The 282,424-nt window shown below is 38.8% G+C and overlaps 3 protein-coding genes, 2 long non-coding RNA genes and 3 pseudogenes across 10 annotated transcripts; 3 read left to right on the plus strand and 5 right to left on the minus strand.

Annotated features, from left to right (window-relative positions):
• The first annotated feature begins 210 nt into the window (after positions 1-210).
• LOC138436952 (uncharacterized) lies at positions 211-9,897 on the plus strand. Its single transcript, XR_011255684.1, has 2 exons — positions 211-635; positions 9,805-9,897. It is a non-coding gene; the product is annotated as an uncharacterized lncRNA (long non-coding RNA).
• On the minus strand, positions 9,888-34,265 carry ERLEC1 (endoplasmic reticulum lectin 1). Its single transcript, XM_069583344.1, has 14 exons — positions 33,241-34,265; positions 27,612-27,716; positions 26,119-26,199; positions 25,568-25,645; positions 25,371-25,434; positions 24,534-24,568; positions 22,303-22,526; positions 22,083-22,212; positions 17,004-17,165; positions 16,307-16,366; positions 13,625-13,749; positions 12,117-12,194; positions 11,740-11,815; positions 9,888-10,801 (listed from the first exon to the last, which is right to left on the minus strand). Exons 1-14 carry the CDS (start codon positions 33,400-33,402, stop codon positions 10,730-10,732), a joined length of 1,452 nt encoding a protein of 483 aa, XP_069439445.1. The 5' UTR covers positions 33,403-34,265; the 3' UTR covers positions 9,888-10,729.
• Positions 33,572-140,577, plus strand: ASB3 (ankyrin repeat and SOCS box containing 3). 3 transcript variants are annotated; one of them, XM_069583340.1, is made up of 11 exons: positions 33,593-33,791; positions 40,976-41,095; positions 63,960-64,168; positions 71,461-71,619; positions 102,365-102,477; positions 103,072-103,207; positions 105,864-106,041; positions 108,102-108,299; positions 120,523-120,780; positions 126,909-127,042; positions 138,782-140,577. In XM_069583340.1, exons 3-11 carry the CDS (start codon positions 63,973-63,975, stop codon positions 138,985-138,987), a joined length of 1,578 nt encoding a protein of 525 aa, XP_069439441.1. In that variant the 5' UTR covers positions 33,593-33,791; positions 40,976-41,095; positions 63,960-63,972; the 3' UTR covers positions 138,988-140,577. The 3 variants fall into 3 exon arrangements, with proteins under 3 accessions (XP_069439440.1, XP_069439441.1, XP_069439439.1); XM_069583339.1 differs by lacking the exon at positions 40,976-41,095 and having other exon boundaries at positions 33,572-33,791; XM_069583338.1 differs by lacking the exon at positions 40,976-41,095 and having other exon boundaries at positions 33,719-33,881.
• LOC138436953 (uncharacterized) lies at positions 45,345-58,854 on the plus strand. The gene is made up of 3 exons (XR_011255685.2): positions 45,345-45,424; positions 58,122-58,172; positions 58,476-58,854. It is a non-coding gene; the product is annotated as an uncharacterized lncRNA (long non-coding RNA).
• CHAC2 (ChaC glutathione specific gamma-glutamylcyclotransferase 2) lies at positions 50,164-59,787 on the minus strand. 4 transcript variants are annotated; one of them, XM_069583347.1, is made up of 3 exons: positions 59,231-59,734; positions 53,395-53,430; positions 50,164-51,704 (listed from the first exon to the last, which is right to left on the minus strand). In XM_069583347.1, the coding sequence occupies exons 1-3, from the start codon at positions 59,363-59,365 to the stop codon at positions 51,309-51,311; spliced, it is 567 nt and encodes a 188-aa protein (XP_069439448.1). In that variant the 5' UTR covers positions 59,366-59,734; the 3' UTR covers positions 50,164-51,308. The 4 variants fall into 4 exon arrangements, with proteins under 4 accessions (XP_069439448.1, XP_069439451.1, XP_069439452.1 ...); XM_069583350.1 differs by having other exon boundaries at positions 53,390-53,430; positions 59,231-59,279; XM_069583351.1 differs by lacking the exon at positions 59,231-59,734 and adding an exon at positions 59,136-59,219 and having other exon boundaries at positions 53,390-53,430.
• Positions 91,204-91,811, minus strand: LOC138435162 (BRCA1-associated RING domain protein 1 pseudogene; annotated as a pseudogene).
• Positions 140,578-185,338: 44,761 nt separating the features above from the next.
• Positions 185,339-186,744, minus strand: LOC138435581 (translin pseudogene; annotated as a pseudogene).
• A 4,607-nt stretch (positions 186,745-191,351) lies between these two features.
• Positions 191,352-192,223, minus strand: LOC138435582 (large ribosomal subunit protein eL8 pseudogene; annotated as a pseudogene).
• Between the last annotated feature and the right edge of the window lie 90,201 nt (positions 192,224-282,424).

The following is a 282,424-nucleotide window of genomic DNA, read 5'->3' on the forward strand; positions in this document are numbered from 1 at the left end:
AAAAAAAAAACAAAACGGTGTCATATATTACCAGGACAAAATCAGTCATTTCCTGCTTTTTGCAGCACATTTTGCTGAGTCCCTCTCAGGTGGAAGATGATAATTGAGAATGGTTAACTGGCCAGATGCTCTGTGACTAGAAAGCACTGTGGCATATTATGTACAAACATGGACTCTGGAATCTAAACGGATTCAAATGCTGGCTCAGCCAGTTACAGTTTAGTTCAATTCTTGTAGCCTCATTTTCCTTACCTGTGAGTTAAAGATAGTAATCCTAACTCACAGGGTTGTGAACATAGCATATCTATGGGTTTAGCCTAGTGCCTACTATTCAAAAAATGTTCAAGAATGACAGTTACTTTTATTATTATAAAAGCAGAGTCTGCGTTTCTACCGTAGGGGCATGGGGTCAATCCCTGGGTCAGGGAACTAGGACCCCCATGACACCGTGAGGCCAGAGGCAAAAAAAAAAAAAAAAAGCAGAATCTGGGATACCCTGTTATCCGAAATTCAAATAATGACTCAAGATTGTTCACAGCTGGCTCCTTTGGGGAGTGAAACACTTTCTTGAAGGTGGTTAATGAAAGTTTTTCCAACCAATGATTCATTAAGATGGCTTAAGAACATTAATAACTGTAAGTATGAAAAACTAATCCAGGGAAAAAAATGACTTCCAATTTCCTTGACCAATTATTAATATTTTCTAATCTATGGGATAATATTTGGAGCTCTGATATAATTTTTAAGTGTACACAATCTTTTAAAAATTTACTGTCTAGTTTTGGCTGTGCTGGGTGGGCCCTCGCTGCTGCACATGGGCGTTCTCTAGTCGTGGTGTGTGGGCTTCTTACTGCCCTGGCTTCTGTCCCGGAGCGCGGGCATCCAGTGGTTTCAGTGCACGGACTTAGTTGCCCTGCGGCATATGCAATCTTCCTGAACCGCGTATTGAACCCAGGTCCCCCACACTGGCAGGTGGAATTCTCAACCACTGTACCACAGGGAAGTCCTTGGATAGAATTCTTAAATGAGTAAGTTGGCATTTATTGCCATTAAAGACCACTGGAGACTAATTTGAAAACTACTGATTTATTGAGGACGGGAAAGCTTTTAGAATCTATCAAAGTTCATTTATTTTTGGCTGTGTTACTCAGTAAATTTAGATAGTAAAACAGATTTGACTCGCTGGGTTGTATAATCTAGTTTGCTGTACTTTCAGTGAAGTTTGATTTTTTGCATTCTTTCTTTACATAATGAAAATTATGTTTATGATTCAGGCAAATATACAACAAGCTATATTTTGTCTTAAATTTAAGGCAAAGCATAATTTAGTCTATTGAAAGGTGCTGGAAAGCAATTTAACATATTTGAAATATATAGTGTAGTATATGATCAGACATGAGAGGTTTATTTCATAATCTCACAAATTTCTTCCATAGTTGAGATGATTAACATTTCTAGAAATTTTGCTTGATTTACTTGCTTTTGATGAACTTTTTGTTTCACATATAAAAAGTTATAAAATTCTTGAAAGTTTACAAATTGTGTGGATTCAAAACACCACAAGCCCTATATTCCATTTGTTAGTAACTTTGCCTTTCTCCTTTCTATTTTGTAAGTTCTTTTCTTATTTTTTTTCCCCATTTTGTTAAGTTCTGAGATTGTCAGGCCAGCCTTTATTTGCTTTGGGTTAGGGTTGTGTTAGCTATTTGGTGCAACTGGGTTAGTAATTTGGCCTGATTATGTACTACCAAGTTTAAGCTTTGTCAAAAATCATGTCAGGCCTTTTTTGTATATCAGACTAACTGAAAAGGATAGTTCACCAAGAACTATACACAAAGTTTACTATTCAGTTTAGCCAAGATAATTTGTTGCCTTTGTTGCCAGTCTTTTTAATCAAGGATATAGGGGTAGGAGTATATAAACAAGGCCCCATCTAGTGGTATTTTGAAGAAAAGCAGGTAAAGCTGAAAAAAGTTGGAAAAAAGTCTGTGTCACAACCTGTCCCTTGGACAGCAAGGAGATCCAACCTGTCAATTCTAAGGGAAATCAGTCCTGAATATTCACTGGAAGGACCAATGCTGAAGCTGAAACTCCAATACTTTGGCCACCTGATGCGAAGAAATGACTATTGGAAAAGACCCTGATGCTGGGAAAGATTGAAGGCAGGAAAAGGGGACAACAGAGGATAAGATGGTTGGATGGCATCTTATGGAAATGAGTTTGAGTAGGTTCCGGAGTTGGTGATGGACACAGAAGCCTGGCATGCTGAAGTCCATGGGGTCGCAGAGTTGGACACATCTGAACTTACTATTATTATTCAGTTCAGTTCAGTTGAGTTGCTCAGTCGTGTCCGACTATTTGTGACCCCATGAATTGCAGCATGCCAGGCCTCCCTGTCCATCACCAACTCCCGGAGTTCACTCAGACTCATGTCCATCGAGTCGGTGATACCATCTAGCCATCTCATCCTCTGTCATCCCCTTCCCCTCCTGCCCCCAATCCCTCCCAGCAGCAGAGTCTTTTCCAGTGAGTCAACTCTTCACATGAGGTGGCCAAAGTACTGGAGCTTCAGCTTTAGCATCACTCTTTCCAAAGAACACCAAGGACTGATCTCCTTCAGAATGGACTGGTTGGATCTCCTTGTAGTCCAAGGGACTCTCAAGAGTCTTCTCCAACACCACAGTTCAAAAGCATCAATTCTTTGGTGCTCAGCCTTCTTCACAGTCCAACTCTCACATCCATACATGACCACAGGAAAAACCATAGCCTTGGCTAGTCGGACCATTGTTGGCAAAGTAATCTCTCTACTTTTGAATATGCTATCTGAGTTGGTCATAACTTTCCTTCCAAGGAGTAAGTGTCTTTTAATTTCATGGCTGCAATCACCATCTGCAGCGATTTTGGAGCCCAGAAAAAAAAGTCTGACACTGTTTCCACTGTTTCCCCATCTGTTTCCCATGAAGTGATGGGACCAGATGCCATGATCTTCGTTTTCTGAGTGTTGAGCTTTAAGCCAACTTTTTCACTCTCCTCTTTCACTTTCATCAAGAGGCTGTTTAGTTCCTCTTCAGTTTCTGCCATAAGGGTGGTGTCATCTGCATCTCTGAGGTGATTGGTATTTCTCCTGGCAATCTTGATTCCAGCTTGTGTTTCTTCCAGTCCAGGGTTTCTCATGATGTACTCTGCATGGAAGTTAAATAAGCAGGGTGACAATATACAGCCTTGATGTACTCCTTTTCCTATTTGGAACCAGTCTGTTGTTCCATGTCCAGTTCTAACTGTTGCTTCCTGACCTGCATACAGGTTTCTCAAGAGGCAGGTCAGGTGGTCTGGTATTCCCATCTCTTTCAGAATTCTCCACAGTTTCTTGTGATCCACACAGTCAAAGGCTTTGGCATAGTCAATAAAGCAGAAATCGATGTTTTTCTGGAACTCTCTTGCTTTTTCCATGATCCAGCGGATGTTGGCAATTTGATCTGTGGTTCCTCTGCCTTTTCTAAAACAAGCTTGAACATCTGGAATTTCATGGTTCACACTGCTGAAGCCTGGCTTGGAGAATTTTGGGCATTACTTTACTAGCATGTGAGATGAGTGCAACTGTGCAGTACTTTGAGCATTCTTTGGCATTGCCTTTCTTTGGAATTGGAATGAAAACTGACCTTTCCCAGTCCTGTGGCCACTGCTGAGTTTTCCAAATTTGCTGGCATATTGAGTACAGCACTTTCACAGCATCATCTTTCAGGATTTGAAACAGCTCAACTGGAATTCCATCACCTCCGCTAGCTTTGTTCGTAGTGATGCTTTTTAAGGCCCACTTGACTTCACGTTCCAGGATGTCTGGCTCTAGGTGAGTGATGACACCTCATGATTATGTTGGTCATGAAGATCTTTTTTGTATAGTTCTTCTGTGTATTCCATCACCTCCACTAGCTTTGTTCGTAGTGATGCTTTCTAAGACCCACTTGACTTCGCATTCCAAGATGTCTGGCTCTAAATTAGTAATCACATCATCATGATTATCTGGGTCGTGAAGATCTTTTTTGTACAGTTCTTCCGTGTATTCTTGCCACCTCTTCCTAATATCTTCTGCTTCTGTTAGGTCCATACCATTTCTGTCCTTTATCGAGCCCATCTTTGCATGAAATTTTCCCTTGGTATCACTAATTTTCTTAAAGAGATCTCTAGTCTTTCCCATTCTGTTGTTTTCCTCTATTTCTTTGCTTTGATTGCTGAAGAAGGCTTTCTTATCTCTTCTTGCTATTCTTTGGAACTCTGCATTCAGATGCTTATATCTTTCCTTTTCTGCTTGCTTTTTGCTTCTCTTCTTTTCACAGCTATTTGTAAAGCCTCCCCAGACAGCCATTTTGCTTTTTTGCATTTCTTTTCCATGGGGATGGTCTTGATTCCTGTCTCCTGTACAATGTCATGAACTTCCATCCATAGTTCATCAGGCACTCTATCTATCAGATCTAGGCCCTTAAATCTATTTCTCACTTCCACTGAATAATCAAAAGGGATTTGATTTAGGTCATACCTGAATGGTCTAGCGGTTTTCCCTATTTTCTTCAATTTGAGTCTGAATTTGGTAGTAAGGAGTTCATGATCTGAGCCACAGTCAGCTCCTGGTCTTGTTTTTGTTGATTGTATAGAGCTTCTGCATCTTTGGCTGCAAAGAATATAATCAATCTGATTTCAGTGTTGACCATCTGGTGATGTCCTTGTGTAGAGTCTTCTCTTGTGTTGTTGGAAGAGGGTGTTTGCTATGACCAGTGCATTCTCTTGGCAAAACTCTATTACTCTTTGCCCTGCTTCATTCCGCATTCCAAGGCCAAATTTGCCTGTTCCTCCAGGTGTTTCTTGACTTCCTACTTTTGCATTCCAGTCCCCTATAATGAAAAGGACATCTTTTTTGGTGTTAATTCTAAAAGGTCTTGTAGGTCTTCATAAAACCATTCAACTTCAGCTTCTTCAGCATTACTGGCTGGGGAATAGACTTGGACAACTGTGATATTGAATGGTTTTCCTTGGAGACGAACAGAGATCATTCTGTCGTTTTTGAGATGGCATCCAAGTACCGCATTTCAGACTCTTTTGTTGACCATGATGGATACTCCATTTCTTCTGAGGGATTCCTGCTCGCAGTAGTAGATATAATGGTCATCTGAGTTAAATTCACCCATTCCAGTCCATTTTAGTTTGCTGATTCCTAGAATGTCGATGTTCACCCTTGCCATCTCTTGTTTGACCACTTCCAATTTGCTTTGATTCATGGACCTGACATTCCAGGTTCCTATGCAGTATTGCTCTTTACAGCATCAGATCTTGCTTCTATCACCAGTCACATCCACAACTGGGTATTGTTTTTGCTTTGGCTCCATCGCTTCATTCTTTCTGGAGTTATTTCTCCAGCGATCTCTAGTAGCATATTGGGCACCTAATGACCTGGGGAGTTCCTCTTTTGGTATCCTATCATTTTGTCTTTTCATACTGTTCATGAGGTTCTCAAGGCAAGAATACTGAAGTGGTTTGCCATTACCTTTTCCAGTGGACCACATTCTGAAACATGATGCTGTGAAAGTGCTGTACTCAATATGCCAGCAAATTTGGAAAACTCAGCAGTGGCCATAGGACTGGAAAAGGTCAGTTTTCATTCCAATCCCAAAGAAAGGCAATGCCAAAGAATGCTCAAAGTACTGCACAGTTGCACTCATCTCACATGCTAGTAAAGTAATGCCCAAAATTCTCCAAGCCAGGCTTCAGCAATATGTGAACCGTGAACTCCCTGATGTTCAAGCTTGTTTTAGAAAAGGCAGAGGAACCACAGATCAAATTGCCAACATCCGCTGGATCATGGAAAAAGCAAGAGAGTTCCAGAAAAACATCGATTTCTGCTTTATTGACTATGCCAAAGCCTTTGACTGTGTGGATCACAAGAAACTGTGGAGAATTCTGAAAGAGATGGGAATACCAGACCACCCGACCTGCCTCTTGAGAAACCTGTATGCAGGTCAGGAAGCAACAGTTAGAACTGGACATGGAACAACAGACTGGTTCCAAATAGGAAAAGGAGTACATCAAGGCTGTATATTGTCACCCTGCTTATTTAACTTCTATGCAGAGTACATCATGAGAAACCCTGGACTGGAAGAAACACAAGCTGGAATCAAGATTGCCAGGAGAAATACCAATCACCTCAGAGATGCAGATGACACCACCCTTATGGCAGAAACTGAAGAGGAACTAAACAGCCTCTTGATGAAAGTGAAAGAGGAGAGTGAAAAGTTGGCTTAAAGCTCAACATTCAGAAAACGAAGATCATGGCATCTGGTCCCATCACTTCATGGGAAACAGATGGGGAAACAGTGGAAACAGTGTCAGACTTTATTTTTCTGGGCTCCAAAATCGCTGCAGAGGGTGACTGCAGCCATGAAATTAAAAGACGCTTACTCCTTGGAAGAAAGGTTATGACCAACCTAAAAGTATATTCAAAAGCAGAGACATCACTTGGCCGACTAAGGTCCGTCTAGTCAAGGCTATGGTTTTTCCTGTGGTCATGTATGGATGTGAGAGTTGGACTATGAAGAAGGCTGAGCACCAAAGAATTGATGCTTTTGAACTGTGGTGTTGGAGAAGAGTCTTCAGAGTCCCTTGGACTGCAAGGAGATCCAACCAGTCCTTTCTGAAGATCAGTCCTGGGTGTTCTTTGGAGGGAATGATGCTAAAGCTGAAGCTCCAGTACTTGGCCACCTCATGTGAAGAGTTGACTCATTGGAAAAGACTCTGATGCTGGGAGCAATTGCAGGCAGGAGGAGAAGGGGACGACAGAGGATGAGATGGCTGGATGGCATCACAGACTCGATGGACGTGAGTCTGAGTGAACTCTGGGAGATGGTGATGGACAGGGAGGCCTGGTGTGCTGCAATTCATGGGGTTGCAAAGAGTCGGACATGACTGAGCGACTGAACTGAACTGAACTTCTGTGTATTCTTGCCACCTCTTCTTAATATCTTCTGCTTCTGTTAGGTCCATACCATTTCTGTCCTTTATTGAGACCATCTTTGCATGAAATGTTCCCTTGATATCTCTAGTTATCTTGAAGAGATCGCTAGTCTTTCCCATTCTGTTGTTTTCCTCTATTTCTTTGCATTGATTGCTGAAGAAGGCTTTTTTTTATCTCTTCTTGCTCTTCTTTGGAACTCTGCATTCAGAAGCTTATATCTTTCCTTTTCTGCTTTGCTTTTTGCTTCTCTTCTTTTCACAGCTATTTGTAAGGCCTCCCCAGACAGCCATTTTGCTTTTTGCATTTCTTTTCCACGGGGTTGGTCTTGATCCGTCTCCTGTACAATGTCATGAACCTCCATCCATAGTTCATCAAGCACTCTATCAGATCTAGGCCCTTAAATCTATTTCTCACTTCCACTGTATAATCATAAGGAATTGGATTTAGGTCATACCTGAATGGTCTAGTCGTTTTCCCTACTTTCTTCAATTTAAGCCTGAATTTGGCAATGAGCTCATGATCTGAGCCACAGTCAGCTCCCAGTCTTGTTTCTGCTGACTGTATAGAGCTTCTCCATCTTTGGCTGCAAAGAATATAATCAATCTGATTTTGGTGTTGACCATCTGGTGATGTCCATGTGTAGAGTCTTCTCTTGTGTTGTTGGAAGAGGGTTTCGCTATGACCAGTGTGTTGTCTTGGAAAAACTCCATTAGCCTCTCCCTGCTTCATTCCCTGGTGGCTCAGACGGTAAAGCGTCTGCCTGCAATGTGGAAGACCAGGGTTCGACCCCTGGTTTGGGAAGATCCTCTGGAGAAGGAAATGGCAATCCACTCTAGCACTCTTGCCTGGAAAATCCCATGGACAGAGGAACCTGGTGGGCTACAGTCCATGGAGTTGCAAAGAGTCGGACACGACTGAGCGACTTACTCCTGCTTCATTCTGTATTCCAAGGGCAAATTTGCCTGTTACTCCAGGTGTTTCTTGACTTTCTACTTTTGCATTCCAGTCCCCTATAATGAAAAGGACATCTTTTTTGGTGTTAGTTCTAAAAGGTCTTGTAGGTCTTCATAAAACTGTTCAGCTTCAGCTTCTTTAGCATTACTGGTTGGGGCATAGACTTGGGTAACTGTGATATTGAATGGTTTGCCTTGGAAATGAACAGAGATCATTCTGTCGTTTTTGAGACTGCATCCAAGTACTGCATTTTGGACTCTTTTGTTGACTATGATGGCTACTCCATTTCTTCTAAGGGATTCCTGCCTGCAGTAGTAGATATAACGGTCATCTGAATTAAATTCATCCATTCCAGTCCATTTTAGTTCTCTGTTTCCTAGAATGTCGATGTTCACTCTTGCCATCTCCTGTTTGATCTCTTCCAATTTGCCTTGATTCATGGACCTGACATTCCAGGTTCCTATGCAATATTGCTCTTTACAGCATCGGACCTTGCTTCTATCACCAGTCACATCTATAGCTGGGTATTGTTTTTGCTTTGGCTCCATCCTTTCATTCTTTCTGGAGGTATTTCTCCACTGATCTCCAGTAGCATATTGGGCACCTACTGACCTGGGGAGTTCCTGTTTCAGTATCCTATCGTTTTGCCTTTCATACTGTTCATGAGGTTCTCAAGGCAAGAATACTGAAGTGGTTTGCCATTCCCTTCTCCAGTGGACCACATTCTGTCAGATCTCTCCACCGTGACCCGCTGATCTTGGGTGGCCCCACACGGCATGCCTTAGTTTCATTGAGTTAGACAAGGCTATGGTCCGTTTGATTAGATTGACTAGTTTTCTGTGATTATGTTGTCAGTGTGTCTGCCCTCTGATGCCCTCTTGCAACACCTACCGTCTTACTTGGGTATTATTATTATTCAACCTTCCTGTAAAGATGAGGTGCTATTTTCCAGACACCCTAATCAGGAAGGCTAGGATGTGTGAAATTGTTTTAAGTGCCTAAGTCAGTAATCCTTAAGCAGAGGAGAAATTATTGAAAATAAAGAGTACCACTCAGAAACATTCAAAATGCATATAATTAGGCTCTGGCATAAAGAATCTGATTTAGCACCCACCTTAATAGAGATTGGACTTCCCTGTGGCTCACCTGGTAAAGAATCCGCCTGCAATGTGGGAGACCTGGGTTCAACCCCTGAGGTGGGAAGATCCCACAGAGAAGGGAACGGCTACCCACTCCAGTGTTCTGGTCTGGAGATTCCATGGACTGTATATAGTCCATGGGGTCGCAAAGAGTTGGACAAAACTAAGCAACTTTCACTTCGGTTAATAGAGATTCCACTTTGAGAAAGACTTCCATTAGGCATATTGTAGGTGAGCCTGTTTTCCTTCCTATTAGGAATTCAGCCCACTTACATGGAAGAATGGCTGCACAATTGAGGTAGCAAGAGGAAATAGGAGATAAGGGAAGTATTAGGAAAATAAACTAATACTTATTGGGAACCTGGTGTTTAGTACTGGGGTTGGGCTTTTTAAAAATAGAGAAATTTAATACACTGATACAACCACCTTATGAAGTAATAAGCAGTCTCTCTACAAAAGAGGAAGCGAGGCTGGAAATGGTTAACCGCTCTGTCCAGGATCACACAGTTAGTAAGTCAAAGAGAGTATCTGGGCCTAAGTGTGGATTCAAAGTACATGCTATTACAGTGTATGCTGCTTCCTACTACTAAAACGTACAGAAAGCCTTCCAATAATCAACTGTATTCACCTTTTCTCAAACTATCTTTGACCAGACTGCTGAAAAGGAAGAAAAGTAAAAAATTTTATGTCTGCTTTTCTGTCCTTATTTAGACATGTATGCCCAAAATACAACAGGATGATGTGTGAAGCAGAGTAATGGAGAAAATAAAGAAACTGAATAACCTGCCATTGACTACATGACAACACGGCTTGTGGACAGTTTATTCACTTTAAAATAGATACTGTGATGTAAAGTTGTCCAGAACTAAAATCTGTAGTATATAGTAGGCAAGTACAAAGGACAGCCAGCACAGTGTGCTTTGTTAAGATTAATCATTCTAAATCAAAAGGTAAGAATGATTTACTGTCTATACCAGGTACATATTTTGGGGGAAAACACACTCATGTCAAGGAGATATGATATAGATAGAAACAGATAAAAGTTCTGAAAGAGAAGCAACCTATGGCAATAAGAGTCTCTTGAAGTTAATGGAGGAAAAGAAAATTTACACGAGGCTTCACAGTGTGCCCAGTTTCTGGTTTAATACCTGGCAGAGAGCAGTTGCTAAATAAAAATTTGCTGAAAAGATTTCAGGCACTAGAATTTACATATTTAACAGTCTCTCATTTAAACAACCTATCAATTTCTTTCTTCATTATCTACTAGCTATATATAATTTACATAATAAATCTATTATTTAAAAACTTTCAATAGGTACAACAATTATATGACATTTCATTAGGATGAACTCTAAATTGCTTGGACAAGATTTATTTTGGAATCACATCATCCAAGCAAAGAAAGACACACAATCAGTTCCTAAGACACAACAAAAATGAAAAAGGTGAGACAAATATCTGCCTTAGAAGTTTATCAATAACTTCTTATATACACATATATATTCACAAAGTGGTTGAGAGTCCTTTTATACAATCCTTTATATGAGGTCCAGTGACTGAGAGCTCTGTAACAGGACAATGGTCAGATAATCATCGTGACTTCCAATGGTTTTTTCCCCCTGAACTTTGTTATCCTTTAGTTGGGGAGAGACAGAAGTCCATTTTCATCTGCTGTATCTAAGATTTTACAGATCACTGGAGATTCAACCTAAAGAACGATAATAAAACCATTTTAAAGTTGCTAAGCTGAATACTTTATTCAGTATTCTGCTGAATGAATACATATAAATTTGGTAAATTTATATGAGTCCTTCTTTTGGATAAGTCATCCAATGTTATTTCTACAAAGTGAATTTTTTAGAAAACAATTTTTAGTCATCCATATAAAATGCTAGATAGGTAAGTAGTTATTTTTATCTTTAAGTAAAAGATATAAGAAAGAAAAGGAGTAAAGGGCAAGAAAAAGAGAAATACACAGCTAGGTCTTACATAACAAAATGTAGAATAATATGGCAAAATAATCAGTTGCACCATTCAAGAAAAGGGTAAAGAAAAATGGCCAAAGATGGGCCAGGTGTTAAAATTATCAAATTTAAGATAATGATAATAAATATAATGGAGGAAATTAGAGGAAATAAGTGGAAAACATAGACAACATGTGTGAATAGATGGGGGATTTTAACAGAGAAAATAAAACCATTAAAAAAAAAAACTGAAGAGCAATGTTAGAAATGAAAAATACAGCAGAGATAAATTCATTCAGAGGTGGACAGGACACAGCAGAGGAAAGAATCAATGAACTTGAAGATGATTCAACAGAAAAGATGTGGCCCAAATTGACACAAGAAAAAGGTAAGAATAAGATAAAAGAAGATTTGGGGACAACTTGAAATTAGCATGTTTTAATCAGAGTCCCAGAAATAGATGACAGGCAAAATTTTTCCAAAACTCAGACTCAACACTTAGGAACTTGGCATTTTAAAAAATTTTATAAATTATACCTCAATAAAAAAGATTTCAATTTTTACAGAGGTGATATGAGGGCTATATTAAATTCTGGAGACTACTGAACATCCTTTCTGGACTTAATGCTAAACATTAAATGTGGCCCCAAACTGAATTCCTGAGTATTAGTTTTCCACTTACCCCAAGGATATACTGACAAGAGTGAGGCTCTAGCATATATACTGTGACAGCATGAGGAGAATCTGATTCTTTACACCTAAAACAGAGAGTACTTTAAGCTATTGCCCAAACCACACAAAATTATTTTCTTTCTTTTCAAGGATAAAAATATCTTGTAAGTAGTTCTGTACAATTAATAATTGAAATAGCCTAATTCGACAATAACTATTAAAATAATAATAATTACAATTATGATTTTACTATCTTACAATAAAACTATTTTGTGAAAAATTGTATTATAAATAAATATAATTATCTATAATTATATCTTATATAAACTTTTGCCCACAGGAAGCAAATTAAAGAGAAAGGCATAAAGCATGAAAACTAAAACTTACTTTAGTTTTACAGTCACCTGTCTTGGTTTGTCAGTAATATCACAAATATCTCCATTTCCATAAAAATGTGACACCATCCTGAGTCAGAAAAACAAACAAGTTCTATTAAACTAGAACTTCATTCATTCAGAGTAACTTTAATGGGTAGGGTGAGAAGATGGTTAGAGGGCTCAATTTTGCATTAAGTAAAAAAATCTAACTATATTCTTTAAAAATACATATTTTAAGGTTATGTCACAGAGAAAGTCTTTCAGGTTCTATAGAATATCAAATTGAGATATTTCTTAGTGGTTTAATTAATAAGAATGATCTTATTAATAACTTGCATATTATTTACTTATATACAAATAATTAAGGTTAAACTGCTTTTTAAAAAGTTTTCTTTTAAAGTTAAGCACTTCCCCAGCTCTTCTTTTCCCCTACCCTGAATATTGTTTGCTCTGTCAGTTTTCCCTTCTTCCTACCCTCCATTTAGCTGCACTCCTTAAAATAATGTAATGCAGGAGTAAGAAGGTAAAGCCTATGCTAAGCTATAAATTCCAAAGAGCAGGAACTAAACAAAAGTTTAATTTTGTTAGCCTCATACTTGTGTGCTTCAATACTTTGTTGCACATGATACCATGAGCTACTTTCACTTGAAAAATATAAACATTTAAAAAATTGGTCTGTTTAGTATATTAATACTTAAATGCCTATCTCTTAACTTTGCTAATTTTGATTTTGGTCAGTCCAAGAAGTCAGTACATTCTAAAAACAGATCTCTCAATACCATCTGTGCTAGGAAGGACAAAGTTAACATCTGAGAAGGAAAAAGAATGAATGATTTAATATCACTGGGTAATGGATTATAAGAAAAGCTAAAGCTTAGTTATTCTTGGGTAAGAAGAGATTAATTTCCTCCTGCTATAACAAGATATACCTAATAGCCCAAAGAAAAGTTGAAGTAGTTTTTCAAAAAGACATTGTTTAACTATTTTCAACCACTACTGCACAACGGTTAAATAACAAAGGAGAATGCTAGAGTATGTTTAAAGAGAATTAAGTAACTTAAGGAGGTAAAGATTATACATGAAGGGGTAAAATGCTTTATAACAGGGTTAGACCTAATACCTGGAATTGCAGCAGTGTTACTAACACCAACACTGTCAAAGGAAGTAGTCAAAGTTCATTGCATGCAATTGCCAGGCACTACCCTTTACACCAATTACCTCATTTAAATGTTAGAACAATTATCTGAGGCAAATACTACTAGACATGAAAATTGAGGCTTGCAAAGACTATGTAATTTGACCAGGGTAGTAGCTGAGTCACCAGTGTTTGAATCCAAGGTATCTGACTTCAGAAACTCCTCTTTAACTATTACACTGTGTTGTTTCCTCTTTAAAAAACACTAACCTAAAAAATGTCCCAGAAAAAAAAAAAAAAAGATTTTATTTTAAATTGACATTTTCCAATATTCTGAGTTTTAAATATTCTAAGATCCAGAGATGAATAAAGTTAGTATTTACCTGACTGTCTGGGTACCATCATCTTGAAGGTGATAGGCTCTAGCGGTATTCTTCTTAGCCCATTCAATATGTTCTTCTTGGTTCCATGTTCCCACAACCACAGAGGTTTTCCCACTATCCTTGTCCTAATATATGAAACAATATTTTTGACAATGAATCTTTGACATCAAGGTGACATTTATGCTGATGGGCTATAAGCTATAGAACTTATCTTCAACTGCACACTGGATATCTACGTTTAGATGTAATAATGTTAGTCAAACTTGATGAGGAGAAATTTGAGCTCATTATTGTTTATTCCTTGTTCTCTGAATTATGAAACTGGCACTTTCTAGTCAGTAGGTCCAGATGTAGTTATTTTTGACTCTGTTGCCCTTCACTCTACATTCATCAGTCCTGTCACTTTCCTGGAGATGGTCTTGGCTTCACTCTTCTATTGGTCTATTGCCAGCATCTCACCCCTCAACTAGAGTTTACTCTCTCATACCTAGATACTATAACTACATACTACAATGATTCCTACTTAAATCTCTGGCCTCTCTCTCTTACTCGTTATATACAAGTTTCCATATTATTCATTTGACATGATGCACCCTATACTGCCCTTTACATTGACTTCTTCCCTCTCTCTCAATTTTCTTTCCTTCCTGTCTTCCTGTTTTTCTTTGTATTTTATGCCAAGGACCATGTTGGGTACTAGTATACATCTGATGAGTAGAATTAAAAACCCTTACAGAGGCAAAAAGGCATAGCCACTGTATAGTGGAGCTTACGCCTAGTGGAAGAGACAGAGCCATTAAACATTCTTTTAGCAACCACACCACAAATTCCTAGACAGACAGGTATTAGCCTGGCATAGTAAACTGTTTAATAAGAGGGTGGCTATAGAGATTGTCTGGGTTTGAATTCTGGTTTCACCACTTACTACCTATGTGATTTTAGGCAAGTTACTAAATCTTTGCTTCAGTTTCCTTATCTTAGAATAACAATACTCATCTCTTATGAGCATTACAGGAGTTAATATGCTATGTGTAAAGTACTTAGAATAGTGCCTGGTATACAGTGAGTACTATGTTAGTTAGCTACTATTATTTTTGTATACCCCAAAGTTCCTACCAGAGTTCCTCAAAAAGTTCTAGGTTATACTACCTTAGCTAAAGTAAGTTTGATAAAACCTAGTGTTGGCAAGTGTATAGGAAAACACTCATTATTAATGGAAATGTAAACGATCCAACCTTTGGAGGCAACTGTTCGGTATGCATATATTTTGACCTACCAAGTACATTTCTAGATGTGTGTACTATGAATGTACTTGCAAAAGTTTACAAACGCAACTATTTAAAAATGTTCACTAAGATGCTATCACAGCAGAAACTGGAAACAACTCAAAGATCATCAGTAGAGATCTAATTAATACACTGTGTGTATAGGCATAATTTTCTGTACCTGCTGAAAAAAATGAAATCAGTTGTTGCTGACATGGAAAGATCTCCAAGATACTAGGTGAAAAGAACAAGTGCATTCAGTATATCCTGTCTGTATAAATAAAAAGGTTACATCAAAATTTATGTATATGCATTATTTTTTTCCCTTTTGGTTGTTAACTAAGAAAATGTTACTTTTGAAAAATGGGACAATAGTGGAGGAGAATTTTACTTTTCATTCCATTCTATATTTCTGGCACATATTCCTTTAATTAAAAAAACAAAAAACAAAAAACAACCAGTGGTATTATCTGGACTGTACTTAGATGGTACTTTATCTTTTTTGTATTAATAAATGTTATTAAAAAATACATAAAACATCAATAAAGCAGCAAGAATAAGAGGAAAGCATGATGAAATGGGACAGCTCAGGTTTAATGGAAGAAAAAAAAAGTCCTAGTTTACAGATGCCACATGCATTTTTTCAGAATGATTTAAATGTGGAAAGTGAGTCGATCTTTCCTGATATGATCCATAACGAAATTTAAGATCAGCTCAAAACATCTCAGGAGGGCAAATACGGTATTTTCTAATTACCAGTTGTTATTTATTTTGGGGAATAAAGAGCCTTTTAAAACAACCAAATCAATATTTATTAATATTAATGTTTGTCTTCAGGGTCTAGCAGTTTACCTTACTAAACGAAGTACAAATAAAACTATTTGGGCTTGAACTTCAGAACTGAAGCAGCTTTAAGGTGTGAGATTCACGTGTGAGAGAATGCTGATTTATGACAGTATAAATGAAAGCATAAAGAGCATTTAATCTTAAAACTTAAACTTGGACCTTATAGTACCTTCTTTCAGCTGAGAAACTTGCTGTATTTATCCTATTTTACTGACACTAGTGACAACATTCTATCTTACCATTCATGTTCCTAAATATGAGTTATAAAATGACTAATTTCTTAGCCAAAGCTGAAGAGGTTAGTCATAGTAGTGTATTATTCTTCCAGACTGACAGTAATGCAAGAATCTGAGTAGTTAATAAACAAAGTTACTTTAAGATGACTGATGTAGTCTTAACTAACAATAAGCTTTCCATTTCCCAGAATTTAGAGATGTTTTGTTGAATATTTCCATATTAAAATCATGTCATATTTAAAAGTAACACCAACCCCACTCCTCTATTTTTCCACAAAAGATTTTTGAAACTTTAAACCATTTAGTGATAGAATGATATAAATGCTGTGCCATACCTCATGGTATTGATGTACGTGTTTGCCATAGCAGAATTCATATTTCCACCAACCAACACCCTACAGGAAAGGAAACAGATCAAGTTTCAGTACAGAGAAAGGGGTACCAGGGTTTGTCTCAATATTGCCACATGATAGTAATGGACATATATGTAATTAAAAAAATTGTACTAGCAATAATATGGTTGAAAATCACAATTAAAAATTATTAATAAACTTAAAAAATGGACATACAGAGAATAACTTTCTTGGTAAAATAAAGTAAAATGAAAATTCTACTTATAACCATATTTTCAACTGAAGCTGTGAGTCAGAGGCAAAATTCCACCTTTGCAGATATTAGCTCAAGTTTTAAATGAGCTAATGTAGGCTCATAACCAAAATACAGGCTATACAATCACTGGTGCCCATTCTAGCAGTTAGCCAGAATCACACATGAATTACTTATTTAAATAAGCAATTCTTATATATATATATTTTATCAAGTAAAGGTCAAGTTTTAGCCTGTGAATAAAGAGAAATTATAATGACTATGCCTTAAGTGAGATGTAGAGAAATGTCTGTTGGAAAGCTTCCAGAATCCTGCCATTTCTCTATAGACAAAATATCTTCTTCAGTGCTGCTAATGTCTCTTGATAAATAACATACAAAGTGAAAGCTGGAAGATAAATACTTAAACTGAAGGTTTATTTCTCACCCCGTGAAAGCAATAGGAACCACTAAGGAACTCTTTTATGAGTTGGTCATCTGTCAATTTGGATATGTGGGTTGTTCCAACAGTGAGCATTGGCTGAGAACCAACAGCAATGGGTTTGTGGATTGCTGGGAATCTCTCTTCCTTAGTTGATTGCAAATCTTCCTAAAATTAAACACATATTTATAGGCTTCAATATGACTTATATTATTTTTTTTTAACTTTGCAAAATTTGGAAAATAAAAGTTGCCTACTCATTTTTAATGTGCTTTAAGAAAATGAATTTTGCAACACTTAATGGAGTAGAGAAAGCTCTAGTCAATTGTTAGTTCCATCTACCAGTTAGGGGTATGGTGACCATTCTTAACAATACAGAGATAATTTCTACTCCGTATGTTTTGTCTCATTATTCTTATTAAGTACTTCACTATCTGTTAGATTTTATATTTAGTTTAAAAAAATGTGGTTACTGTCTATAAAGAGAGGATAATAAGCAGGCTAATAAAGGGCTAAGTGGGAACGAACATGAATGTTAGTTGTAATTATTCAAATGTAGCAGGACCTGGTTGCTGCCCTGGAGCAAACTGCAGTGTAATAAAGGAAGGGTGCAGGGAATAGCAGATTCAGAGGTATGGGTGATTCAAACAGACTGATGAAGAACTGAAACATAAAGACTTCACAAAGAGAAAACCCTTGCTTAATTCATGGAACACTAATAATTTGTGACTTATGTGAAAGTCTGCTATGTGTTGTGGGTATGTGCAAATGAACCTGAGAAAGAGGTAAGAGCAAAGATGTGTGGTATGGTATGACAGTTAAAACCAAAGACAGAAGCAGGCACCACACGGTGGAAAACTATGTAATGCTAAGTCTGAACATTAACTTTTAGGTTTTAGGCAAAGATATGGTATGATCAGATTTTTAAGTAATTACTTTAGCAGTCACAGGGATGAAGGGATAGTAACAAATCTGGAGGCGGAGAGTCAACTTAGGAGCTCAGTAACCCAGGCCAGAGATGAAGAGACTCAAACGTAAGGGAGTGACAAGTGGGGTAGAGAGAAGAGGACAGTTATGAAAGAAGTCAATGATTTAGAATCTGGACATTATCTGGGTACTGACAGTGAGCAGAGAGGAAATGAATGTAGACCACAACTGAGGGAATAAGTGTACCAATGAACTGAATAAAATAACAATAAAGAAATTAAACAGTAAAATATATGTAGTTACTGTAGTTGCCACTGGCCAGTTTTGGTTCTTTTCTTGTTTTCATCTTGTATAACAGGAGTCACTGGATGGTTATGTTGGAAACCAATGCCTTATCCTCTCTCTTCTTCAGTGTTAAGAACAAAGACTGCCAAGATGCCTTCGCATTTAAAAAAAAAAAAATCTTGACTTTTACATGGCTCTTTCTACATTTATAGAATGTAGGCTCTTTCTACATCCAGAGCCTATACTATGCTCTTGGCACTATTTTAAATACTGAGTATTAAAAATGAAGGAGACATAGTTACTACTCATAAGAAGATAAGGTCTAATAGAGTAAAACAGTTACTTAGAATACATGAGACCTATAGCAAGGCCAGTGAAGAAAAGAATACTGCACAGTGAAACCTGTAGCTGAGAAAAGGGGAAGAGGTAAGAAGAAACAGGACCGTTTATTATTGTTTCTTTTGGATAGAACATCTACTTCCATTTTAAGGAAAATTACCCCAATAAAAGCAAGATGATAGTAGTTTTTGAATCAGGGTTTGGAAATTTAGAAAATAGATTCTTAATAAATCCAGTAATTTCCAAATTAATGTGGTATAATAACGTAGGGCTTCCCCTGTGTCTCAGTGGTAACGAATCTGCTTGCCAATGCAGGAGAGGTGGGTTCGATCCCTGGATTGGGAAGATTCCCCTGAGAAGGAAATGGCAACCCACTCCAGTATTCTTGCCTGGGAAATCCCACGGACAGAGGAGCCTGGCAAGCTATAGCCAAGGGGTCGGAAAGAATTGGATACAACAATCGGAGAGCCAAATATATATTTTGTTAAAAAAAAATTATGGTAAAGCTTAGTTCAAACTTGAAAGGCAAACCATATGCCAAACATTAAAAAAAAAAGTTATGTGTAATAAATTGAATTTCTAAAAAAATTATTCTGAGATAAAGATGACTAGTTCTAAGTAATTACTCACAGTATTACCTAAGATTTCATATACACCATGTACTATCAAGATGCTAGGTATTTTGAAAGCATTATAGCTATCATCTATAGCTTTAAAAAATTTTTTTCTCAATTTGCGGATTTAACACATAAAAGAAAAATAAACTGGCATTTCTTCCTTGAAGAATAATTAAAGTTGGGTTTGTGAAGAATTTTGATGGGGCTGACTTTTAAGTACTTGTTAGTACTGAAATCATTATCAAGAAGATGAGAAAATAATTCCATTTCCAATCTTTCAATACAGCACTTCAAATCAAATGCAGATTACGGTTAAGACAATGTTTCCTCCTTATCATAATGGGAGGGTTCATAACATCCACAAAGAGTCTGGCAATATTTTCACAATAAGTATTCAAGAGGAAGGGGTGATAAAGGCCTTGTAGTTAAATTTTAATTAACCCACTGTTAAATATTAACAGCATACTAGGTATCATACAAGAAGCTGGAAACTCCAAGTAATGAAAATTTTAAAAATCTTCCCTCCCTTTTAATGAAGAACCATGGGAAAAAAAACCGATTTTAACCATGTAAGTGCTATACCAGAAGGCTGAATAAAATACAAGCTCACAGAAGAGGAAACATTGATCTCATATGCAGGTAATCCATTAGAAATCCTGGCTCATTTGCAAACAAAGTGACACTGAAAGCAGATCTTCAAGCTTACCCCTGACAAATTTCTATTAGTTCATCAGGTGTAGGGAGGGAGGGGAGAAGACAACAGAAGAGGGAAAACAGTATATCCACAGTCAAGGAGGTTGGAAAGAATGTGGCACTTTTAGGAAATGCTTAAGTTGTTCAAATTAGCTGGCATCAAAGGAATGGAAATGAGAGATGAGGCTGAAGCCATATCATGAATGGTCTTCTATTATTCTTTGATAAAATGATTGTATGAACAACAATTTCATCTTGAGGTATCAGTTCAGTCGCTAAGCCGTGTCCAACTCTGCGACCCCATGAACTGCAGCATGCTAGGCCTCCCTATCCATCACCAACTGTCGGAATCTACCCAAACCCTTGTCCATTGAGTCGGTGATGCCATCCAACCATCTCACCCTCTGTCGTCCCCTTCTCCTCCTACCCTCAATCTTTCCCAGCATCAGGGTCTTCTCAAATGAGTCACGTCTTTGCATGAGGTGGCCAAAGTACTGGTGTTTCAACTTCAACACCAGTCTTTACAATGAACACCCAGGACTGACCCCCTTTAGGATGGACTTATAGATCACGTTAAATACCAAACAGTTAAATGAATTATCAAATATTCATTTCAGGCAGAACATTTTATCAGCTGTTTGGGAAGGATTAGAAGGAAGATGTGTGACATTGGTTTTAGGTCTTAAGAAATGATGAGGTTCTGAACTAAAGACAGGTTTGAAAAGCTGTCAGAGGATAACACTGACAGCACTGAGAGACAAGCAGAATGACTCCGGTTTCTGACTTGGACAACTGGGTAGAGCACACAGCTTTAAAAGGAATGGCAAAGACAAGAAAAGTGTCACTGTGAAAGAGGAAAAAAAAGATGTCTGAGATGACTGAAAATGTATATATGTCCAATAGAAAAGAAAGTGCAGTCGCTCAGTCGTGTCCGACTCTTTGTAACCCCATGGATTGTAGTCTACCAGGCTTCTCCGTCCATGGGATTCTCCAGGCAAGAGTACTGGAGTGGGTTGCCATTTCCTTCTCCAAGGCATCTTCTCGATCCAGGGATAGAACCTGGGTCTCCCGCATTCGAGACAGACGCTTTAACCTCTGAGCCACCAGGGAAGCCCCATATATGTCCAATAGGCAGATGAAAAGGGAAGATGGAGTATCAAAAGGGAGAAGCAGTAGAGACAAGTGGTTAAGAGGGACAGATTCTAGAATCAGACTACTTTGATTGTAATCTCTAACCCATCACTTATCACTTCCCCTCTGAACCTTAGTTCCCTAACCTGTTAAGGTGGGTAATAATATATCTTATATGCTATTGTAAGGATTAGATAATAGCTGTAAGGACTCAATTGTTGTTTAGTTGCTAAGTCTGACTCTTTTGAGACTCCATGTACTGTAGCCCACCAGGCTTTGTCTGTCCATGCGATTTCCCAGGCAAGAATACTGGAGTGGGTAGCCACTCCCTTCTTCAGTAAAGATTCAATACATGTTAATAATTGTGATTGTGATTTGAGTTCAGGAGAAAGGTCAGGGTTGTAGATGTATATTTATAATACACAGGCATGAAAATGTGAGTTGAAAGAATGGTCGTGGATGAGCTTACTTAAGGAGACAATGTACAAAAAGGAGAGAAAGGACCTGTGAACAGAACCAAGGGAACTGTAACATTTTAAGAAGCAGGAATTAGAGAAAGAGCTAGTACACAGGAGAAGAGAACCAGTAAGATAATGACCTGAAGCAAAGAAAAGAGAAAAAGTTCAAGCTTCAAATGTTCAGCTAAGATCAAGTTATGCACATGTCTAGCAAATTTAGAACCAAAGACAGTTGTTGATCTTAGTAAGAACCATTTAAGGAGAATGACAGAATGATGGTTTGATAATAAATAGCAATGAGTTGAAGAATAAATAAAGTATTAGGAGATGGGCTGTAGTCTATTTTTTCAAGAGGCTTAGCTGGGAAGTTCAGTTAACTAGCTGAAAAATTTAACTGAAATGAACAGGATGCCAAACTTTAAAATATTATGGAATCATGAGTGTAAGAAAATGCTAAAACAGTTTCTGGGAAGTACTAGAATAAGGAAAATTAAAATCAAAAGAATTGGAATTGACAATTTTGAGTCAGGAAAATAAATTACTATTACCGTACCATAGAAATCATTAAAATATTAATATGTTATGATTTTTGGAAATGGAAGCACTGAGAAAATACTGTTAGATAATTCTCACACCTCTTTGTTTCTCCTAAAAGGCACCCTTAGTATTTCTTCCTGTTGTTCCAACTGTCTCAGGGTGAGGGGTTTAAACGGCGATCCTGGTAGTGACTGGCAAAATATGTCATTCACAGGAGATGCTCTGAATCTGTTCAGTGAGAACAAAGTGTTAAAGCTAAGCATACAACATTTTAAATCGTGTGCATTTCATGTTTAAAATATTAAATCCACATCCTACCTATATTTAGGATGATTGCACAAGAGTGGTGTCAAAATGACAACTTCATATTCACAAGTTGTAACTTCAGCTACTGAAAGAATTTCATGCTTAGATTCAGGATGACATATGTACATCACAGTACTTGATCTGGGCCGGTTCTGTTTCAAACTACAAGGTGTACCATTTCCCATTCCCACTGGATAGTAGGGTGTCATCTGACCTTCGATATTTTTAGTGGGAATCTTAAAAAAAGAGTATAAGACAGACTTTTCATTAGAAATAGAGGTGGGGTGAGGATGGGAAAAGCACTTATTCTGAAAGGAAGAACACTACATTTTATTTATAAACTAACATTTATTTAATATAATGGTAACACTTCTGTATTTTCTATAAGCTCTCCTAATGCTCTTTTGGTTCATATTCTTACTTGAATATATACATATTTTCAGAGCTAATTTAATACAGCATAAAAGGAAATTTTTACTTGGTGCTAAAATTAAGTTGTACATTTATATAAAGGATTACAAAGACATAATTAATATGAATTATCAATAGTTATAAAGAAAGAGACGAGGATAAAATACAGAAACTTCCTATACTGGGCTGGTCAAAGCTTTCTTCACTAAACCCTCGGTGGATGCCTGTGTTAGAATTTAGATTCTAGTATAAGTCTGAAGTTTGATTTGTCAACAAGTGGGGCTACACAGTTAATACTATCTTCTAAAACAAAAATCTAAATATTACACTGATTCATCAATCTGGTTATTCTTCTTTCCTGTTATTAACAGACACCCTTCTCAGCATATAAACTCTTAAGTAAATCTATTCAAGACCAACAAAAGACAAATGAAGACATTTTTACAGAATGGGAGAATAAAGGAGATCATCTCAGAAGACAAGGATTACTAAGGAGTTAGCTCCCACACTTTTATCAACAAACACAAGAAAAATTACATGGACGGGCTTTAAAAAGATGTTGTTAATAATATCTCCAAGCAAGCTCTTTGGAGGCAGGGAGCTTATCTTGTATCACTTTGGTACCCTGTCAGTGCTATATCTAAAACAGGCAATAAATAAAAGATTCTAGAGAAAAATATTTTGAGGTTTCTTGTATGTTGTTTTCATGCTAATGTCTGGAATTAGAAAATCCTGGGTTCAAATCTCAGCTCTGAATTCACCAGCCTTATGACTTTGACCCAATTTCAGTTCTTGTCATTTGTAAAACCAGAATAATAATACATAACCAAAGGCTATGAATTGAGCATTACTCTACTGGGGCTCAAAAATGTGAGTTTTCTTCCCTTACCCTTTTCTTCCTCTTCCTTTATCATTTCACACTTTGAATTCCATCTTGCTATCCTCCAGAGCCAAAATATTTTGAGATAAATATTTTATCTCAAAGGTGGTCTGTAAAATTAAAACCTTTTAAAATAGCAATGCTATGTGTGTCTATGCAGAGCTAATCAATTTCTCCAAAGCCACCTTTTTAAATTACAGGTACCCCTTTTAAGTAATTTGTAAGACTTTTTGCCATTTTACTTTACTTCTAATAGAAGTATCATTACGATATGAAAACATTTGTAGGAATATTCTCCAACAGTAAGTTATTTAACTTTATGGAAATTTTAAGGATTCAGAAGTCATTCCTTAAACCACAAGGGCACTTAAAATTGTAATTAGTCACCCTAAGGAATTGTTGTTTTTTAAACAATCCTACTTTTCAGTCATCAATTATGCATTCAGATTCAATAAACATTCATGAAAGGCCTATATTATATCTAGCATTCTACTTTGCACTGCAGAGTAAAGAGATAAAAGACAGTCCCTGCTTTTAAGAAGCTTGCAGTCTTGTAGCTTGTTATTTACATATATAGTTTATCTGTTTTACCCACAAGAGACAGGGTTTAAACAAAAGAAAAAAAAATGTAAAAGCTCCTATTGTAATTGTTTGCAATGTTAAATAGAGGGGAAGAACCACCGCTAAGCACAGAAGTGATATAATGCTATTACAGAAACTTTCCCAGACACATCTTTGATAAATTCATTTATTTTTGTATGATCTTAAAAGTAAATAAGAACAATATAGGATAACTTTTGCAGAAAAACCTAACAGATTGCAAATTTTCTTTGACCAAATCCTTTGAGGTATTTGATAGACAGTTAAAGAACACCTGGCTATATTCTGTCAATTAAGTTACATAAATTTGTGTTTAGCTGTTCAGAGTAAAACATCACCAATTATCACTTGCCTCTTTTGATTTTTCCTCTTCTTCTGCTTCTTGTTCTGTGGATTAATACAAAAGTAAGTATAAATAATGAGTGGTGACTTATATACAAGACATAAAATGACTAAGTTTTCAATTTGTAACCTTAAACTTCTTTCTAAAGAAGACTCAAAGCATACACATAATTTTTATCTTACCAGTTTAAGCTAATTTTCTTGAAATGGTTTCTTTTGAAAGAATAGTCATTTAATTATTTTATCTTTATCTAGGAAATAGTCTACTTGAGGCATAAAAACTGGTCACAAGTTTTTTTCTAAAATGTTTTTATCTCAGTGAAAGGTTTACTCTTAAAAGAGTTGGCTAATTTGAATAATAGATTAATAAAAACATTTCATAATTTGAAGGATATATCTACATGTCTACTTCCATATATAAAGACTTTGTTTAAACCAAGCAAAAGCTAACACTATATAAATATAACAATGACATGTATATCTCACCAGACTTAAAAATTTATTAATACGTAGAAAAAGAGCAACAATGTTTGTTAAAGCAAAAAATAATGAAAAGATCTCTTTGAAAAAGTTTTCTAAGGTATTGTTTAGAAATTTATGTAAGTGTTTTACAATTCATTCCAACAAGATCTTTTTTTCTTAATCGACTGGCTGCACCATGTGGCATGTGATATCTCAAGTTTCCTGACCAGGGATTGAACCTGTGCCCCCTGCACTGGAAGCATGGAGTCTGTAACCTCTAGACCATCAGAGAAGTCCTTCCCACAAGATCTTTTAAATTCCAATTTGAATATATACTTTAAACCAAATACTAACATTATTACTAAATCACTCTGTAGAAACAAACCTTTTTCGGATAGAAGGTTCTTAGCCAACATATTTCCAAGGTAGTACTCGTGAATATTTACTTTCTATATTAAAAAAAATAATGATGTAGTAAGTATTTTGCAAATACATTTTTAAAGAACACAAATTTTAAAAAATCTCATTATTACAGTTTTCATTTTATAATGTTCCATATTTCATAGTTTGAAGAAAAAATACCTGACCACTTTCTTTCTCTTCATGGTACTGCCGAATGTGTTTTCCATGACATACTTCATAAGTCCAGTAAGACTCAATCTAAGGGAGATGGATGTATACAAAAGCCACATAACTCAACTGAATTACTTTTTGATATTTTAAGCAACCGAGTAGATTTCTCCCAAGATTTAGAATAAACTTTCATTAAATGAAAGTTATTACTATGCCTCAGAAAATAAAAAATTTCTGAAGCCTATTCACTGTTTTCACTAATTAGATAAATGTAAAAATTCTGTGAAGCAAATAGGTCTACACCTGGGGTCTGTAATAAACATCCAGCCAAGGGACCATTTTCTACACAGCCTCAAAGATAATAATGAGCACTTTTTATTAAAATTGTATATAAGGAAACTTTCTTTTTAAACATTCAGTTTGGTAAGTGATATATTTGATAAGTGATATTACTGGGTGTTTGCCGCATATACAATACTATGCAGGAATTTACATTTTCAAGGGTTTACTGGCTGCTGGAAATTTATTTTCTAATTATCAAGTGAACATAAAATACATACTCTGTAGGAGCAACTGCTTTGTTTAAATAGGGGCTCCAACAGCTCTCTTGGATTCGGGCCTTTATAATCCTTTTCTTCTTCCTATGAAAGAATTAAGAGTTTAATATCATTATTTGGGAATTTTCTTCAACTCTGCTGTTTAGCTATTAACTCATTGGTCATATCACAAATGCTTGGAAATAAAAGGGGAAAAAGTCAAAAGATTTAATAAGATCCTATGGTATGCCATTTCTTTCAAAAGAACTGAAATATATGCAGCAACATGGATGGACCTAGAGATTTCTATATTGAGTGAAGTCACACAGAGAAAGATAACTATCATATGGTATTGCTTGCATGTGGAATCTAAAAAAATGGTACAAATGAACTTATTTAGCAAAAAGAGAGTCACAGATATAGAAAACAAACTTATGGCTACCAGGGGGAAAGGTGGGGGAGAGAGCTAAACTGGGGGATCAAAATTGACATATACAAACTATTATATATAAAATAGATAACTGTTAATAGTAAGGACCTACTGTATAGCACAGAGAACTCTACTCAATACTCTGTAATGGACTACATGGGAAAAGACTCTATAGAAGAATGTATACATGTGATGTATAACTGATTCACTTTGCTACATACCTGAAACTAACACACTGTAAACCAACTATACTCCAATTAAAAAAGAAGAACTGAAGTGTAAAACACAGAGCCATAGAAAAATCTTCAGTTCTTCCTTCTCTTAGAAAACAGTTTCTGAGTATCAGTTTCCTGAACAATTCTTATACACCTACTTGAGAATTTCTAGCTATAAAAGCCTCGGATAGTTGAATCTTACATAATACACTGGAAAGTTTTAAGATACTTCTCAGTTTTCTAATTTTACATTTCAGACTTGAATGCCATAAATATGTGTATAATTATGTATATTTGTGTCTTAAGGTTTAAAATAAAATGAAATAGATAGCTGTCTTTCACAGATCTTAAATCTGAACAAAACTTCTTAAGAAAGCACTCACTGAGTTTAATACTGCCATTTTAGAGATTGTGAAAATATTCTATAATTAGCTCAAAAAATTTATTGAGTGGAGGAATTGAGTTTCAAATTTGTTCAAGGTTCCACAGCTAACTATAGCCTATACCTCAGCCTCCTGGCTCCTAGGCTGGTGTCCTTTCCATTTTACCATGCTGCCTCTGTTTCATCTTGAAAGAAGTCATTGCCTTAAAGGATGGATAAGAGGCAGTTAGCGCATTTTAGGAGGAAGAAATGGGCAAGAGCTAAGGTAATGAGAAAGTACAAGGTACCTACAGATTTATTTACTAGCAGTTCTTTATAAAAAGTCACATATACATAATCTAAGAATTCAGGAATAATGTGATTACTATTTTTATGGTAAGACAGCATTACTGAGAAACCTGTCACCCAATTTTATTTTAAAGTATGCAGTTGCAATGTTTTAAATAAATGTTTGGTAACAGGAATTATCAATGTATTTACAAAAACTTACCTCATCCCCACTTGCCACTAGGGGAAGAATGCATTTATATTTTTCTTTATGTGTAGTTGTCATGATGACATAATTATCTTCTTTATACAAAACTCCAGTTGTAGGCTAGAAATAGAACAAAAAATGTACATTATTTTATCTGATTAAACTAAACTATAATTTATCATTTCAACAGAGGATTTTCAAACATATTTACTTCCAAAGACAGGAAAAAAAGTCTACATATTTTTTAATGATAAAATGAAGACAACAGACTTTTCCTTGGTGTTACAATGTAACAGAAAAAGAAGGAACAAAAATATAGTTTGGAGTATAAAGGAAAAGAAAAATAAGTAGTAATGCAACAGACTGAAGTTATAATATGGATTAAAAAGCATTTAGAGGCAGTGAATGTTAACGGATACACCATCACTGAATACTTATTACCACCTATACATGAGAGCCTACAGCACCTTACAAACGTACTCTCAATTCTTTTTGATGGGACATCTGAACCTAAGATAGTGCAGTAATTTTCATAGTTGGGTAACATATGGATAAATTACTATGAATCTTCTGTGCTAATTTAACTTTTTTAGTATGTATAAGGGTCAGCAAATTTTTCCTGTAAAGGGCCAGATAGTAAATATTTTAGGCTTTGTGGGTCATATGGTCTCTATCGCAGCTATTCAGATATGCCATTGTAGGAAGTAAGTAGACAGGTATTATTAGGTAAATGAATAAGCATGGATGTATTCTGAGAAAAAAACAAGCCAAAAAACCTTATAGAAATCAAGTTTGGAGTGGGCCAGCCTAAAGGTGTAATTTGCTGACTCATGGTATATAGCAACAAGACTATCATTAAAGTGTTCTACAGTATAAAACCAAATTCACAAATCAAAAAGAACCAACACAATTCAAATGAACATTTCAATTACTATAACTGGTTATTATTTTACAAAAAATAAATCTCTGCTTTGTGACAGAAAATATGTCACTAATTACTAAGGCAGATGGAGAAGGAAATGGCAACCCACTCCAGTATTCTTGCCTGGAGAATTCCACGGACAGAGGAGCCTGGTGGGCTACAGTCCACGGGGTCGCCAGAGTCGGACACGACTTAGCGACTAAACCACCACCACCAAGGCAGAAGTTTTCAAAGTGTATGAGCAGTATTCTGTGGCAATTCAGCTCCCTCTTTTCTCTTCTGACAGCAGATAAAATCACTAAACTATTTGGCAATCCCTAGTAATGAAAGAACCACCCTTATTACAGGCCTCTACTCTTTCCTCAATTTAACAAAACAATCCTTAACTATAATAAAACCAGTAGTACTTGAAACTTCAAGTACTTGAAACCTTAAACACAAATAGAAATCAGGGCGATGTTTTCCCAAGATAATAAAGCAAAACAAAAAACAGCAGTAAATACTGACTGTATTAGCTATATGACAGTATCATTTGAGCCATTTACATTATTATCTCATCAATGCTCAAAACAAGCATTGTACCCATTTCACTGAAAAGGAAACTGAAGCCCAGGGCTTAAATAATTTGTCCAAGGTAACACAGTAAACAGCACAGCCCAGAGAAGAAACCTAGCAGACTGGTTCCATATTCTGTGTGCTCTAAACTGTTTGAACATATTTGAATCAATTTGGTTTTAACATATTTGAATCAATTTGGTTAACATTTTCTTAGATTACTATACAGTGTGTGCTTGCATGTTAAGTTGCTTCAGTCGTGTCCTGGACTATAACCAAGGATCCTTATTTAAAATAACATTATAAGTGAAGACAGGAATCAAAGAGATTTGAAAGTGACAGTTGCAAAGCCAAATTTATGATAAAGGGATACTTAGAAAACATTTATTCAGTTTAGCCAACAAACTGCTGTTAAGACATAACATTCGTATCTTTTGGTATTTTTCAGATATGGTCAGAATATATGATGGTGAGTTGTGCAAAGAATGACTCACATTCATTTAGCTAGCAATGGATGGCTTGAGGTTTTGTCAAATCATTCCTGTGCGGCAGTGAAGCTGGACAGTAGCATATGACTTAAATGCATTCCTCTCTATTTGTGAAGTACCTGCAATCTAATGTTCAGAACCGGATTAAATAGCAATACTGACTCATTTACTAAAACGTTCAGAACAGTGCTAACTAACAATGGAAAAAGAAACTGCTTGTTTGGAACCACAGCAAAGACAGACAATTCTTTCTTTGTAATTAAAACTATAATCTTGCATTTTATGCCTATATGATGAAATTTATTCCTTGTTTTTAAGGTTTAGGTTAAAGGTAACAGAAATAGAAACCATCCCTATTCTTATTTGAAGATTTGTTGTTGCTGCAAAGATTTGTTTTTCATTAGTTTAGGAAAGGCTGCTGCTGCTGCTGCTAAGTGGCGTCAGTCATGTCCGACTCTGTGTGACCCCATAGACGGCAACCCATCAGGCTCCTCTGTCCCTGGGATTCTCCAGGCAAGAGTACTGGAGTGGGTTGCCACTGCCTTCTCCATAGGAAAGGCTACTTTCCTCTTCAATAGAACAGACCAAATAACATTTCTTCTATCTGAAAACTCTTTGCTGAAATAGTGTATCATTTATTGGGATCACAAACATTTTTAACAAATTTTATCCAACTTTTTAATAATGGAAATTAGAGGAGAAAAGTTAACTTTTTGTGATTTTTTTAACTTAAAAAAATTTCTGATCAACTAAAATGCTTCCTTTTGATTTTGTAAAATAGGTTTTTACTTAAAAAAATGAATTCTGAATGCACATAATCACAGACAGTGTTTAAAAAAACTAGTTTTATATAACTTGACACCTTAAAGTATTTCCAGTGTAAGAGGCAATATTAGCGATATGATAAAAATCAGATTTTAATATAATGAGACTAATCAACGAGGGGTGTAGTCTTCAAGATTAAGGAACTTGAAAAGTATCTTGGCAAGGGTGAAATTTCTAATGCTTGACACAAGTCTGGAGGAATTAAGGCAGAGGATGAGAAAGAAAGCTATCCTGGAGAATCTGTAAAATAAACTCAATGGCACAACTTGTTAACATATAGGACATGATTCAAACCACGGAGATGGTCACCATTTCCCCCAAATGTAGCATTTGTTTTCAAATGGGAATACATTTCTGTATTAGCAAAAGAAGTTGAAAGAAAATTAGACTTATTTTGTGGTTTTCCTTTGGAGATGTTCACGAATTCTGTGTGAAGTAATGAATAATTGAACATTTTAAAGACACAGAGATGATGTTTCAGAAGGAAACCAAAACTGACTGCTAAAAACCAGTAAAGAAAGAATATCATAATCATTAATTATTGGAAACATTAAAAAGTGTATGTATTTTTGGCATTTGATAATTTTTCTAAGTAAATTTGAAAGATGATGTATCATTTTGATATATCTGAATGGCAAGAGAATATAAAGCACAGAAGAGTTTTAAAGATTGAAAAAACCTGAGATCTTTTAATCCAGTCCCTCTCAATTTCAGGTGGTAGAGAGATAAAGGATCTTTATCCTAGTTCATTCAGCTGCTTAGTTACACACAAATGTCCATCCAACTGGCCTATAAAACAAAATGACAGTGCCAGGTGTGGAGGGTTGTAGTTTCAATTACACAAAGTAGGGAAGTGAAGCCTTGAGATTAAGAAAATAGTAAAAAAAATCAGATCAATGATAATGGTTCTTGAGGCTTATTTTTGCGGGAGGGCCATAGGCCTTTTGCTAAGGAATAGGAAAATGTCTCTAGGTTTTCCCCAAAATAACTCAAACTTAAAAAAAAGGAAAAAAATTCTTCCCAAATTTTCAAGCAAGCTCATCTTAGATTATGCTTTATTGTCAAATAAAAATAATTAAAAACAAAATTTCAAAATAAAATTGTTAAGATATAGGAAAGGTTGGTCCACCATACATTGAGATCCTTTTCCATAACCTTTTGCAGCCAGCAAACAACAGTGCCAGAAAGAAAATGGAATGGTTTGGTAATAACTTCTAAAAAGGCTAGTTTTAGTCATCTGCATATAGGTCAGTAAATTTTTAGGGCCACATATTAGCATGCCTTTTTTAATTAAAAAAAAAAAAACACACTGATGTAGAGTAAAAAATTTTAATGACCACATTCTTTAAACATCTTTAAACATCTGCCAAGTTCATGCCTAGTGTGTTCTTCAGAAATAATCACAGAGGTTGGGCTAAAATATTCTCATCTCTCAAGTTGTAGATGACTTATAACAAACTTTTATATAAATATTTTAATATATTAGTATTTTCTGAATAAGAAACCTACTGTATAGAACTGGGAACTCTCCGTAATGCTCTGTAATGACCTATAGTGGAACAGAATCTAAAAAAGAGTGGATATATGTATGTGTATATAGCATATATGTGTTAACTGATTGAGTTTGTTGTACAGCAGAAACTAACGCAACGTTGTAAATCAACTATACTTCAATAAAAATTAATTTAAAATATCTCCTGGCATTAATGCAAAGACAAATTGGCTTCCCAGAGAAATATCTACTTAAATTTAAGAACCACTGAACTATCAGAATGGAAGAACTGAAAATAGAAAGGAGAAACAAACCAGGTGTGAAATATTAGCTAAAACCAACAACAGCAAATAGAAATCTCGGTTGTGGAAATGACATCCCTTATCCTGGGACATTCTGTGCTGACCTGACAGTATCACATATTCATGTTTTAGTGATACAGTAACAGAACAATATACTAAAATAGTCTTCCAAGCAGAACGACTGCTGATAATTGGAATAAGAATTAAAAAACAAAAAAACTTTTCAGGGGCAGGTGGGCTGTTACATTTTCCCTGATTTCCATTTTAAATAAATGAATTAATTACCATACGGTAAGTATCACAAGAGCCTATTTTTTATTGGCCGACAATGGATAGGAAGACTTCTCGGAAGTCCACTTCCCAAAGGAAGGACTGCAAATATTCATTACTTCGAGGTTATAAATACGTTTTTCAGTGTAGGAAAACTGACCATAAAATCTCATGTTCTGGAGTCTTAAGTAATGGTTATAATACATCAAAACTGTAAAGGACATTCTGCATAGTGTCGTTAACATCTCACTGGCCAAACAGCCCTTTCTCAGAGACAACTTGGAAGGTAAAAGAGCTGTGCGGTATATGTATACTGTGCATATACGAGAGGGAAAACGAGTATGAGAGGGAGCTCATATCCACAGTACAACTGATTGTGTAGGAAGGGTGTGCGTAATACTCCTTGAAGGAGACAAGGTTGCTGTTGGAGGAAGAGCTGCAGGTGACTTGCCAGAGAGAAAACAGATGCGCCTGACGTGGTTCTAGAAAAGCTGCTTCCACCGGAGGGGAGTGCTGGTAAACTGGAGAGACAGATTTCTTTAGAAGGGAGAACAGGTGACCGCTGGATCCTGAATGTGTACGCATGGAGGCACATCCACAGAACGTGTTTGATAAGCACTTGCTGTATGAATGAACGAACGCGGGGTTAATGAAGCTTTGGACTAGGAATGAAGCATGCACCTGCAGAGGAGGTTCTAGGGGAAAAAAGCGTAGAATCCCGAGAGAAGGGGCCGAACTCTTAAGTGCCAGGAAGAAGAGAGATGGCTACCGGGTTCGCAAGGGCACTGACCAGAGAGAACTCGGTGCCGGGCCAGTTGACTCGGAAAGGTATGTCATCGCTGAGCTGGGGTAGCGCTCGGCCACCTCCGGACGCCTCCAGGAGACCGCAGAGGACCAATAACACCGGCCCGCCTGGGACCAGACTCCGCGCGCCGCCGCCTCCTTCCTCCATCCTCCGCCGCCAGTTCTCCAGCCGCCGCCACAGCCTCCTCGGCCCACAGAGGAGAGGAGGGGGAGGAGGAGGAGGCGGCGGCGGGACTACCAAGCGTCCAGGCAGCCCGGGGCCCAACCGCCGCCACGTCTCCTTCCGGAGAGCCCGGCAACGCCGCCCCCGCCCCCTTGGGCTTCCCGCCACCGTTTCCGGGGCAGGTGGCTATCAACATCCGGGGCCGCCGAACCGTCTGCCTACGGAAGCCGGGACGGCGGTAGTGCTTCTCTTATTGACCACAACCGCAGTCCGGCGCGGGGAGCGAACGCAGTGGCTTGCCAGGAGTGGAAGCCCAAAGACTGGGCCTTGGACCAGCCGTTTCCGCGGCGGCCAAGTAGCAGCACGGAGAGCTGGTGAGTCATGGAGGCGGGCGGCTCTCACCACAAGAGTGGGCGGTGGCTTGGCCCTCTTGGAGCAGCTACCGGAGAGCGGGGCTGGTGCAGGTATTCAGATGAGAAAATTCGAGGTGGCGACGAGAAGTGAAAAGTGGCGGTGTTCCTGACTGCTCTTCCTTCTCGCTGCTTCTGTTTTCCTGTTTCTCCGCGCGTAGCGTCTGTACACTTTTATCTTTCCCGCTGGAAGTTTCTCTCCGCCTTTTACTGTGGGCCGTGGTCACCTGAGTACTTCCAGCTCCTGACTAACACAGGGTGGATGGCTAAGTTTCTGCAGCTGTGGGTTCGGGGATACTGAGCCGAGAATACCTGTCGTCCCTCCGTATTAGAATTCTACGCTTCTCCGAGGGTGGCCCAGATGGAGACTCTCCGCTTGGGGAGGGCAGCTAGATTATCCCTACTTTTTTACCGGACGTGGGGCTCTCCCTTCATCCCAGAGTTGAAGTGTTGTGTCGCTGTTTTATGTAGGAAGCCGATACGTTTCTTTAAGTAAGGTTCAAGGCCAGGTGACCCTAAGGTTATGAATTCACATAAGATTCAGACATCTCTCACCGCATTCAAAATAACACAAAAAGTTTTGCATTCTCCCCGTCTTTAAAAGAAATGCCATTGTTTTAATCTCTAATATAATGGGTTTGGGTAAACTCCGGGAGTTGGTGATGGACAGGGAGGCCTGGGGTGCTGTGGTCCGTGGGGTCGCTAAGAGTCGGACACGACTGAGCGATTGAACTGAACTGAAATGAAATGAATGGGTTATACAGCGTCAAATATAGAGCATTTCTCGTTGTCATTCTGGAGGTGAGAAAAGCTAGACCTTCGTGCTAGATTTGCTTAAGACTGTCGTCCGTCGTGTGTTCTCTCTGCCCCTGCAGTTTGCTCCAAGTCAAATAGCAGGAAGAACAGCCTTTTTCTATTTTTTTGTTTTGAAAGTTTCCTATTTCTTTTTTAACATAAGGAATCCACGGCATAAAATTAATTTTTTCCAGAATTGAGATGTTGTTCATTGATTTACCTATTGATGTTTAGTGTGTATGTGAACAGTGGGGTTGGTAAATGGCAAATAAATGAATCTGTCCTCTGTCTCATGCCTCTAGCAAGGCAAATTACACAGACAAATAATAGCCTATTATGGTAATGATAAAATAGTTAACACTTACCTCACATTTCTTCTGTGCGCTCATCTAAGTACTTCATTATGCTGCTGCTGCTGCTAAGTCGAGTCAGTCCTGTCCGACTCTTTGCGACTCCATAGATGGCAGCCCACCAGGCTCCTCTGTCCCTGGGATTCTCCAGGCGAGAACACTGGAGTGGGTTGCCATTTTCTTCTCCAGTGCATGAAAGTGAAAAGTGAAAATGAAGTCACTCCATCATGTCCTACTCTTAGTGACCCCATGGACTGCAGCCTTCCAGGCTGCTCCATCCATGAGATTTTCCAGGCAAGAGGACTGAAGTGGGGTGCCATCGCCTTCTCTGACTTTATTATGAGCCAAATACTATAGACTATGGGCTTCTCTGGTGACTCAGTGGTAAAGAACCTGCCTGCCAGTGCAGGAGATGAGGGTTCCACCGCTGCGTGGGGAAGATCCAATGGAGGAGATGGCAATCCACTCCAGTATTCTTGCCTGGAAAATCCTATGGGTTGGAGGAGCCTGGTGGCCTACAGTCCATGGGGTCTCAAAGAGTCAGACATGCTGAGAGTAGAGGGATGTTAAATTATATAATAGAGTAGATGTTGGATATAAGGAAGGGCAGAAATTGGGTGAGAAAGTCTTGCCAGGAGACGTGACATTAGGATTGGGATTTTAAGGATTTATAGGAGTTTATCAGGCAGGACCATCCTTCTAGGTGGTCCCTTAGGGCTTTTCAGTGTAGTCAGAGTATAGGGCAGAGTGGAGTCAGACGAGATTAATGCTGTCTTAGAGCAATGGTGACAGTTCCAATTAATTCAGTTCAAGATTAATTCCAAATGGATTAGATACTTAAATGAATAACAAAAAGAAAACAATAGGTATTAAGATTTTCCTTCCTTAATAAAAATTTAGTCAGTTGTCACACACATAAAAAAAGACAATAGGAAAAAATTAGGGAATAATTTAGTGATCTTGTTATATCGGTGGTGGTTTAGTCACTGAGTTGTGTCCAACTCTTGCAACCCCATGGATTGTAGCCTGCCAGGCTCCTCTGTCCTCTGTCCATGGGATTTCCCAGGCAAGAATACTGGAGTGGGTTGCCATTTTCTACTCCAGGGGATTTTCCTGACCCAGGAATTGAAGCCAGGTCTTCTGTATTGCAGTCAGGTTCTTTACCAACTGAGCCAGTAGGGAAGCCTGATCTGTAAGAGAAGAAACTCTGAAATCGTGGAGGAAAAAAGCTGTATTTGACTAAATAGAAATGAAAAGTATTTGTCTACCCAGAATTAGTCTCTGGGACTGTAGTAATGGAAACTCCAACAACAACAAAAAACTCAAGATGATTTCTGGTAAAGGTTATTGCTGCTTAGAAACTAGGGTATATGTAAAAGAAAATGACTCTGAAATATGCTACTGAGGTAGATGGTCAGACTTGGGTGAGGAAGTGACACTTGAGCTATGATTTGAAATGGGGAAGTGGAAGCCACACAGCAGTTTCTAGCAGGAAAAGCTTGTATTGGAGGGATTGAAAGAAGGCTGGTGTTGCTGGAGTATAAGAGGGCACTTAGTAGATGAAGTTTGAGAGGCTGGAAGAGGCCAGCTGGGCACAGATCTCTAAGTAGGAGAGCGATGTGGCCTGATGTACATTCGTGAAGACCATTATGATTGCTGTGTGGAAAATGGACTGTAGGGGATGTTGTTGGCTGAATTGTATTCCCCAAAAGGATATGCTGAAGTCTTAACACCTGGAACCTGCAAGTGTGAACTTACTTGGAAATCGGATCTTTGCAGATGTAAAGTTAAGGTCATACTGAGCGAGAGTGGGCCCCGATACAATGTCTAATGTCTTTATAAGAAGAAGGAAATTTGGACAGAGAGGATGGAGGCAGAGATTGGAGTGATGTGTCTACAAACCAACTAAAATTTGCCAGCAACCACCAGTAGTTAGGAGGAGATAGGGACAAATCCTCCCCTAGAGGTTTCAGGGAGATTTTGGCTCTGCTGACAGCTCGATTTCAGACTTCTAACTCCTAGAACTGTGAAGCAGTACCTTTCTGTTGTTTTAAGCTACCAGCTTTGTGGTAGTTTGTATGACAGTCCTAGGAAGCTAATGTAGGGGCTAAGTGTGGCGACAGGGAGACCAGTTAGGAAGCTGTGGAAATGGGGAGAAATAGTCTAGTTTGGAATGTATTTTTTGAGTAGAACATCTTGAATTTCCTGGTGGATTAGAAGTGGCATGTTCTTACAGAGATGAATTAATGATGCTTTGCTGACAAAGGTCCATATAGTCAAAGGTATAGTTTTTCCAGTAGTCGTGTGTGGATGTGAGAGTTGGACCATAGAGAAGGCTGAGTGCCGAAGAATTGACGCTTTTGAACTGTGGTGCTGGAGCAGACTCTTGAGGGTCCCTTGGATAGCAAGGAGATCAAACCAGTCAATCCTAAGTCAACCCTGAATATTCATTGGAAGGACTGATGCTAAAGCTGAAGTGCCAATACTTTGGCCATCTGTTGTGAAGAGCCAACTCATTGGAAAAGACCCTGATGCTGGGAAAGATAGAGGGCAGGAGGAGAAGGAGATGACAGAGGGTGAAATGGTTGGATGGCGTCACTGACTCAATGGGCATGAGTTTGAGCAAACTGGGAGATAGTGAAGGACAGGGAAGCCTGGTGTGCTGCAGTCCACGAGGCTGCAAAGGGTCGGATTTGACTGAGCGACTATTAACAACTATGTTTTATGAGGAACTAGTGGTGAAGTTTACTGCAACAGGGAAGAAAATAATGTGGACTGATGGGAATCATGTGTTTTGTTTGTTTTATTTTTTTATTTTGAAGTGATTTCAGACTTACATAAAATTTACTTGCAAGAATCAAACCTAGATTCTCCAGTTGGAGTATAATTGATTTACTGGACATGTTAAGTTTTAGATGTCATCAGTTAGACATCCAAGTAGAGCTAACATGTTGATTAAACCTGAGGCACAGGTGGGGAGGTCAGAGCTGGAGTTATAAATTTTGATGTTATTTGCCTGTGCCTGTGTGCTAAGTTGCTTCAGTTGTGTCTGACTCTTTGTGACTGTATGGACTGTAGCCCACCAGCCTCCTCTATCCTTGGAATTTCCCAGGCAAGAATACTGGAGTGGGTTGCCATTCCTTTTCCCAGGGGACCTGCCTGACCCAGGGATTGAATATGCATCTCTTTTGTCTGCTGCATTGGCAAGAGGATTCTTTACCTCTAGCGTCACCTGGGGAGCCCTATGTGCACGTAGGTATATTTAAAGCCATAGTGCTGGTTGCAATCCTTCAGGGAAAAAATGAGGATAACAAAAGAAGAGGAGTCATTGCAACATTAGATACTGAACAGCATTGAAGAATTAACAAAATGGACTGGGGAGGCATGCCCAATAAAGAAAGAAAGTCAGAAAACAGATATCAAAGAAGTCAAGAGAAAGAGCTGTTCCAGTTAAGTAAATGCTTTGAGGAGTTGTAGATGATGAGGATAAGTAAGTAACCAGTGTATTTGGCAGCATGGTGGAGGGGTAGAGGGGAAAAAAGGCTTGATTGGACTGAAGTGGAGGGCTTGTTTATATGTACATTAAGTTAAAAACATTATGCTTTTGCATTTCAGCAGAGTATATGCCAGTTTCTGAAAGCCTTGGTGCTGTTGACATTTTGGGCTGGATAATCCTTGGTTGTGAGGGGCTATCTTGCTTATTGTATGATGTTTAGTAGTATCCCTGGCTTGTGTCCACTAGATGGTAGTAGCAGCCTTACTCCCCTCCCTCTTTGCCAGCCAAGTTGTGACAATCAAAAATGTCTGCAGACATTGCCAGATGTCCCTTGGCAGGCAAGATGGCCCATGGTTGAGAATGTATTTCTGGTTTAGGCTTTAAAATGAAAAGCTTGAATATTAATGGTAAAGCTTTAGGCAGTAGCTTACTGAGTGAGAAGATATTTAGTGTCAAGCAGAGGACCTGTCTAGCACTCTAAAAATTTTGCAATGTAGTGAATACCTACTTTGCCTGTAAGGCAAGTGTCCTGTTTGCATTATATCTGTGATGATTCCATAAGACACTTATTCTTACCTTATATTGATGTCATTATTATGCATATTGGTTACCATAGAGGATTTTGAATATAAATATGTAGAAGATTGTCGTGAATCTGTATTAACCCCATCATTGCCTAGAAATTATTTTGAAAAAATAGTCAATATTGCTTCATTTAATAGTCTTGACTTTTTTCATATAAGTATGGTACAGAAAACACAGTCTTAAATTTTATTTAACTTTCTGCTTCATGGATTCCAGGATAATGCCCCTTAATCTGACAAGGCTACCTTTTTCTGCCTATAAGGGAATTAGTCTTAATATGGCAATTTTCAGTTAGCCGCAGAATTATAGATCTGGAGAGAGAGCAAGAAATTTGTGCAGTTATTTATCTAATAAATATGGTTTGGAGGCACTGTCCTCGGTTCAAAGGGTGTTATAAAAATGCTGTTGTTCAGCTGCTAAGTTGTGTCTGACTCTTGTGACCCCATGGACTATAGCCCATTAGTCTCCTCCATCGAGGTACTATACAGATAAAATGTTGCAAACATTCAAAAGAGGAGGTGATTACTTTTGGTGAGAGATGGTGTGAATGAAGTGTGGAAACCAATTAAATAGTCTCTGTTTTAATATGTGACAAGGGGGTCATTTCATGTTGATGGGAAAAGGATGTTTTAATAGATTCTGCTGATGTAATTCATCTATAGGAAAACCAACCAGATCCTCTCATCATAAAATATGTAAAAAGTAAATTGTGGGAATTCCTTGGAAGTGCAGTGGGAATTCCTCAGCAGTGTAGCGGTTAGGACTCAGCGTCACTCCCAAAGGCCTGGCTTCCATCCTTGTTCAGGGAATTAAGATCCCACAAGCTGCCTGGCACAGCCAAAAAAGTAAAAAATAAAAAAGTAAATTGTAAATGTTCATATTCATATTCATATGAAGGAATTAGGAGAATATTTGTATAAGTGAAGTAGCTGCTGCTAAGTTTCTTCAGTAGTGTCCGACTCTGTGCGACCCCAGAGACGGCAGCCCACCAGGCTCCCCATCCCTGGGATTCTCCAGGCAAGAACACTGGAGTGGGCTGCCATTTCCTTCTCCAGTGCATGAAAGTGAAAAGTGAAAGTGAAATTGCTCAGTCATGTCCGACTCCTAGCGACCCCATGGACTGCAGCCTACTGGGCTCCTCCGTCCATGGGATTTGCCAGGCAAGGGTTCTGGAGTGGGTTGCCATTGCCTTCTCCAAAGGAGAGTTGAGGTGCTTCCAAAAAAAAACTTTGGTAGAGAAAATAGGAATGCTAAATCCCAGGAAGCCTGTAACAATCTACAGTTGGTCCAAGTTAAAGACAAAACTGTCCAAATAATTTTGAAGTCTAAAGGAAGTTGAAAACTAGTTTGTGAATTTTTGCTCTTGTAAAAAGTTATAAAATGGGGTTTGGTCTCCTTTGCAATGTTCATATTATATTCATTTTTAATATGTAGAAATAGTTGGGTTTTTCTCTCCTACCATGTTCTTCTAGCACAACTGATCAGCAATTTTCTATTTCAGCTATTTTTATAAGTACCTGTTTATCAACAGAGTAAACTCAGGGCTGAACCATATATACACATCTCATAAAAGGAACATTTTAGGATGTGTGTATTCAAGACAATATGTAAGCAACTGTCCCTCTACTTGAAAACTTGTTTCCAAATAAAAATTTTAAAAACATCCCTTTCAGTGTAACAGAATATTACTTAGTAAAATATCAAGAGCTATAACAATGTATTTTTCTCTTCATGGGAAATCACAAAACAGGTGAACAATCAAGTCCAGGGTGGTTATTCTATTTGATAAATACGTCCAGAACTCTGTACAGTAAATAAAGTTTGCATGCAGTTTAAGTATCTTTACGTGACATTTTAAGCAAATAAGCTTTTTGCTTCATAATTAAATGGTGTATAAGAACCCCCTCCTCTTTCTTTAATAGCCATAAGGACCTCTTCCCCAGTTCCAAATAGGAATCATGAAAACTGGGTACTTTCTTAAAGAGTTTTCTGCACATCATATTAAATAACATGCAAAGAGTTCAACAACATTCTTCTTAAAGGTAAGTATTACTCTTTAAATGGGCATGTTAACCACTGAAAAGTCACTCAACTATTCTGATTACACTGCTTCATTTGGTCATTGGTAGTATAAAAGAACTACAGGTTAAACAACGACAGGTTAGTTTATCCACTGGGTATTGTATATGACAGCAACTGCTTCAAGGCCAAAAACATTTTATGTAATGTAATTGTACTGGTTTGGATTTTCTTTGTCTCTCTCCATGTAGTCCCAGTCAATTAGGGATTCTTTTCTCTTCTTAAGATCAGCAGGCTTGACTGGAAATTTCAACTGGTTGTACACTTCTGAAACAAGGAGATTGTGGCCAAGTGTCTTTCTCATCTTCATAATTCAAACAATTGTGGTATCAATTTGATATTGTCTATCTTGAAATTCTCTTTCTGTGGTACTAGCTTGTTCTTTAGCCGTTTCTTTCATCTGAATTTGATTGATCTTTATCCTGAAAAGTTTGTGCTTGAAATCATCATTACAAATGAAGTTGTCACCATCTTCGATATCTTTACCCTTTGGATTTTTCGCCAGAACTCTGGCTTTGCCATAGGCCAATGACTGCAATGTTCTCCTTAACTCTCCATCATCTCTTCTAAACTGAACTACTCTCCCTCATTAAACATTAGCAGCACCAGTGTTTGAAAAAGAGAGGCTTGGAGTTCTTTTTTACCCTCTTTAAACTCTGCCTTTAGCACGCAGTGTCCTGGAGTTGATTGCCATTGAAGTTTCTTGCCACTATGTTTTTGCCGAGGTAAAATGTCTTGAAAATCTCCTGAAGTTTTACCATCTCTGGTGGTAAATGAACTTCCATGGGCACATATGTTGGCCAGTAACCCATTGTCAGGATATTCACAGTTAATTCAATATTCCCAGGCACATTCTGGTTCTGCATATACTGTTTGAACTGAATCATGATGTCTTTAGAAAGTTCCATACCTTTAAACATTCCTTTAAGTTTGCTGGTGAAAGCAGCTGCACGTTCATGTTTAAGTTTGGACAGCATTGATTTTTCAGTTGAAGTAGGGATGATGGTTTTTAGTAAGATAGGAACTCTAGGTGCTGTAAAAGGAAAGATAGACCTGCTATAATAAACTTTGTAAAATTAGTAATTTTAAAAATTAAAAATGTGCAAACCTTTTGGGCTAGTGATTTTATTTTTTGGATTCTCTCATTTAGAAACAAAAATCCTGACACATAAGGATGTATGTATAAAGATAATTCATTGTGGCATTAGCTGTAATGACAGAAATTACCTTTGCATATCTTATTTTCTAATAATAAGGCATGGCTGAATAATTATATGTAAACTCTATACAGCTGAATTAAGTGAGGTGATTAGGAGCAGGGGCTCAAGAGTTAGGCCAGTGAAATTCTGATCCTACCTACTGTATGTGTGACCTTGGGTACATTACTTAACCTCTTTAGAGCTCAGTTTTCTTACCTTTAAAATGGAGAAAATAACAAATGTAAAATGTAAGAACTATTATGAAGATTCATATTTACTATGTATTCTATGAATTTAATAGATGTTGTGCCCAGACACTATTTTAAGCACTTTATAGATATAAATTTATAATTGACTTATTCCTCATAACAACCCCCAAAGTTAGATTTTATTGTTTTCTCATTTTACTGATGAGGAAACTGAATCACAAGAGAGGTTAGTATGTTCTAATACAGTTCACACACAGGTATAAAATTATATATCTCTGCCATATTATAAAATATGGCTGAATAAAATTGTAAATTTTTTTTCCAGTTGAAATTTTTATGAGAAAGAAATGAGAACTAACCAGATGGGCTTTGAGTTAAAAGTTATCCCTGATCTCTATATTGTTTCTCATGTAGAAATATAAAGGGGAAAATCGATAAAAATAAAGACATTTGCTCAACTTTAACAGCTGGCATGTGGTCTGAGGTTGTTTATCAGTAATTACTCCAGAGACTGTGAGACAGTAATTGCCCTTTTCTGTTACTTTCCAATACTGATCTTTTTTCCCTCCCAATTCCTCCTTTATATATAATTTACTCTGTGGTAATAAGACTTCAGAGGACTGGGATACACATTTTGGGAAAAATAAATGAAGAGGAAAGCTTTGGCCTTCAGACGTTTTTGGTTAAAATGCAGCATGTATACAGGTGACAGAATGCCAGCAAATATACAGATGGGAATATGAATATTGGATGCACTCATTTTTTAGGTACGAGGAAAAAAGGGAGACTGGAAATTTGATTTCATACCAAGCTAGAATGTTTCTTTTTTTCAATCCCATACCTTATACTTTTGTTTATATTTTTTTTTAAAGGATTTTCTGTTAGAATGAGTTTTTAAAACATAGTGTATACAACACCTGTGTTTAAATACTTGTGTAGCATTCTTGCCAAGCCTAGGTATAAGAAACTTATCAAACAGAAAATGTGGCACATTCTACAAGACAGCTGGCCTAAACATTGAAAAAACTCAATGACCAGGAATAAAAAAAGACTCTTCTAAAATATGTGTATTATTATCTATTATCTGTATACTAAGATGTATACTGTTATCACATCTTAGAAAAATAACACTGGTTTCAACTTTCACCATTTATTGGACCCCCCCCCCCCCCCGCCATTTAGGATCCAATCAAAGGTTATGCCTTGCATTTAATTGTCTTAAAGTCTGTTTTATTTTTATTTTTAAGAGGTTTTATTGGAGTATAGTTGATTTACAACTTTGTGTTACTTTCAGATATACAACAAAGTGAATCTATTATATATATACACACACACACACACACACACTTTTTTATGATCTTTTCCCATATAGGCTATTACAGAGTATTAGCTAGAGTTAATTACTTACTGTGCTGTACAGTAAGTCCTTAGTAATTATCTATTTTATATATAGTAGTGTGTATGTCAGACCCAATTTAAAATGTTTTAAACTATAACAGTTCCCCTTTGCCACTGCTTTTAGAGCTCTCTCTTAAGTTTTTTGTATTATTAATGAAATAACTGCTGCCAATTAAAGTTATGACTTGCCATCTATTGTAAGACTCATCTCGATGTCAGAAGTCTGAAAGTGAAATAAATATATTAACACAATGTGGCAACTTGCCCAAAGTCATAGCACTGGTAAGCAGTGGAACTGGATCTCGAAGCCAAGCAGTCTAGCTCCTGAATCTGTTCTTTTGGCCACTTCTCAGCACTGCCATTTTGTTTTTAGTGAGTTACTGCATGTGAGGCTATTTTTAGTGCAGTGCCTTCATTACATATTAAGTATGTAATGTGTGTAGCTTTTAATATCATTTTCAGTACTTCCCAGTTTGCTACTACTATATGTTTATAACATTTGCATTCTGTGACTTTATTCAGTTTTTCTGTGCTTTGTTTATAGGTTGATTCTCAAACTTCACAATATTGTTTATGCAAGTACCATTCACTATAAAATCCAGAGGTGTAATTTGAACTGCAGAGAAGGAAATGTAATTGTGTCAGTCCTCTACCCTTTAAAATGTCACGTTAGCTCTCTAAAATTAGCACCATCTTTGCTAAGTGAGTCCATTTTGTTCTTGAAGATAGATTTTGAGCTCTGAAACACTTTTGTTCTAATTACACTAGTTGCTTTTCAAATCTGATGCATATTTATCTATTACCTATCTATCTATCTGTATTTTTTCCTGTAACTCTCCTGGATTAAATCTACTGTTTTATGTTATTCCATGTCATCCTTGTTTCACATTTCTCTCCCACCTTGTTGGGATATAAATAATTACAAGTAATTTTTTCAAGGAAATGATATAAAGAGATATTTTAATTTTCACAGGTATATCTGAAAATGCATTCGTCTTGCCTTCTCAGTTAATAATTTGGGAATAGAATTCATAGTTCAGTCATTTTGTTTTGCTTAAAACTCTGAAAACATCATTCCTTTGCAGTTTACTATCTAATATATCTGATGAGAATCTCAAAGGTAGTCTGATTCTCCTTCTTTGCAACTAATATTCCTTTTCCTCTGGAATATTTTATTGAACACTTTTTATCATTGGTTTTATGATGTTTTATGAGAGTATTTCTTTCTAGCTGTGGATCTTTTTTCACTTATCCTTCATTGCACCCCTTGAGTCCTATTTGTTCACTTCTGGGAAATTTTTTAATATTATTTCTTCAATTATGTTTTCCTTGGGCTTCCCTGGTAGCTCAGCAGGTAAAGAATCAGCCTGTAATGCAGAAGACCTGGGTTCGATCCCTGGGTTGGGAAGATCCCCTGGAGAAGGGAAAGGCTAACCACTCCGGTATTCTGGCCTGAGAATCCCATGGACAGAGGAAGGTTACATGGGTAAGAGTCGGACAGGACTGAGTGACTTTCACTTTCACTTTCCATTTTCTCTTTTCTATTCAGAATACCATTTGGATAGATTCTTCCAAGTAGAAAAAAGACAAAGAAAAAAAATGAGATAATATGGAAGATCAGTTCAGGAGGTCGGTTTCCTTTGACTGTCAGTTCTCTTTGAATATCTTTTGTCAGTGTTTGTTTTTTTCCCCTGTTTCCATAGTTTCTTTCCAATTGCTCATTTTTAATAGATGCAGCATCTTCATGAATTTCTTTGAGGATAACACTTACAAATTTTAAACATTTATAAGTTTAAAAGCTCTGCTTCCTTAAGGTGAGTTGATTGTTTTTATCCTTTTGTGCTTTTGCCATTCCTCAAAAATTAAAAAAAAAAAGGATTTTTGAGCTCTTTGTAAGTGTGCAGAGTATCAACTGTTGGGCCTCACTTTATGGTGAAATGAAGAAAAAAAGCTCTTCTTCCTCCTCCCTGTGCCCAGATGAAGAAGGCTTTATTGTAGAACATGAAGGTATTCTGATGCTTTCAGGGTAGATGGTTTAAAAAAAAAAAAAAAAAGGAAAAGTTGTGTTTTAAGCCTGACACTAGCTTTGTTGCTGCTAGCTTCTGTGTGTAAAGGAAAGAGATACAAGGTTTGGTGTGTCTATCTCATATGGGTATTTGAATCATCCTGAGTTTCGTCCTGCAGCCCCCTTCTGCTGTCTCTAGGTTTGGCTCTTCCTAAGACTCTGTTGGAAGGAAAGGCTTCTGAGTGGCTGCAGCTTTCTCATGCATGTGCGTGCATACCTGTGCAGCTGCACATTGGTTCTAGACTGCGGTTTTCTCTCTTCTTGCTTCACCCTCAATATAATCCCACCCGCTTTTCTGTTTCCGGAATGCTTGCATGCACTTCAGTGGGACTTTGATAGGAAGTGAAAGAAAACGCACATATGCTTAGTTTGTCTTATATAAAGTAGGTAATTGATCGGTATTTGTTGAATAAATCAATCAGTGTTATTGAGAAAAATTGGACAAAACATACTTCTTTTTAGATTAAAAGAAGACTTACGACCTTAGAATACAGGTACTTAAATGAATCCTTATTTATTTATTTGGCTGTGCCCGGTCTTAGTTTTGGCAGGTAGGATCTTTGATCTTCCTTTTGGCATGTGAGATCTTTTATTGTGGTGTGCTGACTCTTTTTGCATCTTTTTGAATCTAGTTCCTTGACCAGGGATTGAACCTGGATCCCCTGCATTGGGAGCTTGGAGTCTTAGCTGCTAGACCACCAGGGAAGCCCCAAATAAATCCTTTTAATTCTTTTAACTTAATCCTGTTTCAGGAAAGAATCTCATTGGGGTTAAAACTTACCAGGGGGGTAAAAAAAAAAAGAACTCACTTTTTCCCCCTACCAGAATTAAAGGGCTTAATTCCATTTTGTTCCTTTTTAGTGCTCAGCACAGTGCTTAGCATGTTCTAGTAATCAGTGACAGTTAATATGTTCTTTTAACTTAAACTCTTTTTATCTCTCATTGGGGATTAACATGTGTAAAGTACTTAGAGTAGATTTTGGCATTTGCAGTAAGTGTTCCATAAGTGTTAGCTACTATTCTTTGATACATGAACAGCTTTTTTTTTTTTTTTTCTGTGAAGCTTTCTCTGATCTTTTTTTTTTTTTCTTTCTCTGATCTTGTTAGTTTGAGTTAACAGTTTATCTGTCTCTATTTTGCTTATATTTTATGTCCCAGTCTTTATGGTGAGTAACATTGATTTGCTTGCTTGTGCATCTCTCTAGCAAATGTGCTTCTTGATAGCTGGGAGCTATCTTTTTCTTTTTGTATTAATTTACTTTTTATTTTTGGCTGTGCTGGGTCTTGGTTGCTCGGCAAGGGTTTTTTTCTAGTTGAGGCCAACATCTGGGGACTACTGTTTGTTTCAGCGCGAGGGCTTCTCATTGAGGTGGCTTCTCTTTTTGTGGAGCACGGACTCTAGGTGCATAGACTTAGGCAGTTGTGGTTGGCAGTTGGGCTCAGTCGTTGCAGCTCGAGGGCTCAATAGTTGTGGCACATGAGCTGAGTTGCCCATGGCATGTGGGATCTTCCAGGACCAGGGACCTCACCTGTGTCCCCTGAATTGGCAGGGTTAATTCTTAACCATGGTACTACCAGGGAAGTCCTGAGCTATATTATTTATCCAGGTGGTGTTGGTATGTAAGTTATTGTTCGCCACATACCATTAGTCCCTCTTTTTTGCTGGGTCTTAATGATTGAGGAGGGTGGTGTGACTGGAGCATGGAGAGTGTGTACTAGTAGGAAGTGAAATGTGACAAATATGTTGACACTAGATCGTAAGTAGTTGAATACCAGATTAAAGAATTTGAGCTTTACTTTGTATGCTCTGGGAGGCATTTTCATTACTGACTAGATTAGTTCCATATTTTAGAAAAATAATTGTGAGTGCAGAGTACAGAATGCAATGGAAAGAAGACATAAGATTAGAGGCAAGAAGATGTAAGAAACTCTTGCTCTTGCTGTATTATAAGGTTCTTATTTTAGTTTAAGAAATCTTACAGCTCATGCTTGAATGATAGGTCTTAACCAATATGAAACCTTCAAAGTCACATCTCAGATAACTTCAGGGCTTCCTTGCTAACTTTGCTTTGAGTTCTTATTAAGAAATACTATATTTAAGTTTTAATAATGCTAAAATTTAATAGAAACAAGGCACACAACTACAACAGTGAAAGTGCTGCACTCAATATGCCAGCAAATTTGGAAAACTCAGCAGTGGCCACAGGACTGGAAAAGGTCAGTTTTCATTCCAATCCCTAAGAAAGGCAATGCCAAAGAATGTTCAAACTGCTGCTCAATTGCACTCATCTCACATGCTGGCAGTGTAATGTTCAAAATCCTCCAAGCCAGGCTTCAACAATAGGTAAACTGTGAACTTCCACATGTTCAAGCTGGATTTAGAAAGAGCAGAGGAACCAGAGATCAAATTGCCATATTCGCTGGATCATTGAAAAAGCAAGAGAGTTATTGACTACACCAAAGCCTTTGACTGTGGATCACAACAAACTAGAATATTCTGAAAGAGATGGGAATACCAGGCTACCTTACCTGCCTCCTGAGAGATCTGTATGCAGGTCAGGAAGCAACAGGTAGAAAAGGCAAGTCTGTCAGTCGTGTCCGACTCTTTGCGACCCCATGGACTGTAGCCTATCAGGCTCCTCCGTCCATGGGATTTTCCAGGCAAGAGTGCTGGAGTGGGGTGCCATTTGAAACAACAAACTGGTTCCAAATTAGGAAAGGAGTACGTCAAGGCTGTATATTGTCACCCTGCTTATTTGTCTTATATACAGAGTACATCCTGTGAAATGCTGGGCTGGATGAAGGACAAGCTGGAATCAAGATTGTCAGGAGAAATATCAATAACCTCAGATATGCAAATGACACCACCCTTATGGCAGAAAGTGAAGAACTAAAGAGCCCCTTGATGAAAGTGAAAGAGGAGAGTGAAAGTTGGCTTAAAACTCCACTTTCAGAAAACTAAGATCATGGCATCCAGTCCCATCACCTCCTAGCAAATAGATGGGGAAACAGTGGAAACTTTTGCTAACAAAAATAACTTTTGCTCTGCTACTACTGCTAAGTCACTTCAGTCGTGTCCGACTCTGTGTGACCCCATAGACAGCAGCCCACCAGGCTCCCCCGTCCCTGGGATTCTCCAGGCAAGAACACTGGAGTGGGTTGCCATTTCATTCTCCAGTGCCTGAAAGTGAAAGGGGAAAGTGAAGTCGCTCAGTCGTGTCCGACCCTCAGCGACCCCATGGACTGCAGCCCACCAAGCTCCTCTGTCCATGGGATTTTCCAGGCAAGAGTACTGGAGTGGGATGCCGTTGCCTTCTCCAAACTTTTGCTCTAGATAGCTTCTTACCTTTATGATAGATTCTTAGTCACTTGTGGGCTCCAGACCCTAGCTGCCAATTTAGTATTGTTTATCTTATCCATTTAGTTGTGTTTCTCCCCATCGCAGTGGAAATGAATGTTCCTGTTCCTGGGCTTTTTGGATCATGGCTTCCCTATAAATGTGGATGGTATACCAATATGTGTATTTTCAAGTTAACTTCTATTAATAACTGAAAGTCTAGAAGGATACAGATGTGGCCCGATCACAAAGTAATCCCTCTCCCTTGATATGTAACATGTATTAAATGGTAGAAGAATCACTTTGGGAGTTACAAATTTCTTTGGACTTAGGTTTATTTGTAACATGAAAGACTGAATCTCTGAATACATCTATGTGATTCTGAGCTATGGCATGTGACTCTTGGACAGGCTAATTATATTTGTGGGAATCTGTATATATCAAAATTAATATCTCTATCTAACAAGCCACATATTATTTCATTACATACACAAAAAAGATGTAGGTTAGTAAAGATGTGGATTTTTAAATATATTGTAGACTCTTGCACTTTAACAGAGACACAGACTTCTGCTACTTACTGGATGTGTACTTGTATACAAGTTACTATGAAAACAAGCTGAGAGGATGCTCCTGTGTGTAAAGTGCCTAGTACATCCTTATGAAATATTCATTAATGAATGTTAGTGCTTTTCTTATTGTATAGGACAAGAGAAATGCCTTCCAGAAAGCTAATACTGAAAATGTTGGAAAATATTTTAAATTTTATATAGCTGACTAAATTACCAAGTAAGGTGTTTATAACAAATTAAAAAAAAAAACATGAAAAGGACAGCTTTATTTTACATGAACAACTTTGGTACTAATTATTAGTTTCACATTAAATCTAATGTGGTACTGAAATTCTTTTCATGTTGAAAGATTTTAGAGAGACTGCCTGTCCTGTTGAGAAGGAAATCCCTTCTAATAAGAACTGATCTGATTAGTCTGAATCAAGGTTACTTTTGCATGCGTTAATTATACATGGTTCCTAGGTCGGTAGCATCATCACACTATTTAGTGGATACCTTTGTTAAGTGACAAGATGGAAGAAGGAAAAAAAAACTAGCAAATGATCAGGTAACGCCACTTCTTACTTTAAAAAATTACAATTCTAAATGCCATTTCAAACAGCAAACTTTCATTATATATGTTTCTGTTAATCTGTAATATCAAAAAGCCTTTTTTTTTAAAGTTTCAATATAAGATTAATACAAATTGAGTGATAAATTGTTAGACGTAATTTGTATAATTTGTGCTTTTCTAGCTGAAAGGGTTTTTACTGTATAGTAAAATACATTTATTCAAAAAAGGAGAGATACAGTACATTATAATTCCAAGGAAGTTTTTATATTAGAATGCTAACTTTTTGGCTTAAATTGGAGTTTCATTTAAAATCTAAACAAAGAAGTTCACGATCAAGGCCAAAATCTTGTCTATATTACCATATATATCTAATTATATGTTATTTCAAGCTTATTTATCTTAAACCATGATTACAGAGTTAACATATGGGAATATATTAAAGGCATAGCCTTATTATAATTATTGGACTTTTGGTCTAATTCTCTACAACTTTAAAATTGCAATATGAAACAACAGAATTGTATTTATTTAGATAAAAACAAGATCTGAACTGAGTCCTTCATTGTATTTTTCTAAAGAACTTCTCATGAACAAGTAGTCAATATCATAGCTGGAGAATCATTCATTATATTATTGAAATGAATTTTTTCTTTATCTGTATCCCAATATTTTGAGTATGTATGAGTTCCAGGCCAGTTGCAATTAAACTGTGAATTTAGATATTATCTTGACTACAACATTAAACACAACTAAGATTTTCAAGTAAACACGTTTACAAATCATATTGTTATTGTGCAGTGAAGCCATTCTCTGAAGATGAAAAGTTCTGCTTGTTTGGAAAAATCAGTTAGGTCTTTTTACGCAATTGAAGTTCTGCTTTCCTTCTAAACGTTCCTTTACTAATTTTTCTAAAGAGAAAAGATGCTCATCTGCATCTTCTGGCACAAGGCTTCTCATAGAATTTGCAAGTTCAAAAAGATATTCTGTATTTTTTCCACTTGGACCAGCTGCATTAAAAATTTGTTCAGCGATGTCTTCCAGAGGTGCAGGACCAAGATAATTAGGATTATCACATGTTCCAATATATAGCAACACACTGAATGGTTCTGTTATGGAATCTTTTGGATAAAAAATGACTTTTGTGGTCCTGTAGCCTCCTTTCTCTCTGAAATCAAGGTATGCTTTTACTTCTTCTTCCTTTCCTACTGGCAGTCTGTAAGCAACACCCCATACACAACCCTGTTGAAAAATGAAAAGAAAGTATTATTTAGTATTTACAAGGCTAAAATAGGTGAAGATAGCTTATGAGCTAAGAAAGTATCTTGTATATTCTTAGAAATCAGTGCAGTTTTGCTTCCCTTAATGTGCAACGAAGAGGTAATACTAAATAATAAAGGAAATAAGCATTTTAAATTCTTCAATCTGAATAATTAATTTCCTTGTATACTAGCATATTTATCTTTGTTTAAATTTTTAAAATTATGTCTTTTAACTAATGGGACTGAAATGAAAAATATCAGATCTTCATTTAGTCATTAAAAATATAGTTCTAAATCTTTAATCCATAAGCATTTCACTGATAGTATGCTGAAACCCACTGGAGTGGGTTGCCATTTCCTTCTCCATTGACTCTTCCTGACCCAGGGATCAAACCAACATCTGCATTGATAGGTGGATTCTTTACTGCTGAGCCACTAGGGAAGCCCTTATAATATATTAGTTGTTCCCTTGTTTGCAAAAAGAGTTCTGTATTTTAAAAGCTCTGTAATAAAGTAATCAACTATTAAGGCAATAGGTTCATTTATTTGTTCATTTCTTCACTGAGGAGACTTTCAAATATCCTTAGTAAATTACTCTATCCAGAATAGTAAATGGCAAACTCTTTGTCTAGAGAGCCTATGAACAGTGTCAGTAAAAGCAATGTACTCAATAAAATATTTGTGATACAAGCAAGATTTATAGTTTGTAACATATTTTTTTAGTTTCTTGACAACTTTTAATTATTAAACTTCAGGTTGCTAAGTATCTTGAATAAATTAACATTCTATAGGAAAAAAGTACCTTTTATTACCTCTAATTAGGAGTTTTAGTTACCAGTTTGGAGCCATTTTTTATGGATGTTTTTCCTAATGTAAGTTATGAAAGCATTCATAATTTCATCATTCATCTGCTATTGCTAGCTGCTTGATTTTTATTATTTTTGCTGCTTTGATTTTTATATAGCAAAGTCCTTTCTAAAGTTAAATATTTAACTTCACAATGTAAAATTTGGATCTCAATAAAATGATTGAAAATATTTAAGAAACAGAGAACTATCAAATAAACACGTTTTCTAGTACTCCATACTTAAAAAAAAACCTGTTGTGCTATCGATAAGATTAGGCAGTAAAGAAAGCGATAACTCATGACTGAGATTTTTGCTGAAATATTAGACTCCTAGCAAATGTGAGGAAAGCTTTAAGGCTTTCATTTAATTCTTTGTGTTCATCTGGCTGTCTGAGGGTTGGCTCCATTAATGTCAAACTGAAGTCGCTCAGTCGAGTCCGACTCTTTGCGACCCTGTGGACTGTAACCCAGCAGGCTCCTCAGTCCACGGGATTCTCCAGGCAAGAATACTGGATCGGGTTGCCATTTCCTTCTCCAGTTAATGTCAAAGCAGACCACAAAATTCTCAGTCAACAAACTCATCAAGAAGGGAAAAATGAGACTACATGCCATTGGCTTTTCGTTGTCTACCTTGAATTCTGCATCCCAACTTTTCCCAGCACATAAGAAGAAATACAACTAATACAGAGAGGAATTTCTAGGCTCAGTGTAGTTCAAATTATCTGTGATGACTGCTAATAAGATTTCACTGATTATTAAAACTATGAAACATGTTAACACTTTACGATTAAAGACTATACAAAAAAGAATTATTATACCATACCGCAGGGTCTTCAACAAGAGTCACAACTCTTCCAGGCTGTTTTAAGAAAAGTAAAAAGAAAAAAAAAAAAAAAGAATTTTTTCCTGAATTAAAGTTCATTAACTGAGCATTAGCAACTTACTGTTGACATGGAATATTTTAACTTCATTTGTTTATACTGAGCACTTTTAAAAAGTACTTATTTTTTATGATAAATTTTAAAGTGAGTTAAAAGAATCTATCTTATCCAAACTATCTTGGCCTTTAAAAAAAATTCTCTTACATTTGTGTATAATAGGTATATTGTATTCACTTAGAATGGATATATTAAAAAACACACCTGTGACTGAAATCAAAAGCAAAAGGAAGAAGCAACGATAATAAATATTCTGATCACTTTTTTTTTTTTCTTCAGGGAATAAAGATTGCTATAGTGTTCCACTGAGGAACAAAACATGACATTCCAGGGTGCTTTCCTATAGAGAAGTGGTTCTCAAGTGTAGATAAAACTTACTTGGAGGTAGTTTCTGATTCTGTAAGTCTGGAACAGTCTGAGAATTTGCCTTTTTTTTTTTTTTTTAATACAAGTCCTATCTCGTGTCAAAGGTTGTGTATTTATTGACATTAGTGAGAAAGTTGTAAGCCACAACTTTACCTACTTGTATGCCTGCTGTGAGACACATAGTGAACCTACATCACTCAGATATTTGTGCTATCCTTGTTTCTGTTTCCCTCTAGTCTTTGTCCGTTTGTATAGATAATTCGTAATCATGCAACACATGGAATTTTGGATTATGTTTTTTAATTTAATTTTCCTGTTAGTCTTCTGATACTTTTTAATAGGTGCATGATACTCTACCATCAGTGAGCTATAATTTAAACATCTTTGAACTGTTGGACATTTATAGTTAGCTTTTTTTCTATTTAAGATAATGCTAGTGAGGATACATATATTGATGGGGGTCATGTAGGAATTGCCGTATTACCTTCGATTTCAAAGTGAATTTGGAACTATTTATTGAATACCTATTCTTTGTTGTAGAGATGATAAAACTGATTCTGGTTTTTAAAAGCTTATATTGTAAGTCTGGAATATGAACTTATTAACATATGAAATAGGTAGAGAATACTTAAGGGCTGTGATGTATGCTGTTTATTAAGTGAAGTAATAATTCTGAGTCTTGGGTGGTCAGAAAAAAGACACAATTCTAAGGGTCTAGAAGCAGAATTAAATCAGGCCAAAGTGTCTGACTTTAGCAGAAGCTTCTCCATGTATGGAAGATGATTCAGAAGGATAACTGGAGAAATAGGATAGAGTCAAATCTGAAAAGCTAAAGATTGGAGTTGAAATTGGGGGACAATGGAAAAAACAAGCCACTGAAATTTGGGAGAAACAGGAAACGAGGCGCTACTGTAGCACTCAAGTTAGTAGGTGACTGGCATGATAAAAGCAGATGCTTTGGGAAGATCAGTGTGTTAAAGTATACTTGCTGTTCAGTCGCTCAGCTGTGTCTGACCTTTTGTGACCCCACAGACTGCAGCATGCCAGGCTTCCCTGTCCTTCACCATCTCCCTGAGCTTGCTCAAACTCATGTCCTCTGAGTCAGTGATGCCATCCAACCATCTCGTCCTCTGTTGTTCCCTTCTCCTTCAGCCTTTCCCAGCATCAATACAAGGATGTTCATGGTGGTAAAGTATATAGTATGCACATTTAAGTGGGAAGGAGGTAGACTGTGAGCAAGAAATGTTAGTGGTCTGCGGGACAAGCTCTGTTCTCCACCTTTCCTTGCTTCCCCTTTCACCAGCCTAGTCACTAATTCTTGGTAGCTGTTTCTTCTGATTATTTTCTAAATTTGTTTTCTCATCATCCTTTAGTTTCCTCAGGGCTTTCGCTCTCTGCCTCCAGTTTGTTTTACACGGCTCAGGGTTGACTTTTTGTTGCAAAAATTGGGTTTTGAGTTTTCCTGTGCTTTAAATTTTTCAGGGTTATAATATTCTACAGCATAAAATAAAAATTCCTTTGCATGAGTTAACTACAAACCTCACTTCTTACCACTTTCCCTCTCAAGCTGTAACAAATTATTTATAATTTTTCAGTTCAGTCGCTCAGTCATGTCCAGCTCTTTGGGACCCATGGACTGCAGCACGCCAAGCCTCCCTGTCCATTACCAACTCTCAGAGCTTGCTTAAACTCATGTCCATCCAGTCAGTGCTGCCATCCAACCATCTCATCCTCTGTCGACCTCTTCTCCTTCTGCCTTCAATCTTTCCCAGCATCAGGGTCTTTTCAAATGAGTCAGTTCTTCACATCAGGTGGCCAAAGTATTGGAGTTTCAGCTTCAGCATCAGTCCTTCCAATGAATATTCAGGACTGATTTCCTTTAGGATTGACTGGTTGGATCTCCTTGCAGTCCAAGGGACTCTCAAGAGTCTTCTCTAACACCACAGTTCAAAAGCATCAGTTCTTTGGCACTCAGCTTTCTTTATAGTCCAACTCTCATATCCATACATGACTATTGGAAAAACCATAGGTTTGACTGGATGGACCTTTGTTGGCAAAATAATGTCTCTGCTTTTTAATGTGCTGTCTAGCTTGGTCATAGCTTTTCTTCCAAGGAGCAAGCGACTTTTAATTTCATGGCTGCAGTCACCATCTGCAGGGATTTCGGAGCCTAAGAAAATAAAGTCAGTCACTGTTTCCATTGTTTTCCCATCTATTTGCTATGAAGTGATGGGACCTTTACAAACATTCATATCTTTGAATATACCAGTGCCCAGAGTGGAATGGGCTTCCCCTGGTGGCTCAAACGTAAAAGAGTCCACCCGCAATACGGAGACCTGGGTTCAATCCCTGGGTTGGGAAGATGCCCTGGAGGAGGGCCTGGCAACCCACTCCAGTATTCTTGCCTGGAGAATCCCCATGGAGAGAGGAGCCTGGAGGGCTATAGTCCATGAGGTCGCAGAGTCGGACATGACTGAGTGACTAGGCACAGCGCAGCATTGCACAGCAGAGTGGAATGCCCTTCTTTAGAATCCCTTGGATACCCTCCTGCCACTCTTTTCATAAAGGCTTGGCTGTCTTTTCAGGCAACTTTGCAGCAGCTCCTTCTAAACTCTCATTGCACCTTTTCCCTTATAGTACTTATTAGGTATTGTTGTTTGCATAGGTGTTTTCCACTTATATGTGAGCGCTCAGTAGTAATTGATGAAAAGGGGGGAGGTAGTAAAGTCCTTGATGTAGGTGGTGACAATTGAAACAGAAAACAAGGAACATATGTAGGGAATCATTAAGGGAAAATAGATGGGTCCTTTTGACTGCTTATGGATGAAATACGCATGCACTGTTGACACTACTGATATATTTACCCAGAAATATTTTATAAAACTTAAGCTGCTTGTTCCTATTATTATTGGGGAAACAATGTAAATTTGTAAGTGCACTTAAATTTTTTGGGAAGGGCATTGAAACTGAAGGGGTCCTGAAAGGTGAATAGGATTGGAGGATGTGAAATATGAGCCATGTTGGTTCCTTTCATTGGGTAATGAGTAATGTTTCTGATCACCATCTAGAACTGTAAATATTCACGATCATCTCTTGTGTTAAAATGTTTTCTCTTTTTGAAATTGAAATATATTCTTTCTGATGTGAACATTTTTTCACATTTAAAATAAATCCTTAATTTGATAAGAAATTGCTAGTTTTGCTAGAAATAAATAAGATGCTTAATTAAACTTAGGAAGGTATTAAAGTTTAATGAAGCTAAAAAGAAAGCATAATTAGGAAAGGAAGTAGGTTTGGCATTTTTCCTACAAATGTCACATTACAGTATGTAGAAATGAGTCCAACATTTGTTTAGTAACATCACATTTCATATGTACTGATGACTAGCTCACTAGGAGCATATGTTGCTATAAAAAACATAGGGCTATGTAGAATCTACATTATTCTTCTAATTTGCTAGGTATTTCTGTAGCCGTTTGTATTTCTGTTTGTAAGATAGTTAATATTTATATAAGGCTTGTGCTCCATTGTAATAGAAAATGTGAAGTAAAATAATGTTCTTTCCAGTTTGTTTTTTTTTTTTTTAGCAGAACAGTATACTTAGAAAATGTTTAATGCTTTAGGTTTTCCTTCAATATGATAGGATGGATTCTTTAAATAAAAATTGGCATCAAACTGTTAGCCATTGCAGTGCCCCCGCCCCCAACTTTCCTACCTTATATTTTAGTATATTTAAGTAAAGAGAGATATCGACTTTTATAGCTACCTTCTTTAATACTTTATTAAAGACTCATGAATTGTATTGACTTGGCGATTTCTTATCATCAGTTTGTTTTGACAGTGTACATAACTCAGCGTGCTGTGTAACAAACATTTTGGCTGAGAGTAGAGTACTGAAATATGCTATTCTAACCATGTTCATAAGTATTTAACACTTGGTTTTTTAAACTGAAGCCTAGTAAGGCATTCCTTTGCAGATGGCAATTTCAAGAGCTCATATCTGACAACTCAAAAGGCAGTTTATTTAACTTAGTTCTTTAAAGTCTTAAATGTTATTTTACAATATTCTTGGAGATAGCTTGGCCATGAAATCTCTTTTGGCCTGTAAATGTGCATTTGTGGTAAATCACTCCTCCTTTTTCAAGTCATTGCTACCTTAAAGCCAGATTCTTAATTTACCAGCTCTAGTTGAGGTAGAATGGCTTTTTAAAAAATGATTTTAATCCTGTGTCTCATTTATGAGCAGGTGCAAACTACAGCCTTCTTCTCTTCCCTTTTCCATGATGCAAGACTACAGGTATTTCTTTGGAATTAACCTCAATCTCTTTCTACATCTGATTTCTAGCATTTTAGATTTCCTGCTTCTGAGCCAGTATTAATTTTTTTTTAAAGAAAGTGGTAAACTCATATAATTATCAGTATTTTAGACAACATATAAGCAATTAAACATTCTGTACTCTTCTAAAAGTTAGCTATAATAAGTGTTCAATTTATCCAAATTATTACTCAAAATTTAGTTTTCCTTATGGATTATTTGTCTTGCAGTCAAAAATGAGGCTGATTTGCATAAGCAGTGAGCTGTTATTCTCTGTATTTACAGTGTATTAAGATAAATGTCCCTGCATAACTGACTGAAGAATGGATCAGAGAACTTAATTTCACATTTACAATTTAGAGGAGAACCACTGAAGAAAAATACATTAAAATAATGTTGGATATAGTATTGGTACGGTGCTACTTAGGTAACAAAGCCGGACTCAACTTCTGAAGTACCTGACAACCAAGGTGATCAACATAAGTTCCTTTATAACCAGAGATAATTTTGGAAACTAGTTTTTCTGTGACCATAGGTGTTATAAAATAAAACCTTTGGAAAGATATAAAGAAATCCCAGAAATAACATGCACGTTTAAACTCAGACCAGTGAAAATCTGGCAGAATGTAGAAATGCCAATAAACTTAATTGCTAAAAAGCTGAATTTACTAGTTGATTTTAGTATTTCAACTCCGTGGTGACTCCCACCTTTTTGTGCCGAGGGTGGGAGTGGGGAGAGAGGGTGGTTGCTAAGAAATGGGATCCCCTCTCAGCACGTCGCCTTGTGGGAGCTTGTGCCCACGTTTCTTGCCTCCTCAAGAAGTAACTGCCACCAGCATCTCCAGTGGCTTCAAAAGGACTGCCCTTGGATTAGGATCCCAGAGTCGGGGGCAGGTGGCCGAGGAAAGTGCACAGAGGCAGCAGCAGTATCCCTAGCCTACTGACCTTCGGCGGTGGGGTGTGAGTCCCGCAGAGCTGGACAAGGAGTTGAGGAACAGTGCTCCGGGGACATTAAGTGTGGGGGACCGGTTGCGCCTCACCTTGCCAGGAACTCCGCGGTGGTCGGTGCTGCCCTGCCAGAAGCGCCTGCTGTAGCCTGAGATATAGCCAACCAGCTTGTCCTCATAGGGGAAGTCCACCTTCCAAATGAGAGACCCGTAACCAAAAACCCACATCTTTCCCTTGCTTTTCCTCCGTGGTGGCTGGCGGTGGCGGCGGCGGCGGCGGCAGTGGCCGTCCCCTCTTCGTGGTCTCTGAGCTGCTGTCTTGGAGCTGCTGCCGGCAAGAGTCTACGACTTTCCGGACGCAAGAAACCGGCTGCGTAGGCGCAAAGCCTGCACTCCCTTCTTGGGGGCGCAAAGCACACTGGGACTTGCAGTTCGCGGAACGGCTTCCTAGGCTGTCTCAGTCAACGTTGTTATTTTGTCTGCTTGCTTAGGGTATTTGGAAGCATTGATTTCCTCTCTGCTAAGCAATGGATTTTTCAGCAGCTTCTGTTGATCACCCTACCTTTCCCGAGGTGCTTGTGATCAGAAGACTACAGTACCCACAATCCTTTTAGTGTAGCTTTAAGGTTGGGTGTGTTTTTTCAAATGGGAGGAGAAGAGAGAGGGTGGGAATCTTGGGTGGCGTGGTCTAGATACACGGAGACGAACTGTTTATGGGCACCTTATGTGGCACGTAGAAGGACATTTCTTATGCTTTAAAAACTGGATTTCTGCCCATTTTAACAAGAGCTGGGGGAATGCAAACAGGGATTGTAATCTGTATTTGACTTTATTTACATTTAAAAAAGTCTTTTACCTTTCAAAAACAAAGTTTACTATAGAAGTTTTGTGCCTATGGAAGAGCTATCATTTCAACAAAAGCTGCGTATATATTAGAATTTTCTCTGTGAAACGATCTTAGTCATCTTTAGTATACTCAGAAACTCAGAAAAATGTAGGTAAATGTTTTTAGCTTGCACATAGGCTTTGGAAGCCATATGTGGGACCTCTTGAAATTTTATACAGGATTTGGGATCTGTGTACGTTTTTCTGTTGAAGAATTTAACAGATTTCATGAATTTATCCAGCAGGTCAAGTATCCTAAAAAACGTTTTGATCTGCAGGTTAGAGATGCTGCTCGGAATTACTGTTCAGGAAGCTCACTTGGGCCGTCAGGGCCATGTTTATGTATGTGAGAACAGAAGCCTAAAGAAATGCTTGTTCTTTCTTGAAAATTTATGTTTTATAGTCTTCAACCGTGTAAAAGAATACTAGAACATCCAGGTTCAAAGAGTATTATTTATACTCTTAAAAAGTCAGCAGAAAAATGTCACAAAGAAAAACTTAGTTTAAGAGTAACCAGTTCTTAACTTTCTTCAAGTTGTGATTTCACATTGCCGGGAATGGTTAGTTTCCCCCTCCCAATTTTTCTGAAAAATTTCAAACATACAGAAAAGTTAGAAATATAGAGTATGGTGACCATTTATGTCTTCCACACGGATCCAATAATTAACATTTTGCCACAGTTGCTTTATCTTTTATTTCTCTTTAGAAAGCGAAAGTGAAAGTGAAGTAGCCCAGTCGTGTCCCACTCTTTGCGACCCCATGGATGGTAGCCTATGGGGCTCCGCTGTCCATGGGATTTTCCAGGCAAGAATACTGGAGTGGGCTGCCATTTCCTTCTCCAGGGGTCTTCCCAAACCAGGGCTCGAACCCGGGTCTCCTGCATTGTAGACAGACGCTTTATTGTTTGAAGCTACTTGTGCTGTGACTTAACTGCTAAATAATTCTAAGAATAAGGACATTCTCCTAATAACCAGAGTGCCAATATAAACATCAAGAAAATAAACAATAATTACATCATCAAATATTTATTCTGTGTTCAGATTTCCTTAATTGCCTCAAAATTTATTTTTGTAGCTGATATTTTACCAGTTCAGGTCCAGCTGAGGTATATTTATCATACATATTTGTTAGTACATTATATGTATTTTCTTTGTATTCTCTTTTAGTCTAGAACATAGGTTTTATTTATTTGCCTTGCTGGGTCTTGGTTGCACACATGGGCTCTTCAGTTTTGCTGAGACATGCAAATTATTAGTCACAGCATGTTGAATCTGGTTTCCTGAGTGGAGATTGAACTCTGGCACCCTGCATTGGGAACTTGGGATTTTAGCTACTGAACCAGCAGGGAAGTCCCTAAGTAAGATAAACAGTTTATTCGTGTTAACTTGTTGTATTAAGGGTTGAAGAGAATGATCCTGCTATTATAGTATATTTCTTTTGGATTCTCTTTCTCTTAAGTGCAAAGATAACCAGTTCTGTTAATTTTTTCAGATTATCACATATTAATCTAGATCTATTAACAGTATTTATAACTGTGAGAAAAGCCAGAAGGGATGCTTACCTGTTTTTACTTGAATGCTGTTTTTGTAATGTCTTTGGAATAGTATTCTTGTATGTGTGTGTGTTTGTGATTTTTCTGTGTAGAAAAAAAAGTTTTCTTCTCTTAGATGAATATGTGTTTATAAATTGTCCTAAAATGTGTGATTTGTCCTTTTTTGTGAAACTTGGATGTAATGGCCCTTTCTACAAGTAGTGTGGTTCAGAAATGTACAGTTTAGCATTCAAGATTCTCCATAATTTTCCTGCCTTTGTAATCTCAGTTTTCTACTGTGTACCTAATCCTTCCAAAGTGAATTGATTGCTTCCATTACTCACTGGACCTTACTCACCCTTGCTTGTTCATTTCCATAATTTTGGTTATGTTTTTTTTCCTTCTGTCTAGAAATGCTCTTTTGCATGTTATCTCAGTGTCACAGCCTCCCTTATCTTTTAGGCACAGCTTGAAGTAGTTTTCCCCTGCTTTGACTACTCATGACTCTTTATCTATACTCTTACGGCACTTTCTGCTTTCTATTTTGAATCACATATATTTATTGTTTCTGTGAGATGGTACATAACTTGAGATAGAATCTATATCTTTGTGATCTTATATTCTCCTTATTGCTGATCATTTAATTGGTGTTCAATAAATAATTATTAACTGAATAATTAAATGTTCTGTAGTAGTAAATATCTTCACTTTCTTAGTAATGGACCAGTTGATTCAATCAGATTAAATCATAGCTGACATTAGCTCTCTATGGAATCAGTTCCAGCAGATACAGTTTTAATATTTAAATATGACCATTGTGTGTGTGCTCAGTCACATCTGACTTTTCACGACCCCATTGACTGCAGCCTGCCAGGATCCTCTGTCCATGGAATTTTCCAGGCAAAAATACTAGAGTGAGTTGCCATTACCTGCTTAAAAGAATCTTCCCAACCCAGGGATTGAGCTGAGTCTCCTGCATGTGAATTCTGCATTTGCAGGCGGTTTCTTTACCTCTGTGCCATGCCACTTTGGAAGCCCCAGATATGACTATGCTGCTGCTGCTGAGTCACGTCAGTTGTGTCCGACTCTGTGTGACCCTATAGACGGCAGTCCACCAGGCTCCCATTCCTGGGATTCTCCAGGCAAGAATATGGAGTGGGTTGCCATTTCCTTCTCCAGTGCATGAAAGTGAAAAGTGAAAGTGAAGTCACTCAGTTGTGTCCGACTCTTGGCGACCCCATGGACTGTAGCCTACCAGGCTCCTCCGTCCATGGGATTTCCCAGGCAAGAGTACTGGAGTGGGTTGCCACTGCCTTCTCCAAAATATGACCATAGATACATTTAAATTTTTCCAGCACTACAAGAAATACTGTGTGTGCTTACTTTTAACCTCTTTCCTCAAACCTACCTTTCTGATTAAATTATTTAGAATATGGCTCTAGAAACCTTTTTACCCATACTGGATTAGACATGTTGTTAGCATTTCATGAACTACCTCCTAAGATCTTTAGAAAAACTGAAGGAAGAATGAAACTGAAGTGTTACTGAGAAAGGGCTACCCCTTGGGAGATAACCATTGCCCTGAAATCCTGGGTCTTAGCCCAATCTGCCTCATAGCTTGACTAACAAGAAATTGTGTTTGTAGGAGTCACATTCTGAGCTATACAGGACACTGACTCCAGGGGAACTTGAGATGAACTTTGAAGGGAGATTGTGAGGAAGAGGGCAGTAATTCTGTGAAAAACTTTCTGGGCTAGTGTAGAAAAGCTGAACCCATCTCTTTATCATGCTCTTTGTTCATTTTAGCATATTCAGTCAGTGGGGCTGTTTGATCAAGGAAAGAGAACCTGAGAGTTTCGCTCCTTCTGGAAAGGACTTGCAGGTGCAGAAAAACTAGAATTACTGCTTATTTTTGTTCTTTAAAAAAAGTCTTCCACTCCTTTCTGGCATTTTTGGGTTTAGCTTTTTCCTGTAAAGGGCTATGAAATTAATTCTTGAGGCTGAATGTTGCTGGTAGTTAAATGGCCATCTCTACACAATAGAGTATACATTTGGGGTTAACTGAGGGCCTTACGCTCTCTCGTCAACAGCATTCCAATGAGTGTATTTTGTTGGAGACTGAATGAAAGAGGAAGGCTGCCGGAAGAAGTTGCTCAGACAAGGAGTGATGGAACACTTTAAACTCCCTTGATACCTTTAATATGAGCATTCTATGGAATCCTACCCCAAGCAGAGAGACTTCCTGGTTTAGTCTAGCAGAGGTGATGGCATGACAGGTTGCCATCTCTACCTCAGGCTCTTCCTCAGCAATTACGTAAAAGATGCCGCAGATCAGCTGTGCTCTTCTGATATCTAGGAGTACAGTATTTATTGATGATAGTGTTTTCTTTCTACCTTGTTTTGTAGATTGGTGAAAAGAATGGATTTTACAGAGGCATATGCTGATACATGCTCCACGGTTGGACTTGCTGCCAGAGAAGGCAATGTTAAAGTATTAAGAAAACTGCTCAAAAAGGGGCGTAGCATTGATGTTGCTGATAACAGGGGATGGATGCCAATTCACGAAGCTGCTTATCACAACTCTGTAGAATGTTTGCGGATGTTAATTCGTGCAGGTAAAGTTAATTCACGGTATGAAAGGCTGGACTTGCAAGTTGGATTAATAAAAAAAGTGATAATACATGACTTACTAACAGTAATGCTTGTTTACCTTTCTGTAGTCATACAGTGACTGCCTCTGTGTTATTAAGAATGGTTAGATTGCCCACCTTGAATTATGTAAGTGTGGTGTTCCAGCTAGACATCTATAAATGTTGTCCTTTATATGGAAGTGCTTGTGCCTGGCTGATTTTTCTTGCTAAGCTAGGTGATGTGGCAAAAGTATCTGCTGTTGTAATTCAAGCATTTGGTAGTTACTGGTTATGTTTGTTTTTTATTCTTTCTCCAAAGAAAAAGAGCAATGCTGCTGAAATTGAGGATGTGAGTATATTAGTCTTTTTTAGAAATACTTTATGGTTTCCTTAATTTTGGGACTCTCTGCAATTAGTTTGCTTTTATATTTAATGAAGATACAGAAGAGAGTGGGACGGACAAGATCTCTGCTTTTATGGTGTTTTTAATCCTGTGAGGGTGGAAACACAGTAAATACTGAAACAGTTAAACAAGATAATTTCAAAAGGTGAAAGTGTTGTGGAAAAAACAAAACAGAGTAATGGGACAGAGAGTAATCATGTACATCTTTTTCCAACTCTGTATTTGATTGACTTCATGCTCATAGGTTGAGATCATGCTCATAGGTTGAGGTCAGCTATATGGAAGTGTTTTTACCCCAGAACTCAGCCAGTGCTACAAACCAATTGCATAAACTTTTTTTTCCCTCTCCCTTTGAGCCAGTTACACATTTGCCAGCACACTGCTGAGTGAAGAGCTCAGTAAATGAGACTAAGCAAAGAGTTTGACACTTAGGGAACAGGGCATGGAAAGAGAACTAATGGTGATTGAGCCCTGCTTTGTGGCAATCATTGTACTAGATGCTTGATTTATATTATTTATCTAATAAATACAAAGCTGCTATTGAGGCATTGTTATACCCATTTTATTGTTGAAAAGATCAAGCAAGGCTTAGAGAAATTGACTTGTCAAAATTTATGTAATGAACTAGGAAATTTGACTTGAATCCTTTTCTCTGACTCACGTTTTCCCGCTATAGCATGCTTCCAGTGTTAAGCAAAATAAACATTTTTAACATTCAGTTAATTTAAACTGAGATTGAATATAACACTCCATGTTATATGACATTTGGTGCACTGTTTACGTTTCATTAATCATGGAAACTCAGATTTTTCTTCTGTTTGTACTTACCATCACCAGGCATAGCTATTCAGAAGGTAGTCTTTTGGGGCTATAGCTTGTCAAAATTACTGATTTCCTCATGGATTAGAAAGAAAATAATCCTTACAGTGTTTTTGGCTTGGCTTTTTGTTTGTTTTGTTTTAAGGGATGAGTGATAGCAAGGCTAAAGTCTCTAATAATCATGATGCAGGCAGTTTGTCATGGCTGCTTTTTAAATCACATGTTCTAGAGTCTGTTATAGTTGAATGTTTAAAGATACTAAAAAAATAAGATTTATGACTCAAATTGTAAAATACGTGTGTTCAGAATTTGTTTGAAGTTAATTCTATAGCTTGAATTCCCAAACTATCTCTGGTGACAAAGGCTTGAATTTGAATATTTGTTCCTGGTTAAAAAGCTTTCTAGATACACTGTTATCTCTTTGTACATCAGTTTTTTTTTTGTTTTTTTTTTTTTCCTTTTTGGCCACTTAGAATGTGGGATCTTAGTTCCTGGATCAGGGATTGAACCCACACCCTCTGCATTGGGAACAAGGAGTCTTAACTATTGGAGCACAGGGAAGTACCCCCACATCAGTTTTATGTTATAATTTTTTTTCCTTTTAGCTGCTGAATAAAATTAGGCATGCTTTTGACTTAATATGTTTGAACTGGCTATGTAAATCATTTGTGTTTTCTTTTAGAAATTAAAAATACCATCTTCATTGTTAATGACTGTTTTTTTTAAGACTTGATGTTTTTAGAGGATGAGATGGCCACCCATAGTTAACATAGTTGATATAAAGATCAAATAAAAATTTCTTGCTATTTTTATTGGAGTTCACTATTATAAAATAAATTTTGGATAAATTTAATTTATTTGCAGTATATACACAAGGATTAGGGTGGGCTCATTTGGAAAGACCCAGATGTTGGGAAAGATTGAAGGCAGGAGGAGAAGGGGATGACAGAGGATGAGATGGTTAGACAGCATCACCGACTCAATGAGCATTAGTTTGGGTAAACTCTGGGAGTTGGTGATAAACAGGAAGGCCTGGCATGCTGCGGTTCATGGGGTTGCAAAGAGTAGGACATGACTGAGCAATTGAACTGAACTGATGAAGAGAAGAATTTCAGCAGTACGTGAACTGTGAACTTCTAGATGTTCAAGCTGGATTTAGAAAAGGCAGAGGAACCAGAGATCAGATTGCCAACATCCACTGGATCATCGAAAGCAAGAGAGTTCCAGAAAAACATCTATTTCTGCTTTATTGACTATGCCAAAGCCTTTGACTGTGTGGATCACAATAAACTGTGGAGAATTCTGAAAGAGATGGAAATACCAGACCACCTAACCTGCTTCTTGAGAAACTGTATGCAGGTCAGGAGGCAACAGTTAGAACTGGACATGGAACAACACACTGGTTCCAAATAGGAAAAGGAGTATGTCGAGGCTATATATTGTCACCCTGCTTATTTAACTTCTATGCAGAGTACATCATGAGAAACGCTGGGCTGGATGAAGCACAAGCTGGAATCAAGATTGCTGGGAGAAATATCAATAACCTCAGATATACAGATGACACCACCCTTATGGCAGAAAGCGAAGAAGAACTAAAGAGCCTCTTGATGAAAGTGAAAGAGGAGAGTGCAAAACTTGGCTTAAAACTCACCATACAGAAAATGAAGATCATGGCATCTGGTCCAGTCACTGAATGGCAAATATGGGCCAACAGTGGAAACAGTGACAGACTTTATTTTTTTCAGGGGCCCAAATCACTGCAGACGGTGACTGCAGCCATGAAATTAAAAGACGTTTGCTCTTTGGAAGAAAAGTTATGACCAACCTAGACAGCATATTAAAAAGCAGAAATATTACTTCCCCAACAAAGGTCCATCTAGTCAAACCTATTGTTTTTCCAGTAGTCATGTATGGATGTGAGAGCTGAACCATAAAGAAAGCTGAGAGCCAAAGAATTGATGCTTTTGAACTGTGGTGTTGGAGAAGACTCTTGAGAGTCCCTTGGACTGCAAGGAGATCCAACCAGTCCATCCGAAAGGAAATGATTGGAAGGACTGATGCTGAAGCTGAAACTCCAATATTTTGGCCACCTGATGTGAAGAGCTAACTCATTTGAAAAGACCCTGATGCTGGGAAAGATTGGAGGCGGGTGGAGAAGGGGACGACAGAGGATGAGATGGTTGGATGGTATCACCGACTCAATGGACATGAGTTTTAGTAAACTCTGGGAGTTGATGATGGACAGGGAGGCCTGGTCTGCTGCAGTCCATGGGATTGCAAAGAGTTGGACATCACTGAGCGACTGAACTGACTAACTGATGGAGAGAAGAAATAGGATTTTCAGAGGGTAGGAAGCATGTATATGACTTGTTCTAGCAGGTGGTGACATTTTCGGTCTTAGTCTTATTTGAGTTTGGTTGTTCTGTATGGTTCTGATTCACTAACTAGAGAAATCCAACTAAAGTGAAGCAAAAGGTCTATATAACCTAGAAGTCACTTCCAGAAATGTTTTCTGAATTCCCCTGGCTCATCCCTTAAAGTTTGTACTTTATTCAGGTCCTCTGCTTTTTAAAGAAAGATTATAAATAGAACTTTTCTGAGTGATTCAAATTAACAAAAAAGAGCAGTGGAGACTGGTCAATGTACAATGTAACTGACTACGTTGTAAAAGTCTAGCTAGCCTACAGTTTCACATAAGGAGGTACTTTTAAAGTGATGGTGACCTATGAACGTTTCTAGTCTTGAAGAGTGAAGTGAGGTTTCTTCTGCTACTGATGACAGTGGCATCTTCATATCTGTACCAGTTAACCTGGTACTGTAGGTTAATCTTAAAAGCTTCCAAAGTAGGTTTGACATTTCTGTCATTCTTTATGCTTGCTATACCTTTGTTTTATATGATTCATAATTCTCTTGCCCTTTGTGGCTCAGCACTTGCATTATATTGTCTTTTATTATAGAATTTCTGCGTTTTTGAACTTCATCTAATATTAGTGAACTATCAGAGATTCCTAAAGCATTCTATTAGTACACTAAAATTTGAAGGTGCTCAGGCCTAGAAAAAATAATGGAAGAGTCTTAAATGATGAGAAAGGCTTTGGCTTACCATTATTTTGGATCCAGAATCTAGCCTAGAAATCAGTCATACATGGCCTTCTCATTCAAGTTGGAGAACACTCAAGTGTAGTATAGATTACTTAGAAGTTTAATATGCATATATATATATAATATGCAAATATATTTATATATATATTTCACTTTAGCTTTCTGTATAAAGTTTTAGCACAAATCACAGATTTGCTTTTCTTTCTTGTATTGGAAGTTTGGTATAATTGGTATTGACAGTTAATCATGCCGTTCTATATTAAACCATTTGCTGACTAAAGGTTACTTAAACTTTTGTCATTAATTATAATCTTATGAACAAGTGCTTTTATGTGGCCAATAAATGATCTAACTCATAGTGCTTTATATTAGTTCATATTAAGAAAATATTATGCTGTTATACTGGGTATGATAACAGATATTAGAAATCCTTAGATAAATAAATAAGGCAATTTAGCTTAGTGAATAAGAATGTGTATTCAGGGTTATTGCAATCACTGTCAAGACTTTCATGACAGAGGAAGAGAGCTGGCTAAACTTTGAACATAACGATAGTGAGAATTTATAGTCAAGGAACAGAGTGAGGAGATTCATGAATGGAAAACCAGTAAGAGGGGATATCAGGGTAGGGGGATTCTTGCTAAACTGACTCAGCAGGATTTTTTCTGGAACTGGGCTAGGGAGGCCAAAGATACGACTCGGGAGTGTGGGGCCTGGGACAAGGTCTAGGCTTATTCAAGAAGGCTTAGGAGAGACTGGCTAAAGTTTTGTCAAGGAGAGGGTCGTCATCACTCCCCAGCCTCCTGACCAGCCTCCCTTCAGGTCCTCCTGCTCTCTGTTCTCCTTTCACATAAGGAGGACTCTTCACTGCCTCCCCTTCCCTGGCACCTGCTCATCACTGAGATGTCAGCTCAGGGGTCCCCTGCCCTCGGAAGTCTCCGTGGATCTCACAGACCTCAAGCTGGGTCTTCCTAACTAAAGATCATGCAGAAACTGTTAGAGTATCTCTTGCATTAACAGAGTTTAGGATGGGGACTCTGTATTACAGTCTCAGCCTATTGTCACAAAGGCATCACCACCACTGGAGGTTCTGTGAGCAGAGCATGAATACAGATGACTGGGAAACTACTTGGGTGTTTGTTTAAAAGTGTTAAGTTAATGAAAATTGCTTGTTACCCTATTTTGCAATTTAAAGATAAGAGTGAAAAATTATAAGATTCAAAACCAAGTTAATATGTTGCTTTGAACTCTTAGTTCTTTATCAAGCTCTACAGCTATGTCAATATCTGCATTAATTTAAAAAGTACTCATGGGTGGATTCCCTCATGTTTTGTAGATTGTTTTTGTTAATAACAAGTAATACAATTAAGTTTAAGGGGAAAAAAAAGATTTATGTTCAGATGGACCACATTATTATATTATTCTAAGTTTAACACATAGTTTAATTTTTAAAGTCTAGGCTCCCCTCGATATTTTCCTTGTTTTATTTTTCTAAATTCTTTGTTATTCTTATTTACTCTCTCCAACCCCTATCAACATGAGTCACTTTATTAGTATAAAACCAGTCAGTCAAGTAACATTCAGTTCTATTGACATTTTGCTTAGAATTATAATAAATTTATTATTATTTTGGGAAGAATCAACATCTCTATCATTTTGAAATTTTCTTTTTGGAAGCTATTTATGTATCTGTATCGAACCTATATCTCTGTATAAATGTTCTATAGAAAATTTCAACATACATAGAAATAGATTATAGTTTTTTTTTTTTTTAATTTATTTGGCTGTACCAGGTTTTAGTTGTGGCATGCAAAGTCTTAGTTAGAGCATATGGGACCTAGGTCCCTGACTAGGGATTGAAACCAGGCCCCCTGCATTGGGAGTGTGGAATTTTAGCCACTGGCTCACCAGGAAGTCCCTTAACGTGATAGTTTTGTGGATAGCTGAATAAATGTCCATTTCTGACTAATCTGGGGAACACTTTCTTTGTGATAGGAACTTTTAAAATATAACTACTCTATCTTGCCATTTAGTTGTGTATCTTATAAAGTTGTAGGCTGGTTTTTTAAATTTATGTTATAGCTTGGACCCCCAGTTTCAGTAGTGAGTTATAAGAATTACTTAAAACCGATGATTATTTTAGTCAGGAGCATTAGTTTTAATTTTGATATTTCAAGAAAGATATTACTTAAAGCTTTTAAAATTTGTCTACTTTTTGTACTCTCAGAAATGACTTCCCTAGTCACCTTACAGCCCATCCCTCTGTTCTGGGTTTAGAATGTGATTGTTTTGGAAGCCAAGTAAGAGAGTTACCTTTTGTTGTGGAGTTTCAGAAAATTTAATGTGGACATTATTTCCATAATTTGAATGCTACCAAAACTTAGAGATTCTCCTAACAAACCCCAGAAAACTTAAAGTCAGTTAATTTATAAGGTCCTTATAAATTGTTTGTTACAATTCAGTTTCTTTGGAGTGCATTTTATTATTTAGAAATGCAGTCTTCATTAATGATTAGAATGTAGTTTTAGCTTAGAAAAGGTGTATTTTAAACTGCCTTCATTTTATTAGTTGAATGCAAAGAAATAATGCTACAGATGAGACCATTTTCCTTACGGAAATTAGAAATTCAAAAAATCAAGTTTGTTAATATTTCAGTAAATCTCTAATCTTGCTCTTATGTTTCCTTTTAATTCCTGCCACTCTCTTTCCCCCAATTACCAAAAAACAGAGGAGAAAATGAGTATGTGGGCAGAATCTGTGTTAAGACTACTGGAGAGCTGTTTACACTGTGACCCGTATAGAACTTTTTCTTGGTTTTCTAGAGTTTTAAACTATAAGATCTCCCATTTATACTTATCTTTTAGTATTTTATTAAATTATTCTTAGAATCTTTGCTTTTTAATCCCAAGAAATAGAAGTGATATCTTCTAATTGATAGTTTATTCTTTCATAGATTCATCTGAAAACTACATCAAGACAAAGACATTTGAGGGCTTCTGTGCGTTACATCTTGCTGCAAGTCAGGGACATTGGAAGATCATACAGATTCTTTTAGAAGCTGGGGCAGATCCGAATGCAACTACTTTAGAGGAAACCACACCACTGTTTTTAGGTAAAGTATGTTATTTGTGGTACAGATAACAATTTTTATTTTTAAAATTTTATATTTTGCTTAAGAAACTAAGCCAGGTTTTCCCTCAAGCTGTTGTATTTACGGCAAATATTATATTGCCATTTCTTTGATTTTGAAACCAGAAAGGTGTTTTTAAAGATTCTTCTTCGTTTTCTACCCTTGGTTGATAACATCTGGGAATAATCTTTTTTGGGGGGGGAGGATATCTTTAAATGTCTGTTTAAAGTTGTAAAATCTTTTGTAAATTGTAGTCACCATCATTGTTCTCAGTGTTGCTCTGAAGACCAGGTAGAGTTTAAATTGTAGCAGTAGTTACAAGGTTACCTGTGAATGTTTTATGTTTGCTTCTGTGTTTTCTTAGCATTAAAAAATTAAAGTTTAATGGAAGAAATTAACAGGCTAAATCTTTAACGCCAGTTAATCTGTTGCCTATTGGATCACTATTCAGACTTATTCCTTTACGTTCTATTTTTTAATTCATTAAGAACAGAGGCCAAATTCTAAAGGGCATACTTCCATTACCTGTCTTTTATTCTTCCCTCCTTATCTTTCATCATATTTGTCTTCAAGCACACTGTGGTCCATAAAGTTTAGTGGAACATGAGAAAATTAAGAGAATAAATTATTTATATAGAATCCAAGTATTTGGACTATAGTTTGGTTACAAATAACACATGTTATTTGTAAGTTCACTTATTTACTGTATGATTCAGTTTCCTCACTTAAAAAATGAGAGTAATAGTACCTACCTAGTTTTTATTAGGCTGCAAATAAAATGTCTATGAAAGTAATTTTTCCTTGTGAATTTAAAAATACATATTCTTAAAATTGTGTACCGTAGAATTCATTCTTTTTAGTGAACAGTTGTATGAGTTTTGATGTATGTATAAAAATGTGTAATGACAGTGATAATCAAGACAGAAGAGTTCATCACCTTCCAGAATTTCATCATGTTTTGTATTTTTATCGGTGTTCCCTCCTAACTTCACGCCTACAACCACTGATCTGTTTTCTGATTTCATCCCTGTATTTTGCTCTTTTTTTTTGGCCCTGCTGTATGGCAGGAATCTAAGTTCCTTGACCAAGGATTGAACCTGGGGCATGGCAGTGGAAGCCCAGAGTCCTAAGACTACCAGGGAACTCCCCTGTAGTTTGCTTTTTAACAGAATGTCGTAAATATATGGGCTTCCCCGGTAACTCAGATGGTAAAGAATCCGCCTGCAATGTGGGAGACCTGGGTTCAATCCCATGGTTGGGAGGATCCCTTGGAGGAGGGCATGGCAAGCCACTCTAGCCTGGTGGACTATAGTCTGTGGGGTCACAAAGAGTGAAACACGACTGAGTGACTAAGCACATAAATATATATGAAATAATACAACATGGGACTTTTGAGACTGACTTCTTTCACTTAGCATACTGCTTTTGAGATTCATACATATTGTTGCATGTATCAATAATTCTTTCATTTATTGCTAAGTAGTATTCCATTGTATGAGTGCACCACAGTGTATCCATTTACCAGTTGATGGACATTTGAATTGTGATGTTCAGTGTTCAGTGATTATGAATAAATTGCTACAAACTTTTGCATGTAGGTTTTGTTTTAAATATAAGGTTTCATTTCTCTTAAATTAATATTTAGGATTGTTAGGTCATGTGGTAAGTATATATTTAACTTTGGAAAAGTTTAGAAGTGAAGTGAAGTCACTCAGTTGTGTCCAACTCTTTGTGATCCCATGGACTGTAGCCTACCAGGCTCCTCCATCCATGGGATTTTTCAGGCAAGAATACTGGAGTGGACTGCAGTTTCCTTCTCCAAGAGATTTTCCCGACCCAGGGATTGAACCCAGGTCTCCTGCACTGTAGGCAGACGCTTTACTGTGAGCCACCAGGGAAGTCCAAGTATATATTTAACTTTGGAAAAGTTTGGAAATTTCTTACAAAGTGACTCTACCATTTTTCATTCTCTCCAGTAATGTTTGAGTTTCAGTTGCCCCATATCCTTACCATGTCATTTGGAACTGACAGATTTTTCTTTTGCTTGTTTTACATTTTGGTCATTTTAATAGGAATTAGTGGTATCTTGCTGTGATTTTAATTTGTATTTTTCCTGATTGCTAATGACATTGAACATCTTTTCTTGTGACTATTTGTCATTTTCCTTTTTTTTTCTATTCTGTTATTAGATAAAAGTGTGTTTCGTTTTGAAATAATTTCAGATTTGTGGAAATAACATTACAAAGATTCTTATATACCTTTCACCCAAAGTTTGTTCTATTGTCTTTGTTCACTGTATCATTTTTTCTCACTGTATACCCATGTGTCATTTATTGGAAGCATTTTTAGATTAAATTATACACAGAAAGCTTCTTTACCTACTTTTGTGTGAACTTCCTAGAGGCAATGAAATTCTTTTATATATCTGCCATAAAACAATCAAGATCAGGAAGTTAACATTGATGCAGTACTTTATTTAATCTACAGATTGTATGTAATTTGCAGATTTCTGTTTTGCCAGTTGTTCCACTACTCTCCTTTTCTGCAAATAATTTTTTTTATTGGTTCAGCGTCAGTCCAGGATTATTTTTTATATTTAGATGTTATGTCTCTTTAGCCTCCTGTAACAGTTTTTCAGTCCTTATCTTTTATGATTTTAACATTTTTGAAGAGTTCAGGCAATTTGTTTTGTGAAATGTCTTTCAGTTTGGGTTTCTCTCATGTTTTTTCTTGATAGAGTGCAGGTAATGTATTTCTCCAGGAATACCACAGAAATGAAATGATAGTGCATTTTATCAGGAAGAAAATGATCTGTTACTGATGATATTAATTTATAAGAATGTTTTCAATATGTGATATATACTGTTATGAAGATGTTTCATGGAAGCTTTGCTGTAATATGATTTGCATTTCCTGAGGGGGAGATAACTTTTATATAAAGTTTCTTTTTTCTTTTTTCCCCACATTCACATGTGATCCACCTTGAATATTCTGTACAACTGCATAGAAAGCTGAAGCTTTCATTGAGGCTGTGCTGTGTGCAGTCTTTATTCCCCTTGTTATCGTAAAAAAAATCTAACATAGAAACGTGAACAAAATGAATTAAGGCCTGTCAGAGATAAAGAGTTCAGAGTATTAAAAGAGGGAAACAGAAGTCACCCTGGGATGACAGGGGAAGATATCATGTGTAGAGTACTGTATTAATAGTAACAATAATACTTATTTATCAGAAAAGTGTACTAAGCCCTGTATCAGGTGTTTTAGATGAATTGCCTTTATTTTACACTGTGATTCTATGAAATATGTACTATTATTATTTCAACTCTCGCAGATGAGGCGATGTAAAAACATTGTATTTTAGAATCAGGAGTGCTGTATATAAGTTTTGATCTTGCTGTTGCTTCTGTATTGGTTAGAATAGCGTTTCCCGAATTGATTCAGTGAGCTAATACATGTTCATTGACAGAAGGATTCCAGATCATCATACATTTGAGAAATGCTATGTCTTGTATTCCCCAAGGCAGAAAAACAGAAAACAGTAGCCATGTAGTTTTATGTGTCTACCTAGTCTGTATCCACTGTGCTCCATGTTATCCTATTTTAGTATCTTCATAGTTCTTATCACTGGCTACAGTTATTTATTTGCTACTTTGTTTATTGACTCCCCTTATTAGAAAGAATGTTCCATGAGAGCAGGGATTTTATCTTGTTCACTCTCCTAACTCCCAAACTTAGATCAGAGGCTGGGATGCCATAAGATGAAAGTGAAAGTTGCTCAGTCGTGTCCTACTCTTTGCAAGCCCATCAACTGTACAGTCCATGGAATTCTCTAGGCCAGAATACTGGAGTGGATAGCCTTTCTTTTCTCCAGGGGATCTTCCCAACCCAGGGGTCGAACCCAGGTCTCCTGCATTGCAAACAAGTTCTTTACCATCTGAGCCACCAGGGAAGCTCCTACTAAATATAAATATTTAGTGATTTATATTTCAGGATATAGTTAACTTGCAATTTTTATGTTAATGGAGGAAGAGTGATCAAGATAATTCAAACCAATGAATAACTTTTAATCATTTACTTTCAGTAATTTATTAGGATTTATTTACCTTAAATAAATCCTATAAATTCTATACTGCTAAATAGGATTTACTTAGTTTCTTGGACAGCAGATTTTCCACCCTAATTATGTTTTGTATCGGGTAATACAAAAATATTTTGACTGAAGCAGAGATTTTAAACCAAGGAGATGTCGTACATAGAGTACTTCTACATGCTCAGGTACTGCATCAGTTGTTTTAGATTCTTGTTTGGAAGTAGGGAAGTAGAGTATTTTTTAAAAAGGAAGAGAAAAGGAAAAGTACAAGCCTGAGCTTTTGCAAAAACATACTGATGTAAATGGATATATGACTCTCCAGTTAGGTTTTTTTTTTTTTTTTAATTTTTTATTGGAGGATAATTGCTTTACAATATTGTACTGGTTTCTGTCATATATCAACATAAATCAGCCACAGGTATTCATATATCTCCTCCCTTGTGCACCTCCCTCCCATCTCCCACCCCATCCCACCCCTCTAGGTTGTCACAGAACCCTGGGTGTACTTCCTGTGTCATTGAGCAAATCCTCACTATCTGTTTTACATATGGTAATATATATGTTTCAATGCTATTCTCTCAAATCATCCTACCCTCTCCTTCTCCCACTGAGTTCAAAAGTCTGTTCTTCATGTCTGTGTCTCCTTTGCTTCCCTGCATGTAGGATCGTCAGTATCGTTTTTCTAGATTCCATGTATATGTGTTAATAATTAAGATATTTGTCTCTTTCTGACTTACTTCACTCTGTACAATAGGCTCTAGGTTTATCCACCTCATTAGGACTGATGGGAATGCATACTTTTTTTATAGCTAAGTAATGTGCAACAGTTAGAACTGGACATGGAACAACAGACTGGTTCCAGATAGGAAAAGGAGTACCTCAAGGTTGTATATTGTCACCCTGCTTATTTAACTTATATGCAGAATACATCATGAGAAACGCTGGACTGGAAGAAACACAAGCTGGAATGAAGATTGCCGGGAGAAATATCAAGAACCTCAGATATGCAGATGACACCACCCTTATGGTAGAAAGTGAAGAGGAGCTAAAAAGCCTCTTGATGAAAGTGAAAGAGGAGAGTGAAAAAGTTGGCTTAAAGCTCAACATTCAGAAAATGAAGATCATGGCATCTGGTCCCATCACTTCATGGGAAATAGATGGGGAAACAGTGGAAACAGTGTCAGACTTCATCTTTTTGGGCTCCAGAATCACTGCAGATGGTGATTGCAGCCATGAAATTAAAAGACGCTCACTCCTTGGAAGGAAAGTTATGACCAACCTAGATAGCATGTTAAAAAGCAGAGACATTACTTTGCAAACAGAGGTCCGTCTAGTCAAGGCTATGGTTTTTCCAGTGGTCATGTATGGATGTGAGAGTTCGAGTGTGAAGAAAGCTGAGTGCTGAAGAATTGATGCGTTTGAACTGTGGTGTTGGAGAAGACTCTTGAGAGTCCCTTGGACTGCAAGGAGATCTAACCAGTCCATCCTAAAGGAGATCAGTCCTGGGTGTTCACTAGAAGGACTGATGCTGAAGCTGAAACTCCAATACTTTGGCCACCTCATGCGAAGAGTTGACTCACTGGAAAAGACCCTGATGCTGGGAGGGATTGGGGGCAGGAGGAGAAGAGAGTGACAGAGGATGAGATGGCTGGATAGCATCACTGACTCGATGGACATGATTTTGTGTAAACTCTGGAAGATGGTGATGGACAGGGAGGCCTGGCGTGTTGCGACTCATGGGGTCGCAAAGAGTCGGACACGACTGAGTGACTGAACTCAACTGAATGTGCCATTATATATCCTCATGGATGATTGGATGGCATCACCAATGAAATGGACATAGCTTGGACAAACTCTGGGAGATGATGAGGGACAGGGAAGCTTGGCATGCTGAAGTCCATGGGATTGTGAAGAGTTGGACATTACTTGGCAACTGAAGGACAAAAATGTTCCCTTGTATATATGTACCACAATTTCTGTATCCATTCATCTGTCGATGGGCATCTAGGTTGTTTCTATGTCCTAGCTTTTGTAAAAAATGCTACAAGGAACCTTGGGGTACTTGTGTCTCTTTCAGTTATGGTTTTCTCAGGGTATATGCTGAGCAGTGGGATTGTTGGGTTGTACGGTAATTCTGGCTTCTCAGGTGGCACTGGTTGTAAAGAACCTGCTTGCCAGTGCAGGAGACATAAGAGATGTGGATTTGATCCCTGAGTCAGAAAGACCCCCTGGAGGAGGGCATGGCAGCCCACTCCAGTATTCTCTGGAGAATCCCATGAACAGAGGAGCCTGGAGGGCTACAGTCCGTATGGTTGAAAATAGTCAGACATGACGGAAGCGACTTAGCACGCACACACACACATGAGTGGTAGTTCTATTACTAGTTTTTTTTTTTTTTTTTAAGGAATCTCCTTACTGTTCTCCATAGTGGTTGTATCAGTTTACGTTCTTACCAACAGTGCAAGAGTGTTTTCTTTTCTCCACATCCTCTCCAGTATTTATCATTTGTAGATTTTTAAATGATGCCCATTCTGACAGATGTGAGGTGATACCTCGTTGTAGTTTTGATTTACATTTCTCCAATAATGAGCAATGTTGAGCATCTTTTAATGTGTTTACTCGCCAGTTGTATGTCTTCTTTGGAGAAATATCTGTTTAGGTCTTCTGTCCATTTTTTGATTGGGTTGTTTTTCTGGTATTGAGCTGCATGAACTGCTTGTATATTTTGGAGATAATCCTTTGTCAGTTGTTTTGTTTGCAATTGTTTTCTCCTGTTCTGAGGATTGTTTTTTAATCTTGTTTATTTTTTCCTTTGCTGTGCAAAAACTTTTAAGTTTAATCAAGTTCCGTTTGTTTACTTTTGTTTTTATTTCAGTTACTCTAGGAGGTGGGTCAAAGAGGATCTTGCTGTTAGTATGTCAAAGAGTGTACTGCATATATTTTCCTCTAAGTGCTTCATAGTTTTTGGCCTTACATTTAAATCTTTAATCCATTTTGAGTTTATTTTTGTATTTTGTGTTAAAAAATGTCCTTGTTTTATTTTTTTTACATGTAGCTGTCCAGTTTTCCCAGCACCATTTATTGAAGAGGCTTTTTTCCATTGTATAATCTTGCCTCCTTTGTAAAAAATAAGGTGCCCATAGGTGCGTGGATTTATCTCTGGGGTTTCTGTCTTTTTCCATTGGTTTGTATTTCTGTTTTTGTGCTGGTACCATACTGTCTTAATGACTGTAGCTTTGTAGTAGAGTTTGAAGTCAGGAAGGTTGATTTCTCCAGCTTCATTCTTCTTTCTCAAGATTGCTTTGGCTATTCAGGTTTCTTTTGTGTTTCCATACAAATTGTGAAATTTTTTGTTCTATTTCTGTGAAAAATACGATTGGTAGTTTGATAGGGATTTCATTGAATCTGTAGATTATTTTGGGTAGTGTAGTCATTTTCACAGTATTGATTCTTCTGATCCAAGAATATGGTACCTCTTTCCATCTGTTTGTGTCATCTGGAATTTCTTTCATCAGTGTCTTGTAGTTTTCTGCATATAGGTCTTTTGTCTCCTTAGGTAGATTAATCTCTTGGTATTTTACTCCTTTTGTTGCATTAGGTGTCTCTTAAGTTAGGTGATCTGGGCTCTAGTGTCTGCTCTGCACTGTAAATAATAAGACAAGTTTTAGTAATCTGTTTTGCTTGCCTGTATCTTTCTCCCTCTTTTAAATAACTGTAGTGATTTTTGTTTCACTCTATAATGGAAGAGTCTTTTTTTAAAAAAATTAATAGAAAATCCAGAACACTTCAAGGTTTGAACCAAACTGTAGATGATAATTTCTAGATGAGGAAGAGTGGTTGGATCACCTGGACTTAAAGTGAGAAAGAGGAACTGCCCATGTAGTATAGCTTCTTTCCCCATCTGTAGAGTTATCTTCCAAAGTTGTTCATTGCTGAAACTTTGGAGTATGTTGCCTCTTCCCCCAAGGGAAGCTGTATTCCCCTTGCATGTCATTGTACCTATCCTGTGGCTCAAAATGAACTTAAACTGGAGGATCAATGGATAGAAATATAATACAGAATTATGAAAACTGCGGGTAGCTGGAAAAGTCATCAGCATCAATGGTGTGTCACTATTGTTGAACTGAAGGCTGAATGCAGAGAGTTAGAAAATTTATTACTCCACTGTTTGTAATGGGGATATCTTCCTGTACAGAACTCACCAAGATTTTCATAAAATTGAGTTTGGAAGGCAGATTTTCAGTTTGATGGCAGTAAGACTTAAATTGAGAAAACCCCACAAGAAAGGGGAAATTTACCAAACATCTCTGTATCTTTCCACATGAAAATTGTTCTTATAGAACATCATTTGCTACATGCAACTTTAAGTTTATGTTTAACAAGGAGTCTGCCCTTTATTTCTTTTTTTTGCCTTCTTTCCCAGCTACTTTTCCCTTGCTTCATAAATGCATTCACAGTAAGTATTCTAAACTGCTTTGGAAATAAGAATACCTTTATTTATAAATATAGAAGATTCTAAGTGAAAATATAGCTGATTTTGAAGGAAATAGGTTTTCTTTTTATTTTGCTAAATTTAAAACAACACTGATAAATTGGAAGCTAAAATCCAACCTACTGTGACTTCATAGGACAGTTTTCTGTGATAACTGCACAGCATGCCGTTTTGGCTTTTGATGGACCATTTTTCATTTTTTGTTCTTCAGAGTCTGCTTGGTCTGTGTAACCTTCAACGTTAAATATAACCTTCAACATATTTATTAGTAAAGTGCTTTATAAACAGTGTTATGTGAGGCTGCCTATTTCAATGTGTATGTTTGCTCAGTCATGCAGCTGTTACAACCCCATGGACTATAGCCCGCCAGGCGCCTCTGTCCATGGAATTCCCCAGGAAAGATTATTGGAATGGGTCGCCATTTTCTCCTCCAGAGTTTCTTCTTGATCCAGGGATTGAACCTGCCTCTTCTGTGTCTCCTGCATTGGCAAGAGGATTCTTTATCACTGAGCCTCCTGGGAAGAGGTGCCTATTTCAATATTAAATATACAAAATATGTCATACTTAAGCTCATGTGGCCTGTCCTTTGATTGTGTTGGTATATTCCAGAGTTGAACAAACCAACCTAGATTTCATTTTTCACTTGTGTTTTCGTGGATCAGTGATCATTCATAGAGTTATTTCTTGAGGTGCTATGAATTTTGAGGTTTAGCATTCATATATTTAATATTAATTAAACTTAATCTTTGGAGTTATTTTTAGATCTTTAAATAGGATGATTAATCATCTTTCTCAAGGATTGTAACCTTAGCATTTTTATTTGAGGGCATGTTCTTGAAAAGAGAAGTTTGAGTTTTCTCAGGTTTGAAGTATGGCTGTTCACTAAAAGGTTACATTTTTAAAATATTAATTTCTTGTTCTGTTTACTTTCTTGATGTAAAATATCATACTCTTTTATGTTTTAAGACTATATCTTTTTGTTCCATAAGGTAAGCATACTGGCATCTTAATACTTTCATTTTTTTTTTCTTATAGTTCAGTGATTAAATAGCTTAGAAATTTATCATCAGTTATTTTGCCATGATTTTTCCAGTCTTGCTTGGTTAACTAAATTCTTTTCTTTAAATGAGTCATCTAAAAGGACCCATGAAGATAATGTTCCTCTAATTCTTTCATATTCATAGTTGAATAATGATTTTATTTATTTTTAAATTATTTTTGACTGTGTGGCTTGACTTGTGGGATCTTAGTTCCCCAACCAGTGATTGAAATGGGCCCTCACCAGTGAAGTGTGGAGTCCTAACTGCTGGACCACCAGAGAATTAAATGATTTTATATTTGTATAGCAGTTTAATTATGTAAATTTGGGACACATTTTTTTGAGAAACTTTGTAGTGGATATTTATTATGTTCTAGAGTTGAAGTTGGAGGCCTCTGATTTTCTTCTGTTTTTAGTGGCAGTATTTTGTTTCTTTCAGAGTTTTCTGAGACATGAAATGCTGTTTCAATATTTATTTTAGTAAGTCTTTCTGTAATTATATCTTTAAATATTTATTCTGTTATTATGATGGTCTTCTTGGGCTCCAGTTATTTGTTTATTGTTTGTCCTTTTTCATATCTATCATTTAATCTAAACCTGTTTTGTTTGTTTTTACTTTTCCTGCTTTGTTCCTTTTCAGAAATGTCTGTTTTCTCTAGTATTTTTTACAGCTTCAATTGCATTTCTATGATAACTTAATTTTTCCCAGGTCTTTTCTAAATTGTCCAGGTTTATATTACATCAGCTATTATCTAGTTACCTTTTACCTGAGCACTTATGTCTCAGTTCATTTCAGTTCAGTCGCTCAGTCATGTCTGACTCTCTGCGACCTCATGGACTGCAGGACGCCAGGCCTCTGTGTCCATCACCAACTCATGGAGTTTACTCAAACTCATGTCCTTTGAGTTGGTGATGGCACCAAAATCTCATCTTGTGTTGTCCCCTTCTCCATCCGTCTTCAATCTTTCCCAGCATCAGGGTCTTTTCAAATGCCATGATCTTAGTTTTCTGAATGTTGAGTTTTTCAGCCAACTTTTTCACTCTCCTTAACTTTCATCAAGACGCTCTTTAGTTCTTCACTTTCTGCCATAAGGGTGGTGTCATCTGCATATCTGAGTTATTGATATTTCTCCAGGCAATCTTGATTCCAGCTTGTGCTTCATCTAGCCCAGCATTTCTCATGATGTACTCTGTAGTTAAATAAGCAAGGTGACAATATTCAGCCTTGATGTACTCCTTTTCCTATTTAGAATCAGTCTGTTGTTCCATGTCCAGTTCTAACTATTGCTTCCTGACCTGCATACAGATTTCTCAAGAGGCAGGTCAAGTGGTCTGGTATTCCCATCTCTTTCAGAATTTTCCACAGTTTATTGTGATCCACACAGTCTAAGGCTTTGGCATAGTCAATAAAGCAGAAATAGATGTTTTTCTGGAACTCTCTTGCTTTCGATGATCCAGTGGATGTTGGCAATTTGATCTCTGGTTCCTTTGCCTTATCTAAAACCAGCTTGAACATCTGGAAATTCACAGTTCACGTATTATTGAAGTCTGTCTTGGAGAATTTTGAGCATTACTTTACTAGCGTGTGAGATGAGTGCAATTGTGCAGTAGTTTGAGCATTCTTTGGTATTGCCTTTCTTTGGGATTGGAATGAAAACTAACCTTTTCCAGTTCCGTGGCCACTGCTGAGTCTTCCAGGTTTGCTGGCATATTGTGTGCAGCACTTTCACAGCATCATCTTTTAGGATTTGAAGTAGCTCAGCCTGAATTCCAATCACCTCTATTAGCTTTGTTTGTAGTGATGCTTTCTAAGGCCCACTTGACTTCACATTCCAGGATGTCAGGCTCTAGGTGAGTGATCATACCATTGTGATTATCTGGGTTGTGAAGATCTTTTTTGTACAGTTCTTCTGTGTATTCTTGCCACCTCTTAATATCTTCTGCTTCTGTTAGGTCCATTACCATTTCTGTCCTTATTGAACCCATCTTTGCATGAAACGTTCCCTTGGTATCTCTGATTTTCTTAAAGTGATCTCTAGTCTTCCCCATTCTATTATTTTCCTCTATTTCTTTGCACTGATCACTGAGGAAGGCTTTTTTTTTTTTGATCTCTCCTTGCTGTTCTTTGGAACTCTGCATTCAAATGGGTATATCTTTCATTATCTCCTTTGCTTTTCGCTTCTCTTCTTTTCACAGCTATTTGTAAGGCCTTCTCAGACGGCCATTTTGCTTTCTTTGGATTTCCTTTTCTTGGGGATGATCTTGATCCCTGTCTCCTATACTGTGTCACGAACCTCCATCTGTAGTTCATCAGGTACTCTATCAGATCTAGTCCCTTAAATCTATTTCTCACTTCTACTGTATAATTGTAAGGAATTTGATTTGGGTCATACCTGAATGGTCTAGTGGTTTTCCCTACTTTCTTCAATTTAAGTCTGAATTTGGTAATAAGGAGTTCATGTTCTGAGCCATAGTCAGCTTCTGGTCTCGTTTTTGCTGACTGTATAGAGCTTTTCCATCTTTGGCTGCAAAAAATACAATCAGTCTGATTTTGGTGTTGACCATCTGGTAGTCCATGTGTAGAGTCTTCTCTTGTGTTGTTGGAAGAGGGTGTTTGCTATGACCAGTTGCAAAACTCTATTAGCCTTTGCCCTGCTTCATTCTGTACCCCAAGGCCAAATTTGCCTGTTACTCCAGGTGTTTCATCACTTCCTACTTTCTCATTCCAGTCCCCTATAGTGAAAAGGACATCTTTTTTGGGTGTTAGTTCTAGGTCTTCATAGAACCATTCAACTTCAGCTTCTTCAGCATTACTGGTTGGGGCATAGACTTGGATCACTGTGAGGTTGAATGGTTTGCCTTGGAAACTAACAGATTATTCTGTAGTTTTTGAGATTGCATCCAAGTACTGCATTTTGGGCTCTTTTGTTGACTGTGGTGGCTACTCCATTTCTTCTAAGGGATTCTTGCCCACAGTAGCAATGGTCATAATGGTCATCTGAGTTAAATTCACCCATTCCAGTCCAGTTTAGTTCCCTGATTCCCAAAATGTCAACGTTCACTCTTTCCGTCTCCTGTTTGACCATTTCCAATTTGCCTTGATTCATGGACGTAACATTCCAGGTTCCTATGCAATATTGCTCTTTACAGCATCAGACCTTGCTTTTGTCACCAGTCTCATTCACAGCTCGGTGTTGTTTTTCCTCTGGCCCCGTCTCTTCTTTCTTTCTGGAGTTATTTCTCTACTGATCTCCAGTTGTGCATTTTTACACCAGCTTCATTTTTCTCCTTTTAAAATTTACAACAAAAGGTTTAGCCACAGTTTTCATTCATTTTCTGGCAGTATTTTTATAATAAGAGTTCTGTGTTTTTGTTGTTGTTTTGGTCTACCAATAGTTTTCCCCATAACTTTCTTCCCCCTTTTTGGTGTCTTTAATAGATGTGTGCTTGTTCCTTTTTGATAACTTATCGGAAATGTGAGATTTTGCTCAGGTTTCACCTTTGTTTCAGGAGATTTTCAATAAGACGGAGCTTGAGCCGCATTCCACACTGGCTAATTTTCCTTTTGACTCATGGTTTTCAGAGAAGGCGCTGGTGACCCACTCCAGTACTCTTACCTGGAAAATCCCATGGACGGAGGAGCCTGGTAGGCGGCAGTCCGTGGGGTCACTAAAAATTGGACACGACTGAGCAACTTCATCTTCACTTTTCACTTTCATGCATTGAGGAAGGAAATGGCAACCCACTTCAGTGTTCTTGCCTGGAGAATCCCAGGGACCTGGTGGCTTGCCATCTGTGGGGTCGCACAGAGTCAGACACGACTGATGCAACTTAGCAGCAGCAGCAGTATGGTTTTTGGGTGTGAATTCATTTGTTGTTCAGTTCCTCAGTCATGTTTGATTCTTTGTGATCCCATGGACTGTAGCACACCAGGCTTTCCTGTCCTTCACTGTCTCCCAGAGTTTGCTCAGACTCATGTCCATTGAGACAGTGATACCATCCATTGTTCTCATCCTCGTTTGTCTCCATCTCCTACTGCCCTCAATGCTTTCCCAAAAGCATCATGGTCGTTTTAGAAAAGGCAGAGGAACCAGAGATCATATTGCCAACATCCAGTGGATCATGGAAAAAGCTAGAGAGTTTCAGAGAAACATCTATTTTTGCTTTATTGGCTACTCCAATGCCTTTGATCATGTGGATCAAGACAAACTGTGGAAAATTCTTAAAGAGATGGGAATACCGGACCACCTGACCTGCCTCTTGAGAAAGCTGTATGCAGGTTAGGAAGCAACAATTAGAACTGGACATGGAACAACCGGCTGGTTCTGAATTGGGAAAGGAGTAGGTCAAGGCTGTATATTGTCACCCTGTTTATTTAACTTACATGCAGAATGTATCATGAGAAACACTGGGCTGGATGAAGCACAAGCTGGAATCAAGAATCCTGGGAGAAATATCAATCACCTCAGATATGCAGATGATACCACCCACAAAGAAGAACTAAAGAGCCTGTTGATGAAAGTGAAGGAGGAGAGTGAAAAGTTGGCTTAAACCTCAACATTCAGAAAACTTAAGATAATGGCATCTGGTCTCATCACTTCATGACAAATAGGTGGGAAAACAGTGGAAACAATGACAGACTTTATTTTTTTGGGCTCCAAAATCACTGCAGAGGGTGACTGCAGCCATGAAATTAAAAGATGCTTCCTCCTTGGAAGAAAAGTTATGACCAACCTAGACAGCATATTAGAAAGCAGAGACATTACTTTGCCAACAAAGGTCCGTCTAGGCAAGGCTCTGGTTTTTCCAGTGGTCATGTATGGATGTGAGAGTTGGACTATAAAGAAAGGTGAGCACTGAAGAACTGATGCTTTTGAACTGTGGTGTTAGAGAAGACTCTTGAGAGTCTCTTGGACTGCAAGGATATCCAACCAGTCCATCCTAAAGGAGATCAGTCTTGGGTGTTCATTGGAAGGACTGATGTTGAAGCTGAAACTCCAGTACTTTGGCCACCTGATGCAAAGAGCTGACTCATTTGAAAGGACCCTGATGCTGGGAAAGATTGAAGGTGGGTGGAGAAGGAGACGACAGAGGATGAGATGGTTAGTTAGATGGCTTCACCGACTCAATGGACATGATTTTGGATAAACTCTGGGAGTTGATGATGGACAGGAAAGCCTGGTGTGCTGAAGTCCATGGGGTTGTAGAGAGTCAGACATGACTGAGTGACTGAAGTGAAGTGAACTGAACTGAACTTTTCCAGTGAGTGAATTCATTTAGTCATTATCTTTCACTGTTTAGTTGGTGTAGGCAGTTGTGGGAAGCTTCACTTCCGTGCTAGCCCAGACAAACTACTCCTACAAATGTAGCATGTTTGTGTTATTCCTTATTTAGACCCAGCTCTTGTGACTTTGAGATCTCAACTCTGTCCATAGGTATTCTTCCTTCTAGTTAATGAATCTTATCCCTCTGTTAGACATTTATGTTTAATCCCTCAGAGGGAGCCTCCGTCCCACCTCTGAGAAGTTTACTTTGCCTGCTACTTGTGAGATGTGCGGTTGACACTTTCTCCCCTTCCTCCCACAGGTGCCTTCAATTAACCTCTGTTTTGAAAGCTCCTACCTATTTTTGATCTGAAGTTTTAGTGGGATTTGTAGTTTTGTTAAAAATGCAGGATGTGTTTTTATTTCTTATTTTCTTTGCTGATTTTGGATTAATTGCTCTTTAATGCTTTCTAAGAAGAGTAAGGGCAACTACTTTATTCACAATATTAAAATTGGAAGTCCAGATTTTTAAAGTAAGACAAAAATTCTTGATGTCAGTATTTTGTATAGTTTAATATTCTAGTGTATGGTAGAAATAGACTTAAATGAGGCATTCCTCACCACATCCTGCTCATACAATGCAATCTCTGTTCTCTTTAGATACCATAGACCAGTGCTACTCAGAAATGTCAGTCTGTTGATAAGGGGCTTGAGCCATAATGTAAATCAGTGATTTACATTTGTACAACTTCCTTTATCAAAATAGTTTTCTTTCAAGAAAAATGTCAGCTGAACTAAACAATATGTTTTAAGGACATAACTGATTTACATCCTGGTAAAAATTTCTCATTTTGTTGAGGACTGATAACAGTTGGTAGATCAACAGGCTGTGAGCAGTACTGAGTAGCACTGCTGTACAGTGTGGATGTGTGGCTGTCAGGTGGAGTCGTTACGTAGTTAATGCAGTCGTTCCTTTATTTATGAGTATGATTGCCACTGGCCAGTTGTGTAATGAACGTCACTGGTTAGCATGGCTGAAATAAAAGTGTTGCTTCTCTATAATTAGGAGTCCTTGGGATGAGGTATGTTTTGCCATATACTTTTTCTCTGCTAGGGACTCCTCAGTGTAGTGATTTATTTCTGTAAGCCATACTGTGGAGATCATGCAGAGGTAGCTCCTGTAAGGAGGATACTGCTTTATGAGAATTTCAGGAATGTGAATTGGATAATTATAAAGAGTTGTAGAATTCACTGCTGTAATTCTGGATGAGTATGTAAATTTAAAGATGTGCTGTGTAAAATGTTTCAGCTCTGTTGGTGGGGAGACATGTGGAGAAATAATAAAATAATAGAATTTTAGTTTTTTGTCTCCTAAGACTTCCAAGTGATTGAAAGATGTGCTTTTCTGGATGTGGTCTCTGTTGTCTAATTGCCCATTTGACTTCTCTATATCAGAAATAGAGACATATCATGGAATCAGGTACTTTTCATAAGCTTTGTTATTAATATATTCCTAACATAATAAACTTTGTCCACGAGGTCATGGTTTTTCCCATCAGTATACATTTTAAGATTGTTAAAGACTTGGGAGACACCAGGTCCTTTATAAGAAGTGAACTTTCGATTATAACTTTAGAAAGAAATTTTCTAGGCAACAAAATACTACCTTTTAGGCTAAAGATTGGCTCCTCCTGTGGCTCAGCTGGTAAAGAATCCGCCTGCAATGTGGGAGATCTGGGTTTGAACCCTGGGTTAGTTTTGTTTGTTTTTTAATTTTATGTCAATTTAGTAGTTCTCCCTTATCTGTGGAGCATATGTTGTTCCAAGATCACCAGTGGATGCTGGAAACCTCAGATTATACCACACCATGTGTGTACTGTTTTTTCCTATAAATGTATACCTATGATAAAGTTTAACTTAAATTAGGCCCAATGAGAGATTAATGGGCTTCCCTGGTGGCTCAGCTGGTAAAGAATCCCCCTGCAATGCGGGAGACCTAGGTTCAGTCCCTGGGTTGGGGAGATCCCCTGGAAAAGGGAAATACTACCCACTCCAGTATTCTGGCCTGGAGAATTCCATGGACTGTAGTCCATGGGGTCGCAGAGAAGTTGGGCACGACTGTGCGACTTTCCCTTTCACTTCTCAGACTAAAGATTCATGGCCAAGACGCATTATCGAAGTATATTTGAATATATAGGGAAAGTGCTTGAAACTATGTATATATCTTTAATGGGAAAAACTTACTTTATAACTGTTCTGATTATAAAATTTATTTTTTTGCTTCTCCAACTTTATTTTTTATATTTGAATTTAATTTTTTTAACACTACAAACATTTTGTTTTGAAGTATAGCCAATTAACAATGTTGTGATAGTTTTATGAATGGTGAAGGGACTCAGCCATCCATATATATGATTCCATTCTCCTTCAAACCCCCACCCCCATCCAGGCTGGCACATAACATTGAACAGAGTTCCATGTGCTATACAGTAAGGTTTTGTTGGTTATCCTGTTCTGATTATAAAATTTAATTATGAGATAAATACCTGTGGGTAGTCCAGCTTACCCAGTGACATTTTTGAAATAATTTTCCATCTTTGCCAGTCACTTTATTGAAGTGAAAGTTTGAAACTAACGTGCCATCAGTGGAGTTAGTATAGTACTTTGCTGTCTAGGAATAGGTAGTCTTAGAAAAACATAAAATCTGAGGTCATAGAATTCGTAGGATGGATTCACAACAGTGGAAAAAAATTTATTTTTCTTTGCTGTCTAGATTCTTTTCTAGTGCCACCAGATGTCAGTGTAATCACAGGACCAGAGAAATACACAGTAGATAAAATTGTTGCAAATATCCTTTTTTGCTTTGTGAAAGAGATAGGGAAAAAGTTTACTCAAATTAGATAAGCAATGGAAATTATTTTATTGTTGAGTTATATAGAAATTTGAAGTGCAAAATGGAGAATAGATGCAGAACTTTAGAGTGTAGATGCAGTTAAAAATTCATGTACAAATCAAATGTACTAATATGATATATAGGTAATCTCTGAGACTCCTCAGAAATCACCAACCTGTTGCTATAAGTGGAGGAGATGGCCAGCCTGTGGTTAAACTGTTCTATACAGCCTTGCTGATCATGATATTTCTCAGTAGAATTGTGGTCAAAATCTGAGCCTCAAGATGAAAGAGTGTATTTCTAGCTTGTAGACATAAAACTCAACTCACTACGATTTTTGCGTTCAGTACAGAACGTGTCTACAGGAGTTCCTTAGAACACAGTGTCACTTTAGGCATTTTTCCAAAAGAGCATTCCTTAGGATAATCACATTTTTAAAAGTCCTTCCTTTAGAAATTTATTCTTTGATGAATGCTGCATTGAATAATGATCATTGCTTACTGTTTTTAGTTTGAGTTTCTTATTCCTAGACGTATTACTTACATTTTGTGTCGCTCTTTGTTTCTTATCCTGTTTCTCCCAGATGAGAATCCTGTGTCGAGTCCTCGTGTTCATGAAGTCTGTGTGTGGGCCTTGTGACTGCACTCAGTGTGCTCCATGCCTCAGCTGAGTTTTGATTTTGGTTAGAAGTTTTATGCACGGCTGCTTCCATTTCCTTGATTTCTTCTTTTCAACAATATTTGATATTCAGGTTATGTTATCTCAGATTACTTCTTTTTCCCTCTTAAATACAGGAAATGGAAAAACTGTGTTTCTTCAACAGTATAAATGTCTCCCTAGAAATTATTGCAGGAAATGATGTTATCATATCATTTTTGCTTTCTTAGACTTCAGTTTGTACAATTTCTTCAGCATAGTAGTCTGACCTGTTGTGGGAGGAGTAGTGTCCCTGTCCTCAGAGCTTCTGGATTTTCTTTTCTGCTGTCTCAGCTAGAGTCTTATAGACGAAATCTGTTTGGATCGAAAAAAGGAAACCCTTTCTCCCCTTTCTCTGTGTACCTCAGGCACTCTGAGCTCTGTCTTCAAAATGAGATGTTTTATTTCATCTTTATTCTTTATCCTTGAACTCTAGTCCTTGTTGGATGACAGTGTAATATCAGATCCTCTGATTCTACTTTCTTTTTCTCTTTGAGAATCCACAGTACTTTTCCAGGTTCCAGAATTACTCATTTCCTTTCTCTCCTTGAACACCTGTCTCAAACCATAGGAACCACAACTAATGGCCTGGCTCCCTGTCCTCATTGCCAGGCATGTATCTTGGAGGTAGAGATGCCTAGTATTCTAGGTTAAATTCCAGTTCAGTTAAATTCTAAACTCTAGACCAAAGCTGTCCTCTGGAACTTGCTGCTGCTGCTGTTGCTAAGTCATTTCAGTCATGTCCGACTCTGTGTGACCCCATAGACAGCAGCCCACCAGGCTCCCCCGTCCCTAGGATTCTCCAGACAAGAACACTGGAGTGGGTTGCCAATTCCTTCTCCAATGCATGAAAGTGAAAAGTGAAGGTGAAGTCGCTCAGTCGTGTCTGACTCTTCATGACCCCATGAACTGCAGCCCACCAGGCTCCTCTGTCCATGGGACTCTCCAGGCAAGAGTACTGGAGTGGGGTGCCATCGCCTTCTCTGATGAATGAGTCTACCTATTTGTAAAAATGTGACTAATGAAAACAGTGCAATCACTAGGTTATTACACTGTGCGAATTCAGTTGTCAAGAGGAAGCAACTCTATAAATCAGCGGGAAGGAGCCATCCAGACTTTGCCCTGCCGAACCATTTCTGGGCGATGATTAGACAGGTTCTCATAGATGATATACTGTGTGCAGAAGTGCTGATCAGAATCAGGTTTGGCATGGTATGCGACTGTATTGATGGTTAGAGTCACATCACTGTCTGGCTTGGGCTTTCTAATGAGGATCTGGCCCCCACCGGCTGCAACAAGCTTAATAAGGTTGTCCTTTGGATGGTGTTTGAAGGTTCCCCCAAATATAAGTAGCATCCATCAGACAGCTTTGGCAACAGCTGTTCTCTGTTGAACCTGCTTTTCTGTGGTCCTTCAGGAATTTCATACTTTCTTGCCTGTTCACATTCTTTGCTTTATAGACATACTTTCACCCATTCAAATGTTAGGATCCAGTATCCACTGAGAATTCCAAGCATACATTTCAGGGTGCTTTGAACTGTATCACCAGGAACAATGAGATGAGTTACTGTACTGTCAAACTCAGCACATTTTTTAGCCTTAAGAATCGTTGCAATCTCCAGAAATGAGCAAGAATGGAGTAGTGACTCCTGAAAAGACAGTCTCTGCAAACTATCTTCCGTCCAAGAAATCCTTGCCATCAGGTTGTAATGGGAAGCTTGGGCATCACGATAGAATTTTCAGTCCTGTTTCTAAGAGATGCAGAAGCAGCAGTCAGAGCACTGGTGGAAACTCTGTTAAGCAAACAGTGCTCTCAGAAAACAGGCCATTGCCTGGTTGTTCTTTACCACCTTCGAACAAACTTAAAGTTGGTGATACGTTAAGGAGGAAAAGCCGTACTATGTTGGTTGAATCCATTAGCCTTTCACCAGGTACGCCGCCTTCTACACTGAACAGTCCAAATTACAGATGAATGATGTGTAGTCCCTCAGCAACAAAGCTGTGGCCCATTAGCCTTACAGCTGTGAAGAGAAATCATCGAGGAGAGACTTTGCTCCATATTGCTTCAATTAAGGGCGACATCCCTTCTGTTGAATACCTGTTACAAAGTGGAAGTGACCCAAATGTTAAGAATCATGCTGGGTGGACACCATTGCATGAAACCTGCAATCACGGGCACCTGAAGGTGGTGGAATTGCTGCTCCAGCACAAGGCGTTGGTGAACACCACTGAAGAATGGGCATGTGGACATTGTCAAGCTGTTACTCACCTATGGAGCCTCCAGGGAGGCAGTCAACATATTTGGTCTGCAGCGGGTGGATTATGCAGACAGTAAAAATATGAAATCGCTGTTGCTGCTACCGGAGAAGAAGGAATCATCATCAACTAGCCATTGCTCAGTAGTAAACACTGGTCAGCGTTGGGATGGGCCTCTTGCACTTATAGGCAGTGGACTTTCTTCCGAACAACAGAAAATGCTCAGTGAGCTTGCAACGATTCTTAAGGCTAAAAAATGTGCTGAGTTTGACAGTACAGTAACTCTTGAAAGTGTCCTGAATTTGTATTGTCCAATCACTAGCCTAGTGTGGATCTTGAACTCTTTGCATGAGGCTAGTTTGATTGAGGTACTCAAATTTTCATTTAATTTTAATTAATCAGATTTAAGTAGCCACGTATGGCTGCTGGCTTCTGCATTGGAGAGTGCAGCTCTTTGTACATCCTTAAATGAGCTATGGTCCTCTTCTGTCTTTGAAATGTTGGTCCTCTTTGCAATAGTATGTAGTACTAGGTGGGTCCCATGTAGAGAGGTGAGGGAACAAAGAAAACACCAGCTTATCCTGTCCTTTGCTTATCAGTGGGATGGTAGAAATTGCAACTGAATTTCCCTCATTACTCTCAGTTGATTAGGTGATTATCAGACTTATGCTCCAAACCGTCTAAAGAAGTGTCTTTAGGTCTGTGAAAACTTTGACAGGAAGTGGAAGGACCAAAAAAAAAAAAGCATAAAGGTTCTGTGTTAATAAGCATCTGCCTACCTATTGACCCAATTCTGTTTTTTGGAAGAAAGAAAAATTGGGCAAGTGAATGACTGTTCATGAGGAGGTGACCATGCAAAGAAAGAGGATTATGGGCTTTGAATTCCTTTTTTGAATGGGAAATAGTGTATATGTTTGTAAGACAGATCAGTTATGGCTGTGGAGGAGGAAAGTTAAACATAAGCATTTATTAAACTAATAAAGCGGATTTGTGGGTGATTATCATGGAGGAAATAATTCGGACAGTAAATTGGGGAAACCTGAGAGTCTGCACTCTCATTGTGAAGGGGACCTGAATATGCAGTTCTCGTGGTGCTGGTGATGGTTGTTGCAGTTAATTGGGTTGTTGGTCAGAAGGATTGATTCTGCATAGGGGACAGACTCACCTTAGGGCACATGGAGTGTTGGTGACCAGTAAGAGAAGTTTAATCAGAGGTCTGAATAATTGAGGTAATTTTAATTATGGCCTAATTCCTCATGATTGAAAAGCTAATAACCTTCTGAGTATCCAGTTTGTATAGTTTGTTAAGAAGAGAAGTTGACCAGTAGTTTATCAGGAAGGAGGTAAGGGGACTGAGGGAGGGAAGAAGGAACATTTATTGAGCACTTACTGTATTTACTTATATTAATTATTTAGTCAAAATGAAAACCCCTAGGTAAGTAGATTCTTCTTATTTTGTAAGTGTGAGTGAGGGAATAACTTGCTCATAGCTGGGCAGAGTGCCTGACTACACAGTCTGTGTTCTTTCCATTACAGTTAGGACACCATTATGATCCTGAATTATAATTCAGATGTGTCTGAGACATCTGAGCATTTTTGTGAGATGAACCAATACATGGCAGATTTGGGGGTAGAATTAATGGTTTTCAGGTGGAGATTTTTATTTGCATGACTGGGAGGTAGGGGAGCTTTTGGGAAACATGGGTATTGAAGAACAGCCTGGAATTCATATTTGAGCCCTGTAGTGAGAGGAGCTGAAAGCAGAAGGTGAAGGACCTATTTCTGTGAGCGGCTCTGAGAGGCACAGGGTTATTAGTGGCCCTACTCTGTAGGAGGCTTAGGGACAGAACATATTGAAGGTTAGGGTACAGGGCATCTTCTCCAAGGGTGCTCAGACATACAGCATGTTACCTCTACAGTGGGACTGCAGGGAAACCAGCAGTACTTTGGCATCTCGCATATTCAGAATTGGGAGATAAGCCTACGGCCTAGGTGACATTCTCATTGGCACTATGCCAGTTATAAACTTCAAATGGCCTTTACAACTGTGAACCACCAGGAAGGTGTCTCAGAGCAGATGACAGGTTTAGGAGACTAGAAGTCTTTGTGGGGGTAGAATTTGTTAGGTAATGCAGTTTCTATACTATGCAGGTGGGGCCATGAGCTGGTGAAAAATACTAAAAACTTTTATTGTGAAGCATTTAAAATGTATTTGAACAGAGAATATAGTGAACTCCTGTGTAATGCCAGCCAGTTATAGCTGTTATCAACTTGTTTCTTCTGTAACCCCAATGTCAAGATTTGAAATTTTAGTTTACAGTTAACATGACTTGACTTGTACCCAAGTTAATGAGTCCCAAAGGAACTCAGAACAAAGACAGTGTTACGTTTTGTTTTTTTATTCATATCTCGACTACTTTCAAAGAGAATTTGAGGTAACTGATGCTTAAGGTAAGAGTAAACATTACACATCTACCCGGATGGGTAAAAAAGGAAAGATTGAAAATGCCGAGTGTTTATGAGGATGTGGACCAACCGGAAGATAGAATGGTGGGAGTGTGGATTTGTTTCAGCCACTTTGAGAAACTGTTTGGAAGAATTTACTAAAGCTAAATATGTACATATCTTCTGTCCCAACAGTTCCGTCCTTAGGAATATATCCAAAAGTAATGTGTATCAGTGTTCACTAAAAGTGACATGTACTAGAATATTCTTCTTGTTGCACACTCTTTAACAGCCCCAGACAGAAAGCTATCCAAATAGCATCTACCAGCAATAGAACGGGTAAATAGTGTTCTGTTTACACAAGGAAATGGTACACAGCAACCAAAAGGAGTGATCGGCAACTGGAGGCAATAATATTGAAAAATCTTATAATGTTGAACCAGAGAAACTAGATATAATAGCGTTCAGATCTTCCTCAACTTAGGAAAGGGTTACATCCCAGTAAACCCACTGTAAGCTGAAAATGTTGTAAGTTAAAAATCCGCTTAATACATGTAGCCTACCAGACATCATTGCCTAGTCTAGCCTACCTTAAATGTGCTCATAACATGTTCAGTAGCCTACATTGTGCCTTTCATTAGGCACAAACATCTTACACAAAGCTTATGTTATAATTTAAAGTGTTAAATGTCTCATGTAATTTATTGAAACTATACTGAAAGTGAAAGACAGAATGGTTGCAAGTGTGTCATTTGTTTATCCTCGTGATTTGGTGGCTGGCTGATGGGGAGCTGCAGCTTGCTGCCACTGTCCAGTGTTGTGAGAGATGGTTATACCGCATGTTGCTAGCCCAGGAAAATATCAAAATTCAAAGTGCAGTTTCTTCTGAATGTGTCTCCCTTTTACATTATCTTAAAGTCAAAAAATTGTTGTTGAACCATCTTAAGTTGGGGACTGTATTTTCTGGCTCTTTACAGAAAGTTTGCTGACTCCTATTCTTTTTAATATTACTGGGACTAGTTGAGGGAGTCCTAACTAATAGCTGGGAAGCCTGGTCTCCAGTCTGATAGGCATTAGCTCTGTGACATTGGGCAGATCTCTCAACTCCTCAAGATTTATGTTCCGAACAAGCAGGTGATGAGCTGTGCTCCTAAAAGTTGCTACAAATTCATTTTTCCTTTAAAAAAAAAAAAGCAAAAACACCTAACTTTTTGTCAAGGCTTACAAAATTTCACGTCTTTCTACCTTTGTTGCTTTATTTCCTCTCCTGACAATCTTATTATTCCTTACATATACTCAGCTCTTCTACCTCACTGCCTTTATACTTCCTATTTCCTGTTTGGAGTACTCATCTTCCACTTTTTTGCATGCTTACTGCTTCTTGTCTGTCATTTCTCTGTTCAGACGTTTCTGTATCAAAGAATAATGTCTGTCTCATTTTCTACCATGGTATTCTCCCAACCAAGTACTAACCAGGTCCGAACCTGCTTAGCTTCCAAGATCAGACCATAGCATTCTCAAACTCAGTTACTGCCTGTTACTTTACCTAGTAAGTTTCACTTGGTTTTTCCCCATAAAAAGAAATTTCACAGTTACTTTTGTCAGAATTTATTTTATCAGTGTGCTAACTTACTATCAGTCCCACTAGAATAGAAGTTCCATGAAGGCAACTACTTTGTAGGTTGGTTGCTTTCTATGCCTCTCGTGCTTATTACTGTCTTTGGCACGGTTGAATGATTGGATTAACTATTTACTATTGCTGAGTCTTAAAGGACATGGTAAAATGGCCAGTTTTCTTTTGAATGCAAATAAGAGCCCTGGACTGGAATAGGTCAGTTTTCATTCCAATCCCAAAGAAAGGCAATGCCAAAGAATGCTCAAACTACCACACAGTTGCACTCATCTCTCATGCTAGTAAAGTAATGCTCAAAATTCTCTAGGTTTCAGCAATACGTGAACCGTGAACTTCCAGATGTTCAAGCTGGATTTAGAAAAGGTAAAGGAATGAGAGATCAAACTGCCAATATCCGTTGGATTATTGAAAAAACAAGAGAGTTCCAGAAAAACATCTATTTCTACTTTATTGACTATGCCAAAGCCTTTGACTGTGTGGATCATGATAAACTGTGGAAAATTCCGAAAGAGATGAGAATACCAGACCACCTGACCTGCCTCTTAAGAAACCTGTATGCAGGTCAGGAAGCAACAGTTAGAACTGGACATGGAAAAATAGACTGGTTCCAAATAGGAAAAGGAGTATGTCAAGGCTGTATGTTGTCACCGTGCTTATTTAACTTCTATGCAGATTACATCATGAGAAACGCTGGGCTAGATGAAGCACAAGCTGGAATCAAGATTGCCGGGAGAAATATCAATAACCTCAGATATGCAGATGATACCACCCTTATGGCAGAAAATGAAGAAGAACTAAAGAGCCTCGTGATGAAAGTGAAAGAAGAGAGTGAAAAAGTTGGCTTAAAGCTCAGCATTCAGAAAACTAATATCATGGCATCTGGTTCCATCACTTCATGGGAAATAGACGGGGAAACAGTGGAAACAGTGTCACACTTTATTTTGGGGGGCTCCAAAATCACTGCAGATGGTGATTGCAGCCATGAAATTAAGACTCCTTGGAAGGAAAGTTATGACCAACCTAGATAGCATATTGAAAAACAGAGACATTACTTTGTCAACAAAGGTCCATCTAGTCAAGGCTATGGTTTTTCCATTGGTCATGTATGGATGTGAGAGTTGGACTGTGAAGAAAGCTGAGCACCGAAGAATTGATGCTTTTGAACTGTGGTGTTGGAGAAGACTCTTGCAAGTCCCTTGGACTGCAAGGAGATCCAACCAGTCCATCCTAAAGGAAATCGTTCCTGAACATTCATTGGAAGGACTGTTGCTGAAGCTGAAACTTCAATACTTTGGTTACCTGATGCCAAGAACTGACTCATTTGAAAAGACCCTGATGCTGGACGACAGATGATGAGATGGTTGGATGGCATCACCGACTCAATGGACATGATTTTGGGTAAACTCCGGGAGTTGGTGATAGACAGGGAGGCCTGGTGTGCTGCGGTTTATGGGGTCGCAAAGAGTCGGAAGTGATTGAGTAACTGAACTGAACTGAACTGGAGAGCCCTGGAAAAAAATTAAACTATTATTATAGCTAAGTTGATTTCAGTGGCTTGTTGTTTGCACCCCCTTTTATAATCATTTAAGTTCTTCCACAGAGCTGTCAAGTATGTTTATATAATCATCCTTAACTTACATATAATGTGAAGTCTTAAGAGTAGTGACTATTTCCAAAACACTGTAGTTTGCTGATTTTCTGGGATCTGTAAGTGAATATGGCTTTTGTTTTTGTTTTTAAAATCAAATTTTGTAAAATTTCAGGCATTATTTCTTCAAATATATTTTTTTGCTGCCTGATTCTTATTCTTTTCTCCTTCTGGGACTCCAGTTAATGTATGGTGCACTGTTTGATGTTGTCCACAGGGTGCTGATATACAGTTGGTTTTCCTTTAGTGTTTTTTTTCCTCTTTCGTTTCTTTAGATTAGATGATTTATATTAATGTCTTCAAGGTCATCAACTCTTCTACTATCTCTGATCTTTCAAGCACATCCATTTCTTTTTTCAGTTGTAGAATTTCCATTTGGTTCTTCTTTTTCTTTTTTTAAGTTTTTTTCCTCTGCTCAGTTTCTCTCTCTAGGCTCCCTGTATACCATAGATATTAACCTATTTTTATAGTACCTGCTTTAGTTAATCTGTTCAATCCAGAATCTGGACCGTTTTGGGGTTAGTTTCTCCTTACTACTTTCTGACTTGTATACTGGACATTGTGGATAGTATTTCATAGAGACTTGAATTTTGTTATTCTCTGAGGAATAATTATTTATTTTCTTTTTTTAAATAATAGATTATTTACTGGCTTATCACCTTAAATATGTTTAGGTTTGATTTTATGCTCTATTGAGATCATATTTTCCAGTCTAACTTCCCAGAGGACTCAACTCTCATCCTCTGCCTCCATTCTGATCAGAGCTTATTTTAGGCTTTGTTAGAGAAGGTCTAGAGTAGTCCTTAGTCTTAGATGTGGTCTTTATTCCGAGGGCTCTGCCTTTTGGATTTCTTAGATAGATGCCCGGAGTGTTAATGAGGTGTTGAAGTAGCAAGCCATGTGGTTTCACCGCTCTGACTGGGCCGGAACTCCTAGGAGTTCCGTTGCCCCTCAGCACTGTTTGTCTTCTGGCTGTCTGTTGCATTCTTAACTCTTTAGCAGTTCTCTGGTAAGATTCATCTTCTTTGCACATGTGTAACCCGGACCTTAGGCAAGGATTCTTGGCAAACTTCCACCGTGGGATTCCCCCCTGCACAGTTCTCTTTTTTCTTGGGCTTTGCCCCACCAATTCAACTGCTTAAACTCTGATCTCTTCCTCAGCTCAGCAGACTGCTGCAGTCTCCTGGGCTGTTTCCTCTTCTTGGAGTATTCTTTCTTCAACCTTTCTCTTTTTATGCCTGGACTTCAGCTCACTGCCCCATAATCCAGAAATGTCCCCAGGCAGATGGCTGGGGTCATCATGGGTCTCCACTCATGATTTCCTCCCCTTTCTTTAGGAGTCATAGTCTTTTGCCCATGGTTTAATACTAGGAAAAGTTGTTCTCTGTTTTCTACTGTTACACTGGCTAGTTTAGTGCCGTTATGTTGTATCAAGAAACACAATTCTGTAACCTGTTCTGTTTGGAGAGGAATGAATTCTTAAAAAGAGAAAATCTCATTTTATTTTAGATATTTATTTTTCATTCACCTAGTCAATGCTTATTTGTTGTCTGTCTTCTGTCTGCGATTGGCCTTGAGCACGTAAGGGGAAGGGGACCCAGTTTCTGTCCTCAAGAAGCGTAGTTTTCTTATGATAAAGAGGAACAAATTTTAAGTTCAAGTTTGGGTATTTTTTTAAAATTAACTTTTATTGAAGCATAATACACTTGGTCATGGAATGGTTCCCACTGCCCCTCCAGCTTGTTAAGTTGTTATATAAGGATAAAAAGTTACTCAATTCTTCCAAAGGAGAGGCGTTGATGGTAGTGTTACCAGCCAGGGTTCTTGGCCTCCTTAACCAATAGAAGTTGATCAGAGGCCAGACTAGAAATTCAAGCAAGGCTTTATTGGAACCCTGCTATAGCAGTGGGAGTGAGAACAAACAACAGGTTCCCTTGCTCATTTCCCAAGTTGGGGTGAGCGTGTTCCTTATGTGGGGTGAGGGTAGGAGTGTCAGGAGAGTTTGGGCCAGAGGAATGGCTTAGGTGGCTTGCCAGCGTTTTATGTGGTGTTGTGTGCAGGCCCCCGACCCCCGTTTGCTCTAGGCGCTTCAGAAGTGGCATTTGGGTTTTTTAGTCTCTTGTCTAGAATTTGCTCCATCTGTGCATGCATACAGTTCTTTTTAGTACCATACAATTTCTTGCTATTTTGTTGATCGAGGAGATGTTTGTCCAGGTGCAAGCATGGTAACAGGTCTTAGGTCTCAGCCTGTCTTAGTAGGGTATAAGCTCTAAATACACTTTTCTAAACCACTATTTCTTAATTATTACCCATTAGTCAACCAGTTGCTTTGTTTTGAAATAATTAGCAAAAGGTATAAAAATACTACTTTGCCACTGAGAAATTTTTTCGCTAGACATGCAGAAATCAGATATCTTAGTGTATTTATGATACTAAAATTTTTCTCTCTGACTTCTGTACTGTATTTAATAATACAAATTTTTTTGACTTTCATTTTTAGAAGGTCAGCCTAATTCATGGAAACAATCTTATTTTCACTCTGTTTCATATATCACCACTGACAACCTGATAATCTTCAACTTAAGGTCTTGACTGTAGAGTGATTTTTGCCAGCAGTCACTGATAATGATGTATGAATTGGATATGAAACAGATTTATTTCCTTTTCTCTCCTGACCTCCACCCCCAAATAGGTTGATTTTAGTTGATTATAGAAAAATAACTTAGCTTGAAAAACTTTCTTTGCCTGATAAAATGTCCTTGAATATTAACTTAGAAATAAGAGAAGTTAGGTTAAACTACTTCAGTGATACTATCTCAACCAAGGTGTTTGAATATCTGAAACCTTCCAGTATAAGAGAATTCTTGATTAAAGAACTTCTTTATCCTTATGAGGGAAATTTAAGGATTTTATCTTCCCATTGTTTCATGTATATTACCATTTTTCAAGTGTGGTCCTTTGTCCGAATGTCTAGTGCCTTTTTAACTTTTCACTGAGACTTATTGATTCTAACTTCCTGCCTCCTACAACAGTAGAAGATATAGAATAACTGTATGCTTGAAATGAAATTAAAAATTTTCTTTTTCAAAATTCTTTTCACATCATCAGGCACACAGATCAGAGCTTCCTATATACATCTCTGCTATCCTTGTAGGTACTGATATTTCTTCACAGTTACAATTCTAAAAAGTTAGTGTGATAGCCTAATACCACAGCATTCACAGTGTACATAATTTGCTAATGGTGTATGTGTGTACTTATTTTGTTAATGTCTAACTATCTCTGGCATTCTATTTTTTCATTAACTCCTTTAGAATTGCCCAACTTCATAACAAAATTTTTTGGTGGATAATATTGTAGAAAGTTCAGCCCCACTGTTTGTTGTATCAAGTTAATAGCATTATACCTGTGTCCATCCTCATTAGGTAGGGTTCATAAACTGTCACATGTGCATGATATTAGACTACACATATCCTGTGCTAATATTAAGTTAGATATGTGGAAAAAAGTAGCATAATGTAATTAGTAAAAGGGCACATAATTTTTAGGTCTCTATCGGCATGCAAACTCTTCCTTCAAATAATCTATTGTAGTGGCAACTTGAGAGTCATTCATTTCATTTACTGTAGTGAAATAATATGCATTTCTTTAACAACCCTCCTAAGTTTGTCTGGAGTCCCGTTTTAGTTCAAATAAGCAGGGTTCTACTAAATTTTCATTGGTTGATAAAAGAACATCATTGTAACAAAGATTGTTATTATGCTAAAAATATCTAAAGTACAGACTTAGAGTATTATGCTTTCAGTTTGCTTGTCAGTTACTGTTGTCATTTTTGATGAAAGGGTAATAGTAGCCAACATTTCAATTCTTTTGAGTCTGTTTCTCCAGACTGATGCTGTTTCTTCTTACCTGTTCATCCCATGCCCCTTCCAGTTGCATTTTAACAAAATAGAAACATATTGTCTCCATTATCAGAGAGAATAAATGTTTGGCTCTTTGCTTCCATTTCCTCTATATCTTTTAAGATACAATTAAAAATAATTTTGTGGGTGTCCCAAAAGAGTATATATATTAATGGATTTGGGTTGAGATAATTGTGATAAATGTTTTATTCTTGAACAAGGAGTACACATATGTTTTGATTTGTTGATAGGAATGGTCACAGTATTGTGAGTTCTGGGCTGGATAAATGATGGAAACATCACCAAAGTGCCCAGTTGTACAAACATGCCTTTTTATTGACGATAATTTTTTTAACTGCTGTATTGCAGCTGTTGAAAATGGACAGATAGATGTGTTAAGGCTGCTGCTTCAATATGGAGCAAATGTTAATGGATCCCACTCTATGTGTGGATGGAACGCCTTGCACCAGGCTACTTTTCAGGTAAACTCTGCATTTATTATTTCATTTCCATGTAAATTGTGTGTTTTACCCTTTTAAAATGATAATTCTATACAGTCTTTGCTTCCTACTTGCCTGTGATTTATGGTGGTTAGTGCAGTACAGAAAGGCAGTCTAAATGGTAATGATCGTTCTGAATAAGCCTGCTGCTCTAGTAGTTCTAGAAGCTTTGGGCTGCAGGGATTAGGTAAGTTTTTCAAATGTTGGTAGCATAGGTAAGAGGCCGTCAGAATATTTGGGATATATAAGTTGATAGTGAGCAATGGCTTATTATATTTATAGCACTTTGTTTAGATAACTGTGATAATACCTTAGTGCTTGGGCTTGCAGACTAATTATGCAGGATTTTATAAGGATTCTAATTCCTAGAGATCATTGTTTTATCTGTTTATGTTTAATGGGTTAGCTTAAGGTACAGAATAATGATTAACACTTTCTTCCCATCACCCAAAACACTTTTAAAAAAGAGTTTTCCTTTAGTGAGGGTAAAAAGCATATATACACACAACAATAAAAAGAGAGAGATCTTCTATTTTCTTTGTTTTCTCTTATTTAAAATATGAATCTGTGCCTTAGGAAAATGCTGAGATCATAAAATTGCTTCTTAAAAAAGGAGCAAACAAGGAATGCCAGGATGACTTTGGAATCACACCTTTATTTGTGGCTGCTCAGTATGGCAAGCTAGAAAGCTTGAGCATACTTATATCATCGGGTAAGACTAATCCGTTAGCCTTTGCACTATTAAGATCATGAGTTTAATGCTGTATCTTCCTAGGAAGAGTAATTCTTAACTAAATATAAATCAGGTTCTGAAATTTATTGTCTTAAGTTAGTGGTAAATAAGAGAACGTACAAGTTAATTTGTAAGCCTGGTTACTAAGTCTCTATTAACTAACATAATACAATGTGCAACTACTAACTTACCTCAGCAGAACTTTAATGATCTATTGCTAAAGCAGGTTTATTGGCAAGTTGAATGATGGGGCTGTCCTTCATTATAGCTACCTGAACTGTTCCAACTTTCTCGGGTACATGACTAATATAATCTTAATTAATCTTTTAGATAGCTATTTTGTACATTAACCCTCTGACTTGTGTATTTTGGTTAATTGTGTGATATTTAAATGGGTTTATTTCAAAGCCTGTTTACACTATTATGTTAATAAATAGCAACATAAACCTGCTTAAAAGTTTTTCAGTGACAGCCATTACATATTCAGCATTGTCAGAGAAGATGGTGTTGAGGTGGAATGCTTATTACTCTATGTGACATTTCTGTGACCAGAAACATTTGTTATATAAGGGCTTTTCAGTTCTTCTGACACCATTGCTGTGCACAGTGCTAACCTGACAAAGCATGGATAGTCCAGAGCAGATGGGAGAGACACCAGAGTTGCCACCACACGATTTTTTTTTAATACCTAGGCTTTTCACATATCTTCTATAATATCTAAACTTTTAATAAATTACCAAAACAAAGTTTATTTAGAGCACATATTTTCTTATTTCTGCTTTCTCCTTATAAACCTTGAAATACTCAAGTTGACATAGTAAACAACAGAAACAAGCATTTGTTAAGTGTAAAATTAAGATATGTTACAAATATCAGGTCTATAAATCTTTAGAGTTGAAATAATCCCTAAAATCATTTATTCAAGCATGTGCTTTGTTGTTGTATTAAGAATCCCAGACTCCGAGCTGTTTAAGTGACGTGCCAAAGATCTATAATAGACGCTATTCACTGGTGGAATCGGGACTCAGACACGGGACTCTGATTTCTCATCTTCCTCCTTCTGTGCTGTACCTTCCCACGGACTGTCATGATGCATTTTATGACTTCCAGTCCCCAAAGTTCCAATTGTTAGTGTGTAACTAATACTTAGAATGAAATAGGTTAAATTGCAGCTTAGTGACTCTCTCCTCATGCTGGGCCTGTCTCCTGGAACACTAAGCACCTGTTTGCTTGTTTTTTTTTTTTTTTCCTTCTCTCTGAATAGTTATAAATAGCAAGTTGAAAAGGTATATAGGTATGTTTATAATGTAACTATACATGTTTCTAACTCTTTAAAATGACTTTCAGTGAATTCTTCCTCATTTCCCCAACTTTCTTTACCTGAAATTTTACAAAGATTGATTCCTTATACATTCCACCAGTGAATAGTGTCTATTATAGATCTTTGGCACGTCACTTAAACAGCTCGGAGTCTGGGATTTTTAATACAACAACAACATTATACATTTTTTATACATTAAAATTGTCAATCAAAACAAAACATTGCTTAAAAAAGAAAGTTAAGTAGGTTTCTTTTTTGACGTAATCTTTCCTCAGCTATAGTGTTCATTTCTTTCTAATGCTGACAGTAGGTGAAGCATCCGCCTTGTGCAAGTCAAGAAGATTCAATGTATCTAGACGTGTTGAATACCCAGTTGGAATTTCTGACCATTCAGTGAATTCTGACTTACTGTTTGTATTTTGCATTGTTCTTACCCATTTCAGGGCTTTGGTTTATTCAAGGTATATTTATGAAACATCCTTTTAAATAAAAAATTGTCTTCCCCCTTGAGGATGATGATTTTTCCACTGAGGTGTGTTCCAGAAATTTAAAAATTTTCATGATCATGTATTAACACACATAGTTAGCATACTTAGCACATTATTTGTCAATGAGAAAAGTTTGAGGAAGTCTGCTATTTATGAAACCTTCACAGAAATTGAGGTCACTAAACTTTTTCACATCTTTATACATTTGCTTCTAAATAATTGATTAGATTTATGCTTAAAAATTCAGCTTAGAAACACATTTAAATAGAGCTTTTTCCTTTTATTGTGGGCTCTGTTCATCACACACTGGTCATGAAGAAATGGGATGTAATGGAGAGTATAGTCAACATTAGTTTAAAATCATAGCCCCTGTGTATATCATATCTGCTGGAATTTTTTTCACCACTCAGCCTGAATCAATTAGTGGCATCTATAAAGTCTCATAATTTAGATTTTTTTCTTATTCTTTCAGTAATGATCAGAAATATTATCCATATTTGATGATTTGCAGTTTTTAAAAAATGATTGCTTATTAGACCCTCAGAGTGTTTGTTGGAGGAAGGGTTGGAATGAAATGAATCCTTCATAGAGTAAAATTGATATTTTAGCTTAAAAATGAATTCTAAAATATTAATCTTTAAGCAAAAACAATTTAAATGATTACCAATAAGAAATTGAAAATGAATGTTTCAACAACAGTATCCATTAAGGAGGAAAATCTGTTGTACTATGAAAGCCCTTTTAAGGCAGCTGCTTTGAATTGTTTGTTGATCATCTTTTTAATTTTTGCATTAAAGAGGGTTATATGTTAAATGTTTTATTTTAGGTGCAAATGTCAATTGTCAAGCCTTGGACAAAGCTACTCCCTTGTTCATTGCTGCTCAAGAGGGCCACACAGAATGTGTGGAGCTTTTGCTCTCCAGTGGGGCAGATCCTGATCTTTACTGTAATGAGGACAATTGGCAGCTACCTATACATGCAGCTGCACAGATGGGCCATACAAAGTAAGTGCTAAAAATGAAAAGTAAAAATGGTCTCATAATTCAGAGGTAGTAAGAAATTAGATCTTCTGGACCAGCCCCTTTACCTCCAGGCATAATCTTTGGTGTTCCCTTCTCTACTGATGTGCTCGATGGTTAGGTCCACCCCACATCTGTCTGCCATGCCATTCCCTGCAGTTCTTAGTCTTGCAGTTCCTTAGAGTGAGGCAGAGTGGCCCAGGAGACCTTCTCAGGGTGTTAAATCTTCCCTCTGACTTGCTTAAGCGACTATTCCACTCCGTTCCAGTTTTATCCTAGACATCTTGAAGTACTGATCTGATGACTTTTTTCAACGTACTTATATTACCTCCCTGACCCCAGAAAGGTTTTGGATTTGTGATCTCTGTTGGAGTTCTTTTTCGTTGGGTCTAGGCAGTCCTCCACATCTTGAACTCTTTGACTGGACTTCTCTTTGTCTGATTTCAAATTCAACCTGGTACTTTATCCTGCCTCTGTTACTCTTCTTCCCTAGCCAGAAATTCAAATGAAATTTTTGGAGAGAGAGAGACTTAAAGAAAGTTGAAACTCCCTGAAATTGGGAGTTCTAAGAATCTTCAGTTCAGTTCAGAACCTGGTTTTACCTTGAGAATATGGCAGCCTATCTTAATATAGATTGGTACCAAACAGTTTTTAAAAATATATATTTAAAGGTTTTAGAGTCTTATTACTGCAGTAGTAATTTTTATAGCTATTGTATTATTTAATTTAAAAAGTAATACTGAAATGGTCTTGTCTTTAGTATTTAATATGTTTGTATAGTAGAAAAGCAGATGTTGTAATTGGGTTATTATGCCACTAGGTGTCATGGTATTTTACTGTTTTCTTAAACATATTTGTAATCTTGCTTGTGCCTTGTTGAAGAGTTTCGTCATGGACCGGAAGGCCTGGCATGCTGCAATCCGTGGGGTTGCAAAGAGTCGGACACAACTGAGCGACTGAACTGAACTGAAGAGTATATTTTTTCGAACTCACTTAAAAATTTTTAACCCATTTATTACGTGTAAGAGACACTCGACAGGTTCTTTATTTTAGCAAAATACTTAGGTTTAAAAATTTGATGTTTTTCTTAACTCTTGATATTTTATTTAATCATAAATCTACAGTTATACGCTGAGCTTTAAATTGATATCAGAACCCTCTTGAGAATTTGCCCTTATTTCTCAATTTTGAGATTTCTGTTGGTCACTGATGATTTTCCTCTTAGTAAATATAGGTTCTCCCTAAATATTGCTATCTTAGTCCTATTTTACCTAAGGAAAAGTGGCAAGGAGAAAGAATGTTATAAAGATACTTTGGTGTAGCTCTGCTTTTCTTTTCCCAGAAAGAGGAGAATTTCTGGCTTATATTATCCTTATAGTGTAGGATAGTCCTTTCTCTCCAGCTGAGTGCCAGAGGTAAGTCTACAAATAATCTAAGAACTTTTTAATGATTTTTGTTTAGAACTTTCTCTAGTTAGCAACCAGTCTTTTAAATAAATCTGCCATAACACATAAAAGAGCTCATCTTCTTTTCTGAGAATAGAATATTTTAGCAGAAATTCTGATTTCTTCCTGATGTAAATACTGTTCATTTCATGTCTCTCATCATCCTAAAAAATTCTTATTAATTAGAAAAGTAAAACTTGGTTGCTACTTTACAAAGGAAAATAATTTATTGTCTTGATATAAGTTTGTATTTAGTGTAATGGAGTTTTAAATAATTTATTATATCCTAAAACATCTCATATAAAATTTTAATTTTGGGGACTTGAGTAGTGGTAAATAATTAGTAAAAAAATAAAAAAGGACAATATGTTACCTATTTACTTTTATAGGAACATTATTTAGTTGTTTCAAATACGTTTAAGGGCCTTCTTATTAAGCAATAGTAATAAGCATTTTGGAGTATGTAGCTTGTAATAATTTATTGTACATAGAAAGTACACTGAAGACAGACCAGTCAATGGGTGCCTCAAAATATGTCTTGTAGAAATGTCTACAATTATGTACAAATAGAAACATACTCCTGAACTTGTGTATTTGCAGAATCTTGGACTTGTTAATACCACTCACCAACCGGGTTTGTGACACAGGGCCAAACAAAGTGAGTCCTGTGTACTCAGCAGTGTTTGGAGGGCACGAGGAGTGCCTGGAAATGTTGCTCCAGTCTGGCTACAGCCCAGATGCCCAGATGTGCCTTGTTTTTGGATTCAGTTCTCCCTTGTGTATGGCTTTCCAAAAAGAGTATGTATATCTACTTTACTTTGTGTTTCCAAATGACTTTCTTTTGTGATAAAATAGCATGTCTTAGAGCTAAATTGGGAACTTAAAAACAGAAAAACAGACAAAAACAAAAGCCTCTATGATGTACCTTTGATTGTTTCACTAATCAAACTATAACAAAAACAAGGTGATGATGTCAGGTTTTTTTCCTTTCCTCTTCGGAGCTGGATATTATTTTTTGGTGTAGCAGTTTTAGGGGATATATTTAATGTATTAAAGTAAATGCAGGAATTCTCTGATGTCTTTGATCTTCAAAACGCTTCAAGAATTAAAACAAAGTTTAAGTTATATAGTGATTAAGGCCTGAGGATTTAATGTTTAACATGGTGACTATAATGGACAACACTGAATTATAGAATTGAAATTTGCTGAGAGTAGAACTTAAATGCTCTCAAAAAGATAATTATATGAGGCGATGAATGTTTCCATGATGTATATGTGTATCAAATCATCACATTTTATACTTTAAATATCTTGCAATCTTATTTGTCAATTATACCTCAGTAAAACTGAGATAAAAAGATAAAAAAGATTTTAAAATTTGTCAAGTATTGTATTGAGTGTGTTTCAGGTTATTTGTCATTTGAAATTTATATTTATAAGACTTGTTATGAATCTAAAATAAAACTATAGTTTTATTGATATTACAGCACTTTTAATGTATTTGGTATATAGCATTTATATCTGTAGGTCACACTAATTAAATTTAAAAATTTTAATGTTTCTTTTGCTAATCTACCATGATCCTGTGAGTAGAATAAATGAAGAATTATTGATAGATTATTGATTAGCTTCTGGCCAAACTAGACAAGATTTGTTTATCAGACTCGTAAGGTTTTAAAATAGAATAAATTTAAAAAGGCTATATGTAAGAAAAGCCATATTGAGTAAAATCTGTGGTCCAACCAATAGTAAAATAAGTTGTGCAGCTAGAAGCTGTTATTTTTAATAATGCAAAAGAGGTTTGTGGGCTGATGTCAAATTTCATTGGCTTTCCTAAATTCACCATTATGGATAGCTAGCTATGACTTAAAAATTTATCGAGAACTTATTTGCTAAACTTTTCTTTCTCTACCATCTCTTAACATTTGCTGTGTAAAATAGTGGTTCATTTTTATTTGTTCTGAACTTAAGCCTCTGGGTACACACTGTACTCTGAGTATTGTAGTTTTGGTTAATCTGAGTATCTGGGATCCACTCTGCATAACTTTCATGATTTCATAGTTCACTATATAGTTTCTTTGGTTTTATCTTTCTAAATAGGAGGCCTAGTTAGTTTAGTTTGCCTCACTAGGGCTGTACTGTTGACTTTAGTTGATTCAGTTGTCATTATATATATGTCTCCATTTTTTTTTATTATTAGATCAGAATTGAACATTTTTTTATTTGATAAGAACATAATAGTTTTGTATAGTTGTATGTCTTTATGTCCAGCATACCAATAATCTGTTTTAGCCTTCATCTTAGTTTTTGGAGGAACGATATTTTTGGTTCTTCTGTCATAGCACCTTACCTCATAGCTCATCGTCTTATAAGTGTAGTTTGAATTAAACATGTTAAACCATAGCAGTGCTCCTATTAACACCAAAATACCTTAAAATGAATGCTTTTCTGACCTGAAGAATTAGGTAGAATAGAACCCTCTGGGACATGGTATGAGGGAAATCCTGGAGAAAGAGAGCTGGAGAAAAGGTTTTTTTAATTCTGTGTACAAACCTACATATGTCCAGAACCCATCCAACCTTTGAATGCATGGGATGGAAATTATTGACAACAAGATTTGAACTATCACCCAAGTCTCAGGTCTGAGTGGCACATTTCATGGGGCCAGACTCAAAGCGGCATAGCAAAGGCTTGAGAACTGAATTTGCATTGGAATAACTATCTGTAGAGGTGAAAAAGAAATTGTAGTCTAAACCTAACTAGGTTATATACCTGCTAAAGCAAACAAACACAATCAGTATTATGGTCAAAGAATTATAGCAGGACCCAGGGCCCAGAGTCTACACATAGCATTACTATTCATAATATCCAGGATACAGTCTAAAATTACTTGACAGAACCAGAAAAATATGACCCATTTTAGAGGGAAAAGACAATTAACTTGTGTCAACCCTGAGATGATACAGATGTTGGAAATATCAAATAATTGTAAATAACTGTTGTTATGAGGTAAACACACTTGAAATAAATGGAAAGGTAGATATTTTCAGCTTAGAAGTTAAAATTAGAACCAAATGGACTGAAAAGTGTAATATCTGAAGTGAAAAGTTAGCTGTATGAGCTTCATAGTGGAATGGAATTGACAGCGGAAAGAGTCAGTTACCTTGCAGACAGACCAATATAAAGTTTCCAAACAGAAGAACAGAGAAAAGGAAGATTGGGGGGACAGAAAAGAACAGAGCCTCAGGGACCTGAGGGACAATTTCATCAGTGTTGACATTCATGTCATTAGGATCCAGAAGAGAGGAGAAGGAGATTGTGACCGATAATGGACAAACACATCCCAACATTAGATAAGGACACAAGTTTATAGATTTAAGAAGCTAAGTAAACTAAATAGGAGAAGCTCAAACAAAAGCATGCTTACAAAATAATCAAACTGCTGGAAACTTAAAGAAGTAACAGTGTGGTTTATGGTGGTCTTTGGTCACAGACATAAGCTATTAGACTTCGTTTTTTACTTTTCTTGGCAATGTTGCTATGTGAAATGGCCCTATATATCATAACTGAAATCTTTTTTAGTGACTTTAAAAGGACTTGCCATGTATTTTCTTCCATGTGGGAACTTATAATTGGACCAAATGTATTTTTAACTAGTAAGGTAGGTTTTCAGTAAGAAAACTCGCTGGAAAATGCTATTCGTTAGTCCATAGGGAAAAAGCCGAAAACATCAGAATATCTCTTTGATGAGGGTACATTCTCTCAGTCTCTACAGTTTATTTTTTATTTGTTTGCCAGAGCCATGGCAGTAGACTTAATTTTGAAACATCTTTGCCATTATTTACCCACCCGGTGGGAAATTTAATTGAAAGGGAAACATTTCCCAAGAGACTAAGGCTAAGAGATGGTAGCTTTATTATCACATATGCTCACATTTAATATTTGTATATACATATAGTGCACTGCACAGTGTCTGGCACATCAGAAGAAAACATCAAGGTTAATTCTCTTCTTCATTTCTGGAGAAGACATGTCTTTTGCCATTCTCTGTTTATCTAAAAATAGCATCAATTAAATTTTTAGTCTTTGTAATACATTTACATAAGCTAATGTCAGGTTCTTAGTTTGCATGTAATCGCTGTACATATAGTGGGAAAATCATTTGATTATTTTGATATTCAGTGTAAAGCTGATCAAGCAAGAAAACTGTCAATTCTCCCAGTAGATTTTGTTTTAGTATTTCAAGAGGGTAACATAGACAGTGCCTGGGGAAAGAAATTGAAAAATTTTGTTAATTTTTAAATTTCTTTCAATATGCATCTGAAAATTTGAGTTCTCTGGGTTACATACTTAAAATTATTTAAATTAGAATTACCTTTGTAAAGGACAATTGACTAATTTTGTTTAAAAATAGCTTTTGTTCTGTTTCTTCTTAAGACATTTATGAATTTTCTGTATTATATTTACTGATTATGAATAAGAATTTGAGTTTTGGTCACAAAAATAATACCAGGGAACTTGGAAAACTGTTTTCCAAAATTAGTTATTAGATATTTGAATTTTCAGATATTTGGTAATAGATAATATGTTGAGTGGTATAAATTTTTTTCTAACATGATCACAATAGTAAAAAATGTTTATCAGTTTTCACAATCAATAACCAGACCAAAAATAAGAAAAATTACAATTGCAAGCCATAATGGAAACATGATTAACCTAACAGTATAAAATAATTACATACAGTTTGGGGAATTAAGTAGAGTGATATGGTACGTGGAAGTGCATACATGCACATGTTTTCATCCCCCCACCCCCAGCCAGTCTGTGTTTTTCATTGGTGCATTTAATCCATTTACATTTAAAATAATTATCAATACATATGATCCTATTCAGAGAAGGCAGTGGCAACCCACTCCAGTACTCTTGCCTGGAAAATCCTATGGACAGAGGAGCCTGGTAGGCTGCAGTCCATGGGGTCACTAAGAGGTGGATACGACTGTGTGACTTCACTTTTACTTTTCACTTTCATGCATTGGAGAAGGAAATGGCAACCCACTCCAGTGTTCTTGTCTGGAGAATCCTGGGGACGGGGGAGCCTGGTGGGCTGCTGTCTATGGGGTTGCACACAGTCGGACACGACTGAAGTGACTTAGCATCCGCAGCAGCATGATCCTTTTATGGTTTTCTAATTTGTTTCAAGTTTATTTTGTGTAGATCTTTTCCTCCTTTTGTGTTTCCTGCCTAGAGAAGTTCCTTTAGCATTTGTTGTAAAGCTGGTTTGGTGTTACTGAATTCTCTTAACTTTGCTTGTCTCTTAACAAAAGCTTGTCTGTAAAGCTTTTGATTTCTCCATCAAATCTGAACTAGAGTCTTGCTGAATAGAATATTCTTGGTTGCAGGTTCTTTCCTCATCACTTTAAAATATATTGTGCCATTCCCTACTGGCTTGTAGAGTTTCTGTTGAGAAATCAGCTGATAACCTATGGGAGTTCCCTTATATGTTATTTGTCGTTTGTCCCTTGTTGCTTCTAATATTTTTGTCTTTAATTTTCACCAGTTTGATTACTATGTGTCTTGGTGTGTTCCTCCTTGGGTTTATTCTGCCTGGGACTCTTTGTGCTTCTTGAACGTGGTTGACTATTTCCTTTCCCAATTAGGCAAGTTTTCAGCTATTATCTCTTCAAATATTTTCTCAGATCCTCTCTCTCTCTTCTCCTTCTGGGACCCTATAATGCAAATGTCGGTGCCTTTAGTGTTGTCTTAGAGGTCTCTTAGGTTGTCCTCATATATATATATTTTCATCCTTTTTTAAATATTCTGTTTTGTGGCAGTGATTTCCACCATTCTGTCTTCCCAGTCACTTATCTGTTCTTCTGCCTCAGTTATTCTGCTCTTGATTCCTTCCAGTGTATTGTTCATCTGTTTGTTCTTTAGTTCTTCTAGGTCTTTGGTAAGCATTTCTTGCATCTTCTCCATTCTGTTTCCAAGATCCTGGGTCATCTTCACTGTCATTATTCTGAATTCTTTTCCTGGAAGGTTGCTTATCTCTGTTTTATTTAATTGCTTTTCTGAGATTTTATCTTATTCCTTCATCTGGGACATGATCCTCTGCCTTTTCATTTTGCTTAACTTTCTGTGATATGGTTTTCATTCTGGTGACTGTGGGATTTTCTTGGCTTCTTCTGTCTGCCTTGTGGTGGATGAGGTGTCTTGTTGTGGTTTCTCCTTTGTCTTTGGACATGGGGTATCTTTTTTTGGTGAGTTCCAGTGTCCTGTCAGTAGTTGCTCAATGGCTAGTTGCAGTTTCAGTGCTCTGCTATCTGGAATTGATCTCCGGTGTTGTTTTGTTTTATTTTGGCTCTGCTGAGTCTTTGCTGCTGAGTGGGCATTTCTCTAGTTACAGGGAGCGAGGCTACTCCTCTTTGTGGTATGTGGTCTTCTCCTTTCGGTATCTTTTGTTGTTGTGGAGCACGGGCTCTAGGGCACAGGGCTTCAGTAGTTGTGGCACGTGGGTTCAGTAGTTGCAGTTCCTGAGCTCTAGAGCTCAATAGTTGTGGTGCATGGGCTTAGTTGTTTCATGGTATGTGAGATCTTCCTGGACCAGGGATTGAACCCGCATCTGCATTGGCAGGCAGATTTCTTTACCACTGATCCATCAGGGAAGTCTGTGGTATGAGTTTTGAAATTTTATTTTTATAGTAACAGTGTGTTGTTATAGTAATGTTGGTTTGGTATAAGATCATTGTATAAAAGATTTAATCAACACTTACCTGACTTTAGTTATTAATGAGTCAAAAACTTTTTTTAAGTTATTTTAATTGGAGGATAATTACTTTACAATATTGTGGTGGTTTTTGCCATACATTGACATGAATCAGCCATGAGTACACATGTATCCCTGCATCTTGAACCTCCCTCCCTCCTCCCTCCCCACTGCATCCCTCTGGATTGTCCCAGAGCACCAGTTTGGGGTACCCTGCTTCATGTATTGAACTTGCAATAGTCATGTATTTTATATATGGTAATATACATGTTTCAATGCTATTCTCTCAAATCATCCCACCCTCGCCTTCTTCCACACAGTCCAAAAGTCTGTTCTTTACATCTGTGTCTCTTTTGCTGTCTTGCATATAGGATCATCATTAACGTCTTTCTAAATTCCGTATATATGTGTTAATATACTGTATTGGTGTTTCTGATTCATTTCACTCTGTATTATAGGCTCCAGTTTCACCCACTTCATTAGAACTGACTCACATGTGTTCTTTTTCTTGGCTGAGTAAAACTCCATTGTGTTTACGTACCTTACCTGTTTTTCTGCTGATGGACATCTAGGTTGATTCCATGTCTTAGCTATTGTAAACAGTGCTGCAGTGAACATTGGGTTACTTGTGTCTCTTTCAATTCTGATTTCCTTGGTGTGTATGTCCAGCAGTGGATTGTTGGATCATATGGCAGTTCTATTTCCAGTTTTTTAAGGAATCTCCATACTGTTCTCCATAGTGGCTGTATCAGTTTGCATTCCCACCAAGAGTGTTAGAGGATTCCCTTTTCTCCACACCCTCTCCAGCATTTATTGTTTGTAAACTTTTTGGTGGCAGCCATTCTGACCAGTGTGAGATGGTACTTCATTGTGATTTTGATTTACATTTCTCTGATAAAGAGTGATGTTGAGTACCTTTTCATGATTTATTAGCCACTTGTATGTCTTCTTTGGAGAAATGTTAGTTTAGTTCTTTGGCTCACTTTTTGATTGGGTTGTTCATTTTTCTGGTATTGAGTTGTATGAACTGCTTGTATATTTTGGAGATTAATTCTTTGTCAGTTGTTTCCTTTGCTATTATTTTCTCCCGTTATGAAGGCTGCCTTTTCACCTTGCTTATAGTTTCCAAAAACTTTTGTTTTCTTATTTGTATGTTTTCTGGCATTTCTCCTGAGGTCTAGAAATTTAACATTTCTGATGCTCTTTGCACTGTTGGTCTGTTACATTATGGTAAAGTTATCTGCTTTTACAAGCAGTATAATTAATATCAAAAAGTGATGAAGATAATAAATAATGGCTCTGGGTTTTGAGTTTTCTCTTCTTTTTTGTTTTATTCAGCCAATTTAACTTTTAAGCTCAGGATTAGCATTCTGAAACATTTTTACTGAGTATCCCTTGGAGAGAATAGACTTCTATTTGAAGTAGTGACCTTTAGCTCTTCTCATACTCCAAAGCATGATGGAAAGTTGTCTTGTCTCCTCCACTGCTGTACAAAAGAATTCTTTGTCCTTTGGGGCTAACAAGTTAACAGCTCCAGTGACATGAAGCCAGTCTTTCAGGGGCATAGCTGAGTAATTCAACTCAAATGAGAAAATATAACAAAATGACATCTTTAACTGGAATGGGTGAAAGAGATGGGAAGTTGAGAAATTACAGGAAATTTAAACAAATATTAATGCCTTTTATATATGGCTATAGAAAGGGCTCCTGTCCTGATTACATCTGTCTTTCTAATCAATACTGATCATTGTTACCCTGTTAATTTTATAAAAATAATTGTGTCCATTCTTATCATCATATCACACATGGATACATCTGACACAATGTAATGTCTTTATTTTATTTGCAGCTGATGGTTAAAAGGCATTCAGTAAAACTTCCTATATGGCCTTTTAATAATTCAGCTAAAAAGTCAGTTGTAAGTTTTGTTGGGTTATTAAGATATTTGTTCATTTCCATTTGTTTAAAAGAAACCTTACTAACATGTTGAATTTCCTTTTACTGTGCTTCTTTTTTATCTGAGCCTGTTTCTGTGCACAGTTTTGAACTTAAAAGGGCAGTATGATGGAAAGTGTACAAGCCCCCAAATAAGGTTTAGGCATTGCATTTTTGGTTTTTAAACTTCTCTCTCTCTGTGCCTTATGGTTTTCACTGTTACATAATATGAAGTCTCTTAATGTGTCATAAGTAGTTCTTGATATTTGTGTTAAATAAGAAGGACTACTCTAGGACTTGAAGAGTTTTTCTGATTCACCATCAGGGCTTGAAAGAGAATTTATATTAAGTGTTAAGAGAAACACATACATATTCCCATGTAATTTATATTTTAACCAAAGTTTTATCTAAGCCTTTATCTTGCTCATTGACATGTAATAATCAAGGTCATTGTAGAGCACTGAAGTTACTTGAGTTGCTGGGGCTTGTTATGTATATTTGAGATGTATAATGTAACAGAAGCTCAGGGCATGCTGAAAAAGTTTTATGATCCTCCAGTTTTATTTTGTGTTTATTATTGATCATGTAAATGGTAGTTCTGTTGAAAAAGAGTTTATAATGTAGCAGTAGGTAGTTTATAAAAGCCTTTTAGGTGTGTGCTCTTATTCCTTCTAATACAAGGCAGTGTGATAATTAGAAGGAGTTGTAGCTGTGTTTTGTAGAATACTGTTTCTATACATTGTTAATAGATAATACATAGGATAAAAAGGGTTCTTTAGTTAATTAAGTTTGGAAAACACAGGGTTAAGCAGTGGCAATTAGATTTGTTTCCTGAAAGGCTTCTAAGAATTTTTTTTATGGTGGTGTGTTTTATGGATTCCTAAGGGGGGATGAGTCTACCAAAGTTTTAAAAATTTGGAAACATAGGATGAACTTTACAATAAATACACTATTGTTCCTGTATTTACAGACTTTTGGGGCATTTTATATCCTCTTTATTATGCTTTTTTCTGATTAATGATTGGATCTATTGCTTTAATTCTAAAGGCACTTCCTCTGAAATGTATCTGGAGTTTGAAGAAGAATATTTGAGCATATATTTAAAAAATGTAACTAGCATACTGTTTAAAATTAAGTTCATCCTATATTTCTCTCTTATATGGACTAATGTGTATTCCCTGGTGGCTCAGAGGTTAAAGCATCTGCCTCCAGTGCGGGAGACCTGGGTTTGATCCCTAGGTCAGGAAGATCCCCTGGAGAAGGAAATGGTAACCCACTCCAGTATTCTTGCCTGGAGAATCCCTTGGACAGAGAAGCCTGGTAGGCTACAGTCCATGGGGTTGCAAAGAGTTGGACACGACTGAGCGACTTCACTTACTTCACATACTATAAAGGACTTCTCGAATATTTTAATTATGGAGGATTTTTTAACATAGATCATTTGCAGGGACTAGTGTTCCATGGAACATACTTCAAGAAACATAGGTCTGGCCTTAAAATAATTCCTGATGTGACTATTTCCTGAGATGTTTTGTTTTTATATGAGATATTTCTGATATTTGCTATATCATATTCACTGTTGGATTTTGATTAGCTATTATTATCCCAGTTTTGCAAATTCCTAGTTTTGTGATTAAGCTTCAGTTTTTGCATCTAGAGTGGGGATGGTAATAAAAGTTACCTTTTAGGGTTATTGTGAATATTAAGGCAAATCTTCCATGTAACACAGTTATCATAGTTGCCTGGTGTAGAATAGATAAAGGTTGTTATTATGGAGAGTTATATGTGCACATGTTCCTCTAACATTTAGAGATGGATGGTTGGTTTATCAATGGCCTTGTTCCTAAGTTTTTCCTTAGCATGAGTCACATGGCTAGATGCTATATTTGAAACTTGAATAGGAAAGCCTCTTGGTTTTATAGTTTTTTTCCTAAACAGAAAATAGATTCTCTAGCCATCTGTGGCACTTAATATAACAGGGTGCATTTAGGGCTCTCATTTACCTTTGTATTCTATAGCAAAAATACGTCATCCTCTCTGAGAGCTAAAGCATCTGTGGTTAGGCCATTGATGCTTTCACGTTGCTTAAGGGAAGAGTTCAGCCAGTTTCTGAAGTGTACATATAAACATACATGCCTTGAAAATTAAGTGTTTTTGAGAATTGTGTATCACATTCGTAATGAGGCAGTGTCTCGCGCTTTTCCCACTTTGCTATAAGTTTGTTGGAATGTGTGCCAAAGTCCATGTCATGTGTTGCTCATCTGTTCTGTAGTGGAATCAGCAAGTAATAACTGCAGGCAGCATAATGAGGGCCTAGTTAAATGAGGTCAGAGTGGTTGAAAGAAATTGCTTATAACTGTTTAAAACCATCAGTCAGAGGTATATCCTCTAAGAGTGGATACAAATACACAGGCATGGTTGAGTCCCTACACTGTTACCTGAAACTGTCACAGCATTGTTTGTTAATCGGCTAAACCCCAATACAAAAAAAAAAAAAATATATCTTTTAGCATTTCTTGTAGTGCAGGACTGTTGGCAATAAATTCTTTTAGCTTTACTGTATCTGAAAATAGCCATAGGAAAAAAAAAAAGTGTATACAGGGCTCTTTTCAAGAACAGTGATAAGAATGATGGTGTTTCCAGGAACAAATATCAATATATACTAGACAGACAACAAAGTTAATTAATTTTTATAAGAAAATTTTAGGATTATAGTTTTTCTTTTCTAATTGCTATGTATATTATTGATAATGAAGAGAATTTTTATTTAATCTTTTAACTGAAGAAAAGAAGCACAAATTGGAGAGCAAATAAAACAGATTTGCAAAAATTTACATAAGTGATATTTATATATATGGTATTTAACTGCTTTGAAACCTTGCACTCAAGTTCTCAGAAGTAGTTGGTCTCACATGACAATGGTTTAAATGTTTTATATTTGTTTTTTAAATTCTTTTTATGATTCTTAATTATTTAGATTCTTTAATACTATGAATAATGAAGTTTTTAAAAATTTCTTGTTATTTATAATAGCATTAATGCCAATTTCAGGAGACTTATTTTATTCCTGCATATTTTATTTCACAGTTGTCTGTGTAGTGAACATACATGTTTATTGAACTTTCTTAAACTTATATCATAAACAGTTTTTTAAATGTGATCACATAACCATCATAATTTTAGTTTTTCATGACTGTCATATTTTGCACATATCTCCTCCTCTGTTAAACAGTTAATTTATTTAAAAAAATATGATATAGACAGTACTGTGGTTAATATATTTGTGCAAATAGCATATAATTTAGTTTTGTCTCATAGATAAATTCCCAGGATTTATGTTTATTATATTTAAATTTGTGGTATTTTACTTTGCGTATCATTTTATTTTACAAATACTTATATAACGCTAGTTCTGTGTGCCAGGATGGTTAAGTAACTTGCTCAAAGTCACACAGCTAGTAAGTGGCTGAGCAGTCTGGCTCCAGTCTGTGCTCTTTACATCTTTGCTATAATACCTCTTTTGACACCTTTTGCCAATTAGCTCTCTCATAAAAGAGTTAAACTTACTTTTAGTCATTTTAAGCACAACTTAGCAGGATGATCATTTTTAAAACATGTAACCAATTCAGCAGGTATAAAATAATACACTTTCATTCAGTAAAACACTTGATAAAGATTAATTTTAAAAAATTTAAAGCTTTAGATTAAGTTTTTGTTCATAAAAGAGGCTTTCTATTTGATTGCTTTCTACCACTAGAAATTTAAAAGAAAGAGGGAAATTGATCCTGTGTTTTTTGACTGATCATGTTGTTTATTAACTTTGTTTAGCAAGTATTTTGTAGTATAGATAATCCATTGTGTATAAAAAATCACAATTTGAAAAGAGTTTTACTTGTCAGTGATAATTTTATTTAAGGTAAGTATTTTAAATTCTAAGGGCATGACTTGTTCATAGTTGAAAATTAAAAACCATGCAACGTGGTATAAATTAAATGTCTTCTAGTCTCAATCCACTGGACCTGTAAAACCATCCACTATCACGTCTGCCATTCTTTTTTTAAATTATTTTTAATTGAAGGATAATTACAATATTGTGTTGGTTTCTGCTGTACATCTAATTACAATGTTGTGTTAATTCCTGCTGTACACCAACACGGATTAGCCATAGGTATACATATGTCCCCTCCCTCTTGAGCATCTGCTATTATTTTCCAGTTATAACTACTATTAACTATTTGTAAGATTTTTTTTTAATGTGAAAATCTTCTCTTCCCTTCCCCTCCCCTCCCCTTCCCCTACCTTCCTTTCTTTTTGTTGATGGAGCTGTGACTTCTTTGGAATTGTAAATATTCTTTTGAAATATGGAGCTCAGCTGAATGAACTTCATTTGGCATACTGCCTGAAGTATGAGAGGTTTTCAGTATTTCGCTACTTTTTGAAGAAATGTTGCCCATCGACACCATGGGACCATATGTCTGAGTTTATAAATCATGCAGTTAAAGCACAGATGAACTACAAAGAGTGGTTGCCGTCTCTGCTGCTTGCTGGATTTGACCCACTGAACCTACTCTGCAGTTCCTGGTAAGAAATCCTACCACTGTGGGCCTTACTCTTTTCATTTTCCCCAGTCTCTTGAAATCCCTGTGTTGGGAAGAGGTTGTTATTGTGTGTGTCTTGATTGTGGTGGCTGTGTTGGGATGAAGGAATTGGGGACCTGCTAATAGTGAGATGGAATGTAGGGATTGTTTTTGTTTATTGCTAAGTCGTGTCTGATTCTTTTGTGACCCCATGGACTGTAGCCCACCAAGCCCCCCGTCCTTGGGATTTTTCAGGCGAGAATACTGGAATGGGTTGCCATTTCCTTCACCAGGGGATCTTCCCAACTCAGGGATTGAACCTGCGTCTCCTGCTTGGCAGGCAGATTCTTTACCACTGAGCCCCTGGGAAGCCCTGAATGTAAGGATAGAATCCTAGAAAAAGGTCAGAGGTGGTTAGAAGGGAACGGAAGGGAATGGGTGCCAGTGAATCCTCTCGGGAGGGCTATTTCTTCTACTTGGGCCGTCCCTCATGCTGCGCCTGCAACAGAATGGTTGTAGCAGCTTTGGCGATATCTAGCATCCCTTAGCCAGCTAGATTGAATACTCCTATCCTGTAGCGTCTTGTCTGTTTGAACTGTCTCTCTCAATAAATACTGTTTTCTGAAGCAGCTGAAGATACAGCTGTTTACCTCAAGTGGTTTCCCAGAAGGGCATTGCCTATGAGTGATTATATAAAAGTTGAGTCAGAATTTTTCTCGGGCAAAAGGATAAAAACTGTTCTACAAGCCTTTGCAGGAGTTACGTGTCTAGATGGACTGAGAAATTATTGATAATTGTAGCAGTGAGAGAACTCTTTTGGCCTGATAATTTGAGTCAAGTGAGAAAATAGAATAAAAGTCTCTAGGAATATAGAGAATATGGGGTGTTTTATAAAATTTCAATGAAATATTTGGAAGATTTCATTTTTGTGCTTCAGAACTACCATTTAATAAAATAATGTTTGGGTAAGTACTGAAATTTTGGATTTCAGCAGAAAAGTGCTTTGATATCTTGTTATTTAAATTTTGCTTTTTAAAGAGGTCCTCTCTGGGATTCATGCAGGCAACACTGGTGCTTCCTACTTGTAAATTTAATTTGCATTTCTGTGACTCCATTTTCCACCTGGTGGCCTCTCCATCTATATTGTAAAGAAAAGATCTTTATTTAGCAGGATCCCAGTATCTCACCTTTTTATTATGTCTACCATAATATAGAATTCAACAATTTTCTCTAAGCAGAGATTTAAAGTTTTAGGTTTAGGACTATCATGTCTTTCTGATACTGAATGTTTCAGTTTGGTGGCTTGTGAGGAAAAACTGCTATCTATCTGTTAGGCGATTTGAGGAATATAGAAGTAAAGCAAAATTTAGATACATGCTCTAGTCTCCACTTTACTTTTTGTTTATAATTTACAGTGGTTTGAGTCCCTGATTGTATTTACTTCTTTCTCCAGCAGTTGATTGATTAATACATCGTTATCTGTCAAGTACTCACTGTTGTAATTCTCTGTATACCATTTTAATAAAATATCACAAGAATTCAGAGTATTTTTTGATAACTGAGATATAAAATTATTGACAATTGAGAAATATAATTTTTAGAAGTTATTTGTATGTGTTTCCTTGTCCTAACAAACCCCCCTTACGTGTGCACATGTGCATGCACATATATGCTCGCTGCTGAGATATGAACACTCTCTCCTGAATGCGATATCCAGCTATTAACAGAGCTATTTAAATGCCTTTAACTTTTTACTTAGTGGATTTTATTGCTGTGTCTGGGCTTCTGACAGCTAGAAGCAGTTGCCCCTCACCATTCCCTCCCCAAAATGCTTCTGTAAATCCAGCTCATAGAGATACTGTGGGCAGTCCTGGCAGGGTTTTCCCTTTCCTCTGTCACTCCATTTTGTTCTTACTCCCAGTTCAATTCAGTTCAGTTGCTCAGTCGTGTCCGACTCTGCGACCCCATGAATCGCAGCACGCCAGGCCTCCCTGTCCATCACCATCTCCCGGAGTTCACTCAGACTCACGTCCATCGAGTCAGTGATGCCATCCAGCCATCTCATCCTCGGTCGTCCCCTTCTCCTCCTGCCCCCAATCCCTCCCAGCATCAGAGTCTTTTCCAGTGAGTCAACTCTTCACATGAGGTGGCCAAAGTACTGGAGCTTCAGCTTTAGCATCATTCCTTCCAAAGAAATCCCAGGGTTGATCTCCTTCAGAATGGACTGGTTGGATCTCCTTGCAGTCCAAGGGACTCTCTCAAGAGTCTTCTCCAATACCACAGTTCAAAAGCATCAATTCTTCGGCGCTCAGCCTTCTTCACAGTCCAACTCTCACATCCATTCATGACCACAGGAAAAACCATAGCCTTGACTAGACGGACCTTAGTCGGCAAAGTAATGTCTCTGCTTTTGAATATGCTATCTAGGTTGGTCATAACTTTTCTTTCAAGGAGTAAGCGTCTTTTAATTTCATGGCTGCAGTCACCATCTGCAGTGATTTTGGAGCCCAAAAAAATAAAGTCTGACAAGGCACCCACATTTTTCTCAGCCATACTCCTGTGTTTTACTACTGAAGCTACTTACTTGGCTCCATCTTACTTCCTGTAACTTTCAGCTTTCATGCTCCATTCTGGTTTTTAGTTTGTTTATTTCTTTAACCAACACTTAAAATATTGCCTGATATACAGTAGCTACTATGATTGATTATTTACTGTTAACTCATTTAATATTAAATATGGTAGATACTATTATCATTAATTTATGGAGAAGGGGATTGAGGCACAGAGTGTATGACATACTTGCCAAAGTTCACACAGCTATTTAGTGCTAGGGCTTAAGATTGGGACCCAGGCTGTCCAGTAGTATGGCTCAAGTCTGTCTTTGTAGCCCCTATGCTCTTCTGCCTTAGTCCTGTGTATCCCCAGGGTTGTGGTAATTTTGTCACTTAGTTTCAGGTACCTTGTTAGTCTCTCAGTTGTGTCTGACTGTTTGCAACCTCATGGACTATAGCTCACCAGGCTCCTCTGTCCATGAAATTCTCCAGGCAAGAATACTGGAGTAGGTATCCATTCCCTTCTCCAGGGGATCTTCCTAACCCAGGGATTGCTCCCGAGTCGCTTGGATTGGAGACAGAGTCTTTACCGTCTAAGTGACAAGGATACTTTAATCCTTTGCCTAAACTGGAGGAATCTGGGGCAACTTTTCTCTTTCCTATTTGTAAATTAGGAATAACCTATTTAAGGAAAAAATTAAATGTATCCTCTTTTCTTTTCTTCCTCGGACAACTACACAGACTGTTGGAAGAAAAAGGAATTATTTAGCTTATCCTAAAAGGCTCCTAAAAGGCTTTTATCCTCCTAAAAGGCTCCTAAAATAGTCTTCTATCCCCATGGGGTTCCCAGCCCCTCATGTGAAAACTTGCCTATTTGAGAAATCTTGCCTATTTTTTGTGGTAATAAGCCACTGGGTTTGTGCTTTGTTTATTGGATGTGTTTGGATAGAAAAAAGTTAATAAACAGTAAACTACATATTATTTTTAGTAAATTGTAAAAATTTCAGCTATTTGAATTGAGAACAAAAATTGCATGTATTTTACTCTGAAGGAATAATTTTAGTTACTTTATATTTATTAGAAAAACACGAGAGAAAAATTTCACTTTAGCAGTAAAAATGCATAACATGGTCAAATTTTTGTTTGCTTATCTTTTATTGAATGGATAAAGCCAGTGTTTATGCTGAATGTGATGAATGTTTTGCTTTCTTTGATCGGTTTACATTCAAAGAACTGTTATAAAAAATTATCCCATAAAAATTCCAATATGCTGTTAAAGTGGATTTTGGTTGTATTTTATTTATGTCACATGTAAGTCTGTTGCTTAATCTTTGTCATGTGAATTATGTCTTTCCTAGATATTGCTTGTCTTAAATAGTCTTTAAAAATGTATCTGACTAAATAATTGCCTGTCACAATATGAGCTGCAGAGTTGAAATATTTTAATGCAAGACTAGGTTTCCCTCACACCCTCAGTGCAATAGACAAATAATAGAAAATGAATGTCATCTGTGCATTTAATTGATTAACTGTCAGCCATTTATGATTGTACAACTGCTTTGTACAATGTAACGGTCAATGTAGTACAGTAACAATACATTTTTAGTGGCACTGTCAGCATTGGTAAAATAACGTTAACTAAAGCTGTGTAAACGGATTTATTGTGTGTGTGTTTAGATAACTGCATAAAAATGACTGTGTTTGATCACAGTGAGACTTAAAGCACATTAAGGTAGAAAAATGAAACCATTAAAAAAGAAATAAGGAACTGGAACTGAGAAACCTTTGGTGTGGGTTCCTAGAAAGTGAAGGAGATTGTTTGCCTTTGAATTTATTTTATCATTTCATTTATTTTCAGTATTTTCTGATAAATTGTGACTGCACTGAGACCTTCTTGAGAAGTAAAATGTTTCCCAGAGGGTTTGAGCTGTAGTTTGTTTTTCCTTATATGAGTTTGCATGTTAGAGAATTAAAAATTTGGGAAATAATTTTCATACTCTTAATCAGTCATTTCAAGGATACTTTGGATCCTGAATTACATGAAATAAGTTGTTTTTGAGATGACAAGTTTAGAGTATTACTCAGTTTCTTTCTTTTTCTTTTATTTTTCCCTTTCTTTTGTCCTTGCTCAGTAATGTCTCCAAAAAAGCGACCTTGAAAAGAATTTCTGGTTTTGAAGTAGTCACCAGAGACCCTAATGATTTTATTTTTCTTCAAACAGCGTGATGTTAGGGGAGTATCTAATTGAGTACAAGATGAGTAATCTTGTTAGAATTTAGAGTTGTCTTTACGCTTTGACTAAATTTCATGTGTACAATGTTATAAGGCCCACTGAGAATATAATACTGAAAATTCCAAGCGGGCTCTAGTTATATGAAACATTTATATAGTATTTTATAGTTTTAAAAGTCTGTTCACTGTATTGCCTCAGCTATTTTTATGAAGTCTCCTGAAATACACAGGGTGAGTGTTATTCTCATTTTAGAGACCAGTATCTAGGGCTTAAAGAATTTAGGCAATGTGTTTGTAAGTAGTAGAAGTGTTGTTAGAAATCAGAACTTTTCTTAGGTCGTTGCCCTTTACATTAGGATTCAAGTACTTATACAATTTGGGAAGTCTCTTTTGGGTGCGTTGGTAGGAAGTCTGACATTATTTTGAAAAAAGAGAAGTAGAACTGTTTGTCATCACTTCTTTCAGTCCTTAAAGACAAAACTTATTCTGGTACATCCTCTAGAGTCATATCTGTAACAGGGAAGGTTCTTAACAAGAACTGTTGTAGTAAATCTCAGGGTTGGTCAGAAATAGGCTGTCTCTCTCATATACCAGTTTAGGGACAGCTTTGGCTTCCCTCATAGCTCAGCTGGTAAAGAATCTGCCTGCAATGCAGGAGACCCCGGTTCGATTCCTGGGTCAGGAAGATCCACTGGAGAAGGGATAGGTTACCCACTGCAGTATTCTTGGGCTTTCCTTGTGGCTCAGCTGGTAAAGAATCTGCCCGCAATGCAGGAGACCTGGGTTCGATACCTGGGTTGAGAAGATCCCCTGGAGATGGGAAAGGCTACCCACTCCAGTATTCTGGCCTGGAGAATTCCAAGCACTGTATAGTCCATGCAGTCACAAAGAGTCGGACATGACTGAGTGACTTTCACTTTGGGGTGTTTCGGCTTTCTCCTTTCACTGTTGAGTGTCTGTAAGGATGACCAATCTGGATTTCGCAAGATGCTCCACTTGGGAGGATGATGATGGCATACCCACTAATGACAGTGACACTAAGTCTGCCTTTTCTCACCGCTGCTGCTGGGGATGGCAAGGCATTCTACCTCTGCTGGGGTAGAAACTCCTCTTGTCATCTGTTGGACAGCTACATGCACAGTCACTTGAGTTTCATGTAGGAACCTGGTTTGATGATTTTTCCATATCCACTGAACTTGCCTTTTGTTTCATGAATATTTTCTTTGCCGCAGTTGTCTTTCTGCCTCCACATCAGGATGTTGTAAGAATTGGTATATGGTATTTGTTTTCACAGTGAACCCTTGGTGAATTTTGTGTCTAAATGTGTATTAATATCTTGTCAATGTAGGATTGACTCAGTCAGTGATGACATTCTTATCTTCACTTTGGAGTTTACTAATTGGAGGAGACTTCCTCCAGCTGTTGAAAAGATGCTCTCTGCTCGTGCCTCAAACTCCTCTTGGGCTCTACAGCAACATATTGGTAAGAAAATACAATTCTTCAATACATGTCACTACTTTTTTTTCCTCTGTCTTCACTAGCTGTGTTGTAATTTTAAGTGATAAGAGTCACTGGAGAACATAATTAAACTGGCATCATTTGCATTTTCTTTATGTGGGGAGAGGATGGGACTGTGAGGGAGATCATAGCAATTTCCTTCAACATAAATCATATCGGATTTTGTAAGTTTAGCCTAAGGAGCACGTAAAGAATAACAGGTATTTAGTGATATTTTAATGATACCCTTTTGTTTTTAGTAAGGGTTATGCAAGCAAAAGTGAATCCTAAAAATTTTGTTGGTCAATATTTAGTTTGTGGTCAGAAAAATGCTGAATGTAATTTTCCTCTTCGGAGTGTGTGTTGATGTGTGTGCTCTCTTTAATATTTTATTGTCTCTAAAAGGAAGTATCACCATTCTTTATTGTTAACTTTTCTTACTGAATGTATGCCAGTATGTTGATAAGATATAACTATGCAAGTGAGCTGGGTAGAAATTTTGTGAATTGATTGATATTTTAAATGACTATTTTAAAACAAATTATCAACTTACTCTCAAAAAAAAAAAAGCTTTCAAGCTAGTTAAAAAAGAAAGAGGATGCAATATAAGATTATATACAAGGAAACTGAATTAAACTAAATATAACATAGGCAAAGTATTTCTGTTTATTTATGTAGATTTATATTAATCTATTTTGTTCACCAGATTATGTCTTAAGTTAGGAAAATTATTTCTTCAGTACTATTTTTGCATGAAATGTCACTCTTCATAAAACATGTTGAATAGGTTTTTAACAAGTGAACTTAGCATATGTAGAAATATCTTCTAATTTCTTGGAAAATTACATTGAAGTAAATTTTCTCAGTCAAAAACAGACATTCAGGAAAATATATTCTTGAACTGAGGTATATTCAAACTCTTAGGTTTCTTTTTGAAGAAAAAGTGTAATCTCTTTGGAGTCTCTAAACCTTCCAGTATAGAATTTCTTTAATGATAATGAAATATCTATTTGGGAACAAAAAGGCAAAAAGGAGCATATGCCAAGTGGGAAAATTAGCCTATCAATTAGTATATGTGAGAGTTCACTCTGAAGACTTTAACATATGGCAGGTCTGTCCAGATGAAGACAAGAATTGAATGTGAATGCATTGAATGTGGTAGACTAAATCCATCAAGGGCTGCTTATTTAATTAGGCGCTAGGTAGAGCTTGCTAGGGCAATAATCATCATCTCTTAAGAGGATTTTATTTCCGCTGAAGATTTACAAAAGCCTTTCTCAGAGGTATTAATGTAGCTAATGCTTTTCTAGTCGGTTTCTCTTGCTACAACCTCTTTGGGTTCCAGTCCCATGTATCCAACTGACTTTTGGACATCTCTACTTCAGTTCAGTTCAGTTCAGTTGCTCAGTCGTGTCCAACTCTTTGTGACCCCATGAATCGCAGCACGCCAGGCCTCCCTGTCCATCACCATCTCCCGGAGTTCACTCAGACTCATGTCCATCGAGTCCGTGATGTGATCCAGCCATCTCATCCTGGGTCGTCCCCTTCTCCTCCTGCCCCCAATCCCTCCCAGCATCAGAGTCTTTTCCAGTGAGTCAACTCTTCACATGAGGTGGCCAAAGTACTGGAGCTTCAGCTTTAGCATCATTCCTTCCAAAGAAATCCCAGGGTTGATCTCCTTCAGAATGGACTGGTTGGATCTCCTTTCAGTCCAAGGGACTCTCTCAAGAGTTTTCTCCAACACCACAGTTCAAAAGCATCAATTCTTCGGCACTCAGCCTTCTTCACAGTCCAACTCTCACATCCATACATGACCACAGGAATACCCATAGCCTTGACTAGATGGACCTTAGCTGGCAAAGTATTGTCTCTGCTTTGGAATATACTATCTAGGTTGGTCATAACTTTCCTTCCAAGGAGTAAGCATCTTTTAATTTCATGGCTGCAGTCACCATCTGCAGTGATTTTGGAGCCCCCAAAAATAAAGTCTGACACTGTTTCCACTGTTTCCCCATCTATTTCCCATGAAGTGATGGGACTGGATGCCATGATCTTCGCTTTCTGAATGTTGAGCTTTAAGCCAACTTTTTCACTCTCCTCTTTCACTTTCATCAAGAGGCTTTTTAGCTCCTCTTCACTTTCTGCCATAAGGGTGGTGTCATCTGCATATCTGAGATGATTGATATTTCTCCTGGCAATCTTGATTCCAGCTTGTGTTTCTTCCAGTCCAGCGTTTCTCATGATGTACTCTGCATAGAAGTTGAAGAAGCAGGTGACAATATACAGCCTTGACATACTCCTTTTCCTATTTGGAACCAGTCTGTTGTTCCATGTTCAGTTCTAACTGTTGCTTCCTGACCTGCATACAGATTTCTCGAGGCAGGTCAGGTGGTCTGGTATTCCATCTCTCAGAATTTTCCACATTTTATTACGATCCACACAGTCAAAGGCTTTGGCATAGTCAATAAAACAGAAGTAGATGTTTTTCTGGAACTCTCTTGCTTTTTCCATGATCCAGTGGATGTTGGCAATTTGATCTCTGGTTCCTCTGCCTTTTCTAAAAGCAGCTTGAACATCAGGGAGTTCACAGTTCACGTATTGCTGAAGCCTGGCTTGGAGAATTTTGAGCATTACTTTACTAGCATGCGAGATGAGTGCAATTGTGCAGTAGTTTGAACATTCTTTGGCATTGCCTTTCTTTGGGATTGGAATGAAAACTGACCTTTTCCAGTCCTGTGGCCACTGCTTAGTTTTCCAAGTTTGCTGGCATTTTGAGTACAGCACTTTCACAGCATCATCTTTCAGGATTTGAAACAGCTCAACTGGAATTCCATCACCTCCATTAGCTTTGTTCGTAGTGATGCTTTCTAAGACCCGCTTGACTTCGCATTCCAGGATGTCTGGCTCTAGGTGAGTGATCACACCGTCGTGATTATCTGGGTGGTGAAGATCTTTTTTGTACAGTTCTTCTGTGTATTCTTGCCAGCTCTTCTTAATATCTTCTGCTTCTGTTAGGTCCAGACCATTTCTGTCCTTTATCAAGCCCATCTTTGCCTGAAACGTTCCCTTGGTATCTCTAATTTTCTTGAAGAGAGCTCTAGTCTTTCCCATTCTGTTTTTTTCCTCTATTTCTTTGCATTGATCGCTGAAGAAGGCTTTCTTATCTCTTCTTGCTATTCTTTGGAACTCTGCATTCAGATGCTTATATCTTTCCTTTTCTCCTTTGCTTTTCACTTCTCTTCTTTTCACAGCTATTTGTAAGGCCTCCCCAGACAGCCATTTTGCTTTTTTGCTTTTGTTTTCCATGGGGATGGTATTGATCCCTGTCTACTGTATAGTGTCATGAATCTCCATCCATAGTTCATCAGGCACTCTATCTATCAGATCTAGTCCCTTAAATCTATTTCTCACTTCCACTGTATAATCATAAGGCATTTGATTTAGGTCATACCTGAATGGTCTGTTGGTTTTCCCTACTTTCTTCAATTTCAGTCTGAATTTGGCAATAAGGAGTTCATGATCTGAGCCACAGTCAGCTCTTGGTCTTGTTTTTGTTGACTGTATAGAGCTTCTCCATCTTTGGCTGCAAAGAATATAATCAATCTGATTTCAGTGTTAACCATCTGGTGATGTCCCTATGTAGAATCTTCTCTTGTGATGTTAGAAGAGGATGTTTGCTATGACCAGTGCATTCTGTTGGCAAAACTCTATTAGTGTTTGCCCTGCTTCATTCCATATTCCAAGGCCAGATTTGCCTGTTCCTCCAGGTGTTTCTTGACTTCCTACTTTTGCATTCCAGTCCCCTATAATGAAAAGGACATCTTTTTTGGTGTTAGTTGTAAAAGGTCTTGTAGGTCTTCATAGAACCGTTCAACTTCAGCTTCTGCAGCATTACTGGTTGGGGCATAGACTTGGATTACTGTGATATTGAATGGTTTTCCTTGGAGACGAACAGAGATCATTCTGTCGTTTTTGAGATGGCATCCAAGTACTGCATTTCGGACTCTTTCATTGACCATGATGGCTACTCCATTTCTTCTAAGGGATTCCTGCCCTCAGTAGTAGATATAATGGTCATCTGAATTAAATTCACCCATTCCAGTCCATTTTAGTTCACTGATTCCTAGAATGTTGACGTTCACTCTTGCCATCTCTTGTTTGACCACTTCCAGTTTGCCTTGATTCATGGACCTATGGATTGATTCCAGGTTCCTATGCAGTATTGCTCTTTACAGCATCAGACCTTACTTGTATCACCAGTCACATCCACAGCTGGGTATTGTTTTTGCTTTGGCTCCATCCTTTCATTCTTTCTGGAGTTATTTCTCCATTGATCTCCAGTAGCATATTGGGCACCTAATGACCTGGGGAGTTCCTCTTTCAGTATCCTATTATTTTGCCTTTTCATAGATAGCATATTAGAAAGCAGAGACATTACTTTGCCAACAAAGGTCCTTCTAGTCAAAGCTATGGTTTTTCCAGTAGTCAGTCATGTATGGATATGAGAGTTGGACCATAAAGAAAGCTGAGTGCCAAAGAATTGATGCTTTTGAACTGTGGTGTTGGAGAAGACTCTTGAGAGTCCCTTGGACTGAAAGGAGATCTTACCAGTTCATTCTAAAAGAAATCAGTCCTGAATATTCATTGGAGGGAGTGATGCTGAAGCTGAAACTTCAATACTATGGCCACCCTTTGCAAAGAGCTGACTCATTTGAAAAGACCCTGATACTGGGAAGCATTGAAGGCAGAAGGAGAAGGAAACAATAGAGGATGAGATGGTTAGATGGCATCACTGACTCAGTGGACATGAGTTTGAGTAAACTCCGGGAGGTGGTGATGGACAGGGATGCCTGGTGTGTTGCAGTCCATGGGGTCACAATGAGTTGGACACGACTTGAGCAACTGACCTGAACTGAAATATCCATACATTGGAGTGATGTACTCAAAAGACTTTTCACTAATTGAGTGTGCAGCCAAAACATTTCAATTTCACTAGATTAGAAGATGGTTAGGATTTGTATGATATATTGTACAGTTTATAATGTTTAGATTCAGAGAGGTGTCAGTTATGTTCATAGTATAGATGAGGCATTATGCCCGTTTCATAGAAGAGGAGCTGAAGGTTGAAGCACCTAAATGACTTGTTGAAGGTCATACAACTGGTTAATAATGACTCCTCAACTCCAGCTCAGGTTCTCTGATAGCTCAGTTGGTAAAGAATCTTCCTGCAGTGCAGGAGACCCCAGTTTGATTCCTGGGGAATCCATCTGCTGGAGAAGGGATAGGCTACTCACTCCAGTATTTTTGGCTTCCCTTGTGACTCAACTGGTAAAGAATCTGTCCGCAATGTGGTATACCTGGGTTTGATTCCTGGGTTGGGAATGTCCCCTGCAGAAGGAAAGGCTACCCACTCCAGTATTCTGGCCTGGAAAATTCCATGGACTGTATAGTCCATGGGGTCCAAAGAGTTGGGCACGACTGAGTGACTTTCACTTTCGCCTCTCAACTGTAGCTCAGGGCTTGTTACTGGGTGGTGCCCTTTCCATTCATTCTGTTCATTGCTGTTCTGCTGGTCATTCTTTTAGGTTTTCATTTCCTGTCCTAATCTATCTGTTATTTATACTCCAGCATCTTTAGGTAGTTTCTTTTTATATTTGTTGAAGTTTTTAGTGGACGTTTTCAGTGGAAGAGAGAGAGAGACTGTACAAGTAAGTTAAGGAAGACTGTGAACAAAAGGATGGAACCATAAAAACATTATATTAGTGATGAAAATACATATTGTAGTAGATATCCCAGAAGTCAGATGAATGCATTTGATGCGGAAAATCCTGCAGAGGAACCATAGAAATAAAGTCAAGGCAGATATATCATTTGAATATTGGCATGAGGGCAGGCTAGTGATGAAATGGTTCTGGAAAATATAGGTAATGGGTTTTTATGATATATATGTATTGCTGTACTATAGTAAACTTGGCATTAACAAGCATAATTAAGAATTTTGGGATTTATTTTGATCATTATTTTAATTTTAGTACAATTTCATATAACCTGTGACCTTCTGTTTTGATTGTTCTTTGTACATACGACAAAGTTAACAAAATTGAAAACTTCTATGTAGAAATGAATAGGTAAAGGTTGCTTGTCTGCTTATAGGTCTGGAGGTAAACTGGGTTTAACATATTAACTTGAAAATGATTAGGTCAGAAAAGTGACCCAAATATAGTGTGGTTTTATACATCATTTACAAATTTATACATCATTTATAGTGTGGTTTTATACATCATTTTCTAGATTATGATCAGTGCCATAATGTTGGAAAAGAGAGATTTATTTAACAAATCTGGTTTTAACAGGTTTTTATGAACGTTATGTTTTACATACAGTTTCTGAGCTTTTCCATATTATAAATTCAAGGCTTGTCTTGATCTTCTTTCAGTCTAGTGGCAACACATCTGGAAATACTATGCATCACTAAAACTTTCATAGGAATTTTGCATGCCTTGAAATATTACATATATGATTATACAATTCCCTTAGTATTCACTGGCATATTAAACTAAGATGGCACTGATGAATATATTATTGTCTATGTTAATATATTTCTTACCTCTAACTGTTCATCAGGCCAGTGATATCTTGTGCTCACCGGAGGAAAATCAAAATAGTGCATTAAAAGTAGAATCAGTAACTGGAATAACTATCCTTTTTAAAATTATTGAATGGAAAGCTCTCTTGAAATTTATGATAGTTTCAGTGGTTTAGAAGATGTTAAGAGAATTATTTTGGGTTTATCACCAGTTTAGAAAACCCTAGACATGGGGTCCAATCATTTGGATCTAGTATCAGCTCCATTGTTTCTGTACAGTGTCAACATGGGCAAGTCATATAAGCTTCCCATAATAAACGTGTTAGGTATTCAGTCATGTCCAACTCTTTGTGACCCCATGAACTGTAGCCCACCAGGCTCCTCTGTCCATGGACTTCTCTAGGCAAGAATACTGGAGTGGGTAGCCATTCCCCTCTCCAGGGGATCTTCCCAACCCAGGGATGGAACCTGGATCTCCTGCATTGTAGGCAGATTCTTTACCATCTGAGCCAGCAGGAAAGTCCCTAATAAATGTGTACTGGTCCAGTTTGGCTTGATCACAGATGATTAAGCTTTTTACACACATATCCGCATAAGCAGATGAATGGTTCATTTGGTTGTGAAAGATAGAGCAATAGGGCTCCTGTGATGTAGTCAGATGGCTCTGAAAGGCTTGTCTGAACTATAGGAAACTGTGGGAAAGCTAGAGGCACGCTCCCTGGTCAGACTGAGAAGTTTGTATGTCAGTGTAGTCTGTCAAATTGGTGAAGCTGGAGAAGTATTAAGGATTCCTTAGCTCTGAGCCAGCCGCTCTCCTCCAGGTTGCACAGCCATCCTTCATCTTCCTTTTGGATTTTTAATAGCTATCTACATTAACAATGTGCAGAATGAAAGGTTTCAGTTTAACCAGGTGCATACTAAACTGTAATACAATATGAGTAAAAATTCTCTTAACCAGTCTCACTTTAACCCACATGCTCTGTTCAGTTCAGTTCAGTCGCTCAGTCGTGTCTGACTCCTTGCGACCCCATGAATCGCAGCACGCCAGGCCTCCCTGTCCATCACCATCTCCCGGAGTTCACTCAGACTCACATCCATCGAGTCCGTGATGCCATCCAGCCATCTCATCCTGGGTCGTCCCCTTCTCCTCCTGCCCCCAATCCCTCCCAGCATCAGAGTCTTTTCCAGTGAGTCAACTCTTCGCATGAGGTGGCCAAAGTACTGGAGCTTCAGCTTTAGCATCATTCCTTCCAAAGAAATCCCAGGGTTGATCTCCTTCAGAATGGACTGGTTGGATCTCCTTGCAGTCCAAGGGACTCTCAAGAGTCTTCTCCAACACCACAGTTCAAACGCATCAATTCTTTGGTGCTCAGCCTTCTTCACAGTCTAACTCTCACATCCATACATGACCACAGGAATACCCATAGCCTTGACTAGACGGACCTTAGTTGGCAGAGTAGTCTCTCCTTTTGAATATACTATCTAGGTTGGTCATAACTTTTCTTCCAAGGAGTAAGCGTCTTTTAATTTCATGGCTGCAATCACTATCTGCAGTGATTTTGGAGCCCCCCAAAATAAAGTCTGACATTGTTTCTACTGTTTCCCCATCTATTTCCCATGAAGTGATGGGACCAGATGCCATGATCTTTGTACATGCTCTATAGTCTTATCATTTTCTCTATCAGTTCCTTCTGGCTGTGCCCATGGCATAATCAGTGTTTGCAGCGGTTAGGACATTTTGTCTCTACCAGCCAAGCTGTGTGCTTACCAAGAATCAGTTATGCTCATTTCTGAAACTTTTATTACATTTGTGCATATCCAGTGACATTAGGGCCAACTATTGTTCATGATCTCAGAGGAAGAGAGGGCTTCCTTATGTGTAACAGTTGAACATGGGCCACCTGCTTTTTGAAGTTGAACCTACTTAGTACTCCTTTGGAAAACTGTTGGGGTTTGCAGTTTGAGCTTTTTTTCATGTGGTTTCCTGCTGATCACTCCAGTGTTCCCCTTATCTGTGTTTTCTCATCTTTGAAGTGAGAATGATTCTTCCTTAAGTTTACAGATAAGCGTAAAATTTTAAACAGTATTAAATATGGAAACAGTGGAAGTAAATGTTCTCTATATTGTCGTTGCTGTAGTCTTATTTTTATAGTGGGGAATCTGTGTGACTCACAGTTTAAGGGAATACTCTTCTTAGACTTTGGTTTTATTTACAAAATAAACTAACTCTGTTGCTTTTCTAATTTGGCATTTTGAAACACTGTGACTTGAGGAGTTACCCAAATTCTGAATGAACTAAACTTAAACTGGTAAGCTTAAATTAAAATCTAAGATGATGGACTCACTTCAGTGGTTTGGAAGATATTACTGATGGTAGAGAACTAGCATGTCTCAGGCCCTGTGGGTTATTAATAAAGAACCCTAGACTTGAAGTCAGACCAGCAGGTCTGATGTCAGTTGGGCTCTTGATTGTACTTGTCTTTGCTGCTCTGATCCTGGTCTGGTAATCTTTGGTTCATTTCACAGGGATTTATGAAGGATTTCTTGCACTTAACAAAAGGCATTAGATTTGATTCACATAAAACCAGTATCTGTTTTTAGTACTCCTAGATTTCATGAACATTCAGTTCAGTTCAGTTGCTCAGTTGTGTCCGACTCTTTGTGACCTCATGAATGGCAGCACGCCAGGCCTCCCTGTCCATCACCATCTCCCGGAGTTCACTCAGACTCATGTCCATCCAGTCAGTGATGCCATCTAACCATCTCATCCTCTGTCGTCCCCTTCTCCTCCTGCCCCCAGTCCCTCCCAGCATCAGAGTCTTTTCCAGTGAGTCAACTCTGCATGAGGTGGCCAAAGTACTGGAGTTTCAGCTTTAGCATCATTCCTTCCAGAGAAATCCCAGGGCTGATCGCCTTCAGAATGGACTGATTGGATCTCCTTGCAGTCCAAGGGACTCTCTCAAGAGTCTTCTCCAACACCACAGTTCAAAAGCATCAATTCTTCGGCGCTCAGCCTTCTTCACAGTCCAACTGTCACGTCCATACATGACCACAGGAAAACCATAGCCTTGCCTAGACGGACCTTAGTCAGCAAAGTAATGTCTCTGCTTTTGAATATGCTATCTAGGTTGGTCATAACTTTTCTTCCAAGGAGTAAGCGTCTTTTAATTTCATGGCTGCTATCACCATCTGCAGTGATTTTGGAGCCCCAAAAAATAAAGTCTGACACTGTTTCCACTGTTTCCCCATCTGTTTCCCATGAAGTGATGGGACCAGATGCCATGATCTTAGTTTTCTGAATGTTGAGCTTTAAGCCAACTTTTTCGCTCTCCTCTTTCTCTTTCATCAAGAGGCTTTTTAGCTCTTCACTTTCTGCCATAAGGGTGGTGTCATTTGCATATCTGAGGTTCTTGATATTTCTCCCGTCTTGATTCCAGCTTGTGTTTCTTCCAGTCCAGCGTTTCTCATGATGTACTCTGCATAGAAGTTAAATAAGCAGGGTGACAATATACAGCCTTCATGTACTCCTTTTCCTATTTGGAACCAGTCTGTTGTTCCATGTCCAGTTCTAACTATTGCTTCCTGACCTGCATACAGATTTCTCAAGAGGCAGGTCAAGTGGTCTGGTATTCCCATCTCTTCCAGAATTTTCCACAGTTTATTGTGATCCACACAGTCAAAGGCTTTGGCATAGTCAATAAAGCAGAAATAGATGTTTTTCTGGAACTCTCTTGCTTTTTCCATGATCCAGTGGATGTTAGCAATTTGATCTCTGGTTCTTCTGCCTTTTCTGAAACCAGCTTGAACAGGACGTTCACCGTTCATGTATTGCTGAAGCCTGGCTTAGAGAATTTTGAGCATTACTTTAGTAGCATGTGAGATGAGTGCAATTGTGGCGGTAGTTTGAGCATTGTTTGGCATTGCCTTTCCTTGGGATTGGAATGAAAACTGACCGGCTGCGCCTGGCGCACAAAGCACGGGCGGCTGCGCCCGGCGCATGAAGCGCAGCCGAGAGGAGCTACCCCACGTCCGAGGTCAGGGGCAGAAGCCGGGAGGACCCCATGCCCGAAGGGTGGTGGCCAAGAGGAGTTACCCCATGTCCGAGGTCAGGGGCAGCAGCCAAGAGTGCCAGGCTGCGTCAGCGCAGGAACAGCCGAGAGGAACTACCCAAGTCCGAGGTCAGGGGCGGTGTCCGGGAGGAGCAACCTATGTCCAAGGAGCGGTCGCTGCAGGAGCGCAGGAGGGCCTAGAGGAGCTATGCCACATTGAAGGTCAGGAAGGGCGGTGGTGAGGAGGTACCCCTTGTCATGAACATTAACTTCTTTAATTAACACTTTTCATCTTAGTAAAACCACTGTCATATGATTGCTAATTAAGCATATGTGGGTTATCCTTTTAATTCGTTATTAGCTTTTAGCAGCAATGGTTTTAGCATGTGTACATATACATGCATGTTTTGGGGTCATAGGTGCTTGAATTTGAATCATGATCTACCATGTATTAGAATTTTGGCCTTTGAAAAGTTACTTAAATCTCTTGTTTTTTTGTCTCTATGAGAGCATGATAATGTGTACCTCACAGAGTAAAGGAAGATAAAAATAGAATGTGTGTAGGCAGATGGCTTAGTAGGCTTTCAGTAAAGGTTCCTTTTCTCTCTGTGTCAGTTTTAAATTTTCATTCTATATCATGGATAAAAAGAGCAAAACGAATATAAGCTACATATTTATTCACTTGATGTGGTGGGTCTGGAGACCATGTGCAGCGAGAGGGAGTGGGAAGTAACGTTTGCTGCTGTGCCTTTCTATCATTTCTAAAGTTAGATCACCCATTTCTTAAGTCCCAACTGGTATTGCCAGATATTTAGGATTTGAACATTAATGCTATATGGTGCTGGGTACTGACTTTGGAATGTGTGGCCAGAAATTGGAGGAAGAAGAACCAGGAAAGTTGTAAAATGAATAAATAAATGGAGTTTATGTTGGTCATCCTGGCCCAAGTAATCTTTCAAAAGTAAGTCTAAATAACATACCACTTGTTTTTACTAACAGAGGTGAGGGGGAAAAGGGCATTTACCTTAATGGACTGTTATACTTCCTGGTTCAACATTTTTATCTTTCTTTTTATGTTTGTTTCTCCAGCCTCTGTTCCATCCCTGACCCACCTTTGTCGTTTGGAAATTTGGTCCCGTCTAAAACTAGAACACCTACAGTCTGATGGTTTTATCCGTCAGTTGCCTCTTCCCAGAATCCTACATGATTATTTGCTCTATGCAGAGGTTTTGAGGATGAATGAAGTTCCAGAACTGGCAGTTATTCAAGATGGAGAAATCAGTGAACCCTCTTAACACAGTATTTGCCTTACTCTGAAAACCACCAAGATAAGGAGCCATGGAGTACAAATTCTTCACAATTTTATTGTCACAAAAGATGATTTTTGTTTGTGTGGTTGGTTAGGCTTTAGAGGGCAGTGGTTTAATGGAAATGTTTACAACTAGGCTACCTGGTAAAAAAAAGTGTTGTAAACATCATGTAAGTTACTTTATCGCAGTTTTATCATCAGTACACTTTATGTTGTAATATTCATTTACCTAACCATTTTCTGCTTTATTCTGTGAATGAACTGTGAATGCTGCTTCTAGTGCTAAACATGGCCTGTTTCCACCTATGATTCTGTGTTTACTTAGGGCTAGAGCTTAGAAGAAAAGGCATAAGTCTTCACTGGAAGTATATACACAGTGAAGTTGAGTATCTCTTATGTTTATAAAAGAACTGTATTATATTCTGTTCTCATCTCTTAATTCATTTGAAATTCATTGGCTTTTCACAGGTAAACTCAGGGGAGAATTCTCTTTTTAAAGACTATAGAAAATAAATCATTTTGCTGGTTTTTTTTCCCCCAGTTCTTTGATACTCTTTTTGGCTTTAAAAAAAAAAAGATTCCTGTTTCTGCAAAGGCAAGAACAGACTTAAATTCAAAGACATGTTGAAAAAAAAAATTAGGTCAATATTGAGATAAATGTGCATTTTACCACATTTACTTAGTACTAGGAGACTGGGAGAGACATTTCTGTGGTATCATTTTTAAAGAAAGAAAGGTACGTATTTCTGAGTTGCTCACGATCAGATGAAACATTGCAGGTCCATTCAGTCTCCAGATCAGAGGGTAGCTTCAATCTTATGAAGCAGTGGTTGCTAGTTTTGTTAATGTTATAATATATTTCCTTTTTACTATCTGGATAAGTTATCAAATAGTCCATGAAATTTAAACCTTAGAGACTTAGGTTAATGAGATATTGCCTCATTGGTTTTACAGTTGTTTGCTAGGAATCTAGAGTCAGAGAGGACTGAATATTGTATCAAGTGAGCTATGATAAGAGGCTGTGGGCATTTGTCTTGAGATAAAGGTTAGGAAAGCATACTATGATGTTAGACAGCTAGAGATGGGGTCCAAGGGAAGGCAAGTATTCTATCCTATTTGGATTCTGTGACTTAATATAGATGGGAGTGGGTCAGTCGAATTCATCGCTGATAGACTTTTGCTATTTGATAAAAGCAGTGATGATGGCATACCAGATGATGGAGATATTAAGGTCCAAAAGGATAACTAAATTCAGCTTAGATTGGAGCTACAGTTGCTGCCTGTGGGGTGGAGATAAGAGTTTGAAGTGGGTATACATGCAGAAGTAAGGGTGTATAGGGAAAAAACAGGTGGAAATTCTAATAATTAATAAATTCTTAAAAAAGTGTGTACTGTGTAGTATTTTTTAAATGTCTGTATCTTTATTTTTTTAAACCCTATTAAGTCTCTGCTTTTAACATAATCAGTTTTTTTGTTAGGGTCCAGTGTACATAGAATGTTTACCTTTTAGGGTGAATCGTTTCATGTGTTTTTGTTTATGTTTAAATATGTAATAAATTCAACTATTCATAACTTATCATTGAGCTCTTATTCTTAAAAACTTAAAAATATTTCAGATACATTAAGACCCTTAGTATTTAAAGCATAAATGATTTTACTTACTGTATGCAATATCTTTCTCTTAGGCTATTTTATAATACATAAATATTATTTTTATGACTAATAGCAAGGACTCAGTAAGAAATCCAGTCCAGAAGTATCTAAAGGTAAGTAAATTACACTGACAACTTCTGATCAAAATGATACATCCAGGTAGTGTGAACTTGAACCTATGCCCTACATGTAGCATGGTGCTTTAGTAGTCTTAAAGTCTCAGTGAGCCTGATGAAGAACTCCATACAGTGGTTTTCTAATGGTGGTATATAGTATCAGAGCAGGACATAAATTGGTTTTAATAACAGTTGTCAAGAGTTTATCCTACCATGATTTGATGTTGTCCTTTAAGTGCATTTCCTGCTCAACATTCCTGTCACAGGACATCTTTCTGTGATGATTTCATATAATAATGGTAATCTGGACATCACATTTTCTTAAGTAAATGTTTTATTGACATTTAACACATATAAGAAAAGTATACATATCATAAGTATACAAACTGATTATAGTTGACCCTGGAACAACATGGGAGTTAATGGACTCCTACCCTCTATAGAATTGAAAATCTGGTTATGACTTACAGTCACTGTCTATATCTCTGAATTCAACCAATTATGGATCTAATCAAGTATGGTAGTTTGGATTGCAGAGTGTGTAGTATTGTAGTGTTACTGTTGAAAAAAGTCTGTGTGTAAGTAAACCTGCACCAGCTCAAACATGTTGAAGGGTCGACTATATTTTTTACAAAATGAAAATGTCTGTGTAATCAGCATGTAGTTCAAGAAACAGAACATTATTAGCATGCTGGAAGTTCCTTCTGTGGCCCTTCTAGTCTCTGTGTTCTTGCCAGAAGGGTAGCCACTCTTCTGGGTTTTAGCACCAACAATCTGTTTTTCCTGGAATCATCCACTATGCCCTCTTTAGGTTCCTCCTACTTTTGTGTGCATTTTCAGATTCATTTATGTTATCGTGTAATAATAGTCATTGTACATCATTTCTTTGTTTCTCTCTCCCTTTTGGCCATGTAGCAAGTATCTTGATATGTAGCTTTCTGGTGGTCCTGCATCCCAGATCAGTTACCTACCTCCGTGTCCCATGACCACTTGTGACATTGATAATATGTCACATGATCAGTTGATATATCCAACTTTGGATCTATTCTCACCTAAGTTTATCTGTAAACCTGTATGAAAATTGTAATACTTCATAGATCTTCAAGTATAGTCTCAGGTACAGTTTTAAGACCTCTGAGTATATTTGATTGGTTATTCTAAAATTCTACTATAATTATGTTTGGGCCTCAAAAACTTATAAATAATAACTGTGATAAGAATGTAAATAACTGTCTTTTGAAACAGTGGACTTGGTTCCATCAGCATGAGGTATAGAAAGAAGTTGAGAAAATCTGTCTAAAAGTTTGCCTTTCATTTTTTATGCTCCTCTTTATTCTTGGAAACCTTCATGGATCACAGCCTTGTCTTGGCGAAGGGGCTTTTGTAACTCAGTGAGGCTATGAGCCATGCTGTGTAGGACCACCCAAAATAGATGGGTCATAGTGAAGAATTCTGACAAAATGTGATCCACAGGAGGAGAGAATGGCAGTCCACTCCAGTATTCCTGCCTGGAGAACCTCATGAACAGTATGAAAAGGCAAAAAGATCTGTGATACTGGAAGATAAGGCCCGTCAGGTCAGAACATGGCTAGTATGCTCTTGGGGAAGAGTGGAGGGCAATTGCAAATAGCTCCGGAAAGAATGTAGCAACTGGGCCAAAGTGGAAACGACTTTCAATTGTGGATCTGTCTGGTGGTGAAAGTAAAGTCCAGTGCTGTAAAGAAGAATTTCACAAAGGAACGTGGAATGAATCAAGGTAAATTAGACATGGTCAAGCAGGAAATGGCAAGATTGAACAACGTCATCTTAGGATCAGTGAACTAAAATGGATGGAAATGGATGAGTTTAAAAATTTAGATGACCATTATATCTACTACTGTGGGCAAGAATCCCTTAGAAGAAATGGAGTAGTCCTCATGGTCAACGAAAGAGCCTGAAATGCAGGACTTGGGTGTAGCCTCAAGAATGACAGAATGATCTCAGTTTGTTTCCAAGGCAAACCATTCAACATCAAAGTAATCCAAGTCTGTGCCCCAGCCACTAATGCTGAAGAAGCTGAAGTTGGCCAGTTCTGTGAGGACCTACAACATGTTCTAGAACTAAAAACCAAAAAAGATGCCCTTTTCATCAAAGGGGATTAGAATGCAAAAGTAGGAAGTCAAGAGATAACTGAATAACAGGCAAGTTTGGCCTTGCAGTACAAAGTGAAGCAGGGCAAAGGCTAACAGAGTTTTGTCAGGAGAACACATTGGTAATAGCAAACACCCTTTTCCAGAAACCCAAGAGATGACTCTATACATGGACGTTTCTAAATGGTCAATACTGAAATTATATTGATTGTGTTCTTTGCAACTGACTCATTTGAAAAATAAGACCCTGATGCTAGGAATGATTGAAGGCGGGAGAAGAAGGGGACGACGAGGATGAGACAGTTGGATGGCATCACCGACTCAATGGACATGAGTTTGAGTAAATTCTGGGAGTTGGGGATGGACAAGGGAGGCTTGGTATGCTGTAGTCCATGGGGTCACAAGAGTTGGACATGACTGAGTGACTGAACTAAACTGATGGGATTGGGTACCATGATCTTAGTTTTCTGAATGTTGAGTTTTTTAAGTTGCTGTTATCTTCCTTACCTCCACCGTAGTTTGGGCTCAGGTCAAGCAACAGGAACCAGAGATCAAATTGCCAACATCTATTGGATCATGGAAAAAGCAAGAGAGTTCCAGAAAAACATCTATTTCTGTTTTATTGACTATGCCAAAGCCTTTTGATTGTGTTGATCACAATAAACTGTGGAAAATTCTGAAAGAGATAGGAATACCAGACCACCTGACCTGCCTCTTGAGAAATCTCTATGCAGGTCAAGAAGCAACAGTTAGAACTGGACATGGAACAACAGACTGGTTCCAGATAGGGAAAGGAGTACGTGAAGGCTGTATATTGTCACCTTGCTTATTTCATTTATCTGCAGAGTACATCATGGGAAACGCTGGGCTGGATGAAGCACAAGCTGGAATCAAGATTGCTGGGGAAATATTAACCTCAGATATGCAGATGACACCAGCCTTATGGCAGAAAGTGAAGAACTAAAGAGCCTCTTGATGAAAGTGAAAGAGGAGAGTGAAAAAGTTGGCTTAAAGCTCAACATTCAGAAAACCAAGATAATGGCATCTGGTCCCATCACTTCATGGCAAATAGATATGGAAACAGCGGCAGACTATTTTTTGGGGCTCTGAAATCACTGCAGATGGTGACTGCAGCCATGAAATTAAAAGATGCTTACTCCTTGAAAGGAAAGTTATGACCAACGTAGACAGCATATTAAAAAGCAGAGACATTACTTTGCCAATAAAGGTCTGTCTAGTCAAGGCTATGGTTTTTCCAGTGGTCATGTATGGATGTGAGAGTTTGACTATAAAGAAAGCTGAGTGCCGAAGAATTGATGCTTTTGAACTGTGGTGTTGAGGAAAACTCTTGAGAGTCCCTTGGACTGCAAGGAGATCTAACCAGTCCATCCTAAAGGAGATCAGTCCTGGGTATTCATTGGAAGGACTGATGTTGAAGCTGAAACTCCAATACTTTGTCCACCTGATGCAAAGAGCTGACTTATTTGAAAAGACCCTGATGCTGGGAAAGACTGAGGGCAGAGGAGAAAGGGACGACAGAGGATGAGATAGTTGGGTTTCATCACTGACTCAGTGGACATGAGTTTGAATAGGCTCCATGAATTGGTGATGGACAGGGAGGCCTGGTGTGCTGCAGTCCATGGGGTCACAAAGAGTTGGACTCTGAGAAGCAACAGGGAGGGAACACAGCCCCACCCATCAAAGAAAATTGGATGAAAGATTTACTGAACATGGTCCCGCCCATCAGAACAAAACCCAGTTTCCCCCCTCAAGATAGTGTGTCCCATCAGGAAGTTTCCATAAGCCTCATCCTTCTCCATCAGAGGGCAGACAGAATGAAAGCCACAATCACAGAAAACTAACCAAACTGATCACATGGACCACAGCCTTGTCTAGCTCAATGAAGCTATGAGCCATGCCATGTAGGGCCACCCAAGATGGATGGGTCATGGCAGAGAGTTCTGACAAAATGTGGTTCACTGGAGAAGGGAATGGCAAACCGCTTTGGTTATCTTGCTTTGAGAATCCCATGAACAGTTTGAAAAGGCAAAAAGGTGTGACACTGAAAGATGAACTCCCCAATATGCTACTGGAAATCAGTGGAGAAATAACTCCAGAAAGAATGAAGAGATGGAACCAAAGCAAAAACAACACCCATTTGTGGATATGACAGGTGATGGAAGTAAAGTCCGATGCTGTAAAGAGCAATATTGCATAGAAACTTGGAATGTTAGGTCCATGAATCAAGGCAAATTGGAAGTGGTCAAACAGGAGATGGCAAGAGTGATCATCAATGTTTTAGAAATCAGTGAACTAAAATGGACTGGAATAGGTGAATTTAACTCAGATGACCATTATATGAACTTCTGTGGGCAAGAATCCCTTAGAAGAAATGGAGTAGCCATCATAGTCGGCTGAGCAGGATAAAAAAATTCTTTTTAAAAAATTCTATATCATTTACATTAAATGAGCAATGCAAAGAAATAGAGGAAAACTACTGAATGGGCAAAGACTAGAGCTCTCTTCAAGAAAATCGGAGATACTAAGGGAACATTTCACACAAGGATGGGTGTGATAAAGGACAGAAATGGTAAGGACGTAACAGAGGCAGAAGAAATTAAGAAAAGGTGGCAATAATAGAAGAACTATACAATAAAGGTCTTAATGACTCAGATAACCAAGATGGTGTGGTCACTTATCTAGAGCCAGACATCCTGAAGTGTGAAGTCAAGTTGGCCTTAGGAAGCATTACTTCGGACAAAGCTAGTGAAACTGATGAAGTTCCTGCTGAACTCTTTGAAATCCTAAAAGATGATGCTGTTAAAGTGCTACACTCAATATGCCAACAAATTTGGAAAACTCAGCAGTGGCCACAGGACTGGAAAAGGTCAGTTTTCATTCCAATCCCAAGGAAGGGCAATGCCCCACCAAAGGGCGAAGCCAACGAATGTTCAAGTGAAGTGAAAGTTGCTCAGCTGTGTCTGACTCTTGCTACCCCATGGACTATACAGTCCGTGGAATTCTCTAGGCCAGAATACTGGAGTGGGTAGCCTTTTCACCCGGGGTTTTTCTCAACCCAGGAATTGAACTCGAATCTCCCACATTGCAGGTGAATTCTTTACCAGCTAAGCCACAAGGGAAGCCCAAATGGGTCACAACAAACTGGAAAGTTCTTAAAGAGATGGGAGTACTAGACCACCTAACCTGTCTCCTGAGAAACTTATATGCAGGTCTAAAAGCAACAGTTAGAATTGAACATGGAACAATGCACTGGTTCAAAACTGGGAAAGGACTATGACAAGGCTGTATATTGTCATCCTGCTTATTTTAACTTATATGCAGAGTACATCATGTGAAAAGCTGAGTTGGATGCATCCCAAGCTAGAATTAAGGTTTCTGTGAGAAATATCAATAACCTCAGATATGTAGATGGTATCACTCTAATGGTAAAACTAACAAGGAACTAGGGCTTCCCTATTGGTTCAGACGGTAAAGAATCCACCTGCATTGTGGGAGACCTAGGTTCGATCCCTGGGTTGGGAAGATCCTTTGGAGGAGGGCATGGTAACCCACTTTAGTATTCTTGCCAGCAGAATCCCCACGGACATTGAGCATGACGAGCTACAGTCTGTGGGGTTGCAAAGAGTTGGACATGACTGAGCGACTAAGCACAGTATAGCAAAGAGGAGCTAAAGAGCTTCTTGATGAGGGTGAAAGAGGAGAGTGAAAAAGCTAGCTTGAAACTCAGTAGTTAAAAAACTAAGATCATGACATTGGGTTCCATCACTTCATGGAAAATAGAAGGTGACAAAGTGGAAGCAGTGACAGATTTTCTTTTCTTCGGCTTCAAAATCACTGCAGACAGTGACTACAGCCACGAAATTAAAAGATCCTTGCTCCTTGGAAAGAAAGCTATGAGAAACCTAGACTGCATATTAAAAAGCAGAGACATCTCTGTGCTGACCGAGATTCACATAGTGAAAGCTGTGGTTTTTCCAGTAGTCATATATGGATGTGAGAATTGGACCATCAAGAAGGCTGAGCACCAAAGAATTGGTGCTTTTGAACTATGGTGCTGGAGAAAACTCTTGAAGGTCCCTTGGACAGGAGAGAGATCAAACCAGTCTATTCCAAAAGAAGTCAACCCTGAATATTCTTGGAAGAACTGTAGCTAAGGCTGAAGCTTCAATACTGTGGCCACCCGATGGGATGAGCCAACTCATTGGAAGACCCTGATGCTAGGAAGAATTGTAGGCAGCAGGAGAGGGGAGTGGGAGAGGATGAGATGGTTAGATAGCATCACTGAGTCAATGGATATGAATTTGAGCACGCTCCAGGAGATAATAGTGGAGGACAGAGGAGCCTGGCATGCTGCAGTCCATGGGGTTGCCAAGGGTCAGACACTACTTAGCAACTGAACAGCAACAACTATGTTGTTGGAGGTATATTCCCCTAATTATATTTGTTGTTTGGTCATAGAAATATTTGTTTGAAGATGCACTTTCAGTTTGATTATTATCTTAGTACTAGCAGGTCTATAGTACTGTTGTGGAAAGATTTTAAATGATGTGAATGGTTAGGTAAAAGGCTAGTGTCAAGTTTCTAGTAATATAGCCATTTTCAGTTGTGTGATCGAATGTTTTAGATCTCTTAGGGAGAATAACAGGAGATGGCAATGGCACCCCACTCCAGTACTCCTGCCTGGAAAATCCCATGGATGGAGGAGCCTGGTAGGCTGTAGTCCATGGGGTTGCTGAGGGTTGGACACGACTGAGCGACTTCACTTTGACTTTTCACTTTTATGCATTGGAGAAGGAAATGGCAACCCACTCCAGTGTTCTTGCCTGGAGAATCCTAGGGACGGGAGAGCCTGGTGGGCTGCCATCTATGGGGTCACACAGAGTCGGACACGACTGAAGTGACTTAGCAGTAGCAGGGAGAATTAACTGGTAAAATGTCACACTGGCTTCCATTTTCATTGGTTCATCTTCAATTAAAGCAAATGGAACCTCACCCTGCTCACTTATCCAAATACTCAATTTAAAAAGGATCTCTAAGCCAAAGGGATCTCTAAAACTTTACCTTTGACCCTTTGGTACTATTAATTCCCCTGAATTTCCTGTGCCAGAGCACTTGCCTTCTCCTTTCTGTCTTATCCCAAGCAGCCACATAACTGAGGTGTCAAGATTATGTGTGAGAGTCCAAACCAATAAATTGCATTACCCATTACTCTGTGTGACCTGGATAGTTATTTGAAAGATAACCTAGAGTGAGTGTCCCTGCATCAGGAAAGGAGTGCTAAGTACAGTGAACTAGGGCTATATAGAGCTAATACTAGATCTCTGAGTTTAAACCTACGTATTCTCCCTAGAAAGTGGTGTTTATGACTTCAGGTAAATATGGCCCATGTTTGAAGGCTTAGAGACTATCATAATAGTATATGAACATACTTGGTATTTTTCTCTTTGTCCTTTTTCTTTTTTTAATAAAACATCCAAGGAAAAGTTAATATTCCTGTGTGCAACTTTTGAGTTTTTTTTGTTTTGCTTTCTCTTCCATTTAGAGGTGGAAGAGAAAGCCTCATTTCTTTTTGAGGCCACTCTTCATCTGTATATTATTATTGTTGTTAATTAAATGACAAGTGGTCATTGAATCATAACACCTGGAAATAAGTAAACTTGTTTTCTTTTTTGTTGGAGTTAATAAAAACCTGTGGCTTTTATGAGACAGGGAACTGATTATGCTTAGTATTTTTGTTAACCTGTTGGTAGGAAAATGTATAGCCTTGTTTGTAACGACATGTCAGTGTTTACACTGAGAGGAGGCCAGTCTGAATTATATTTTTTTATGGAAAGATATACTTTAGGCACACATTTTAGGTACGTATTTTCTGCAGTTGCTTTAGTGAATAAAACATTTTGAGTAAAGGGTATCTGTTAACCTATCCCTTTGCTAATGTGTCTTTTAAAATTTCTCATGTAGCCATAAGAATAATAGCATTTTAAGTGTTTCATTTTAAAAGGAAAAAATTCTTAAAATTCAGGAAGAAAAGGGAAGAAGGGAGATGGAGCTGTAGTCCTATAATCCAAACTTAGTATTTCTGTTTACTTACAGGTTGTAATATTTTCTTTCCCTTACATTTATAAAAATCTGTATACAACTTTGAGGACAGTTTTTGTTTTTTCACAGTTAAAATCAGTCTCACCTTTACAGTCTTGTACCGTTTCCTATATTGTGTTACTGATACCTGTAGCCAGGCTCAAGCCATGACTTATTACAAATTCTGAGTTGGTAGGAAAGAAAAATAATGAGGCATTTCTGACTTGATTCCTTTCTTAAGACAGCTGCATAAAGCAGACAACACTTTCCTCTTTGTATGAGAAGAAAAAGAATGGAAGTGAGAGCTATGTGAACTGTGCTTGTCATCTGGTCTCAGCCCAGGATAGTTATGAAACTACATATCCTTTGCATTACTCTGTTATAACTGTACAGTGTGTGTTAAGGACAGAATTTAAAATACCATTGTTGCAGTAAAAATTAGTGTCTGCATGATTTTTCTGTCTCTTGGCTTCTTTCTCATGCATATCACTAATAGATAAAGCAGAACAGGTGGTAATTGCCATTGGTGCACTGTGACTTGTGAATAGCATCTGTTTATGTCTCTTTTATCATCAAATGGTTAGCATAACACTTCTCTTCACTACTTTTCTATGTGGATGATAAAAGTCTTATCATGAGTCATTATAAGGTGCTGATTACCACTCTTTCTAACATGATGGAATAGGTGCAGAAGAAAGTCCATCTGGTCTCTAAATATGACTATGATTTGAATTAAACCATAAAACAGAAGTCTTAATACTTTTGAGGTTATTTTGAAATATTGGATCAAATAATATGTGCCAAAGATATCAATTGCATGCCAGAGTAGTTCCATAAATAGATGCATTTGTTAGTAACATGCAATCTAAATTTAGATTTTGACTCGTCAAAATAATTTATTTTAGACAATGAAACATTCAAATCCTTATGCTCATCTAGCTTATAATTATTTCATTTTATTCAGCCCACTCTGGAATGTCTTAGTGTCGTGTTTGTTTATGTGTGCTGATGTAGGTACATACCTTTTTATTTATTATGAAAAGTTCAAAGCATTTGAAAAAAATAAGAATTATGTAGTGAGCTTCCATGTTCCCATCACCCGGTTTTCATAATTATCCCCTCATGGCCACTCTTTCCTTTCCCCCACCAGTTCCCTTTCTTCCATATCCATTTTGAAATGAATTGCAGACATGACGTTGGTAAATAGTATATATCCTTAGAAGTCAGATTCCCTTCTAAAAAGCATAATGATAATACCCTCATTCTACCAACTTAAAAATGAATAATTTCTTAATATCAAATATCCAGTTAGTATTTATGTGTTTTTAATTGATCAGTAGCTTTTTAAATGGTTTTCTTAAATCCAGATCCAAAAATATCACTGTGATGTGATTTTTTTTTTTCCTTTGAAATTTTTTGGTTGAAGATACTAGGTTATTTTCTTACAGAGTTTCCCATAGTTGAAAATTTTGCTGATTGCATACTCAAACTGTCATTTAACATATTCTCTGTTTTTTTTCTTGTCTTAGTTATATATTCCTGTGTAATAAATTGCTTCAAATTTAGCAGCTAAAATAATAATTAACTTTGTAACTTATTTTATACCTAGTAGTTTCTACCTTTTTATCCCCTACCACTATCCTGCCCTTCCCCTCTTCCCTCTTCCAACCTGTAACCACTAGTTTGTTCAGTAGTGGTTTGTTCACTGTATCTGTAAGTCTGTCTGTTGTATTCATTCATTTCATTTTTTTAGATTCTGCATATAAGTGATAACATACAGTATTTGTCTGACTTCACTAAGCATAATACAGTCCAGGTCCATCTATGTTATTGCAAGTGGCAAAACAAAACCTTGTGTGCACCAGGAACCAAGGATCCCACAAGAGACTGAGCCAGACTTGCCTTTGAGTGTTTGAGTGTCTCCTGCAGAGGCATAGGTCAGCAGTGGCCTGCCACAGAGATAGGGGCTCTGGGTGCAGCAGACCAGAACAAAGGCGTGGCATGTGGCATCAGTCCTCTTGGAGGAGGTCACCATTATCCCACCATAGAGCCACTAAGCAGAGTACCCACAAACTGGAAAACAATTATACCAAAAAGTTCTCACATTGTTGGGAAAGTTATAGGGCCTGCAACAGGTTCCCAAACCTGCGGATCTGGCAAAGGAACTGAGAACCCCTCGGGAATTTGACTTTGAAATCCAGTGGGATATGATTACAGAACTTCCATAGGACTGGGGAAACAGAATGTTGGAGGGCACAAAGAAAATCTTGGGCACACCATGACTCAGGAGAAAGGAGCAGTGACCCCAAAAGAGACTGAGCCAGGCTTGTCTGTGAGTGTTGAGAGTCTCTGTCCAAAGCCTGGGTAGACTGTGGCCTGCTGTGGGGCTGTGGTACTGAATATAACAGTCGTGGAGCCGCAGCATGCTGGCATGTCCTTTTGAAGGAGGCCGCCATTACCACCATTACCCCTACCATAGTTTGGCCTGAGGCTAAATGCTGGGAGGAAACAGCCCCACCCATCAATAGAAAATTGGATTAAAGATTTACTCAGCATGGCCCCGCCCATCAGAGCAAGACCAGATTCCCCCACAGCCAGTCCCTCCCATCAGGAAGCTTCCACAAACCTCTTGCACTTATCCATCATTGGGCAGATGAGAATGAAAACCACAATTGCAGAAAACTAACCAAACTGATCACATGAATCAGGGCCTTGTCTAACTCAATGAAACCATGAGCCATGCCATTGTAGGGCGACCCAAGATGGACGGGTTGTGGTGGAGAGTTCTGATAAAATGTGGCCCACTGGAGAAGGAGATGGCAAACTGCTTCAGTATTCTTGCCTTGAGAACCTCACGAACAGAATGAAAAGGCAAAAAGTTAGGACACTAAAAGATGAACTCCCCAGGTCATTAAGTTCTCAGTATTGCTACTGGAGAAGGGTGGAGAAATAGTTCCAGAAAGAATGAAGAGGCCGAGCCAAAGTGAAAACAATGCCCAGTTGTGGATGTGACTGGCGATGGAACCAATGCTGTAAAGAATGATATTGAATAGGAACCTGGAATGTTAGGTCCATGAATCAGGATGAATTGGAAGTGGTCAAACGAGATGGCAAGAATGAACATTGACATTTTAGAAACCCATGAAATAAAATGGACGGGAATGGGCAAATTTAATTCAGATGGACCCTCTATCTACTACTGTGGGCAAGAATCCCTTAGAAGAAATGGTGTAGCTCTCATAGTCAACAAAAGTCTGAAATGCAGTACTTGGGTGCATCCTCAAAAATGACAGAATGATCTCTGTTCATTTCCAAGGCAAACCATTCAGTATCACAATAATCCAAGTCTGTGCCCCAACCACTAATGCTGAAGAAGCTGAAGTTGAATGGTTCTATGAATACCTACAAAACCTAGAAAGAACTAACACCCCCCCAAAGATGTCTTTTTCATCATAGGGGACTGGAATGCAAAAGTAGGAAGTCAAGAGATACCCAGAGTGACAGGCAAATTTGGCTTTGGAATACACAATAAATGAAGTAGGGTAAAGGGTAGCAGAGTTTTGCCAAGAGAACTCACTGGTCATAGCAGATAGCCGCTTCCCACAGCATAAGCAATGACTCTACACATGGACATCACCAGAAGGTCAATACCGAAATCAGATTGATTATTTTCTCTGCAGCCAAAGATGGAGAAGTTCTATGCAATCAGCAGAAACGAGACCAGGAGCTGACTATAGTTCAATCATGAACTCCTCATTGCCAAATTCAGACTTAAATTGAAGAAAGTTGAGAAAACCCCTAGACCATCCACATATGACCTACATCAAATCCCTTATGATTATACAGTGGAAGTGACAAATAGATTCAAGGGATTAGATAGAGTGCCTGAAGAACTGTGGATGGAGCTTTGTAACGCTGTACAGGAGGCGGTGATCAAAACCATCCCCAAGAAAAAGAAATGCAGAAAGGCAAAATGGTTGTCTGAGGAGGCCTTACAAATAGCTGAGGAAAGAAGAATAGTGAAAGGCAAAGGAGAAAAGGAAAGAGATATCCATCTGAATGCAGAGTTGTAAAGAATAGCAAGGAGAGAGAAAGATTTCTCAGTAATCAGTGTAAAGACATAGAGGAAAACAATAGAGTGGGAAAGACTAGAGATCTCTTCAAGATAATCAGAGATACCAAGGGAACATTTCATGCAAAGATGGGCTCAATAAAGGACAGAAATGGTATGGACTTAACAGAAGCAAAAGATATCAAGAAGAGGTGGCAAGAATACACAGAATTATACATAAAGGATTTTAATGAACCAGATAACCATGATGGTATGATCACTCAGCTAGAGCCAGACATCCTGGAATGTGAAGTCAGGTGGGCCTTAAGAAACATTACTATGAACAAAGCTAGTGGATGTGACAGAATTCCAACTGAGCTATTTCAAATCTTAAAAGACGATGTGTTAAAGTGCTGCACTCGATATGCCAGCAAATTTAGAAAACTCAGCAGTGGTCACAGACTGGTAAAGGTCAGTTTTCATTTCAGTCCCAAAGGCAATGCCAAAGAATGTTCAAACTGCTGCACAGTTGCACTCATCTCACATGGTAGTAAAGTAATGCCCAAAATTCTCCAAGCCAGGCTTCAACAACTATGAACTTCTGGATGTTCAAGGTGAATTTAGATAAGGCAGAGGAACCAGAGATCAGATTGCCAGCATCCATTGGATCATAGAAAAAGCAGGAGAATTCCAGAAAAACATCTGCTTCGTTGACTATACTAAAGCCTTTGTGTGGATCATGACAAACTGGGCAAAGTTTTTGGAGATGGGAGTACTAGCCCACCTTACCTGTCTCCTGAGAAGTCTGAGGCAACAGTTGGAATCTGACATGGAACAACAGACTGTACCAAATTGGGAAAGGAGTATATCAAGGCTGTATATTGTCACCCAGCTTATTTAACTTCTATGCAGAGTACATCATGCAAAATGCTGGGCTGGATGAAGCACAAGCTGGAATCAAGATTTCCAGGAGAAATATCAATAACCTCAGCTATGCAGATGACAACATCCTTATGGCAGAAACTGAAGAGGAAATAAAGAGCCTCTTGAATGAAGGTAAAAGAAGAGAGTGAAAAAACTGGCTTAAAACTCAGCATTCAGAAAACTAAGATCATGGCATCCAGCTCCATCTCTTCATAGCAAATAGATGGGGAAACAGTGGAAACAGTGACATACTTCATTTTCTTGGCCTCCAAAATCACTGCAGATGTTGCCTGCAGCCATGAAATTAAAAGATGCTCACTTCTTGGAAGAAAAGCTATGGCAAACCTAGACAGCATATTAAAAAGCAGAGATATTACTTTGCTGACAAAGGTCCGTTTAGTCAAAGCTGTGGTTTTTCCAGTAGTCATGTATGGTTGTGAGAGTTGGACCATAAAGCTGAACATGGAAGAACTGATGCTTTTGAACTGCGGTGCTGGAGGAGATTCTTGAGAGTCCTTGGACTGCAAGGAGATCCAACCAGTCCATCCTAAAGGAAATCCTGAATATTCTTTGGAAGGACTGGTGCTGAATTTGAAGCTCCAATACTTAGGCCGCCTGATGCAAAGAACTGACTCACTGGAAAAGACCCTGATGCTGGGAAAGATTGAAGGCATGAGGAGAAGGGGACAACAGAGGATGAGATGGTAGGATGGCAACACTAACTTGATGGACATGAGTTTGAGCAAGCTCCGTGAGTTGGTGATGGACAGGGAGGCCTGGTGTGCTGCAATCCATTGGGTTGCAAAGAGTCAGACACAACTGAGCAACTGAACTGAAAATTTCTTTTTTTGGCTGAATAGTATTCGTATGTGTGTGTGTGTGATTTCTTTATTTGTTCATTGTTGATTTTTTTCCATATCTTGCTTATTGTAAAAATTGCTGAGCAGTACTTTGGGGTGCATATATCTTTTTGAAGTAGTGTTTTTATTTTCTTTAGATATGTACCCAAGAATAGAGTTGCTTGATCATACAGTAGTTCTGTTTTCAGTTTTTTAGAGACTTCCATGTTGTTTTCCAACCAGGCTAAACCAATTTGCTTTCCTTCCAACAATGTACTAGAGGTTTCCTTTTTTCCACATCCTCTCCAACGTTTGTTATTTGTGGTATTTTTGTTGATAGCCATTTTGACAAGTGTGAGGTAATAATAGCTTATTGTTGTTTTGAGATGCATTTCTCTCATAATTAGTGATGTTGGGTATCTTTTTATATACCTTTTGGCCATTGTTATAGCATCTTCGTAAAAATGTCTGTACTGGTCTTCTGCCAATAACTTAAGTTGTTTGGTTTTTGATATTGAATTGTATGAACTGTCTTATATTTTGGATTCCAATCTCTTTTCATGTATATAATTTGCAAATTTCTCTCATTTCCTAGGCTGTCTTTTTGTTTTGTCAATGGTTTCCTTTATTTAGGTCCCAATAGTTTATTTTTGCTTTTGTTTCCTTTTCCTTAGGAGTCTGGTCCCCCTAAATATTGCTACCGTGTATTCCAATGAGTGTTCTACCAACTTTTTCTCCTAGGAGTTTCAGTTTTTGGTCTTACATTTAGTGCAGCTATCTTGTTAATCCGCTAATCTTATTTCCATAGTCAAAGGTTACATAGTTTATAGAGCCCAGTGGAAAATGAGAATATGGGGCTCTTTGTTCAAATTTCAGGATGGGAACAACAGAATATTGAGCCCAACATGGAGCCATTCTAAAGCACAGAGGCCTGTGTGATGGCACAGGTGGTAAAATCAACCCTGGATTTAGAGACTTGATTAGATTGACATATGATTCTTACATGCTTTTTTCCCTTACACTACTGCTTCATAGGTGAAGAGAACTTTATTTCTGTGATGTTGGCAGCCACTAGTGATTCTTAGCTAGATCTATTCATTAATTATAAATTCATTTTTCTACTGGCTGTAATACTTTAAAAAAAGAACTTCCCTTAATTATTTGGTTATCCTGACATCTAATACATATAGGAAAAATGGTACAATGCTTGGTTCTTTTGAACAATGAATTGATTCTCTAATATCTTTTAAAAGATGATTGATAATTTTTTATTATTAACATGAACATGGATTTTTTTAGTATATTGTAATCCATTGTAGTTATTACCCTTATTGATAGTTAGATTGTCCCATTTTAAGCTAACATTTAAGTCGGCTTTAATAATTTTGTTTTCTGATGATAAGAAATTCTGTTTATTGTGTCTGTTTCCTTCCTCAGAACTGGAATTACTTTTCTAAAAAGCTTGGTTTACTTTTTTCAGAAATGCTGTTTATAGACTATAATACACATAGAGAGTAATCTCAGCATTAGGGATGTTCACTTCTAGTTTCATCATTGTTCAGTGAACAGAACTAAGAAATAAGTATATGTTAATTCTGTTCATATTCTGCAAATTGATTCTTCAAATCCAGAAGTACATTTTTAAACTATAACTTCAGTGATTTTACATCTGCACATTTCGTTTGTTTTATGTTGAAAATCCTACTTCTCGGTGATGATAACAATAACCCATTTGTTTTATACAAGATTCACACACAGTAGTCTCAATAACATTTTCTGCACTACCATCAATAATTTTATAATATTGTTTAAAAATTTCCTCCCTCTCAGGTTCTTTTTGTTATTTAAGTATATCTCACTAGGGTTATGGGGCTTCCCTAGTGGCTCAGTGGTAAAGAACCCATCTGCAGTGCAGAAGCCACAGGAGACATGGGTTCGATCCCTGGGTCAGAAGATCCCCCAGAGAAGGGAATGGCACCCCACTCCAGAATTCCTGCCAGGTGAATCCCGTGGACAGAGGAACTTGGTGAGCTACAGTCCGTAGGGTTGCAAAGAGTTGGACACGACCACAGCAACTTAGCATGCCTGCACGCAGTTAGGGTTGTATGGTCAAATTGTTGTTTTAGTTACTTGAATACACAGGATTATATGTTTGATTTTCAATCTTATAAGGATTTTTAAAATTTAATGTTGCTTCATAATTGTAAGAAGTATTTATATGCTTCAAAGTTAAATGTAAAGAAAAAAAGTATATTCAAATAAATCTGGCTTCTGTTTCCTGTTCATCCTCTTTTCTGACTCTTTCAAGGGAAGTTTTTTTTTTTGTATCTTTTATAATTTTTTAAAATTTGCTTTAAACAAAAGTATATATTGTCAAACCCCTTCCTTATTTAGGGGTTCCTCCATCTATTTCATTTAATAATGTATCCTGGAAATAATTCTGTAGTAGTAGATAGTCTTGATTTCTCTTTACAGCAGCAATGCTGATATACCATGATTTATTCAGCGTTTCCCCTATTGATGGACATTTGAATTATTTCCAGTCTTTTGCTATTAAAACTTGTGCTACAGTGAATAGTTTTGTGCCTTTTTTTTTTTTTTGCCAGTTTTGCTCTGGAAAATTCCTAAAATTGGGATTGCTGTGTCAAAAGGTAAAATGCATACATGAATTTGCTGGATACTGCTAAATTCCCCTTCAGAGGCAAATAGTGTATATGTGTAATGTAGGAGAGTGTTACTAGAGAAAATTGTAAAACTCTTAGCTACTTGCCAACCTGATAGGTGACAAATATGTATCAGTATGATTTCAGTTTGTATTTCTCTAATGGAATATCTTTTCACATGGGTGGTAGGAATGGATCCAATATTAATGATTTCTTTAAAATGTATATGGTTATCCTAACAACATTTATTAGAAAATTCATCTTTTCCCCTTTTATTGAGATACATATCAGTATTAATTGACACTGCATATCAGTATACTTTTTTGTTTTCCACTCTCGTGTCTTCTGATTATGCACCGGTACTGACCTGTTTTAATAATAGAGGACTTGTAGTACATCTTAAAAACCAGACAAGACCAACTCCTCATTGGTATTTTCTTTTCTTTGTGACTGTTTTCCCTTGTTTGTTCTTTCAGGCTAAATTTATTAATTAGTTTAGAGAAAAGTGACTTCTGAATGATGTGTCTTCTGATGATGTGGTGTACAAGAACACAGTTTGTTTTACCTGTTGTTCAAATCTACTTTTATGTCTTTCAGAACTATTTCATAGTCTTCTTCATTTATGCTTTTTAACTGGGTTTTTATTTATAAATATGAAAGCTGTTGATTTTGTGTTAATTTTGTCATCTATCACTTTACTGATGTCTCTTTGTTTTTAAGTTTTCCCGTTGATTTCCATTGAATTACTATTATTGTTTCTAAACACCTATCATGCCATCTAAAAACACAGATGTTTCCATCTTCCTTTCAGTTCTTAAACCTCAAGTATTTCCTCTTATTGAATCATACTGATTAACGCTTCCCTCCTTTGGAGTGCTTCTAGATAGGTGAACACCTTGAGGTGCTGGGACAGTGGTGCACCTAGAGAGGTATGGAAGTTACATGCCTCTTGTCACCTTCCTTGCACCGTGCAGCTCTTTCATGTGGCCTCTCCTGAGCCATATTCTTTGTAATAAATGAGTAACAGTAAGCAAAGTGCTTTCCTGAGTTCTTTGAGCCATCCTAGGAAATTATTGAACCTGGGGAGAGGGTTGTGAGAACCCCTAGTTTATAGCCAGTTGGTTAGAAGTATGACAGGCTTGGACTTGTGACTGGGTCTGAAATAGGGATACTGAGCCCATAACTTGTGGGAACTGACACTAACTCCTGGTAGATAGTTTCAGAATTGAATAAAGTTGTAGGACACCCAACTGGTGCCAGAGAATTAGTCAGTGTAGGGGGAAAAAAAACATACATTTGGTGTCAAAAGTGAAATAAATATCAAGAGTAATGAGAAAAATAAGTGTTGTACATAGAGGAGTGGAAGGAAATGTTTTTTTTTTCTCCTCTATTACTTAGTGTTGTCTGCTCTGGATTCGTTTTCCCAGGTGAATGTCATTTCAACATATAGGCAAAAGATTTTTTAAATTCTTAAATTTTTAGTGTTTTCTGAATTCCATTTCTTTAGTTCTCTTCTTCAGTGACTCTGTTGTATACATTTTGAAATCTACTTTGTCTACCTTCTGAACCCATTGCTTTCCTTCAAATTATTATTTTTTTCATTTCCTTTTGAATTAAGTTGTTTTTTTCCTTTTCATCTTTTATTTCTCTTCCAGCATTACTGGAAGAGATATTGTGCATATTTGCTGTGTGTTCCTTCTGGTTTAGTATTTACTTCGGAAATATATATATATTTTTTACTTTAAATTGTTTTCTAAATTTTTTCTTCTTTTGTCAAATCTCCAATCCTCTCATTTGAGTTTTTCTAATTCTGGTTAAATCTCTTATCATCTTCTTAATTTCTTCTTTAATTTTCATTTTGAAATACAAGGTTATAGTTCCCATCATTTATGGTCATGTCTCTCTGGCATGCTTATATCTTCTGTATGGTGCTATTCTTGTCATTCTCTTTTATCTTTGTATTTGCTTTTAATGGAATTCTACCCTTTTCCATTGCTTTTTTTTTTTGTATCGAATAGATATTTTTTAGTATACAAGTTTAATTCCCTTGTCATTCCTTTTACTATGTATTTTTGAGTTATTTTCTTAGTGGTTGCCCTGGCAATTAACATCACAGTCTGTAACAATCTAGCTCAGGTTAATATCAGTTTATGTTCAATATTCAGAAACTTTGCTTCTGTATAGCTCTATTTCCACCTCCTTTGTGCTGTTATTGTCATTCAATTAAATCTTTATGTATTGTGTGTGTATTCCTTCCTAACCATTGCTAGAATTTATGGAGGCCAGATACCTTTTGTCTTTAATTCATAAGACTTTAGACCAAAAACTGAATTTAAAAACTTAACTTGAGAAACTGATCTGAGTAAACTCACCTGCAGTTTGGCTTGATTCATACTTGTCCTTAGTTCTGAGCCTATTGTTACGATAAACAAGTCTGGGGGTTGGGCTTTGAGAGAGGATTGAGTATAATTTGCATGTGGGGGGGATGTAAATAAATTTTGGTTTACAGAGTGAACTCTAAATTGACAGGCCTCCCATCAAAACAGTTTTGGATATGAATTGGCTTTAGCTTTAGTGACTTGCTTCTAGCCAATAGGATGTGTTAGAAGTGATAAGAGGCTAGGTCATAAGACACTAGAGGGTTTGTCCTGTGCTCACTTACATTCTCCCTCTCACCTCACCCTTGAAACTTAGCTGTCTAGGTGTTCTGGCCAACAGCCTCAGCAAAAGTTCCTACCAACAGTCAGTATCAACCACCAGACATAAGCTAATAGGTTTTCAGGTGATCCCACTCCAACTTTGAGCTTCCCCAATTGTCACTGGGCCTACCCTGATGGCTCAGTGGGTAAAGAATCTACCTGCAATGCCAGGGACACAGGAGATGCAGGTTTGATCCCAGGTGTGGAAAGATTCCCCTGGAAGAGAAAAATGACAACCCACTCCAGTATCTTGCCTGAAAATGCCCACAGACTCTGGGGTGGCGAAGAGTTGAGCATGACTAAGCAACTAAGCACGATCATCAGTAGACACTAAGTGGAAGATCTTTGAGCTGTCTCCACCAATCGCTGCTCCAATTGCAGATTTGTGAGCAAAATACATGTTTTAATCCACTACATGGGGTGATTTTTAAAGCATCATTACCTCCAAGTATGTGTGAAAGTCACTCAGTCGTGGCCAACTGTTTGTGATCCCCTGAACTATACAGTCCATGGAATTCTCCAGGCCAGAATACTGGAGTGGGTAGCCATTCCCTTCTCCAGGGGATCTTCCCAACCCAGGGATCGAACCCAGGTCTCCCACATTGCAGGCGGATTCTTTACCAGCTGAGCTACCAGGTATCCACCACCCAATTAAAGTCACAGTTAACATTGTTTGATTTATACTCCCACCCATTTTCCCAACTAGTTTGAAGCAGATTCTGAACTTCATATCATTTCTTCCACAGATATATGTATGTATGCATAGGTATATATACACACACAAATACTCTTTTTAAACAACATAATGTTTTTTAAATCACATCTAACAGTTACTTAATGTTGTCAAATAGCCAATGTTTGAGTTTCTCTACTCACAAATTTTTTTTAACACATTATTTGTTTAAATCAGGATACAATTAAATCCCACATTCTATAATCAGTTAGTGTGTCTTTTAATCTCTTAAAAGTCTATAGGTTTCCCCAACATTTTAAAGGACCTCCTTTGTACAAGGTTTTAGGACGTTTGTACACTAAGATCAGTTCAGTTCAGTTCATTTCAGTTGCTTATTCATGTCCAACTCTTTGTAACCCCATGAATCGCAGCACGCCAGGCCTCCCTGTCCATCACCATCTCCCGGAGTTTACCCAAACATGTCCATCGAGTCGGTGATGCCATCCAGCCATCTCATCCTCTGTCCTCTTCTCCTCCTGCCCCCAATCCCTCCCAGCGTCAGAGTCTTTTCCAGTGAGTCAACTCTTCGCATGAGGTGGCCAAAGTATTGGAGTTTCAGCTTCAGCATCAGTCCTTCCAATGAACACCCAGGACTGATCTCCTTCAGAATGGACTGGCTGGATCTCCTTGCAGTCCAAGGGACTCTCAAGAGTCTTCTCCAACACCACAGTTCAAAAGCATCAATTCTTCAGTGCTCAGCTTGCTTCACAGTCCAACTCTCACATCCATACATGAACAGTGGAAAAACCATAGCCTTGACTAGATGGACCTTTGTTGGCAAAGTAATGTCTCTGCTCTTATAGATAGCCTTAAATTACTTAGTACAAAAGAGATATGCAAAGACTATGAAACAAAGAATATGATGACAGAAATTGGATGAATATAGTGTTGAAAGATTTGAAGAAAGAAAAAAAATACTTTTATCATCTTCAGGCTGTAGGGGCTGTGGTATTCAGAGACCTATGCAAGGCAGAAAAAAAGACAAAAATAAAGAGTGGAAACTTTCACCATGTCCCAAAAGACTTCACAGATGTCAAATGTAATGAGCCAAAGGAGTAAAATATCTGTTTTTTCATTATTTCCCTTAGAACAACTCCATTTGAGACTATTGATCCTTGCAGCCAGTTTGAGATTTCATTCTCAAGTCTTTATAGTTCTTCATGTGCCAAAGCTTCTAAGATAATTTGAATCACAAACTCACAGAATTACTGAGGAGCCCTTTAAAATTGAGATTTTTACTCTGGGGGAAGATAGATGTGAGAGCAGTTTTACTGTAACAAAAGTAACCATAAATATTTCAAGTGTGATTCAGACAGAGAGGGGGACACCTCAGCAGAAGGGATTTTTTTGCTTATTCAATGTTGGTGGTACAGTTTATGGGCTGTGCAAGATCAGTTATTCCTGTTTACAAAAAATGCAGATAATAGTGGTCTTGACAGTGCTTTGACTGTCTCTCTCCCGAATATTTCTAAATCTAAATGGGATGATTTTTAAGTGGTTCAGAGGGCAGTTTATTCATTTTGTCCTTTTTTAATCCCCTAAAGACCCACTGCAAGAAATAGGGGCTATTTATGATCTGTGACTAATACCTAGTAATCGTGATGAACAATGACTTTTGTCACTTAAGAGCTACTTGAGGAAGAAGAAAGACCTTCAGTGATCATCCGTAGGGCTTTCTTAAAATTTGATAAACTACTGTTACTACTTCAGTAATAAAAATGTAATGGTTTGTTAGACATAAAAATTGCATGAATTTTATTTAAAGACAATTTTGGGGTCAGAATGGGAGAGTTACACATGTAATTATCTTGTTGATCAAGGTGAAAAAGAATAACTTGGTTTTAGTGAAAAACATAAGAGAGCATGCTTATTTTCTTTTCTTTATTTATTACGGCCTTGGGAAGATATTGGTAGTAGCTGCAGTTTCAGAGCAATAATCCTATGGCAATAAGACTTCATATCATTTAAATAGATTGGGTTTTGGAGGGGAGGAGATGGGTGTAGAACTCCAGAGAGCACTGGCAATCAAATGAACTTTTTCTTGAGCTTAGACAGTACCATGTTCAGGCTCAGGATGATTTGGGTAGTCAGAACTTCTTCTCAGGATCTTTTGAGTCCAAACACGAATAGCTACAGGATTGGGGGCAGCTCCCACAGTTACTGGGTGACACCTTAATTTTATCTAGAGGTCAGAATTGGAAAGACCCAGTAACTATATCAACCATCCAAAAAAAACAAAAAAACAAAAAAAAAACCCCTGAGATTGCTTAGCTACCCAAAAGTTGCTATTTTCTTCTTTATTGTCTAATATAAGTAGCCATTATCTTTGTACTAGCTATCTATTGCTACATAACAAATAACCACAAATACAGTGCCTTATAACAGCACACATTTATTATCTTACAGTTTCTGCAGATCAGGAATCTGGACACAGCTGAGTCTTTTGCTTCAGGGTCTCTCATGATTTTCTTTTTTTCTCTTTTTAAAATTTATTTATTTATTGGCTGTGTTGCATCCTCACTGCTGTGTGCGAACTTTCTCTAGTTGTGAGCAGGGGCTACTTGCTAGCTGCAGTACAAGGGCTTCTCGTTGAGGTGTTTTTTCTTGTTTCACGGCACTGACCCTAGGGCGCATGGGCTTAAGTAGTTGCAGCTTGAGGACTCCAGAGTGCAGGTTCAGTAGCTGTGGCACATGGGCTCAGTTGCCCTGTGGCATGTTGGATCTTTCCAGACCAGGGATGGAACCAGTGTCCCCTGCATTGCAAGGTGGATTCTTGACCATTGGACTACTAGGGAATTCCTCTCATGATTTTCGATCAAGGTGTCGTCTAGGGTTAAGGTCTCATCTAATAGCTTTACTAGAGAAGCATCTGCTTCTAGGTTCATGTAGTTGTTGGGAGGATTTAGATCTTTGCAGCCTGGTTTCTTGCTGACTATTGACCAGAGATCAACTTAAATCTTAGTTACTTGTTGACCAGAGGCCACACCCAGTTCCTTGCCTCATGAATCTCCCTGACATGGATGCTTGCTTCGTCAAAGCATGCAAGGCAAAAAGGCAATAAAGAGAATCTGCTGGCAAGGCAAAAGTCACTACTGTGTAACTTAATGATGAGAATGATGAATCTTTGACATCTTCTGTTTTTAAATGCAAGTCACAGGTCACATCCACACTAAATGGATTACATAAGGTGTGAACACCAGGAGGTATTGACAATTGTGAGCTATTTCAGAGTTGGGCTACCACAAATATTATTTTATTAATATTAAAAGATATGTTATTTTAGGAAATATAAGCAGTATGGATAAATTTAAAAAGAATCCTGCAATCCCACTATCCAGAGACAAAACCACTAATATTTTGGTACATATTCTTCCAGCCTTTTTTCTATTTTGTATATTAAAATGAACAAAAATGTAGTCATAATGTAATACACTTTTGGATAATCTATCATTTAATTCCTTAAAGATTCTTGTAAGATCCTAAATAAACTCTGATACCATTTTAAATGGCAGCATGTATTTATGCCATGATTTACACTTAGTTTACTTAACCAAGGGTTACAAACTTTTTATGTAAAGAGAAAGATAATAAATATTTTAGGCTTTGAGGGCCATACAGCCTTTGGCAACTACCCAACTCATAATTTCCATATGTCATAAAATATTATCCTTCTTTTGATTTATTTTATCATTAAGATGTCAAAACTATTCTTTGGTCATAGACTGGATGAAAAACTGGTGAGTTGGAATTGGCCTGTGAGTCATAGTTTGGCTTATCCTATTACTTGTAGATAGATATTCTAAGAGTTCCGTATTTTTGGTACTATAATTAGTACTTAGATTAACATCTTGTTAACTAAATCTATAAGCCTATTTATGATTACTTACTGAGGACCAATTCTGCTTCCACTTTTTATGTATTTATTGTTGAGGTATGCGTGCTTTTTCAGTCATGTCCAACTCTTTGCAACCCCATAGACTGCAACCCACCAGGCTCCTGTGTCCATGGAATTTTCCAAGCAAGAATAATGGAGTGGGTTGCTATTTCCTATTCCAAGGAATTTTCCCGACCCAGGGATCAAACCCACATCTCCTATAGCTCCTGCATTGGTAGGCAGATTCTTTACCATTGAGCCATCTGAAAAAGCATTATAGTTCATTTTAATATAGTAGTTTCTGGTATACAACATAGTGACTCAAACTTTTATAATTGGATTACACTCCAATAACATGGTTATTATAAAATGTTGGCTATGTTCCCTGTGCTGTACAAAATATCCTGTATCTTACTATTTTATACATTGTAAATTTGAACCTCTTTATCCTCTACTCCTATCTTGCCCCTCCTACTAACCACTTCTCATTGCTAACCACTAGTTTGTTATCTATACTTGCGGCTCTGTTTCTTTATAGTTATATTCACTAGTTTGTTTTACTTTTTAGATTTTGAGTGATAATATACAGTATTTGTCTTTCTATGTCTGACTTATTTCACTAAGCATCAGTTCAGTTCAGTTCAGCAGAGTGGCTCAGTTGTGTCGGACTCTTTGTGATCCCATGAATCGCAGCACACCAGGCCTCCCTGTCCATCACCATCTCCCGGAGTTCACTCAGACTCACATCCATCAAGTCCGTGGTGCCATCCAGCCATCTCATCCTCGGTCGTCCCCTTCTCCTCCTGCCCCCAATCCCTCCCAGCATCAGAGTCTTTTCCAATGAGTCAACTCTTCGCATAAGGTGGCCAAAGTACTGGAGTTTCAGCTTCAGCATCATTCCCTCCAGAGAAATCCCAGGGCTGATCTTCAGAATGGACTGCTTGGATTTCCTTGCAGTGCAAGGGACTCTCAAGAGTCTTCTCCATAAATGTTTGGTAGAATTACATATGAAACTGTCTGGTCCTGGAGTTTTGTTTTTTGGGAGGTTTTTCCTTATTATTCCTGACTCAGTTTCATTATTGATATTAGTCTGTTAATATTTTCTATTTCTCTCTGGTTCAGTTTTAGGAGATTGTACATTTCTAGTAGTTGATCCATTTCTTCCAGGCTGTCCATTTTATTGCCATGTTGTTTATAGTGGTCTGTTTTTCTTCATATTTTTATGTTGCCATTTGTAGCTTCTCTTTTTTCATTTCAGATTTGTGCCCTTTCTCTCTCTCTCTTTTTTCCTTGATGAGTCTGGCTAAAGGCTTATAAATTTTGTTTATCTTTTCATATAAATAGAGGTCCTAGAGCTGGTTCTGGACCACTGGTGGGTGTGGCCAATTCCTGATACAGTTGGTTGTCTGGATGGTGATGTTCTGAAGCTTGTGTTGGCCTGCTGGTGGGTGAACTGGGTCCTACCACGGCAGGCCGTGGGGCTGAGGTTGTCCTAGGGCTTGTGTCCACCCACTTGTGTGTGAAGCTGGTCCTGAGGCTAGAGTAGACTTGATGGAGGGTGGTGCCTGGGCCCAGGGATTCTGGGGCTTGTGCCTACCCCACTGTTGGGCAGAGCTGGGTCCTGCTATCTGGTTGCAGGGCTCTGGGGGTTTTGGTTTTAGTGCCTACACAGTGGTGTGTGGGGTCATATCCTAAACCCTCTACTGGCTGTAGGTTCAGGGTGTCTTAAGACAGCCTGTCTGCTGGTGGTTGGGGGTGTGTGTACCTGCCCAGTTAATTGCTTGGTGTGAGGCATCATAGTACTGGTACCTGCAGGCTGGTGGGTGGGGCTGCTCTCAAGCCTAATAGACTAGAGGAAGGATTCCAAAATGGGCCCTTGCTCTCACCAGTGTCCACATGGTAGAATGAGCTCCCCCAAATGGCTGCTTACAGTATCTGTGTCCCCATGATGAGCTCTGGTTGCTTCCTACCTCTCCTGGGACTCTGCAAAATTAGCAAGTAGGTCTGACCCTGACTCCTTTTAAATTACTGCTTCCACCCTGCATCCTAGAGTGCATATGATTCTGATGTGTGCTCTTTAAGGCTGGAGTGTCTATTTTCCACAGTCCTCTGGATATCCTGAAAGTAAACTCCACTGGACTTGAAAACCAAACCTTCTGGGGGCTTGTCTCCCAGTACAGGTTCCCTGGCTGGGGAATCTGTGGAACTTGATGTGGAACTCAGATTCCTTGCTTCTTGGGCCGAAACTCTGCAATGGTAATTATTATTCCTTTTGTAGGCCCCTCACCTGGGGCTATGAGTCTTGAGTATACTGCAGCTACACCCCTCTTACCTGTCTTGTGATTCCTTCTTCATATCTTCAGTTGTCTTTTCTGGTAGGTTCCAATCTTTGTCATCAGCACTTCTGCAAATAGTTGTAATTTTGGTGTGCCTCTGAGAGGATATAAGCTTAAGGTCTTTCTACTCTGCCATCTTGAGAACTCCCTGAGGATGCATTTCTGAAAGTGTAATTACTGGGCCAAAAGTTAGGCACATACAACTTTAAAAAATTTTTATTATTTCTCTCTTTGCTGTGCTGGGTCTTAGTTGCAGCACGCAGGATCTTTGACCATTTCTGCAGCACTTGGGATCTTTTAGTTGCAGTATGTGAGATCTCGTTCTCTAAGTGGGGACTGAACCCAGGCCTCCTGTATGAGAAGCAGGAAGTTTCAGCCACTGGACCACCAGGGAATTTCCTAACTTTGTACATAATTGATAAGTTATCCTCTACAAAGGTAGTGTAAAGTTCATACTCCTACCAAAATATATCTGTCTTCTCTATCACTGGGTATTGTCTTTTTAGGAATCTTTGCCAATTCGATAGGTTAAAAAATGTCAAAGAATTTCCCTTTTCACAAATAGCTTAGATTATATTTTAAATTAACATTTGAAAATTTATTTCAGATCTGTGGTTTTTTTCTTCCTCGCTGTAGATCTGGATGTCCTAAGATAACTTTCTCAGTTGAAATGACATGCAAATGACTGAGAGCCACTTAGCTATTAAGAGTCAGTACTATTCTGCTTATGCTTGGTACAGGAGATTATTGATTACAACACTGACTGGTAAAATCTTTCCCTGTTTGAGCCATTGGCATTATATCACCAGAAGGAAAATAAATAAGTTGGCAATATAGACATTTTATAGTCTTTAAGATAATATGTTAATTATACCAAAGAAGGAAATATGCCAATAGCTTTGGGCCATTTTGGTGAGTAAAAAAAATGTAAATTTCAAAAATTTAAATCCATATCTATATTTATATCTACTGTATCTTTCACGGCTTGATTCTGTTTTCTTCTTAAAACTCAGATGTATTGATGTCACTTCTGTTATTTTTTTCCTGATTCATTTTTTGCTATGAAATCTAGACTGTTTAGTATAATATTGAAGATTAAATAAGAACCATTTCAGTCTTCTTAAATTTCATATACTGCTGCTTTTCTATAGGAAGTAATACTGAAAATAATATCAAGTAACATTTATGAAGGTTTAAATGATAAACCAGATATTAGGGTAAGTGCTTTGAGGTAGATATTACTTTTACTATTTTAAAGATGGGAAAATAGGTTTAGTGACTGTAAGTAGCTTTCCCAAGATTAAATGCTAAGTAGAATTAGAATTTTCTCTCCCACCTGGCCTCACTACCCTAAAATAGTAAAATATATTTATTCTTTGGTAATGTAAGGTTCTCAGTTGACTGCCCTGTCTAGCAGAGTCCAGCAGGGTCTCAGAGAAAAGATGTTTTCTCCCCTCTGCCTTAAAGAACTTAGAGTTCCATTTGGTTCAGCAAATTATTTCAAATAACAGTGGTGGAGATGAACTTTGGAACAATATGCTAATTTCCCTCTTCTGGACACAGGGAACACAGCAGAATGCCCAAGATGGGAAACAGAGCACCCATAGAATATTTCACTGGATAATAAAATTCTTGAGTGGTTTGTTTTGAATTGATGATCTTTGGCAGTTATATATTTTATTTTAATACTCCATGATAAAATGCAGCAATAATAATTTAGGGCCTGAGGGACAGTAATAGATTGTCAATTATTACTTTTAATGAAATGACAGTCTCATTGGAAAATGATGGGGGATTAATGATTTAAGCAATAAGCCAAAATCATTCCACCCTGTCCAAAAGAGATTGAAGGAACATCTCCCTTCTCAATAACTTTTCCTCCCTCTGGTTTAGAGGAAATGATTTGGAAGCTGAAGAAATGCCTAAATTTATTAGGGAGGATAATATAACTATACAAATTGCTGGGGTTCCTCTCTCCCTGCTGTTGTATATGAAATAACTATGAGCTCTGCTGAAGATGCCAGTACTGCATAGTGTATAGTGTTGCCAGTGGCAATTCTTGGCATCTAAAGAGTCATTCTATGCATATAAACCTGAGGCTTCTTATTAGAAAGCCCTAAGGTAAACAGTCCTAGGGCATTGCTGGTTCCTGACTCCCCTTCCCATCACTCAGATAGACATTCCTTTATAAGGAATTGCTGAAGGGACTTTATGCCTTTCAGTCATTTTCTCACATTGGATTCTACATCAGGAGGCTCATAGAGGAACATTATTTGAAATTTTACTTATCAAGAAAATTTGCAAAGAAACTATGATAGTGTTTAGTTTTTCACTACCCAAAGTATGCAGAAGTGTATGGTTCATTCATCATCCTTTGTCATAAAATATTCTTGTTGGTGTTCATTTGCCCAGTCATGTCCAACTCTTTTCAGTCCTATGGACTGCAGCACTCCAGGCCTATAGAAGGAAAAAATGGATCCCAAGTTTTTCCCTGCCTCCTTCTTTTCTTTCCATTTACTGAGAGAAAAGTACCCATGTGAGGTTGGTGACTTTCTTGACTCGCTCTATAGTTGAATCTACTGGAAAGCTGTATAAAGAAAGGCACAGCAACAGCCTTTTCACAAGCAGAAGATTGTTCCAGGTGCATCTCTTCTCACTGGCCTCTTAAGATCTTAGGTCTTGCTAGGTTCTGTTGCCTTTACTGGATGGATGCTTCGTCTTCACTTCCAGCCTCTTTGTATAGTGATTCAGGGGGATGGTCTGCCTGGGTTTCAGTTGGCTCTTCTCAAGATGTTGCAGCTCACCTATGGGTAAGTTATAGACCTCTTTGTGCCCAGGCTCTGGATATCTCCTACCTGGCCCAGACTACAGCCACTGGGCTTCCACTTCCCTGGAAAGAGGGCACTGAATTCAAGGCAGTGTTGAAGGTACTGAGGGAAGAGGTGCTTGAGGGGAATATAAAAAACTAGCAGGTAATGTTTCCTACTCTCCAGAAGTTATAGTCAGAAGGATAGATGAATGGTGCATTTGAAAGATAATTTATGATTTAAATAATATGATTCATAGGACATTATAGGATAGTTATGAAGATGATTCAGCAAGTATTTACTGTGTATCTACACTCACGGTATTTTTTATTTTTTTAGCTGTGTTGTATGGCTATAGATGAGAGAGAATATGTCCTGTTAATATTTTTATATTGGCTTGGTATATATTATATGACGTATATTTATTTTAGTGAAATTGATTAGAATATGCTTAATTAAAAGTCATAGTTATGTTTCTTATTTAGTTTTGAAATTTCATGTTTCAGTATATCTAATGGAAAAAATTAAGCATTTGTGGGTTTTTTGGTTTGTTTTATTAGACAACAAATTACATAATACTGAATATGCTTTAATTTTGAATTATTCAGAATGCACATTGTGGGCTTACCTAGTAACCTCAGGAGAGATCAGATGAGGCTTGTAGACACATTGGAATATAAATGCATTACCCAGATACAAGTGGATTTATGGTGAATATGGTATTGGATAGTATATTAAATTATACATTGAATATAAATTATTCAATGTATATGTATATTCAAGGTATATATAAAGCACCTGGCCCTGCTGCCAAGGTGCACAGTAGGCCCTTCAGATTGCCTGGAGAGTATAACTGTTACTGAGAGTTTTCAGTGTGCCAAAGAAATAAGATAAGGATCCAACTAAGCAGAATGTGAAGAGCTTAAGTGCAAGGGTAGTGGGAGGAAGAACTGTACTGAGAATTGAATAGCCTAATGAAGAAAAACATTCCAGAAAGAAGGGGAAAATTACAAATTAATTTCTTGGCAAGGATGTAATTTTATTTTGGTTCTCCTGTTACAAACATCTTCACTTAGCAGTTTAGATGCTAAGATGGAATTATGTTCAGGGACTAAAGTACTCCATTTGTTTCTTAAGTTCACAGCCATCTTGGAAAGTAGTGTAGTACTTAAAGTGTCCTGGAGCCTCGGTCATTACATGTTTTGTGTGAAATGTGGCATGTTTTAAAGTTTCAGAAATTGAGATATGGAGAGGAAATCAGACTTCCCATGGGTTGCTCTTTCCTGCCCACACAGAAAGACAAATGTTTTTCTAATACAACTCTGACCATGTACTAGTGTTTGCTGATTCTGATACATTTATTTTGCTATTTTATACCCATTTCCCCTCTCAAATTCGGTACTCTAGTATGAAATAAAATGTATTTTCATAAACGAAGCGATTTTCCCCTTGTAATACTACTTCAGAGTATTTTAAAATATATGTACCAATCAGTCCTAAAGGAAATCAATACCTGAATATTCATTAGAAGGACTGATACTGACGCTGAAGTGCCAGTACTTTGGCCACCTGATGCAGAGAGCTGACTCATTGGAAAAGACCCTGATGCTGGGAAAGATTGAAGGCAAGAGGAGTAGAGGGCAGCAGAGGATGAGATGGCTAGATAGCATCACCAACTCAATGGATATGAGTTTGAACAAACTGCAGGAGATAGTGAAGGACAGGGAAGCCTGGTATGCGGCAGTCCATGGGGTCGCAAAGAGTCAGACATGACTTAGCAACTAAACAACAACAAATGTTGAAAGTGCTTGAATGTCTTTCCTCAAGGAGATTTCTGTGTGGTGTGTGTCATACATGTGTGCATCTGGGCTGGTGAAGATCTGTGTTAGAAAGGGCAGCCTCGTAGATGCAGTCTTTTGGCCCCCACTTGGTGGCATAAGAATGAGCCTTGGGCTTAGAACACTTCCTCACGAAGAGACAAAGAGCCCACATGGCTTGTGCTGGATTTATCAACTTGTATGGGAACATCTTTCCCTTTTCAGGCTCAGTGAATGCTCTTTTGTCTCATTTAGAAGTATGATTCATATAGCACTTGTCCTCCAGAAGAGTGAACAGGATCTTTCTACCGTGGTACCTGAGGGGTGCAACATAGGAAAATTGCCCTGAATATGTTTTTGGTAGAGACCCACAGGCTGTGGGGGATTGACACCTACTACTGAAGCTAATCTTGCATTGTCTTTTCTCTATGTATAAAGAATTCTTTCATCCAGGGCTTGACTGCATTGTACTCTTCTTGACTAAGGTGACACTAAGATGCAACAGGCCGAAGTGTGTAGAGTCCTGCCCTGGAATTTGTAAGCTGATTCGAAGTAATCTGCTTGACAGTCTCAAAAGGAGCTAGAAGAGTGCAAGTGATTTTATCTGAGATTGGCTTGCTGATATGGATTGAATATTTATTTGTATCCCCTCTAAAGTCATATGTTGAAGTCTTAATTCCTAATGGAGGTTGGGTCCTTGGGAGATAATTAGGTTTAGATATGTCATGAAATTGGTGCTCCTTTGATGGTATTAGTGCACTTTGTAAGAAAAGGAAGATATTAGAAGTCCCCTCTTTCTCTATCATGTGGATTTACTGAACCCAAAGTTCAGTAAAAGAACTCTTACCAAAAACTGAGTCTTCTGGCATCTTGATTTTGGACTTAGCCTCCAGACTATGAGAAATAAATGTTAAGCCATGGGTAAGTATATTGTCAAAAATAAAATCTTTCTAATGCTGTTTTTTAAAATAATGGAAAAATTGGTATACCCTAGACAGCAGAATAGGATGACCCTGAGCTTATCTCCTTCCGTGAAAGTGGAAGTTGCTCAGTCATGTCCAACTCTGTGACCCCATGGACTGTAGCCTGCCAGGCTCCTCTGTCCATGAAATTCTCCAGGCAAGGATACTGGAATGGGTAGCCATTCCCTTCTTCAGGGGATCTTCCCAACCCAGGGATTGAATGCATGTCTCCCCCATTGCAGGTGGATTCTTTACTGTCTGATCCACCAAGGCAACCCATAGGCACACCAATATTACAACTATTTGCAGAGCAACTATCTATGAGAACAACCTGAAGACTAACAGAAAAGATTTTCTACAACTAAAGATATAAAAAAAGAAACAAGACAAGTAGGAGGGGTGGAAATGCAGTATAGCGAAGACCCACACTTGCAAGTGGGTGACCCGTAGGCAGAATAATCACAATTGTAGAGGTTCTCTCCAAGGAGTGAGGCATCTGAGACTCACATCAAGGTCCGCAACCCAGGATTCCTGTACCAGAAAGACAAGCCACCAGAATGTCTGGTTTTGAAAATCAGTACGGGGCTTCCATATAGGAGAGCCAGAAATGTAGGAAATGTAGCCTCTGCACTTCAAAGGTGCACACAGTATTCCACATGCTCTGACTTCCAGTGAAGAGGCAGTAATTTGAAAGGAGCCTGGGTCAGACTCAGAGGGCCTCCTGGAGAGGCAGAAAGTGGCTGAGATTTTCTCTGGAAACATATAGACATTGCTGGCAGCCATTTTTGGAGCTTGTTTTACCATGAAGACACTGGTGCTGGCAAGCACCATTTTAGAGTCCTCCCTCTAACCTATTAAAGCTAAAGCCTTAATTAACTGCCAGCGAACTGACACCAGCCTTGGGCCCTCTGTGACCTAGAGCCGTTCCTCCTACCAGTAGGCTGGCACCAGCCCCAGACCGTCATAACCCTGTACAACCAGCTGCTCCAGGACCTAGCCCCACATAGGAGCTGGTCAGCACCAGCCCCATGACCCCCTGGACCACAGTCAGCTGTGCCAGTACAAGGCTCCACCCACCAGTGATCTGGCACAAACCCTGGGTCCACTTGGGACAGGCAACAAGCTGTCCCAGGACCTGGTTAACAGCTACTGCACGAGCCAGGGCCTGGAAGTCAACCAGGCTGCAGTGAGCCCACAGCTGTCAGCTCTACAATGAAAGAGCCCATGCAGGCCATTGGGGGGCACACCAGAAGGGAGTGTGCATCTGGATCTCAGGATATCCTACATAAGGTTACTTCTCCAAGGTCAGGAAATGTAACTGACCTACCTAATGCATAGAAATAAAACAGAATTAGGCAAAATGAGTACATAGAGGAATATGTTTCAAATGAAGGAACAAAACTAAACCCCAGAAAAAGAACCAAGCAAAGTGGGGATAAGGAATCTACCTAATAAAGATATCAAGGTAATAATCATAAAGATGCTCAATGAAATTGGGAGAAGAATAATCACAATGAGAAGTTTGGAAAACAGTTAGAAACTGTTGGAAAATATATGAAGAACCAAATAAAACTATATATACCGTAACAGATAAAACACACTAGAAGAAGTCAACGCTAGCTTAGATGATACAAAGCAACAGATGAACAAACTGGAGGACAGAACCAATTAGTAGTGGAAATTACTAATGCTGAATAGAAATAAAAAAGAATGTAAAAATATGAGGATAGTTTAAGAGACCTCTGGGACAATATTAAATATACTAACATTTGTCTTATAGGAACACAGAAGGAGAAGAGAGTGAAAGGGGCAGGGAATTTATTTGAGGAAATACTAGCTGAAAACTTTCTTAACCTGGGAAAGGAAATGGATAGCCAAGTTCAAAAAGCAGAGTGTTCTAAACAGAATCAACCCCAAGAGGACTATACCAAAATGCATTATAATTAAGATGAAAAAAATTAAAGATATAGAGAGAATTTTAAAAGCAACAATGGAAAAACAACTAAAATATGTTCAAGGGAACATGCATAAGACTAGCAGCTGACTTTTCAGGATAAACTTCGCAAGCCAGAAGGGAGTGACTTGATATATTCAAAGTGATGGAAAGAAAAAAGCCCATGACTGAGAATATTGTACCTGGCAAAGCTATTAATCAGATTGAAGGAGATATAAAAGAATTTTACAGATGAACAAAGGCTAAAATATTTCAGCACCACTCTAATTGGAAGATAGAAGACCACAATTAGAAATAGGAAAATTCTGAAAGGAACAATATTGTTAGTAACGGTAAAAGTAAAGGTAGCAAACCAACCACTTATAAAGCTAATAGATTAAAAAACAAAAGTAGTAAAGTCAACTTGGATTGACCCTTAAATAGCATGGGGATTAGGGATGCACATACTTTGAACAGTTGAAAATACACATGTAACTTATAGTTATCCCTCATATATAAGCTTCCATGCCCACAGTTCCTTCATATTTGAGGTTCTACATCTTTGGATCTAACCAACCACTGACTGTGTAGTATTTCTATTCAAAAAGATCCACATAGAAATGTACCTGTGGAGTTTAAACATGATTTGTCCCAGGGTCAACTCTATATTCATAAAATGTAGTTAAGGGGTACACAAAACAAGTATATAAAATGTTGTCAAAAACACTAAGCATAGTGGGGGAGTAAAAACGCAAGGCTATTAAAATGTGTTCAAACTTATGAAATCAACTTGAAATAATTGTGTGTGTGTGTGTGTGTGTGTGTGTGTATGTGTGTATTTTGGTTCAGTTGCCAAGGCATGTCCAACTCTTTGTCCCCCCATGGGCTGTGTGTGTGTGTATACTCATGGTAAAACAATCTCAAAATCTTGTAATAGATAAAATAGACAAAAATAAATGAATCCAAACACAAAAATAAAATAGTCCTCAGAATCAAGGGAAGAAAGCAAAAGAAGAAGAAATAGAAAAGAGCTACAGAAATAACCTGAAAATAACAAAATGACAGAAAGTACACAGACTAGATGCTCCTGAGAAGACAGAATAATTGAATTGATTCCAAAACAAGACCCATATATATGCTGCCTACATATATATGAAGATACTCACTTCAGATCTAAAGACAGACTGAAAGTGAGGAAATGAAAAAAGATTTTCCATGCAAATGGATATGAAAAGAAACCCAGAGTAGCTATATTTATTTCTGACTAAACAGACATTGAAACAAAGTCTATAAGAGGCAAAGAAGGACATTCCAGTTCCAGTTCCAGTTCAGTTGCTCAGTCATGTCTGACTCTTTGTGACCCCATGAACCGCAGCACGCCAGGCCTCCCTGTCCATCACCAACTCCTGGAATCTCCCCAAACCCATGTCCGCTGAGTTGATGATGCCATCCAACCATCTCATCCTCTGTTGTCCCCTTCTCCTCCTGCCCTCAATCTTTGCCAGCATCAGGGTCTTTTCAAATGAGTCAGTTCTTCGCATCAGGTGGCCATAGTATTAGAGTTTCAGCTTCAATATCAATCCTTCCAATGAACACCCAGGGCTGATCTCCTTTAGGATGGACTGGTTGGACCTCCTTGCAGTCCAAGAGTCTTCTCCAACACCACAGTTCAAAAACATCAATTCTTCGATGCTCAGCTTTCTTTAGAGTTCAACTCTCACATCCATACATTACCACTGGAAAAACAATAACCTTGACTAGATGGACTTTTGTTGGCAAAGTAATGTCTCTGCTTTTGAATATGCTATCTAGGTTGGTCATAACTTTCCTTCCAAGAGGTAAGCGTCTTTTAATTTCATGGCTGCAATCACCATCTGCAGTATTTTGGAGCCCCCAGTATAAAGCCAGCCACTGTTTCCACTGTTTCCGCATCTATTTGCCATGAAGTAATGGGACCGGATATTATGATCTTAGTTTTCTGCATGTTGAACTTTAAGCCAACTTTTTCCACTCTCCTCTTTCACTTTCATCAAGAGGCTCTTTAGTTCCTCTTCACTTTCTGCCATAAGGGTGGTATCATCTGCATATCTGAGGTTATTGATATTTCTCCCGGCAATCTTGATTCCAGCTTGTGCTTCATCCAGCCCAGTGATTCTCATGATATACTCTGCATATAAGTTAAGTAAGCAGGGTGACAATATACAGCCTTGACATACTCCTTTTCCTATTTGGAACTAGTCTGTTGTTCCATGTCCAGTTCTAACTGTTGCTTCCTGACCTGCATACAGATTTTTCAAGAGGCAGGTCAGGTGGTCTGGTATTCCCATCTCTTTCAGAATTTTCCAAGGTTTATTGTGATCCACACAGTCAAAGGCTTTGGCATAGTCAATAAAACAGAAATAGATGTTTTTCTGGAACTCTCTTGCTTTTTTGATGATCCAGCAGATGTTGGCAATTTGATCTCTGCTTCCTCTGTCTTTTCTAAAACCAGCTTAAACATCTGGAAATTCACAGTTCATGTATTACTGAAGCTTGACTTGGAGAATTTTGAGCATTACTTTACTAGAATGTGAGAAGAGTGCAATTGTGTGGTAGTTTGAGCATTCTTTGGCATTGCCTTTCTTTAGGATTGTAATGAAAACTGACCTTTTCCAGTCCTGTGGCCACTGCTGAGTTTTCCAAATTTGCTGGCATATTGAGTGCAGCACTTTCACAGCATCATCTTTTAGGATTTGAAATAGCTCAACTGGAATTCCATCACCTCCACTAGCTTTGTTCATAGTGATGCTTCCTAAGGCCTACTTGATTTCACATTCCAGGATGTCTGGCTCTAGGACATTACATAATGATGAAGAGATTGAATCAATAAGATATAACAATTGTAGGTATGAACGCAGCATCAGTTCAGTTCACTTCAGTCGCTCAGTCATGGTCCCACTCTTAGCGACCCCGTGAATCACAGCACGCCAGGCCTCCCTGTCCATCACCAAATCCCGGAGTTCACTCAGACTCATGTCCATCGAGTCAGTGATGCCATCCAGCCATCTCATCCTGGGTCGTCCCCTTCTCCTCCTGCCCCCAGTCCCTCCCAACATCAGTCTTTTCCAATGAGTCAACTCTTCACATGAGGTGGCCAAAGTACTGGAGCTTCAGCTTTAGCATCATTCCTTCCAAAGAAATCTCAGGGTTGATCTCCTTCAGAATGGACTGGTTGGATCTCCTTGCAGTCCAAGGGACTCTCAAGAGTCTTTTCCAACACTACAGTTCAAACGCATCAATTCTTCAGTGCTCAGCCTTTTTCACAGTCCGACTCTCACATCCATACATGACCACAGGAAAAACCATAGCCTTGACTAGACGGACCTTAGTCGGCAAAGTAATGTCTCTGCTTTTGAATATGCTATCTAGGTTGGTCATAACTTTCCTTCCAAGGAGTAAGTGTCTTTTAATTTCATGGCTGCAGTCACCATCTGCAGTTCTTTTGGAGCCCCCCAAAATAAAGTCTGACACTATTTCCACTATTTCCCCATCTATTTCCCATGAAATTATGGGACCAGATGCCATGATCTTCATTTTCTGAATGTTGAGCTTTCAGCCAACTTTTTCACTCTCCTCTTTCACTTTCATCAAGAGGCTTTTTAGCTCCTCTTCACTTTTTGCCATAAGGGTGGTGTCATCTGCATATCTGAGGTTATTGATATTTCTCCCGGCAATCTTGATTCCAGCTTTTGTTTCTTCCAGCCCAGTGTTTCTCATGATGTACTCTGCATATAAGTTAAATAAGCAGGGTGACAAGATACAGCCTTGACGTACTCCTTTTCCTATTTGGAACCAGTCTGTTGTTCCATGTCCAGTCCTAACTGTTGCTTCCTGACCTGCATACAGATTTTTCAAGAGGCAGGTCAGGTGGTCTGGTATTCCCATCTCTTTCAGAATTTTCCAAGGTTTATTGTGATCCACACAGTCAAAGGCTTTGGCATAGTCAATAAAGCAGAAATAAATGATTTTCTGAAACTCTCTTGCTTTTTTGATGATCTAGCAGATGTTGGCAATTTGATCTCTGGTTCCTCTGCCTTTTCTAAAACCAGCTTGAACATCAGGGAGTTCATGGTTCACGTATTGCTAAAGCCTGGCTTGGAGAATTTTGAGCACTACTTTACTAGCATGTGAGATGAGTGCAATTGTGTGGTAGTTTGGGCATTCTTTGGCATTGCCTTTCTTTGGAATTGGAATGAAAACTGACCTTTTCCAGTCCTCTGGCCACTGCTGAGTTTTCCAAATTTGCTGACATATTGAGTGCAGCACTTTCACAGCATTATCTTTCAGGATTTGAAACAGCTCAACTGGAATTCCATCACCTCCTCTAGCTTTGTTTGTAGTGATGCTTTCTAAGGCCCACTTGACTTCCCATTCCAGGATGTCTGGCTCTAGATTAGTGATCACATCATCATGATTATCTGGGTTTTGAAGATCTTTTTTGTACAGTTCTTCTGTGTATTCTTGCCAGCTCTTCTTAATATCTTCTGCTTCTGTTAGGTCCATACCATTTCTGTCCTTTATCGAGCCCATCTTTGCATGAAATATTCCCTTGGTATCTTGAGGAGCGGTGGCTGCGCAGGCACCGGAGGGCCTAGAGGAGCTATCCCACGTTGAAGGTCAGGAATGGCAGCGGTAAGGAGATACCCCTCGTCCAAGGTAAGGAGCAATGGCTGTGCTTTGCTGGAGCAGCTGTGAAGAGATACCCCACGCCCAAGGTAAGAGCAACCCAAGTAAGATGGTAGGTGTTGCAAGAGGGCATCAGAGGGCAGACACCCTGAAACCATACTCACAGAAAAATAGTCAATCTAATCACACTAGGACCACCGCCTTGTCTAACTCAATGAAACCAAGCCATGCCCGCGGGGCAACCCAAGACGGGTGGGTCACGGTGGAGAGGTCTGACAGAAAGTGGTCCACTGGAGAAGGGAATGGCGAGACACTTCAGCATTCTTGCCTTGAGAACCCCATGAACAGTATGAAAAGGCAAAATGATAGGATACCAAAGAGGAACTCCCCAGGTCATTAGGTGCCCAATATGCTACTGGAGATCAGTAGAGAAATAACTCCAGAAAGAATGAAGGGATGGAGCCAAAGCAAAAACAAGACCCAGCTGTGGATGTGACTGGTGATAGAAGCAAGATCCGATGCTGTAAAGAGCAGTATTGCATAGGAACCTGGAATGTCAGGTCCATGAATCAAGGCAAATTGGAAGTGGTCAAACAAGAGATGGCAAGGGTGAACGTCGACATTCTAGGAATCAGTGAACTAAAATGGACTGGAATGGGTGACTTTAACTCAGATGATCATTATATACACTACTGCGGGCAGGAATCCCTCAGAACCCAGCATAGGAGTATCTAAATACATAAAGAAGACATTAACACACACAAGAGATTGATAGCCACACAATTATAGTAAGGGGTTTTATCACTCCACTTTCATCAGTAGCTTATCCAGACAGAAAATCAGAAAACATTGATCTTAAACGACACATTATATTTGATGGGCTTAATAGGTGTATAGAGGACATTCAATCTAAAAACAATATACATTCTTTTCAAGTGCACAGGGAATGTTCTCCAGAATAGATCATATGCTAGGCCACAAAGGAAGGCTCACTAAATTTAAGAGTATTGGAATCATATCAAGCAGCTTTCTGACCACTGTGATATGAGATTAGAAATCAACTACACACAAAAAATAATAATAAATAAATAAAAGAAAAAAATGTAAAAGAAACCTGTAAAAAATACAAACACGTGAAGGCTAAACAATATGCTATTAAACAACCAATGAATCACTGGAGAAATCAAAGAAGATTTTAATAAAATTCCATGGAGACGAAAACACAATGATCCAGAATGTATGTTACAAAGCACATAAAGCACTTCTCTAAAAGAGTTTATAGTTATATCAGCATATCTCAAGAAACAAGAAAAATCTGAAGCCTTACACCTAAAGGAACTAGAAAAAGAACAAACCCAAAATTAGAAGGAAAGAAATTATAAATTCAGAGTTGAAATAGATGAAATAGAGGCTGAAAAGAGAGTAGAACAGATCTATGAAAGAGCTGACTCTTTGAAAAGAAAAACAGTCAGTGAGCATTTAGCCACACTCATGAAGAGAGAGCACAAATCAATAAAATCAGAAATTAAAGAGAATTTGCAACAGACACCACAGTAATACTAAGGATAATAAGAGTTTATGCCATACATTGACATGAATCTGCCAGGGGTATACATGAGTTCCCAATCCTGAAACCAATACAGTATTGTAAAGCAAAATAAAGTAAAAATAAAAATTAAAAAAATGTAAAAAAATAAAAATAAAAATTTAATTAATTAAAAAAGAGTTTATGATAAATAGTTATATACCAATAAAATGGACAGCCTAAAAGAAATGGATAAATTCCTATAAATATACAATCTCCAAAGACTGAATCAGGTAACAAATTCATTACTTTATATGAATTTGAATCAGTGGTAAAGCGAACAAACTCCCAGTAAACAAAAGGCCAGGACCAGATGCCATCACAAGTGAATTCTACCATGCATTTAAAGATGAGTTTATTTTCTAAACTCTATCTTTTCCAAAAAATTGAAAAGTAAGAAGGGCTGCTGAGGGACTGCCTTGGTGGTCCAGTGGTTAAGAATCACCTGGCAATGCAGGGACATGGGTTTGATCTGTGGTCCAGGAACTAAGATCCCACATGCCATGGGGCTGCTAAGCCCATGCCCCACAGTTGCTCACCTTGCAGTCTAGAACCCCTGAGCCAAAACTACTGAATGCCCTAGAGCCCATGCTCCACAAGAGAAGCCACCACAATGAGAAGCCCATACACCACAACTAGAGAAAGCCTGCACAGCAACAAAAAGCTCATGGGCCACAACAAAGAACCACACCAAAAATAAAAAATAAACTGCCAAACTGTTTAAAAGAAAGTGCTTCTGAACTAGTGATATGCGATCAGCATCACTGACACCAAAACCAAAGATACCACAAAAAAGAAAAATACAGGCCAATATTGCATATGAACATTAATGCAAAAATTCTCAATAAAATATTAGCAAACCAAATTCAACAGTATATTAAAAGGACCATGATTGAGGGCTTCCCAGATGGCTCAGTGGTAAAGAATTCGCCTGCCAATGCAGGAGACACTGGTTTGATCCCTGGGTGAGGAAGATCGCCTAGGAGGAAATGGCAGCCCACTCCAATATTCTTGCCTGGAGGATCCCATGGACAGAGAGACTGGCAGGCTACAGTCCATGGAGCTGCAGAGAGTTGGATATGACTCAGTGGTTGAGCTCACACTCATGCAACCATGGTCACATGGGATTTATCCCAGGGATGAAAGAATGGTTTAATATCTGCAAATCAATTTGTGATGCTCCATACTAACAGATTAAAGAAAAATAATCATATGATCATTATGAAAAAATTATGCAGAAAAGTATTTTGACAAAATTCAACAATGATTTAGTATAAGAACTTTCAACAAAGTGGTTATAGAAGGAATATACCTCAATCAAATAAAGGCCATACAAAGTACAAACCCCAAACAAACATCATACTGAATGGTGAAAAACAAAGTATTTCCTCTAATACCAGGAACAAGGCAAGAATTCCTACTCTTGCTATTTTTATACATCATAATATTGGCCTGTAGTCCTAGCCATAGTCATAGCCACAGCAATCAGACAAAAAAAAAAAAAAGAAATAAATAAATAAAAGGAATCCAAATTGGAAAGAAGTAAAACTATCACTGTTTTGCAGGTGTTTGCAGATGTCCTAATACTGTATGTATAAAATCATAAGGACACCAGCAAAAAACTGTTGAAATAGTAAATGAATTCAGTAAATTAGCAGGACACAAAATTAATAAAAATCTGTTGTGTTTCTGTACTAACAATAAACTATCAGAGAAATTAAGAGAACAATCACACTTATAACCACATGAAAAAGAATAAAATACCTGGGAGTAAATCAAACTGAGAAATAAAAGACCTGTACTCAGAAAACTATAAGACATTGATGAAAGAAATTGAAGACAATGCAAATAAATGGAAAGACATTTTGTACTCCTGAATTTGAGGAACTAACATTGTTAAAATGAACATATTACCCAAGGTTATCTACAGATTCAATGCAATCCCAATAAAATACCAGCAGACCAAGAGTATATTCTAAGGAGTGTAATTTTAAGAGAATTAAGTCAGAGAAGACAAATACCATGTGATTTCACTTATGTATGGACTAAAAAACAAATGAAACATAATAAAACAGAAACCACAGAGAACAAACACATGGTTTCCAGAGGGAAGAGAATGGGGGGATGAGTGAAATAGGTGAGGAAGATTTAGAGGTACAAACTTGCAGTTATTAAGTAAATAAATCATGGGGATATAATATACAGTGTAGGGCACAAAGCCAATATTACAACAACTCCATATGGTGACATGATAACTATATTTTCAAGGTTATTTTGTAATGTATAAAAATGTTGATCAGATACCTAAAAGTAATATAATATTTTAAGTCTGTTACATTTCAAATAAAAAGAGATTAAAAAAATAATACATTAGAGCCACTATTTTATTTCATTCAAATCAGGCCTGAAAGAAAATGAGTAAGACATAGAGACTTGAGGTCTTTCTTCAACCAAGGAATGAAGGAATTTTCTATGGCATTATGGACACCAGGTTGAATAGTTTCCCATGATAACTATATAGTATATTTGAAGTTAATGATTACATTCCAAAGTAGGTAACATTAGAGTTGGAGCTTCAGCTTCAGCATCAGTCCTTTGAATGAATATTCAGAGTTGATTTCCTTTAGGATTGACTGGTTTGATCTCCTTGCAGTCCAAAGGACTCTCAAGAGTCTTCTCCAACACCACAATTAGAAAGCATCAATTCTTCACACTCAGCCTTCTTTATGATCTAGCTCTCACATCTGTACAAGACTACTGGAAAAACCGTAGCTTTCACTATACAGAACTTTGTTGGCAAAGTAATGTCTCTGCTTTTTAATATGCTATGTAGGTTGGTCATAGTTTTTCTTCCAAGGAGCAAGCATCTTTTAATTTCATGGCTGCAGTCACCATCTGCAGTGATTTTGGAGCCCCCAAGAAGGCTGTCACTGTTTCCATTGTTTCCCCATCTATTGTCCATGAATTGATGGGGCCAGCTGCCATGATCTTTTTTTTCTGAATGTTGAGTTTTAAGCCAGCTTTTCCATTCATCTCTTTAACCTTCATCAAGAGGCTCTTTAGTTCCTCTTTGCTTTCTGCCATAAGAGTTTTGTCAACTACATATATGAGATTATTGATATTTCTCCTGGCAATCTCGATTCCAGTTTGTGTTTCATCCAGATTGGCATTTTGCATGATGTACTCTGCATATATTAAACAAGCAGGGTGATGATATACAGCCTTGATGTACTTCTTTCCCAATTTTGAACTAGTCCATTGTTCCATGTCTGGTTCTTTTTTTTTTTTTTTTTTTTTTAAGAAAAGAAACTGTTTTTATTGCTTTACAACAAGCCAGCAACAGACACAACACAATAATCACACATAACACTTGATATCCCCAAATGGTGTATAAAACCAGAATGCGCTCCTCCACTTAAAATCTATTTGTGAAAACTGAAATCCAAAACTTCTCCCAAGAACTTTACTATTCTCAAGCAGAATCAGTACTTAAAGAAGCAAAGAAAACTAGTATCAAACTTACTGCATATGTCTGATTGCATAATTCAGACCCTTTTATGCTCAATCCAGGCAGTGCTATTACTGCACATTTTAGATGGGCATCCTAGGTACTTTACGACTACAACTTTCTTCTTTCCACAAATTCTTTGCAGAAAGAGCTGTCAAGAAAATTATTCTAAAATCCAACAATGCACAGCAATTTATGCCTTATTTCTACTTCTTTCCTCATGATGGAAAATTTGGTCAGTCCTTAACTTGGCCTCCTAACAGCTCCAATGCCCATGCCGAAAATCCTACTTACAAACAGGAAGCCTAAACTCGTATTAGGCCTGAGAAGGTGACACTTCTAAGTAGTTCCTATTATTCTGGACACACTGGCACCTTCCTTTCAGTGAGCTCCAAGATACTGTGGTTGAAGTCACCATTTTAATAATTTCAACTCAACAGTAAGTTACATGGCAAGTACTACCTGGAAATGGGGGATGGGGGAAGGTGGGGGTTGCAGGGGACAGGCCCTGTGCCAGTATATGTGACTTGCCCAAAACTGGAATAATTAACAACCTGAGAGGATTGTTTATTCTTAAAAATATGACCAAGTCAGCTATTTTTTGCCTTTTAATTCAAGGTTTTCTCTTTCTTTCAGACAAAGCACAGCATTCTTCTCTCAGAATATCACCAGTCAGGGTGTTGAGAATTAACTGACTGAGTGGCTTCACACTCCCAGACCTACAGGTCTACCTGGCTATTAGGTAAGAGGTTTCACACTCAGAAATATATCATATGAAATGTTTAAGATGCATGTGGAGAAGATGTTACATTCTGCAAGAGCAGAATGTTAAGGCAACATCAGAAAATGGGTGTTTTAGAACCCTACCCCTACTCCCCACCTGGTAAACAAAGCCAGATGATGCTACTCAATCCTTATTACAAAATTCTCCCAAAATAACCTGCTGAATTTGTCTTTGCAGTTTAATCTCTGACATTTTGATGGCAGTGAGATAGAACCCTGGGGCTATACTTGCCTTGCAAAAAAATTCAATACCTGATTTACTCACAAGGCTTAAAATAAGGAAGGAAAATATAAAATAAGCTGTCCTTCACTTAGCAACCATCCGTTTAATTATGTTTTTACACTGTATCCAGGCCACACCTAGACATGGATGGCTAGTATGGAAACAGAAAACACCAAGGATCACTCCTGGAAGAATCACAAACAAGACAATGAAGTTCTCAGTCAGCACGTGGACACCATCAGGGTAGCAAGAAAAGAACTTTACCAAGAGATCAACATGTACGTTTTCTGACAAAACCGAAGTGTACTGAGTTACAGAGCAAATTCACTGACAACAACAAAGAAAAACCTGTCTTTGTAAAGGCTATTCTGTCACTCCCTAAAAAGTGTTTCAACTCTGATACACCACACAACCGGTTAAGAAAATGAAGCGCGGTGTTTAGCGACGGGACATCCTAACTACCATGGGAGGCGCTGGGCTGGGCCTGGTGGGCACCACTGGAGTCAGCAGGGCTTGTCGGGGGAGCCCCCTACTTCTCCACGCAGGCTGCTGCCGTCTACTTGTTGAAACCCCGGATGGAGAGGTCGTAGACTACCTCCTCCACTTTCTTCACGTCGTACTTCAGGCCATCGTAGCGCTTCCTCAGGGAATCGTTTTTGAGGTTGAGGAGGCGGAAGCCGGAATCCAGCTCGTTGATGAAGGTGGAGATGTGCAGGGGCCGGGAGTAGTCTCCGGCGGTCACGCTGTTGACAGACAACCTCGACAGTTCACTAGCGAGAATGAGAACTCCTGAGAGATAATCTTCCACATCCAAGTGAAATCCCTTCTCCCGATCAGGCTCAATGCCAAGGATCTCTGTAACCGCTTCTCGGGTCACTAGGGTTTCAGACTCCAAGTACACAACAAACGCTGCCAGGAAGACCAAGCGCTGCAGCACAAACCTCCAGTGCTCGTGAAACCTGTAATACTGTTCAGCAGGAAACTTGGTCTTCAAAGACGTTAGATGTGTTTTTACTGTACCAAAATGTTCTCGAGCTTTCAAACACCTCTTTGGAATGTCCTGAAACCCAGCACCCTGATGGACCCCTTGCAGTAGAGTTAAAATCTCTCGAGCTGTTTGTTCTAAACTCTGTACAACTTTTCGGATTTCCTCTCGGATGTCCTGCTCGGCAGCCAAAAAGCCCTGCAGCTCCACGAAGATCTCGCTCACAGACATGGCGCCGGCCGCACGACCGTCAGCCAGGGCTGCGAGAGTGGCCGGCAGAGTGCGTTTGGGAGACAACCGGCGCCTTCAGTTGCAACGACCCGCCGCTACCGCCGCTGCCGCTGCGTCCACCGGGCCCTACGCTCCCATGTCTGGTTCTAACTCTTGCTTCTTGACCTGCATGCAGGTTTCCCAGGAGGCAGGCAAGGTAATCTGGTATTCCCATCACTTTAAGAATTTTCCACTGTTTGTTGGGATTCACACAGTCAAAGGCTTTAGTGTAGTCAATGAAAGCAGAAGCAGACGTTTTTCTGGAATTTCTTTGCCTTTTCTATGATCCAATGAATGTTGACAATTTGATCTCTGGTTTCTCTGCATTTTCTAAATCCAGCTTGTACATCTGGAAGTTCTTGGTTCATGTACTATTAAACCCTAGCTTGGAAGATTTTGAGCATTACCTTGCTAGCAAGTGAAATGAGTACAATTTTTGGTAGTTTGAGCATTCTTTGGCATTGCCCTTCTTTGGGATTGGAATGCAAACTGATCTTTCCAGTACTGTGGCCACTGCTGAATTTTCCAAATCTGCTGGCATACTGAGTGCAGCACTTTCACAGCTTTTAGGATTTGAAATAGTTCAGCTGAAATTCCATCACATCCACTAGCTTTGTTTGTAGTAATGCTTCCTAAGGCCCACTTGACTTCACAATCAAGGATGTCTGGCTCTAGGTGAGTGATCACACTGTCGTGGTTGTTTGGGTCATTAAGATCTTTTTAGTATAATTCTTCCCTGTGTTCTTGCCACCTCTTCTTAATATCTTCTGCTTCTGTTAGGTCTATACTGTTTCTGTCCTTTATTGAGCCCATCTTTGCATGAAATGTTCCCTTCTATTTCTAATTTTCTTGAAGAGATCTTTAATCTTTCCCATTCTATTGTTTTCCTCTATTTCTTTGCATTGTTCACCTAGGAAGGCGTTCTTACCTCTCCTTGCTATTCTTTAGAACTCTGAATTCAGATGGGTATATCTTCCTTTTCTCCTATGCGTTTCACTTCTCTTCTTTTTTTTTTTTTTTTCTCAGCCATTTGTAAGGCCTCCTCAGACAACCATTTTACCTTTTTGCATTTCTTTTTCTTGTGGACGGTTTAGATGAAAAAGACCCTGATGCTGGGAAAGACTGAAGGCAGGAGAAGAAGGAGACAATGAAGGATGAGATGGTTGGATGGCATCACAGACTCAATGGACATAAGTTTGAGCAAGCTCCAGTAGATGGTGAAGGACATGGAACCCTAGCATGCTACAGGCCATGGGGTTGCAATGAGTTGGACATGACTGAGCTGAACAACAAAGGTGTGTGCTGTGCTCAGCGGTCACTTAGTCTTGTCTATCTCTTTGACCCCATCGACTATAATCAGATAGTCTCTTCTGTTCATGGAATTTTCCAGGCAAGAATACTGGAGTGGGTTGCCATTTCCTACTCCAGGGGATCTTTCCAACCCGTGGCTCACACCCATGCCCTTTGGATCTCCTTTATTGGCAGGTGGATTCTTCATCATTGCACCACCTAACATGTTACAGATATATTCAAGGGTTGATCCTTGAACAACATTAGGTTTAAGTCACTGACATTGTGTAGTCAAAAATAAGAGCATAACTTTACAGTCAGCACTGTATCCATAGTTCTGTTTCTTTGATTCTGTGTCTGAGGATTCTACCAACTGAAGGTTGTGTAGTCCTATGGTATATATTTATTGAAGAAAATCCGTGTATCAGTGACCTATGCAGTTCAAACCCATGTTGTTCAAGGGTCAAATGTAATCTGTGGGATTTGGCTATAAAATACTAAGTATGGTCACAAGATATGGAAAAAATATAAATTTCTCCAAGGGCCAGTTCCCAGCCTTTAATTTCTTATTTTCCACCAGGATCTTGTTTTCATAGTATAACACATACAACATCTACCGCTATATGTGCTATATATATAGCACATACAACATCTACCACTGAGTTTTGCAACTGTTGGTAAAAAGCAACAATTCAGAGAGTTCTTTTACTTGCTATTTGTTTAAATTGTCTTTGTAACCTTGAACTTGTCACCTAATTCTTCATTCTTATTTGAAAAACCAGAAACTGTACTGCACAGGGGTTTTTTGAAGACTTGATTATTGTAAATTATCAAAAAAGTGAACTATTAGATAGGTGATGAAGCACACACGTATGTATGTTTATTGTAGAACTTGGTCTTATGTGCTTATTTCTATGCAACATGATTTTACAGTTTTCTCTGGGTCGCTCTTTTCCTTCCTCTGAACAAAGTTATGTGTGGTTTCTGAAATCCTTGTTTCCTGTAACTAAAGATTTTGTAAAGAGTGTACACTAGAGTACTGTAGTTGCTCTGAGGATTTAAAAAGGTATGTATTTATTCAGAGTATTGGTTTAATATGATATATTTGTTATTAAAAAGATTAATTTAGTTATTTTGACTGCACTGGGTCTTCATTGCTTCACACAGGCTTTCTCTTGTGGTGAGCAGGGGCTACTCTCTAGTTGTAGTGTGTGGGTTGCTCAGTGTGATGGCTTCTCTTGTTGCGGAGTACAAGCTCTAGGCCCGCAGGTGTCAGTAGTTGAGGCTCATGGACTCAGTAGTTGTGGCTGCCGGACTTCAGAGTGCTGGCTCAATAGTTATGGCAGAAGGTCTTAGTTGACCCATAGCATCTGGGTCAGGATCTTCCCAGATCTGGGATTGAACTCGTGCTCCCTGCATTGGCAGGCAGATTCTTTACCACTGGACCACCGAGGAAGCCCATTTTTGCACTACATGAATGCAGGTTCTCAAATGCTGAGTTTCTCATACTGGGAGCATTTACCTCCCATTAACTTGTTCTTTTGCTAAAATCTTCCATTACTCTTTAGTATTGCAAGGCCAAAACATGGTAAGCTGCTGCATGATAATCTGAATTTTCAGCCCAATTACTCGTAAGCTTTCACGACTACCTTTTTCTTTTCAGTTTTAACTGCTTTCTCTGCTCACTGCTCTCCATGCATGTTTGACACATGTGGTCATTCTTGCCCCTCCTTGGAATGTTGCCTTGCTCTCCTTTCTTATCTGAGACTTACCCATTTTGCAAAGCACAGCTTATGGCTACCCTGATCTCTTCCCTGTAGGATGCATTCTCCCTCCTTTGAGTATCTATCTACTTGTTCTTTCATTCATCTTTATCCCATCTTTGTTTTGTCTCAAGAATGGATTGGAAGATCCATTATGAATGCAACTCTATTTATACTTCTTTGAATCTCCTTAATTTCTAAGTTTTGCAAACCTAAGTACGATTAGTTGGTGGGTGTTGTGGATACACTATTTGATTCCACCCACTAATATTGGGAATAATGTTTAATATTTCCCCAATGAGACTATTTCATATTTTAAAACTTTTTAAGCTTGTTATTTTGTACTGTGGTATAGCAATTAACAGTGTTATGATAGTTTCAAGTGAAAAGCAAAGAGACTCAGCCATACATATGACATAACATTAAATAGAGTTCCAAGTACTATACGTAGTAGGTCTTTGTTGCTTATCCATTTTAAATATTGCAGCATGTACATGTCCATCCCAAATTCCCTATCTTCTCCTCCAAGCAACCATTAAGTTTATTCTCTAAGCCAATGAGACTATTTCAGATAAGTCACATAAGGTTACCAAAGGATGAACAAAAGATAAATATCACTGGGGAAATTAATGTATACATTTAAAATTTGAAATGCTCAATGTAAAAGAGGCCACAAAATTGCTTGTGTTTATTAGTAGCATGAATTTCTTTAGTGAAGTCTTTTTTTCATGTTAATCTCAAACTCCTAATTTATCTCCTCTCACTTCAGTGAAGTCTTTAATTCCTAGCCGTATGTAATTTTTAATGCAACTAAAAAGTAGAATTTAACCCTGAAATTGGCTAGTTCTTTTGGCAGACAATTATGTGCTTAAACCTAAATTTCCCTTAAGCTATTTGCTTCTTTATTTAAGTATTTCTTCGTAACTTTACCATTTCTTAAATATGTTATTTCATTCACTCAGTTTTGCATTCACTGAAGGTTAAAACAGGCCACAACAAGCAAACACATTAAAAAAGTGATTATTACAGGAAATAAGCAGCGGAACTTAGATATCGTGAGTGAAGTGAAGAGCACTCCAGAGGAAAGGAATAGTGAGCAGAAAGTTCTGGAGGTAGAAGAACTTCAGGAATGGAAAGAAAATCACGGTGATGGTCCACTGTGAGGCAGGGTGAACAGAAGCAGCAGAGTTGAGGAAGGGGCCAAAGGCTGGATCAAGCAAGGCCTCATGCGCCACACGAGGAGTTTGGGTTTTATTTAAAGGGCAATTGGAAGCCTTTGAATGGTCTGAGGCAGAGCAGTGATATGATCTGATCGAGTTTTGAAAATGATCTCTCAGCCTATTATGGGAAGAATGAATTGGAGGGATCATGAGCAGAAGGAAAAAGGCCTGTCAAGAGATTGGTGCCATGGTGGCTTGGGCCAGGGTGTCAGCAGTGGAGATGAAGAGCAGTGTATAGTTTTGTTTTCTTTTTTTCCTTCTGAGTGTATGGTTTTGAGGTAAATTTGGAGATGGAACCCACAGAATTGGTGGTAGATGGGATATGGCAGGTGAGGTAAGGGATGAATACCATGACTTTTCGCCTATATGCATACTTACTCCCCTAGTCATTTTTGCTTTTACTAAATATAAGCCTTTCAGATCTTTTTTTTTTTTTTGGACAAGAATCTTCTTTATTACTTTTATGTACAGAAAACTCAACAGTGCACACTCAGCCCAGCTTGGTGGCCAGCTCTTTGGCCTTCGCCTTTTCCAGCTTGGCGATGCGAGCCACTGACTTCGGCCCCAGGACATTGCCTCCCCAGTGACGACGGATCTTGTCGTATCTGTCATTGTAATTGGTCCTGATGGCCTCCACCAGCTTCGCCAGGGCACTCTTGTCCTCCGAGTTGACCTGCGTGAAGGCCACGGCGGTGCATGTCTTCCTGTGGACCAGGCACCCCAGCCGGGCCTTGCCCTTGATGATGCAGTAGGGGACCCCCATCTTGTGGCACAGGGCGGGCAGGAAGACCACGAGCTCGATGGGATCCACGTCGTGAGCGATCACCACCAGCTGCGCCTTCTTGTTCTCCACCAGGGTGGTGACAGTTTTGACCCCTGCTTGGAGGACAGGCGGCCTCTTGGTGGGGACATCACCTTTGCCGGCAGCCTTCTTCCCGGCTCGGGCCAGCAGCCTCTGCTTCTTCTCCTGCTTCGTCTCCGGTCTGTACTTGTGGGCCAGCTTAAGCAGCTGAGTAGCTGTCTGTCGGTCCAGGGCCTGGGTGAACTGGTTAATCGCAGGAGGCACTTTCAGCCGCTTATAGAGAATAGCCCTTTGCCGCTGCAGCCGGATATAGCGGGGCCATTTGACAAAGCGGGTGAGGTCCCTCTTGGGTTGGATGTCCTGTCCAATGCCAAAATTCTTGGGCCTCTTCTCGAACAGGGGGTTGACCACCTTCTTGGCCTCCTGCTTCTTCACCATGGCTGGGGCCGGGGCCACCTTCTTCCCCTTGGCCTTCTTTCCCTTCGGCATCTTGAAAGGCCTTTCAGATCTTAAAGAAAGACTAACAAAATGAATAGAGAAACAAATGCATTCATGGCTTTAAAAATACTGTGAAGTACTTGCTTAGAATTCTGAACACTTACTTGGTCTTACAGTGGATATTGGCCAAAGGCAGTAAAATTATAACATGCACATCGGGTGCATAGCTGGCCAGTTTGTGGGATCATTTTGAAAAGTATAATGAAAAATGTTTCTGTCTCTTGAACCACTTCTGAATGTAATGTAAGCTCTACCAGTCCAACTAATTTTATATGCACAGAAAGTGGTACAACTCCACAGGAAATATAAATTTTTCATTGACTAGCAGCCTGTAACTGCTTTAAGTGTAATTACACATTTTTCATTTAAGATCAATTTCACAGAATCATTTTTATGACCTAAGGCTGCCTTCTTAATAATTGGGTGCAGCTAATTTATTAGGGTTTGCATGTGTTGGTATTGCTGTCATTCTTGCCTGGGTTTAATGGAAACAGGATCCACATGGATATGGAAAAGACTCTCTGGTTTTGTATTTATTTCCCTTATGCCAATCCAGTGAACCCTGTTTTATTTCTCGGCATATAGAGTTCTGTAGAAAACCCATGATAACCTGTTCTTCAAACAGCTCAGTAGACAGATGACAATGTTTTCCATCCAATACCAGGGAAGGTGCCCCCTCAGAACATTAAATATGATCTATCTCAGTTGAAGCAGCATGAATAATTCATGAAATTTAGGAATAATCAGGTTCTAGGCTTTGGGAAATTTTTAGTTGATATGGAAAGGTTAACTTTTTTTTTTTTCATTAAAGGAAAAGATCCTAAGAAGCTGTCTTCTGTGCCAAGATTCAAGTGCTGTGGAGATTCCAGTAAAGGAATCCGGGGCTGGGGGTCAGTATGGAACCATGTCACTTTCTGCAGAGGGATGTATACTTTTATACACACTTAGTTCAATATATTTGTTTTAACCTGCATCTCCTTTCTTATGTAAATAGAGCAAGAGGCCTGACTTCACTGACTGGGAGGAGTCTAGAATTAAGCATTGCATCCCAAAGCTCGAGTTCTTTGCCATATGAACCATTAGGACAAACTTGGCCCTTGGGAATTTGTCTTCTGACTGTGCTCTGAGTCAGGAGTCCTAGAGAAGCAGCCAGCAGTCTTGCCCAAGGACGCTCTCTGTGGACTATGACTCCACTGTCTATTTCTTCTAGTAAGGGCAGCTTGGATTTTTCAGTCTTCCTTCCATGAGAAATATAGATCTTTTCCTTTGTCTCAAGTATGCTAACAGCAGATCAATGTAGATGCTAAGTATGAAAATGATCCATTATTCTTGCATGACAAGTTGACCAGCAGGACAGTAGTCTGTGAAGTGGCAGAACTGATGCTTCTAGGAAGAGCATTTTATTGGTAGGATTGTGTAGAGGGAAGATGTTTGACAATGGTACTTGGGTAGATTTTGAGTGAATTAGGGAATTTGGATGAACAGAAAGGAGAGGGCATTGTAAAAGGCTTGTGATGGGAATGGACATGACTTGTTAGGTAATAGTGGGGATATCAGTTTGGCATGCGCAGGAGGTCTATACCAAGGATATACATTTGGAGCCAGATTATAGAGCCTTTGAATGCTGGAGTGAGGCATTTGGACTGAAGGCAGTAGTGAACTTTTGAAGTCTTTTGGGTAGGGACAACATATCCAGCTGGTATTTAGGAAACAGGGTTAGTAGCAGGATTTGAAGTTAGTTGACAAAGAAAGAACTCCAGGTGGGGTTCTAAGATTGTCAGCTAGTGCACTTGACTTTAGGGTTAGTTACATGACCACACATGTAGGGAAATTCTCCTTATGAATTTCTCCTTATGAATTCCAGTGATGGGCCCTATTTCCTCAACCTCCAAAATAAAGAGCCATTTAGAGCAGCAGGTGAGGCTCCTTGCAGCATTTCTCCTGAAATATAAATGGCAGGATAGCATTTATGGCAGAAACCTGGACAGTGTTACTTTAGAACTGATCATAATTGCCCTGTGACTTTGCACTTGCTCCTGTGGCATGTTGGAACATGGAGTGCATAGTCTTGTGAGCTTTCCTTATCTTTGACCAGACCATGTATCCACAAGATGGCCTGAGATCCCCAGACACTGATATTTGGGGGTTTTGTCCCAAAGTTCCTCAGGACGCTTGCTCCTTGGAAGGAAAGCTATGACAAACCTAGACAGCATATTAAAAAGCAAAGACATCACTTTGCTGACAAATGTCTGTATAGTCAAAGCTACGGTTTTTCCAGTAGTCATGTACAGATGTGAGAATTGAACCATAAAAAAGGCTGAGCACTGAAGAATTGATGCTTTTGAATAGTGGTGCTGGAGAAGACTCTTGAAGGTCCCTTGGACTGCAAGGAGATCAAACAAGTCAATCCTAAAGGAAATCAACCATAAATATTCATTGGAATGACTGATGCTAAAGCTGAAGCTCAGTATTTTGGCCATGTGATATGAAGAGCTAAATCATTGGAAAAGACCTTGATGTTGGAAAAGATTGAAGGAAAAAGGAGAGGATGGTGACAGAGGATTAGATGATTAGATAGCATCACCAACTCAATGGACATGAACTTGAGCAAGCTCCAGGAGATAGTGGAGAACAGGGAAGCCTGATGTTCTGCAGTCCATGGGATCACAAAGAGTCCATGGGATCACAAAGAATACAACTTAGTGACTGAATAACAATAACCCAAAGCTCCAGGGTACATAGGAAAGCTGGGAAAATAGCATAAATGTTGAAAATTAGGCAAGGACTTCAAGTCAGAGGACTGAATGCTCTCAGGGCACAAATCCATTTCACTATGCTCATCCATAGTATATATGCAGTAGTGATGAATACATATCTTTTACACACACTCATTGTTACAGCGTCTGGCACATAGTAAGTGCTTTACAACATCTATTGAATGAATAAGTGAATGTTGTTGAATATTCTGCACATCCTCTGGACCTCTCGGCTGCCTCACTGGATGAGCTACCTGTGTGTACGTATGTATGTTTGTATCTACTTACCTATCTTTCTCTAGAGAGATTGAGGTAGACTAAGACCAAGACCCATCAGACTATGTCCTCAAGGGAAATCAGTGAGAACTGAATGAATGAGGGAGAGAGAAATGGTCATTTGTAGGACTGTGTGATCAGCAGATTGAGGGCTACATGAGGTTGGTTCTCTGGTCTAGTTCCCTGGGGCTTTTGGAGGACCGACTAGAGATGAAACCTTATAACGGCTTTAAAACAGCCCCTTTACAATGTTAGGCTTCCTTCCATGTTTTATGGTTAAAACTATGGCTCTGTGGCTCAGTGACCTGTCCGGAAATGTTATTTACCATGTTTGTGGACCAAACAAAGAACGGGATGGTGCCATCCCAGGGCCAAGGCCATGCTTGAAATAATAGAGATAAAGCTGGTAGGTCAGGTTTGGGTCTTAACCATGAAAAGCTTTATTTACTTCGGAGCTTGGATTATCTCCATTGGAGGGAGCCATTGCAAAATTTTAAAGAGGGTGACTGTAATCCTCTCATGTATATTTTAGAATCATAACATAGCTGAAATGTACATGGAATTGGAGAAGAAAAACATGGAAAGCAGAGAAATCAGTAAGAATGCCATTAGCATGCCCAGGAGACCAGTGCTGTGGGGTAAAGGTGATTTTTCAGAATTTTTCTATCTGATGTCATGTTGTGGGGGATGCAATTTGGTCAATGATGCAGCTAAATCTACAAAATGGCAGAATTCTTCTATATTTCCATTATAGTTTAGTAAGTTAGGGGGTTAGTTATGTCCATCAATAAACTGACAAATTGTTAGTCTGGGATTTTGCCATCTGGTGGAATTGCATCTCCTTATATTTTATTCTTTGCCAAAGGCATGTTTTTGGTTATATTGCTTTTATACTTGTAGAAGTTGAGTTGGAATCACATAAAAATAGAACAGAGCATTATTTACTGAGAAGCACTAATGAGATGGACCCCTCATACATCAAAGTAGTTGCCTGACCCATCATAGCATGTAAGATGTAACTAGGGAGGAACTTAGGATTGGGCTCACCTTCACAGAGGGTAATAAACATACAGGTTCCCTGGCTTTGGTCAGATGCACTGTGAGAATTGTTCTTTGCTTAGCCTGTTAAATTTCTTTTTCCTCCATGCACCTACCTGACATAATCACAATTCCTGGGACTGCATGGGTGTGGTCTGAGTTTAGTCAGAGCCAGGTATGTGAAGTAGCTTTTTAAACACAAGTTTGGTGGAAGAATCTGATAGCTAAAAGGAAGGGGAAGCTGTCATCATTTGTTTTCACTTCATGAATCCCTGCTTTTTGCGGTTCCAGAGTTACAGCTTCTGGAGTAATCATGAAAGAAAGGGAGAGGTTAGCCCAGTTTTGACAAAAGCATGGTGATTAAGAAATAAAAATTTCTTCTTCTTGATTGAAGGATCAGCTAACAACCTTGCTTAGTGCTAAATCGGAGGTCCCACCTGTCAGAGAAAGCTCACCTCTAGCATCTTTAGACCAGGGTTTGGCAAATTTGTCCTGTCAAAGGCCAGGTAGGTAGATATTTCAGCCTTTGTAGGCTATACAAAGTCTTCTGTCAAGATTCTCAACTCTGCCACTGTAGTGAGGACAGTAGCCACAGACTATACCTAACTGAATGAGCATGGCTGTGCTCTAATAACTCTTTATTTATAAAATAGGTGGTGGCAAGATGTGGCCTATGAGCTGTGGTTTGCTGACTGCTAGTCTAGGTGATGCCTATATAATAGAGAAGTGGCTTAAGGTGGACATGACTTCATTATCAGACTTATATTACATCCCCCACCCACCACCTAGTTTTTCATGTTTGCCTCTAGGTGCCTTCCTTCAAATAAAACAGAAAATTATGGCAGCCTCCAAACTTTGCAGCTTGATTTATTTAAGAACTGCAACCACGTCAAGGTAAATAAAAGAAATGCCAGAAGTCATTATGGGTATGTTGGCAAATATCATATTTGTTGATGGACTGGATAAATGCTAATCATGGGATAGTGGGTGATCATATAAACAGGTAGAAATTTATCTTTTTTATTCTTTTGGTGTACTCAAAAGAAGACTGTTGTTTGTTTGTTTGAATGGCTGTGAATACTTGGGTTTCTTTGTTCATGTTCCATTGACTTTCCAGCTCTGGTTTTATCATTGCTCCTAGGTTATGATGCTGCAATGGGGACCATTAGGTATTAGGTTGCCTTTCTATTTTTCTTTTACAGGTGAGAAAACCCATTGTATTCAATCCCTCTTATGCACTTGTTTATATAGTCTGTCTTGCCTGTTTCTTGCTCTAGTTCTACAGAGCCCTGAGTGATGTCACCAGGTACGACCTGACAGCATCCTGCTCCCCAGTCAGGGCTTTCTAGTTGAACACTGCTGAGGGCACCCATGCCCACACCACAATCCATGAATAGTGAACTTTCAACAGATGGGTATGGGAACCAGCAGATAGATTCTTTTCCTTTCTCTCCTATGTGGGATGATCCTGAAATGCTGTTTACACAACTTCTCGGGATGCAGTCCTACAAATCAAGCAACCAGTCACACTTAGTGGTGTGGCCAGTTCCACGATGCCTCAATGACCTGGCTCTCGGTCCTTCTGCACTCTTTTGTCCTTCCCTCCTGCTTTCTGGGATCTTACTTTTTAATTAAATACTAGCTACAAGTCTTCTGGCTCAGGCTCTGCTTTCTGGGGAACCCAGGCAAGGCCTCTGCCCTGGGAATAAAACAGCTTACAAACCAAAGGAATTGCCAGACCTAAGAGAACACATGCAGGAGATCTTGTGGATATCTTGTGGGGAAGAAATGCAGGTGCAGAATATAAGCCTGGGGGAAGCAGCTCCTCAGCTGGATTACTCAGCGGTTTGATGGCACTAACAATCCCATTTAAAATATGTATATATTTTTGGCTGCGTTAGGTCTTTGTTGAGGTGTGCAGGATCTCTGCTGTGTGACATGGGTTTCTGTCCAGTTGCAGTACATGGACTCTAGTTTGTGTCATGCAGGCTCTCTAGTTGAGGCACCCAGGCTCAGTAGTTGCGGCATGCAGGCCTAATTGCCCCACAACGTATGGGATCTTAGTTCCCCAACCAGGGACTGAACCTGCGTCTCCTGTGTTGGAAAGTGGATTATTAATCACTGGGCCACTAGGGAAGTTCCAGGATCCCGTTGTTTGTTGTAAGGGAGGTGGTGATCACCCTGGCATGTGGTATTGCAATCATTCACGCTTCTTTCACCCTAGTTCACTGGGATGCTGTGCAGGTGGAAGAAGAGGTCCTGGGTAATGTGGTGAGTGTACTGGTGGAGCAGTGTGGGGCATGATGAGGATGATAGAGTGCTATGGCTTCTGTTAGCTGCATTACTCTTATTTTATGCAAGTCTTTAAAAAATTTCTTTTATTGAAGTATAGTTGAAGTACAGTAAGTGACTCAGGTATATATATGTATATATGTGCGTGTATATACATACACGCACACTTTGTTTTTATATTCGTTTCTATTTTGGTTTATCTCAGGATACTGAATGCAATATCCTATACAGGATAAAGACCTTGTTCTTTATCCATTCTCTATTTATAATAGTTTGTGTCTGTTAATCCCAAACTCCCAATCCTTCCCTCCCCTGCTCACCTTCCCCCTTGGTAACCACAGGTCTGTCCTCTCTGTCTGTGAAGCCTGTTTCCATTTTGTAGGTAAGGTAGTTTATGTCATATTTTAGATTCCACATATAACTGATACTACATGGTATTTGTGTCTCTCTTGCTGAATTACTTAGTATGATAATCTTCCTTCCATGTTGCCACAAATGATGTTATTTAATTAGCTCTTCTGGCGGGGTAGTATTCCATTGTATATGTATGTACCGCATCATCTTTATCCATTCCTCTGTCAGTAGACATTTAGGTTGCTTCTGTGTCTTGGCTATTGCAAACAGTGCTTCAATGAACACAGGGGTGCAAGCATCCTTTTGATTCCTAATTTTGTCCAGATATTGCCCAGGAGTGGGATTTCAGGGTCACATGGCAACTCTAAATCTCCATACTGTTTTCCACAATGGTTGTACCAATTTACATTCCCACCAACAGTGTGGGAGAGTCCCCTTTTTTCTATACCCTCTCCGAGCATTTGTAGATTTTTTTTAATGAGGGTCATTCTGACTGGTGTGAGGTGGAACCTAATTGTAAGTTTGAGTATGTGTTTCTCTAGTAGTTAGCGATATTCAGCATCTTTTTATGTTTGTCTGCGTTACTCTTAAAAACAAATAAAAAAGACAGTAGTAGACTGTTATAACCAACTTCCAATGCATGACATGCTTTGAAGCCAGAAGGCCTCTGATGACAGCTCTGAAGGAGGCTGTTGCCACTTGCAGATTCAGGAAGGCTGCATGGAATTGTAAGGGTCTCATTGGAAGGGTGGCAGAGCTACAAATGAGGCTGAATGAGTAAGCTCAGCAGGTCTTTTCTGTCAGAGTCAAGGCCCTGGTTGGAAACAAGTGGGGTCCAAAAGCTTGAGATGGACCCATTTGTTAGATGTGTCTGAGAATAGTACATCCCCAGATTGTCCTGAAGCCCCCAGGATGGCAGAAGTAGCCCCTGTAGTCTGTGAAAATGACCTCACCTGAGGCGGATCCTTGAAAGAAGATGCTCATTCTCAAGATCTGCCCCTCCCACAGTTGTAAATCTCCAGCTGATAAAGTAAGGTCTTAGTACAGCCTAAAAAGGAAAGAAGTAGCTTAGATGTCGAAGGTACTGCAGATCTTGGAGGAACTGTATAGGAGGGGATCTTGTGGGTGGGTGACTGCAGAGTCTGGATGGAGGGACTTTATTGTCACAGGGCACTCACCTGTGCCTCTAGGCTCAATGTTCTGTCAGTAACATTTGGAATCGGCACAGAAAGCCATGGGAACTGTCTCTGCTTCACTTCTCTTAGTACTTCCTCCTCTGATCTTACTGATGATTTCACTTGCACCTGGAGGACCCATTTTGCCTGATGGTCTCACATCTTCAGAATTCACTCAGAACGCAAAGTAACCACTGGCTGATATTTGTTCTGCCTTATTTTTGTGAGTCTGTAGGAGGGAAGGATGGTGTACTCTGTTCTGCATTTTCTAACACATCCTCATCTCAACCCTGGCACATGTGCCTCCCTTCTCTGTGAACAGCCTTGGCCAGCAGCCTCAGGAGGCGTTGAGGATGTAACTCATAGCAAGCAGAATGTGGCACTGTCACGGAGGCTCAGGGTTTCCAGCTGGGTATGTGACATCTCAGAAGGTGGGAAGAATTCTGTTCCAAATCTGATCTCAGGATTGGAACCAAGTTCTAGCAATCCCTTCTCACAGAGACACAAGGATGGCGAGAAAAAATAAATGAGGAATATCATGGCAAAGCAGGATGCCCACTCTTGCTTTGGCCTAGAGCCTTAAAGGGAAGGTATACTGCTCACAGCTACCCTGTTTCCAGCTAATGTTGGTGTGAATAATTATTACTTTCCCTCCAGTAATGGTCCTTCCAGCTCATTTACCCAGCAGTAAAGATTCTGATTCAGCATTGTCTCTCTTTTTTTTTAAAAACCAGCCTCTAGGATTTTTCTATTACTTTTCTTGATCGTATTAGTTTCATGCTTCAGCTGTTCACGCTTCTATAACTGCATCTGCATTTTTGTCTCCAGTCCCAGGCTGATTTCAAACAATATCATCAGCGTTAGAGCATTAGAAAGGGAAAAAAAGAAAAGCTCCAAGTAGATTGAGTGGCAAAAAAAGAATGAGACAACATCTGGGCCATCAAAAGCCCCTACTGCTCAAACCTCCTGGTTCACAAATGAATTTATAGTGAGTTTATTCATATATTTTCATTTGAATGTGTCCTCTAACCTCATTCCTAGTTTTGAGGCAATGATAAAATACATTTTTTCCCAGCTTGGTTTTTTCCTTCCTGATGAGCTTCTATTAGAGGCCCTAAACTTCTTAGGGCTTGTTGAAAAGCTATGAACTTTGTTACCTTGAAACCTACTTAATGAAAACAAAAGAAGTTTTGCTTAACCTCTCTTAGCAGCTCATCAGTTGCTTTTATTCAAAGGTTCAGCCCTGAGTTTGGCTCTTGTAGTCAGAGAAATTCACCAGATTGGAAATACATGTTAACCTGCAGTGCCCCAAGTACATTCCAATCTCAGAACTACGACCATACCATTGTTTTCATCTCTGTTTTATGGTAATCCATGAGAAAAAGAAAGGAAGTATTCATGATGCACGAACAGGACAATGTGCACGTCTTCATTGTACCATTATTAGTTGTGTTCTATTAAGTAAGTTATTTCGCCTCTCTGAGCTTCCTTCTGTCAGTTATAAAATCTTATTGAGCTGGTGCAAGGTTAAAGTTTGCTAAGCGACTCACATAGAGCACATAGTAGGTATACAGTGTATGATTGTTTATATTAGATAAGAAGGCAAGTTGTGTATATGCTGATGCCTCTGCACCTAGTGTCTGCTAACTTGCAGCCTAGGATTGGGTTTGCACAGTACATCAAAAAACAGACTTTAAAAGACCAATAAGAATTTCATGGAGAGAAAGACAAAGCATTGGTACCATTTATTTATTACTCTCAAACAAATTTGTTTTTTATATGCTGAGCAGATCCTCCTCAAGCAAAACTGTCAATGAAATAGGCACACCATTAGATTAGGAGATACATCGTCAAATACAATCAAATTATTTGCCTGTCACAGCTAAGTATTATACAACACACAGAAGAATAACAACTAATATTTATGGGTCACTTTGTATATTCCAGGTGCTTGATGATTAATATGTCATCTAATCCTCACAACTATTCTGGGAGGCAGGCACTGTTACCTCCTGTGTGTTCCCAGGGAGGACCCTGAACCTGAGAGAAGATGGATAACTGAGTCACCGGGAGCCTCACAGCCTGTGGTTGAGGAGCAGATGTACCTCAGCCCAGGTCTCTTTGACTCAAAGTTCTTACCTAGGATGCCCTGCTGCTCCCTTCTCTGGAACATTGTCATGGTGACCTTTAACACCAGGCAAGCGCCAGTACTGCCTTAGCTGCAGCCCTACTGGAGACCCTGTAAGCCATACTGGGGCCTAAGGCACAACACAAATGTGTATCTCTAGATACACTGATCAAAATATCTTCCTATATTTTGAAACACTCTATTGTCAACTGTCAAAAACATGCAGAGTTGGGGACCCAATGGCCCCTCTGCCTGGAAACATTGGGCTAATTGGAAACTAGTGTTTATGTTGCAAAATAAGAGTCCTAAGCAAACAAACAACGGCAGCCTACTTTATTTAAAATTGTGATATTTTGTTCATCATGAAATTTTTCAGTATTAATTTTGATTTTTAAAAGTACCACATTAAAATATTACATATCTCGATTATAGAGTTTTTTGGTGTCCCTTCAAATTTTTGTGCTTGAGATAAGAGCCTCACACACCTCACCTGAATCTTGGCCCTGCTTAGGTGGAATAAAATTTCAAGGAGAGAACTGTCTTTGCTTTTTTGTTTTTGTTTATGTTTTTTTTTTAACCTAGCTGAAGGGATGATGAGGGATGAGATTCCCAAGGGCAGAAGCAACCAACAGTGACCACTAAATTGAGCTACAGGGCCCAGGAGGGGAATTCGATTTTGTTTTCTTTCTCTGAAAGAAAGAGGGTAAGAGAGAGAAGGAAGGAAGGAAGAATGGTGATTCAGAGCCAGTGATGTGAAGAGCAGGTAGGCTGGGTGGCGAGCTGGGCCAGGAACACTCCCAGGTCTTACTGTGGCTGCAGACAATTGTGAATGATGCCACGTATGGTTCCATTTGAAAAGGCCTGTGTTCTTGTGGTGTGAACTGTCTTTGCCTCACTGAAATCTTCACTAAATCAGATTTAACCCATATACACTTCAGGTTGTTCAGATTAAAAAAGGGACTAAGTTCATGCTTCATGAGTGTTGTGGGGAACAGATCAATTTCAGCAGGATCCTGGAGGCAGAGGGCCTAGGTGAACCTGATTCCCTGGGAATTTGTACAAATTGTGGGAAAGCCCTGCAGCTTCTCCCTGGTGGAGTTCTGTGGGATGGTGGAAGTGGATGAATCCCTCCTCTTTCTGGAGTCTCCCTGCTGCTCTGCTCTCTGCTCGATAAAACTCACCGGACTATTAGGCAAGTTTATGAAACTTTGATTGAAGGGACAAGGGAGTCTCAGAAGAGTGGTTCTGTGTAAGCCTTATCTTACTCAGAACCACACAAATGGGGAGGCCTTTTCAGGCTTAGAACTTGGCTAGGAGGGCATTTTGTCCTTATCTCCAATCTCACTCCTGTGGGACACCTCTCTTCAAGACCCTGAGTCAGGCTTGCTCCCAAGCCACACTCTGTGATATTCAGCAGCAGCTCTGCTGTTGGGGGCTTCCTGCAGCTGCAACAGTGACCAGAGTCTTAGGCTTTTGCCAAGGGCTGTGGTGACGTATGGGGTGGCCCCTGGGCCTGTACGTGGGGGTCAGGGTGGATGCTCTGAATGAGGATCTGTTTTGCTAGGAAGACATTTCCATGGCTGATTTTCTTACCTCCTTAAGAAGTAAGCCCCCTCGCCAGAGTTAAGCATTCATTTTCTTAGAAACCACACAGTTCAGTCTCATAGGACAAGGAATATTTTCCCTATTCAGCTTGGCTTTGGCTTTGCAGTTTTCAGAAGAGTAAGCCCCATCATTGCTGGGCTGAGAAAACGTTTGGCTCTTTCCTGCCTCACCTGGCCCTGACTTGTTTCAGAGAGAAACCATGTCTACTGCAAACATTATTCTTATTATCTGATTGGTACCAGATCCAATCACAGTTCATTAATTCCACTCATCCCTTTGCAAGTTAATAGTAAAACCACACATGATTTGGGAGTGAATAACCTTTTATGCCCCTTCAGTTCAGTTCAGTTCAGTTCAGTCGCTCAGTCGTGTCCGACTCTTTGCCACCCCCATGAATCGCAGCACGCCAGGCTTCCCTGTCCATCACCAATTCCTGGAGTTCACTCAGACTCACGTCCATCGAGTCAGTGATGTCATCCAGCCATCTCATCCTCTGTCATCTCCTCCTCCTGGCCCCAATCCCTCCCAGCATCAGAGTCTTTACCAACGAGTTAGCTCTTCGCACGAGGTGGCCAAAGTACTGGAGTTTCAGCTTTAGCATCATTCCTTCCAAAGAAATCCCAGGGCTGTTCTCCTACAGAATGGACTGGTTGGATCTCCTTGCAGTCCAAGGGACTCTCAAGAGTCTTCTCCAACACCACAGTTCAAAAGCATCAATTCTTCAGCGCTCAGCCTTCTTCACAGCCTTCTTCCAACTCTCACATCCATACATGACCACAGGAAAAACCATTGCCTTGACTAGACGGACCTTTGTTGGCAAAGTAATGTCTCTGCTTTTAAATATGCTATCTAGGTTGGTCATAACTTTTCTTCCAAGGAGTAAGCATCTTTTAATTTCATGGCTGCAGTCACACCCCTTACCCAGAGCAAAAGTTCTTATAAGCACAAATATCTGGCCAGTCACTGTTTCAGTCATGAAGTAATTCTTGTCCCAAGTCAATCATTTCTTCTTGGAAATAAAACTAAACGTATAATAGAGTAATAGAGTGACCTGCGTTCCCCAGTTGGTCCCTTAACACTCACACACACTTCTTTTACCTGCCATACTCCAGTGGAGATATTCTATACCAGCCAAGCCATTTTCCTTTCTGTTCCCCAAATGTGCTATTTTTATTCCTTTATAGATTAATGTAAACTTCTCTAGCAGCAGACCTACAATCACAGTTTACTTTACAATTCAAAGTGGATGTATGCTGTCCTCTGAAATTATTGGTTGGGATTATGTTGCTTCTCTTGCACTTATTAAACATTTCTAACCAATACCTCAAGACTCTACCCCTTCTTCGGTAAATATTTGACCATTATAGAATTGCAATAGTAACATAAATGAAGTGTTTACAATATGCCAGGCACTGATACAGGACTTCTATTTGTTGAGAGACATCCTGATTGAATACAAATCTCTGGAGTCAGAGAGTCTAAGATTCAAGCTGAGGCCCTGCCATGTACTTTGATCACCTTGAGAAAATGCTTAAACTCGATAGTTTCAGTTCAGTTCAGTTCAGTTCAGTTGCTCAGTCGTGTCCGACTCTTTGCGACCCCATGAATCGCAGCACGCCAGGCCTCCCTGTCCATCACCAACTCCTGGAGTTCACTCAGACTCACGTCCATTGAGACAGTGATGCCATCCAGCCATCTCATCCTCTGTTGTCCACTTCTCCTCATGCCCCCAATCCCTCCCAGCATCAGAGTCTTTTCCAATGAGTCAACTCGTCACATGAAGTGACCAAAGTACTGGAGTTTCAGCTTTAGCATCATTCCTTCCAAAGAAATCCCAGGGTTGATCTCCTTCAGAATGGACTGGTTGGATCTCCTTGCAGTCCAAGGGACTCTCAAGAGTCTTCTCCAACACCACAGTTCAAAAGCATCAATTCTTTGGTGCTCAGCCTTCTTCACAGTCCAACTCTCACATCCATATGTGACCACTGGAAAAACCATAGCCTTGACTAGATGGACCTTTGTTGGCAAAGTAATGTCTCTGCTTTTGAATATGCTGTCTAGGTTGGTCATAACTTTCCTTCCAAGGAGTAAGCGTCTTTTAATTTCACGGCTGCAATCACCATCTGCAGTGATTTTGGAGCCCCCCAAAATAAAGTCTGACACTGTTTCCACTGTTTGCCCATCTGTTTCCCATGAAGTGATGGGACCGGTTGTCGTGATCTTCGTTTTCTGAATGTTGAGCTTTAAGCCAACTTTTTCACTCTCCTCTTTCACTTTCATCAAGAGGCTTTTTAGTTCCTCTTCACTTTCTGCCACAAGGGTGGTGTCATCTGCATATCTGAGGTGATTGATATTTCTCCTGGCAATCTTGATTCCAGCTTGTGCTTCTTCCAGCCCAGCATTTCTCATAATGTACTCTGCATAGAAGTTAAATAAGCAGGGTAACAATATACAGCCTTGACGTACTCCTTTTCCTATTTGGAACCAGTCTGTTGTTCCATGTCCAGTCCTAACTGTTGCTTCCTGACCTGCATATAGGCTTCTCAAGAGGCAGGTCAGGTGGTCTGGTATTCCCATCTCTTTCAGAATTTTCCACAGTTTATTGTGATCCACACAGTCAAAGGCTTTGGCATAGTCAATAAAGCAGAAATAGATGTTTTTCTGGAACTCTTTTGCTTTTTCCATGATCCAGCAGATGTTGGCAATTTGATCTCTGGTTCCTCTGTCTTCTAAAACCAGCTTGAACATCTGGAAGTTCACAGTTCATGTATTGTTGAAGCCTGTCTTGGAGAATTTTGAGCATTACTTTATTAGCGTGTGAGATGAGTGCAATTGTGCAGTAGTTTGAGCATTCTTTGGCATTGCCTTTCTTTGGAATTGGAATGAAAACTGACCTTTTCCAGTCCTGTGGCTACTGCTGCATTTTCCAAATTTGCTGGCATATTGAGTGCAGCACTTTAAGAGCATCATCTTTCAGGATTTGAAATAGCTCAACTGGAATTCCATCATCTCCACTAGCTTTGTTTGTAGTGATGCTTTCTAAGGGCCACTTGACTTCCCATTCCAGGATGTCTGGCTCTAGGTGAGTAATCACACCATCGTGATTATCTGGGTCATGAAGATCTTTTTTATACAGTTTTTTTGTGTATTCTTGCCACCTCTTCTTAATATCTTCTGCTTCTGTTAGGTCCATATCATTTCTGTCCTTTATCTAGCACATCTTTGCATGAAGTGTTCCCTTGGTATCTCTAATTTTCTTGAAGAGAGCTCTAGTCTTTCCCATTCTGTTTTTTTCCTCTATTTCTTTGCATTGATCACTGGGGAAGACTTTCTTATCTCTTCTTGCTATTCTTTGGAACTCTGCATTCAGATGCTTATATCTTTCCTTTTCTCCTTTGCTTTTTGCTTCTCTTCTTTTCACAGCTATTTGTAAGGCCTCCCCAGACAGCCATTTTGCTTTTTTGCATTTCTTTTCCGTGGGGATGGTCTTGATCCCTGTCTCCTGTACAATGTCACGAACCTCATTCCATGATTCATCAGGCACTCTATCAATCAGATCTAGGCCCTTAAATCTATTTCTCACTTCCACTGTATAGTCATAAGGGATTTGATTTAGGTCATACCTGAATGGTCTAGTGGTTTTCCCTACTTTCTTCAATTTCAGTCTGAATTTGGCAATAAGGAGTTCTTGTCTGAGGCACTTTTAGTTTATGCATCTGTAAAATGGGGATACTTAACAGTATCTTGTGCAGAACACAAGACCTTCAAGATCTGGTCGCCACTTCCCCTTCTTAGTCACTCGTCTGCTCAAGAAGCCTTGTTCCAACCAGTTATGTTCTTGGACACAACAGGTTCTTCCTTTTCTCCATGGCTTTGCAGGTGCAGGTACTGTTTCCTCATGTAGCATGTTCTTCCCTCTGTTCATGGCCGCCATGAATTCTCAAGTCACTAGCCTAAGGAAAGCCTTAGAAAGCCTTCCCCTACCCGTTGAGTCCTGTCGTCTTTTAACTTACCTTGCAGAGTTACTGATGTTTTTCCTTGTCTGTCTGTCTTCCTAGATAGTAGGATCTTTAAAACTGAGCCCTGAGTTCCAGTTTTGTGTCCTCAGGAGGAGTCGTGTATTTCTACCTTTTAGGCTCAAATTGATGAACAGACAAATCACTGAAAAGGAAATCTGAGTAGTTTAATAAACTTATGAAAAGCAGCTCAATCTCACTAGTGATGAGGAAAAGTTTAAATTAAAACCACAGTTAGATGTCATTCCATACTTTTCAGAGTGACAAAAATTAAAAGTCTGATAAAACCTTTTTTATCTGCAAAGATGTGGCAGCAGGTCCTGCCATGCACTGGTGATGAGAGTGGCAACTAGAACAGTCACTTTGGAGTAATTCTACAACAGCAAGTAAATATGGAGATGTCAGTGTGTTACGATCCAACAGTTCTAGTTATATATATTGCACAAGAAGAAAAGTACAAGTGTTTTCTTTGTGGCATTATTTGCAATGATGAAAGTCAAAGATGATTTAAATGCTCATCACCAAAAGAACAGATAATATATTATGATGGATTTATAAAGTGGGATATTATATAGCAGATAATATAAATAAACTAGAGGTAAATTTATCAACATGATAAATTTCACACACTCACCATGAGTAAAAAATAAATTGTACAGGATACAGTGTATCATTTACTTAAAGTTTAAATAAGCATGCAAAACAATATCAAACATTATTTAAGTACACCAGCATATATAGAAAAAAATATAAAGGGATGCTCATGAATGATAAACCAAATTAAAGTTTATGGTCATCTCTGTGAGAGAGGGAGCAAAATGAACATAGGAGCCTAATGTATTTGAAATGTTTTATTCTTAATCTGAGTAGTGGGGACATAGATGTTCACATTATTGTTCTTAATTACTCTATTATCTCTGGTACTTAATTTTTTTCAAATGAACGAATCTTTCATTATTAAAATAACTTTTAAGGCACAGGTATTGGACTTGGACTTGAATTAAAATCCTTATTCTTCTCTTTGATATCATGACTTGACTAGGTTTTAATAGGATCTCTGTTAAATAGACTGAAAAGCATCAGAAGAAAAAGCAGGAAGACCAGACAGGAAGCTTTTGTGGGAATCAAGGTGAATCTTAATTTCCCCATCAATAAAATGAAGATAGTAAGTCCATATTCCACAGAGTTATGTAATCAGGAAGATAACTCAGCATCTGGCACATATATTGAATATTCAATTAATACTACCTGTGATAAACCTAGAAGACTTTATACATTTGTTAAATTTCAAATGAAATAATGTCAGTTGCTATAGGCGGTCAAGGAGAGGGAGGAATGGGTATAGGTGGTCAAAAGGAACAAACTTCCAGTTATAAGATAAGTAAGTTCTGGGGATGTAATATCTACCATAGAAACTATACTTGACAATATAGAAATATATATTTGGAAGTTTTAAGAGAATAGATCTTAAAAATTCTCATAATAAGAAAAAAAATGTATTCATGCGAGATGATGGCTGTTGATTGGGGTTATTGTGGTGATCATTGTGCAGTATATGCGTATATCAGAAGTAATTATGTTGTACATCTTAAACTATACAGTGTTATGTGTCAGTTATAGTTGCAATAAAACTGGAAGAAAAATGATATTAACTATCAATAACAAATATATCATCAGTTCCCTTTCTGCCCACTAGACTCCTCAAACCCTCAATCCTAAAGGTGAATGTTGCATCCAGTTTTTCAGGTTTAGGGTTTCATTATGTCTTTTCTTTAGGTCATGGCCACACTTGTCAATATTTGTCTTTAAAGTTGGGTAAATGTCCCTGATTTCTTGGCTAGTTTGGATAATTGAGATGCTCTGGGCAGGGTCTATGTAAATACATGGTTTGTTCAACTCAGAGGAGAGTATTGACACATTAAATGTTCTCTCTCTCTCACCCACATGCACACCCTTTGCAGTTCATCCTGCCCCTTGCGTTACTCTTCTTGCTTTAAGTTTCTATTGGCTTTCGGGTTACTGCAAACTGAATCCCCTTAGCCCACGCCACTCTGTTGCCCATGCTAGCCTTCCTTTCCATCCTTTCTCTGGAAAACTGCTGGAAAACCAGCAAAACTGCTTCCACCACTGCATCAACAATCAGGTGTCAGGACAGCCCTGGAATGTGCAGGCCTGTTGTCAGTCTGACCTCTCATGGAGGGATAGAAAAATCAAGTAACCAAGGAAAGATCCCCCATGCCTGCTGCAGAGGAGAATAATATAAAGAATAGTGCAGTAGTAACCAGGCAGACATCAGAAAGCTGGGTCAGGCAACATGCCGAATTTTGTAATAAATTTTGTAATAATTCCCTCCTGCTATTTAATTGAATAATAGCTGTAAAGTCAGTTATGAACATCATGACTTAATTTTATAATTAATTGAAACTACATGGAGAATCTAAAAGTCTTAGGAAACAAATCTTTCTGTGCTGCAAACCTTGCTCAAATATTCTGGAGCTGGAATTCCAGGATTCAAATCCCAGCTCTGCCTCTGCACAGAGAGGTAAGTATTTAACTTGTGACTTTTGGTAAATCGTTTTATCTCTGTGCCTCTTTAAAATAGAGGGAATAAATACTGTCTATTTCACAGGTTTGTTGTAAAGATTAAGTAATTGATTATGTATAATTTTAAGTGATATGTGTAACCTTAAATGAAGGTTATATATAAATCATATAATCCCTAATAATAGAAAGTATGCAATAATTATTAGCTATTATACTCTGCCTGCAATGTGGGAGAGACCCAGGTTCAGTTCCTGGGTTGGGAAGATCCCCTGGAAAGAATACTCCAGTATTCTTGCCTGGAGAACTCCATGGGCAAAGGAGCCTGGTGAGCTACAGCCCATGAAGTCACAAAGAGTTGGATATGACTGAGTGACTAACACTTCTCTTCATTCTCTGACTAATCTGATTGGACCAGAAAGGCTTTTGTGTCTTCATGTAAGTTGTTCACATTTTAAAACCACAAGCATGAACACTATGAGGGTAATCATTTTGCAATATACAAGTATATTGAATCAACCCTATACACCTTAAACCTATACAATATTATACATCAAATTTTATCCCAGTAAAGATGGAAAAAAAAGAAAAGCATAAACATGATTTGATTATGTTTTAACAGGATCACTGTTAAATAAACTGAAGAGTATCTAAGGAAAAAGGAAGACCAGAGAGGAGGTTTTTATGGGAATCAAGGTGAAGGATTATGGTGGTCTTGACAGAGTGGTAACAATTGAGGTGATGAGAGGTCTATACAACAACATCTACTAAATCTGTGCTTTGTGGTACCCATCTTTATCACAAATCAAATGTCTCTCTCTGAGTGTGTGTGCGTGTGTGTTATATGTATGCATGTGTATGTATATCTCTAAGCTCTATTCTATTCAGTTTATGTATTTCTTGGTGAGCACCATATTATTTTTAATACTAAGGTTTTGTGATATGTATTAATATCTGATAGAGTAAGTACTACATTTTTGCTCTTCTTTTTCAAAGTTAACTTAGCTGTCTGTGTTCTTTTATTTTGCTATAAATGGTTGTAATAAATTTATCAAGTTCCTCAAACCAGGTTTTGTTTGGGATTATACTAAGTCTGGAAGTAAATTTGGAGAAAATTGGCATCTTTAGCATGCTGCTATCACATCCATGAACATGGTTGAACTTCTCAATTTACTCATGTCTTCTAAAAAAAGTTTTTATTGAAGTATAGTTGATTCATAATCTTGTGTTAGTTTTGGGTGTACAGCCTGGTGAATCATTTATACATATATCCCCCCCCCTCTCTTTTTTAACATTCTTTCCCCATCTAGGCCATTACAAAGTATTGAGTAGAGTTCCCTGTGCTAACAATAGGTCCTTATTAAAAGGACATAAAATAGTTATCTGTTTTATGTATAGTAGTATGTATATGTCAGTCCCAATCTTCCAATTTAACGCCTCCTGCCTTATCCCCTGGTAACCGTACATTTGTTTTCTACATCAGTGACTCTACTTCTGTTTTATAAAAAAGTTCATTAGTACTCCCTTTTTTTTAAGATTCTACACATAAGTCATATCTTTTATAACCTATAATTAGAATCTTAAAATATTCTCTTTAAAGGTCTTATATGTTCTTTCTTAAGTTGATAATTCATAAATATATTCTTGTAAAGAGTTTTTAGTAAATTGATTTTGTTTCTAGAAACCTTGTCTAGATTTCTTATTGGAGTTCATAATAGAACTCTTTATTTTCTTATGTTTTCATATTTTCTATAATGTATTAGTTTGGAACTGAAGTTTATAGTTCTTGGCCTGAAAATTGAATTTCTAATTTTAATAAAAATAAAGAATTCAAGATTCCTACTTTTCATGAGCATAAACAAGATGTACAATTCTCAGTTCAGTTCAGTCGTTCAACTGTGTGGACACACATGGACTGCAGCACACCAGGCTTCCTTGTCCATCACTGACTCCCGGAGTTACTCAAACTCATGTCCATAGAGTCAGTGATGCCATCCAACCATCTCATCCTCTGTTGTTACCTTCTCTTCATGCCTTCAATCTTATGTACAATTCTAGGATCTTAGCAAAATAGCAATTAGGAATAAGTATTTATCCCATTATATTCCACCAAACCACATTCCAAACATAGTATATTTCATGTAAGTTGTTCACATTTTAAAAACACAAGCATGAACACTATGAGGGTGGTGATAACAGCAGTAACGAAACAATTCTAATCTTTCAGCTTATATATATTCTCAACATAGTAATGCAGAAGCAGATATGAATATCTCAATTCCTTATGTGTTTAATTACACAGCAGTTAAACATCATATTTTTATTTTTATTCACAATACATAATTGTCTTTACTGATAATATGAATACTAATGTTATATTGTTTTCAATTTTGTTCATATATTGCATATATCAATTTGATGCAAGGCAAGATTTAGAATTATTTATCAACAGTAAAATTCACCAGGTTTCTAAATATTTAAACACAAGTCTATAAAAGGAATCTATCTTCCATTTTATTTATTTACATATTCTCTCACATAAAAGGATACAGAAATCCATCGGTTTTTAACCAAATCAGAACTACAGTTTTTCAGATTTAAAAGGGTCACCCATTGTATAGATTTACAGAGAAGAATAATTGTGAATTTCTGTGAGTTACTCAAGTAACAAATTATATGTCATATAACATTTTAGTAAACATAAATATTCAAACTTGGTAGTAATTTAAAAATATTTCTAACAGTACTAATTATTTTTCTCCTTAACAAAATGCCAAGTGATATAATTTCTAGTTGGGGATAGTCCAGTGAAAACACTAGCATAATACTTTGTTTCTAGGCCATTTATAAGAACACTCACACAGATTCATTCTCTGGGACATGATATTCTTCCATTTAGGAGTTTGAAATGTTCCAAAGGAAAGGAATACATTGTATGCCAAAGATGTCTCTTGAAAAATTAGATGCAGCATAATTAGTCAAAACCAAGGAAACAATTAATTTATGGCATGTCCACCTCATGAAATTCTGGGCAACCATTGAAGTTTGAATGCTGTACAGCTTGTGAAAAGCATCTGTGTTGCTGAGTGAAGAAGGAAAATCTATCAAATCTGAACAATTACAAGATTTTGACTATATGTCTAAAACAGCAAATTTCTTAATTGTTACTAGGTGAGAAAATCTTGGCAGACTCCTTCATTCTTCAGATTTTTTGTGGTGATGAAAGTGAAAGTGAAAAAGGGAAGCCCAAGAATACTGGAGTGAGTAGCCTATCTCTTCTCCAGTGGATCTTCCTGACCCAGGAATCGAACCAGGGTCTCCTGCATTGCGGGGGAGTTCTTTACCAACTGGGCTTCCCTGGTGGCTCAGAGGTTAAAGCATCTGCCCCCAATGCGGGAGACCTAGGTTCAATCCCTGGGTCGGGAAGATCCCCTGGAGAAGGAAATGGTAACCCACTCCAGTATTCTAGCCTGGAGAATCCCATGGACAGAGAAGCCTGGTAGGCTACAGTCCACGGGGTTGCAAAATGTCAGACACGACTGAGTGAGTTCACTTTCACTTTCTTTACCAACTGAGCTATTCAGTTCAGTTCAGTCGCTCAGTCATGTCCGATTCTTTGCAACCCCATGAATCGCAGAACGCCTGGCCTCCCTGTCCATCACCAACTCCTAGAGTTCACTCAGACTCACGTCCATCGAGTTGGTGATGCCATCTAGCCATCTCATCCTCTGTCGTACTCATCCCCTTCTCCTCCTGCCCCCAATCCCTCCCAACATCAGTCTTTTCCAATGAGCCAACTCTTCCGCATGAGGTGACCAAAGTACTGGAGTTTCAGCTTTAGCATCATTCCTTCCAAATAAATCCCAGGGTTGATCTCCTTCAGAATGGACTGGTTGGATCTCCTTGCAGTCCAAGGGACTCTCAAGAGTCTTCTCCAACACCACAGTTCAAAAGCATCAATTCTTCGGCGCTCAGCTTTCTTTATAGTCCAACTCTCACATCCATACATGACCACTGGAAAAACCATAACCTTGACTAGATGGACCTTTGTTGGCAAAGTAATGTCTCTGCTTTTGAATATGCTATCTAGGTTGCTCATAACTTTCCTTCCAAGGAGTAAGCGTCTTTTAATTTCACGGCTGCAATCACCATCTGCAGTGAGTTTGGAGCCCAAAAAATAAAGTCTGACACTCTTTCTGCTGTTTCCCCATCTATTTCCCGTGAAGTGATGGGACCAGATGCCATGATCTTAGTTTTCTGCATGTTGAGCTTTAAGCCGACTTTTTCACTCTCCTCTTTTACTTTCATCAAGAGGCTTTTTAGTTCCTCTTCACTTTCTGCCATAAGGGTGGTGTCATCTGCATATCTGAGGTGATTGATATTTCTCCCGGCAATCTTGATTCCAGCTTGTGCTTCTTCCAGCCCAGCGTTTCTCATGATGTATTCTGTATATAAGTTAAATAAGCAGGGTGACAATATACAGCCTTGACGTACTCCTTTTCCTATATGGAAAATGTATCTTGAGTGTCTGCTTTTGTGCTGGGTGCTATACTAGACACATTGTATACATAATTTATTAACTTCACAACAATCTCTCAATATTTCTCAAGCTTTAGTGAACATCAGAATAGTCTGGAAGGCATGTTAAAATACAGGTTGCTGGTTCAATCTTCAGAACTTCCAATTTAGTAGGGTTATTTTATGGTTTAAGAATTTGCATTTATAATAAATTCTTTAAAATGTTGGTGCTGCATGTCCAGTGCTATGTTGTTGTTATTGTTCAGTCACTAAGTCGTGTCTGACTATTTGTGACCCCACTCTTTGTGGCGTGCGGCAGCACACCAGGCTTCCCTTCATTATCTCCTAGAGTTTGCTCAAATTCACGTCCAATGAGTTGGTGATGCCATCCAACCATCTCTTCCTTTGTTACCCCTGTCTCCTCCTGCTCTCAATCTTTCCTAGCATCAGGGGCTTTACCAATGAGTTGCGCTTTGCATCAGATGGCCAAAATATTGAAGCTGAAGCTTCAGCATCAGTCCTTCCAATGAATATTCAGGGTTGATTTCCTTTAGGATTGACCGGTTTGATCTCCTTTCAGTCCAAGGGACTCTCAAGAGTCTTCTCCAATACCACCACAGTTCAAAAGCATCAATTCTTTGGCACTCAGCCCTCTTTATAGTACAACTCTCACAGCTCTATATGACTATTGGAAAAACCATAGCTTTGATTATATGGACCTTTGTTGGCAAAGTGATGTCTCTGCTTTTTAATATGCTGTCTAGGTTTGCCATAGCTTTTCTTCCAAGGAGCAAGTCTTGTAATTTCCTGGCTGCGCTCACCATCTGCAGTGATTTTTGGAGCCCAAGAAAATAAAATCTGTCACTGTTTCCATTATTTCCCCATTTATTTGCCATGAAGTGATAGAACTGGATGCCATGATCTTAGTTTTTGAATTTTTAATTTTAAGCCAGCTTTTTCACTCTCCTCTTTCACTTTCATCAAGAGGCTGTTTAGTTCTTCTTCACTTTCTGCCACTAGGGTGTTATCATCTGCATATCTGAGGTTGTTGGTATTTCTCCCAGCAACCTTGATTCCAGCTTATGATTCATCCAGCCCAGCACTTCTTATGATGTACTCTGCATATAAGTAAAATAAGCAGGGTGATAATATACAGCCTTGTACTCCAATTTTGAGCCAGTCTGCTGTTCCATGTCTGGTTCTAACTGTTGCTTCTTGACCTGCTTACAGGTTTCTCAGGAGACCAGTCAGGTGTTCTGGTAGTTGAATGTCCACCTAATATTTGTATGTTAAAATCTGAATCCTCAGCATGATGGTACTAGGAGGGGGACCTTTGAGAGGTGATTAGGTCATGAGGGCAGTGTCCTCATGAGTAGGAATAGCCCTCATAACAGAGGCCTGAGAGTTACCTTGTCTCGTTTGCCTCGTGAAAACACAGTGTAAAGACAGCTGTCTGTGAACTAGGATGCCAAATTTACCAGTGCCTTGATCTTGGACTTCCCAGCCTCCAGAACTGCGATAAATAAATTGCTGTTGTTTATAAGACACCCAGTCTATAGTAGTCTTTTATAGCAGCCTGAGCAGACTAAGGCATCCAGGGTCTATACTTTCAGAACCACTGATTTTTTTAATAAAGGCATTTCTTCTGCTTTACAAATGAGAAAATTGACAGTCAGAGGTTAAACAACAAAGCTAGTAAGTTGTAGGGCTGGGATTTAATCACAAGTTTGTCTGACCCCAAAGTTTGTTCTTTTAGCTCTATGCTTCACTTGGTCTTTAAGTGTGATCCTATTGCTCAGCCACAAAGTGTGTCAGTCATGTTGTCAGGGTCATCCATCCAGGGTGCTGCACAATAGATTATTGCTTACTCGGAGATTCCACAAGGTGGCGTATACTTGGAGGAATCAGAGTCTGGCCCTCTGGGCTCCAAAACTCAGATCTTGTTGGTATTCCTGAGTTGTTTGGGCTGATGGGAGATTCTCTTCATGAAAACTCTCAACAGGCTCCCATACAAAGTCCGGATACCAGCTTAATAATTTACTATGACAAATGCAGTTGCCTTGGGACCAGAAATTCCTGGTTGGCCTGACAGGTGTGCTCTCCCTGGAGACATATTATGTGCATGGGAAACAAAATTATCAAAAGGCCGCTTGTCAACCATGGAAGCAGGACTAGGGCACTTAATATGGCTCAAATAGTTCATGTTGTTAGCTCTGTTGGCATGTTCCAGTGCATATATTTCCAGAAAAGAGATAACACATCAGGTGGATTAGCATTCGCACTGGACTGAGCAAGTGCTTCACTGGTCCCTGGATGCTGCTCAGATGGGTCCACACTATTGGCTGCTGGGAGTGCCCTCTCCCCCATGTTTCTAAGACCAGTTTTTCTTTTTCCTTCATAGTTTGAATGTGATGAAAATCAAGACTTGTGAATCTGTGACCATTATGAGCTGAATATTTATGCCCTTTCCAAGTTCATATATTGAATCCTAACCACCGAGTTAGGTAGGTGATGATCATGACCAAAGAGGGTTATTGGTCATTCACACTTATGCAGAGCAGTGTGTACTTAAGAGCCTGAACAATATGCGTTCAAATCACTTATGAGCTGTGTGACCTTAGGCAAGTTACTTAGTCTCTCTGTGCCCAGTATCCTTATTTACACAATAGGGATAGTGAAAGTATCTAAAAGGACTATGGTATCCTTTAGATACTAAAAGTGTCTAAAAGTGTCCATTAAATAAAGTGACTAAATGATTTCGAGCTTCCTTTGTGGCTCAGATGGTAAAGTATCTGCCTGCAGTGCAGGAGACCCAGGTTCTATCCCTGGCTCGGGAAGAGCTTCTGAGGAAGAGAATGGCAACCCACGCTAGTTTTCTTACCTGGAGAATTCCATGGACAGAGAAACCCGGTGGGCTTCAGTCCATGGGGTCGCAAAGAGTTGGACATGACTGAGTAACTGACACACACAAATGACTTCATTAGTAAAAGGAATAATTTTTTGAGAGGTTTAGAAAGCAACTGGAAAGGTTTGGGTAGGCTTTGGTGACTTCTCTTGGAGCTAGTCTCTGAAGGTATTTCCATGCTTTCTATTTTATCACCTCCTAAGGATGACTTGCCAGTGAGCACTTGATAATGTGTTGTTGTTCAGTTGCTAAGTTATGTCTGACTCTTTGCAACCCCATGGACTGCAGCATGCCAGGCTTACCTGTCCTTCACCATCTCCCAGAGCTTGCTCAGACTCATGTCCATTGAGTTGGTGATGCCTACCAACCATCTCATCCTCTGTCGTCCCCTTCTCCTCCTGCCTTCATTCTTTCCCAGCGGCAGGGTCTAGAAGGCCACTTTCGTAGGTGTTCCTCAGAAGTTCCACTAGAGGGGACAGAACCTCAACGTGGTTGGTGTAAAGCAGTAACAGTGCATTTTAATCAATTGTCTGTGGTCGATGGTGGTTAAGAATTGCAGATTTTCCCTCAGAGAAGATACTCTCTTGGTTTGGTATGGATCAATGTAGGCATCTGTATTCTGTCTCCAGCATACTCAAAAGTTACCTCTTCCTGAGAAAGGACACAGACTGATATATGTGTGACTACTTCACTAATGCTCTTGCAATAATATGTGTTTGTTCAGAAAAAGTCTTCACCTTGTCAGCTCCCATTTAGAGGAACATTTAGAGTTTGAATTTCAGGACATTCCAGTTTAGAAGTTTCTTTAATTTGTTATGCTTCCCTTTATGCCTAGAACTGCATTTTTTAATATCAAGGCAGATGGTGTGTAAACTCTTAGGAACTTTACACCCACAGTTTGCTTGGTATGCTCGTAGGGCATTTCTTTAGAGTATAAACTTTCTTCATTCTTATTATGACATAACTGCTAGATTTTCATCAACCAGCTTAGAGGAATTTAGGTATATCCTACCTGTTTTTGTACCTTAAGCAGTTATTTCCAGCTCTTATTTCTTGTAATTTGATATGTATTTCTTTTTCTCTTTCAAACGAATCCTACAATATTTTCTATAGATATTTCATTAAGGAGGAATAGACATTGAGGTCCCGAATGTGTGAAAAATGAACTTATGCCAAGTTATGCTCAAAGTCTTTGGATGGTAATGTGTTCTGAATAATGAAATAGGGTTTTTTTTTTTTTTTAACCTTTGTTTCAATAGAGAAGAAGGCTGCATGACTTTAGGTCAGGTCTTTTGTACATGAAGTTTTAAGGTGGGACAGAGATGCATACTGGCCAACATATTGATGAAGCAGATTAGAATTTCAAAGGTTTAGTTGTTTGTTGTTTTTTTTACAAGTGTGAAGTGTTAACTTTCTACAGTCCCTGTTCTTACTGTCAGTCTTTCCAAGACAAATATTTATTAAATACTCATTATTTACCTAGCATTGTATTTACTTTCATGAGGAACTTAAGACTCCTCTGTCCATGAAATACTAGAGGCAAGAATACTGGAGTGGGTAGTCATTCCCTTTTCCAGGGCATCTTCCCAACCCAGGGATTGAACCCAGGCCTCCTGTATTGCAGGCAGGTTCTTTACCATGTGAGCCACCAAGGAAACCTTAAAAATATTTATTGTTGTTGTTGTTGTTCAGTTGCTAAGCTGTGCCAACTCTGCAACCCTGTGAATGGCAGCATGCCAGGCTTTCCTGTCCTTCACTGTCTTCCTGAGTTTGTGCAAACTCTTGTCTGTTGAGTTGGTGATGCCATCCAACAATCTTATCCTCTGTTGCCCCCCTCTCTTATTACCCTCAATCTTTCCTACCTTCAGGGTCTTTTCCAGTGAATCAGCTCTTTGCATCAGGTGGCGAAAGTATTGGAGCTTCAGCTTCAGCATCAGTCCTTCCAATGAATATTCAGGTTGATTTCCTTTAGGCTTGACTGGTTTGATCTCTTTGCAGTCCAAGGGACTCTCAAGAGTCTTCTCCAACACCCCAGTTCAAAAGCATCAATTCTTCAGTGCTCGGCTTTCTTTATGGTCCAGCTCTCACATCTTTACATGTCTACTAGAGAAACCATAGCTTCGATGATATGACCTTTGTCAGCAAAGTGATGTCTCTGCTTTTTAACACACTGTGTAGGGCAGACAAAGAATCAGTTGCCAAACATAGCATGCCTTCTGAAGACGTGTTTGGAGGAGTCTCCTCTGGCCACTGTGCAATTGTGGGCAAATTGGCTAAGCACTCCTGATCTTACTCCTCTTCAGTCAGACATTGGAGTACAGGTTCCTGAAGACCACTGCCAGCTCCTGGACAGAGCTTTTGTGAGAAAATTTGTGTTCCCAACATGTTCCTGGAATTCTATAAGATCTCATGGATTTGAATGCAAAAAAAAGGGAAAATGTTTATTATCTCTAGATTAACCTTCCTGCTAGGCTCTCAAATGGATCTGAAATGTCTATTTACATGCTACAACGTTAAAAAGCTTCTCAAAGGTTATTTGAAATCTGAGCTGACTGCAAAAGGATTGATTACCAGCAAATGTGGCAAAATGACCAAGAGGGATTCAGGACAACGTCTAACATACTGTGATGCTCAATAAAAGGTCATTGACTAGAGATGAGATTAAGAATTTCTTAGCAGATCATGAACATTCATGTGCTTTACTGCTTTCCCGACTTCTTCTGTGCCCCAGATCTTTCCTCATTTCGTGCCCAAACTAGTTACCAAATGTTGGCAGAGGAAAGCTGGAGTCCTGCTGTGTTTATTTTGCTTTTATTTGTTCTGGATTTAGAGTTAAAATCTTCCAGTAGATGAACTGTATCAAGGGCTTTTCATTTCATATCTTGAAGTGTGTTGTTATGCACTGTTCATTCTATTAAAAAACGAAACATGTAGACCTAAATTAAAATGCAGACTGTGGATCCTCAGAGGGGGCTTCTGAAACATCGGGCATGAAATGTTGCATAGATTTCTTGTTAACCAGAAAATGATTTTAGCAAGCAACCCTTCCTGCAGCCTCGGGAAGGAGCTGGGATATTGTGAGCCTCTGAAGCTGCAAGGTGGGTGCTGGATATTACACACATTTATCTTGGTTGCCAGGAGCTCTACATTGCCATCTGTCTCAAGCCTCACCAGAGCTACCTGTGGTTTAAAGGCTGGAAAAGTCTGGACAACAAGGAGGCTTAGGGAAATAATGTGGCAATGAAATATTTGCAATTTTTTGGTGAACTCTCCTCTTGACACTGTGTGCACTATTCAGCTTTTTCTCAGATTTCATGCTGTGAGGATACCTTCATGATGATTTTTTTAAAAGACAGCATCAGCTTCCTATGGTGGACACAGTCATAACATGGTGTCTAGGAATACAGTTATCAGCCCTTGTATTTAAGCTTTTTGATAGTGCTCTCAGTGGAGAGAGGTCTGGGGAACGAGGTCTCCGTTAGAGGAGCTGAAATTGTTCACTAACATTGGGCTTCTCTATAGCCAAAGGTAATAACAGCACTAAAACCGTTATCAGTAGAGTTCAGAAAAATCCTCCTTCAGGCTACATTTCCTGTAATTGTCTCAATGCGGTGGCATTAATACTGACACCTGCCCCTTCTGTCTTCTGCAACTGCATTCTAAAGTCACAGCTTTGGGAATCAGATTGAAAATTTTGGTTACTCAGTGAACTGTGGACCACTAAGGCCTTAACTAGGTATGTGAAGGGGAAATGGAAATTGCCCATGTAAATGAAAATGTCACAGTAAATATGTTGTATTTTTATTTCAGCCTTAAAGACCAAAGCCTGAGTCACGCAATATAATCTGAAAAAATGAAGCGAAGACTTGTAATGGTAATTGGCTAATAGCTCTAAAAGATCAAGTATGGGCTAACTATGTTGTTACTTTCCCTGTGACCTTGGTCAGGGTCCTCTGTGAGTCCTGTTTCCAGATTTCTGCAGTGAGGAGCAGTGAGGATCCCATGACACACACTTACCAAGCCCAGGGCTTGGCACATTGGGAGGCTCAATATTTCTACATTTTTATTTCCATCTCTTTTCCTGTCCCTCTTTTATATTGTTTTCTGTGAGACAAGGTTAAACAGTAGAAGTAGCAAGGTGACATCAGAAGTCACGCTTTCATGTTTATTTAAAAACAAAAATCACAGTATTGAAGAGATTTTCCTTGATAACACCAAGTAGATAAGCTATCCAATTATGGATAGTGACCAGAGTAAAAATAATTTTACTGTTTGCATAATCACATGATTCCAAGATGTTCTGTTCTGACCCTTAGCACCTTGCCTGTCCTTCCGCATTTCCTCCATGACAGTCCTTGCATCCTTCATCAATAAATGCTTATTGAACATCCAGTTGATTAGAAGTAGAGGTAACTTTAGGACCTTTGAAAGGCCTGGGCACTAGGAAATGGGGATACTAAGTCTCGGGGCTCCCTCTGACTTGTGGTTCCTTGGGCCGCTTCAATGAGATAATTATTAGAAAAGCCACTGTCAAAGTCTGTTTTGCACTCTCTCCTTCTAGAGGGAAACATTGTGAGGCTATGTCCTTAAAGGGCTTCCGGTATTCAGCTTCATGATAGAAAGAGAGTAGTATTTCATGAGTTCTTGAAAGGCAGGTGTGTGGGCTAGAGGTCCCAAGCCCATGTGGTTGGATATGTAAATGATGGAGGGTAGGAGCCCAAGAAGAGCAGAAATGGTGGAGACTCATGAGTTGGAGGGCATAATACTTGTAACCTTTGCTCTAAATTCTTCTGAACTTGTTTAAATGCTAACCAATAAAAATGGCATCTGTTGCTGGACTGGCTTCAGGCTGCTGGTTGACAGAATCCAGTAGGAATGGCAGGTTGGAAACTCAGGTGAACCTGAGAAAGGTGCTGACCTGCCTCTTCTGGGTATTGTTCTTTTGGGGTGGGATGGGCCCCAGTCTGAGTTGTTTTTTTTTTTTTTTTTTCCTCCTTCTAAAGGTTTCAGCCTCGTTAGAGCCTCTTATCCTGGGAAATCAGCAGAATCTTAACTGCTGAAATTTCTCCGAGTCAGCATGAAGTGCTGATGAGCTCCCAGTCACACCTTTGGTTTGTTTTGCAATTCAGAATTGGGTTTCCCTGCTGTGGCTGATGCAGTTGGCTTTGGTTATAGTGTAATAAATTCAAATAAACATTTATGAGGGTAAGTAATCATATTTTATGCAAACAAATTATTCTTCCTTAAAAGTCACTTATAAAAAATGCATGCTATTTCTTTTCTCAGTCAGCATATCAAGCTAATAAAAGTTATTGTATCATCAAAATTCCTTTCACGACTGTTTATTGTCCCATTTATGTTAAATTTAGAAGACTGCTCTCCATTTTGTTTCTCCCCTCCTTGCCTATTGAAATTTTATACTCTTACACTTGTATAAGAAATCATGATTAGTTCATGTACCCCATAATTATGGCAAAAAACTAGAGATAGCTCCTTCTGAGAGAGGACAATGTCCACTAAAAATGTACATAGTTTCCAAATTCAAGAAACATGATTTACTAGCTTATTAAAATTGAAATTCAGTTTGAGCGCCCAAGAATCTATGCTTTTGAATTGTGGGAAGGGAGAAGACTCTTGCAAGTCCCTTGGACAGCAAGGAGATCAAACCAGTCAATCTTAAAGGAAATAAACCCTGAATATTTATTGGAAGAATTGATGCTAAAGCTGAAGATTCAATATTTTGGTCACCTAATGCAAACAGCCAACTCATTGGAAAAAACCCTGATGATGGTAAAGATTGAAGGCAGGAGGAGAAGGGGGAGATAGAGGTTAAGATGGTTGGATGTCATCACCAAATCAATGGACATGAATTTGAGCAAACTTCAGGAGATGGTGAAAGACAGCCTGGTGTGCTGTAGTCCACAGGGTCACAAAGAGTTGGTCACAACTTATTGACTGAAAAACAAATTAAAGCCAATGGCTTTGTGATGCCAAGTGTCTTCTTGGTCAATGGCCTAATACTTTCTTGGCCTATTTTAGGTATCCAGTTTGCTTCCCTATGGAGGAATGCTTGGTTGCTGCTGAGGGATGTATGCAGGATGTTATGGAGAACATTCTTCAGTCCCCTCCTATGAAGGAAGAGCACAGTGAAGTTCAGGTTTGTCACCTTGATATACTCATTTGAACATGTGCATTTGAATTCTGGAAGGCGTGTCTAGGGAAGAGAGTGAGAGATGCTTTTATTTCTAAGGGAATCTTGAAGGGAGGTTAGGAAAATGAAATTATGAAAATGAGGGATTGGGGGAAAATCTTCATAGGGTGCAACTCTTCTGAAGTATTCTGCTGGGAGGGGCCTGCAGGGGATCAAAATTTGTCACCCCAAAATGTCTCTTTGGCATGCCAGTTATTCCTAGCTGAAAGTAATCAAGTCTCAAAGACTTGGGAAGAACCTGTGATCTTCCTCCTGGTTGTCTAAAGAATGTAGACAGAGGACCTATTCCAGGAAGGGAGCCATCATTACACCATGAACTAGGTGTGTAGACAAGAAAGAACCCAGCAAAGTCTGTTCGAATTCCTCTCTGTGTCCCAGACACGACTGAGTGAGCACACACTGTGTCCCATTGTCTCTGCAGGGCCCAGCAGACATTTATTTAGCAAACACTTGCTTTTTCACATCTATGTCAATTGCCTTCCTTCTCTTCAACTCCCAAACCACTACCCCCAATAGCCTCTTTAGTCTTTAGCTGAAGATGGTAGTTAAGGAGAGGTTTTCAGCCATTTTTGTAAATTACTCAGTTTTCCTACGACTCTCCCATGTATTCAGTTCAGTTCAGTTCAGTCAATCAGCCGTGTCCAACTCTTTGTGACCCCATAGACTGCAGCACTCCAGGCTTCCCTGTCTATCACCAGCTTGCGGAGCTTGGTCAAACTCATATCCATCACGTTGGTGGTGCCATCCGACCATCTCATCCTTTGTCGTCCACTTCTGTCTTCAATCTTTCCCAGCATCAGGGTCTTTTCCAAGGAGGAGTCAGTTCTTCGCATCAGGTGGCAGGAGTTTCAGCTTTAGCATTAGTCCTTTCAAAGAATATTCAGGATTGATTTCCTTTAGGATTGACTGGTTTGATCTCCTTGCAGTACAAGGGACTCCCAAGAGTCTTCTCCAACACCTCAGTTCAAAAGTATCAGTTCTTCAGTGCTCAGCTTGCTTTATATTTCAACTCTCACATCCATACATGACTACTGGAAAACCCATAGCTTTGAATAGACAGACCTTTGTCAGCAAAGTAATGTCTCTGCTTTTTAATATGCTGACTATGTTTCTCATAGCTTTTCTTCCAAAGAGCAAGTGTCTTTTCATTTCACTGCTGCAGTCACCATCTGCAGTGATTTTGGAGCCCCAAAACATAAAGTCTGTCACTGATTCCATTGTTTCCCCATCTATTGTCCATGAAGTGATGGGGCCAGATGCCATGATCTTTGTTTTTTAAATGTTGAATTTTAAGCCAGCTTTTTCACTCTCCTCTTTCACTTTCATCAAGAGGCTCTTTAGTTCTTTGCTTTCTGTTATAAGGATGGTGTCATCTGCGTTATCTGAGGTTATTATATTCCTCCAAGCAATCTTGATTCAGGCTTGTGCTTCATCCTGCCCATCATTTTTTATGATGTACTCTGCATCTAAGTTAAATAAGCAGGGTGACACTATATAGCCTTGACGTACTCCTTTCCCAATTTGGAACCAGTCTGCTGTTCCATGTCTGGTTTAACTGTTGCTTCTTGACCTGCATACAGATTTCTCAGAAGGCAGATAAGGTGGTCTGGTATTCCCATCTTTTTTTAAGAATTTTCCACAGTTTCTTGTGATCTACACAGTCAAAGGCTTTGGCATAATCAATAAAGCAGAAGTAGATATTTTTCTGCAATTCTCTTGCTTTTTAGATGACTCAACAGATGTTGGCAGTTTGATCTCTGGTTCCTCTGCCTTTTCTAAATCCAGCTTGAACATCTGGAAGTTCACGGTTCATGTACTGTTGAACCCTGGCTTGGAGAATTTTGAGCATTACTTTGCTAGCTTGTGAGATGAGTGCAATTGTGCGGTAGTTCGAGCATTCTTTGGCATTGCCTTTCTTTGGGATTGGAATGAAAACTGACCTTTTCCAGTCCTGAGGCCACTGCTGAGTTTTCCAAATTTGCTGGCATATTGAGTGCAGCACTTTCACAGCATTATCTTTTAGGATTTGAAATAGCTCAACTGGAATTCTATCACCTCCAGTAGCTTTGTTCATAGTGATGCTTCCTAAGGCCCACTTGACTTTGGACTCCAGAATGTCTGGCTCTACATGAGTGATCATACCATTATGGTTATCTGTGTCATGAAGATGTTTTTTGTATAGTTCCTCTGTGTATTCATACCATCTGTTCTTAATATCTTCTACTTCTGTTAGCTTCATACCATTTCTGTCCTTTATTGTGTCCATCTTTGCATGAAATTTTCCCTTGGTATCTCTAATTTTCTTGAAGAGATCTCTAGTCTTTCCCATTCTATTGTTTTCCTCTATTTCTTTGCATTGATCACTATATACGTGTTATTAAACTCTTGTTTGATTTTCTCCTCTTAATCTGTCTCATGTCAATTTAATTCCTGGATCAGCCAGAAGAACCTAGAAGAAATGAGGAAAATTTCTTGCTCCCTTACAGACCCTAAGCAGATAATCATGATTTATAAGTGTCCTCAGTGAGTGACCCACTCTGTGCTACCTACTATGTTCTCTAAGGAGCATGCGGTCTGCTGGGGGAAACATCCAAAGCATTCTGAAACCATAGGCTAAACCAGATTCTCCAGATATTGCAGTGGTGTAGAAGGCTCCTGCTGAGAATGCAGCTTTCTGAGAAGAAACCCTCTGAAACCCACTTGAGTTCAGCTTGCAACTCACATGAGTGAGTATACAGTGTGGTTACTTCTTGACAGTCAAACATAACTCTCTAGAGTCACTACTTCTGTATATTACATGTTCCATTAATAAGATGATGGCATCTTACTGGACAAAACCTTGTATACCCAGAATAAGCACCTGCATATTATCCCCCAAAAGCCTGAGATGGAGGAGACCATGTCACAGCACAAAACATGTATAGGCTTGTGCCAGGTAATAAGGGTCTCAATCGTATTTGGCCACTTACTGGCTCTGTGACCTTAGGCAGATCACTTAATTGTTCTGCACTTTGGTTTCCTCATCTACAAAATAGGGTTAATAGAACCTACTTCCTGGGGCTGTTGTAGTAAAGAAGAGAACATATGTAAAATATTCATGATGGTACTTGGAATAAAATAAGTACTCAGAAATTTTACCTTTATTACTTTTATTGTGGTGATTTCCCATAATAGTAACTCTAACATAAAACAGTTAAACTGATTTGTGCTACTTAGATATGTAGTTCACTCTGGTTATTTAAATCCATTTTTATTCCATATTCAGTTTGAGGTATAGTTCCTGTCATGAATATTACTTTCAGTCTTTATACCAGAAACACTCAGAAAATTATTGCTAGCAATATATAATAATTATGGTATTTTTGAATTCATGTTTTAAAAAATAACCAGTCATAGTTATAAATATCTAAGTGTAATATTTCCCTTTCTACTGAAGGGAAAATATTTTTTATTTATTGCAGTTCTACCTCTGAAAATAAACACCACAGTGTAAACATACCAGCAAGGCTGTCTTGAGTTTAAAAATCAGTTAAAATAAATTTAATTTCAGGGACAGATAATGAATGAACACCTCAAACCTCTCTTTGAGAATAGATCAATTCTAAGGGTACAGGTGCTGAAAAGTAGCTAGTCAAAATGAAATGTTGTCTCAAATTCTGGCTGAAACCAGTGTGTTATCACCATCATTGTTGATAAGTTTCCTGGGTTTTTGTTGTTGTTGTTAAGTCACTAACTCATGTCCAGCTCTTTTGCAACTATAGTCTCTGTCCATCGGGTTTCCCAGGCAAGAATACTGGAGTGAGTTGCTGTTTCCTTCTCCAGGGGATCTTCCTGACCTAGGGATTGAACCCACATTTCCTTCATTGGCAGGCAGATTCATTACCCTTGAGCCACGGAGGAAGCTCTTGCTGGGCTTAATAATGTATCATAATTTGGCTTTGCCTTTCATAGAAATGAAGTCTCACCCTGCAAAAATATCAGGGGTCTTCACATTCACAAGTGAACTTTCCGGCTCAGAGAAGAACTGCTAATAGTTGAAAGGTGTGTTGATGTTTGTAAGTAACTCCAGCCAGGGACTTCCCTGGTGTTCCAGTGGTTACGAATTCACCTTGCAGTGCACAGGACGCAGGTTCAATCCCTGGTCAGGGAACTAAGATCCCACATGCTACAGAGCAACTAAGCCCAAATACTGAGCCTGTGCGCTCTGGGGACCACGTGTCACAACTAGAGAGTCCGTGTACCTCTCTGAAAGATCTCTCATGATGCACTGAAGATCTCGAGTGCTGCAACTAAGACCTGATGCAGTCAAGTAAATAAATAAATATTGTAAAAGAAAGCACATCCATTTCCCACAGGACCCACAGTTTCTGATTCTGGAGACAGAGTAATTATCACTACACCTGTGTAGCTTCTGCCCCTCTATCCCCAGCTGGTCTCTGTTCCTGGGGTCATTCCTCCCTCTGTTCTTTCCATCAACCACCTTTCCTCCTTTATGTTGACACTGACTCCCTTGAGCTGTCCTATTTGTTGCTATGGTCCCATTATTCTTGATTTTGCTTCGTTGCGTTCTCCCACGTTCTATGTTGTATACTTCTTGGGTCTCTGGATTCTTCGCTTCTGTCCCTGGAGACCACTGCATTCACATTCTGAGCCACCTCTGATCTGGCCATCAGCTTACTCTACCTTTGGCCAAGCTTCAACTCCCTCTACCTGCAAGGAAGTCCTTCACATGAACTGGTCACCGTGTGAACTGATGGTCTGTTTTGAGCCTCGCTACAATCTGGTGAGTCCATGTTGCTTATATAACCTAGAGCTAAGAGGAGTTCATTTACTATTTTTTCTCTCTTGAATTAATCCTCTGGCTGCAGAACCCACTCCATGGGCCAGATGATGCCTCAGGCGGCCATGTGTGTGTATGTCAGTGTAAGAGTTCTCTCTCTACATACAGCGGAAAAAAAATTTTTGTCAGTTTAAATGCTGTTGCTTTAGGAGATTGTGATCAAGTTACAATCTGTGATCCGTTAGTGGGTCACATGAAATCAACATGACAGGTTGCAGCCAGGTAGAAGTTTTTCATTAAACAATAAAGTAGAATAAAAAAATATCTGAGAGCATCTTAATGAGGATGTAGTGTCTTTACATCTCTTTCTCTTCCTATCGTCTATCATGTTTGTATGTGTATATGTATGCTGGGTTGCTATATAAATGTATTTCTCACTGAGGTTCCCAACCAAGAAAGTTTGAACTAGAAGAGTTCAAATGCTAGTAGAATTAGAGCAGAATTTCACCAGGAAGAATATTTTCTTTTGTTTTGAAAATTAAATACCTCCTTGGGATTATGGCTTCATAAAAATTGTGATCCCTCTGTGTGCCCTTTCCCCCAGCTCCATCCCACCCACAACATGACCTGCTCAGAAGGCATTCAAGAGAGGAAATGACATGTATAATAAAGTTTCTACCTCCACTGCCACTATCCTAACCTCCTTCCATAGTTAAGAAAGCCCAGGGTTTGGGGTCTCTGCAAATAAATAAGAGAGACATATGGGAGACATTGCTGGAGGCTGAGATTTGAGGGTACAGAGGACAGAAGGACAGATGGATGGAAGGACAGATAAACGTGTAAGCAAAGCTGGTATCATGGAGGTAAGAGAGCGAGGAGAATCTATATACAAAATTTTAAGGAGGGATGGGGTTGGAGGAGGGTGGCAGTGGGGAGGAGGTGAGAGAGAGTACCTGAAAAACTTTAGCACATGGATGTACATTAGTCAGCTTTAAGTTTCAAGTTCTATGCTGCACTCCGTTACTTTCAAATCCTCACGCAAAAGCTTGTTTTGCTCACAGCCTTGCATTTGTTGTGTTCTTCAGGAAGAAGTAAAAAGATAATGGTCCTAGAGCTCCTAAGGTAGAACTAAGAGTACCAGTTAGCATCTAGAGAACTTGCAGGATTGATCCAGGTGTGGAAGCCAGATAAACCTCTTTCCCTCAAAGACACCAGGTGCCATTTGAAAAGGCAGGAAGGATAAGTACTGATATCTTGTGGTGCTGATGTCCTCTAGCCAAAGACCATCAGAAACAGAAAAGCAGTGAAGCAAGCTGAGGCTATTGCTTGTTAAACTGTGTGGCACCCCAGGCAGAGGATATTCAGTTATAGGATTTGAGCTTGTGTTGGTGATGTGTGGGGAGGTTTTAAGGAAACAGAGCTTTGCTCTGATTGGATGCTGTCAGAAGGAGGGGTAATTCTCTGATTGGGTATCTTAACCAGACTAAAGGAGAGGCTCAAGGTGTAATTGGTAAAGAAACAGCAGTCACTTTTGTTACCAGGGATGGGGGTGTTTCGGTGTTTTGCGGGTTGGACAGTGTTCATGGTTTAATTGTGTTTATGCATATGGAGTTGTCCTGTTTCTGTCTTTACCCATCATGGCCGCAGAGTGGCCTTGTCTGATATTGATGTTCCATAAAATTGTTTATGTTCAACAGAAGAGCACCCAACTGTGTGTGCCAGGCCAGTTCCTGGATTTCAGGGCTGCTTTTCTCTTTCTCAGGAGTATTATCGTTTGAATCATTTTACTTGAGTATTACGACAGGCTTTAAGACTGGGGACATCAAGGTGACAAATATACTTGTGTGCTTAATATGTAATGTATTTTATATACACATAATAGTTGCCTAGGTAGTTGTTGTCATGCATGTTAAGTACTAAGCTCACGCCTTGAAAGGAGGGCACATTCACATCCTCTCATTAATTAAAGAAAATTCCCCATCTCTTGTGAATCTCATTCATACCGTCAAACTTGCAAATTAACAGATTAGAAAGCTGTGCCCCTGACTTTAACGTTTTCTAGTGTAATTTGAGCCACAAGGTCATGCGTCTTTAATGATGAATAGAACTGATTACCTCCATACATTATAATGGGCTCCTGTGGCTATGGAGTTGCAGCATTCCTTACTAAAAACCAGAAACCCCGCAGATAATCTGAAGCAGGCAGCTTCCTCGAGGCAGCCGGTGGGACTGGGGAATGGTGCTGGCAACACAACATGTCTGTGCGCTAAATTCAGCTGAGCTCCATTTGAAAGACAGCTGCCTGGGCTGCAAAGGAAAACTTAGATCTATAATGAATCACTGCACAGCAGAGTGGGTTAATACAATGTCATCACCAAGAAATCATTTATAATGATGGTGGATTATACAATGCAGCAATATGCTGACTTTAATTCTAGTGCCATATGGCTTTAGGTTTAAGTTTATGTCTTTGGGGGGGTGGAGAGATGGTTTAAGGCTTTTTACATAGAGAAGATCATAAAAGCATGATGTTATTTTATTAGTAGAGTGGAAATCTTAATAAAATATAGACCCAAGACAGAAAATAAAGATGGAGGGGAATATAGCAAATGCAGGATGACTTTTATTTTTTTGTAGTCAGTGAGAACTGCGGGATATTTATGGTTTATTTTCATGATTCCTGAAACAGTAGGTGATTTCAGAATGCCCAGCTTCTACTGTGGGGCTGTAGCATAAAGTGCAAACCTTAGGGGTGGCATGGAATGCGTATGTCCTAGTCGAGAATCTTGCTGGAGTAATGCTGAATTGAGTGATGATAATTCTAGTAATAGCTAATATCTTTGTAGTATACAGTATCAGATACTGGGCTAAAGATTTTCAAACATATCTAAATTAATTCTCAACACAAATCTTTAAGGTTGAAAATTGGAATATTTCCTGTCATATCAATAAACAAGGATGTTATAGTCATCAGCAATTCCAGGCCTCCAGGGCACTCAGGAAGGAGAAGAATTCCTGTGATTGACAGCCATTAGGCTGCAGCCACTTCCTCTGGGGAGTCCTGAGGAACTTAGGATGTGAAAAACACAGGATACTGGCTCCTGATACCTGAGATGCGTATAAAAGAAATTACTTCAGTGAGCCCAGACTCTTGCATCTTCCCATACATAGAAAAATACCAAATTCTTAAACTTGGGATATCTGATTTTTTGTTGCAAGCTTCTATATAACCTAGTTCCTCCCCCTGCCTCCTTGGAGTAGTTCTCTCAAGGCTACTTGAGTTGCTGCTTCCTGGGCTTAAGTCCTAAAAATTTCACTGAATAAAACATAACTCTCAACTTTTAGGTTGTGACTGTTTTTTAAGTCAACAAGGTACTAATTCTTTCATTTTACAGGATTGGCACACTGAGGCTTTGAGTAGTTAAATCATTTGTTCAAAGTCACACAACTAATAAATACAAGGCTTAAACTGATATAAATAGAGGAGGAAATGAAAATATTCAGTGATTGGAATACCAAGAATTGTTTCAGAGGTAGAAACATCTGTTTGGATTTCTTGGTCCAATTAAGGCATTCATTGAGGATCCACCCTGCAGGGTTTCAACACAGGCACTGGATCTCCGCTGTCCTGTAAACAAGCCATCTACACGAGTGAGAGCGCAATGAACCTTGAGGAGGAGCAGGGCAGGTCTGCACATGGAGGCCATGGGGCCCGTGGTGGTGGAGATGGTTACCAAGAAAGTGACAGGCTTCCATGAAGACACCTGTGGACCACATTCTACTTTGACATGTATCTTATGATTTAAAATGCTACCTACAAGTGCCTGCAAAGGTTACGGGCTCCCCGTTTCTCAGAAAGGACCTTTGGAATTGAGAGGTGTCACTCAACTTGCTTAAAGTACACAGGGCGAAAAGCTGTGTCTTCTAAGTGCAAAACTCATTTTGGATCACAGCAGGTGCAGGTCACCTGGACTGAGATAAAAGACTTCACCAGATGCCCTTCTCTGTACCTCTTTCCCCTGTTCTAGCCAAATGCTCACCCCTGTGTCAGCTGTGAGTCTTGGGTCTACCAGGTGTTGGGACTGATGCCCCCATCTCCCCAGGTGCTACAATTGGCAGGGCTACAAGATCAGCTGTGCATCATCTGGTCTGACTGTTGACTCTTTCTAAACTCCTGGGCTCTGCTTCTACTCCTTGTTCACCCTCTTGAGCTCTGGTCTGTGGTAGCCTCTGACCTGGGATACCTGTGCATCCTTCAAATCCTGTCTGCCTCTTGTTCTCTGTCCCAGCCACTCCACTCATCTAGGACCTGCCTCAGGTCTCGAGCCCTGTACTTCATTGTCCCTTAGCTCTCCAGGGCTAAATCAGTCTTTTAGTCTTAATTTGGGGAGTAGTTTATGATATAAAGAGCTTCCCTGGTGGCGCAGCTGGTAAAGAAGCTGCCTGTAATGCAGGAGACTTGGGTTCAGTCCCTGGGTCAGAAAGATCCTCTGGAGAAGGGAATGGCTACCCACTCCAGTATTCTTGCCTGGAGAATCCAATGGACAGAGGAGCCTACTGGGTTGCAGTCCATAGGGTTGCCAAGAGTCGATAAAATATTGACTTTATTTTTTCAAATATAAAGTTACATTAAAATATTGAATATGCTTTTAAAAAGACATGTATATCCCTACCACTAGACCCAAGACATATCTGATGTTCCTCTCTGAGATTTTACACTGAAGTGAGTAAAATCCTCTAGCATAGTGGTTCTGAAACCTGATTTCCCATTAGAACCTTTGGGAAGCTTGAAAGAATGTTTGTGGCCCACCACTCCACACTCCAGAGACTTTGATTTAGCTGCTCTAAAGGGTGGGCTCAGGAAATCACAGATAATTCTAACATATAGCCAGGATTAAAACTATTAAGCTAGGGCTATCAGTGTTTTTAATGTTAGGTGAAGCTTAAGATTTGCCTTAGAAGGTAGGACTGCCAGATTTAGCAAATAAAAGTCCAAGACACCAAGTTGAATTTGAATTTCAGATAAATGACAAATAATTTTTATTATAAGTATATCCCACACAATATTTAAGGCATATTTTCACTAAAAATTATTTGTTATTTAACTAGGCATCTTGCATTTTATTTGGCAAACTTATTTTTAGGGAGAATCCCTATATTTTAGAAAATGTATTTTTCTTTTTCTTGTTTGATTGATACTCAAATTAATGCTGTTCTTTGTGCTCATGTTCCATTGAGAAGGTGTATAAAACCAAGGGTTCCTGCTTACACTCTCCCAGAAATTTCCCCAGGAGAAAACCTTACATATTCAAAGAAATCAGCATTTCAGCTAGCAGTAAATTTCACACTGTCTAGTTTCCTCTCACTTTTGCATACTCTGGTTGGTGGCTTATCCAGCCAACTTTATAATCAGACCAATATGCTGGTATCTTTTTTGAAACAAATCAGCCCATAAGTCAATTTTCTTAGCTTAGAATAAGAAAGTATGCCAAAGAGCTCTTTTTCAAAGAACTGTGGGAGACCTAGGAACAAAGTGTTGTAGTTGAAGAGGGAGGAGCATGTGATGGGATATGGAGAAATCATGTGTTATATTGGCTTTGCCAAATGGAAGCAAAATGATTGTAAACCAAGATTTCATCAATAATGCATCTTTATTTTGAAGACATTAGAGGTAACTAAGTGTTTACAAGCTTTATGACAGTTCTGACATTTTAATGGACCCTTAAATGAAGTGAATTATTAAAAAGCGTACTTTGGATGAGGTCATGGACTCTTTAAGTTTAAGAATCAATAGAAATAGACTGTGTATGCCAATATGCTACAGCTATGCCAGTAATTTGTGCTGTCAGGTTATCATATTATAATGGAACAATGAGAACCTGCCTTCTTCCCCTTACTGCCCACCCCTCTAACATTTGTCGAGATGATCAGATACACAATACGGATCCAATACTGAAAGCCTCATCTTTTTCAGTTCTCATTTGGAAAATATACCCATGTGTTGATTAAATCATTAGGCTGAAAATAGCAAGAATAAAAATAAAAAGAAGATAGAGATAGTATTTGTCTCTTCCTGTCTTTTTAATGATCTGATTGTTTTTTGCCTGATTGCAAACATCTGGATTGCTCCAAACATCAAGTGTTACTAGTATTTAAAAATTTAAAAAAGCAATCTTTTCTCCAAGTGGAATATTCTGTACAAGACCAATCTGTATGTAATACAGATAAAAAAGCAGAGCTTTACACTTGAAGAGGGTGCCAGAACCAAGCTCTGATTTCTCAATTCCTCCTACCCTCATCTGAGATATTTCTGCAGAACCCTTAGCATTCTATGGAGCTCATGTGCTTAGTCACTCAGTCATTTCCGACTCTTTATGACCCTGTGGACTGTAGCCTGCCAGCCTCCTCTGTCCATGGGATTCTCCAGGCAAGAATACTGGAGTGGGTTGCCGTGCCCTCCTCCAGGGGGTCTTCCCAACCCAGAGATCAAACCCAGGTCTTCTGCATTGCAGGTGGATTCTTTACCATCTGAAATAACAGGGAAGCCCATGGAGCTCATAGAATCTATGAAAACCACTTATATAGATCATGAAATTTATTTTAACTTATTATTTAACTTCAAGTTGTTTGGATATTTGCAATCATTCAGATGGTTATTAATAGGAGCAACCATTGTTCATTTGTGACAGGATCTGTAGAATATGGCAGTTTAGTGCTCTTACTATCAAAATCTTGTCAAAGTGCTCAGTTTTCAATGTATTGTTGGAGAAAAAGAGATGTCGAGAGCTTTGCATTCAATGGCAGTAGCAAATGCCACTTGTCATTCATTTTAACTCATCCTTTTGAATTGGAGGCTGTAAGGCCCTAGTGTTCTCTACTTGCATCTGAGAAAGAAAATAAGTACCCTGAGCACAAACGCATTTGGGACGTGGAAGAGAAACAGTTATGTAAACTCTTGCTGTGGTGAAGACTGAGGGAGGTTCATGGAATACCCTCTCCTAGACATGCACTGGCTGTTGAACACTTTCACAATTCAGAAATCAGTTTCTTAAGCTTGAACCACATTTTCTAAATGGTATGAGAGAAATAAGTGAGCAAGGAGAAAAATATCAGTTCAGTTCAGTTCAGTTCAGTCGCTCAGTCGTGTCCGACTCTTTGAGGTTTTAAAACTTAGAATGTCTTCAGCTGAAAATAACAGAGAAGACATCTAAAAGTGACTTAAAAGTAGGAATATGTATTCTCTCATAGAACATGTTCTTAGGGAGGATGGTTCTGGACTTGATTAATTCTGTGGCTCAGCATCATCTAGAACCCAGGTCTTACCATTTGTCTGCTTTGCCATCTCTACCTAGTATTTTCTCTCTAATCTGTCTTCTTGTGATCACAAGGTGAGCGACATGTTTCAGGCATCATACGCAGGTAACTACTTTGATGGAAATGTTTCTTTCTGTCATTGGACAGACATGAGTAACCGCCTGGAGCTGGGGAAGAGCCCAGTAACCCTAGAAGCACTTGTCTCTTCTGTGGTTATCAGGAAAGAAAAGGAAGAGATTTCAATCAGTAGCATCTACCACCTGTTCCAAATCTGTTACCTTTGCCATTTTATTTGTGGAGGGACACTCAGTGATCTCCAGTGAGCCCTAGAAATGTTGTAAAAAAGTTAAAGCTAATCTCCTGTGAACTATTTTTAATTTAAACATGAATAAGCTAAAGAACATTTTTTAAAAAATCTATATTTACAGTATATACCCAAACTCCAGATGGATTTGAGGTAAATATAAGAAACAAAACAAAACACCTCTTCATAAGTTCTAGAGAAACTAGAAGAAAATAGAAGCTCATATCAGAGGAAAAAATGTGAACTGTCTTAGCTTTTGAGCAATAGAAAGTAATAGAAGAGATAAAAATATTGATACATTTGAATGTAAAAAATTATGAATTTTTGTATAGTGAGAAAGCTAATAAAACTAGACAAATGGCTGGAAAAGCATTTTAATAAAATATTTTTGCAAAAGGTTAATATTTCTCCCTAAGAAAGGCAATGCCAAAGAATGCTCAAACTACCACACAATTGCACTCATCTCACATGCTAGTAAAGTAATGCTCAAAATTCTCCAAGCCAGGCTTCAGCAATACATGAACTGTGAACTTCCAGATGTTCAAGCTGGTTTTAGAAAAGGCAGAGGAACCAGAGGTCAAATTGCCAATATCCGCTGGATCATCAAAAAAGCAAGAGAGTTTGAGAAAAACATCTATTTCTGCTTTATTGACTATGCCAAAGCCTTTGACTGTGTGGACCACAATAAACTGGAAAATTCTGAAAGAGATGGGAATACCAGTCCACCTGACCTGCCTCTTGAGAAATCTGTATGCAGGTCAGGAAGCAACAGTTAGAACTGGACATGGAACAACAGACTGGTTCCAAATAGGAAAAGGAGTACATCAAGGCTGTATATTGTCACCGTGCTTATTTAACTTATATGCAGAGTACATCATGAGAAAAACTGGGCTGGATGAAGCACAAGTTGGAATCAAGATTGGCGGGAGAAATACTGATAACCTCAGACATGCAGATGACACCACCCTTATGGCAGAAAATGAAGAGGAACTAAAGAGCCTCTTGATGAAAGTGAAAGAGGAGAGTGAAAAAGTTGGCTTAAAGCTCAACATTCAGAAAACATAGATCATGGCATCTGGTCCCATCACTTCATGGGAAATAGACGGGGAAACAGTGGAAACAGTGACAGACTTTATTTTGGGGGGGGGGTTCCAAAATCACTGCAGATGGTGACTGCAGCCATGAAATAAAACATTTACTCCTTGGAAGAAAAGTTATGACCAACCTAGAGAGCATATTAAAAAGCAGAGACATTACTTTGCCAACAAAGGTCTGTCAAGACTATGGTTTTTCCTGTGGTCATGTATGGACGTGAGAGTTGGACTATAAAGAAAGCTTGAGTGCCGAAGAATAGATGCTTTTGAACTGTGGTGTTGGAGAAGACTCTTGAGAGTCCCTTGGACTGCAAGGAGATCCAACCAGTCCATCCTAAAGGAAATCAGTCCTGAGTGTTCATTGGAAGGATTGATGTTGAAGCTGCAATTCCAATACTTTGGCCACCTGATGTGAAGAGCTGACTCATTTGAAAAGACCCTGATGCTGGGAAAGCTTGAAGGTGAGAGGAGAAGGGGATGACAGAGGATGAGATGGTTGGATGGTATCACCGACTAAATGGACATGAGTTTGAGTAAACTCTGGGAGTTGATGGACAGGAAGGCCTGGCGTGCTGTAGTCCATGGGGCTGCAAAGAGTTGGACCCAGCTGAGCGACTAAACTGAACTGAATATTTCTAATCTGTAATTTTATATTCAAATTTATAAGAAAGTATATTCATTAAGACTAGAATAAGCATAAAATACAGGAGGAGATAATTCACAAGAGGGGAAACAAGTGATAATTAAATATGCAAAAAACTCCTACAACCTCATTAGAAATCAAAGAAATTCAACTGAAAGCAAACTTGCAATGCAATATTGTACCTCCCAGCAAAACGTTAAAAGATTATAATACAATCATGATTGTAGTGTAGCCGATATATCTGTTCATTGCTGAGGAATTGATATATCTTTTTGAAAAAATACATATGACAATATGTAATGATAGCCACAAAGATGGTCACAATCTTTTTATTGTAATTCAAATATAAAAAGTTTATTTTGACCAAATAAATCAAGAAAAGCAAGAAGCTGTATATTCAAAGATATTCACTGCAATGAAAGCTCTAGAAGGAAAAATTGGAAACAACTGAAATGTGCAATACATGGAAATGGTTTAATAAACTATGATCAAATATTAATCAAATATTAAAATGGTAACTTTGAAGACAATAACTAGGGAAATGTTTCTGACCAAATATGAGAAAATGGCAAAAGTCAGAATTGTATTTGCATTATGGTAATTATATAAAGCATTTCCATATGGAAGTGTGAAATGGAATGCTGTGTTGTGCTAAGTCGCTTCAGTTGTGTCCGACTCTTTGTGACCTATGGATTGTAGCTCCTCTGTCCATGGGATTCTTCAGGCAAGAATACTGGAGTGTGTTATTCCCTTCTCCTCTGTCCATGGGATTCTTCAGGCAAGAATACTGGAGTGTGTTATTCCCTTCTCCAGGGGATCTTCCCGACCCAGGAATCGAGCCCTCATCTCTTACATCTCCTGCATTGGCAGGTGGGTTCTTTACCACTAGTGCCAGCTGGGAAGCCCATGAAATGGGATATCTACTGCCATGTCAATAAACAAGGATGTAACAGCCATCAGCAACTTTGGGCCTCCAAGTGTGAATGAGGGCTACCGAAAAGGAAAAGAAAGCCTGTGACCCAGCAGATGTGCCTACCCCCATCCCAGGTGATTGCTGAGTAGATCAGGGGGATGTGAGAAAAAAATCAGGTTGCTGGCCCCAGATAGCTGAGATCATATGCAAGGGATGACTTTACTAATCCTAGACTCCTGCATCTTCCCATACATAAAGTGGAGTGTTTGTCACTCAGTCATGTCTGGCTCTTTGAGACCCCATGGACTGGAAGAGTGTTGAATTCCTTAACTTGAGATATCTGGTTTTCCTTAATTAATAGTAATCTTTGATGTTCAGACTGCCTGCCTTCCTTTGTTATAAGCTTGTATATATCCTTATTCCCCCTCCCGCCTCCTGGGAGCAATCTCTCAGGGCTACCTGAGATGCTGTATCTCAGGCTTGAAGTCTTAAAAATTTGCCACCAAATAAATAACTCTATTAACTCAAATAAAATAACTCTATTTTCAGACTGTGAATATTTTTTAGTCAACAGAAGATAATATGCAAACAGAAGATAATATGTAAAAATGAAAATCATATCGGGAGGAAGGGCTATTTGTATATATTAATTGTACAAAATATTTTATTGTGGCTGTTTCAGTCATCTATTCCTTTGTAATAAATTAGTGACTTAAAAAGCAAGCATTTTTAATTTCTCAGTTTCTGTGATCAGAAAGTTGTAAGCCGCTGGGATGATCCTGGCTTGTGGTCACTCACAAGGTTGCAGGCATTTGAGACTTGGCTGAGGTTGGAAGATCTGCTTCCAAGCTCACATATATGACCGCAGTTCCTTGTTTGCATGGGTCTCTCTACAAGGTTTCTTGAGTGTCTCATGGACCTTCTCCCAGAGTGAGTGATAAGAGAAAAAGGAGACAGAGAAAGAAAAGCTGAAAGGAAGGAAAAGAGAAAGGGAGTAAGTAAGAAAGAAAGATGACAGAGGAGGAGGAGGGGCAGTGCCTTTTATGACCCGGCCTTCCATTCTTCTACTGCCATTTCCTTTGTATTCTACTTGTCAGAAGTGGGTCACTAAGTATAGCCCACATTGAAAGGGAAGGGAAATAAGCTATACTCTTTGGAAGGAGGCATGTCAAAGCATTTGTGAATATATTTTAGATTGCCAGAGTTATTTAGATTTCTTTTCATTAGCAGTATGCTGAGACGGAAAAGTGGATGACCCATTTAACATGTATGAGGTATATGTGTTCAGTTAACATGTATGAAGTTTAGGTGTTAACATGTATGAGATATATGTGTTGAGTGAGGGGAAGTATTAAAACAAAAAGAGGAAGTGACCTATCATGACAAAATTAAAAAGACAAAAGAAAACAGACTGTACTCTCAGGTAAAGATAGTGATTTCTGTACCTGTGGTGGCTGCAACAGCGGTATTGCTGGTTTGCCCCTCATTAAGGTCCAGAGGAATAGGTAGACGAACAGTGTCTTGCCAGCAGATGGCAAGAAGTTTCCTTTCTTTCTAACAACACTACATAGGATAAGCATAACATTTTCTTAGCCACCTCTGAGGGACCTTGTCTGCCTTGAAAGCTCTGTTTGTTGGGTGTACATTTCATCTAAATGAACAATTACCTCTGAGTCATCACAATGCATTTGGAATTCAATTTTTTTTGTTTAAATCACAGAACATGAGTTATGGTCTGTAATTACTAAACACACATGGAAATATGAAAAGCAAATGCCAGTTAGTGCTAAAGCTACAGTTGAGTAGACCAGAGCATCCTGCTTGAATTCTGAACTGTTTTTCATTATTTATATTCAGCTTTCAATTTTCTTTGGTACTGGGCACTAGACACCTCACTGGGCTATTTTTAACATTCTGGTTTCCTCCTGCTCAACTCTTGGTGACTTTAAATATTTCTGGGTCTTCTATTAGACAGCATGTGGGAAATACGATAATGATGATGTTGAGAATAAAACTCCATGGTGTCTCTGGAGGTGAAGGTTGGAGAACTTTCAATGGATTTATTTATGTATTTGGCTGTGTCCAGTCTTAGCTGGGGCATGCAGGATCTTGACTGTATCATGTAGGAGCTTTCCTTGTGGTGCATGGGCTCAGTAGTTGTGGCACACAGGCTTACTTGTTCTGTGGCATGTGAGGTCTTAGTTTTTCAACCAGAGATTGAACCAGAATCACCTGAATTGCAAGGTGAATTCCCAACCACTGGACTACCAGGGAGTCTCTTGAATGGATTTTTGAAAGGTTGTTTAATCCTAGGAGTCAATGTTACCTAGTGAACAGAGCATGGACTTTGGAACTGAAATGACTGGAATTTGATGCCTTGCTTCATCACTTTACTCATTCAGTAAAGGTTTACTGAGTCAGACATTGTGACGGATGCCAGGGATATGGCAAGAAAGAAGATGTGGCACTCTCAAAGAGTTCAGTCTAGAAGAGAATACAGTCGAGAAAAAGGGCAGGTCAGTCCAAGGTGCCAATAGGAACCATTTACCCACTCTTGGTGGTGGGAAGTTCCAAATCAGGAAGGATTAAAAAAAAAAAAGAAAGAAAGAAACATTTGCACTGAGCTGACTAGCAGAGCAGGAAGAACAGATACAAAGATCTGGAAACAACAGTGAGTATTGACACGCTGTGCATCTGAAGTAGGTCTGGATGGTTGGATGGCAGACGTCGCTGATTAGCTGACCTGAGAGCCATTTCTGTCTTCTGTTTTCTTTCCCATCTTCTCTCATAGAAGCCTCTCTTACAGCTAATGATGACTATGTGGTAAAAGGTCTTAGCCCAGTTTGTTGGGGGAAATCTGGAAAGTTTTTGTTTTTAGGATTAAGGAGGAAAACTTTGTTGCCATGGACTTTTGCCGTTTCTCCTCCTTCCTCTGAATGCTGATCAAATGCTTGCAAGAGCATCTACCATTTATGATCCTGAAGTAACAACACAGCATATTGGAATACCGTGAAAAAGAAAAACAGAAGGAGCTGATATCAGAGAGTTATTGTGATAGCCCTGCATTTCCTACCTGGACTTCTTAGATGAAAAAATAAATATGGTAAGCTACCATATGCTACAATTCTAACTGACAGAGAATGTAGCATCAGTTTGAAGTTTGAGCTACGAAAAAAGAAGAGGTTGTAAACCATGTTAAGAAATCTAAGCCCTGTCTCAAGGGTGATTGGAAACCTTTGGCAAACAACTTAGTTTCTCTAAGCCCCAGTTTCCTCATCTGTAAAGCAGGAAAAGTAATATTACTTGTGAAGATTAAATGGGATAATGTATTTAAAATGCCCAGTAGTGTTGGCAATTAATAGGCAACTTAATAATCTACAGCTGTTTCTATGGTAATAACAATAATGAGGAAGAAAAAGAATTCAATTATCTGTGTGACTCTGAATTGGCAGACATAATATACAACTGCTTTGTTTTCTGTGGCTTTCTTCATTTATTCATTCATTTACCAAATATAAATTAAGCAATGTTTGTGTGTCAGGTACCATGTTAGGCCAGGATTGAAATGATCCTTGTTCTCACAGAATTTAACATTCTAGAGAGAAGAGACAAAAATAAGCAAGCAAATTGGGAAACAAGATAATTTCAACTATGATTGACTTGCTGTACAGGTTGTATAGTAAGTTGGTGACAGAGCTTGGAAGTGTCTTTCATAGACAAAAGAGTTCCTAATTAATTAAAAATACCAAAGAGTCTAAAAAGACCAAGGGAAACACATGGTAAGATAAATGTGCTTCCTTAAACAGCATTATTAAAGTCTGTGGAGTGTACATTGTGGAGAGAGGCAGGTTACAGAGAAAGAGCTGGGGGGCCCCAAGAAGCCCTCTTTTTGGACTGTTTCTTGGGCTTATAGTGAGGTTACTTCTCTGTCTTGAGCACAGACCAAGCCCAGTGGCACTCCCTGGCCTGGGAGTCCAACTATACTTTAGTCTGCATGAAGGACCTAGCATTTTATAGGAAAATAGGGATACTTTTAAGGGAGTATTAGTATAGATTCTGGAATTAGACTGTCTGGGCTGAATCTGAACCCCAACCCCTTTATAGCTGTGTGATTTTAAGAAAGTAACTTAATCTTGCTAAGTCTTGGTTTCCTAACTATACAATGAGCAGCAATAATGCTTATTAACTGCCTAAGGTCATTTTGAAGATTGAATGAACTAACCTATGCCAAACATTGTGAGCATGCAATAGGTCTTAGCTCTTCTGTTGTTGTCAGCTTCCCCTAGGGCCAGAATCTGACCTACTATCTCACCCATCAAACTCAACCATCGTTTGGGGAATTCACAATCTCCCTCTCTCTTTTTAAATTTTTTAAAAGAAGTGTTCTATTTTAATATGAATGACTTTATCCACTTAGATCTTATAAGGAGTCTCTAATGATTACTGGAACTCATTTGGTGCTCTCAGAGGAAAGTTCTCTCTGCCGGGATGTAAGTCTTTCAGCCCAGGACACTTGGATTCACAAAGTAAGTGGACTCTCTGTTAGCCCTCCGCTGGGAGTTTGTTCAGAAACCAGGATATTTCACCATGGTTTATGTGAATTGGCATTTCTACCTGCTCATTTGTTTCTTCTATATAAGCTTCAATGTGGCCAGTGTTACTTTGCAGGGGCTTTCTCTTTTATTTTTAAGTCAGAAAATGTGGTATACATTGATCAAATATTTATTGAGCACTTACTTGCTCTGGCAATGTTCTTTAGAGCACACAGTATCTAACTCTTCTGGTGCCTCTCTCAGACAGACCGTGGAATTTGGGTGGCCGCTTGATAGTTGTGTATGATTGAGGCAAGACTGCTTGCAAGACCAGATGAGCAGCTCGTTTGCCTGTGAATGATCATTGGGCCATGGAGGATTGCCCGTCTTTCCTCAATTTCAGTTGTTGAAAGATATCAGCCTTTCATTTAGTTTGGCAAATTTTTCTTCCCTCTATGAGAGACTACTCTTGCACAAACTTTACTGTTGTGACATTGTGATTTTAAGATCCACCTTATTGGCATCTCTCTGAGTCTGTTTTTATGGAGAACAACTTTTCCTTTTGTACCTGAGCCTCCTGCTACACCATAATTTTAACCAGTTGTGAAAACCATTTTTCTGTGTGTGACCAGTGGGGACCCAGGCAGGTAGACCAATGTAATTTCTCTTATTTTGAGTTGTGAGGGTAAAACACCATTGTCATCTCTTTATGGATTGGTCCTTCACGAGGACAAGTTCTTGTGGACCTGATGTATTATAAAACTGAAAAAATAATGGATTATAAGAAAAATCCCAAATAAACAGGAAGACAATTTAAGGACTGGCTTTCCTCAAGAGAAACTGCTCTATTCTCAAAGCCATAGAAGATGAGCAGATATTTTTAACTCAGAAATTATTTCTGTGAACAACGGAAATCCAGACTATTGACACATTTCCCCCATGTGACAAGGTGGCATTGTTAGCTCAGTGACTCAATGTTAGAGCTGGCATGTCGAAGATTCTCTTGGCCTCTTTTTTTCATGGTAGCAGAATGTTCAAGCTTATGATGCCGTATCTGTGTTCAAGGCAAGAAGAAAAGGGGGAGAAAAGGGTAGTGCCAAACACATTTTTCTCACTCACTAGAAAAGTGAAACTTTCCCCAAAGGCCCCTGACAACTCATTACCATGACTGGGACACATTCTCTTCGGCCCAAGAATGTCTGGGAAAATGGACAGTGGGTGGTCATGACTGATTTACAATCAAAATTCATTCCATGGGATGAGGACATATTTCCACCCCAATCAAAATCAAGGTTTTATTAGCCAGAAAGATAAATACACATTGCTTAGACATGGGTGCCCACAGTTTATTTTTCCTGTCATTTTTGCCATTAGAAGCCACAGGGAATGGGCCGTTGGGAAGTACTTCAGAGCACAATTCTTCCAGCTTTATTCCCACTGTGATCCCAAGCACAGCAGGAACCAGGAACCCCACCTGGTAAGTGGGGAAATGTTCTCATGTTACAATTCCTGTCTTCAGGGGTGCTTCCTCCTCCAGTGCACTCCTATGTGGAGACCAGCAGGCTTACCTCATTTCCCAGCCTCCCTCTGAGCTCAGTTCCAAAACCTTTTGATGGCTGCAGAGTAAACAGCAGAGGCTTTCTGCCTGTGGCAGCCACACAAAACTTTTTGGGCTGATAATAGAAGGGAAAATGAGGTGTCAGTAATAGGCGATTATTTCAGCCAACAGATGCTCTTTGTGTTTAAAATGAAAAGCAAAGCAAATCTCTAAACCCTCAACATTAGAGATTCAGATATAATGTCTGATGAAAGAATTTAGTTAATATCCTCTACCCAGCAGAAAGGAAACACAGGTTTCATCATTGGTAGCAGGTAAGTGTAAGGTTTAGTTCGGGCCGAGGCAGAAAAGAAGGAGAGATGACCTCAACGGAGGTAGGTTACTTTTATTCAGGCAAGGAAGGGCAACAGTAGGCCTAACAACCAGGCTGGGCATGAGAGGGATCAGGGAGGCTTCATATTTAAAAGGAGGTTTGTGGAAGCGATGAGGGAAACTTTAGTCAGGCGGGACGTTTTGGGTATTCTTTAGTTGAGATGGCATTTGTTGTTGAACAGAGGGTGGGAGGTTTTGGGCAGGGGATGATATGTCCCCTGAGCAGGGGGTGATAAGTCCCTGGCAGATGTAGGGGGTGGGAAGTTTCTGGGCAGGGGGTAATAAGTCCCAGGTGGATACAACTGGCCTGGAGCATCAGGGCAGGACCTAAAGTTCGGTTTTGTTTTCTCCCAAGTTAGATGATTCAGCAAGGGCCACTGAGACCATTGTTTTCTTTTCTAGGCCCAAAGACTCCTTCAGTAAGTATAGTGTCTCCACACTAACTTTTAATTTCAGCCTCATCTTACGTTAATGTTCTAGCACATTAATGTTCTAGCATGTTTCCTCCCCAGTAGCAATAAATTAAAATTATGACCAGTTGGTTTGTCCTAATATTTGGGGAATTGAAGGCTGGAGGTAGTTGTGAGGAGGTGGGAGTAAGACAGAGTGGGGGTACTGAACACACAGCTTGTCACCATGTCCTTCCTAGGGCCACCTCTTCACCAGGACCACACTTGCATCAGTGTAGGCGAGAGCTGCCATCTGCTGTGTGCTGCTCATGCTTGGCTGTTCGACAGTTATAAAAGCTTAAATTGGTATTTACATTACCTTTCCAGAGTGGAGGTTGGCCATGCATTCAGGATGAGAAAAGCCTTCTCATGAGTTAGGAAGGAGTGTTAATCTTGACCCCTTTCACGGTAATTTCTCCCTCCTGCTTTGGGGGCAGCCATGTTGAACTCAACTGAAGGAGTTCTGTGTAACAAGTTCTTTATTTTCCTATCTGGTCTTCTATTTTCTACTGACTTCTGACTGAAGTTTGCAATTATATTCCAAATGTCCAGAGTGGCCCCACTACTGATGTTGTCCTGAGCGGGGGCTGGACAGTTTGACTGTGCTTCTCTCTTAGTCAGTTGTGAGCTGTTGAGGACTAGCCAGAAACATTAATGAAGCTGGGGCCGTACACTTCTTCTCAGGATAGAAGCATGTTCATCTAAATGGAAATCTACGGTGAGCTGTCAGCCTTACCCTCGATGACAAAGACCCAGACTTACAGTGTTCTACTAGAAATAAAAGAAGGATTGGGGAGAATTCCCCAGGCAAGTGGTCCATTCCTGTGTTTAAAACCATAGGTGAAGTTTTCTTTCAGGATTTATATTTAACTCGCAATTGAGTGAAAACACAAATTCAGGCTTTTTAGTAAAGGAGCTTTGATTATTGTTATATCTTTTATACATTTAATAGAAAACACTAAGAAACATGGAACTTAAGCACTACTTTTGGCTGCAGGTAATTTTAAATGAAAAAATGAGGTTGGCGCTGTTTTCTTCCTTCCTTCATAATTTGCCTATAAATGTAACAATGTTAAACTTACCACAAGGAGAATAATTGAAACAAAATGACCGAAAGGCAAAAAAGACAAAAACAAAACTGCAAACATAAAACCCTAGTATCTTTCTTTCTTTTCTTTAAAAAAAATTTTATTCTTTATTTTCTTTAAAACCAAAAACATTTAATATTGGGGTATAGCTAATTAACAATGTTGTGATAGTTTCAGGTGAACAGTAAAGGGATTCAGTCATACATATAATACATGTATCCATACATATACATGTAACTGAGACACACTTCTTCTCAGGATAGAAGCACATTCATGGTGTGCTCCCCCAAACCCCCGTCCCATCCCGCATGGCATATAATACTGAGCAGAGTTCCATATGCTATACAATAGGTTTTTGTTGGTTATCCATTTTAAATATAACAGCATGTACATGACCTTCCTGAAGTTCTTAACTATCCCTTCCCCCCAGCAACCATGAGTTTGTTTTCTAAGTCTGTGAGTCTCTTTCTGTTTTGTAAGTAAGTTCATTTTTATCATTTCTTTTTAAATTCCATATATAAGAGATGTCAAATGATATTTCTCTTGCTCTGTCTGACTTACTTCAATTGGTGTGACACTCTCTACATCCATCCATGTTGCTGAAAATGGCCTTATTTCATTCTCTTTAATGGCTGAGTAATACACACACACACACACCCACACACACATCTTTATCCATTCCTCTGTCAATGGACGTTTAGGTTGTTTCCATGTCTTGGCCGTTGTGAACAGTGCTGCGCTGAACATTCAGATGCATGTATCCTTTGGTGCCACGTTTTTCTCTGGATATATGCCCAGGAGTGGGATTGCAGGGTCATATGGTAGCTCTACTTTTAGTTTTTTAAGGAATGTCCATACTGTTCTCCATAGTGGCTGTATCAATTTACATTCCCACCAACAGAGCAGGAGGGTTCCCTTCTCTCCACACCTCCAGAATTTGTTTGTGGATTTTTTGATGATAGCCATTATGATCGGTGTGAGATGATATCTCATTGTAGTTTTGATTTGCATTTCTCTAATATCTAGAGATTTTGAACATTTTTTCATGTGCCTATTGGCCATCTGTATATCCCCTTTAGAGAACTGTCTATCAGGTCTTCTGCCCATTTTTTGAGTGGGTTGTTTATTTTGAAGCTATTAAGCATCATAAGCTGTTTATAAATTTTGGAGTTTAATCTCTTAATCAGTCATATCATTTGCGAATATTTTCTCCCAATCTGTGGGTTGTCTTTTTGTTTTGTTTATTGTTTCCTCTGCTTTGCAAAAGCTTTTGAATTTAAGTAGGTCCCATTTGTTTATTTCTGCTTTTATATCCGTTATTCTGGGAGATGGATTAAAAAAGATTTTGCTGTGATTTATGTCTGAGAGTATTCTGCCTAAGTTTTCCTCTAAGAGTTTTATAGTGTCTGATGTAACATTTAGGTCTTTAATCCATTTTGAGTTTTTTTTTTTTTTTTATGGAGTTAGTTGATGATCTCATTTCATTCTTTTACATGTGACTGTCCAGTTTTCCCGATGCTGTTTATTGAAGAGACTGTCTTCCCAGCATCATGTAGTCTTGCCTGCGTTGTCATGGATTAATTGGCTATAGGTGCATGGGCGTATTTCTGGGTTTTCTATCCTGTCCCATTGCCTAGTAGCTTCTTGATTCCCATTTCTTTTGATTCCTTTAAGTTTTCCCTTATCTGCCTTGCAGGTGAAAACCCTAGAATGGCAGAAGGAAGAAATCATCTTTCAGTAATTCCAGAAAAAGCCAGTGTTTATATCCTTGATGGAATGGACTTATTTCCCACAGGAACCTGTGTGTCCCTGACTCCGCATCCCCTAGTTCTTTGTTGGGTAGGTTTGTCAGCCCTGACCCACCGCCTGAGATGATGATACTGGGACTTTTGGCCTGTTCAGTGTTTATAGGAAAGTCTGCCCTGGGAGCTTTGCGGGAAAGGATGTTGTGGGTGGATATTGTCAGTTTTTACCTTTCTAGTGGAGAAGAAAATGGCAACTGACTCCAGTATTCTTGCCTGGAGAATCCTGTGGACAGAGGAGCCTGGTGGGCTACAGTCCATGGGGTCGCAAAGAGTCGGACACGACTGAGTGACTTTACTTCACTTCACTTCACTTCTTCAACCTTTCTAGACTCTATTATCTTATTTCTATTGTATGTTATTTCCCAATTTGAGGTTTTACAAGTATGGTTTCCAGAATTGTTTTAACTTGACCTTTTCACAGATAATCACTTTCACAGGAACCTTCTGTGAGGAAGTGCTTTAAGATTGCCATGTGGTTTTGTTGCTGTGGCATCCCAGTTCATAGACGACGAAGTGGTCTGAGGTGGTATTTTGGGGGCTATTTATCTTCATTGTAAGGGAGAACATGCAGCAAGTATGATATGAGGCTTAATATAACCCATGCCTCTTGTGTTTGAGCTTGTTACCTTTAACATGGTCTTAATATGGTCATGAATAATAACATTTTCTCAGGAATATATTCTATTGAGTTGATTTAGGAAGAATCAAAATAATTTTTCTTTTATCTTGTCGAGTAAGAATATTGCTGCTGTTTAGTACTGTTCAGTTCAGTTGCTCAGTCATGTCTGACTCTTTGTAATCCCGTGGACTGCAGTACAGCAGGCCTTCCTGTCCATCACTAATTTCTGGAGTCTACCCAAACCCATGTCCATTGAGTTGGTGTTGCCATCCAACCATCTCATCCTCTATCATCCCCTTCTTCTCCTGCCCTCAATCTTTCCCAGCATCAGGGTCTTTTCAAAGGAGTCAGCTCTTCACATCAGGTGGCCAAAGTATTGGAATTGCCCCTTCAACATCAGTCGTTCAAATGAACATCCAGGACTGATTTCCTTTAGGATGGACTGGTTGGATCTCCTTGCAGTCCAAGGGACTCTCAAGAGTCTTCTCCAACACCACAGTTCAAAAGCATCAATTCTTCGGCGCTCAGCTTTCTTTATAGTCCAACTCTCACATCCATACATGACCACTGGAAAAACCATAGTCTTGACTAGATGGACCTTTGTTGGCAAAGTAATGTCTCTGCTTTTTAATATGTTCTCTAGGTTGGTCATAACTCTCCTTCCAAGGAGTAAGCGTCTTTTCATTTCATGGCTGCAGTCACCATCCGCCGTGATTTTGGAGACAAAAAAAATAAAATCTCTGCTGTTTCCATTGTTTCCCCATCTATTTGCCATGAAGTGATGAGACTGGGTGCCATGATCTTAGTTTTCTGAATGTTGAGCTTTTAGCCAACTTTTTCACTCTCCTCTTTCACTTTCATCAAGAGGCTCTTTAGTTCTTCTTCACTTTCTGCCATAAGGGTGGTGTCATCTGCATATCTGAGGTTATTGATATTTCTCCCAGCAATTTTGATTCCAATCCTGAATCTTATGCTTCATCCAGCCCAGTTTTTCTCATGATGTGCTCTGCATATAAGTTAAATAAGCAGGGTGACAATATACAGCCTTGACGTACTCCTTTTCCTATTTGGAACCAGTCTATTGTTCCATGTCCAATTCTAACTATTGCTTCCTGACCTGCATACAGATTTCTCAAGAGGCAGGTCAGGTAGTCAATATAATTAAAAACAAATCTCTCGGCCCAAAAAACCCCTTCACAAAAGTAGCAGAGAAATAAAACACTTTTATTATTGAATAAGCTTAAGCCACAATATGATGTATATACCAGGTAGTCCACTAAGAGACTGCAAAGACAGGAAGGCATTTCAGTTCTTACATAACCCAGCAGATACTACCCACTCCATACATGTTCTGAGACAGACAATAGTTAGTCATCAAGGAAGAGGATTTGATGGAGCCAGTTGTAACAAATAGTTCATCCCAACTTTATCTGTTAACTGGGGCAACCGTCTGTGTTAGCGTCTTGGCTTGATCCAGAAGGAACCAGGCCTCATATCTTTATGACAGAAAGTACCTTTGCAAATTGGAGAAGCCCCCCTTCTCTGCCCCCTCCCCCTGCCCCAATGAGGTTAGGCTCAGACCTTCCCACAGAAACTGGGAGGGAGGGGTGCTACCTCCCTAGATATTTGCCTTTCAAAGGGATGGCTCCCAGGTCCTATGAGAAAGACATTTCTGGGTCCTGGAGCTGACAGATGGCCTATCTCATTTTCAGAAGGATTTATAAACATCTCAGAAGGAGAAAGTGAAAGTGAAGTCACTCAGTCTTGCCTGACTCTTTGCAATCTCATGGACTGTAGCCACCAGGCTCCTCCATCCATGGAATTTTCCAGGCAAGAGTACTGGAGTGGGTTGCCATTTTTTATCCAGGGGATCTTCCTAACCCAGGGATCGAACCCAGGTCTCCCGCATTGCAGGCAGATGCTTTTACCATCTGAGCCACCAGGGAAGGAGAAAATACTTAATGATGATAAATTTTCCAAAGTCATTGTTCTAAAAAAAGGGAGGTAGGAGAGTCTCTTCTATTATTTTCTATAGGAAGAATTAGGCCTCATTTATTAGAAAGATTTTTGTCCTTACAGTACTACTGACTGTAGTAAAAAATGCCCTCAGCATTAGCCACAGATGAGCTAACCATACTAAACACAGGACAACTTCCGGGAGGAGAAGCTGTGCCTACCAGGCTCTAGCATGCTTTGGTCCTCCATCAGGAGGGCCTGACTGCCTGTTGGTTGATCTGTGAGCTGGACCCAGGCAATTGGAGACTTCTCACTCCCTCCTTCTTGGAATATATGTTCTGCCCACCATTTTCATAGCTGGGGTCATTGCAGGGATGTACCCTTCAGAGAGTAATGTGATACTGAGACCATCTGGATGGTATACATGGTATACATGACTAAACCCAGTTAAGGCCTCTATACATTCTTCTAAGATTCTGTCTCCTAAAGCAAAGGAGATAAAAACAGAAATAAGCAAATGGGACCTAATTAAACATAAAAGCTTTTGCACTGCAAAGGAAGCTATCAACAAAATGAAGACAACCTACTGAATCGGAGAAAATATTTGCAAATGATATGACTGATGAGGGGTTAATATCCAACATATATAAACAGTTCATAGAACTCAGCATCAAAAAAACAAAAAGAAACATTTTCTGATTAAAAAATGTTCAGAAAAACTGAATAGACATTTTTTCCAAAGGGGAAATGTGGGTGGCCAACAGGCACATTAAAAGATGCTCAACATCGATAATCATCAGGGAAATGCAAATCAAAACCACAATGAGATTTCACCTCATATCGGTCAGAATGGCTCATCAAAAAGAATATAAATAACAAATGTTGGGGAGGATATAGAGGAAGGGAACCCTAGTGCACTGTTGGTGGGAATGAACATTGGTATAGCCACTGTGGAAAACAGTCCAGAGGTTTCTCAAAAAGCTAAAGTTAAAACTACCACATGACCTAGAAATTCTACTCCTGGATATATATCTGAAAGAAACAAAAATGCTAGTTCAAAAGATAAGTGTACTCCAATATTTATAACAGTGTTCTTTACAATAGCCAAAACATGGAAGTAACCCAAGGGTCCATCAACAGATGAATGGATAAAAAAGATGAGGTGTATATATCAGTATACACAATGGAACACTGTTTGTGTGTGCTCAGTTGCTAAGTCCTGTCTGACTCTTGTGACTCCATGGACGGTAGCCTGCCAGGCTCCTCTGTCCGTGGGGTTTTCCAGGTGAGAATACTGGAGTGGGTGGCCATTTCCTTCTCTGGTGTATCTTCCCAACCCAGGGACTGAACTCACATCTCCTGCCTTATCAGGCAGACAGTGGAATGCTACGAAGCCATAAAAAGAATGAAATTCTGCCATTTGCAGCAACACGGAAGGCATTATGCTAAGTGAAATACATCAGAAAAATACAAATACTATATGATATCACTTATATATGGAATCTTAACAATATAACAAACTAGTGAATATAACAAAAAAGAAGCTGATTCACAGATATAGAGAACAAACTAGTGGTTACCAACAGGGAAAGGGAAGTCGGTAGAGGCAAGAGGTAGGGGATTAAGAGGTACAAGCAATTATGTACAAAATAAGCAACAAGGATATATTGCACAACACAGGGGATATAGCCAGTATTTTATAACAAGTATAAATAGAAAAAATTTATATATAAAGTTTAAAAATTTTAATTTAAAATTTTTAAAAAATATATAAAATTTATATATAAAAACTATAAATTAAAAAAATTGTGAATCACTGTATTATTCACCTGTAAGTTATATAATATTGTACATCATCTACATTTCAGTTTTTAAAAAGGAGAGAAAGATACAGAATACTTGTCTTGTGACCACCCAAGACAAACCTTGTGTATGTGTTCCATTGCTTATTAAAACTGCCACCTACCAACCTGGAGTGGTCTAGGGTCTCTCTTCGTGGTATCTCCCTGCCCTCTGTGTATGGAAGCCAGTTCCAGATTTCACTGGGACACTCCTATGGTTTCGAATTAACACCCTGGAGAAGAGTTAGGCAAGAAACTTGTCTAAACTGTAGATTCCTGAATTCCAACCTCCAGCCCCAACCCCAGAGAGTTTAAATCAGTCTTTTTAAAAAAAAGGACTCAGGAATTTGAATATTTAGCAATACCCAGCATGAATTTAATCCAGAAAACCCTCAGATCATAACTTCAAAAAACTGTATCCGAGTGGACTGAGCTCTGGAGACAGAGGGGTCAGTCTATCCTTGGATCATTACTAGCTGAACAGGCTCAGGAAAGTTACTTCTCTGAGTGTCAATACCTTTATGTACAAGGACACTTGTCAGGATGTGAGGATGTTAAGAATGAGCATAAAATGCCTCAAATGGTACCTGCAGTGATTCATGTGCTCAATAAATAGTGGCTGCCATCCCTATTATTACTGCATAAGCCATTAAACATAATGTTTAGAAACAGATCTCCAACATAAAGTTGAAAGGCCACATAAACTCAGATATTTGTATGACTAAGGTGAAGCTGACCTCATAAATACATTCAATCAGACTGTTCTTTTCGCGAGTGACGGAAGTAAACTTGAGCCAATATAATCAAGATAAAAGAAAATTAGTCACATTTATTATAAGGATGGTTTTCTCTGGTAAAGTATCCACCTGCCAATGCAGAAGTCATAGGTTCAATCCCTGGGATGGGAAGATCTCCTGGAGAAGGAAATTGGAACCCACACCAGTATTCTTGCCTGAAGAATCTCATGGACAGAGGAGCCCGGCAGGCTATAGACCATGGGGTCACAAAGGGTCAGGCATGACTGAAATGACTAAATAGCAACAATTATTAGGATACTGGCTATTGTCAGAAATGCATGAATAGAAATCTAGTCACTGAGTATTTGGTAGATCTGGGAGGATGAGAGCCTTTGCTGGAGGTGCCTCTTGTCTCTGCTTGTGTTCGAGAAGCTGTTCCATTCTCTCTCCTCTGTAGACTCCCTCCTGCTTTGAATGTAAACCTGAGCCCCATGATGAGGTGGGAGCCAGAATCTCTTGCTGGCAACTAGGAAGTGACAAGCATGAAGATAAAGCCAAGGACTGGAGGGCAGAGAAGGGAAAACAGAAAGCTGGCGTTCCTGGCAGCTTGGTTCAGCCACTGAATCCTCCCAGGACTGCCTGTGCTGGACTTCCTGTGATGTGAGGCAAATAAACTATCACTGTTCAGGCCACCAAAACGCGGGATTTTCTGCTGCTGATGGCTGAGCAGTCTCCTTACTGTGACGGGGATTTGCGTAGTTAAGTCTTGTCACTGTCATCCCCAGTGGCCCTGGGGCAATTGCGTTTGTTCTCCTCTGGCCACCTGTTTCAGGGAAATTGTGCCAGATTCAAACTCCATATTGAGTTTGACTAGAGTCTCCCCTCCCTCAGGGCACATGAGCAGTCTGGCCTCTGTTAACTGATTCTCTGTGTGGGCTGCAGTCAGCTCCTGAAGGTGGGCCTGCCTCTTGTCCCTGTCATGACCGAGAGGCAGTACAGAATTTTCCCCAACAACAGTGTGTGTTTCTTGTCCTTAAACTGTGTCCTGCCCAGGGTCTCACCTCCCGGTGGGCTCCCTGGGACCTCTACCAAGTCTGGTCTCACTAAGGAGTGATAATCCTCACAGGGAACCCTTTTGCCTTGTCTGGTTAGCATTTCTGTTTTATAGTCTGGGCACTGGCATTGAGCTGAGGTAGCCCCTGCACTGCAGAGGAGGTGTAATGGGGAGACGGCACTGGGTTTGGGGTCCCACTGTTATATTTACATCATTTGTTAAACACACATTATTTCCATTTCACCTTGATGCCATTTTCTGCATAAACATTTGCTTTTGCTTACTCACTGATGTTCTTGTCACCCTTCCCAAACCATCTTGTTTACACTATAACCAGGGAAGCCTTTATGAAGGATCTGGCAGAGGACTGCTCAAATTCCTGCACATGGGTTGGCTCACATTATCAACAGCTAGGACCATGCCTGCCATTATGCTCTCTGGTCCTGTGTCCTGTGCAGGGTGGTGAGCTGAGCAGGAAGCTGCCTTCCCTGTTTGGGCATGTCCACCTTACTCTTTCTTTCCCTCTGAAGACTCTGTCAGGCTGTCAGTATCGAGCTCTGCCTTTCTAGAAGAGACCAGGAAAGGCTTGCCTGTGTTAAGTCTAAACCATGTGCTTTAGCCCAGTTTAATGAAAATCTCTGCAGTAGAATGAGGAGCACAGGTTTCCCTCATATTAATCAAATGGGTCATGTTCTCTTGTCTCGTGGAGTTTATTTCCATCAAGAACATCTCAGGGGAGAGAATCCAAGATACAATTCAGGTATCCTGAGTCCTCTAGACAAACAGCAGTTAATAATACTCCTAAGCCATTCCAAACCCTACAACTTATTATCACTGCTGCTGCTGCTGCTAAGTTGCTTCAGTCGTGTCTGACTCTGTGCGACCCTAGAGACGGCAGCCCACCAGGCTCCTCCGTCCCTGGGATTCTCCAGGCAAGAACACTGGAGTGGGTTGCCATTTCCTTCTCCAATGCATGAAAGTGAAAAGTGAAAGTGAAGTCGCTCAGTCGTGTCCGACTCTTCGCGATCCCATGGACTGCAGCCTACCAGGCTCCTCCATCCATGGGATTTTCCAGGCAAGAGTACTGGAGTGGGGTGCCATTGCCTTCTCCCTTATCATTGCTAGTATTACAAAGTATTATTATTATACCATCTTATTATCATGTTGATTCTTTCTGTTTAGGGAAGGGCTTGCCAATCTAAGTTGATAACCTTTGGAAGCTAGGTAGGTACTGTGAACGGACAAAGTAGACTGTCGTGTGTCTCCTCCAGATTTCTTGTTCTCCTGTCTGTGATAGATACGTAGGTTCAGAGAAACATGTCTCTCTATTGCAAGGAAAACAAGGTCAAGTTCAATGATAAATGGCAGCTGAGACTCATCCTGGTACTAGAAAGACCCAGGGGAATTTCAGAGACTGTGGCAAACTGAAAAGTGAAGGCCCTGTGTAGGGAAGCTGTTCAGCTACTCATATCCAGCTGATTAAATCCATGTGGGAATACAGGCTTATTGTCACCAGAAGTTCTATATTTAAAAAAGCTTCAGATATTTTATTTTTTGGGGGATGCAGAAATTCCTCAATTTTAAATATTAGTTTAGTGTTCTCAAAAACAAACAGTGTGTGGATTAAAAAAAAAAAAAGAAGAATGAATGAAAGTCTGGGAGCCACCAGATTATGCCCTCTGGCTCAAAAGATGAAGCTCAGACCACTTAGCTTGACTCATAACCTTCATGGTTCTACCTACATCACCTCTTGCTTGCTTTCTTACTTCTCTCTAGAAGCACCACAGCCATCAGTGCTACACTTTGCACTTTCCCCTTTCCTGGGGCTATACTTTTGCATGTGGCTTTTCCTTGGCATGTCCTTCCCTGGCCAATTAATTCTGTATAATTCATTCTTAAATATCCATATCAAAACCATCTCCTGTTTCAAGTCTTTTATAACCTCCCTGCCACTTCCTAACTGGGCAGAGCTATAGTGTCTTGTGTCTCTGGGATTTTTGAGCAGAGTCTTCTTACAGGAACTTACCAGAGTCTTTTGTAATTATTGTGTGCATACTCATCTTTCCTGCTCAACACTGAGGCCCTGTTTGTGTGTTCCTAGTACTCTGTGCCATGTTTGGCCCTGGGTCAGTGCTCAGTGACTATTGTGTGAATAGATGAATAAACAAATTCATTCTGCACTACATCTGTGTTGGAGTTAGTTTTCTCGCAAGATGCCTTCACATTTGTTGCAATAAAATATCTCTGTGCATGTGACATCAGTTATCACTTTATCACTGCCCATTTTCAATGGTCTAAAACATAACTAACTTGTCCTAGGAATATTTATATGTTGCTGGCCTTTCAAGGTGATACTGCTCTTTCCCAAAGGAAGACATCTGAAGTGGTATCCTTACTCCTGAGCTAAAACATTAAAATTTAATGCAATCGCTTCATGCTTTGTTAAGAGCTTATCTGATCAAGAACGGATAAGTAAGGGAAGATGACATGGGGGACTTTTTTTTTTTTTTATACTGCTCTTTTTCCGATGCAATGGCAGAATTAATAGGGGAGTTAAAAATAAAAAGGATGAATATATATGTTATATCCATTGACAAAGCAGTAAAAAGTAGTTAGCTGTGAAATTCCATTTGTACTTAAGTTTACTATTCTTAGTGTTAGTACTGTTCTAACAAACTGTGGTATTTGAGAAGACTCTTGAGAGTCTCTTGGACTGCAAGGAGATCAAACCAGTCAATCCTAAAGGAAATTAGTCCTGAATATTCATTGGAAGGACTGATGCTGAAGCTGAAGCTCCAATACTTTGGCCACCTGATGTGAAGAACACACTCATTGGAAAAGACCCTGCTGCTGGGAAAGATTGAAGGTGGGAGGAGAAAGGGACGACAGAGGATGAGATGGTTGGATGGCATCACCAACACAATGGATATGAGTTTGAGTAGGCTCCAGGAGTTGGTGATGGACAGGGAAACCTGGCATGCTGAAGTCCATGGGGTCACAAAGAGTTGGACACAACTGAGCAATTGAACTGAACCGAACTAATTTTAAGTACATTCTAACCCCTCCCTCTGACCATCCAAGCCACTTGACATTTTTCTCATTTTACAGCTTGGAGGTAGGAAATTTTTAAGTGTCTCTTTTGGGCTTCCTTTGTGGCTTAGCTGGTAAAGAATCCGCCTACTATGTGGAAGACCTGGGTTTGATCCCTGGATTGGGAAGATCCCTTGGAGAAGGAAAAGGCTACCCATTCCAGTATTCTGGCTTGAAGAATTCCATGAACTGTATAATCTATGAGGTTGCAAAGAGTCGGACACAACTGAGTGACTTTCACTTTCACTTTGGGGTTAGTTTTCAAAGGAAAGCATGCTAAGTACAATGGCTAAATTATAAATTTAATCAAATCTGTAATTTAAATAAGCCCCCAATAATAACAGGCTGAAAGCTTGTCAGGCTGTGTTGGGTCTGGTTTGTTTTACATCAACTATGACACTGGAACCACAAAGCATAGCCTTTTAAGTGCTTTTACCCATTAGCTTCATCAAGTAATTGCAGGTTTGTAGCCATCAATAACAACGAAGCCTGACATCTTGAGAAGGAGAAGGGAATCTTTCCCCTTACAGATCAGGCAGGAAAGAAAAGTGCCTTAAATGCATTGCAGGCATGTGAGTATTCAGAGAAGAGAAAAAGTCAGATGAGTGTGCAATGCAGTAGCTTTGGCCTGCTTAAATTAAGAACACTCATTTCATTCCTCCTTGGTCCTTTTAACTCATTTAGCATCCTATAGGATCTCAATAGGCTCACTGCTGGTCATCTCAGCATGAGTAATCTTCAGAGAATGTTGTTTCTTATAAATGTAAATTAGAAAAAAAAACTGGCAGTGAGAATGGGCAAACGGATAGCAAGAGATGGCTTCTTAATTCCAGTTTGTTTAAATGGGGAGGGAAAAAACCACAAAGATATAAGAAAGTACATAGGAAAAAAAATCTCATTTATCTGAGACCAAGAATTTCTCCCAACCCAGAAATCGTTTGTGTCAGTAAAAACAGAGTTACATATGTATCTAGGTTAACTTAACATTAAAAAATGTTGAATTTGGGAGACTACATTGCCAGATACTTCTTCTCTTGGCTGAAATAAATTATTGGGTGCTTTCTTAATGTTATTAAAATAGACAATTTTACTTTTGGTTTAAAATTTACTGAGACAAACATAAGAGTTCGAGGTACCACTTAAAATTAGTTTAAGCTGGTTTGGAAGGGATATATTTCGGAGAGAGGAGGTCATGCTTGATGTCGCTTTAGTAGTTATTCTCCAAGGTTATGAAGTGTTGTGGGCAGTGGATGCATATGAGAATTACTTTAAAGTTTACGAATGCCCAGGCTTCCTACAGATACTCTAATTTATAAAGAGGAGAATGGAAGGGGCATTGGAGTATGCGTGTGTGCACATATATGTGTGTGTTTAATATTCCCTTAAGTGATTCTAATGTGCGTTCAGAGTTGAGAACTTCTAGAATCATAAAGATGGGGTGACCTGCTATTGTGGATTAAATTATGTTTCCTTAAAAGATTTGTTGATGTCCATCCATCATAAAGCCATGGACATGGAGGTCTCTCCAGATAGATTTAACCATTCTCAAGGGTTCAGGTAAAACCTGGCATCTTCTATGCCACTGAAGGAGTGTCTTGGAAATTAAGTGCAAGGCACGTGTATGGTGGTGAATTCCCAGGGACTTGAAAGTGACAGAAAGCCTAATCCCTAGATCTGTTAGCCTTCTTGGAAATCATGCAGCCCATAAGCATATACTATTTAAAAAATAAAGGACAACAGAAATACCCACCCCCACCCCCCAATAATGACTTGAGTGGGTAGAGGAAATGATGACTTCCTTGTCTCAAAGGGAGCTTTGTCTTTTGAGGGTGGGGAGACAGAATGTGGAGTGACAAGGTTCCATCATGACTTATATGCCTCAAAAATGTATAGAATATATCCACAAGCCAGATGCCTTGTCTTCATGTTTGCAGACATCTGAGACTCTGGTTCGATTTCTGGGTTGGGAAGATCCGCTGGAGAAGGGATATGCTACCCACTCCAGTATTCTTGGGCTTCCCTGGTGGCTTAGCTGGTAAGGAATCTGCCTGCAGTGTAAGAGACCTGGGTTTGATCCCTGGGTTGGGAAGATCCCCTGGAGAAGGGAAAGGCTACCCACTCCAGTATTATGGCCTATACAGTCCATGGAGTTGCAAAGAGTTGGACACAACTGAGCCACTTTCAGCCCCTTGCTAAAAACCCACTTCTGGGTTTAATGTTCTTTTACACTGACCCACACTATCAACATTGCCCTCAAAATCTAACCATACTATAGGATATTCCATCATGTGGACTAGGTTCCTGGGAAGCTGGAATTCATGATTCTTTTAACTTTTAAACTGCCAGAATAGGAGGGAGAGAGAATATATTCTTACCCATTTGATCACTAGGTTAACCAGTGTGAGCAAAATCCAGAACCCAGTTCAAGGATGACCTGCAGCCATTCATGTTCATGGGATTTGACAGCTGGAAACCCAAGGTTACCCAAGGCTGCAAGGTTACCATTGTGAAGAAATGACTCAAAGGACTCCAGGTTTTCTCTTCAGGTGTTGTGATGTCTCCACAAAGAAGACTTCTTATGGATTGGGGTGGACCAGAAAGCATCCAAACACCCAAAAAGGACATAATCAAAGCTAATCTTTTTATACTATAGTATTTTGCTGTTAAATAACCCAATATCATATTTGCATTTACATTTTGTTCATCTGCTTTCACTTACCAATGGTATTATGTAATAGAGGAAAAGGGAAAAATGCAAATGAGTTCAGTTCAGTTCAGTCGCTCAGTCGTGTCCGATTCATTGCAACCCCATGAACTGCAGCATGCCAGGCCTCCCTGTCCATCACCAGCTCCCGGAGTCTACCCAAACTCATGCCCATTGAGTCGGTGATGCCATCCAACCATCTCATCCTCTGTCATCCCCTTCTCCTTCTGCCTTCAATCTTTCCCAGCATCAGGGTCTTTTCAAATGAGTCAGCTCTTCACATCAGGTGGCCAAAGTACTGGAGTTTCAGCTTCAACATCAGTCCTTCCAATGAACACCCAGGACTAATTTTCTTTAGGATGGACTGATTGGATCTCCTTGCAGTCCAAGGGATTCTCAAGAGTCTTCTCCAACACCACAGCTGAAAAGCATCAATTTTTTGGTGCTCAGCTTTCTTTCTTTGCAGTCCAACTCAACATCCATACATGACTACTGGAAAAGTCATAGTCTTGACTAGATGGACCTTTGTTGGTAAAGTAATGTCTCTGCTTTTGAATATGCTATCTAGGGTGGTCATAACTTTCCTTCCAAGGAGTAAGTGTCTTTTAATTTCATGGCTGCAATCACCATCTGCATTGATTTTGAGCCCCCCAAAATAAAGTCAGCCACTGTTTTCACTATTTCCCCATCTATTTGCCATGAAGTAATGGACCAGATGCCATGATCTTCGTTTTCTGAATGTTGAGCTTTAAGCCAACTTTTTCACTCTCCTCTTTCACTTTCATCAAGAGGCTCTCTGGTTCTTCTTCACTTTCTGCCATATTGTATATATGTACACCTGAACTGTTTATTTGGGTTTTGTTAAAGAGATGTCACAAAGGGCTTATGAAAAACATTTTTGAATTGATAATTAGAAATTGGATAAGCAATCCTGTGATCTACCAATTTGTTTTATCTCAATCAGGATTATGAATCAAGAATTACCATGTATTTCAGTTATTTTGATTTGAAGTAACTCCAAGTATAAATGATTGCATGTAATGATGTGCAGCCCTTCCATGTGGATATTTTTTAAGTGGACTTGTATTCTAGACCAAAGTAAATATGGTGGAATTTTATACATGAAAAAATAAATTTGCAAATTTTTTTTATAATTGTATTATTTCTTACCCCACTCCAGTATTCTTGCCTGGAAAATCCCATGGATGGAGGAGACTGGTAGGCTGCAGTCCATGGGGTCGCTAAGAGTTAGATACGACTGAGCGACTTCACTTTCACTTTTCACTTTCATGCATTGGAGAAGGAAATGGCAACCCACTCCAGTGTTCTTGCCTGGGGAATCCCAGGGACGGGGGAGCCTGGTGGGCTGCCTGCCGTCTATGGGGTCGCACAGAGTCGGATACGACTGAAGTGACTTAGCAGCAGCAGCGGTATTATTTCTTTAAAATGTTGAAGCTTGTGTTAGTTTCAGGGAGAAGTGTATATTTTCATAAAAAATACTTGACTTTGTAATTCTGTATACTCTATATAATTTATAACAGAGCCATTTTAAGACAGCCTTGTCACATTTTTTGTTAGTTGTAAAAATGTTATTTGAAGTGATGTTTATGCATCAAGTATGTAACGACCAACTAGAGTTAAAGTAAGTGTGAACAGTGAAACATATTGTATACTGTATAAGATATATTGTAATTTGCTGTTTTAGCATCTGTATTTTGGTTAGAAGATATTATTAAATGCAGATGTTAAGGGTTGGAAAAGTCTAATTTTATTTTTAGAACTAATGGATATGAAGTCAGAAAGAACACCAATACAGTATATTAACATGTATATATGGAATTTAGAAAGATGTTAACAATGACCCTATATGTGAGACAGCAAAAGAGACACAGATGTATAGAACAGTCATTTGGAATCTGTGGGAGAAGGCAAGGGGGGGATGATTGAGAAAATAGCATTGAAACATGTATATTATCATATGTGAAACAGATTGCCAGTCCAGGTTCAATTCATGAGACAGGGTGCTCAGGGCTGGTGCACTGGGATGACCCTGAGGGATGGGATGGGGAGGAAGGTAGGAGGGGGGTTCAGGATGGGGAATAGATGTATACCTATGCCTGATTCATGTGAATGTATGGCAAAAACCACCACAATATTGTAAAGTAATTAGCCTCCAATTGAAATAAATAAAATAAAAAATAATAATAAACAAAAATTTGGTTTTGCTTTTTTAAAATAGCTTATTCCTATGTTGTCTCTTTTTAAACATTTTAGTGTTAATTCTTTTGTGTAGCCAAAGCAGCAATTTCATTTGTACAAGTTACAGTATTGTTTCACATATGATTCACTCAATATATTTCTGTTTCCTTCAGTTCAGTTCAGTCGCTCAGTCGTGTCCGACTCTTTGCGACCCCATGAATCGCAGCATGCCAGGCCTCCCTGGAGGGAGGCCATCTCCCGGAGTTCACTCAGACTCACGTCCATCGAGTCCATGATACCATCCAGCCATCTCATCCTGGGTCATCCCCTTCTCCTCCTGCCCCCAATCCCTCCCAGCATCAGAGTCTTTTCCAATGAGTCAACTCTTCGCATGAGGTGTCCAAAGTACTGGAGCTTCAGCTTTAGCATCATTCCCTCCAAAGTAATCCCAGGGTGATCTCCTTCAGGATGGACTGGTTGGATCTCCTTGCAGTCCAAGGGACTCTCAAGAGTCTTCTCCAACACCACAGTTCAAAAGCATCAATTCTTGGTCACTCAGCCTTCTTCACAGTCCAACTCTCACATCCATACATGACCACTGGAAAAACCATAGCCTTGACTAGACGGACCTGAGTCGGCAAAGTAATGTCTCTGCTTTTGAATATGCTATCTAGGTTGGTCATAACTTTTCTTCCAAGGAGTAAGCATCTTTTAATTTCATGGCTGCAGTCACCCTCTGCAGTGATTTTGGAGCCCCCCAAAATAAAGTCTGACACTGTTTCCACTGTTTCCCCATCTATTTGCCATGAAGTGATGGGACCGGATGCCATGATCTTCATTTTCTGAATGTTGAGCTTTAAGCCAACTTTTTTGCTCTCCTCTTTTACTTTCATCAAGAGGCTTTTTAGTTCCTCTTCACTTTCTGCCACAAGGGTGGTGTCAACTGCATATCTGAGGTGATTGAGATTTCTCCCAGCAGTCTTGATTCCAGCTTGTGTTTCTTCCAGTCCAACGTTTCTCATGATGTACTCTGCAAGAAGTTAAATAAGCAGGGTGACAATATACAGCCTTGACGTACTCCTTTTCCTATTTGGAACCAGTCTGATGTTCCATGTCCAGTTCTAACTGTTGCTTCCTGACCTGCATATAGGCTTCTCAAGAGGCAGGTCAGGTGGTCTGGTATTCCCATCTCTTTCAGAATTTTCCACAGTTTATTGTGATCCACACAGTCAAAGGCTTTGGCATAGTCAACAAAGCAGAAATAGATGTTTTTCTGGAACTCTCTTGATTTTTCAATGATCCAGCGGATGTTGGCAATTTGATCTCTGGTTCCTCTGCCTTTTCTAAAACCAGCTTGAACATCAGGAAGTTCACGGTTCATGTATTGCTGAAGCCTGGCTTGGAGAATTTTGAGCATTACTTTACTAGCATGTGAGATGAGTGCAATTGTGCAGTAGTTTGAGCATTGTTTGGCATTGCCTTTCTTTGGAATTGGAATGAAAACTGCCCTTTTCCAGTCCTGTGGCCACTGCTGAGGTTTCCAAATTTGCTGGCATATTGAGTGCAGCACTTTCACAGCATCATCTTTCAGGATTTGAAATAGCTCAACTGGAATTCCATCACCTCCACTAGCTTTGTTCGTATTGATGCTTTCTAAGGCCCACTTGACTTCCCATTCCAAGATGTCTGGCTCTAGATTAGTGATCACATCATCATGATTATCTGGGTCATGAAGATCTTTTTTGTAAAGTTCTTCCGTGTATTCTTGGCACCTCTTCTTAATATCTTCTGCTTCTGTTAGGTCCATACCATTTCTGTCCTTTATCGAGCCCATCTTTGCATGAAATGTTCCTTTGGTATCTCTAATTTTCTTGAAGAGATCTCTAGGTTTTCCCATTCTGTTGTTTTCCTCTATTTCTTTGCATTGATTGCTGAAGAAGGCTTTCTTATCTCTTCTTGCTCTTCTTTGGAACTCTGCATTCAGATGCTTATATCTTTCCTTTTCTCCTTTGCTTTTCACTTCTCTTCTATTCACAGCTATTTGTAAGGCCTCCCCAGACAGCCATTTTGCTTTTTTGCATTTCTTTTCCATGGGGATGGTCTTGATCCCTGTCTCCTGAACAATGTCACGAACCTCATTCCATAGTTCATCAGGCACTCTATCTATCAGATCTAGGCCCTTAAATCTATTTCTCACTTCCACTGTATAGTCATAAGGGATTTGATTTAGGTCATACCTGAATGGTCTAGCGGTTTTCCCTACTTTCTTCGATTTGAGTCTGAATTTTGTAATAAGGAGTTCATGATCTGAGCCACAGTCAGCTCCTGGTCTTGTTTTTGCTGACTGTATAGAGCTTCTCCATCTTTGGCTGCAAAGAATATAATCAACCTGCTTTCGGTGTTGACCATCTGGTGATGTCCATCTGTTTCCTTACTTGTTTACATTCCATGGTACCTGCTTATATGCTTAAGACTCAAATGGAATATGACTTTTTAAAAAAAGCAGAATAAAAGAGACTGAAAAAAAAATTTGTTGATGTCCTAATTCCTGGTTTTTATTTGTGAAAGTGAAAATGAAATTCGCTCAGTTGTGTCCAACTCTTTGCAACCTTATGGACTATTCAGTCCATGCAATTCTCTAGGCCAGAATACTGGAGTGGGTAGCCTTCCTTCTCCAGGGGGTCTTCCCAACCCAGGAATTGAACCCAGGTCTCCCACATTGCAAATGGATTCTTTACCAGCTGAACTACAAAGGAAGCCCTTCTATTTGTGGATAGTCTTATTCAGAAATAGGGTCTTTACAAATCTAACTGGTTTATACACACACACACACACACATTAGTTGTTGTTTTTGAAGTTGTTTAGTCGCCAAGTCATGTCCAGCTCTTTGGCAACCCTGTGGACTGTAGCCCTCCAGGCCCCTTTATACAAGAGGTTTCCCAGGCAAGAATACTTGGTTGCCAATTCTTTCTCCAGGAGTTCTTCCTGACCCAGAGATTGAACCTGTGTCTCCTGCACTGGTAGGCAGATTCTTCACTGCTGAGCCACTAGGGAAGTCCACATAAATGTGTGTGTGTGTGTATACTCACACACATATATGTATATATTTATGTTTTAATGAATTATAGTTGATTTACAATATTGTGTTAATTTCTGCTGTATAGCAAAGTGGTTCTTCCTTTTCATATTCTTTTCCGTTATGGTTTATCATAGGATATTGAATCTAGTTCCCTATTCTATATAGTAAGACCTTGTTGTTTATCTATCCTATATATTATAGTGCTTAGTCGCTTCAGTCGTGTCCGACTCTCTGTGACCCCATGGGCTGTGGACCGCTAGGCTTCTTTGTCCAGGGGATTCTCCAGGCAAGAATACTGGAGTGGGTTGCCATTTCCTTCTCTGATGATAAAGTATGAAGTGAGTGAAGTGAGTGAAATGAAGTAGCTCATTCGTGTCCGACTCTTTGCAACCCCATGGACTGTAGCCTACCAGGCTCCTCTGTTCATGGGATTTTCCAGGCAAGAGTATTGGAGTGGGTTGCCATTTCCTTCTCCATATATTATAGTTACATCTGCTAATCCCAAACTCCCAATCCATCCCTCCTCTACTTCCCCTCCCCCATGGCAACCACAAGTCTGTTCTTTATGTCTGTGAGTCTGCTGCTGTTTCATAGATAATTTCATTTGTGCCATACTTTTGAATCCACATATGGGTGACAGCATGTGGTATTTGTCTTTCTCTTTCTGACTTCCTTCATTTAGTATAATAAGCTCTAGGCCCATCCACGTTGCTGTAGATGGCCTTATTTCATTCTTTTTTATGGTTGCAGAGAATTTCATTATATATGTGTACCACATCTTCTTTATCCATCCTGCAGATATTAGTTAACTTAAAATGAGGTCTCACTGGATTAGGGCCCTACATCCAATATGAATGATTAAAAGAGGAGAGACACAAAGAGACGCAGATATACATGAAAGATGACCATGGGAAGACAGAGGCAGAAACTGGAGTTACGCTGCCGTAAGCCGAGGAATACCAAGGATTACTGGCCAGCACCAGAAGCTAGAAAACACAAGTAAGGTTTGTTCCTTCTGGTCTTTGGAGGGAAGATTTAGAACTTCTGACCTCTTCCAGAACTGTGAGATAATACACTCCTATTGTTTCAAAGCACCTAGTTTGTGGTAATCTGTTATGGTAGCCCTAGGAAACTAGTACACCTATTGCTCTACATCTTCTAGAAGTACAGCATGAACTTGTAGGAAAGATACTAAAAGAAGCTTCATCTTAATAAGATTTGTTAGATCTTAAAAGAGATTCCAGAATGAGATTCCAGGCTGTTAGCTATTAAAATAAATGAGACCAACCACACAAGTTTTCCCAGGACTAAGAAAGTTTTGGGGATGTGGAACTTCCAATAAGTGTAAAATTCAGAAAAGTCCCAGGAAATCCAGGACAAATTGTTCACCCCAAACAAGATAGAGGCTTGTCCAATCAGATTGTCAGAAAGTCCTGAATGACAGTAGCTAAGCTGATGTGGCTCTTAAATTGGAACAGAACTTAAGTAAAAGCCTGTTAAAACAAATGATTCTGAACTACTCAACTTTGGTTTTTTATTTCTTGTATTAGTTTTCTGTGAAGATCAGTGTGTTGTTTTTAGACTTTTTAAACATGAAGATTAGCAAATAACCAGATTTCTTTTAACCAATGAACCTGTCACAAGTGAGTAGTTCTTCTGTTTCCTGTCTATTATGAAAACCAGGGATTAAATGTGGTTTCAGGAGAAGCCTAATGATCTGAGTCTGGTCAGATGGTCCCCTTTCAGGAAATACATGGTCATCCCAGAGGAGGCAGGATTTCTATTACATGAATGAGAAATGAAAGGAGCCAGGACGCAAGGTGAGTGAGAGTACCACTCAAGGAGTCGTGCAGATGAGCCACTTGGTAAATCTCATTGGAGAGCCATCCTGATGCCTTTTAGGTAAAACTCCCTTATGAAGAAATTGTCATGTCACAGGAGCCAAACCGCTTGGCTGAGTTCTAAGATCCACTCTCTTCATACTGAGTCTGGTTGTAGGATGAGTCATGTTACACTTTGTATTTCTGTCTGTCACTCATGACAGTGCTTGTAAGAGTGCTAGGTTGGAACTATGATTCTTGCAAGAAAACAAATATGACTGTGGTGTCTTTGGAATGTTGGGCCATTCATTTTCTTTGGTGGAAATTGCAAACTTCTCCCTAGTTAGTATTTTCTAATAGCAAGTAGCCCATGCATTTAGGACAAAATTTTAATTAATATCTAGTCCAGTTGGATTATTGCCAAGAGGCAAAACATTTGCTTTCAAAGACACTCACATTTCAAGTGCTATCTTTGGGGAAATAGTGATGTCATGCTCCATACACAGAAGTAACTGTGGGGGCCACAATAGGACAAAGCCCATCGTATTTTTAATGTTCCACATTCCATATTGTTGTTCAACATGGACGCTCATTGGGTAATGTTAATTTTGAAGAACTATCAAAAGCATTTCATAGACTCTTTGTAGAGACTCATATTTTTAATTAAAGTACTAAGCTTGGTCAGGACTGGGAAGAGGCAATCTTGGGGACTAATGCTTGTCTATTCTTTGTGTAACTTTTTTATTCCTAGTCATCTTCTGAGATAAAAATCTGAGAATAAAAGGATTGACTCAGCATTTTTATTTTCAGAATATTCTGAAAATTGACCAATAGCTACAAAACACTTTTCAACTTAAAAACAAAAAAAAATTATTGATGCAGAATAGTGCTATTAACTGGCAGCATGTAACCTCAAAGCATCCAGCCGCTGTGTTGGAATCTGCATTCACAATCCTGTTGGTGGTTCTCTTTGTGTAACATGCAATTCCAGATTATGAATCTCTTCCTCACATGACAAAGGCATCTCAGTCTTGGTCCTTTTTGGCCACAGTGGTAAATGGGGATGTCCTGACTGTCAGCCTTATTAGGTAGCATTCATTACTCTAGACACCTTCATTAACATTCCACTGACCTCTGTTTCTATCATGTGAATTGAATCGCCAGTCTATGTCTGACGCAGGATGCAGCATGCTTGGGGCTGGTGCATGGGGATGACCCAGAGAGATGTTATGGGGTGGGAGGTGGGAGGGGGGTTCATGTTTGAGAATGCATGTAAGAATTAAAGATTATAAAATTTAAAAAAGAAAAAAAAGAAAAAAAAATAACAGTTAAAAAAAAATAAATGCTATATTACCTTGGCTTAAATTTAAAAAAAAAAAAAAGAAAGAAAGAATAATTGGTGCTATGTCAAAAGGCTACAGAATGTTCTTCAAAGCTGTTCCTTTTTCTGGGCAAGGGATGATGGTAGAGATGGTATTTATACTTCTGATTTTCTGATTTCTATGTCATAACCAAAGTTGCCAAAGTTATTAGTTTTAGATTCCATTTGAACTTGGCTTTGCGCAATGCAAGAAAGCCTCTATATTTAAAATCCACTGCGACAAAGTAATAGGTAAGTCTGAGGCAGATAATCCTCCCCTAGCACACAACTTCATAAATAAGCCATGCAACCCTCTGCATACTCACACTGATTTTTCCTAAGAAATCCATTCTATTCAGTCTTTTAATTTCCCCAGTGTTCACAGCCATGCTGGCATTTTCAAGAGATAAACGCACACACTTTTTCCTTAGGAAAAAAAAAGGTTTGACTAAAGCAAAATGTGTTCTGTGCTAAATCATTATTTTCAAGCAGTGCCTTTTGTTTTCTTGTTTTTTGATATAATCCAAAGGATGCATCTTAATCCTGTGAAGAGCACGGCTGCTGATCATGCCAAAACTGCATCTGCAAATGTGAACAACTGCTTTCCTCCCCCTAGTGCTGGTGAATGCCACCCAAGAGGATTTGGGGAACCCCAAGGCTCCAAAGCAGAAACAAAGGCAAAGACCTGTTCAAGATTACTGTAGTAACATGCAGTTAATTTTAATATTGATTTACATAATACCATCTCTTTTAGCAGTGATTTCACTGCTTAAACCAAGTGGTATTAAAAAAAAGATGTTTCTAGCTGTCTAAGCTCAGAGGCTAATCAAGGAATGCTGCCCTTGTAACAAAAAGGATAACATTCCTTCTTGGCAGAGACTCTGAAGACCTGGTCTAGGCAGCTAATTCATCTTTTGAGCATTCTTTTTTTAAAAAATCATTTTATTGAAGTATAGTTGATTTACAATGCTATGTGAGTTTCTGGTGTACAGCAAAGTGACTCAGCTATATATATATACATATATGTATATTTTCTTTATTTGTTGTTTATTTTTAAAATTTTACTGGCAGTGGCTGGTATTGAGTTCTTAAAGCTGTCTTCCCAATGACAATCAAAGTTACTTGCTAGAGCAGAAAGCAAGAAAGAAGCAAAACATCTTAAATTATACATTAGAATGGGCCTGTGGTTGAGGTCTGGCATGTAGTCATCAGTGGAAGAAATTGGAGGAGGTAGAAGTTTTCATGTAAAAAAAGGCTCAGCAATTGCTCTTAATGTTAAATCCTGTAACTACTCTACAACTCAGCAAGCCTGCTTCTAGGTATTTACTTAGGAGAAATAAATCGTATGTTTACCAAAGCAGTTGTACAAATATGTTCAGAGCAGCTTATTTTTCATAGCCTCAAACTGGAAACAGCTCAGTTGTCCATTACCAGGAGGGTAGAAAACAAACTCTGATATATTCACATAATAACCAACAAAATACAGACATGGATGAACTTCAAAAACACTGAGTGAAAGAAGCCAGATGCAAAATAGTACATACTGTATGATTCCATTTACACTATGCTCTAGAATTAGAAGGACTGATCTATGGTAATAGTAATTTATATTGCTAATTAATTTCTATTACCAAATTAACATTAATAATAGTAATTTCTATTACTATTCTAATTTAAACCAGGGTTACCTCTGCGTGGTGATGGTGAGATTCACTGGAATGAGCACTGGGAACTTTCTGTGGTGGTGGAAGTATTTTATATCTTAACCAGCACTATGCCTACACAGATATATACTTTTATTAAAACTTATCAAATATACACCTAAAAATCTATGTGTTTTGTTATTTATAAAAATAATCTCAATTCAAAAAAGGAAAAGAAAACAAACAAAAAAATAGTTCAGATTTTCTATTGTTCAAATTCCTAACTGATTAATGTGGCAACAGTCAGCTCATTAGCAGATCATTGCAGTGTGAAAAAAATTTTGTTCTCAACCTAATGGTTTGTTTAACTGTGCTCACCAGGAACTCTTAATCCATCAAAAGGATTTTAAGACCCTGATAATTAGTTTTAGCTCTATAAGAGGACACACAGACGCAATTCATCTTCTTGCCAGGATAGACAGATGCTATTTTGATATGTGCAGGAACCATCAGTTCAAGTTATCTGTCATTAGATCAAAGTAGGGTTTAGATGAGTGGACTCTTTTTATTTGTTAAGAGTTGATAGGCTGACAGTTGCACACACAGTTTTTCTTCCACTCTTGTACTAAAATTCTGAACTAACATTTTAGAAGAGTTAGATACATCTCCACTGTACTGGGCATTTCGCTTCTGAAAGTCCTGTCTGAAAACAACTGCATTTGGCTGTAGGAATCACACAGGGCATTTGGTCCCACCTTGAGCAGTTGTCTTCTTAGAGTCATGGGAATTAGGTAGATTCAGGAACATAAAGCCAGAGGTGCCAGTGAACTCCAGCTGCTTTTAAATTCCAGATCTGTGAATCTAGGAGTCTCAGGAAGCTAAGAGGACACCTGAAGATTCATATATGTTCTATGGACATGAGCTCTAACAAATTAGAGCACCTTTTTTTTAGTACTTAGTGTTTTAATTCTTTATTTAATATTTGGCTACAGTAGTCACTGAAGTAAAGTTATATATTTGGGGATTCTGTTGGATGCCTGAAGATTTGCTAGGTTATTTTTGTTCCTGTTTATTTCATAAAACCATTCATTTGTCTGTTCAGGAGTTTCATGTGGAATTGCAGGTATGAGTTGAAAGCCAGATGTAAACTAAATTATAACATATGCAGAAGGGACCCCTTACGGATGGCAAAAGCATATTTTTCAGCTGACCTACTCCTCAAGTAATGGTTGGGGGGAGTGAAATATTTACTGTAGACTCTATAATTTCCATTTTATTATTATTTTTTTAAAGCTTCAAATTTGTAATTCAACAGCATTGATGGGATTGAGCAGCAGAGAAAGAAAAAGGGGAAGAAAAATTTGACTCAGAAACAAGTTCATTGAGAAACATGTATGAAGCTTGTGGGAACTCAGATTAGATCTCCTTGCTGGGGTAATGGGCAGGGAGAGGGGATGTGAAGACACAGGAGTTCACACTAACTGGAACACATACAAAAGCAGTCAATAGGGTAAGCAGAGTGGGACTGCAGCCTCAGAAATACCAGCAGTATCCTAATAATTATAAGATGGAAACATTGTGGTTGATAGCACTACCAAATTTAACAACTTCAGGTCATTCAATATTTTTAGCAATAATTCTAGGAGATGAAAGGAATTACCATGTAAAAAGCTATTCTTTAAAAGATTTGAATACTTAATTCCTAAAGCCTAAAACATGACATTTTCTATAGTAATTCACAATAGAGTTAAAAAGGAGCTTATGACTTTCCTGATTGGAATTGGCCTGATCAGATTTGGGAAATTTAACCCAAGATAGCAGGTACCAAACATATCATTTAGGGAAACAAGCTATGATCTTGAAAGTGAAAAGTCCACACAGAATTTGATCCTGTGAGCTGAGAAGCTTTATTTGAATGACAACCCCTGGACACTTGTTTGGCCACTTGTCCTGAGGTGGAGTCCAGCTTGCCGATTCTGAGGGCTCAGTCTGCTGTGCCGAGGACGGGAGGCTTACTTTACTTCATACTGCGTATGGGAGTGCCCTGAGAGGTCATGTAAAACTCACACGGCCATTCTGGCTTTGGTAAGTCTCCACTGACACCTTAACTGAGGGAGCTACAGACCCAGGCATCTTCTGTGCTTCTTGAGGCTGCTAAGAACTTTATGTCATATTTGTTTTCTTAAGAAGTGGCCTTCCAAGGTGTGAGTCCTCAAGGCTCAAGTTTCCCCTGTCATGTGGGTACAACTTTAGGCTTTAGCTTTATTTTCTAGTGCTGTGACTCTTTCCATGTGTAGAGTCTTTTCTTGTGTTGTTGGAAGAGGGTGTTTGCTATGACCAGTGTGTTCTCTTGGCAGAATTCTATTAGCCTTTGCCCTGCTTCATTCTGTACTCCAAGGCCAAATTTGCCTGTTACTCCAGGTGTTGTTTCTTGACTTCCTACTTTTGCATTCCAGTCGCCTATAATGAAAAGGACATCTTTTTTTGTGTGTTAGCTCTAGAAGGTCTTGTAGGTCTTCATAGAACCATTCAACTTTAGCTTCTTCAGCATTACTTGTCCAGGCATAGACTTGGATTACTGGGATATTAAATGGTTTGCCTTGGAAATTAACAGAGATCATTCTGTTGTTCTTGAGACTGTATCTGAGTACTGCATTTTAGGCTCTTTTGTTGACTGTGATGGCTACTCCATTTCTTCTAAGGGATTCCTACCCACAGTAGTAGATATAATGGTCATCTGAGTTAAATCCACCAATTCCAGTCCATTTTAGTTTGCTGATTCCTAGAATATTGAGGTTCACTCTTGCCATCTCCTATTTGACCACTTCCAATTTGCCCCGATTCATGGACCTAACATTCCAGGTTCCTATGCAGTATTGCTCTTTACAGCATTGAACTTTACTTCCATCACGTCATACCCACAACTGGGTGTTGTTTTTGCTTTGGTTCTGTCTCTTTATTCTTTCTGGAGTTATTTCTCCACTGATCTCCCGTAGCATGTTGGGCACCTGCCGACCTGGGGAGTTCATCTTTCAGTGTCATACCATTCCTTTCTCCAATGGACCACATTTTGGCCACCTGATGCAAAGAACTGACTCATTTGAAAAGACCCTGATGCTGGGAAAGATTGACGGCAGAAGGAGAAGGGGACAACAGAGGATGAGATGGTTGGATGGTATCACTGACTCCATGGACATGAGTTTGAGCAAGTTCTGGGAGATGGTGATGGACAGGGAGGCCTAGCGTGCTGAAGTCCATGGGGTCATAAGGAGTCAGATGTGACTGAGCGACTGACCTGAACTGTGGCTCTATCATCACCAAGACTCCTGCCAGGCCTGGGCCAGCCAGTGCTCCGCAACGGGATGGGCAGCCCAACACAGCTGCTTCCAGATCAAGCCCTGTTCAGAAGAGGAGTGCAGCTAGACACTCACCAGTGGCTCTCAGCTTTGGTAAAAAATTAGCTCATTTTCGTTAAAAACTCATGTGAACTTCTTGGCCAACCCAATGGCTTCTTCTTTTTTTTTTTCTCCCTGCTCAGAGAACTACTTTGTGTACCTCAGACTATGTCATTGTCTCCTGCAATTTTTTCGGATTGTGGAAAACAGTTCTTCTGCTTCAATTAAGGAAATAAATGGATCTTTCTAGGTTTTTCTAATTTTATTTTATCTGCTCAGTGTTTCAAGGAATTACAGTTTCTCTCCTTTTGATGAAACACTAAAGTCTCACAAGTTCTTTTTCCTCCAAGGATGATTTTCAAATAAATTGATGTATTCCATTCCCTCCTGTCCAGATAGTCACATTCTAAACCACAATGCCATTCCTGTTGGAGATAAAATAGAAGGCTTTTGTTAGTAAAATGGTTCCATTTTTATGAAGTGGTAGTTTTCAATCAGCTGAATCAGTAGCCACAGCTTCAGGCCTGACCTAGGTAAAATTGTAAAGTGGCTGACATCCACCACTTTTTGATTCAATGTGTATTTTTCCTCCTTGAAAAGCTAACTCATGCCCACAAAAGGCTCTGACACTCATTAACATTAAGCTGCAAATGTCTGTGAGCCTTAAAGTCTTCATGGTGCAATCGGCATTTTAACATCCATCCTGTTAGAAGATCAGTGGGATGTTGGTTATCAGCCAGCATGGGTGTTCCTAGGGCAGCAGGAACTCTAGTCCCCAAAACACATAGAGCTGTGAGGTCCTCTGAGGTCCACTGCTTCGTTAGGGCTCCCTGCAACATTCCAGGTGTTCTGGATTTTGAAGACTTTGAGGTAAATATTCTATGAGTGCGGAAAGAATCTATTTTGAGAGTTGGAGCTTTTCCTTAATGTTCATTGTTCATCTCTTCCGGATGACTGGCAAATGCTATGCTTTTTCAGGCCTGGAAGAAAACCAGGTCCTAAGTCTGACCCCAGTACAGGTCCGTGAGAAGTAAGAATGAGGCTCTTGCCAGATTTGGGTTTCAGTCCTCACTTGTTAGCTGAGGAGATGACAGTTTTAAAGGCTGGTAAGAGACAAGACAATACACAAGGAGCCATTTCTGGTTTCATTTTGTGCTTCATCGCTCACCTTAATTCTGTGCTGCCAGAAGTGAGGTGCCTCAGATATCCCTCCTGCCTGGGGATTGCATTCTGTGACTTTTCTACAGAAGCTTTCCATCCCCCATCTCACATCTCAGGCCAATGCTACAGAAAGGTCACGGGTACTCCTAATTCGTGGGAGGGGAATACAAGGTACTCTGTTTTGGGGTCCGGTATGTTTCCCTTAACTATGTATTTCTTGTCAAATGAGGGTGTATGGAATTTTTAAAATTACTATTAGTGGTTAACATTGTATAGTACTTTATATATTAAAAAAAATTATTTTATCTACTTTTTTGGCTGTGCCAGGTCTTCACTGCTGTGCAGGCATTTCTCTGGTTGTGGGGAGTGGGGCTGCTCTCTAGCTGTGGAGAGTGGGGCTGCTCTCTAGCTGTGGAGAGTGGGGCTGCTCTCTAGTTGTGGGGAGTGGGGCTGCTCTCTAGTTGTGGGGAGTGGGGCTGCTCTCTAGTTGTGGAGAGTGGGGCTGCTCTCTAGTTGTGGAGAGTGGGGCTGCTCTCTAGCTGTGGAGAGTGGGGCTGCTCTCTAGCTGTGGAGAGTGGGGCTGCTCTCTAGTTGTGGGGAGTGGGGCTGCTCTCTAGTTGTGGGGAGTGGGGCTGCTCTCTAGTTGTGGAGAGTGGGGCTGCTCTCTAGTTGTGGAGAGTGGGGCTGCTCTCTAGCTGTGGAGAGTGGGGCTGCTCTCTAGTTGCAGTGCGTGGCCTTCTCATTGCAGTGGCTTCTCTTGTTGGGGAGCACAGGTTCTAGGGTGAGTGGGCTTCAGTACTTATGGTGCACGGGCTTAGCTGCTCCGCTGTATGTGGGATCTTCCTGGATCAGGGATTGAACCCATGTCCCCTGCATTGGCATGTAGACTCTTTACCACGGAATCACCAGGGAAACCCTTGTATAGTACTTTAAACTTTCCAACTCACTTCTATATTGACTGTCTGTTAATCTCTCCAAATGGAGGAAATGAGTTTGGGTATGGATCATAATGTTAGAAGATGCTGTCTTAAAGAAAATAAAATAAGGAAAGGAGAGAAAAAGAGGAATTATATTTTATGTTATGTTTTAACATGAATTTCCAGTATGAGATGATTTTTAATTATTAACTTATTCTTTTGTTATAAGTCTCCTTGGATTTTCTATTGTATTGAGTCAGTTTAATAATTTATGTCTTTTTAGGAATTTGTGAGATTCATCTAAGATTTTGGATTTGTGGCATCAGATTATTTATAATATTTTCCTTGTAATATTTTTAATTTTTGCAAGGTTAGTAGCAATGCTCCTTCTTTCATTTCTTTTTTTTCTTTGTCAATATATTAGTTTCCTATTAGTTTGCTGTAACAAATTACTGCAAACTGGATGGTATGAAAATATTTTGTACTGACTATGTATTGAAACAATAATTTGGGTATGCAAAACACTTTATTGAAATCAATTTCACTTTTTAAATGTGGCTTTTAAAAAGTTAACATGATATCTGTGATATCATATCTGATAACCTTATATTTCTATCAGAGATCATTACATTAGAAGGTCTATTTCTTTCTTGAGAGGCTGAAAGGAGTATGATAAAAGGAGTCTGTTTCTATGGTTAAGAGCCTCTGTGGGTGGTTTAATTATCTGACCCTGGATCAAGCCACAGGGATAGATGCCCATATAATAGGACTAAATTATCTTGTCCACTGGAATCACTTCTCCACGGGAAACTGTAGCATGTCATAATAACATTGTTGAGAATTTGTCCACTTATTCATTCATTCAGTAAATTTGCCAGATACTGTTATAGGCCCTGGGATACAGTAGTGAACAAAGCAGAGGAAAATCTGGTTCCATGAAGCTCATATTCTAGTTGGTTATGGGCCTGAAGTTAAAGGCAATAAACAAAATGGATATATTTTATGGTATGTTAAAAAACTATGTAGAAAAATAAACCAGAGAATGGCAGGGTTGGGGAGGAGGAGGTAGTTGCAATTTTAGGCAGAGCTGTTGGGGCCTCACTGAGACTGTGACACTTGAGGTTAAGATCTGAGGCAGTGAAGGGCTGAGCTGTGTGACTGACAGGGGGAGAGCATTCTGAAGAGCAGACAATGACTACAAAGGCCTGAGGCCTGAGTGGATCTGGCTCCTTGTACCTCCTGCCCCCCAAACTAGCATGTTTTTGTAATAGCAGAACAGGGTTTTGCACATGAGCATATATTATTTTAATACTGATGCTAACTTAGAACATGACTTCTTCTAAGAAATTGAGATCTTTTATCCTTTCTGGTGACACAAACGTGTATGTTACCAGGCAGATTTTCTCTTTCTCTTGGTTCTCAGGAAGATTGGAAGTAACTCAACAGACTGTTACGACCTATACCCAGTGCTTTTTCATTGTTATCCTCACCTTGTTCTAGCTTAGTTCATGCTTCCCTGATTTTCATGCTTAGTCCTTTTTAGTATTTTACCGCAATGTAGGTGTGTGTGTGTTCGTATAAGGATACCAACTGCATGTTGGAAGAGGCATTGAATGCTTAGGGAAGCAAGAGAGACCAGTAGCAAGATCCACAATTTAACAGTGTTGCCACCCATTCATTCAAAGCATCCAGTAAACACCTATCATGTGCCTCTAGCTGTGGAATGAAAGAAGCTGCCATGTGTAAGAACAAACTCACTTGTAGATAATTATAACTTTGAAAATGTATTTAATTTCTGGCTGAGTTGCCTATGCATCTGTGTCTTTATATTACCATGGGTCAGTTAAAGGTTGTAATCTGATTGTAAACCACAATGTGAAAGCACTCTGTACTACCAACTCTTCCCCTTTATGCTTTCCATGATGGCTACATGTAAAGTCTGTAGCTGTTGCATCAGCTTTAGAGTTTGAGGCTGGCTATCTGTTCAGATGGGGCTTCCCGGCTGGCTCAGCAGTAAAAAAAAAAAAATCTGTCTGCAGTACGGGAGATGCAGGTTTGATCCCTGGGTGGGGAAGATCCCCCGGAGGAAGAAATGGCAACCCACTCCAGTATTCTTGCCTGGGAAATCCCATGGACAGAGGAGCCTGATGGGCTACAGTCCCTAGAGTCTCACAGAGTCAGACATGACTGAGCATGCATGCATCGGATCTTATCTGTTCAGATGACCAAATTAATACAATCCCAATTTCTCTTTCCAAAGATGTTCAGAAATCTTTCTTAGAAATATTCGGGGCTCCTTTTCATGTGCTAACAGACACAAACTGAATTCGTTGATTTTTTTTTGGTGGGTAGAGCAGGTGAGTTGCTAAGGAGTGAGGCACATTTGTGACTGTGGGTGGATATTTTCTGTGTGGACATTATGCGTCTCTTGGAGATTTTGTTGTTGTTGTTGTTTTCACTGTTGTCACCCATGCGTTTTCTTCTCCTGCTCTGTGGCTCAGGCATATCTTTTGTGGACAAAAGGAGAAAAAATAATGACAGTTTTGGGTTTGCAGAATGTCTGAGGTCATTCGTACCCAAAGAGATAAGAAAGTTTATTAAGTGTGCACCTGCTGAGGTACTACAGAGAGGCAGAAAGTGTTTGTCCTTCATCTTTATTCATGAAGCCCTTGAGGGTGACGGGAAAGGAGACTGGCGATTAGGAGACCAGGCAGCCTTGCAGACAGTCAGCCTGTGCAGACACATTCAGTCGTGTGAGTCCCGGCTGCCTCCGTTGATGTGCGTACAGGGCCTTGCCGGGCTGGCTACCCTAGTGTGCTCTGCATTATTAATGCCTTCCCGGGGCACTCATTGGTATGCTGTGGGCGAAGCTGGCTTGGCGCAGTCTCATCTCCACTGAACCCATCCTATTCACTGTGGTGACACCAGGGCTCCCAGAATGAGGCAGAATTGAGCAAGCACAGCTGGAAGACAGCAGATTGTTTGGAACTGAGAAAAACACGCATTTAGTCAATTTTAAATTAAGAGGCTTTGTTTACGTTTTCTCAGCTTCTCTTACAGAGTTAGTCAAATTTTAGGTTCCCTCCAAAATTAAACAAGTGTCAGGAACAGATGGCAGGTTTATTTTACTTCATTCAACCTGTTCAAGGAGTGTGAACTCAGGGACTGAGCAGTGTGACACAAATTTTCATGTTAAATTGTCAAAAGAAAGCTTGATGCATGGCTCCCCTAAAGAGAGCGATTTACATACATGTGAGGCAGTACCCTGGTTTTAGACTGGTCTGTTGTCTAGTGTGTGGACTTCATCCTCTTGTCCCAGGGAGCCAGGCTGCTGGGAAGGCAGCTAAATAGGAGGGTAGAAAGACAGGTTTGTACTTGGATTTCTGGCTTCTATCTATCAGGTTTCTTTTAGGGTGAAAGCTTTAGTAAATGTGAATGGCATGGCTAAAATAAAGTTTATGGATGGTGTCAATGATCTCTGTATCAGTGATCCTAACTTCGCTGCCACTTTCAAACCAATTCAGATTGTCTTGTTGCCTTAACTTCTCTGTATTTCTTCTCCCCACCATGATCACACTGGAGGGAGAAGGGGAGGGAAGCTGCTTCACTGGCTTTTCAAACGCGCCCAAGACTTTGTTGCTTCACATTTGAGCTTGCATTCGGCAATGCTGACATTGTGTGAAAACCCTAAATAATTCAGACAAAGTTTTACTTGTGATGCCATTGCCAGAGTTCCCCACTTTTTTACTGATGTGAATAATTGTTTTGCAAGTGCTTTGAAAAACAATTAGATATAATTGCATTGAAATATTTTTTTTTGCTTTGGAACTTCTTGTCTCCTAAATGAGGCATTTCATTTGGGAACTAATGGTGGTAAATGAAGAGACAATGATTTTTTTAATGGATAATTTGAGTCTCCATTCCCTACTTCCCATCCTTTCCCCTTAATAGCATATCATGAGTTTTTAAATTATCCAGATAACTACATCAATCCCCCACGTAATATTGGATTTGTAGAAACAAAACATAATATCAGGTTTGTAGGCAAACGTCGAAATACTCTAAATCTCCCACTTGTTTTAATCTGTTACTAATGTAAAATGACTGCAAAAGTCAATTTCTAATTAAAAGTAGAAAAACACTCAGATCAATAGATGCTCAGTTGGTTGGTATTCAGCTAGGACTTCTCTCAAAGGTTCCCATTTCTTATTGAATATGCATGGCTGATGTTCTTAGCTACTCAGCAAGGCTTCAGTCATAAAGTAATTTAATACATTGCCATGCAATTCTTACATGAGGTAAACAATTATCCAGATAGCTCAAAGCTTTTTAAAATCTTGTTGTTAGTATCTACAAGCTTGTGACAAGCACTAAAAATGTAACAGACAATGTTAAATCTTTTCCTTAATAATAATAGAAAGAAAATACTGACTGTGTCTTTAACACCCAGAGAAATGTTCTCATTGCTCACTGTAGCAGATTTGCAGAGACGTGATAAGGTAAAAAGATGTAAGACAAATGGCTGAGGAGAGAAGTTGTCTATGAAAAGACTTGCCTCCAAATATTGATGGAATAATTTGTCACAGGATGATTATGGAGGTGTGCATTCCTAGTTATAATCTGTTATGTGTGGCCTGCCCTCGGCCTGATGCTTATTAAGGTAAAAAGAAAGTGAACTCTTGAATTCTTGTAAGAAAGAAAAGATAAAAGGGTTCAGTTCAGTTTAGTTCAGTCGCTCAGTCATGTCCGAATCTTTGCAAAGAAATAATTAATTGGTTTATACCTAACTTTGGGAGAGCACAAGACATGGTAGGTATATAAAGAATCAGTTCAGTTCAGTCACTCAGTCGTGTCCGACTCTTTGCAACTGTATGACTGCAGCATGCCAGGTCTCCCTGTCCATCACCAACTCCCAGAGTTTACTCAAACTCATGTCCATTGAGTGGGTGATGCCATCCAATCATCTCATCCTCTGTCATCCCCTTCTCCTCCTGCCCTCAATCTTTCCTAGCATCAGGGTCTTTTCAAATGAGTCAGTTCTTCGCTTCAGGTGGCCAAAGTATTGGAGTTTCAGCGTCAGCATCAGTCCTTCCAATGAATATTCAGAACTGATTTCTTTTAGGATGGGCTGGTTGGATCTCCTTGCAGTCCAAGGGACTCTTAAGAGTCTTCTCCAGCACCACAGTTCAAAAGCATCAATTCTCACATCCATACATGACTACTTATTTGAAAGCATAAACATGAATCTGAAGCCCACTCTGATTAAATATAGTTTGTTTTTCAGTTCATGAATGTAAATATACTGCACTATATATTTTCGTAAGTGACAGTTCATATGTTTTAAGCATTTACTGATAAAAAATAGAGTTAATGATAATGGCTATCATTTTCTGAGTTGCTTACTCTGCATCAGATATTATCTTCAGTGTCCATTGATTGGATCATCACAGTGACCTTGGAGGTGATCATTTTACGAGTGAAAAAAAATCTAGGTTCAGAGCATTAAAGACACTTTGGTCACAGTGAAGGTCAGAACATTTGAACTCAAATCTGATTGATTTTTTTATGCTGTCTTGATGGGAATCTAATCTATGGTTGAAAACTTAAAAAAGAATTTTACTTTTCTTATAGCTAATAATATTTTAGAATCTTATTTTTGAAACTTGCCTATCTCCATTTAAAATTTTCTGAAGATGTCTGTCTGTTTTGTCTAAGCCCTACAACACCAGCTTGTGGCAGGAATTGAGGGAGAAACTAAAGCTTCCAATAGGAGAGTGAAAGTTCTAATTATCACAAGTATCTAAAAATCCTTAGAAAAAGTGGCAAACTGAGTCAGAATATAAAAAATCCCAACAAGTGATTGAAATATGAAGGACTAACAGTTTATATGTTAAAACCAAATTATTTTTATGCAATTATTAGTTTACAGAGTATTTGCCTTCTCTTGAGAAGTT

The sequence above is a fragment of the Ovis canadensis genome, chromosome 3 (genome assembly GCF_042477335.2).
Source record: "Ovis canadensis isolate MfBH-ARS-UI-01 breed Bighorn chromosome 3, ARS-UI_OviCan_v2, whole genome shotgun sequence".
Lineage (NCBI taxonomy): Eukaryota > Metazoa > Chordata > Mammalia > Artiodactyla > Bovidae > Ovis > Ovis canadensis.

What these genes read in the sequence shown, in the direction of transcription:
- ERLEC1 (XM_069583344.1), bottom strand. Translation starts at nt 33,402, where the DNA reads ATGGAGGAAGGAGGCGGCGGCGCGCGGAGTCTGGTCCCAGGCGGGCCG. An exon ending in AAGAGGAAAAATCAAAAGAG is followed by an intron (nt 22,527 to 24,533) that starts GCAAGTGATAAT and finishes TCTTTTTTTAAG; the next exon opens with ATTCCCACTAAAAATATCGA. An exon ending in TGCAATCATCCTAAATATAG is followed by an intron (nt 22,213 to 22,302) that starts GTAGGATGTGGA and finishes CTCACTGAACAG; the next exon opens with ATTCAGAGCATCTCCTGTGA.
- ASB3 (XM_069583338.1), top strand. Translation starts at nt 33,799, where the DNA reads ATGGAGGCGGGCGGCTCTCACCACAAGAGTGGGCGGTGGCTTGGCCCT. An exon ending in GGAGAGCGGGGCTGGTGCAG is followed by an intron (nt 33,882 to 63,959) that starts GTATTCAGATGA and finishes CTTGTTTTGTAG; the next exon opens with ATTGGTGAAAAGAATGGATT. An exon ending in GGCTCTACAGCAACATATTG is followed by an intron (nt 127,043 to 138,781) that starts GTAAGAAAATAC and finishes TTGTTTCTCCAG; the next exon opens with CCTCTGTTCCATCCCTGACC.
- CHAC2 (XM_069583347.1), bottom strand. Translation starts at nt 59,365, where the DNA reads ATGTGGGTTTTTGGTTACGGGTCTCTCATTTGGAAGGTGGACTTCCCC. An exon ending in ACCGCGGAGTTCCTGGCAAG is followed by an intron (nt 53,431 to 59,230) that starts GTGAGGCGCAAC and finishes TTCTTAAAACAG; the next exon opens with CCTGGAAGAGTTGTGACTCT. An exon ending in CTCTTGTTGAAGACCCTGCG is followed by an intron (nt 51,705 to 53,394) that starts GTATGGTATAAT and finishes ATTTTTCAACAG; the next exon opens with GGTTGTGTATGGGGTGTTGC.